Source organism: Macaca mulatta, chromosome 14 (assembly GCF_049350105.2).
Source record: "Macaca mulatta isolate MMU2019108-1 chromosome 14, T2T-MMU8v2.0, whole genome shotgun sequence".
Classification (NCBI taxonomy): Eukaryota; Metazoa; Chordata; class Mammalia; order Primates; family Cercopithecidae; genus Macaca; species Macaca mulatta.
Window position 1 is genome coordinate 122,107,605 of NC_133419.1, and position 288,358 is coordinate 122,395,962.

At 43.4% G+C, this 288,358-nt stretch overlaps 1 protein-coding gene and 2 pseudogenes across 4 annotated transcripts; 1 reads left to right on the forward strand and 2 right to left on the reverse strand.

The window, feature by feature from the left end:
• Positions 1-5,930: 5,930 nt before the first annotated feature.
• On the reverse strand, positions 5,931-9,399 carry LOC106993540 (uncharacterized; annotated as a pseudogene). The gene is made up of 2 exons (XR_013404549.1): positions 9,368-9,399; positions 5,931-8,651 (listed from the first exon to the last, which is right to left on the reverse strand). The product of XR_013404549.1 is annotated as an uncharacterized LOC106993540 (transcript).
• Positions 9,400-19,680: 10,281 nt separating this feature from the next.
• On the forward strand, positions 19,681-199,302 carry SORL1 (sortilin related receptor 1). Of its 3 annotated transcripts, none has more exons than XM_015115975.3 (48): positions 19,681-19,983; positions 37,177-37,293; positions 45,620-45,745; positions 54,065-54,226; positions 56,416-56,483; positions 63,214-63,394; positions 79,381-79,482; positions 80,542-80,711; positions 86,910-87,102; positions 88,833-88,950; positions 89,163-89,236; positions 99,462-99,550; positions 110,620-110,798; positions 112,295-112,481; positions 117,288-117,416; positions 117,923-118,008; positions 121,298-121,470; positions 122,545-122,676; positions 124,656-124,747; positions 125,937-126,183; positions 126,870-127,008; positions 134,069-134,242; positions 136,481-136,594; positions 140,572-140,694; positions 143,593-143,712; positions 149,874-149,999; positions 152,672-152,779; positions 154,461-154,592; positions 155,685-155,816; positions 156,468-156,602; positions 157,437-157,592; positions 162,084-162,233; positions 169,702-169,833; positions 170,469-170,595; positions 170,756-170,925; positions 172,195-172,307; positions 172,536-172,640; positions 173,447-173,519; positions 176,439-176,521; positions 178,095-178,191; positions 180,521-180,705; positions 184,420-184,539; positions 185,388-185,552; positions 186,682-186,856; positions 187,769-187,875; positions 190,700-190,892; positions 193,152-193,364; positions 195,108-199,302. In XM_015115975.3, the coding sequence occupies exons 1-48, from the start codon at positions 19,699-19,701 to the stop codon at positions 195,173-195,175; spliced, it is 6,645 nt and encodes a 2,214-aa protein (XP_014971461.3). In that variant the 5' UTR covers positions 19,681-19,698; the 3' UTR covers positions 195,176-199,302. The 3 variants fall into 3 exon arrangements, with proteins under 3 accessions (XP_014971461.3, XP_028689925.2, XP_077820665.1); XM_028834092.2 differs by lacking the exon at positions 19,681-19,983 and adding an exon at positions 20,330-20,383; XM_077964539.1 differs by lacking the exons at positions 19,681-19,983; positions 37,177-37,293; positions 45,620-45,745 and adding an exon at positions 49,013-49,420.
• An 8,138-nt stretch (positions 199,303-207,440) lies between these two features.
• Positions 207,441-207,965, reverse strand: LOC707027 (COX assembly mitochondrial protein homolog; annotated as a pseudogene).
• Positions 207,966-288,358: the final 80,393 nt, after the last annotated feature.

Here is a 288,358-nt window from a genome sequence, read left to right on the forward strand (position 1 = left end):
GAGACCAGCCTGGCCAACATAGTGAAACCCCATCTCTACTAAAACTACAAAAAATTAGCTGGCCTGGTGGTGAGCATCTGTAATCCCAGCTACTCAGGAGGCTGAGGCAGGAGGATTGCTTAAAACCAGGAGGCAGAGGTTGCAGTGAGCTAAAATTGCACCATTACACTCCAGCCTGGGTGACAGAGTGAGACTCCATCTCAAAAACAACAACAACAACAACAAAATATATGTGTGCATATATATATATATATATATATATATAAACCCATATAATCCTCATGACAACTCTGAGATAATTTAAAGTATATCATTATTTTAACTTACTAATAGCAGTGGTATCAAGAGAATGAGAAGACAAACCACATACTGGAAGCAAATTTTTGTAAATGACATATCTGATAAAGAACTGCCATATAAAAAATAAAAAGAACACTAAAAATGCAACAATAAGAAAATGAACAACCCAACTATAAAATGGACAAAAGCTCTGAACAGATACCTCACCAAAGAAGATATACAGTGCACAAATAAGAATGTAAAAAAATGCTCAATATCATGTCATTAGGGAATTGCAAATTAAAACTAATAGCAATAATAATAGCTAGCATTTTTCAAATGCCCATGGTACTCATACTTTATGAATCTCATTTAACGTTCACAATACCTGTAAGAAGTGGGCACTCAATTATCATGACTATTTTGCAGATGAGAAACCCAAGACTTGGAGAGGTGAAGTAACTTTCCAAAGGCCACAGTTAATGGATGTGAATCCCTATCTGTCTCATCTTAAAGCCTGTGCACTGAATTGCCATACTATAGCCTATTAATATTTAGTCACTCTTAATAATTTACTGCTTTTATACAGTTTTGGTTTTACAATCTTACACAATTGAGTGAAAAAGTAAGCTTATTTAACACCTATACATATTTAACCAGGTTATTACCCAGGCACTACCGTTCATCTGCAGGGAGCTTGTTCAAATTGGCAGCATAGTACATAGGACAAATTTAAGAGCTTTGGAAAGTTCTCTTTGTGGCTGGGTGTGGTGGCTCACACGTGTAATCCCAGCCCTTTGGGAGGCCGAGGCGGGCAGATCACTTGACATCAGGAGTTTGAGACCAGCCTGGCCAACATGATGAAATCCCATCTCTACTAATAATATAAAAATCAGCCGGGCATGGTGGTGCATGCCTGTAATCCCAGCTACTTGAGAGGCTAAGGCGGAGAATTGCTTGAACCCGGGAGGTGGAGGTTGCAGCGAGCTAAGATTGCACCACTGCGCTCCAGCCTGGATGACAGAGTGAGACTCCGACTCAAAAACAAAAACAAAAACAAACAAAACAAAACAAAACAAAACCTATTTGTAATAATCCAAACTAATAAAGTTATAGGATAAAATCACAGTCTTCGGGGGCAGTTATTCTGATCTTCGTTTCCATACTGTCAGTTTGACAGATGTTGACTGAATAGCAGAAGTGTTCTGAGATGGCATATGCAGTTGGATACTTTAACAAGAATTTTTAAAAGCTATGATTTATAAAGTGTGCAAAACTTACATGAGATAATGCGGTATTCTCGGCGAATAGTCTGCGAAACTCTTACCAACCTGAGCCTGAAGAGACCAGAGGAAGGGGCAGTTACTGACACCCAGAGAGGACAGCTGGATGGAAGAGAATGACCCCACAGGGGCAGGCCTTCAGTAAAGGGACATAGCTAGCCCATAACTACCTAGAAGGTAGGAAAGTAGGAGAATAACCCCTGACCTCCTTTCTTTGCAACACTATGATCTCCTCGCAGTGCCTCCAGTTGGCCAAAGCCAACTGGAAACCAAGTGCCAGTCTCCTGAAGCACAGGGCAGGGCAAGAAAGGATGAAGACTGGCTTAAAGGAAAATGGACAATATCTAGGACACTGATAATGGCCCAAATAAGGGCATGTGCTTTGATAAAATGGAATTTCTGAGCCTGGCAAATTAAAATCCAGCTGCTGGATCTGCGGAATCCTCACTAAGTGTGGTTACCTAAGTAGTTGGACAGCCTGACTATTATAATCCTCTCTCAATCTCTCTCTTCATCAGTTACATTTAAAGAGGCCTCTGACTCAAATGCACCAGCCCACAGCTTTGGTTCCCTTTGTGTTCTTCCTCACCCAGCTGGCACAACTGCTGAAGTGCGGAGTGCAGAAGAACCCTCTGAGCTGTTGTTGTAGCAAACAGCTTCCTCCTGTTAGGAAATTTCACAAACCCATCTGCTCAATAGACATCCTTCCTGAGGTAGGCTTGGGAAGCTTACAAACATAAGCAAAGGACAGAAAACCAGGTTCCCATTTCTGGGCTTGTGCAAAGTACATGTGATTGTTGCATAGACAAAAAGAAGGCATGCTAGAGGGCAGAAAGCTGTTCACATGTTGGCCCAGTTCATAGTTTCCTGTCTTTACCTTTCCTTCAAAAGTTCTTGGGGATGGTGTTAGGCACAAATGGCCTGTCCCTTTTTCCTATACTTGCGGATGATCGCACACGGCTCACCTTGACCATGATGCCCCACTGCAGTGCCTTGCTCAGCTCTGCTCTCTGATAACGCCCTGTGCACTGGCTCTTTCCCTTTGCTCTGTCCCTTTCCCTTTGCTCTGTCTACTTGTCCTGAGTCTCATTTCTCTTATCTGGTTGAAAGAAAGGCAAAGAGATAAAAAGAAAAAGCATGTCAATTTACTATTACATGTCAATTTTCAATTTACTTGGTTGCTAACAGAGTGATGTAGTTCTCACTGTGTGTTCTGCAGAACCCTACGGATTGGCAGAGTTAAGCAAGCAGGGCTTTGGAAACCCTGGGTCCCCCACAGCCTCAGTACCATACATCTGCTTTTGTCTGTTTCATACATTGAGGTTCTATGTCAGGTTTTAATTGTAATAAGTCTAGTTCTGCTGCTTGAAATTTTCAAATGATTGTAAACCACTGGCTAGATCTCCCAGGGTACTTCTCTTTTGTCAGGGGATTAGGGATATCACGATCACGAATCAACTGAGGAGCAATGAAGTGGTTAAGGGCACGGGCTCTGGAGCTCGACTGCCTGTGTTCATATCTGAGCTCTGCCCTCTACTAGCTTTAAGACAACAGCCTGAGGACCTCCCACACCCCAGCTCAGTGATCTGTGATGTCTTGGGCTACAATTCAGGATTGAGGAGAGGCTCTTGAGCAAGAGCCATATGCTGGGTTCTCACAACACTGCTTTTGAAATAAAGGTTGTCCAGTAAGACAGTCACATGCACACAAGAAGAAGAGGAGAGGGAGGAGAAGTGAGTTCCTCATAGGTGCTAAATATATTAGACATGGTTTTAGTTGATTTAGGCAAAATGACCACGGGGAAAAGTCTGTTACACAGCTTCAGCATAACAGTGCTGTGGTTTCCTGCTCCTATTTCTCATGTCTATCAGGTTCGTTCCTTATAGTTTCCTTGGCTAAACCACAGCTTCATATTCCACTATGCTCTGTGGTCTGCTGCGATTATGCCTTAATGAGGACAAACCCACTTCCTGATCTCTTTAATGAATATTTGCTTCTTGACCCCTCATGTCCCCTCATTCATCTCCCCTCACATGGCTCCAGACTGCACTGCTAGAGGAACCTGACAACTCTCAAACAGAAGACGCACTAAAATATTTAAAGTTCTTACTGCAGTGGTTTCTGCAGCCTCCTGCTTTCACTGAAATTATAAGTATAAATGGAGCCTTATCACACCTATGAATGATAAAACAAAAGCAGGGAGGACGCAGATGAAACACAAAGAAGAATGTTCTTGCTGCAGATATTAGAGGCACTGGGACAGGTTACTGAGGAATGCCACAGACCTCTCTTTCCAGTAATCCTAAAAATAACAGGAAAGGAGTTAGTCAGTTTGGGATGGCTGAGGTACCTGGAACTAAGAAACGGGGCTAAATGATTTTGGCAGTTCCTTTCTGGGACTTACTAGAGCCTAGTGAGCAAGAATATGGACTTTGGAGTCAAATAGACCTGAAAATGAGACCCAGTTCTAGTACTGACTAACTGTGAAATCTTGGGCACACTACTTAGCCTCTGTACAGAGAGTTACAATGAGGATTAAATAAGATGAATGGACACAAAGTGTTTAGCATAGGATCTGACTCCATAGAGAGTGATCAGTAAATATTAGCTTCAGTACTTAGCCTGGAGTTTTATTCACCCACTTTCTTTCAACCCGCCATGTTCCATGTCATCTGCACAGACCCATTCTTATGCAACCACTGAGTTGAATTCTTTCTCATGCAGCTCCAAAATGGCAAGTCTCCAAGTCTGAACAAGTTTGGCGATCTCAACTGGTTCTCTTATTAATCAGCTGGTATTTAAACTTCTGACTTAATTCTAAGTAATATAGTTTTCACAGAAAGGTCCCAGGTCATATTCTATCATTCAGTCTATCTCATGTAGAACCTGATGAAGATGCTACTGCTGATGGCTTGGTTGTTTCTCTTCATTCAATCAAGCCCAGATTCCCCTGTTCAAAGAGCCAGACTCTTTGAGCTGGAAGGGACCTTGGCATCATTTAGCCTGGGAAAATTGCTATGTTACAGGTAATCTAGACTCAAAAATAGATTCAAACTGTGGGCCACAGGGCTTATAGGGTAGTCTTACTGGTGCAGTTGACTTCTATGTAGTTTCAAGGAAGGGCAGAAGTTGATGGGAAGTTGGGGTAGGGAGGATGTTTAACAAAGGAAACATACAAACACCACATGTTCTAAGATATAGGAACATAGAGTGGCTAAAGGTTTGCATTTCAGGAGGCAAGTAGTTAGAGGTAATGGTAAATAGAGGAAGAATTTCAGAAAAGAAAAATAAACAGATTCAAGAAAGTTTTTTGGTAACCTAAGTTTCCATATCTACGTGGAGTTCTCCAAAATAGAAGATGAATGCAGGTTTTGCCTTTTCCAAAATACATGATTAGTTCAGCATTACATATCAAGCATCATACCAAAGTCTTAAAATCTGAGGGCTTTTTTTTATTGCTTAATCTGAACCCCCAATTCGAAGCATCCACAATATCTCTGACAGGATTAGTCTAGCTTAAATACTTCCAGTGCCAAAGCATAATATTGGAAGAAGCAACTCATTTCATCCCTTTGTATTAATTTATTTTTATTCGAAGCATAATTACATATGGTAAAATGCACAGACCTTAAGTGTATAATTTGATTAAACTTAATTGTTTAATCAAAATGTGAAAATTGCCATCACCCAAAAAATTTTCCCATGCTCCTTTCCTGTGGCCCACCCTCCCTCTACCTTCTCACAGGCAACGACTATTCTGATTTCTATTTCCATAGATGAGTTTTTCCTGTTGCTAGACTTCACATAAGTGGAGTTGTTCATTGTTTGTACTCTTGTGTGTCTGGTGCTTCTCATTTAACATAATGTTGTTGAGATTCATCTATGTTGTTGTATGCATTAATAGTTTGTTCCTTTTAATTGTGGGGTAATATCTCACAGTATGAAAAATCTCATGTTATCTCTTTAGTCTATTGATAGACACTGGCATTGTTTCCAAAGTCTGGCTTTTAGAAGTCAGCCGGGCGTGGTGGCTCATGCCTGTAATCCCAGCACTTTGGGAGGCCAAGGTGGGCGGATCACAAGGTCAGGAGTTCGAGACCAGCCTGGCCAATATGGCAAAACCCCATCGCTACTAAAAATACAAAAATTAGCCGGGTGTGGTGGCACATGCCTGTAGTCCAGCTACTCGGGAGGCTGAAGCACAAGAATTGCTTGAACCCGGGAGGTGGATGTTGCAGTGAGCCGAGATGGCGCCACTGCACTCCAGCCTGGACGACAGAGCGAGACTCTGTTTCAACAACAACAACAAAATAAATAAAGCCACAAAGAATATTCTTATCCAACTTTTTTTGTAGACATAAAATTTCATTTCTTTTGGAATTTTTAGATCACATGATAGGTGAATATTTATGAGAAAATATCAGTTTTCCAAATGGCTCTACCATTTTATACTTTCGCTGGCCATGCATAAAACATCCTGCTGCTTCACAGCCTCTCTAACATTTGGTACTGCTAAAATTTTTAAATTTTAACCATTCTGGTGGGTGTGTAGTGGTATCCCGTTGCATTTTCAATCTGCACTTCCCTGACGACCAACAATGCTAAGCATCTTTTTTATGTTCTCAGTGGCCATGCACACATTCTCTTTAATGAGGTGTTTATCTAAGTCTTTTGCCTGTTTAAAAAAATTGATTGTCTTTTTATTATTGATTTGTAAGAGTCCTTTGCACATTCTGTTTACGAGTCCTTTGGCACCATGGAGAAAACTTCCACTTTGGAGCCAGATACCCAAGGGGTTTGAATCTTGGATCTGTCTGTGTATCTTCTATGAGTAACTCAATGTCTCTGATCTTCAGCAGCTTTGTCAGTAAAATAAAAATAATTCTCACCATACGGGATTGCTTTGAGAATCTGAGAGAGCACAAATACAGCACCGAGTTCAGATCCAATCCTGGCACATAACAGGCACTTACAATAACATGTAAAGACGGTGATATTAATATAAATGTTTAAAGATAATGGCTGAGTTGGCCTTCTGCTAAATCTCCTCTATTCTAAGTTAAATATCTCATTTCTTCAACTTTTGCATAAAATATGATTTCCAGACATTGCTGCCACAAGTTATATTTGAATTTTTTAAAACTCAGTAAGACAAGGGCATTGGCCAGTCAGAATGGACACAGGCCATGGGACTGGATGAGAGTCTAGGAGGCCCCTAGCAGACCAGACATCAATTAATATTTTAGTTATTGGATCCTCAGGGAAATTCACAGTGTTCTGGGCGGGGAGGCATGGTGCCTGGGACAATGGGATTTGGTAGTGCTCAGGAGCTTGCCAGGGCTCAGAAAAAGGTACCTCAGGGTGGGTACGGTGGCTCATGCCTGTAATCTCAGCACTTTGGGAGGCCAAGGCAGGTAGATCACTTGAGGTCAGGAGTTCGAGACCAGCCTGGCCAACATGGAGAAACCCTCTCTCTACTAAAAGTGTAAGAATTAGCTGGGCATGATGGTACATGGTCTGTAATTCCAGCTACTTGGGAGGCTGAAGCAAGAGAATCACTTGTACCCAGGAGGCGAGGTTACAGCGAGCCGAGAGTATGCCACTGCACTCCAGCCTGGGTGACAGAGTGAGACCCTGTCTCTAAATAAATAAATAAACAAAAAACTCCAGAGGGCCAGAGGATGGCATGCAGAGACTCGGAACTGAAGAAGATGGGAAAGCCCCACCAGCAGCCTCAGAAACAAGTTCTCTCTGACTTTCTCTCGCCCTCCTGTCTCTTGTCCCTCTTTCTCTCCTGACTCCTAGAAACCGGAATTCCTCTTTCCCAAGATGGGTCATAGAAACTAGAATTTCTTTCTCCCAGAGCAAGCCATGAGCCTGGAAAGATCACGCTCTCCCTTAATACTTCTTTCTTGAAGACCTTCATTCAAGAGGGGTCCCGTTCCATACTCAGGAGGAAGGAGGTCAAGAATAATCTGAACAGACCAAGGCCTAATGGGCCAGTAGACCTTGGGAGGGTAGTCGGACTTGGACCCTGCAGGCCAGTGGCCCTTGGGAAGTTAGCTGGGCTGGGGCCAAGTGGCCCAGAGGCTCTTGGGAAAATGGTTGGATTTGAGCCCTGGAGGCCAGCAGACTTTTGGAAGGTAGCTGGGTTTGATGCCAATGTGCCAGAAGACTGAGAGAAGGCAGATGAACCCACTCCCCGGGAAGGGAATTGGCATTTACCCCCATGGGGCTGCCTCGCCTTGAGAAATGAGCTGAATTAGGGCCTATGGGGCCAGGACCCCTTAACATGGGAGATGGATTTGGCCATGGAAGGCCAGTTCCCCAAGAGCCACGACCCGAGTTTGGGCCCACGGGGCCAGGTACTCTTGCCATGGAGGGGGCTTATGCCCATGTTTCCAGAAGCCTGTGAGAAAGAAGCTGAATTTGCTCCTAAAAGACCTGCTGCTCTTAGAATGGGGGCAAGATCGAGGCCTTGAGGTCCAGCCATTCTTAAGACCAGATCCTGTGCCCAAGAGGCCACCTGCTCTGGCATCTAGATTAGGGCTCAGGCCCAGACCACTTGGTCTTGGGTTGGGCCCAAGGCCTGGGCCTGGAAACACGCCTGACCTGGGGGCAGGGTTTGTCTCTAAAAAGCCTGATCTCAGATTGGGGTTTTGTCCCGGGCCCAGGCCAACCGGCCTAGGATTGGGAGGACCATTCCCAGAGGTCAACAGAACACCTGCTTTCATGTTAGGTCCAGATCCAGGGACCATGGGACCACCACTTCTGGGGTCAGGACCTGCTCCCAGGAGACCACCTGCCCTTAGATTGGACATAGGACCTGGTCCTGGAAGACTCCCTAACCTAGGGTTAGACAGAGGCCCTGTGCCTGGCAGAGCCCCTGTCCTAGGCTTTAGGGTGGGTCCTGGGCCTGGGCCTGGCCCCAAGAGGCCACCAGGCCTTGGGAAAGAAACTGCACCTGTGCCAGTGGGATTGATCCCTTTTGGAAAAGAAGCCATACTTGGGTCACGAGCACCAGCTGGGAAAGCTGCTGGATTTGAAGTCAAGGAGCCTCATGAAGCTGGAAAAGGAGATGGAGAACCACTGATTTGTAATTGGGTACATGGATGCTTAGAATAAGGCCTCTATTTCCCAGCATCCCTTGCAGGTAGCTGTGATCATGAAACTAAGTTCTGGCAAATGAGATGTGAGCAGAAGTGATGTGTATGCACTGGCTTGTGCCCTTTCTCCTTCCCACTGGATGACTTGAGGATGTTCTGGTGAGCCATTGTGGATCATACAGACAAAGGAGGCACCCTGGGATGGCACAGAAATGAGACAGAAGGAGCCTGAACTACCGACAGCTGCATGGAGTTACAGCAGAGACACCAGCTAATGTGTGGGAGAAATACACTTTTGTCTTGTGTAAGCCACCATCATTTGGGTCTTTGTGGCATGCAGCTAAAGTTTTATCCTAAGTAATCCACTGATCCTAAAAACCTGTGTGCCACTACCCCTACTCTTACCCTGGTTTTCCAACAGGAGCACTTAGTAACATATTGAAATTGAGCTAGATAAGTTTATTCATGCCCAATCATTAGTTATTTTTGATTGATAGAGTAGCTGCCAAGTTGGAGCACATAAGGTTTAGTTACTCCTCCACAACCTCACTGCCAGATTTTAATGATAGCAAACCTTGCACAAGATTCTGCTATACAGGCAGATGTTTATTAAGGAAATATGTATTAGCAACAAGGCATAGGAAGTTTCTCAGCAATCTTTTAGGTGCTTTCATTGCACCTTACTTGAATGTGCTTTACCAGATGTAGATGCAACATTCCAGAGTCGGCATTCAGTTAAACTTATGATTGGTAACAAGCAACTAGAATCCTTAAACACAAGGACACAGGAAGAGCTAGGGATTAAGACTCAGCTGGGACTGGGCGCAGTGGCTCACACTTGTAATCCCAGCACTTTGGAAAGCCAAGGTAGGTGGACTGTTTGAGGTCAAGAGTTCGCGACCAGCCTGGGCAACACGATGAAACCCTGTCTCTACTAAAAATATAAAAACTAGCTGGGCATGGTGGTGCACACCTGTGGTCCCAGCTACTCAGGAGGCTGAGGCAGGAGAATCGCTTGAACCTGGGAGGCAGAGGTTGCAGTGAGTTGGGATTGTGCCACTGTACTCCAGCCTGGACAACAGAGTGAGGCTATGTCTCTTTTTTTTTTGAGAGGGAGTCTCGCTCTGTCGCCCAGGCTGGAGTGCAGTGGCGTGATCTTGGCTCACTGCAAGCTCCGCCTCCCGCATTCACGCCATTCTCCTGCCTCAGCCTCCAGAATAGCTGGGACTACAGGCGCCCGCCACCACGCCCAGCTAATTTTTTGTATTTTTAGTAGATACGGGGTTTCACCTTGTTAGCCAGGATGGTCTTGATCTCCTGACCTCATGATCCGCCTGCTTGGCCTCCCAAAGTGCTGGGATTACAGGTGTGAGCCACCGTGCCCAGCCAAGGCTCTGTCTCAAAAAAAAAAAAAAAAAAAAGAGAAAAAAAAGACTCAATTGGCATCTCTGAGGCTAGAGGACAAGAAGACATGGGATGGAATAGTGTGTCTATAAAATGTTTTTGACAAGCCATATGTCTTGAATACTTCTGACTCTACTAATGAGAGCCTGTTTCTAATACTTACTAATCTAACAAGCTACTAGTGAAAATTCATTCTCCACATTTGTTATGCTAATTAGTAAAAGATCACTTGTATTGATTGAGATTTAGAGCTACCCTGAGCTAGCGTTGGACTTTCTAGTGCTGGCTGACCACCCTTGAGGCATGAATTCCTGGTTAGGACAAACGACTGCCCTAGGTTGCTGCCCAAACACGGCCATATCTGGCTGTCTACAGTGGCATATCTGAAATAAATTCTCACAATGCCATGTCAAACAGACAGGAACCTAAGGCATGAATATTCCCACTGGAGGAAAAGCCATGGTTTTATATCACTCTCCTGTTCCATCGATGTTGGAAGCTTTTCCTTATTCATAGTTGCTATATTGTCTGTAGTAGATTTTAAATACTTCACTATAAACCGAGTCATGTATATGTGTATACATTAACTTTAATCCGTGCTGGGGGTGTACAGTTCACATTTGAAGGGACTTCACCAGAAATCCATGCTCTAAATGTGATCGGCACTTGAAGCATCCTGGTCAGGAATTCAGGCTTTTCAGGGAGCTGCGCTGAGAACATCACGTACATGTGATTCAGAAGGTGTATTAATTAGCATAAGGGATATTAATTATTTTTCATTGGTGAAATTAGTGCTGCTCAAGAAACATAGCTGGAGCGGGCTTGCTTGGACAAGATGTAAGAATCCAGGAGACCCAGCAGGCTGATTCCTCCTCCAGAGCTGTTGAATTCATCTGGTCTTTTGTCTCTCCACTTAAAGGGAAACTGTTCCCTGATTTGACCAGGAGTTTGGTGGATCCTGGCCTCAGAATACCGCTACATCTGTTTGGGGTCTAGGTTTTCCTTGTAAGGGTTTTAGGGGTGCCTTGAGCCTTCTGGTACAGGCTGTGTGATGGCCTCTAACCTGCTTGCTAAGAAATGTGTGTGTCTGTGTGTGTGTGTGTGTGAGAGAGAGAGAAACATGGTTTAATTTATAAAAACTAATCTCAGTTTTTATAGCAACATATCACCTAGTAGCGAGGTTGAAGGGACATGTACAAACCTGAATAAAAACCCAACAATTGCTGAATGGCCAAATTGACTTACCAACAATACCTAACCCGAGCTTCCCTTAATAACAACAGGCATCATTCGCTGAACAAGTTTTATGTGCCAGGAGTTCTTTCTAAACCATTGACATGTATAATCTCAATTAATCCTTTAAACCTGCAGATGTAGGTAATTCATATTTACCTACGGATGAAGCAACTTAGGCTCTGAGAAGGTGCCTGAGCAGATCCAGCTGGTCTGTGGCAGAGCCGGATATAAACCCAGGTGAGTGGGCTCCTGACGTCACGCCTCTAGTACTTTGCACTGCACATGGATGCAGGTTAAGCCCATTTCAATCTCTCGTTCCATTTTAGGTGATTAAATGATCTGGGCAAGATTAAATTATGAGGTGGGAGAGGGGCGGAAGGGTGGACAGGATCTAACTTCAGTGGGCAGGATAAAAAAATGAGGACACAGTGGGTGTCCCCCTGCTGGGAGGCATCCAAGACAGATGGGGGAGCAGGAACCACACTCCATGGTTGGCAGACTGTAAAGTCTTCCATGGCGTCATTATCACAGAATAGCAGCCTTTTAGAATTAAGAATAGTCTTAATTTGCGCTGTGTTGGGTTTTTCATTTACATAATGTTAGATTTCAAAGAAGATTCATACACAAAACTCACTGCTAATTTAGCACTGAAGCTTCTGTGGAAATAACCATTGAAAAGGAACGAATTTTTCACTCACCTCTTTGCTTAGGTGGTTGGGCAGTTTGAAAATTTGCCTCTGAGCAGGTCTGTTGGTACGATCCAAACTCTAATCGCTGTTTCAATAATTTATTTGGTGTGGAGGATTTAATGTAATTTGTTTAAGGGCTCTGAGAAAATGTATTCTTTTATGTGGAGCCTCATTAAAAGCACTTGCAGTTTTGAGTCTGGTGGGAATGATGATTTTAACAGGTGTTAAATCAGCTGATGACACCACGTAAAATTTCCAGGGTGATGGATTTAGAGAAGGCGCACAGTGACAGGTATGATCTGTCGCACCCTCTGGGAGATGATATGCATGATACATAGGTCCTCCCACTTCTCCTGAGCTATAGCAGGAGACGGGCGAAAGTGGCATTTGGAACACGTGTTGTGGCCCTGGTGAAACAGATGCCGGAAGAAGCGCTTCTCAGAACCCCTGGCTGCATGGCCTCCACAGATCCCTGCACTGCTGTGCTGAAAGGGACTAGCTGGGCGCTCACACCTCAGCTTCTGCTGTCCCCACAGCTCTCCTTTGGTGTCTCTCTCCATTGGCCTTCCCAGCCTCCCATAGCAGGCACCAACCCACCTGTTTGTTCCCACACCCTACCTTGCTGCCACTCTATCCTGAAACCTTTCCTCCTTCTCCTCGGATGCTGAAAATAACTTCCTGCTTCCTCCCGGAACCAGAGCACTTTAGCCTTCTCCGCTTGTCCTGTCCCAACTACCACACACACACCTGAAACCACGGCTCAAAACGTCTTATTCTCCAGAGAGTTTGCCCATCACCCTCCCCAAAGCCAGTACTCATCTTTCCCCCCTCCAAGACAGAATTCTTTTTGTATTTACATACTTCTGCTAGTTTCATGTTTATCTTTCTTCTCTTTCTTCAAGCTCCTTGCAGTTAGTGGCTGTGTCCTTTATAGACATTTGAGCCTATTACTGGGCAGATGATGACTAGGACATGCATAAAAATACGTTGCAGGGAAAAGACTCCCTTTTTGCTCGGGCTGGCTCTCCCGGTGCTGACAGGCCCTCAGAGGTCTCTCTGCCATTCTTTGGAGTGAAAGCTAGAATGGAAAATTCAGACTCCCCAGAGCATTGATTGAAAATTGTTCCTCCTTCCAGAACCAACTGCCGCAGGGTATGAGGAACGGGGGTGGAGGTAATTCCCTCTCACCACTCGCTTCACGTTCATTTCTATTCTGTAGGATCTAGTCTGCCTCTGTTAAGTACAGGACAGGGGAACAGACTCCAAGACATCATTACTATTTAGAAAAGGAGGTAAGCACTAAAATGGTTGCTCTAATGGAAGGCAGAACATGATCAACATCTCAAAAGAAACCTAAAGCAAGTTTCAGGGCCTCCATGGGTGGTTGGGGGAAATCCAGGAAGAGGTCAAGAAGTGGCCTTTTAGTTAGTGAATAAACAAGGCCAGAGGGAGAACATTTTGATCTGTTCTGACTGGAAAAGGGGTGTGGGAGATCCTAGGTTTCTGTTAGAATGTATCCAAGAGAAGGCCAGGCATGGTGGCTCATGCCTGTAATCCCAGCACTTTGGGAGGCCAAGGTGGGCAGATAACATGAGGTCGGGAGTTTGAGACCAGCCTGGGCAACATGGTGAAACCCCATCTCTATTAAAAATACAAAAATCAGCCAGGTGTGATGGCACATACCTATAATCCCAGCTACTCAGGAGGCTGAGGCAGGAGAAGCATTTGAACTCAGGGGGTAGATGTTGCAGTGAGCCGAGATCACACTATTGCACTCCAGCCTGGGTGACAGAAACTCTGTCTTAAGAAAAAAAAAGGAAAAGGAATGTATCCAGGAGAGGTGGGCCAAAAAGCTAGTCTGACTGTCTGCTTTCCCTGTCTTGCTGGCCCTCTGAGAGTGCAGAGGCATCTGCTGAAATAAAACATCACATTTCAATTATGTTGTGTCCAAGCTGACTGGTCACATCTCTAGGCTCGTCTGTGCCTAGTGCATGCATCCCCACTGAATGTACTGCAAAGGCCTCAAGGGAAGAAGATACAGGCCTTAATATGTAATTACACAGGGATTTTCAAAGAATCTTCAGCTTAAGTTCCTCTCATTCACTTCAAACCCAGGAGGGGGAGTCCTACTCCTCTATATTCCCAGGGAAAGAGGTAATTTCCTGGGGACCCTCAGCCACCCATTGTCTTATGTCAGGAGGTTCGTCCTTGGGTCTACATAATTATGCAAAACTTCTAGGTTCCCACTTCACACACTTTGTGAGAAAGGTCTAAATGCTTTCCTGTTATAGAAGTTCAGGAAGTTGATTTACTCAGGGATGAAAGACCAGACAAGGGTAAACAGTGGAACCAAAACTTGAGGGCTTTTTTTTTTGGAGATAGGGTCTCTCTCTGTCACCCAGGATGGAGTGCAGTGGTGTGATCTCAGCTCACTGCAGCCTTGACCTTCTGGGCTCAAGTGATCCTCCCCACTCAGTCTCCTAAGTAGCTGGGACTACAGGCATGTGCCACCGTGCCTGGCTCATTTTTCTATTTTTTGTAGAAGTGGGGCTTCGACACATTGCCCAGGCTGGTCTCGAACTCCTGGGTTCAAACGATCCTCCCGCCTCAGCCTCCGTAAGTGCTGAGATTAAGGGCATAGGTCACTGTGCCCGTCTGAGGGCACCTTCTAAAACTCGTGCTCTTTCACAGGTTTTGGAACACATTGGAAACCAAATCCCTCGCTAAATTCATCTCCTAGAAAAGTACAGAAAACAGGACTGGACTTGTGAGCTTTGTAACTGTAACATTATTGCTAACTTGTCCCAATCAGGGCCTGAGGGTCAAGCAGATATAGCATCTCACCTAGGCTAGGTACCTGGGAAGGGAGACAGCGCTGGTAAAGCAGGGCTGAGCTGTGAAGGAGGTGAGACCTAGAGCCACTCCCTTTCCTTCTTTCTGTCCTAGTTCCTGCTGTTCCACTATACCCAGGACTTGAAATTCCAGCTCTTCTCTTCCTAAGGGAGGTATCAGATGTGGCAGAAAAAGAGAGGCTGGGTTCAAATTTATCCCTTACAAACAGTAAGTTAGCAAGCCTGTTTAACTTTAGGCAAAGCAGGTCGTCTTCCTTTCTGAATTTCAGCGCTTAAGGTCTGTAAAATGGGGGTGACAATAATTCTTGCTTTGGCCCACTTCAAAGGGTTGCTGCAGGATGGAATGAGATAGATAATGCTGTTATAATGTTATGCAAATGTAGATCACTGCTATGCAAAATAAGTTACTGCTATTTCCAGAAACTCCTCTTTGGATTTAATTTAATCAAGAGTGAGAATATAAGTTACTTATTCTATGCTCTGGGTGCATTTGTATTTTAAACCTCATCAATTATCTTGGACGTTTTCCTAACTGAAGTAGATTTTGGCAACAGCAGAAGGAGTTATTTCTTTGGGGGCAGGCGGGTATTGCTATTTTGCCTGAGCTGGTGAGGTAAATGGTAGTTATTTGGCCAAAGTAACATGGAAGAGGGAACAATGTTTACTATCCTAAGGGCAGGGAAGTCGCTTTTCTCTTTTAATGACTCTGGTCTGGTTGTGTGACTCAGAGAGGCCTGCTTTGGGGGAAAAAATGAGGTGGGAAGCAGATGGTGGTAAGAAAAGATCTGAGATTCAACGATATTGGCCCCTTAACCAACCACTGCCACCGGGACAAAGGGGGTGTCACTTCTCACCTTCATTTAAATACATGCACCCTATAAATATTGAGTGCCACCATGTGCCAAGAGTAAGCTGGGCACTGGGCATATAGACATGAATGAGATAGACTGGTTTTGCCATTCTGCTGCTTGTAGATTAAGAGGAAGATGGAGATTAAGCAAGTGACCAGAGAGGAAGTATCAAAGGCTACAGGGGACTAGAGCCTTGGGGTGAGGGCTATAACCTAGCCTAGGTGCCTAAGGAGGCTGCTCTGAAACCTGAAGGATGTATAGAAGTTGGCCAGCCAGGAGGTGAGCATGTGAGAAGGCCACAGGATGAGAAAGAACAGAAAGAAGTCAAATTAGGCTTTGGGGAGTTTCTTCCTCTTCGTGGCTGTCCTTGCTGCTATTTTAAACGGGACTCCATCTGGATAAAAATGTGGGACACTGTAACCTCTGTGTGTTTGTCCTCTACCTCCATCTCCAGTGGCCTGGGATGGGCAGAAAGACAGAGGAGGGCAGTTTAAAGTCTGACAACAGGCTTAAGACTGTTTCATACACAGCTGTGAGTCTATCATGACATTTCCATGCATGTTTTCATCATGATGCTGGGCAGCATCCGAGCAAGGCCATGCAAGCTGGGACAGAGGGCGATGGGGTACTGCCTTCCATCCTGCACTCCAACTTTGTTGTTACTTCAGAGGGATGGAGGAAGTGGTAGCTTGTTTACAACCCAGAGCTGGTTTTGAAGCTGAGAGGAACGCCTCACTCATATTGCACAATTCAGCTCTAACTCCTGTCCTGGGTGACCTTGTCTGTGACTGCTCCTATCTCATGACCCAGTTTGGGAGTGGTCAGGGCTGAAAGGTGTCTTTTCATTTAACTTATGAAGAAATCAATGTCCAGAGAGGCAAGATGATCAAGACAAAAAAAAAAAAAAATCATATAATAATTTGGTTGCAAAGCCAGGACTAGAATCTATGTCTCTAATGCCACCTGCATGCACTATTTCTCTCTGGAGGCCTTCACACAAATTTGCACAGGTATTTCATATACTTACCTCATCTGATACTCTCAGCAGTCCTGTGAGATTTGTAGGGATTAAGATCCCTATTTTACAGATGAGAAAACTGAAGCTCTGAGGAGGTTTGGCCAAGTCCCCATAGCTAGAAAGTCAACCTTCTGACCTGAAATTCAGCATGTCTTCCACTGTGCCCTGTAGTTGTGCAGCAGGCACAGTCTTGGGGGGTTGCTGATTATCCACCTGAGGATGGTTTGGAATGTAGATAATGATTAGATAGGAGGGCTTGCAAGGAGTACATTAACCATGTTTGAATATTCTTACCAATTCTCCAGCATCCAAGTTGCAAATCAACATCAAAATGAGCAAGTAGCTGGCCCTGCCCTACTAGTCCTTCTCTGCAAGGGGCCATCTGAACCTTAAGCCAGCAGTTTGTGTGGGCAAACAGATCCCCATCTTCAAATCCACACTTAGGAGACTCCTGTCTCTGTTTTCTGCTGGGACTCTGACACTTGCTCTTGTAGAGAAGGTTCTCGTTAAATATATGTTGGAAAACCCCCAATAATTGACTCATCTACAGGATGTTCTCACTTTAGCCATATTCCCTTCGTTTTCCTTTGAGGGCTAAATGGGAGTAGAGGTACCTTTGCTGCTGGTCTTGAGAGACCATGGGGTTGTCTATTCCTGGTAAGGTGATGCTGACCAGACAGAGCTGATCTAGATGAGGGGTGGGAGGTGACAGTGGTTCAGTGGCTTTCTTGGAGGATGCATGATTGTTTGAATTACTATTTTTAATTGACATATATTTGTGTATAATAAATATATATGTTAGGGCCGGGCGCGGTGGCTCAAGCCTGTAATCCCAGCACTTTGGGAGGCCGAGGCGGGCGGATCACAAGGTCAGGAGATCGAGACCGCAGTGAAACCCCGTCTCTACTAAAAATACAAAAAATTAGCCGGGCGCGGTGGCGGGCGCCTGTAGTCCTAGCTACTCAGGAGGCTGAGGCAGGAGAATGGCGTGAACCCAGGAGGCGGAGCTTGCAGTGAGCCGAGATCGCGCCACTGTACTCCAGCCTGGGCAACAGCGTGAGACTCCGTCTCAAAAAAAAAAAAAAAAAAAAAATATATATATATATATATATATATATATATGTTATATATATATGAGTTAGAGCTGAATTGCACAATATGAGCAAGGCGTTCCTCTCAGCTTCAAAACCAGCTCTGGGTTGTAAACAAGCTACCACTTCCTCCATCCCTCTGAAACACCATCAAAGTTGGGGTGCAGGATGAAGGCACCCCAATAATATCACACTGGGCACAGTGTGATATTTTGATACCTGTATACGATGTATAATGAACAAAGCACGGTAGTTTACATAGAGAATGCATGATTTGCTTGGTGGGGAGAACTGGGTGGTTCTGTAATTATGTTGAGATGGACAGAAAGACATCATCTGACTTGGGGAGAAAATCGGGTGTGGGAGGAGGTGGGAGAGTGCAGAATCTGAGGCAGAGGTCTCCAGCAAGTCTGGCATGGGGTAGGGTGGGCTGGTTGAATGCTGGCTTCAGGGAGATGAGGCAAGCTGGCCTGCCTCTGGCAGGTTGTCAGTGGTAGTCCTGGGTAGAGGAGGGGGCTTTGGTAAGCTGACTGAAAAGCACTAGAGTGGGCGGGCGTAGGAATCAGGCTACCGTGGCTTGTTGGAGATGAGGAACATTGTTGGAAAACTGAACTGACCATCCCGTCCTTCCCCTGAACAGCAGCTTGTATGCAACTATAGGGGTAGTCTCCCTTTCAGCCCTGCTTGCTGTGTCTTTATTCTTATCAAAAACCAGGATCTGAGTCCAGAGGGCAGTGAAACATAAAATGAAATAGGAAAGGTTGCAGTAGTACATAGACCTCGGCTGCTCCCACTAACCTGCAAAAAAAATATTTTCCTTGGGCGTACCTTAGCAGTTCCATGGCAGAAGTTTTATCTCCTGAGGTTCACAGAGTTTGGCTCTTCAAGCTGAATGTAGGGTTAATCTAAAGTGTGTCCTCCCTCCTCTGTGGGTGTTTGCCTAGCTCCTGGCTGTGGGTTGAAGGGACTGGTAAATGTGTCTATTTTACTGCTGAGGCAGGGTGGCTCAGTGCTTGGTCACCTTGGAGGGATCATAAGCAAGCCGCCGCTGGGGCCCTGTGCCACGCACAGGTATTCATGCATGCGTGCAAGCACACCCTGTATAGCTGTGTAATAATTGTCCAGGTGTGGTGCATTCTTTGTCAGATGTACCCTTGGTTTTACTGCCTCTGTGCAGAATGTTTATTTGCTGTGCTTCAGGCGGGGGCACGTAGCTTGATAAAGGGTGGTTTTTGCTGTGGCCCCTGCAAATACGTTTTGGTGGCCAGAGTAGATGAAAAACTGAGTTTCCCACTGGAGCGGGTTCATCTGGACTCTGACTTGTTGGTTGCGTTCTAGGAGCTAATTCTGTGGCTCTGGGCTCTCCCATGGAGGTGGGGATGAGGCCGGGGCCGGGGGGAGGTGGTCTTGTGACGGGACTGAGGGCTGTGCACTCAGAAAAGTGGCCACAGTTTAGGACGACCTCGACACGACCCTGTATAGGAGGCAATTAACTCCAGAGAAAACGAGCGAGCCCCGCGCAACTCTTCATTCCAGCAGGGAGAACAAGGAGGTGTGCCCGCCAGGGAAGGGGACGCACCCTCCTCGGCGCTTGCTGCCTTAACTTCCCCATCCCCGCGCCAGGGAGGGGCCGGAGTCGCCGCCGAGGCCGCCGAGCACAGAAAGTGCGTTAAGGGGACGCGCTGCGAGCCTCACACGTGACGGCGCCGCGCCGAACCGAGCGGGACCTGGCGCCAGCGGCGGCGGGCGCAGCGGGGTGGCCCGGAGCGGCGCGGGCGGCCTGGAGCCCCGGGAGCGGCGCGCGCGGCCCCGGCCCAGCGGCTCTCCTGGCCTCGCGCTGCACATTCTCTCCTGGCGGCGGCGCCACCTGCAGTAGCGTTCGCCCGAACATGGCGACACGGAGCAGCAGGAGGGAGTCGCGACTCCCGTTCCTATTCACCCTGGTCGCGCTGCTGCCGCCCGGAGCTCTCTGCGAAGTCTGGACGCAGAGGCTGCACGGCGGCCGCACGCCCTTGCCCCAGGACCGGGGCTTCCTCGTGGTGCAGGGCGACCCGCGCGAGCTGCGGCTGTGGGCGCGCGGGGATGCCAGGGGGGCGAGCCGCGCGGACGAGAAGCCGCTCCGGAGGAAACGGAGCGCTGCCCTGCAGCCCGAGCCCATCAAGGTGTACGGACAGGTGAGCAGTTTTGCAACCCGCCTCCCTCCAGTTTTTTCCTCTCCCTGCACTTCCTCACCCCTGCATCCATCCGTTGCAGTCGCTTCCTAGGTGCAGGCACCACTGGGGACTTCCCGGCTTGCATTTGTTTTTTTCCTTCACGAGTACAACCGTCAGCACTTGAATCGCATTGATCTTTCCTTCTTCCTGTCGATTTAGTAAACGTATTCCAGGTACCTTGCCGGGTGCAGTGCGTATTACCCCAGGGTGTGTGCAGAACGCTGTAGTTTCCGGCAGGTATAGGAGGGGTGCAGCTTCATTTTACATCTGGATAAAAAACGGGCTTTCTTTAGTGTACCATCAGTTGGCAGTGGAGGCGAGCACCCTGCAGTTGCGGTACACTTACACAGAACAGCACGAGGTGGGGGTTTCCACACTTAGCATTATTAGCACAATAAGGTGGGCGAACCTGAAAGCTTGTCGACTATCTCTGTACAGTCAGACAAGAGGTGTGTGTGCGTGTATAAGGGCTGAATTTTTAATTTCTGATTTTTGCCTAGGGTATGAGATGCTCTCCATTCCTTCTTCCCACCCTTCAAGATACTGACTCTCCTACCCCCTTCAAGATAACTTTATTTTGGAGAGGCATACCCCTCATGGCACTTGGAGATTTGAAATGACTGCAGGAAATTTGGTGGGCATTATTATTTTATAAGTGATTTATTTCTATCCAGGCAATGGGTTTATTAGATCATAAGTAACGTGAATTTCACTTTTATGGTCAGACTTACTGCGAGGAATTGCAGATGGAGTTTGTAGGTTAGGATCAGCACTGGCAAAATTAATTTGACCGTGTTATTGCCTCATGAGATTCCCAGTTCTGCAGTTAAGATTGACATCAGCAAAAGTATAAAGTCGGGAGGGGAGAAAAAGTAGGACCAGAGGAGGTGGTAAATACACTTGTTTTCTAGAGTCAAATTGTTTCTTTTAAAGTAGAAATTATTAATAAAAGATTACCCTGAGTTCTGCCTTTTCTCACTAATTTCACTTTAGCCATTTCTTCAGGAAATATATAGAGTTAAATGTTCAACCCTGGGATCCAGGACGAACCTTATAAACATATCACCCTATTGTGTCATTTTGTTGGTGAAGAAACTGAAGCATGGAACGGTGAAGTGACTAGTCCAAGGTCATACCGGGAAGGTGGCCTGCTCTCTAGTTTTTGTCTGCATTGTCTCAGTGACCTTTGCTTGATTGCAGTCACCCTGTCTTTATGCAGTGCTGCTTAAATACCTCTTTCCTGAAATAAAATAGATCTGGTATAAAGGGGGAAAGGATGGTGGGGACTGGGTGGGTGCATTAGACTTCCCTCCACTATTGGCCCTGGGCAAGAATGTGTGCCACAGGCTGCAGGAACCTGCGTGCTCAGTTCCTCTTGGGCCCAGATCCTTGTCCCCCGTCCCCACCCCATATGACAAATATATGTATTAACAAAAAGAAGTCATCAAGGTCCTTGCTCTCAACAGCGACAACAGCATGGGGCTGATGGAGGGTGGGAGGAGGAGGAGGAGTGGCCTGCTTGTTCATTGGGCCTCCCCAGTCAGCCCAGCTCTGCTGTGCTCTTGAATCAGCATTCTGGGAACTGGGAGTTGGGGGCTGGTGGGAGGCAATCCCTCCCAGTGCTCAGGTCCCCTGAAGCTGTAGTTTAGGTTGAGGAAAAAGCTTTCTGGTTTCAAAAATATGCGTACAGGTGCCATTTCTTTCTTGGGTTTGGTTTGTGAAAAGCTCCAGGGGATGTGGGGCAAGTTGGACATGAACTCTGTTCTCATTGGGAGTGACTTCCAAACCCTGGGCTTTTGAGTTTCTGGGCCAGCCAGATTGAGTTTGGTTCAGCTGAAGGATGGAGAAGTAGCAGTCGAGCTCATAATGAGGAATTCCTAACCAGAGGGTGAGGATGCAAGGGTGAGATTTTTCTTTTCTGTGGCTGCCTTCCTATGCCATTGTTGCCTCTTGCTCTGAGGTTAATAAGAAGTGGAATTAATTGGAATCTGTAAGGATTTGAGTCAGATAAAAGGAAGAACTTCCCCGTACTGGGCTTTCTGCCACAAGTTCTGTCTGGTGCAGACACTTCAGAGTGCAAGCACAGGTTGGTGACTGAAGGGATTTGAGGTGCCCTTCTTGGAACCCTGGAGTAACTGACATCTACTTGGAATGATCTTTCTAGCAAGGATGACCATTGCCTCTGTGTTTCCCTGGGGCAGACCTGGTTTCTAAGTTGTCTCTGGTGGTTATGAATAGCACCCCCTTCACTCTCAAAAGTGTCAAGATGTGACAATAAGTTATATGGTCCTACTTTTAGCCCTAAGCCAAGTTCCACTTTATACTCACCGCTTTCCCCTTCAACTTAGGTTTAAACCTAAGGAATGGTGATGTTTTCCAACAGTACTGCTTGACTTGAATGTGGGTCTATGGAGGTGCAGTGGGGTGGGGAATAGAATTTCATTCCTGCTTTTAGGAAATGTACAATTTAAGGAGGAGAACAAGCAGATGCAGACACAGGCATGTCAGTGTACCAGGACGGGAACCAGGAAACATGGTCACAAGAAACCAGCCACAACTCTACAATGGTGTGATAACGGGCTGTGACATGCAGCGCATGGGAGATGGAGCGATAGGGGATGGTGGGCTCAGACACTGTCCAGCTTCTTGCCCTCTGACCTTTGAGTGAGGTTAAGAGGACACTGGCAGTACAGAGCAGGGCTGGAAGCAGAGGCTGCCTGAAGGAAGCAGGCCTAGAGGCAATGTTAAGGCCACCAGCTTCAGGGGGAAGAGAAGGGAAGGCTTTCTCAGGGGAATACTTGCATCTGAGAAAGAGCCATGTGCTGGAGTCAAAGTCGGTCCTTTTTCCTCTGCTTTGCTAACCTCTTGGGTAAACTAGGCTTGGTTATTTTGACCATTTTCCTCCTCAGTTTCTCTAGGGTGGGGAGATTGGCTTCTGCCATGATTAGTTAAAGGCACATTTATGAACTGAAATGTGGTTGTAGTGGTGAAAATAATTTGCTGGCAGATATCAGGACTTTTCTGCCCATGTTCAAGGCTCACGCCTGTAATCCCAGCACTGTGGGAGGCCGAGGCGGGTGGATCACCTGAGATCAGGAGTTCGAGACCAGCCTGGCCAACATGGGGAAACCCCGTCTCTACTAAAATTACAAAAATTCACCGGGCGCGGTGGCGGGCACCTGTAGTCCTGGCTACTCAAGAAGCTGAGGCAGGAGAATCGCTTGAACCTGGGAGGCGGAGGTTGCAGTGAGCCGAGATCATGCCATTGCACTCCAGCCTGGGCGACAGAGCGAGACTCCATCAAAAAAAAAAAAAAAAAAGGCAAAGTTTAGAAGTTGAGCCCTTCTTAAAAAGGCCAAGTCCAAGAAGAGAAATTCCCTGATTTATGCCACACTGAATTTCCTCCTGATTTCAAGTAAGCTCTGTCTCTCTGTACCATCATGCCTGCTTTTTCCTCTGCCTGAAATGGTCTTCCCCGACTCTCGTCCTTGCCTGGAAAGCGCTTATTCCATTCTTTAACATCCAAGGAATACCTCTTGGTATTCTCAGGCTACGGTGGGAAGAGTTTCTTCTGAGCTTGGATGCAGCACTTGCTGCCTTGTGTTAGAATTGCTCCACTGTCTCATTTTCCTATTTGCTCCTTAAGGGCATGGATCAAGTTCTCTTGTGTTTCCCTGGCACTTGGGAGGCCCTTAATGAGTATTTGTGGACCAGCAGCGCACCTGGAAGAAGAGAGGCCTGGAGGGTAGGAAGCAAATTCACATTATATAAAATGTATTTATAAGGAGGAATGCAGTGAACCACACATGGATAGTGAAAATGAGTTGGCTTATTCGGTAGTGAGGATGCAAGTGGCATGGCCTACAGATAGTGGAGTCCCGATTTTCCTGTGCTATCTGGGAGTTATTTTGAATGAAGAGCTTGGATTCTATTTTACAGAATCCTCCCTTTTAGGGCTATCATTCTGGTTTATGCTAATGGTATTGTTTTGGGGAAAAATCCTTTGGAATGAAGCACAAAGCCTAACAGGATTTACAGGTTTATTTTCCTTCCAACAAGCTCTCTCTTCATAATTCCTACATTTTAGAGGTCGGGGAGTATTCAGTGTCCTGATTTGAGACTGAAAATAAAGTGTCTATTACAGCACAAGGCCCTGGGACAAAGGGCCTCCTTTGGGGGTGGAATACCATTTAGCTTTAGATCTCTTTTGAGTAGATTCTTCCATGATACACTTGCTTGGGAAAGAATTGGCCGGTTGATTCTGAAGTTTGGATGTTTGACCCGTATGCTTCCAGAATAAGATGAGAAGGCAAAGAATTTGCTGTTTCAGGTTGGCTTCTACGTAGCTGAAGAGTTGCTTTGGGCCTTGGGTTGGCTCAATAAGGGCTGTGACCTTGAAAAACTCTTCCTGGTTCCACTTGGCATCTTTTCTTAGGGAGCTCTGTGCCCAGTCTCTGGCCACTTTTAGTTCATAAATAGCTTGCGTGGTTAGAGGCACAGAAGGTGGAGGCTTTGAGAGGTGGAAAGAATGGAGGAAAGGGGTTGGTGAGAAGAGTAAGGAGGTGGAATTTCAAGGGATGAAATAAAAAGCTATCTGATTAGGTAATGCACATTTACAAAACAAAATTTGTACAAAAGAGTATGTAGTGACAAGTAAATTTCCTTCCCTCTCGTGCCCCCTGTTCACCCAGATCTCCTTCCCAGGTGGCATCCGTTGTTATCAATCTTTTTGTATATCTTTCCAGAAATAGTCTCCGCATGTACAACATGTATGTACACAAAATTTGAAACTTGAATTATAAGTGGCTTCCTGTTATCTGTAGTCCCTGGTATCCTGAATAATGAGATTAACTTTAGCTCTAAATTATATTTGTGATATTATGATGGTGAATTGTTAGAAAATTACCTGAAGTGTCATAATATAAAATAGATAATTACTTTTTTCCCAGGCCAGGTGAGAAAAACGTCATTCTCCTTTCACTTCAAGGGTTCTTGCAGAGCAGGAGAGCAGCCTGATGTAGCCCTCTTATAACTTGCAGAGATGCTGGAGCACAGTTCCCTTGAGATGTGGAGTCCAGGCTTGTAAGAGCATCAGAATACAGTGATCATGGATCTTGGTTTTAATTTGTGTTCTTTCCGAGAATATTTTCTCTATGTTCTGTAAAATGAAGTTAGTGGTATGCTTCATAAATTGCTTTGAGACTGGGGATCCACAAGGCAGATCCTTATAGCAACGAACATCCCAAGGCAAAAGGTGGATGTTGTAGGAACATTTCATTGTCAGATTTTGGTCTTTTCCTCCTTAGAGATGACAGCTGTCTTTGTAGTGTCATTGTTGAATCCCAGGACACAGAGAGATGGAGCCAGCTTTGTTCTACCCACTGTAATGGAGGGACACAGGGGACAGTCTTATCATAATCTGGAGAGCAGATAATCCAAAAAATAATCTATTTGCTTTTGCTATGTATTTATTTAGTCTTTTTTAAAAAGCATTCATTTACCTTCCTAATTAAGTTTTGCTTAGGTGAATATTAAAACGAGTTTGCATTCTCTGATCTATTGATAAGGGAAATGGCTGGCATAAATGTGTTCAGGGAGAGGCAATTTGGAGTTTAGAATTTTTGACAATAATTCAGATGCAGATAATTGAGAGTTGATAAAAATGTATTAAATGTGTTAAATGCATAAAAATGTATTAAAACCGGGGGCATTACATTGACCTTTCCTCCATTTATTTGGGTTTAAATAAATGTGATGGAAAGTAAAAGAGAGCTCACTCCATTTTTGGTTTGAATATTCAGGGATTAGTATTTCTCTAGAGGTGGCCTGGGCTGTGGGGTTGAGACATTCTCTTTGTTGAATGTGGGACCTTCCTATGCATTTTCTAGGTATGCCAGACTCTGTTGGCAGATGGTATAGTCAGTCTAGCCACGTACATGCAAAAATCAATTTCCCTCAATTTAAAATGGACCACAGTTAATTTCGACCTAATTTATTGGTTTATCGACCTGTGAACCCTGGGCCTTTGAAGAAGTGGCATGGGCGGCCTTCAAGTACTGAAGTGGCTGATGAAGCTAAAAACCAGAAAAGGCAGGATGGGCTCCTGAGCAAGATCAAGATTTGGGTTTCCTCCTATGTTATTGTGAGTTGCTCAGTTTTTAAAAACCGTAACATGACTAATGCTTTGTGCATTTTATGGTGAGTTCCATAAAAATAGGCCTGCATAACGATCACAAGTACAATAGTGTGTTAAAAAGTAATTACAAAGTTCTGTCATCCACTGGGTTTATTATAACGGTAACATCCGTGGCCATAGCACTGCTACCAGCCAAGAGCTGGAAGATCCTATCTTCCTGGTTGCATCCTGGACCCTCCGATGTGGCACTGTTCCATAGATCTTTCTGTGAGAATGATGTTCTCTATCTGTGCTGTTCACCACGTTCAGTAGTCAGATCTGGCCATTGAGCAGGTGAAATGTGGCAAGTGTGACTGAAGATTTGAAGTGTCTTTCATTTAATTTTAATGAATTTAAAGTTGAAATAGCCACATGTGGCTCTTGGCTACTGTATAGACAGCACGAGCTTTGACGAGGCCCCTTCTTCCCACCTGTAGGCAACCTCTGCTTCACCCAAGAGAGAAGTTCCTGCAAAGACCTGCTCGTGTAGGCATCGCAAACAGGGTAATAAAAGCAAGAGTGGAGGGCTCGGGTCTAGACCCCAGGTGTTGGTGGCTGCTGACTGCCAAGTTGAGTGTCAGGAGACAGTGGCCCTTCTTTCCTAGGTAGGAACTTACCAGGGGACCGTGGAGGGCCAAGTGGGTCCAGTGATTGACTCTAGGGCATGCCTCTGCACAGTTGCCTCCTTCCGTCAGTCACTTAGTCAATGAAGGCTGGCTATTCACAGGGTGAACCAGGTCTCCTGGCTTCACTTCTCATCTGGCCTTATGCAAACACTGCCCTTGTGTTGGGCTTCGCTCAGGTGGAGTGCAGACCCTGCACGTTCTGTTTAGCAATGAAAGATGTAAATAGTGCCTTAACAGTGGGGCCATCTCCCTGCCCTGCCCTTTGCTTCCTGTGCTCTTGTTGACTTACCTTGATGTAGCTGGGTCTGTCTGTCTTCCCTTCAACCCTCCAGATTGGCATGAAGACAAACACTACAGGCGTGTGGTCTTCATCTTTGCATAAAAACCTCCCCCTCTTCTTGGCTGACCTTTTAACTTAGCGTGCCATTGCTGCTGCTGCTGCTGCTGCCGCAGGCTCTTAGCTTGGAGAATCAGGACCCTTCACAATGATTTATCTCCAGTCCCCTGAATTAGATTCAAAACACAGCTACGAATTCTCAGAAAGGCAGGCTGATGTGATTATATCCCAAATCTGAGTGGCTGACAAGGGCAATAAAAAGATGTACCTATATCAAATGCATTTGTGCCGTGTAGAGACCGATGTGTTGTTTAATATGTCCCCCCCTTTTTGGGGAGTTTTTAAATGAAGAAGGTCACTGATGTGACCTCTATTATTTAGAAGAGAGACTAGCCTGTTGGGTAGAAACCCTGGGCTAGGGTGAATCTTATGTGAAATAAATGTGGGCATGAATCAATGGGTGGGCCCTCAGTTGGGATTTTAATATTTTAGGGTTACTGAGATGATTTCCTTCTGACTTTGGTGGGCTGGTGAGCTGAGGCATAGTGTCATGATTTTTTTTTTTTTTTTTTTTTTTTTTTGGAGACAGAGTCTTGCTCCGTCACCCATGCTGGAGTGCAGTGGCTCTATCTTGGCTCACTGCAACCTCTGCCTCCCGGGTTCAAGCGATTCTTGTGCCTCAGCCTCCTGAGTAGCTGGGATCACAGGTGCGTGCCACCACGCCTGGCTAATTTTTTTGTATTTTTAGTAGACACGGGGTTTCACCATATTGGCCAGGCTGGTTTCGAACTCTTGATCTCGTGATCTACCTGCCTCAGCCTCCCAAAGTGCTGGGATTACAGGTGTGAGCCACCATGCCTGGCCTTGATGAAATTTTTAACTCTTAGGAAGCCTCTGTGCCCAGAGGCATTGGAAAGGCTGGTATGAGCTGGTTGAGCCTGGAGGGCCCTGGGTTAAGAGCTACCTGGGGAGAAAGGCTAGCTTGGAAACTGTGGCTGGGAAGACTTTAATAGGTACCTGTGAGATAGCAAGCTATAGGGTTAGGGTCCCAGATAGTTAAGGACCCCTTTTCTCTATTAGCCCAGGAGACACATGCGAGACAGATCCACGTGTCTCTGCCCCAGGGACTTGGGAAGAAAGGCCAGTGCTGGCTGCCCAGGGATCTCAGCCAAGGAGCCCGAGATGGCAGGGAGTGAGGACACAGCAGAATGGGGTGAGTGTCCTGTGAAACCGGGAGTATTTGGAAGGACTTGCATGTTTTAAATCTGTGCTCAATTAATTGAGTAACCTGAGACTCTGTACCTATGACTTACCTCATCTTTGTATATTTCGTTCCCTGAAATTCTCTCACTGAGTGGTTAAAAAAAAATCTGCAGCTAACTGTGCACGTGGTTTGCTGAATTTGGCAAGGTGTGCTGTTGGTGGTGGTGGTGATGGGTGGGGTGGGGGTGGCGACGGTTACTGCAGAAACAAGGCCTTCAATCTCTAGAGGAGAGAAATGAAGGAGTGGATGTGGAAGTTGGCTAGAGGTGAAAGAGCTATCTAAACAGAGCTGGGGGAGTTTAGCTAGCAGATCAGAGCCTGTGGGACGTCCGCCTGTTGCCTCACCTCCTGGTAGACCAGAGGGCATCTCATATTACTGAGAAATTGGCAGAGCCATTGGGTTTAATGCACTCCCCCTTCTCCATTAGTCTTGTTTATAGCTTCTCTCACAGGGTGGTGAAGAAGCCACTGGTAGGGTATAGAGGCCTTCAGTTCTGGGTTGTAATGTTTAAATGCTTTTCTCTTGGGGTTAGGAAAGTGCTAGAAAACAGTGTCACCTCTGGGCTGGAGCCTTGGGACCTGGAGGTTGGGTTTCCCCAGGTTTCGGAGTTCGGCTGGGAATCAAGGAGAAAACTGCCTGTGAGTTTCAGTTAGGCGGGAGCTCCTAGCTTGACTCAGGCATGCAGCATTTTGTCATTTTATATATGTCATCGCTTGCTCTTAGGCCTTACGCTAATGTTAATGTTTTATGTGGAGCCGTTTTGTGAGAAATGGCTTATTTTGGTTGAGAGGCATTTGGTAATGAAAAGAAATGATGTTTTAGTGTGTTGGAGTTTATGAAATGACATCCATGGGTTGCATCTCATTTGATTCTTACGACAATCTTGAAAAATGGGGAAGATAAGAATGATTATTCATCTCATTTCAGAGATGAGTATCTTGAGGCTCGAAAAGGTGAAGTGACTTACCCATAGTTAAGACAGGTGGTAAACCGGAGAGATCAAGACTCAAACCAACCTGCTAACTTGTTTCAGATTTACGCGGACACATTTGTCTATCCTAAGTAATCTAGTGAAATTTTTGATCTCAGGCGGGGATCCACAGCTTTTTTGCAGTGCTTTTTTTCTCCACCTTTAAAACCTGGAGATCTCATATAATTCCACTTTCTCCTGGCCACACTGATCTTGTAATTTTTCAAACACAGCAAGTATCAAGGCCCTTCTCATTCCTGGCTTTTGCTCTGCCCTGCCTTAGGTCTGGGTCTCTGTTCTCTGCCTCACTTCTCCATCCCCTTTTCCCTAACACCTCCCTCTTCATCCTTATGGTGTCAGTACATAGGTCAGGTCTTCCGTGAAGCCTCACTGTCTCCTCAACATGAGGTTAGGTCCCCTGTGTAACAACAGTAATTCAATCATCATTCCTGGAATTCATTGTTTAATGTGTGTTTTCCCTACTATAGTCAGAGATGTGAGGCAGGACCTAGAAGCATGTTATTTTTCTTTCTTTTTTATTTTTTGAGACAGGGTCTAGCTCTGTCGCCCAGGCTGCCACTGTTGAGTAGAAACCCTGGGGGAAGATGGCTAGGGTGAATCTTATGTGAAATAAATGTGGGGGTGAATCAATGGGTGGGCCCTCATGCAGTGGCATGATCATGGCTCACTGCAGCCTCGACCTCTTGGGCACAAGCGATCCTCCCACCTCAGATTCCCTAGTAGCTGGGACTACGGGCCTGCGCCACCACGCCTGTCTAATTTTTGTATTTTTTGTAGAGATGGGGTTTTGCCATGTTGCCTAGGCTGGTCTCGAACTCCTGGGCTCGAGGAATCTGCCTGCCTTGGCCTCCCAAAGTGCTGGGATTACAGATGTGAGTCTGCCATTTTACTAACACCTAGTATAGCATCTGGTATATGGTAAGTGCTTGATAAGTACTTATTGACTGAGCAAGGTGAGAGGCTATTTATAGTGAGCTGCAGAGGGAAAGTCGGGGGTCTGGAACCATCCTGAAGAGCTGTGAGAAATGGCTTTGGGCTCACAGCGGAATCCTCACATAAGGCAAGTCCTGGCTTAGGGTATGCAGTCTGGAGGGGGTGCTTGCTGTGCTCGCTCTGACTGTGTTTCCTGCACTGGGGCCCTGTGTTTTAAGGCAGTGAGGACCACCACATTGCCTTAAAGTCTGTCTCTGAGCTTAATCTCATTTGCAAAATGTAGCATTTGGTTTAGATGTTCGCTGAGATTCTTTCTGGCTTTGATATTTTCCTCATTTTTTTTTCTTTTTTTACCAACTGGTAAATTAAGGGGTGATATTATGTTCATGAGAAAGAGAATTTTCCACGGTTTCCTTTTAGTAGGGAGCCCCTCCCAAAACAGCAAAGCACATTCGCTCATTGACAAAGTGGGTTCACCAGGACAGAGTGGCACACAGAGGTAAACGGTAGATAGGTTCTCCCTGCCAAGGATCAATCAGAAAGGGAACTAAGTTCTCTAAACTGATATTCTAAGGCAGTGAGATTATGATTATCATCCTTTTAGCAAAGAGAAAGAAAAGGGCACGTGTGTATTTTTCTCTGTAGAGTGGTCATGGCTCCAGTGAAGGAGATAGTAGTGAATGCTAAGTTCTAGTCCAAGGTCACTCTCCGTGTTTCCTCATCTGGAAAATGGGCAGCCTGAATTCATCAGCAAAGTAGTTCAGGAGTTCTGTGGGTGAAGCATCTTGAGCAAACTCAAAAGTCAAGTGAGTGAGCTGAGATTCCATGAACTGGGCCTCTCTTCCGGGCGTGCTTGTAAACTAGATTTCAGCTCTTCTTCTGAGGTGAGGAGTCCAGGGAGGATAATCAGCTTGCTAAATATAGTGAGAACACAGTCTTGAAAGGGGACAGTGAGAGGCACATCTAGCATTTAGGCCGTGCAAAGGGACGGTTTGGGAAAACCTTATTCTCCTTGGACCTCAGGAGGCTGTCTCTGGCTTCCTCCGTTTTGTCGTATAGTTCGGGGAGTGCCTGGCTCCTTCTGTCCTCACAGTTGAAGGACAGGATATTTGTTTTATGCTACATTGTAGAATTTTAAAAATGCCTCTTTGTATTCCACTGCTAGTGAAGCAGAGACAGGAATCAGACTGCCTTGTTTGGCCTCCTCGTACCGTGTTCTGGGAGGAAGCTGTGTAGGAGTTGTGAGGACTGCAAGCTGTGGGAGTCTAGGACATCCTGATCTTTGGGTCTGACCAATTTGAAAGAGGAGATGTAGAGAAGGGTACCTGTGACCCATTCTATTCAGGGGACCCACCTCCTGCATAAGGCTCAACAACTATGCAGATGTTGGTGGTTTGATAGGAAACTTCTTATCATTGGCTTAGACTTGCAACCCTAATTTTCCCCAGAAGTGCTCTGTGTGAGCTCACAGGTAAGAAATGATTAAAGAGCCTAAAGGGTGCCTGGCACCTAGCAGACCTCAGTGCCTACTTCATCCACAAGTGAACGCATGAGTAATCAGTCCCTTCATCCAAGCCATTGACTTCCTCCCCTCTACTTGTAACAACCCAGAACTTGAGGACTGGGTGGTAGCAGGTCCTTCCCCTTACTCTGAATAACAGGAGGTGAATCATTTCACCTCTCTGGGTTGCCAGGGCACGCGGGGGGCTGAGGGACAACATGTGTGGGGTGATATGGACTTGTTTGATGAAGATGCCGAGGTGAGTCAAGGTGTGGGTGGCATCCACCGTTGTGAACTGGCGGTGGATACTAGCCTTGGGCCTGCAGCCGTTTCTCCGGCTGGGGACAGGGAGGCCCGTGCGGATGCTGTGGCTCTGCAGATGCCACTGACAGCACTTTGAAGGATTGGTTTGGCCAGAGACCCAGTCCCCAGCCTGCCTCCTGTATGACTCATTCTAGCTGCATATTTTGGTAGCATGAGGGCTCGAGATGAGATAAAAGGAGCACTTCTTAAGAGTGGAAGCTCCTCGGTTCTTGATTAGCACTTGAGAAATATAATGTTCTCTGCAGGTCCTAGAGGCCTTAAAAACATTTAGGTGTATTTCACATTATATAAAATTAGCCATTTTAAAGTGAACAGTTCAGTGGATTTAATATCATCACGATGTTGTGCCACTACGATTTCCAAAACATTTCCATTGCTCTGAAATGAAACTCCTTACCCATTAAGCAGTGATTCCCTCCTCTCCGATCTACCAGCCCCTGGTAACCACTCATCTGCTTTCTGTCCCTATGGATTTACCTATTCGAGATATTTCATATAAATGGTGTCATGCAATATGTGATCTTTTGTATCTGGCTTCTTTCACTTAGCATATTGTTTGTGAGGTTCATCCACATTGTAGCATATATCATCAGTGTGTCCTAGAGTCTTAATGACCATCCCAAATCCCCATAAAATGGTATATCTTTCTAGTTACCGTCATTTAGTTCCAGCTCCTGCTGGGAGGCAGGGGAATCAGCTAGATTCATTGTTTCCCAAAGAAGCTGCCTTAGAAATACCTGGGGTTGGGGTGTGTCTTCTTTTTTTTTTTTGAGACGGAGTCTTTCTCTGTCGCCCAGCCTAGAGTGCAGTGTCATGATCTCGGCTTACTGCAACCTCTGCCTTCCGGATTCAAGCAATTCTCCTGTCTCAGCTTCCCAAGTAGCTGGGACTACAGGCCCTTGCCACCATGCCTGGCTAATTTTTTGTATTTTTAGTAGAGACAGGGTTTCGCTGTGTTAGCCAGGATGGTCTCCATCACCTGACCTCGTGATCCACCTGCCTTGGCCTCCCAGCGTGCTGGGATTACAAGTGTGAGCTGGGTGTGTCTTTTAAAACAGATTGATTCCTGGGCTCCAGGCAGAGGGCGACAGAGCCGGTAGGCGTGGAGTGGGGCCTCTCAGGTGATTCTGACCTTTGGTGGGACATGGGACCCCCCTAGGCCAGGTGATCTTGGGGGGGTGGGGTGGGGGGAGTTATCTTGACTCTTAGTGACCTGTCAATGAGCCAGATGCTGTTTGTTGTTTATGATGCAGTTTGTGTGTTCAGAGGTTTCTGTGGCCTGTAATTTTTCTCTGTTTGCTTTCTGAGGGGAGGCACTCAGCCCCTCCCTGCTGCCTTAACAGTTCCAATTAATTGCGTCTCATTTATCAAGCTCCAGCTATGCCCTGTGAGCTAGAGAGGGGAGAGGGAAGGTTGTTCACACCCCGGGGTTGTGGTTACAGCTGATTGCACGTCAAGGTTATGTTCCTGGGAAGGCCACCCTCCCGCCCACTCCCAGGCCAGTGTCTTCTGGGTGTGGGACCCGCGTGGGGGATTGGCGATGGAAAAAGGTTTGCGGAGGAGGAAAGGGGACATCATGGGGAGATCCTTGGGGATGGATGGAAAAGCAACCAAACAAACTGGAAGCCACTGGTTAAGTAAAGGGATCTAAGGATCTGTAGGTTGTTTTGATTGCTGGGGGCTGCCCTGGGCTGCTGGTGTCTCGGCCACATGCCATGGAGAGCCAGCCAGGAAAAGGCTGCTTTGATGACTTCTTTTCTTTCCCTTGGGGGTGAGGATGGGGGCACGGTGGAGACAGAGGAGGAAGGTGAGGCCGGAGGGCAGAATGCCTGTCTTGGTGATAATAAAATTTACTTCCCGCCAGCCTGCCTGCTGGCTCCCCTGTGCTGCGCATCATTCCTGATTCCTACCACTAGGTCTGCTGTGGGGGGATGGGCACCTGGGCTGCCTTGGGGATCAGCTGTGACTCACCAGGGAGTTATTCTCATGACCAGGATGTGCCTGACATCTCGCCAAGCGAAGGAGCTGAGCTGTTCCTGCGAGTGCCTGGTGGCCCTCGTACAAGTCATTTCTTGCCAGGGATTTTATCCCCCTACTGGGCTGCCCCTTTTCAGTCTGCACTTATGAGTCAAAGGCACATCTAATAAAAAAGGCTTTTCTAAAACAAAAAAAGAGAAAGAAACAAAGAAAGAAACAAACAGGTGTTGTACCAGGCTTGTCTTCTAGAGGTTTTCTTTGTAGAAAAGCCCTTGGATGTTTTGAGGCTTGCCCTTGGTGCTCTTCTCACCTTTCACCGGCCTTGGGATTGGTGAGGAGGCCTCCTGTCCTCTGAGTAGATCGATTTCAGCAAGTTGTCTTCAGACCTTTTGCCCCCTCTGATCACTGAAAGCTTTGCAACCTACTCAAAGCATTATCTGAGTGTTACCTGCCAGAGGGAGCATTTTGATGTCATCTTTAAGGATGCCCAAGTTGAATATTTGAGGACTTTTTATCCCAGACCCCAGGGGAACATGGGTGATTTTTTTTTCTAGGTTCCTAGTCCTTTATTTTATTGACATTTGCATAGTTTTCTATCCCCACTCTGGTTCAAGAATGCAGATGTTTTGGGAGGGGAGGAAACCTTTATCTGGGTTTCCCAGGCACCTGTGTTGTGAGTTTCTGATCTCCAGATGCATCCAGAGGATTGGGCTGGAAAGAGAGAGGAGGAAAAGCGAAGGCTTCAGTGACCGGAGGAGATTCCTTTAGCTGCTTTCTCTTTGTAGCATTCTGGGTTAAATAATTTATTTACTTCTATTTCTTATTTGCACTTCTCAGTTAGTGCTTGCCTGGACTTATCTATCTGGGAATGAGAAGAGACAGTTTGGAAGGACGTATTTTCCTAGGTCCTTCTCTTTAAAGTAAGAGTTTAAAAGTAAAATTTTCAAATTTTTTCAAAAAGAGTTTGATCCTGGATCAAATTAAATGCAGGTATTTAAAACCCCAAGTAGCGTCGTTAAGGATTAGCTGCTGTGTCCTGCCAGCCAAGTATGTGGTACAGGTGTTTCTCTTCTCCCTGATGACATCTGAGAGCACCTCTAGGAGTGGGTGGGGAAAGTTCGAGAGTGCTGGGGAGAGGAAGCTAGAGAAGGAGAAAGGAGCTGTGGGTTTTCTGCTGCAGAGCCTTGGTGAGAAGACAGCTTGGAGGGCAGGTTGGCCAAGGCTTGAACTGTCTTCAGTCTAAGCCTTACTCATGGGTGGGGTGGACTGTGTGGGCTGGAGTCCCAGAAGCTTGATTTCCTTCCATGTGTGCCTGAGACAGCTGAGGTTGAGGAGGCTGGTGGAATGGGCTTCTCTCAGACATCGCTCAGCAGGAGAGGCAGCCTGTGCTCCTGGTTTCAGGGTGTTGTCCTGCTTCTGAGTGTTGGACCCCCTCTCAGAATTTTTTTTTGAGACTGAGTCTCGCTCTGTCGCCCAGATTGGAGTGTGGTGGCTCGATCTCGGCTCACTGCAACCTCCGCCTCCTGGGCTCAAGCGATTCTTCTGCCTCAGCCTCCCGAGTAGCTGGGACTACAGGTGCCTGCCACCATGCCTGGCTAATTTTTGTATTTTTAGTAGAGACGGGGTTTCACCGTATTGGCCAGGTGAGTCTTGAACTCCTGACCTCAGGTGATCTGCCCACCTTGGCCTCCCAAAGTGCTGGGATTACAGCCGTGAGCCACTGAGCCTGACCACCCCTCAGAATTATTGTTATTCCTGTCATGACTTTGCTTTCCACAGAGTGGGTGGAATGTATGGTTCAGGTGTTCAAATGCCAGTCCTCAGACAGTTGTCCAACAGCCAATGGTGAAGTAAGAAAATAAAAGCAATGTAGTTTTCCATACAGCGAAACAACCGTTCTTTATTCTGAGATGGCATCCTCCCTCAGTTTTCAGTGTTAATACATCTTTAAAAAAAAATGACAGCGACTCTAGATAGTGGTCAAATTGCCCTGTAAGGTGAGCTGCATAACAGACAAATCCCACAGGCTCAGCGGTGTGGCTGAGTTGAGGCTCCGGGTTATGAGAAGTTCAGGATGAATGCTACTGATTAGCGGAGGTCTTTTCCTTGGGGATGCAGGCTCCTTCTGTCTTCGACTCTGCCCTCCTCTGGGGCTTTGGAGTCCTCTGAATGTGGCCTGTGGGTGGGGAAAGAAAACATGACTGGATGGGGACCAGGCTGATAGTGGCCCTGATGACTTCTCTCACATTCCATCTGCTGGAACTCAGTCCCAGGCCACACCTCCTGCCCCACAGCCTGGACCAGAGTCTGCGGTGTCCTCAGGAAGCAGAGGAAAGAGATTGACAGAATAGCTAGTCCTGTTTTTGTGACGTCCTTACTTGGCGGAATAGAAGTTGCCAACCAGTCCTCTGTTGGCCTTCCTCATTTTTATTTCATTGTTTACAAAATCTAAAAGTCTGAGAACTAAAATATTTCCTTATTTGAGACACTTCAAAAGCGATTTTGAGAAGCTTCACAAGGCTACTTCTCTCATTTCTCATTACCAGCTGAAAGTGAATGACGGTACCACCGAGCCAGAGAAAACATAGTCTGAAAAGAAGTTTGAAAAGCATGTGGTCTTTCTGGCCCATGAATTTTTTCTGAGGAAGGGCAGTGTTTCCATGCTTTGGTTTAAAATCTTACCAAAGTGCATGTCATACATGGAGTAAGGATCAGAGTAACCAGAGATTGGTATCATAAAGGATGAAAATAATCAAAGGAATTGGTTATGCCAATGAGAGTCCAAGAAGCCTTTCTACAAAATCTGTTTCCATCCAAAATAGCAGGGGACTCATATTTCTTTGTGGGGAAGCTGAGTGTGACAGAATATGCATGAGGTGGGAGGGGAAGAGGCCCCCTTGGCCCAAATGCTTTAGATGTCAGAATCTTAATCGTTTCTGCTTGATAAAGGAGGAAGGAGTCTTGATTTAGAATGTTTGTGGCCATCACTTATTATGGATCCTAATTCCTATATTGATTTCTTTCAGGTTAGTCTGAATGATTCCCACAATCAGATGGTGGTGCACTGGGCCGGAGAGAAAAGCAACGTGATCGTGGCCTTGGCCCGAGATAGCCTGGCGTTGACGAGGCCCAAGAGCAGCGATGTAAGTATAGTGTTGGCTCTGGGCACACCTTGGTGCCATCAACATGCCCTTTTCTGATCCACTGGGATTATCATACCATAAAAAGTAGTGGGTAATTGGAACATGGAAGGAATGAATTGTATGACAGAGAAGATAATCTAGAAAATGATGTATCCCTTGTTTGCTCAACACAGGGAGTTGCAGTCAGTGTTGCAAACAGATCCATGCAATGTGTGATTACCTTTGGGAAGTAATAGCGTATGGACTGGATTGTTGCATCTGCCCAAGAAAATACCAGAGTGCCTTCCTGGGCAGACCTGCCTGCCCGCAGCTGAGCCAGATGGAATCAAATTGGCCTTTCCCATATGCTGGTTTCTTCTAACCCATTGTAGTGGGATGAGCTGTTGAAACTGATTCTCTAATATTCTTAATTTCTGTAGCTGGGTATTTATGATGTTTAGTAGGTTAGGTACTTTGAAGACACAAGATGCCAAGGGTTACAAACTCAAAGGCCTATGGGAGGCCAGGCAGGTAAAGGATAGGAGTGAAACCCCTTCAAGTTTACAGCACTCTTTTTTTTTTGGAGTTGGGATCTGACTCTGTTGCCCAGGTTGGGGTACAGTGGTGTGATCTTGGCTCACTGCAACCTTCGCCTCCTGGGCTCAAGCCATCCTCCCACCCATTCAGCCTCCCGAGTAGCAGGAACTACAGGTGCACACCAGCATGGTTGGCTAATTTTTGTTCTTATATATATTTTTTGGTAGGGATGGGGTTTATGCCGTGTTGCCTAGGCTGGTCTCGAACCCCTGGACTCAAACGATCTGCCTGCCTCGGCCTCCCAAAGTGTTGAGACTACAGGCGTGAGCCACCATGCCTGGACATAACAACTCTACCTCCTCAAAGAAATATGGTTTCTCCCATTTTTCTTGAAGTCTGTGGCCTTCTTGGACAATATATGTCATTTCCACTTTTGATGGAGATGCAGATTTAAGAAGCATTCTCCCGTATCTAAATTTGAACGTAGTAATGGATACTCGGTTCCCGTGTTGGAGAGACGTGGGGAAGGGGAAGGGCCTTTGAGGACCTGGAGAAGCGTGCTTCCGAGGAGCGTTGCTCGTCAGCTGCAGGCTCTGGTTGCCGTGCAGAATGCAGGGCCCAGTGTTGCCAGATCTTCTGGTTTTCCAGAGGAACCCCGAGGTCTGGAGTTTCATGTGAAAACTGCTGAGTCTTACAAGTTGGCAGCCAGTGTATAGTTTCTACAAACACCGCGCGAGCCAAGTAAAACACACGTAAGGGCCAAAGCTGGCCCGACGGCTGGTCCCAGGTCTGCGGCCTGTGCTCCGGACTCCTCCTTGTGGGAAAAAAGGAGCAGACCCTGCCTCAACCTGGGATCCGATGCTGTGGCAGTGCGAGGCTGTGGATGGAACACCATGCTTTACAGCTTCGGTCACCCTGCATTCTGGCCGGGGGAACCTTCTGATGAATTTGCCAGCACTTTCACATCAGCCTTAGGGATACATTTATAATTCTCGGATGTGGATTTGGTCTCTGCGAGGTGCCTCTCTGGGTATCCGCCGTCTGGGTTGGGTGTGTTGAGAAGCAGGCGATGGGAAGTTGTCTCAGGGGACTGTTTCCAGGGAGTTGAATGAGGGCAGCCACAGACAGGGGAGACAGAAGGGCTGGCTGTCAGGATGCATGGCTTTGCCCAGGGTGGGTTCTGAGCCGTGTGTGTGGGAGACCACCGCTGCTGAAGGCCAGTCTGGGTGTAGTGCTCTGGGGCAGGGCTAGACTTGTTTGGGGCAATGACTTTGGCCCGTTTATAAATGTGATTAGGTTTTGCAGGTTACAGCTGTGGCCACCACAGACAGCTGTGTCTGAATGCCTTTGGTGGCCGGGTGTGGTGGCCTGCTCCTGTAGCCCCAGCTACTCAGCAGGCTAAGGCGGGAGGATCCTTTGAGCCAAGGAGTTTGAAGCTGCGGTGACCTATCGTTGTGCCACTGTACTTCAGCCTGAGTGACAGCGAGACCCTCTCTCTAGAAAAAATAAAACAAAAAATAGAAAAGAAGGCCTTTGGGCCCGTGAAACTCTTCATAGGCACCTGTGTGTAGTCTCTACCCATGGGCATCCCTCCTGGGCACAGGAGATAGATGTACTGTGCTGTATTGTGTTGAGAAATCCTTCTTGGAATTTTTATGCATTAAAAAAAACTCTTAATCCAGACACCATTTTTTTGTGAGGTAGGCAAAGACCTTAAGCATTGTTTTACAGTTTTGCTGGACAAACAGGAGCCAAGAGTTGTAAAGAGACTTGCATGAGGTCACTCAGCGTGTCAGTGGGAAAGTTGGGGCTGATAGGACTCAAGGCCCAGTCATGTGCTTAGTGTGCAAAGATGTGGTATTAGTAACGTGACCAACTTGTCTGGGTTTTAGCACTGAAAGCCCCACATCCTGGGATCCTCCCTTAGTTCTGAGTGAACCAGGATGGTTTGTCACCCTAAGTATTGCCAGTCGATTGAAACCCAACTCTTGCTCTCTCTGTATATCTGGGTGTGTCTGACTAACAGCCCATTGAACATTTGAAGTGGGATACACTATTATGGAATGAAATGGGAGATAGAGCCGAGGTAGACAGATCACCTGAGGTCGGAAGTTCAAGACCAGCCTGACCAACATGGAGAAACCCCATCTCTATTAAAAATGCAAAATTAGCTGGGCTTGGTGGTACATGCCTGTAATTCCAGCTACTCGGGAGGCTGAGGCAGGAGAATCACCTGAACCTGGGAGGTGGAGGTTGCGGTGAGCTGAGATTGTGCCGTTGCACTCCAGCCTGAGCAAGAAGAGCGAAAACTCGGTCTCAAAGAAATGGGAGATAGATTAAATGGGAAGGAAACGCAATGGCCAGAGTTAATAAGTAGGGCTGGCAGAAATGGCCTTCCTCTCTATACAAACTGTGTTAAAGGATTGTCAGATGCAACTGAGATGCCTGATGTAAAAAGTTAATGTGAAAAGAATGATGACTCAGAGGCAGGAGTTGGGGTGATAACAATCCAAATTCTCTTTAACGAAGACTGAGCTTGGTTTGTAAGGTCCCATCAGCAGTCCAGAAGGGAAAGAACCTAAACCAATCAGGAACTGTGTGGGTGTTGGTGAGCAGCCAAGGTCATGCATATTCAGTATCTAAAAAGGAATGGCTCTGGAAGCTGGAATCCAGAAAGCCTTGCTCTTAAACAGGGGGGAAAAAAAATGAATCATTTTCCACTGATGAAGTTGAAGCCAGTGTGGTTCCATGAAGAGAACGGCTCCTGCAGGACCTGTCTGTCCCGTGATAAATCGACAAAAGAAACAATACATGTTTATCTCAACTTTTCCTAACTCTTTGTTTCTGCTCTCTCATGATGTATTTTACAAAGTACTAGGTTTACAAAGTGCTCAGGTGCAACATAATTGGCTGAAGAGCTGTCCAGTGGTACAGTCCACCAGAAGATCAGAATCAACCAGGGGCTGGGTGAGGTGTGGCTCACGCCTGTAATTCTAGCACTTTGGAGGGCCGAGGTGGGTGGATCATTTGAGGCCAGGAGTTCGAGACCAGCCCGGCCAACATGGTGAAACCCCGACTCTACTAAAAATACAAAAATTAGCCAGGCATGGTGGCACAAGCTTGTCATGCCAGCTACTCAGGAGGCTGAGGTAGGAGAATCACTTGAATCCGGGAGGTGGAGGTTGCAGTGAGCTGTGATTGTGCCACTGCACTCCAGCCTGGGTGACAGAGTGAGACCCTGTCTCAAAAAAAAAAAAAAAAAAAAAGAAAGCAAAGAGTCAACCAGGGAATATATTGTGCATGACAGGACTTGCTGCCCTTGTCCCTAGAGAAGTGTGACATTATGATTGTGCCCCTCAGGATTGACTGGGAAACAGTGTCAGGTCTTGCTAACTAACAGCGGGAGGCTGATGTCTGGCTGAGCACAGGCTCTGAAATCAGAACACCTGGGCTGGAATCCCGGCTGTGCCATTCATTAGCAATCTGACCTTGGGCCAGGTGATGTACCTTCTCTTGTCCTCCTCTGTCACTGAGATAGTGCTTGTTAAACCTTGCTACCCAAAGTGTGGTTGTGGTCTGTGGATCAGCCCTTGTGGATTTTCTGGGAGCTGGTTAGAAAAGAATCTCAGGTCCCGCCTGGACTTCTGGACTCAGAACCTGCACTTGTCCAGTGTCTTGCTGGGGCTGGGGGGGCGGGGGTGGGGGAGTGGAGGGGGGGCAGTCTGTGGGCATATTACAGTTTGAGAACATTGCTGTAAAGCACTTAGAACAGTGCCAGATGTGGGGATGTTTTCTGTACATTTTAGCCATCATCTGTTTCTCCCCTTTCTCTCCCTCCTCTTTATTATTATGTAGTTTTGAAGTACAAGGGAAATAATTTAAAATCACTCACTTTGAAGGACCATCTTTGTAGGTAGAAACTGGGGGCAGTTTAGTAACTCCTCCCCTCTGCTATTTTGCTCTTTGGGGAGTAGCATCATACTGAGGTCAGAGGGGACTAATCAGTGCAGAAATCCTGTCTGGATGAAAAACCAACAAGAAGCACAAGATGAGCGAGTCCGGGGTGTTCTCTCCAATTCACCTGGAGATCGTATTGGACCGTGAGTCAGCAGCATGGTGCTGCCATGAAGACAAGACAGCTAGAAAGGAACGCGCAAGTCAGGGTGCGGTGTGGAGGCCACAGAGCCACCAATCCGCTTGAGCTAAGTGCACACTGGCAGAAGCCTTTTCTGGGCTGTTCGATGTGGAGGAAGGTAGAGAACTGTGCACCAGCCTTAAGCATTGTCCTTGTTCTATGGAGCTTACAGTCTATGCTAATTAAATAGAAATAAGAATTGAGGGATGGGCGCGGAGGCTCGTGCTTGTAATCCTAGCAGTTTGGGAAGCTGAGGTGGGCAGATTGTTTGAGCTCAGGAATTGGAGACCAGCCTAGGAAACCCCGTCTCTAAAAAAAAAAAAAAAATACAAAAAATTAGCTGGGCATGGTGGCGCCTGCCTGTAATCCCAGCTACCCAGGAGGCTGAGGTGGGAGGATTGCTTGACCCTGGGAGGTCAAGGCTGCAGTGAGCTGTGCTTGTGCCACTGCGCTCCAGCCTGAGTCATAGAGCAAGACACTGTGTCGTCAAAAAAAGAGAAAGAAATAAGAATTACGAAGGTAGGATAAAAATGTCATGTTGGAATTTTTCAACCTAGCCAAGAGAAGAAAAGTTGATGAGCGGTTCAGGATGGCCTTCAGGCATAGGATGGACTCTTACATACTTGCTTTTTCACTTCTCTTGAGTAGAAGACCCAAAGAGATGGATTTTGTTTGTAGGTGAGAATTAGGGAAGAGCTCTTTGATAGTGAAGGTGGTTTTATCTCTATGCACACGACGGCAGCAGCATGGCTGAGAATCTCAGGGAGGCTCCCTACTTTTTAATGTGGGTCTTCTCTCTCTGCCGGCCAGCATGCCTTCCAGTGCTTGGCCTGTAGACTTGGTATAAGACCTTCCTACTTAGCAGAGAAACGTTAAGATGGAGAAGAGAACATTCTCCTAGAGGTAACTTGTTGGAGTAGAAAGACAACTGGACGTGGAATTGGAAGAAACTGCCATAGTTTTATCTCTTCCTAGTGGTATGACCTGGGGCTGGCCATTCACTTCTGGGAATCTTAGTTTTTGTGTGTCTCTTAAATGGAAATCTCTTAGTGACTCACTGATTCATTCAATTCGTTCTTTTCTATTCATTTATTTATCACATTTGTTTACTTGCTCTTTGGTTTATAATGATATTTATTCATCCTAGAAATCTTTGTTGAGTGCCTGCTATGCCCCAGGTACACTGAGAGAGACAAGGGTGCGACTAACTCCGGTTTTTCAGATGAAGAGAGAGAATGTTTGTAAAGGAGTATTACATACTGAAAAATGCTACCTTAATGTAAACTATCACCTTCGTGCCCCTGAAGAAATACATAGAGGGTCATCAAATTATGGGATGTCAGAGCTGGAAGGGGCCTTAGTTCCCTTCCTGAGAAGCCATTATTTTGCTCCATGTGGTGTTTGAACCTAACCAGGACACTAATGTCCATTCTTGGCCAGCAGAATGGAAGTGAGAAAGTGCTACTTCGTCATTTTACCCACTCAGATTATCTGTGAACTCTCAGCCTGCACAATTTCTGAAGCTGCTTTTGTGGCAGCCCCTTACTGTGTATCTGGTAGTTGGGAACACATACTGTGTGTTCTAATAGCTTCCTCCACTGTGACCCAGATAAAGGCAGAGGCTCTGTCTTGGCCTCTTCTAACCTTAACATCTAGTAAGTATTAAAGACCTGCATGTGCTCTCTGTTCCCTTTCTATATATCTTGTGTTTACATAGGGCATTGTTTACAGACGTTTACATGTTTACATGCCTGTGGTGTCTAAACACTATGTCTTTTATTAGTCTTTATCTGGTATCTAGACAATATCTGGCTCACATGGAACCCTCAAAACATGTTTGCTGATGACTCAGACAAGCAAGGATGGGAATACACTGTGCTCTACTTTGAACACCTGCCCTTCCCTCCCTCCCTGCCTCCCTGCCTCCCTTCCTTCTTTCCTTCCTCGCTCTGTCACCCAGGCTGGAGTACAATGGTGTGATCATGGCTCACTGTAGCCTGAAACTCCTGGGCTCAAGTGATCTTCCCACCTCAGCTTCCCAACTCACTGGGAATACAGGCTCAAACCACTATATGCTCAAACCACCAAGCCAGGCTAATTTTTATATTTTTTGTAGTTATAAGGTCTCACTCTGTTGCCCAGGCTGGTCTCAAACTCCTGGCCTCAAGCCATCCTCCCACCCCAGTCTCCCAAAGTGCTGGGGTTACAGGCATGAGCCACTACTCCTGGCCTCATTTGTCTTTAATGCTCATCCTAATCCCCTTTTCCATGAATCATTTGAAAAATAACGAAGTTATTATTAATATATTCACCTATCAGGCTTGTTTTTAACCCAGTGATTATATTAATTATTTCACATCTCACAGGTAGGTATGAAACATCTGAGACCTTCATTCTCCTAGTTGTTACCTGCGGTGATAATGGCCTTCAGGCAGCTTAGGTCAGAATTCCACTCTGCTACTTACTTTCTGTGTTACTTTGGCAGGGGACTAACCTCATGAGCCCGTGATGTCTTATCTCTAAAACAATTTTAATAATTGCACTTGCCATGCAGGGCCGTTGTGAGTTACTGGAGCTCATTCATTTGAAGAGGTTGGTACTTTATCTTCACATGGTGAGCACTCACGGAATGACAAACATTATGTTTTGTCACTGTGATTACTGCATAGCCAGAAACTGGGGTGCAATAGAGAAGCAAATACGATTGGCACCCTCGTGGATTCTGCTGCTGTTACCGTCTCCAGTGCTACAGAGTCATAAAACACTAGTGCTCCCAGTATTTTCACGTCACTCAGCACTCTTTCATTTCCATCTCTTGGGCTACGTGGTGGAGACCCGTGAGGGTTTTCTTCTCTTTTGTATGGAATGCTGTACAAACAGAACTTCCCAGCAGAAGAATGAAGAATTAGATGCGTTTTGGGCACCGTTCAACAGATGACAAAGCAAATCCTCTACTCTGTTCCCCTCAGCTAGCCCCATTCTCCCTGCCTCTGGATGTAATTTGTTAAACACTTAACTCAGCCCTGGTGAGGAGGTTATTACTGTTTCTATCATTCGTCTCCTGCTCCAGGGACTTGCCATGACCTCAGAAAAGAGACTTGTGTATTCCAGGCAGTGGGGACTGCAGGGGCCCCATGCTTTCTGCCCCCACATGCTTGGGGACAGACATAGAGGTGCCCTGCCTCACCTTTGTGGGTTATCTGGTAACATCTGTCATTTCCTATCAGGCAACTAATGGGAGCCAGGTTCAGGATCCAGGATGGGATGTTTGAAAGACATCTTTCTGGCTGGGCGCGGTGGCTCACACCTGAAATCCCAGCACTTTGGGAGGCCGAGGCAGGTGGATCATGAGATCAAGAGATCGAGACCATCTTGGCCAACATGGTGAAACCCCATCTCTACTGAAAATACAAAAAAACAAAACAAAACAAAACAAAACTTAGCCAGGCGTAGTGGCAGGTGCCTGTAATCCCAGCTACTTGGGAGGCTGAGGCAGGAGAATCGCTTGAACCCGGGAGGCGGAGGTTGCAGTGAGCCGAGATCGCGCCATTGCACTTCAACCTGGGCAAAAAGAGTGAAACTCTGTCTCCAAAAAAAAAAAAAAAAAAAAAAGAGATCTTTCTTTTTGCTAGTTTCTCACCAACTCTTTTTCTTCTCCTTGTCTCTATATTCCAGGTGTACGTGTCTTACGACTACGGAAAATCATTCAAGAAAATTTCAGAGAAGTTAAACTTTGGCGTGGGAAATAGGAGTGAAGCTGTGATTGCCCAGTTCTACCACAGCCCTGCGGACAACAAGCGGGTAAGGAAGCAGCCATCCCGCCTGTCCTGACTTCATGGGACTGGGTTTTGGGAAGGTTGCCGCACTTAAGAGGGTGCTAGGAGATGGCGTTGTCTGTGATCTTTGCAGCATGACTGATGGCTAGTGAGGTTTTGTGCTAACCTGGGCGTTTGTGACAGACTGCTGTTCTCAGGGTGGGTCTCTGCACAATCAGGCAGGCCAAGTACTGGTCAGGCAGGATTTCTAGACAAACAATGGCAGGCTAAACCACAGAAAATCAGCCAACTATTATAATACCTTGCCTGACTCGCAGATGGCAAAAATGTTTCCCAGGCACACTGAGAATAACCTTGCAGTCTAATTCATGTTTTTTAAGACACTATCAGTGTGTCTGCTTGCGTGCTTATGTGTGCTTATATGCGAGTGTGTGCATGTGTGTGCTTGTGTGCGTGTGGGTACCTGTGTGTGTGTGCTTGTGTGCGTGTAGGTACTTGTGCGCATGTGGGTACCTGCGTGTGTGTGCTTAGGCACATATGGGTACCTGTGTGTGTGCTTGTGTGCGTGTGGGGATACCTGTGTGCATGCATTGGTACCCGTGTGCGTGTGCATGTGGGGATACCTGTGTGCATGCACTGGTACCCGTGTGCGTGTGCGTGTGGGGGTACCTGTGTGCATGCATTGGTACCCGTGTGCGTGTGGGGGTACCTGTATGCATGCATTGGTACCCGTGTGCGTGTGCGTGTGGGGGTACCTGTGAGCACATGTGGGTACCTGTGTGCGTGTGTTGCTGCACCCCTCTTCCCCCTGCCTTTGAACCTGTACCGACGTGGAAAAGAAAACCAAGGCAGCAGATATTGCTATGCCTCCTGCTTTGTTTTCCCAGCTGGCTGGCCCTGGGGCTTTGTTTCTTCAGTTAGGCAATTTGATTTGAGGAAGCACTGACCCTGGGCCCCCGGGGAGGTGGAGGTAGGAGGGTAGGAACCCGGCAGCCGGCAAGGCTTTCCTGCTGGTTGGGTAGCTCTTAGCTTGGAGAATTGTATTTCATTGCTTTCTTCCCCACTCTGTGTTACCTTGTTTGTTTCCAGGCCAGATCTTCTAGGGAAAGACCCTTAGTAGAAAAACTAAGAGAAACTTTCTAGTAGCAGAGGCTTTCTGCTCCAGAAAGCAACCAGCAAGCAAGATCTACAGGGTCCTACTTCCAGTCCCTAGTGCTGGCTTCTCAGGTTGCTTGAGGTCTCTTAGCAAGGGCTGCATTCAAAATCTTTAGCAACTGGTGTGGCTTAGGCACTGACCAATCAGAACAAATCCTGTCCGGAGGAGGCTGGGTCCTGGACGTCCCCTGCTGGGCCATGCATTAACTTTTGAGTTGCTGAATTTCAGGGAGGTCCTGGGGAAGGGACCAGGCCATGGGAAGTATTGTGGGTGTAGGCTTAGGGAGGGTCACTTAAGGGTTTCAGGGCAGCGGCTGTTGACCAGGTGGTACAGAACAGTTGTTTTTTAACAACTGGAATGGTCATTACTGGTACATACTTGTTAAAATATCAGCTCTGCCTGATGATCTCAGAGTGGAGTGGCAGTTAGGAGCAAACTTCCCTTTCTTACCTGACTCCAGGGTGACAAGAGTAATTTTTCCCTCTGAGATGAAAAGCAAGGAGGTGGTGTTGGAGAGAAATGGCCCCATAAACGGGTCAGCCAGCCTTTGTGTCCCTCTGCCTCACTGCACAGTGTGACCCGGAGTCCTGGCCCCTGGGACTCCCACAGGGAGGTAGGGCCCGCTGCTTGCCTTGCCTTTGGCTCCTCCATGAGGCGAGGAGCCCTGTCCAGGGTCCGGCTCCTAGCTGCCTCTTCTGTGGATGGATCCACATGCACCCCGCCTCTCAAGAACCGAATTACACCTGCTGATGTGTTGTACGCTTGGAACTGCAGAGTGGATTTTGTGTTCTCACACAAAAATAACGATGAGAGGGAAAGCATTTGTTAATTAGTCAGATTTAACCATTACACAACATATGTATGTTTTTAAACATTATACTCTACACGATAAATATGTATAATAATATGACAATTTAAATAATTAAATTTGAAAAAAGACTAATAAAATATTATCATAAGTAATGATAAAAGCCACAATCTCTTTTGCACCAGGCTAATAACACCTGGATTTCTCAATGTATTAGGTTGTACTTATCTGATGGTGATGATGATTACTATATTTACACATTGTCTCAGAGCTTACTCTTGCAGAGGTTTTGGCCCTCAAAAATGCCTTGTTGCCCCTCTGGAATCTTTCTTTTCAGCTTCATCTACTCCTCCTCACCTCCTGCTGTGGTGCACAGATGTCTATGGGCAGGCTCCATCTCCTCCTCCCCAGCTCCTCCCCTAGTGCACAGTTATCTATAGGCAGGCTCCATCTCCTCCTCCTCAGCTTCTCCCATAGCGCACAGTTATCTATAGGCAGGCTCCATCTCCTCCTCCCCGCTCCTCCCCTAGTACACAGATGTCTATAGGCAGGCTCTATCTCCTCCTCCCCAGCTCCCACTGTGGTCCACAGATGTCTATAGGCAGCCTCCATCTCCTCCACCCCAGCACCTCCCCTAGTGCACAGATGTCTATAGGCAGGCTCCATCTCCTCTTCCCCAGCTTCTTCCTTACTGCACAGATGCCTTTAGGTAGGTTCCGACTTCCTTCCTGCTTGTTGTGGGTTGTGATGAGCAGCTGCTAAGGTCACAAGTCTGAAGAGTCAGAAGACAAGGACAGATGATGTTTTGGACTTGGAGGAGGAGGGCTGGTGCAGGCAGAGGACCGGGGCTTTGGAAGCACTGGATCTGGAGAAGGAGCAGAGCTGGGGCGGTGGTGTTTGGGGCAAGAGCAAGGGGAGACTGGAGGGCGATTGCAATAAAGGAGTTTAGGTGCTGCACAGTGGAATGGGGGTGACATGTTTGCAGCCCAAGTGCTGTGTACCTTTGAGTGGTGCGTCTTAGATTCTCATGGGTGGATATTCTTTGGAGTTGGTGGGGATGGAGAAGTCAGGAGAAAAAAGGCTGCCTTCTTGGAGAATTTGTTGACGGTTGGACCTCAGGCCTGGAACAGGCTGAGTGGGTGAGGGGGGCAGCATTCTGTCTAGATAGTTTCAAATTCCCCAGAGAAGGCTGCTCCTCACACCCCACCAGACTCTCAGGAAGGAAATGATGACTCTTAACAGTGCTGATTGCTTTTGTTGCTTTTGCCTTTGTCCCCTGAAAGGCAAATTGCCCCACCAGACCTACCACTTCCTGAGAAGAATCACACAAGGCTGGGTGCCTTGCTGTCAACAGCAGGGCGCTCCGCCTAGGCAAATCACCCAGGTGAAAATGTGAGCTGCCAAGGAGCGTTTGAAATGGTTGAAATGAATGTTAGCGGCTGCCCGGCAAGGTTAAGATATCAGGGAAGGGCAGTGTGGATGTCCAGGAGTGTGGGTGCCTGTGGAAGGGGAGAGAAGGTGCTAGCACAGCATCCAGCTGCAGTCCGAAGGCTTTGCCTTGTGATGGAGATGGTGCCTGTGGGTCCATGTGAGTTTTGGGTCTATTTTTGCATTAGCCAGCAGTCCCACTTCCTTCTTGGTCTCCTGTGTGCTGCCCTGAACCATTGTGCAGTGCTGGCCACGTGGCAGTTCCACCGACATTGTGGGGCCTCTGAGATCGGTCAGACAGTATTGAAGTAAGTCTGGTGCTGTTATTTGCTTGCTTATTAATTTTTTAAAAAATAGAGACAGGGTCTTACTCTGCCATACAGCCCGGAGTGCAGTGGCACAATCATAGCTCACTGTAACCTCAAATTCCTGGGCTCAGGGGATCCTCCTGTCTTAGCCTCCCCAGTAGCTGTGACTACAGGCCAGCGCCACTGCATATCCGGGGCTTTTTAAAAAAGGCCACTGAATGTACGGTTAGGGCTCACGGCGTCAGCCTCGGCAGAAGCAAGAGCCAGTCCTGCCTTTTTCCAGGCAGAGGTTGGTCCTAGGTAAAATGTAATTCCCATCTTCTGGAGGGATGTTCCTTCGTTGCCTTCCCTTCCCTTCCTCCTCTCATGGGACTCTTGGTTTCTCCACTTGAAACTGGAGAAAGTCACTTATGCTAATAGACTGTGGATACATTCACTAGCGTAGTTTGTTTTCTTTCCAGAGGTGTTTGTATTTTCAGAGGAAACACAGCTTTAAACCAAAGGAGGAAGCTCCTCTGGAATATTAAGTTACTGCAAACAGGGTTGAGAGATTGGGGTACACAAAAGCACTCCTGAAATTGCATAGTTTTGGAAGCACCTTGTAGGTCAGCTCTTGGTCAGTCTGTAGGTTTGACTTCCAGTAAACTTGACAGCCAGGCAGCACAGGGACTTAAAAGCCAGGGTGAAATACCGTGTCTTCCTAACATGTGCGTATGTGACCCTTTATATCACAGCATGAGGTACCAGGTGCTCAAGTGATGAATGTAACCTACAAATAATAGAGCTAGGGGAATCAAATGAGGTTGGATCATAGAAGTCAAGTCTTCATGGGATTAGATACGAGCTTCAAGGATGGGCGTGTGACCCCAGTAAGTAGAGCAGAGCTGTCAGGAGCCCTCAAGCGGGAGAAGGGCATCAGCAGAGACTGCAAAGTGCTAAAATGTGGTTTCTGTGCAGGATGGCGAGGAGATTCACTTCTCAGTGGTGAAGAGTTTGTACTGAGCTGCTGTGCAATGTCAAACAGGCCCCTGTCTGAAGATGGAGATTGTCTTTTGCTCTGCGGGCTGAAGGGAGCTAGGAAAGAGTGTTTGAGTAGGGGTGTAAATGAATAGTGTGCTTTAGGGATATGTGTCTTCTGGCAATATTCATGACTTTCCCTTTTAGCAGGGAAAGATTAGAGAAGAGTCTAGAAAGGGAACTATTGTAGCAGTGCAGGCATGAAGTCGCTCTGTCACTCAACCAAACCTAGTATCACCCTCTAAGTATTTCATTTAGGCCCTGGAAGACATGAGGATGAAGAAAACCCATTGCCTGCCTCCAGTTTGCTTAGTCTCTAGTAAAGATGTGGGCCATGCCAATAGCACTGAGAGGAAAAAGGAAGGCATGCATTTTGAGAAAGATTTTAAAGGAAAACAAAACAGGTTTGGTGGCTGATAGAGACTGAGGGCCAAAGGGAGGGATTGGAGCAGAACCCATCTTTGCTTGTAAGTAGTGGGGCTGGGAGAAGGCATAGCAGGGAGGGGACTTGGGACGTGGGGTGGGAGAATTGGGTTTTATTGGGAAAGTTTTGAAGAACTCAAGTTTTGTGTATAGTAAAATATCTTGGCCCATCAAAAGTGGAGAGGGTGAGAAGGTAAACAAAAATGGAATCTCTGTAAGAAGTCAGGGTTAGACTGTAGATTTAAAAGTCAGGCCATGCTTGTTCTTTTGTTTTTGAGACGGGGTCTCACTGCATCACTCAGGCTGGAGTGCAGTGGTATGATCTCGGCTCATTGCAACCTCTGCCTCCCAGGTTTAAGCGATTCTTGTGCCTCAGCCTCCTGAGTAGCTAAAATTTCAGGTGCACACCACCATGCCCAGCTATTTTTTTGTATTTTTAGTAGAGATGGGGTTTTGCCATGTTGGCCAGGCTAGTCTCAAATCCCTGACCTGAAGTGATCCACCCACCTTGGCCTCCCAAAGTGGTGGGATTACAGGCGTGAGCCACCCCGCCCGGCCCCGTGCTTGTTCTTAAGGGTGGTAGTTGAAGCTTTTTGAAAGGATAAGCCAAGGTTAGCAGCAAAGGATAGAAGAAGAATGAGGTTACATGAGCGTAGGGAGTGGGGAGGACCAAGGAGCCAGCAGAGGAGAATGAAGGCCTGAGACGATCAGGGGCTGGGGTTGGAGAGGTGAAATGAGAGGGTGCTGTGGATTAGGAGAAAAGGCATGCAAATGAGTTAAATAGTACAAGGTAAGATCTATGAATGAAGTTCAGGAAATGTTGCCTTTTTGTTAGAAGAAGAAATGTTAAGAGGTGGGATGTGAACAAGTCAGATATTGATGTCAATGCTGCCTAGTCCTGCGTCACCTTGGGCAGTAAACCACTCTCAGTCTCAGTGTCCTCATTATTAAGAGAGTGTATAACAGTAATATCCAAAGCACTGAGTCACTGTGAACCCTGAATGAGATAAGGCATGCCAAACTTTTAGCTCAGTGCCTGACACATAGTAAGTGCTCTTGAAAATGTTTAGCTATTACCATGGACAATAATACAGTCTGTGACTGGGTGCATGATTTTTAGATTCTCCAATGTGAGGCTGCAGGAAGCCATGGAACAGATGTCTGGGGAAATCTTTTCAAACTGAGAATGCTTCCTTCCCCAATAACCTAGGTGGTTTGGGAGCGGAAAGATGGACTACGTTATTTCTGGGGAATAATTTTATGCCAAAATTATGATGATCCTCTTAGGATCATAATTGTTTTTTATAACATTGGATTTTCTTGTAGGTTTTGCTTTTAAAACATTTACTAACTTTTCCAGTTCAATTTAATGAGGCTTCTACAGAGTTTAGAGATTTACCTGAGATGCTGGGGAGGAAACATGACGAGCGTAAATCCACAAAATATGTCCCTGGGAAGTTTATGGTCTGGATTTGGGGAGACAGTGCAAATGAAAAGGAGTGAGAGCATCTGAAAGCAGCACGAGACAAGTGCAAAGTGCTGGTCCACACAGAGGCTGTGGCGCTGAAAGGCTTCAGAGCTGGAGATTGATCTGGGTCAGGAGGAGTCCATTAGAGAAAGTGTCCTTGGGCTTCTCCTGCAGGATTGCTTGACTTCTAGGATGTCAATGACTGGCTGTGGGTAGAACTAGGTCCCTGTTGCTCTGGTTTCTGATTCATAATCTCCTGAGCCTTCCTCATTCTTCCAGGAGCAGGGACTGGCCTCCGGGTCTTGCCAGGTGTGCACACGAGGCCTTACATCATCTGTGCTTCCCAGCCTTGTTTTCCATTTATTTCTCTCAGGCCCTCAGGACTGTCGTCTGGGTGCAGTGGCTCCTGCCTGTAATCCCAGCACTTTAGGAGGCCGAGGCAGACTGATGGCTTGAGCTCAGGAGTTTGAGACCAGCCTGGGCAACATGGCGAGACTCTGTTTCTAAAAAAAAAAAAAAATACGAAAACTTAGCTGGGTGTGATGGCACACACCTGTAGTCCCAACTACCTGGGGGGTTGAGGTGGGATGATCGGAGCCCGGGGAGGTCAAGGCTGCACTGAGCCATGATTGCGCCACTGCACTCCAGCCTGGGCAACAGAGTGAGACCTTGTCTCAGAAAAACAAGACTCTCATCAAACCCATGCTGTATCTCTTTTCCCTGTTTGTGCCTAAACCCACGCCACCCTAGACCTGGAATGTTCTTTCCCTGTGGGTGTCTCGCCTGCCCTTCGAGGCCCATCTCGTCCATGAATCATTTCTCATCTCTCGGCCTGGACTGGTACTCATAGGACTCTGGTCATGGCTTCTCATTCAGCCTCACTTTCTCTGGACTGATGGTTAGCCCTGGACATGTCTGTCTCCCATGTCAGATTTCGGGCTACTTGAGGGAAGGCTTCTCGGGTTTTTGTGGCAGCTCCTGAGTGTCTGGTCCGTGGTGGGAATGCAGCACACGTGTGTTAGGTTGAATTGCCTGGATCCTTCTCCCCAGGGAACTCTTTCATTTCAGCCACAGCCACTGTCCAGCCTAACTTGTTCAGATTCACTCACCCATGCAGAAGCTAAGTAAGGTGAGGCCCCTGCTCACCAGAGGCACTTCCTGCTCTGCCCCAGAGTGAGCCTGCCAGCCACGGTGGCAGCCTGGTCCCCGGAGCTGCCGGTCACCTGGCATCTTCTAAGATGGAAGTGATTTTAGTGCTTTTCCTGGAAAGCCATGTCCCATAACTGCTTGGAGGATGCAGGGAGACTCAGCCATCCCATCTGTGTTTAGCCAATCTGAAAAGTAGGGCTTCTCTGTCCCAGATGCCAGTGACTACCCTCTGATTGTGACTGAGTGACCCGCTAGGGAGTGGGAATTGCTAATTCCATTGAAAGGAAAAAACAAAAAGGTTTGACCAGCTTCATTACCTGGTTAAACAAACCCACCTTGTAGCTTCATCCCAGTCCATCTCCAGGCCACCTCTTTCGTTGAGCCTTGTTTGGACTGTACCGGTGTCTTTTCATTGCCAAGAGGTGGGGAGAAAGCCATTGTGGAAGCTCTGGAAGGCCGTGGTGCCTTCTTGGTGCAGGTTGGCCCCTGCACATGTGTGTACTCGCGTGGACTCGTACATGGTTTAGGGGAGTGTTGGGCAGCTCTGGACAGGGCCTGCTCTGAAACTTACCTGTTTTCCCTTGCAGTACATCTTTGCAGACGCTTATGCCCAGTACCTCTGGATCACGTTTGACTTCTGCAACACTCTCCAAGGCTTTTCCATCCCATTTCGGGCGGCTGATCTCCTCCTACACAGTAAGGCCTCCAACCTTCTCTTGGGCTTCGACAGGTCCCACCCCAACAAGCAGGTAAGAGAGCTTTCGGAACCCAGTTGCACGGGGCTCCTCTAGTTTTCTCCTCTGCCTGTGTGATTGTGTGTCCTTTGAGTGATCTCGCCTCCTGCCTGTCCCTCCTTCTCTCTCAGGCCTAGCCTTTGTAGCTACTATTTCCCTTACCAGGGCTCAAGAAAAATATCTCCTCCTGGCACTCTCAGTCGGTAGCCCAGCCAGCCATCAGCACCCAGCACTTGGCAGACCCCGTGGGTTAAATGTGATGCCCTTCTCCATGCAGTTACACCTTTGTTAGCCCTTGGGGTAAATCGAGGCTTTGGAATTTAATCAGAGAGAGAGCCAGGTAGAGAAAGCTGGAATCTGAGCTCTTCTGGGACCTCTTGTTGAATTTCTGTTCTGCTTTCCCCATCCTCCACCTTAAACACTGCTTTTGCCTCCCATTTATTTGAAGTTACCACTAACAGTAATAGTCTTCCTTTGAGTGCATGCATGTGTATCATATAAATGTGTGTATTTTCCTCCTTCAACCCAGGTTTGATGGAAATCTGAGAGATGAGGAAAGAGCCTCAGTAAGATTTATATCTCAAGGTTGCAACTTGCCTAGTCAAGGATATTGATTTGGCAAAAATCTGTGAAACTTGTAGATCCTGTATGATTGGATTTACAGTGAGCCTTGAATGTTTTTGCTCAGAGAAACCTTGGAATATTTCTTTGCAGGTTGTTTAACCAAAACACAGATCTGTTTACCTTTGCTTGCCTTAGGGAGTAACAACCTAAGCATGGGCTGGGTCAGTTTACTGGTGGAGGGGGAATTATCCTTTTTTTGGGTCTTTTTTTTTTTTTTTCTTTTTTTGAGATGGGGTCTTACTCTGTCACCCAGGCTGGAGTGCAGTGGCCAGATCTCAGCTCACTGCAAGCCCCGCCTCCCGGGTTTACGCCATTCTCCTGCCTCAGCCTTCTGAGTAGCTGGGACTACAGATGCCCGCCACCTCGCCCGGCTAGTTTTTTGTATTTTTTAGTAGAAACGGGGTTTCACTGTGTTAGCCAGGATGGTCTCGATCTCCTCACCTCGTGATCCGCCCGTCTCGGCCTCCCAAAGTGCTGGGATTACAGGCGTGAGCCACCGCGCCCGGCCCGGGTCTCGTGCTTCTTAATACATGGTTCCTAGGGCCGGAGGAACCCTCAGATTCCATCTGTGGGAGTTGAAGGGCTTTGGCAAAGATCAGCGTGTTAATTCCTCGTTGCCACAGCCGCGTATTCAGCTGGTTCCCCGCGGGGCTCTGTACTTAGCTGGTGTCCTCTGCATTCATCTTTAATTACCAGGGTCCATTACTGTTTTTTTCTTCCTTTTTTTTTGTGTGTTAAAATACTCATAATGTACAATTTACTGTCTTGACCCTTTTAAGCATGCAGTTTAGTGATATTGAGTACATTCATATTATTTTGCAGCCATCACCTCCATCCATCTCTAGAACACTTTTCATCTTGCAAGACTGAAACTCTAAAACCATTAAATAATACCTCTCTGCCCCCAGCCCCTGGCAACCACCATTCTACTTTCTGTCTCTATGCTTTTGCCTACTGTAGGTACCTCCTAAGTGGAATTATATACTATTTGTCCCCTTGTGACGGACTTATTTCACTTAGCAGAATGTCCTTAAGATTAATCCATATTGTAGCATGTGTCAGGTTTGTTTTTTTGCTTTTTAAGGCTGAATAATATTCCATTGTATGCACAGACCACATTTTGCTTATTTGCTCATCCCTCATGGACGCTTGGATTGCTTCCACATTTTAGCTGTCGTGAATAATGCTGCTGTCTGTGAAAGGTTTTTAAGGACACTGTTTCTTCGGTGAAAAGTGCTGAGTATAATCATCCTTTTGTTTTTACCATTACCTAGAGGCTAGTCTTGAGTGAAATATAACTTTTGGTAATCCATAAATAGAAGGCAAGTCCTACTCATTTTTCCTTCCAGTTGCTATTGAGGGAAGAACACATATGTACACAGTTGTCTTTCCTTTCTTGCCCTTGTTTGCTTTTGGAGCAACTGAGCTGGCTTTGGCAGTCCCAGTGCCTGCCTTCACAGAGAGCGTGTCATGGAAGGTGGAATTTCAGCGGGTGTTTGATGGTGATGCCATTCAGGTTGTATTATACATGCCTCTCGCATCATATATGCCTCTTGCATCATGACCACTTGTCTTTGCAGCTGTGGAAGTCAGATGACTTTGGCCAGACCTGGATCATGATTCAGGAACATGTCAAGTCCTTTTCTTGGTAAGTTGTGTCATCTAAGCAATCTTGATGTACATGACCTCCTTTCTCCAGTTCTAGCTCCTTCGTGGCGGACAAACCTGCCCTCACCTGAAATGTCAAGCGTTTGTTCAGGAAATACGTTGTTCCAGATCTGAGAATTAGAGCTGCAAGTACAGTGATCTCACTGGGGGAGGGAGTGGGGAAGAGGAGAAAGTAAGGTTATTTATGAGAGGAGTGGTAGAGCTTTTGCATTTTTCAGTCTGTCAGGGAACCCAGGGGAATCTTGAGGCCCTTGCATGTTTGTAGAGTTTCATTTTTAGAGCATCATATTAGAAGTGGGAGTTTTTTCTCTATATAAAATTTATGCATTTCGCTAGGCACAGTGGCTCACGCCTGTAGTCCCAGCACTTTGGGAGGCCGAGGTGGGCAGAGCACCTGAGGTCGGGAGTTCAAGACCTGCCTGTCCAACATGGTCAAACCCTGTCTCTACTGAAAATACAAAAATTAGCCGAGCATGGTGGTATGCACCTATAATCCCAGGTACTCGGGAGGCTGAGCCAAGAAAACCGCTTCAACCTGGGAGGCAGAGGTTGCAGTGAGCCGAGATCACATTGCTACACTTTAGCCTGGGCGATGCAGTAAGACTCTGTCTCAAAAAAACAAAACAAAATTCTTCATTTGTTCATAACATTTTCTTGAATGTCTGTTAAATATAAAACCTACTAGATGCTTAAGGGTATAAGAAGTTGAATAATTTATGGATATAGTTATTAAGGAGAGGTAAGGAAAGACATTTCAGATACATAACACACATTGTGAAAGGGGCACAGAGGTAACAGACATCGCATGAGAAGCTAGAGAGAGGATTTATCCTTCCATATGGGAGGATCATAGACAGCTTTGTAGAGGAGGTTGCCCTTGATCCAGGATGTGCACAACAGGTACGATGTACCTGTGTGGAGGTGTGGAGGATGGGAATTCCAGGCAGAGGAACAAAGTGGCCAAAGGCACAGGGATGAGCCAATATAGTGCTTAGACAGAGAACATGAACTCTTAATATTGGGTGACGTTTTGAAAGGGAAGTTGGTATTAGAATCTGCATTGCTTCATAAAGGAATTTGGGCTCCCTTCTGAAAGCAATGGGATACCACTGTAGGTTTTTGAGAAGAGGAGTGAAATAAACAGGCTGTACTTCAAGAAGTACTTGTTCTAGAACTAGATAGTAATATACTTATTGTAATTTACCATGACAGTGATAAAGTAGTACAGGATCGTGAATTATCTGAATTTGTACGTGTGTAGGCAAACGTGTAGGACAGATTTCTGGGAGTGGGTATGCTGGGTCAGTGGGTTTATCTAACAGCTGTCCGTTTACTCACATGGATGACTGATGGATATTGCAAACTTGACATCTCCCAAATTGACTCTTGATCTTCACCACCCCGAATCAACACCACCCATGATTTTTCTCATTTGCTTAGGCTGAAATCTTTGGTGTCATTGTTGATTTCACATTTGTTTTATGCTTTACATTCATTCTATCAGGAAATCCTATTGGCTCCACCTTCAATATATATCTAGAATCTTCTAGTCAGGTACCACTTTTACTGCAAGCCTCCAGTATCACTGCTCATTAGTCTCCCAACTAGTCTTTCTGCTTTTACTCTTGTTTTTCTACCATTAATTCTCAGCATGTGGTTGGTTTGAGTCTATTCAAACAAATTAGATCATTCTGTTCCTCTGCTTTGAACCCTTAAATGCTTCGTCATTTCTCTCTGATTAAATATCAGATACCTTCTTACCATAGGGAACAGGATGTTTGCAATTGCTGTTTTCTCTGCCTAAAATACTCCCACCCAAGATACACTATACTGTGTACTCCCTTACCTCATTCCAGTCTTTGCTCAAATAATATCTTCTAAATGAAGGCCACCTCATTTATGCCCACCTTAGGATCCTATTTAAAATTGCACCTGGCCAGGCGCGGTGGCTCACGCATGTAATTCCAGCACCTTGGGAGGCCGAGTTGGGTGGAACATTTGAGGTTAAGAGTTCCAGACCAGCCTGGCCAACATGATGAAACCCCGTCTCCACTAAAAACGCAAAAATTTGCTGGGCGTGGTGGCAGGTGCCTGTAGTCCTAGCTACTCAGGAGGCTGAGGCAGGGGAATCGCTTGAACCTGCTAGGTGGAGGTTGAAGTGAGCCGAGATTGCGCCACTGCACTCCAGTCTGGGCAACAGACCAAGATGCTATCTCAATAAATGAATGAATGAATGAATGAATGAATGAATAAAAATAAAATTGCACCTACTCCCCCATTACTCCCAGTCTCCTATACTGTATTCTGTTCTGTTTTGCAGAGCACTTTACCACATTCTAATACACTATTATTATGGTTATTATTTGTCTTTCTCTCTTCAATAGAGTGGAAGCTCCCCAAGGGCAAGGATTTTTGTAAGTTTTGTGCACTGATATATCCCGGTGAATAAATCCTTAAACTTGTAGCTTTGGGAGAGATTGCCAGACTCGCTATAGAAAGTGTCAAGTTTGCCCTCATCTCAACAATATACAATAGTGTCTCCCTCCACAGCCAGTGTGTTAGGGAAGAAATATTATCTCTGTGGTTTTAATTTGCATTTTCCTTATTAAGAGTTAGAACATCTTTTAATCTGCTTAAGGGTCCTTTTTTTTTTTTTTTTTTTTTTTTTTTGAAACAGAGTCTCGCTCTATTGCCCAGGCTGGAGTGCAGTGGTGCGTTCTTGGCTCACTGCAGCCTCCGCCTCCAGGGTTCAAGCAATTATCTGCCTCAGCTTCCCGGGTAGCTGGAATTACAGGTGCCTGCCACCACGCCTGGCTAATTTTATTTATTTTTATTTTATATTTTTTAGTGAGAGTCTCACTTTGTTACCCAGGCTGGAGTGCAGTGACAGTATCATAGCTTACAGCAGCTTCAAACTCCCGGGCTCAAGTGATCCTCCCACCTCAGCCTCTTACGTAGCTAGGACTACAGGCATGTGCAGCCATGCCTAGCTAATTTTTAAATTTTTCTGTAGAAAGGAGATCTCCCTGTGTTTCCCAGGCTGATTGCAAACGCCTGGCCTCAAGCAGTCCTCCCACCTTGGCCTTCCAAAGTGCTGGGATTGTGGTTTATTTATTTATTTGTTTGTTTGTGTAAGTATGACCAGGCTGGAGTGCAGTAGTGTGATCTTGGCTCACAGCAACCTCTGCCTCCCAGATTCAAGCGATTCTCCTGTCTCACTCTCCCGAGAAGCTGGGATTACAGGTGCCCACCACCATGCCTGGCTAATTTTTGTATTTTTAGTAGAGACGAAGTTTCACCATGTTGGCCAGGCTGGTCTCAAACTCCCAACCTCAGGTGATCTGCCCACCTCGGCCTCCCAAAGTGCTGGGATTACAGGTGTGAGCCACTGTGCCTGGCTTCATGCCCCTTTTCTATTTGATTATTAGTATTTTCATTATTGATTTCAAGGAGCTCTTTATGTATTTGAGATTAGCCCTTTGGCTGTAATGTGAGATAGATTGTATGTGTGTGTATTTATATTTCTATCTCCTAGTTTTTCATGTGTTTTTAGATTTTTACTAGTAATTTTAGTCCTCATTACGTGTAATGGTCCCAGAAGATGTAGATACTGCCTTTCTTTTAGTTCTCCATGTAAAGTGAAATGTCTTTTAGTTGGTATTGCTTCCTTAGTAATAGAGGATGATAAAGATGGAGCTGGCATGTTGAGGAGCCTTACAGCTGACCATCGTCAGACACCCATAGATTCTTGTTTATGTTTCCACAGAGGGTAGCTGTTTCTGACCCTTTTGCTATTTTCCTTGAGCAGAAGTTGTGGGATCTTAGTGAAATTATAACCAGTCTCATCCAAGGACACCCTGTGCTCAAGGAAAACCATTAGAACTTTCTTTTGCTTGATTTGAATTTTAAGGGGAAAAATTGTTCTTTTATCTGTTTAAGAAACTATAAGAGGGCAAACCAGCAGAATTACTAGATAAGGGAACATACAATTTAGAAATTTTTAAGTTCTAAAATTATATTGTACCTTCTGCCTCTGTGTAGATATACAGATATCTTGGGAGAAAGGACTGGTTTATCTCATTTAAGCTAATGACATGTCGGTTAGGGGATTTTAGGCTATTTAGGGGATTTTTCCCCTCAGGTTTCCCCATAGTAAGTGAAAGTGTAATCTAGTCTGTCAGAATAATGACATACATTTGTTCAACAATGCTTGGCAAGTTGGGAGCAGCAGGAGTGGGAAAGCTAATAATTTACATGGTCGGGAGCTGGAGATTGGCCGGACAGAATAGTGGAAGACCTGGAGGGGAGCTGAGGGGACTAAAGATACCCTGTGGAGTATCATTGAGGGATTTCAGGTGAGGCCAGGTGAGGCTGGTGACTGCTCAGAGGTAGAGCAAGGAGTGGAATTTCTCAATGAGGGCAAAGACAATAGAAAGTAGGTGTCAGTGAGCGTAAGACACTGGAAGTCTAAGTGATTGCAAAGTATAAGAACTTGTAGGTGGAGCAGCTTGCAGAAATGGGAGGTCCAAATATGGATTACGGAAGAAAATTGGGATGAAAGTCATAGTTCTTTCTATCTCTAGGTGTTGGCTGCTGCTTTTGGCTAGGAAGGAATAATAGAGGTGAGCTGGGTCTCAAAATAGCTCAATAAAGGTTCCTTCCTCTGCCGTTTTAAAAATACCAAGCAGCCTCATTTTAATTTGCATATCCTCTGGCTAGAGGAAGTACTTTAATCAGTACTTCTAATTGTGGAAAAGAAGAGAACATGCCACCACCCGCCCACACATGCACACAGAGGATCTGATAGTGAAGAATAGTTTTCTCCCACACTAGGACCAAGGCTGCTGGTTTCTTCGTTTCCCTAAGAATCCAGATTGTAGGGCAAAACTCAAGTCTTGCTCTCATTGTAAAAAGAAGCTCTTTTTTCTTTGTTTTTTTGAGGCAGGGTGTTGCTCTGTTGCCCAGGCTAGAGTGCAGTGGCACAATCATGACTCACTCAGGCTCGAACTTCCAGGCTTCAATCCACCCACCTCGGCCTCCTGAGTAGCTGGGGCTACAGGTGTGCGCCAATGTGCCTGGCTATTTTTAAATTTATGTTTTATAGAGGTGGAGTCTCACTATGTTGCCCAGGCTGGTCCCGAACTCTTGGGTTCAAATGGTCTCCCTCCCTACCCTGGCCTCAGCCTCCCAAAGTGTTGGGATTACAGGTGTGACCCACTGAACCTGGCAAAAGAGGCTCTTGTTTCTCTGTTTCTTATCTTCCTTTGTGGGAGGGGTAGGGGAGAATATGCTCTTGAATATGTATCTCTGAAGGAATTTTAACACAATTACCTTCGTTATTCTGAGAGCCATCATGCATATGGAACTGTATAAGGGCAATTACCTAACTGAGGCCTTCTGCCTTTCCTTGAGTCATCACTCTGTATTCTTACTACAAGACTATCTTCCCGACTTTTCCATTTATTTTTTCCATTTGCTGAATGGTTCCCATGGCCTTGGTGTTCTTGAGAATGTTAGGAGACCTGGAGCAGATGAGTTGTCCTCTGAGCTACTGTGTGGGGCTTCTTTGGGGAACACTGGCTCAGAAGTTCTTCTCCAAGGTAGTTTGGCCTGGTCATTCTATGTTTTCGTTTTGGATTAGCTTCTCGAATTGCCCCACAGATCCAATGCAGAAAGCGTCTCTTCAGCTAGGAATACTATAGGGTGAAAAGAAATCCAAGACATGGTTTTCCAAGGCATCTATACTATGTCTAGGAAGCTCAGACAAATACATAATGGTGAACAATAAAATACAGTGTCTAAGAGGCATTACTGCGTAAAGGAATAAGACTGATTCTAAAAAATGGCCCAACTACAGGGGTTTTGTACCTTTGTCTGGAGTTCAAACTCATGTGAAAGGCTTGGAATTGGGTGCTGCGGAGCGATGTTTTGCTAGTGTTGGGAGAAGAGAGGACAGCACTGAGGAAGGCTTCCTGGAAGATGAAGACTGGAACTGGATGACAGAGGAGAGTAGGAATTGGATGGAGGGATCAGAGTGTGTGCGGAGAGCATCTCTTCGTGGGAGTGTGGTGTTCGCAAAAGCAGAGGGAGAAAGGCGTCCTCCCTTTCTGAAGGACATCAAGGAGATCAGTATGTGCGAGAAAGAGTTTGTGGAAGAGCCTCATGGGAGACGAAATGCACAGGCAGCTCCAGATTGCCTAGATCCGTGACATTGGCAGGGGACAGGGCAGAGACAGGGCAGCGTCCCTTGGAAGGATCAGGCTCAGAGGTTCATAGTGTGGTTTCTCCAGTAATGTTCTTCAGAGGATGTAGCAGCTTGGGAAAACTCTCCTTCGTTCCTCTGAGATGCGTAACTTGAGACCAGAAACTTGCTTATAGCTTCAAGCAGTCCCTTGCTTATTAATTTTGAAAAATTTTATCTTGTACTATTACTTTTTGCCCTTCCCAAGCAGGGCAGGGTTGCCTTGAGCGAAACCCAGGATGCTTTGAAAACAACATAAAACACTTTACAAATGGCAGTTTTGTCCCCTCTATCCTGAGTCAAGGAGTAACCAAAGGGATATGTTTGAGGCACGCAGAGTATCATCTGTAGGTCACACCATGGTAGGCCTAAATTCTAGTTGATTTTCCTCATTGCAAAGCCTCCATACCTCTAGTAATTAAATGTGCAAATGATAACCTTTTTTTTTTTTTTTTTTTTTTTCTGCCAGGGGAATTGATCCCTATGACAAACCAAATACCATCTACATTGAACGACATGAACCCTCTGGCTACTCCACCGTTTTCCGAAGTACCGATTTCTTCCAGTCTCGGGAAAACCAGGAAGTGATCCTTGAGGAAGTGCGAGATTTTCAGCTTCGGGACAAGTACATGTTTGCTACAAAGGTGGTGGTAAGTTGAATGCACTAAAGAATAAACTACTTTTGAGTTTCCTTTGTGACGTTTGGCATTCTGTGATTAAATAGGTGAGTTTGCATACACAGGAACCGGAAGGATGTGCTTGGGACAGATTGACTGAAGGATTCTCAACATTGACGACATTGACGAACATTCCCAAAGGGCTTGGCAGGTGCTAGGAAGTCAGAGGAGTGGAGAGGCCTAGGACAAACACTCAAAGTGGCTCTAGGCTCTAGGAATTTGGTTGTTTCCTGGGAGCCGAGCATTCTTGACAAAGACTATTGCTTTGAAATCCCTATGAAAAGAGCAAAGAATGGAGGGGGGAGGGTGGTTCAGTGGTTTCTTTCCTTTAATCCCACTGCCTGATTTCCTTTAAACTTAGGCTGATTTCTTTGAGATTTTTCAACACATGTTAATTTACATGGCTAATAGGATGTGTAGTCATTGGCTAGTGGGAGTTAATGCTCTAAGAAAAGCAGTAATTAAGCTTCCAGCTGTCAGTAAGTAGCTTAACTCTCAGCCTCTGGGAAGATCTTCCCCTTGATTTGATGTCTTGGAGCCAGATGCTGAAATGGCGGGCTTGCTCGTTTAAAACCAGAGTTGATTACTTAACAGGACTTGTCTTGAAACCGTATCGAGTTCAGTCTTTATCACCCTGGTTGTAAAGGGAAAAACCAGGCCCAGTCGAGGGCAGGTGGGGCTCTTATTTCTGGGAGGCTACTAGCTTGCTTTCCTGATGGTGCCCTTCCCTTGTTGACTCAGGCTTTGTTGAAGGCCTTTGCTAACTGGGAGGTTGCTGTATGGTCTGTCACTGTTAACCTTAGAGACTGAAATCAGACACAATGTTTTCCTTCAGGTTCCCATTTACTTCTATAATTGGTAGTAGGCAAGGTGGAAGTAGGTCAACCTTCTTAGTAGGATTTTAGGGTCAAGAGAGGACCTCCCCAGCAGGAAAAGCAGGGAGTAAGGACAGAATGAGAAGAGAGATGTGGGTGGCTAAAGGCTAGAGGCATTTTCAGTTACACACCTTGCAAAATGTTCTGAAAAACCATTAGCCTATGGCAGTTTTTCTTGTTGGGCCATTTGCATTGATCCACAGACATGGGTTCACTGCCTTCCTGCTTTGCCTGTCTCTTTCTCTATCTTTCTCTTAGACACACATGCACAAATGTACAGCAGCCCAGAAACATAAGCATCCTTGAATGACTTTGGGCAGGGATGGGATGATGGGAACACACAGATGAGAAATCAGGCCCAAGCACTGGTGTCTTGTGACATCAGTTGGACAGTCTTGAGTTTTCAGTATGGTCTAAAACCTTGTCTTCAGTTCTCCAGGGTTTATAGGCCTTTTCTGCCTTGGTACCTTGGGCCTGGAGTTATTGTATGATTTTAATTCTGAACGCTAAAACACATTGGCTGACTGCCTGGTTTGTCCTCCTTTTTGTGTGAACCAGGGCAGGATGGATAGCTGTTGTGCATTTCTCTTAACCGGGTTATTCCTAGGTGTCACGGCCGAGAGTTTAAGTTATATCCCAGCTGGGCCGGGCATGGTGGCTCATGCCTGTAATCCCAGCACTTTGGGAGGCCAAGGTGGGTGGATCATTTGAGGTCAGTAGTTTGAGACGAGCCTGGTCAACATGGTGAAACCCCATCTCTACTAAAAATACAAAAATTAGGCTGGTGTGGTGGCACGTGCTTGTAATCCCAGCTACTCGGAAGGCTGAGGCAGGAGAATTGCTTGAAGTCGGGAGGTGGAGGCTGCAGTGAGCCAAGATCATGCCATTGCCCTCCAATCTGAGCAACAGAGCAAGACTCCATCTCAAAAAAAAAAGAAAAAAGAAAAAAAGTTATATTCCAGCTGGAGCTTTCTGTGCCCTCCATTCCAATCTAACAGCTATGTCTGTTCTCCAGATGTATCTGATTTACAGAGTGCCTGTGGTGAGTTTTTAATTAAACCTAGCCAGTGGTAAGATTAGGGGTCATGTTTGTTTCGATCTCACTAGTACAGTACCCAGTGCCTTGCACAATGTTTGGTACGCAGCAGATGCGCAATGGAGTTGAATGAATGCCATGTTTGCCCACGAAATTTAAAAAGTAGTCAATTTTTAGAAATGCGGTGGGAGAGGTATTAAATTTTTGGTACTTTTATAGGCAATTCTTAACTCTCTATATGGCTTATTTATTTATATGCTGTTGGTGGCGCAACTGTAGTTATGTGTTGGCTCCTCCTCCTGCACATGGATGAACCAACAGAGTCCAAGGTCAGTGGTGTTAGCAAGAGGATGTAGGTAAGATGAGTTGGGCCACCACTGAGAGGTGTTTCCCAAATTGTGGTCTTAGGAGTAGCCACGTCAGCATCAGGCAAGGACAGTTGTTACAAGTGCAGATTGCAGGGCTCAAATGCACTTTTCCCCAGAGCATCTCAAGGCCGTCTAAGAATCACCAGTTTGAGAAACTCTGCCCTGAGCCTTCTACAGGCAGATCCTTCAAATGACAGAGTTGTACTACTGTCTAGGGAATATTTCTCAAGGGATGGATTGATGAGAAAAGAAACACAACTGGCTGTGGACAGCACGTAAAATATGTGCTTTCCTCCTTTTTATTACATCAGACTGCTAAACCACAAGGATAAACAAAGTTGGCCTTGGTCAGATAATCCCCTCCCAGTAGGAGTGTTGAAACCTGCAAGTGTAACTTTTTATCTGGGATTTGCCTAGTTCTAAGGCTGCCTGAGCTTGGGGAATTCCAGCTGGCTTTAGTGTTAAATGAATTCAGATCAAATTGGGAAAATCAAAGAACTGATTTTAAAACTACAGAAAGTTGGTTTTGTGTGATTAACTCTTTTGCTTCCTTCCAGCACCGTGAATAATTACAGTCCTTTGCAAGTTACTGTTTCAGCCCCCTGGCTTCGGGACTGGAGCTGGTGTCCAGGTCTTCAGAACCTCCTGGTACCCTGTTGGCCTTGCTCTGGCTTTGTAATGTGCTTTGTATTTGTTGCCCTTAAGCTGTCTAGTTTAATTTTTATTCCTTGCTTTTTGACATAAAGTTCACTTATTTGTCTTCATAGTCTACATCAAAATGATAGGACCATTAAAGAAACAATGACGTTCCTCTGTGATTTGTTAATTTGGTAATATACAACTGTGAGACTCTTTCAGTAGATAACAGTAATTTCCGAAAAGCTTGAGGTGGGTCAGGGTTAGCTACTCCCCTACAACCTCACAGCCTCACTACCAGATTAAGATTATCATGCAAGCCAGGCTCAGATATTTCTGGCACAAATGTGTATCAGTACGCAAAGACATGATCTGTGGACTTGAGGTCTCTTCTGTGTCCTTACAGGTGATGCAGCCACCCCTGCCTTGCATGCTGCACACGCTGTGTTCTAGAGTGGATGCTAGGAAACTGTGGCCCACCACCTGTTCTTGTAAATGAAGTTTTACTGGGACACAGCCATAGTCATTGCTTATGTGTGGTCTAAGGTTGCTTTCATACCGCAGTGGTCGAGTTGCATAGTTAACTATACAGAAGCAGTATGGCTCCAAAAGCCGAAAATACCTATTATCTGGACCTTTACAGATAGTTGTCTGACTACCTGTAGTTGCTGACTATGCTGCTAGTTGTCTGTTACCCCTTCAGTTGGCATCAGGTAACTGGAATCGCATTGTTTTGACAAGTCCCAGGCATTATCCCAAAAAGTATAGGTTATGGTCCTCTCTCAATTGTTATGCCCTGTTAATGACAGGATGGTATCTTTAGAATATTATGCCCAATTCAAGTATTTTGATGTCACGTCGATCTCCCAAGTGAAGGCCCATGTATATTTTCATGATTCTGACCAAGCAACCACCAATTTCACTATTGAAAACCAATTTTCAACCTTAAGCTAATTTAGTCTCTAATGTTGATCAGAGGTAACAGAAGAGTTTAGTAACTGCTGCAAGATGTTGTGGCCTCTTCTAGATGAGAAATTAGCTGACAAAACTGTGCTGTGAATTATAGGATAACTGACCCAAATCAAATTACTTACGTATTATTTTAACTATGTTACTTAAATGTATGCAAATATAAAGCTACGTATAAGCACCTAATGCTTATAACTCTCATACACGATCAATAAAACCCAAACATTTACAGATTAAAAATAAAACTATAATACCAGTACATTTAAAATTAATATTTGTTACAACTGTGTTCAGATTCAATTCACATTCTACAAAATTTAACCTTTTTAAGTGTACAATTCAGTGGTTTTTAGTATATTCATAAAGTTGTGCAATGATCATCATTACCTAATTCCAAATATTTTTATCATCCCACAGAAGAAACCACATACCCATTACCATTACTTCCCTTTTCCTCCCTGATGCTGGTAATCACTAATCTAGTATTTTTACGGCTTTGCTTATCTTGGGCATTTTATATAATAGAAATCATACAATTTGTGACTGTATTAGTTCATTTTCATACTGCTATGAAGAAATGCCCTAGACTGGGTTATTTATAAAGAAAAGGAGGTTTAATAGACTCACAGTTCCACATGGCTGGAGAGGCCTCACAATCAAGGCAGAAGGTGAAGGAGGAGCAAAGGCATGGCTTACATGGCAGCAGGCAAGAGAGCGTGTGCAGGGGAACTGCCCTTTATAAAACCATCAGATCTCGTGAGACTTATTCACTATGTTGAGAACAGCACAGGAGAATCCACCCCCATGATTCAGTTACCTCCCACCAGGTCCCTCCCATGACACGTGGGGATTATGGGGGAGCTACAATTCAAGATGAGATTTGGGTGGGGACATAGCCAAACTATATCAGTGACGTTTTGTGACTGGTTTCTTTCACAGTATAATGTTTTCAAGTTTCATTTATATTGTAGCATGTATAATTTACTTTAACCATTTTTAATGGCTGACTAGTATTTGCAATGAATATAACATATTTTATTTATCCATCTATTAGTTGGTGGCCATTTGGCTTGTGTCTACTATTTCACTGTTACAAACAGTGCTGCTGTGAATGTTCCTGTGCAAGTTTGTGTGTGAACTTATGGTTTTAATTCTGTTGGGTTTATACCTGGGAGCATAACTACTGGGTCATGTGGCAATTCTTTTTTTTTTCGGGACAGAGTCTTGCTGTGTCACCCAGGCTGGAGTTTGGTGGCACGATCTCGGCTCACTGCAAGCTCCCCAGGTTCACGCTATTCTCCTGCCTCAGCCTCCGAGTAGCTGGGACTACAGGTGCCTGCTGCCACACCTGGCTAATTTTTTGTATTTTTTAGTAGAGACGGGGTTTCATCATGTTAGCCAGGGTGGTCTCGATCTCCTGACCTTGTGATCCGCCCACCTTGGCCTCCCAAAGTGCTGGGATTACAAGCGTGAGCCACTGTGCCCAGCTGACAATTCTGTTTAACTTTTTGAGAATCGGTCAAGTGGTTTTCCAAAACTATTGTACCATTTTATATTCCCACCAGAAATGTATTAGGGTGTAGTTTTCCCATATCCTTGTCAACATTTGTTACTGTTTTTTGGATGATAGCCATCCCAGTTAAGTGTGAAGTGGTATCTAATGGTTTTAATTTGAATTCCTGATGGCTAAGGATGTTGAACATATGTTGAACATCTTTTCATGTGGCTGTTGGCCATTTGTATGTCTTTCTTGGACAGATGTCTATTCAAGTCCTTTGTCCGTTTTTAAATTGGGTTCTTTTTTGTTCTTGAGTTATAGTAGTTCTTTTTTCTATATATTCTTTATATATAAGTTACATGATTTGCAAATCTTTTCTGCCATTCCATGGTTTATCTTTTTACTTTCTTTTCTTTTTCAGCACTAAAGTTTTTCTTTTTATTTTTTTGAGTTGGGGGTCTTACTCTGTCACCTAGGCTGGAGTGCAGTGGAGCAATCATGGCTCACTGCAGCCGTGATCTTCGTGTGCTCAAGCAGTCCTCCTGCCTCAGCCTCCTGAGTAGCTGGGACCACAGGCATGTGCCACCATACCTGTTAATTTTTTTAGTTTTTGTAAAGATGGGGTTTCATCAAGTTGCCCAGGCTGGTCTCAAACTCCTGGGCTCAAGCAATCCTCCTACCTTGGCCTCCCAAAGTGTTGGGATTACAGGCACGAGCCACCATACCCAGCCTTGTTTTTAATTTTGATGAAGTTCAATTTGTCAATTTTTTTTGTTGTTGCCTGTTCTATTGTTATATCCAAGAAACTATTGCCTAATCTGAGGTCATGAAGATATGCTTCCTTTTCCTTTAAGAGTTATGTAGTTTTAGCTCTTACAGTCTATGATTCATTTCATTTTCAATTAATTTTTGTATCTAGTGTGAAGTAGTTGTTTACCTTCATTCTTTTGTATGTGGATAACCAGTTGTCCCAGCACCATTTGTTGAAAGGCTATACTTTTCTCTTGGTACTTTGGTTGAAAATTAATTTCTCATAAATATGAGAATTTATTTCTGGACTCCTTCTCTCTCTGTCTCTTTTTTTTTTTTTGAGACAGTTTTGCTGTCACCTAGGCTGGAATGTAGTGGCATGGTCATGGCTCACTGCAGCTTTGAACTCACAAGCCCAATGGTCCTCCCGCCCCAGCTTCCTGAGTAGCTGCAACTACAGGCATGCACCACTGAGCCTGGCTAAGTTTTTGAAGAGACAGGGTCTCACTATGTTGCCCAGGCCACTGCACTTGGCCTGTTTCTGGACTCTGAGTTCTGTTCCATTCATCTATATGTCTATCCCTATGCCAACATCACACTGTCTTGATTACTGTAGTTTTGTAATAAGTTTTGAATGTGGTAAATTAGAACTCTCCAACTTCGTTCTTTTTTCAAGATTGTATCGGCTATTCTTTCAACGTGTGTTTAAGATCTGCTTGTCAATTTTTTGCCAAAACAACAACAACAAAAAAATCCACAGATGGGATTTTGATAGAGATTGATCTACAGATTCAACACAATTTGGAGAGTATTACCATCTCAATATATTATGTCTTCCAATGCATGGACAAAGGATAGTCTTCCATTTATTTAGGTTTTCTTTAATTTCTTTCAACTGGGTTTTCTGGTTTTCAGTGTATAAGTCCTGGACTTCTTTAGTTAAAAACTTCTCCTGGCTGGGCACGGTGGCTCACACCTGTAATTTCAGCACTTTGGGAGGCTGAGGTGGGCGGATAACGAGGTCAGGAGTTCGAGACCAGCCTGGCCAATATGGTGAAACCCTGTCTCTACTAAAAATACAAAAATTAGCTGGGCGTGGTGGGGTACACCTGTAGTCCCAGCTACTCAGGAGGCTGAGGCAGAAGAATTGCTTGAACCCAGGAGACAGAGATTGCAGTGAGTTGGGATCGTGCCATTGCACTCCAGCCTGGGTGACAGAGTGAGGCTCCATCTCAAAAAAAAAAAAAAAGGTTTCCTAAGTATCCTTTTTGGCTCCATTGTAAATGATTCTTTTCTTTATTTCATTTTCAGATTGTTCATTGCTAGTATGTAGAAACATGATTGATTTTTGTATTAGTGATCTTATATTCTCCAACCTTGCTGAACTTTATTAGTTCTAACTTTTTTGGTGTGTAGATTCCTTAGGATAATTCCTTAGGTCTGCTAAAAGAGACAACATCATCCTTTAATTCTTCCTTTCCAGTCTGGAGGCCTTTTATTTGTTTATTTTTTTGCCTAACTGCATTGGCTAGAACCTCTAGTAAAATGTTGACTAGGAGTGGAGAGAGTAGGCATCCTTGTCTTATTCCTGATCTTAGGGGAAATGCATTCAGTCTTATACCATTAAGTATGATTTTTAACTGTGGGGTTTTTCTAGATGTCCTTTACCAATTTGAGAAAGGTTCCCTTCTATTCCTAGGTTGTTGAGTGTTTTTATCATGAAAAAGTCTGGGATTTTGTCAGTGCTTTTTCTGTGTCAGTTGTGATATCATATGTTTCTTTTTTTCCTCCTTTAGTCTGTTAACATTGACTATTACATTGATGGATCTTTCTCATATGCTAAACCAGTGCACATTTTTGGAATGAATCCCACATGCTCTTGGTTTATAATCATTTTTATCCTTTAATTTGTTTGGCAGAATTTACCGTCTTTGTGGGAAGTTTTCTGGTTACTAATTCAATCTTTTTAGTTTTTAAATTTTATCTTTGGTTTAGTTTCAGCAGTTTGTATCTTTCTAGTAATTTGTTCATTTCTTCTAGGTTATTTAATTTTCAATTATTCATAGTATTCATACTAATCTTCTTTTTTATTTCTGTGAGGTTGTTAATGATGTTTCTTATTTCTTTCCTAATTTTAATAATTTGAGTCTTCTTTTCTTGGTAAGTCTAGCTTGTAGTCTAGTTTATTAAATTTTGTTAATCTTTTCAAAGAATCAGTATATTATTTGAGTAATTTTCTTTATTCTTTTTCTCTTCTGTATTTCATTTATTCCTACTCGAATCTTTGTATTTCTTTCATTGTGCTTGCTTTGGGCTTAGTTTGCCCTATGTTTCTACATTCTTAAGGTGGATAGTCAGGTTATTGATTTGATATTTTTCTTCTTTTTTAATATAAGTGATTATGGGTATACATTTTTCTCTAATCACTGCTTTAGCTGCATTTCATATGCTTATGTTTTCATTTTCCTTCATCTTAAAGTATTTTCTAATGACTCTTGTGATTCCTTTTGACCCACTGATGATTTTTGAATGTGTTGTTTAATTTCAATATATTTGTGAATTTCCTTGTCTTTTTGGTTTCTCATTTTATTCCATTATGACCACAGAATGTACTTTATATGGTTTCATTTCTTTTAAAATGTATTGAGGCTTATTTTAATACTTAACATCTGTTATCCTTGAGAATGTGGCTGAACATGTGAAACGAAACATGTGCTTTGAGAAGAATGTGTATTCTGCTGTTGTCGGGTATTATGTTCTAGAAATGTTTATTAAATTTACCTGGTTGATGGTGATGTTCAGTTTATCTTTTTCCTTTTCTGCCTTGTTCTATATTGAAGATGGGAAAATCTTTAACTGTTGAAATCTCTAACTATTATCGTCTTGAATTATTTATTTCTCCCTTCAATTGTGGCAGTTTTCCCTCATGTGCTTTGGAGTTCTGTTGTTAGGTGCATGTATGTTTATGATTGTTAATTCTTCTAGATTGACACTTTTATCATTATTAAATGTCCTTCGTTGTCTCTAGTAACTATTTTTTGTCTTAAATTCTATTTTGACTATTATTATAGCTATTCTTCTTTTCTTCTGGGTACAGTTAACATGGTGTATTAGGCCATTTTCATGCTGCTAATTTACAAAAAAGGTTTATAATCGACTTATAGTTCCACATGGCTGGGGAAGCCTCACAATCAGAGTGGAAAGCAAGCAGGAGCAAGTCATGTCTTACATGGATGGCAGCAGGCAAAGAGAGCTTGTGCAGGAAAACCCCTCATTTTAAAAGCCATCAGATCTCATGAGACTTACTCACTATCAGGAGAACAGTGATAATAACACTATCATGGAAAAGACCTGCCTCCATGATTCAATTACCACCCACCTGGTCCCTTCCACAACATGTGGGAATTCCAGATGAGATTTGGGTGGGGACACAGCCAAACCATATCACAGAGCATACCATTTTTTCATCCTGGTAGTTTCAATCTATTTGTATCTTTGAATCCTTGTAAAGAGCATATGGTTGTGTCAGGTCTTTTATGCATTCTTTTGATTTCTGCCTTTTGATTAGGGTGTTTAATTCACCTACATTTAATGTAATTACTAAAAGGTAGACTATATATCTGCTATTGCTGTTTGCTTTCTATATTCCTCATATATATATATTTTTTTTGGTTCCTCTATTACTTCATTACTGCCTTCTTTTATATTAAATGCAGATTTTTCTAGGGTAACATTTAAATTCCCTTGTACCTTCTTTCACTAAATTTTTCCCAGGTGTTTTCTTAATCTGTGCTTTGGGGAGTATAATAAATACCTTAATTTATGAAATCTAGTTTGGATTAATAACAATGTAACTTCAGTAGTGTACAAAATCTTTGTCATTATATAACTTTATTGTGTCGCTGCTTTTGTGCTATTATTGTCTCATCTTTATACTCGTAAAGCCCGTCAGTACAGTTTTAGTCTAATTGAGGACTCCTTACATAAGATGAGTCATTTTTCTTTTGCTGCTTTCCAAGTTTCTTTATCTTTGGCTTTCAGCAGTTTTACTATGGTGTGCCTGGGTATGGGTCTCTGAGTTTATCCTTTTAGGAATTCATTGAGCTTACTGGATTTATGTTTTTCATCAAATTTGGGGAGTTTTGTGCCATTATTTCTTTAAATATTCTTTCTCCTTTATTCTGTCATCTCATCAATGACTTCAGTAATTTGTATGTCAGGATACTTGATGGTGTTTACTGGTTCTTTTAGGCTCTGTTTATTTTTAACATTTTTTTTTTTTTTTGGTCAGACTAAGATATCACAATTGACATGTCTTAAAGTTCACTGCTTTTTTATTTTCCTGGTTCAAATCTGCTGTTGAACGCCTCTACTAAATTTTTCTTTTGATTTATTATACTTTTCAACTCCCAAATTTCTTTTTGCTTGTTTTTCTTTTTTAATTTTTTTATTTCTTTATTGATATTCTCTATTTGATGAGGCATTGTTCTCATACTGTCCTTTCATACTTTATATATGATTTCTTTTAGTCCTTTGAACATATTTATGATAGCTTATTGAATTTTGTTTTTTTACTTAGTCTAATGTCTGAGCTTTTAAGGACAGTTTCTACTGACTACTCTTTTTGCCTGTGTATAGGCTATACTTTGCTGTTTCTTCGCTTGTCCTGTGATTTTTTTATTGAAAACCGGACATTTTAAATGGTGTGGCAGCTCCACACCACTGACACCCCCTCCTCAGGGTTTTGTGTTGTTGCTATTTGTTGTTGTTGCTGTTTTTGTTGTTGTTGGTTTTGTTGTTCAGGGAGTTTCCTATACTGCTCTCAAGTTTGTGTTCTTTATTGTTATTGCTACTGAAGTATCTCATAATTTAGCTTATTGGTCAGCTAATGATAAGACAGAGATTTTCTTAAACACTTTGAACCACTAAGTCCCTCAGCCTTTGCTAATGGCCTCTGGGTGTGTGTTTGGGTATACCTTCAATGCTTTGGCAGGGAGTTTACAACTCTGTCCTAGCCTTCACTTCCTGCTTATGTAGAGCTTCAAGATTAGCTGGAGGTAAGAGATTAGACCCTGTTAATTTCTTTCTTGAGCATACTCACAGCTCTTATGTGCTTGACTTTGTGGAGTCCCAGGAATATTCTAGAGCTTATTGAAGTCTCCTAAGGGCATCTTCTTCCCCAGTTTTTCCTTTTAAGCTTTTTAGTTAGCCTCTTTTCATTCCCAATTGGTAATACTGTCTTCAGCAGTTATGATGATAAGCATTTGCTAGTTTTTATTCACTGTTTTCAGTAAATACCTTGGCTGGCTATAAGGTTGTCTATATCATGAACCAAGTCAGGCTATATAAGGACAAGTGCTGATAATGCAGCTTTCCTGTGAGCCCCCAGACAGGTCAGGCTTTTTGGGAACTCCAGACCTATTCTGTCCTCTCCAGTGGCTGCTAGGCTGCTGTTTTTCACAGCTATTGTAGATGTGAGGCTGTGGGTTTCCAAGGCTACCACAGAGCTAGAGAGAGGGGGATGGGATTAGGGCAAATGAAAACATCACAAAGCTGGCTATTTTTGCCAAGATTCAGCCATTGTTCTTGAATAAATGTGCCTTGAATTTTTGCGACTCTTTATTTCATTTGCAGAATTGTGAAAAAGTTGATTTTGAAGATTTTTGTCAGTGTTTCTCTTGCTTTTATGGATGAGTATGTTTTTAGAGTTCCTAGAAATGCTTCCAATTAATATTAACTTTGTAAACTTTATTATAGGCATTTTCCAACCTACACGAAAGAACAGTTAATGCTGACATGACCTCCCCATGTGCCCTCATTCAGCTTCAATATTACTTACCCACGTTTGCCAACCTCTCCTTAGCTATCTACTCACTCCTTTTTACCCCCTGGAATATCCCAGATGTCGGATTTTAGCTATGTTTTATTTATGATTTTTTTTTTTTTTGTAAACAGCATTAATGTGGATGAGGATGTTTTGCTGAAGCTTTGTTGCTGCTTCAAGGGAGGATGTGACCCATGGCTCTGGTGCTTCTGAACTAGTGACCCTGTGCTTCCACATGCCCTGGGAGGGCTTAGTTCTTTACGCATTTTCTCTAGCTGAGCTGCCATGCAACTTTCAGTGGGATAGCTCATTGCAGTATCCTTTGGCCTTTACTTGATAAGAGTATCCTTTATTTAGTTCCTTTCTCCTCTTCTTGATCCTCCTCCATTTCTTTCTGCTCTTAACACAATCTCAAATATAAAGGGAAATTCAGGTTATTTGCATACCTAGATGGATTTATTTGTTTATTTATTTATTTTTTTCTGAGATGGAGTCTTTCTCTGTCGCCAGGCTAGAGTGCAGTGGCATGATCTCGGCTCACTGCAACCTCCGCCTCCCGGGTTCAGGTGATTCTCCTGTCTCAGCCTCCCGAGTAGCTGGGACTATAGGCATACTCCACTATGCCTAGCTAATTTTTGTATTTTTAGTAGAGACGGGGTTTCACCATATTGGCCAGGATGGTTTTGATCTCTTGACGTCGTGATCTGCCCACCTTGGCCTCCCAAAGTGCTGGGATTACAGGAGTGAGCCACTGTGCCTGGCCAAATTTATTTTTAATTATCAGAAATGAAAAAAAAAAAAACCAAAAAAAAAACTTCTTATAAATTCTCAGACTCTATAGGATTGACTTAGATTAAAACATTTAAATCATTCCTAGTAGTTGATGAAGGTATGTGTGTTTGTGGATGTGTTAGCTGGTACAGCTTTTCAGGAGGGCCATTTCATGATAGCTATCAAAAATACAAATTTTGACTTAAGAATTCTTCTCTAAGAATGCATCCTACCAACAGTATTGTGCAGTTCTGAAAAAGTGATAAATATATACGTGTGTGCGCGTGTGTGTTTAAGAAATGTTTTTGGAAATAACCCAAATGCTTACCAATAGCTGTTAAGTGGAAAGATGTCTAAGATACATTGCCAGTGATAAAATGTTAAATTGTGGGACAGTAAGATATACTGTTAATGGAAAAAGTTAAGTAATAAAACAGCATTTATATCATGATCCAAATTATATGTGAAAAATTAAATTGCCTGTGTCAGTTTAGAATTGTGTTAGGTTGCTGGTAATAGACTAGAAAGAAAAGTTGCTTAACCAAGTCAGGAGTTTAGTTTTCTCCCCCTCGCTGCCTGGAGGTAGGCTGTCTTGGGCTGGTATGTTGGTGTCCTGATGTTCTTGGGAACCCAGATATCTGTCTTAACCTTCTACCATCCTGACTAATGATTTCCATTCTCAAGATTACCTCGTGGTTCAAGACGTCCACACTAGCCTTCAAGTCCTTATTGCAGTTAGGAAGAATAAGGAAAGACAGCAAGTAGGACCTCTTCCCACCAATTCCATCTATTTAAGCAGCCTTCCTAGAAATCCAACACAAGACTTCTGTTTTTAATCTTATTGACTAGTACTTAATCACATGACTAGCCATAGCTGCAAAAATGGTAGAGAAGTGCAGTCATTTATCCTGGATGTTGTCAGGGTCCCAGTGCTCGGAAGGAAAGGGATAATGGGTGTTGAGAGTAGATGTAGCAGTGTCTGTCACTATGTAAGTATGCTTGTGTGTGGTGGCACAGTGTATTTCTGAAAGGATGCACAAGAGCTGTTAGCCACTGGGCACTCTGCAGGGTAGAGTGGGAGGAGGGATGTGGAGGTCAGAGCAGAGCTTCTGCATTTACCTTGTACTCATCTGTGCTGTTGGATGTTTTCCATGAGTATGATTTGCTTTTATAATAATAGAGATAAAAAACAAACCAACCCAAAACCTACGGTTTATTAAGAAAAATCTCAGAGCCTTACAATACATCTTACAATCACTAGTGTACCATAGCTTAATTGTTAATATATTTCTTGGTGGCAGTAAACCAATATAATAACTCTTTAAAAATGCATTAAGAATGAACCTGAATTGTCCAGGTTTAGGAATAATTCTCCAAGAAGGAAGTGGGATCAATGCATTTTGAGATTATTTTTGGTTCGATGATTGTAGTATTCTGTGATTTTTGCATTTATGAGGTAAGACTGACCTGTGAAATATATTCTTAATACTCAGGCCTTGCAGCAGCAATTGTTAAGTATTTTTAACTAATGATGAGCCTGGGTGTCATTGAGAAATCACTCTTTTTAAAGTTTTACTGACAGTTGGAAGTAGTAAAAAACAAAGCATAAAAATGTATATTTCATTGATATGTTCCTCTATATATTCACAAAAATGTGTGTATATAGGCTGACTGAAACTAATCATCTGACATAGTCATAACATTTTATCAGCTTAATGAGGGCTTTTGGAATTTATATGTAACAATTTTGCTGGGAATTGTTTTCTCATTCAGTTAATATGCTTTTACGTTTTTAATAGATCCATCATTTCCTACAGCCCCATGTTTAGTACAGCTATTAATATGGTTTTCAGGTTTCCATTTTGGTGGGCAGTCTTTTGTACCTCTTTACCTGATTTCTTGAAAACAAACTACTTTTAACCATTTGTTCAGTGGTAGTTTGAATGTCTGCTGCTCAAATGGATTAAAAGTAACTTTGTCTTTATCAACTGGGTCCTCACAGTGTTTATAGGGCATGTGTGAGCACAGGGTACTGAGTTGTTATATTACAGATAAAATAAATGGGTATGTTCCTTACTCTTTAGGAAGTTAATATCTATAATAAACAGCAACCTAGTCAAGGATAAGTGAAGCCAAAGTAACCCCTCTGGCTGGGAATCCCAACATCTCAATAAGTTTAATAGTCATTTGTACGATTATGTCCACATGAGGGTGTGCCTCCCTGTGTCTTTCCTGACAGATATGCAACATTTGCCTTCAGTTTCTGGCCGTGTTCTTTTAGAGCTGGAAGAAACCACACAGAGTCTCTGTAACAGTTCTTATCTTTTTTGGAATTGTGGACTTTCTTGAGAATCTGATAAAACGTATGGAGCCTCCATAGCAAAATAAATAAGTGTATATAAAAAATTTGCATATGTGTTTACAGGGTTGCTGGACCATTTAAACCCATCTATAGGGAAGTCTGGATCCAAATAAGCTTCTCCTTTTGTAGATGAATAAACTGAAAGCTAGAGAGATTTTTGTCATTTTTTCAGTTGGTAGAGCTAGCTCTTAATCTGATGCTTTTATACACATTTCCAAGATTCTTGCTGTGACTTAAAAGTCTCTAAAATGCAATGTGATGTGGTCAACATCATGTTGAATACTCTACCAATGAATATATATTCTAGCAAAAGACCTTCCTCAATGAGATTATTCAGAGATGGAAAACCAGAATCAATGAATATTCTCTCAAGTCTTGGTGCAAATTAAAGCCTTGTGACTGCAGCATCCTTGTAATCTAAAAATAGGAGTAGAAAGAAGAAAAGAACATGTTTTGTGTGCATGGTGTGTGGCTGATCTCACCCTTTAGTGGTTTGGGGGCTGTAGGCTCCTCCCTGCCTGTTTCTTCAGCCTCATCACACAATCCTCTTTCTATCTCTTACTCTACTGAAGTGTTGGCAGCCTCCAACAACCTCCTCTAGTCCAAGTTCTACCATCATACCATTTCCTTCCTTATCTAATATCCACGGAGTATCTAGTGTCTGTTGCAAACCAGGTATCTAAGATGAAGCAGTACAACCCAAGCTGCCCAGTGATGGCAGACGCTGCAAAAATATGAATTTGCAATCAGTCTCTATTTTGTGTTTCCAGTAGAACTGGAAGAATCTGGTTCTTCTATTTTTATTTTTGCTGCTTTTGAATGACTGTAATGTGGCACCATTAATTTTTTTTTTCTCCTCTTCCTTGGCAGCATCTCTTGGGCAGTCAACAGCAGTCTTCTGTCCAGCTCTGGGTCTCCTTTGGCCGGAAGCCCATGCGAGCAGCCCAGTTTGTCACAAGACATCCTATTAATGTGAGTGGGGTCTGCTTGAGGTTGGGGAGAAGTGTCACTGTCTTTACGCAGAGGTCAGAGGAAGGGTGTTGCAGGGATGGCCTGCTGGAGTGGATATTTTATGGAGCCTCCCTGAAGTCACTTTCCAGAGAGGTCTCTAGAGAGAGCAGTTTCACTTTGGCCATCGTGGTCTGTGTTTCCCACTTCACTGAAGCAGAGCTGAAGGAGGGTCTTAGTTTGCTTTAAGTGGAGCAGCACTGGCAGAGAGAGGTTGGAGCCAGAGTCAGTGCCATCTGAGCAACGTGCCAGTACAGAAGCAATGGGAAGTTTGTGCATGATAGGAATTTTTTTTATTGAGTACCTGCTGTATTGCTTGCAAGGGGTGAGTTCCAACAGGGGATAGGATTTGGGTCCCACCTTTTAGAAACAGGTTGGAGAGACTATGAACTGAGCAGCAGAAGAAGCCACACGTAAGCAAGTGCTTACATATGCAGCTTTATAACATGAAGATGGATAGGAAAGAGCTGCATGGGATGGGGGCATTAGAGGAGTTGCCACAGAGAGGAGGTCACAGGGAAACGTCTTGACACTGGCAGTTGGCTTGATGAAAGGTAAGCAGCTCACTGACTTACCTTCCACCCAACGAATGGGATCATATGGAGAACCGTCTTGCCAGTTCTCTGCTAGTTTCTATGGATTCTGCCTTCCTTTGGTCACCTTAGGGAAAATAAAGCGAAATGCATTAATCCATATTGTACTTTGCATGAATGAAAGGCCTCATGGGAAAATGAGGGAGACATTATTAACAGAAAGAGGTTTGTAGGTCATTTGTGCAGTGCAGTGGCCCGTTATTTTGTGCCCCGTTTGCCAGTAAGGGGCCCGCTAAGCTGCAGATCCGCCTCAGGTTCTCCAAAGGGAAAGTCGCCAAAGCTTCTTTGCCAAGGTTAGGGAGCTTCCTGTGGGCTTTAGGCACACATTCGTCACTAGGACATTTGAAAGTCATTGCTTCCGTGTGTATAGAAAAAGCCCACAGGGCACATTTGTTTTTTGACATATCTTTTTTGACTTCTGATTCCAAAGGAATATTACATCGCAGATGCCTCCGAGGACCAGGTGTTTGTGTGTGTCAGCCACAGTAACAACCGTACCAATTTATACATCTCAGAGGCAGAGGGGCTGAAGTTCTCCCTGTCCTTGGAGAACGTGCTCTATTACAGCCCAGGAGGGGCCGGCAGTGACACCTTGGTGAGGTAAGGAGACTGTGAGTCCTTCTGCCTTCTTAGGCCAACACAACCATTAGCTTCTCTCTGGTTCAGTGGTTTACAGCATTAGCTGCACATATGGATTCACCCGGGAAGTTTTAGAAATCCAATGTCTGGCTCACGTGCCCGGGGATCACCGTGGGATGGGTTTGGGGTGTGGCCAGGTTATGAGGATTTTAAGAAGCACCCTAGGTGATTCTTATGTGCAGCCAAGTCTGGAAACTACAGCTCTAGGTAACATTTAGGGTCAGAGCTACTGTGTTAATCAATCCCTTGAGCTCCTTTTGCTCAGTGTTCTGGTTTTGTGGTTTCTGAGCATTGAAAAACAGCACTTGGAAAATATCAAGTCAGTGAGAGCTGGCATATGCGGCCAGTGGATCAGGTTAATTGATGTCATTACTCTTTTTTCTTTTTTTTTTTTTTAGAGATAATTGCAGTGTTTTGTAAGGAAAGGCGCCAACGTCATTGATCTTTTATCTGTAAATCATGTGTTTAGAGCTGTTTTGCAGTCCAGCAGTGAGCAATATATGAGCACCACACCCATCAAGGGGTGGTGGAGGACTTGGGGTTTGGGAGGGATGAATTGGTTCTTAAGATCCTTTCAGGACCATTTATTCTGATTTGTCGTTTGACAACCAGACTTGGGTGACCTGTGTGGCTGTGGTTAGAGTCCCCTCTGCTCTTGGAAAGAGTCTCCTGCATGAAGCTGACTGGTCTGGGATGGAGTCTGGCTCTCCAGCCATGACAGCCAGGTCTGAGGGCATGCCTTTGTGCCCACTGTTTCTGGGCAATTCATTCCATTGTCAGTTTATTCACAATTATGCTGCTGCTCTCTGCCAGAGCGTTCTAGGTATAGCCACAAAATAATGTATGAAGCAATAAAGTATCAGAACAAAGTCCCTCTTCCATGGAGTTTATATTCTAGTTGGGGAAGATAGAACATAAGCAAGTATGTGATCTGCCTGCTAACATGTTGAAAAGAAAAATAAAGCAAGATCAGGGGACGGGGGTTTGCAAGGGTGTTCTTTTATTCTACTGGCTGCTTCAGGAGGGGGACATTTAAGCAGGTGCCTGAATTACATGAGGGAAGGAACCAGGCAGAACCCTGGGCGAGTAGCACTGCAAGCAGGGCAGACAGGAAGCACAGTGACTCTGAGGCTGGACTGCACTGGTGTTTTAGGAGCAGGGAGGAGGCCAGAGTGGCTGGAAGGGCTGAAGAGAGGGAGAGAGAAGGAAGAAACAGTACCTAAGAGAGCAGGGCTCAGATCCTATAGGGCCTTCAGGGGCTTGTGAAGAGCTTTGTTTTTTTCTTTTTGGTTGTTGTTTTTTTGTTTGTTTGTTTTTGAGATGTAGTCTCGCTCTGTCGCCCAGGCTGGAATGCAGTGGCGTGATTTTGGGTCACTGCAGCCTCCGCTTCCTGGGTTCAAGTGATTCTCTTGCCTCAGCCTCAAAAGTAGCTGGGATTACAGGCGTGTGCCACCAGGCCAGGCTAATTTTTATATTTTTAGTAGAGACAGTACCATGTTGGCCAGGCTGATCTCAAACTCCTAACCTCAAGTGATCTGTCTGCCTCGGACTCCCAAAGTGCTGGGATTACAGGTATGAGCCACCACACTCAATCCTGTTTTTTCCTTCTAAATGAGATGGAAGGTTTAGACCGGGAGATGGACATGATCTGATTTAACCTTTTCTTTTTTTTCCATTAAAAAATTGTGAATTGCATTATGTAATGAAAAGAATGTAAAACATAAATGAATAGTGTTATAAATAATTATAAGTGAGCCCTCATGTGGCTTATCTTTTACAGAAGTTATCCTCAATGCTGTGTGGGAATTTGACTACTGTAGGGGACAAAGGCGGGAACAGGAAGACTAGTTGTGAAAGGATTGCAGAGATACAGGCCAGTAGGGATGGATGTTGGCTGGACCCAGGGTGGTGGCACTAGAGATGCTCGAAATGGTCAGACCCTAAATATATTTTTAAAGTAGAGCCAATGGGATTTGTTGATGGATGGGAACGAGGGGTGTGAAAGAAGGAGGAGCTGGGGACTGTTGCTGCTTCACCTGAGCTGCCTGTAAAGAGACGGCCACACAGGGAGTCAGGGAGATCTGGGGCAGGGGCAGTATTAGGGGGAGACCACGAACTTGGTTTGGGACTTACCTGGTTGGAGAGGCCTATTGGATATCCACGTGCCCAGCTTTCTACCTGATCTCTGATGGTGCTTTTCCACTTCCTGTTTCTTCTCTTTTGGAGGCGCTGTCATCTTTTATTCCTTTCCTGCCCTGACACAGACTCATGGATTAATTATTATTTAATGTGTTATAAACCATTCCTGCCATGATTCGTTTTGATGCTCAGCTTGTCCTGGTTTGGTCAGTGGCAGATCCTACCTCCTTCAGGCTGGTTCTTGTCGTTTTTTATTGAAAAAATTATTTATTGACTGGGTGTGGTGGCTCATGCCTGTAATCCCAGCACTTTGGGAGGCCAAGGTGGGTGGATCAGGAGGTCAGGAGATCGAGACCATCTTGGCTAACATGGTGAAATCCCATCTCTACTAAATATGCAAAACTTAGCCGGGTGTGGTGGCGTGCGCCTGTAGTCCCAGCTACTCGGGAGGCTGAAGCAGGAGAAATGCTTGAACCTGGGAGGCAGAGGATTCTGTGAGCCGAGATCGCGCTACTGCACTCCAGCCTGGGCGACAGAGCGAGACTCTGTCTCCAAAAAATACATATTTATTGAGGTGAAATGTATGTAACATCAGCTTAATCATTTTAAAGTAGGCAATTCGGTGGCATTCGATACATTTACAATCTTGCGCCACTGCCACCTCTGTTTAATTTCATGGCCTTCTCATTTCTCCAAAAGAAAACCCCATGCCCATTAAGTCGCTTCTCTCCACTATCCCCTTCTCCCAGCCCCTGGCAGCTGTCAGTCTGATTTCTGTCTCTGTGGATTTTCCCCTATTTTATAGGGTGTTTCATATAAATGGAATCATACAATAATATGTGACCTTCTGTGTCTGGCTTCTTTCACTTAGCATAATGTTTTCAGGGTTCATCCATGGGTACCATAGATCAGTGCCTCATTCATTTTAATGGTGAATAATAGTCTCCTTTTTTAAATAATTAAAATAGTGAATCACTGTCCCTCAGACCTCTCACTGACGCTTTAATCTTTCTTTTTTCACCATTAAAAGCCCCTGGTTATGAAATGGAAAAGTCACAGCTTGCTAAATATTTTCTTGTCTTCCGCATGTGTCAGATATTCAGGGTGAATGTTTCATGCTGGGACAGAGTATGAGCCAGAAGCCAGAGCGATGGCCCTTTGCAGAGTTATGAAGGCCTCCCCTCCTTGCCTGAGCGCACAGTCCAGTGAAGAAACTGGAAATAGATTCACGTCAAGAGTCATAGACCAACGTCCTACTCAGTTTTCTCATTCTTCTCAGATTTTATCTGAGGACTAGAGAGGTTCTGTTGTACTCAGCTGAGTGACATTTTGTCATCTGCATCTTGATCTCAGCCGGATGAAATGGGATAAAGGTGAATTAGCACATCACGTGGGCAGGCTGGTTTAGAGTAAACTGGTGTGTGAAATGAGCAAGTCTTTGAACTGAATAGGAAAGGATGGTGTGTGGGAACTGCTTCTGATTTACTTAGAGAAATGGAGAAAGAGCTCTTTCTGGGGAATGACCCTGGCCCTGGTGGGATGTGCCAGGTGGGAGTCTCATGGAAAGCACTAGCTAGATGTTGGATGCTTTGGAGGAACTAATGTGCTGAGGAGATGTCAGGCCCGCGGGTCACCTTAGGGAGGGGCACGGGCCCAGTTGGTGGGGGTGTTGTCAGGGCGTGGATTCTGCACTGAGCGGGGCTGTAGGAGACCTGGTGAGCTTCCTGGTAAGCCTTGGCCCTGGGTACTCCGGGAAGAAGGGGAGAAGTGCCTGGGGGAGGGCCAGTGAGGATAAAATGGGAGAAAGTGGACTCTCAGAGAAAGTGCTTAGGGTGGGGCAAATTGTTGTAGGGCAGGTCAAGTGGGGGAAAGAAAAGGATGAGCTGGGACTCCTGGTGGAGGAGCATGTGAGATACAGGAAGACAGGCTTCTGCCTAGAAGTAAAAGATAAAACTCCCGGAATCTGACTCGGGAAAGAAACAGGGCTCATCTAAATGAGAGAAACTCAGACCTCCCAGATATGTAGAAGAAGCCCATAACTGGTGGGGTGACAGTTTATGATGATAACCCCCAGAGAGGTAGAGCAGAGGTCAACAGAGAAAGAGGGAGAGACCTTCAGCTGGTTCCTAAGAGGCCCCTGAAAAAGAACTGAACTAGACCTAAGGAAACCGCATGTCAGAGAATTTGGTCTCAGCTCCAGCATTTCATTCAGCGTTGTGCTCAGTCCCTCAGCCTGAAGCAGCTTTGGTGGGGCTCCTAGTGTTCCTTTTCCTGCCTCAGAGGTTGTCTTTTGGGTCTTTCTGTCTGATGTGGCAGGGCAGTCCTCCAGCTGAAGAGATTGTGTGGAGACGGATGACGGAGGGCAGCGTTTCTCTGCTTTATTGTGTAGCCAGTGGCTCAGAACCCCTGAAATAAAGGGCAAGCTTCCAGTCTTTTTTCTTTTTCTTTTGTTTTGAGATGGAGTCTTGCTCTGTCACCCAGGCTGGAGTGCAGTGGCACGATCTTGGCTCACTGCAACCTGTGCCTCCTGGGTTCAAGCTTTTCTCCTGCCTCAGCCTCCCAAGTAGCTGGGACTACAGGCATGTGCCACCACACCCAGCTAATTTTTGTATTTTCAATAGAGGCAGGGTTTCACTATGTTGGCCAGGATGGTCTCGATCCCTCGACCTTGTGATCTCCCCATCCTCGGCCTCCCAAAGTGCTGGGATTACAGACGTGAGCCACCTCACTCAGTTAAGCTTCCAGTCTTAACAGCCACGTAAGAACCCTGGTTACAATTTCTCAGAAATCCGCTCTATTTGTAATGCTTGTATCATTTTAGCACAAAACCACTTTCCTGTGGCATTAGGGTATCAGCATAGTAGATAAAGCCTGGGAAGGCCGTATTCTCTTCAGAATATGACCCCAAGCTTTCTAGAGCCATCCTTGCTGTATGTACAGTTTCTTCAGGAAGGAGTCCGACAGGTTCTGCTGAGCTTCCTGACAGAAGACCTTGTGGGCTTCTATCTGATCAGAGTGTTGGATAATTAGATTGTAAGTACCTGGAGAGAGGCTGTGTAACCCTGAGCTGTGTTCCTACAGATTGGGTTGAATTTTAAGCCTCAGCACTGTTATTAGTGTCTTGTAGGTCTGACTTAATGATTTCTGTTGTTGAAGACTCGCTGGAGGATTTGGAGTCAATTTCGATAGTGATGTAATAGATGTGACTCTTACGTCAACTTTTGTATGTTATATTCATCATTCTAACCCCCCTGTTAGGAATTGTTGATCAGATAAGCCTTTTGGCCCTAAAAGTTGAAAAGAAACAATTTTTTAAAATAGCAAATTACCAGGCTGGGCATGGTGGCTCACGCCTGTAATCCCAGCACTTTGGGAGGCCGAGGCAGGTGGATCACTTGAGCTAAAGAGTTCGAGACCAGCCTCGGCAACATGGCGAAACCCCATCTCTAGCAAAAAGTTAAAAAATTAGCTGGGCGTAGTGGCACACACCTGTAGTCCTAGGTACTTGGGAGGCTAAGGTAGGAGGATCATTGAGGATCATCTGAGTCTGGGAGGTCGAGGCTGCAGTGAACCGTGATCGTACCACTGCACTCCTGCCTGGGCAGCAGTAAGACCCTGTCTCCAAAAAAAAAGGAATGAAGTACTAACAATGTGCTATAACGTGGATGAACCTTGAAAGCATTATGCTAAGTGAAAGTAACCAGATACAAAAGACCGCATATTGTAGATTCCATTTATATAAAATATCCAGATAGGCCAATTCATAAACCCATGGAGCAGATGAGTGGTTTCCAGGGCTTGGGAAGGGAAGAGGAAATGGAGAGTGACTGCCAGTGGGTATGAGGTTTCCTTTTGGAATGATGAAATATTCTGGAACTAGATAGTAATGATAGTTGCCCACCTTTGTGAATGTGCTTAATGCCACAAAATTGTATACTTTTAAATGGTCAAGGTTTATGTTATTTATAATAACAAGCAAATACCAATTCAGGTTCATAGCTGTTTATTTTCATATTGTAGGTATTTTGCAAATGAGCCATTTGCTGACTTCCACCGAGTGGAAGGATTGCAAGGAGTCTACATTGCTACTCTGATTAATGGTTCTATGAGTGAGGAGAACATGAGATCGGTCATCACCTTTGACAAAGGGGGAACCTGGGAATTTCTTCAGGCTCCAGCCTTCACGGGATATGGAGAGAAAATCAATTGTGAGGTATTGATGTTTTAATCTTGTTTTGCTTTTTGATATAAGGGAAAGAGCCCTACTCTGTGGTAGTTTCCTATGTCTAGTATTAATTGAAAAAATACAGTATCACATAGGATTCTATTAATATCACATGGAGCAGACTTTTATCTGTGTTGCTACATTTGGAGTTCCCAAACTCTGCTCCAAGGTCTCACTACCACTTCTGGGCAGAAGCAACTCAGGAAAAAAAAAAAAAAAAAAAAAAAAAAGTAGTATTCACTTTTAGTACTACTTGTTTAGTTAGACCATTACTTGGTCTTTTGAATTTTTGAGTTTTGTTTGTCCATGGTGGGCTATGTGGACACTCCCCTGTATGATATATCTGTGGCCCTTGGGAACATTTCTTTGAATTTACTTCTTGGTTTTTCTTCTCTATTTAGCAATGGGTCTTGGCTTACCACATCAAATCTAATTTTGGAAAGAGGCAGCCTATAAATAGATATAGACAAATATCTGGGTGCTTCCTCCTCCCTTAGTAGTGTCTTCTACAGCATCTTGGTGAGATCCTGGGGTGGTTGGAACTTGGGTGTTTTTGAGTGTGCTATGGGGGTCAGGCTTTAGTTAAATTGAATTAATGGTATCACTCAAATTCAGCTTTTTGTTTCCCTGACTGAGCAGTTTATTTATGAACTACAGGACAGTTCATCAGCTTTCAGTTTCTTCTTCTGAGTTTAGGTGGTGGAAGGAATGCATAGGAAATGGATAAGTCTGATTACCTGAGGATAACAGGAACTTTTCAATGAATAGACTTCCTTGCAGGCAGAAAAGCATGAGTCACAAAGAGGAGTGAGCAAATAAATATTTCTTTGACACCCAGCCTAATTTGTTCCAGTTTTCATTGGTCAAACTGAGACTCTAGCCAGACAGATACTTGTTAGAGATCCTTTTGTGACAAAAATAAGTAGCAAATAATCCAGCAAACCTTGCTACCATTTTTACCTGACTATAACCACATAAGCACATAGTTCTCCTGTGCAGAACCCTGGCCACATCTAAGTAACACTGAACAAGCTCTTCTGACCAGGAGAACTGAGTGTGACCATATGGCAAAAGGCGTTGTCCTGATTGCTTGCAGAGCTACTAAAATCTGGACATGAGTGATGGAAGCCAGACTGAATCACTTGAAGCCTTGCCCTGTATATGTACACCTTTGTGCAAATGTAAAATACATGGCAAAAAATTTAATGCCTGTCCTTTGGTTTTTATATCGCATTGATACTGTACATCAGGGGAGCTTATCCATGAGACTTATGACCTCTGATTCTTGGTCTTTCTTATGACAGAATTGCTGGAATCTTATTTAAAATACATCTCTGACTTAGAAAGTGTATATGACAAAATCATTTCATTTCTCTTTAGTTCTGAGTCACTTGAGAGGATCTCTGAGTGATAGGATGAGATGATGACTTTCCCATCTACTCGAGATGACACTGATTTCTAATTGTTATTCCCTGAGAGTCTCAGAAGGCCTTTCTAAGTTGTGATTGTTCTCTTCTTCCATGGGACATTTATGTGGGTCCAGATGATCCTCTCTGTCTGGGGGGTGTGGGGACAGCTGGGCTGTGAGTCTGGTTTCCTCTGGGCCAGGCCTCCTTGCCCCGTGTCAGCTGCAGTGCCTTCACACAGGCCACAGGGTTTACAGGGAGCGCTAGGCATGGTATTACGTGCTGACACTGCCTGAAACGTTGCTTGTATAGCTTTCCCAGGGCTGTTCCCTTCATCTGGCTCAGCGCCTCAGTCAGCTCCTCAGCCTCCAGCTCCGGAGAATGCCCATCCTGTCCAAGGAGTCGGCTCCGGGCCTCATCATCGCCACTGGTAAGTGTGCCTTGCCTGTTCTCACAAGGGGTTCGGCTGTCTGGTGATACACAGCCAGATGCAGAGTGATCACCCACCTCTCCAGCAGTAACCACTCTTTGTGGTTTGAAGGCATTCTTAGTTGCTAGATACTACTCAGAATTTCTGGCTGGGCAAGGTGATTATCTGACATACTCTTGAAATTAAAAATAATTATTTCTCTTGCATTTTAGGTTCGGTGGGAAAGAACTTGGCTAGCAAGACAAACGTGTACATCTCTAGCAGCGCTGGAGCCAGGTGGCGAGAGGTCAGCCCCCTCCCCCAATCCCCTCCCCTCCACCCTGGTTCCCGTTTGTGTGAGAATGCAGACTGTGCCTTGGCATATCAGGGACACATATGGTCCATGGCAGAGACCAATAATGCCAGAAATGACTATAAAGTAAAGACAGGTACCTGAAGTCACTGATTTGTATCCACAGTTACTTTAAATTAAAAACAGACCTTTGCAAATGTGTGAATTTTACTAAACGTTCTAAGATTATGAGTTCTATGAGGGCAAAGACAGTGTCTGTTTTACTGACTTCTTTATCCTGAGGACCTAAGAGTGCCTGGCATGGAGTAGGGGCTCAGGGCATATATGCTGCATGTATCAGCAAATTACAACGTAGTGGTATCAGCCCTGAAACCGGCTATTATTATTATTTTGTATATTATTGACATTGAAATGAAGCCAGTCCTTGCTGGGCTGTGTTGTGTGGACACTTTCATCTCATTCTGTGCTATGGAAGTAGACTCTGTTTTTGCCTTAAGGTTGTATAACTAGTATCGATCCTGATTATACCAATTCCTATGGCGGGGCTAGTTCTCTAGTTCCAAAATGCTAATTCATCTTCATCTTTGGGCATTAGAGAATTTCCAAACTTGTTAAAAAAAAAAAAAAAAAAAGGTTGTTTCCAGCGTCCCATCATTGATTAAGGCCAAGGACGTGTGTTTGGTCTCGTTCTGTGGGGGTTGCTTTCAGGGGTGACCCTCTAATTATGCCGGGAGCCACTAGGGTGAAACCCAGTAGATCCCTTAACAGGATGAGCACGTTGTCTTTGAGCAGCCATGCAGGCTGGGCAGCCTAAGCAGCATGTCAGGAGTGATGTGGAGTCCTCAGAAGAGCTAGCAGACATAGTTCCCATCCACGTGGTGCTTTACTGGGAATGCACCGTGCTCACCTTGATATTTGAATAGGTAATATGTAAAGCAGTAATAAAAATACCAACATTCATTTGGCACCTCGCAGTTCACAGAGGCCTGTCGCAAGCCTTCTCTCACTGTGGCAGGGCTTACCATCCCTCCCGAGGAGAGAGATGAGGCTCAGACACTGTGTACTGTATGTGGCAAACACAAATATGTGTTGAGATGAGGCAGGTTGTTAGGTCCATTGTGGTCAGAGTGCAGACAGTTTGAAGGAGAATTTTCGGGTTGTCCTTGTCCAGCTCCCAAGGGAAGATTAAGCAGCTGCCTTCCCCTTTCGTGGAGCTGGACGCTCCCTTTGAAATGGGGTATCCTCTTCTCTGCGAATAGGCCTGTGGTTTGTTTGTGCCTTCTGCTGTTGGTGTAATCTGGGATTTGCACATCTGCAAGTGATTTCCTTCTGGGTAGAAAGCAGTGTCTTGTTCCTCCTCCAGTGAAGTGGTATCGTCTGGCGATTACTGGGGCAGCTGTCAGTGCCTCCCTCCACACACGCCTTGTGCCTGCCAAGAAGCAGCCAGTGCATAAGAGACCTTATTTTGGGACATAGCAGAAAACTAACTGGGGGATGAAAAGATTGTGAGTTTATCTGTGTGAGTGGGCATCTGAGTCCCCATGGGCAGCCTTCACTTTAGAGGGACAATCTGGGCTGTGTGCGGGAGCAGGTGGTGGCAGAGGAAGAGACTGTAGTGGACAGAATGCTGCCTGGAGCACTGCTGATCGTAATTCTGGTTTTCTTTTCCTCCTAATTAGTTGTGCAAATTCTCTGATCCTCGGAATTCCTTTTTTTGTGCTTTTTCCTTTTTAAAATAATTTTTATTTCTTTTATTTTTAGCTTTTTTCTTTATCAACTTCATTGAAGCAGATGAAGGTACAGTACACGGCACATAGTTAAAGTGTACGGTGTGATCAGAATTAATTATGGTCACCACAATTAAGAAAACAAACATTTCCATCTGCAAATTCTCTGATCCTCAGAATCCCTTTTTTGTGCTTTTTTCTTTTTAAAATAATTTTTATTTCTTTTATTTTTAGCTTTTTTCTTTAACAACTTTACTGAAGCAGATAAGGGGATGGTACACTGCACGTATTTAAAGTGTACAGTTTGATCAGAATTATGGTCACCACAGTTAAGATAACAAACATTTCCATCACCCTCCCCGAGGTATCTTTGTGCCCCTCAGCAATCCGTCCCACTCTCTACTCTTGTCCTTGTCTGCTTCTGTTGTTCATTGGCATTTGCTAGCATGGGTTATTCATTGACATTTTCTAGAATTTTGATAAGTGGACCCACACAGTATATACTCTTTTTGCCTGGCTTCTGTCACACATCACAATGATTTTGAGTTTCATCCAAGTTGTTTCGTGTATCAGTTGTTCTTTCCTTTGCTAGTCGTATCCCATTGTAGGGATATATCATAATTTCTTTATTCATTCATCTGTTGATGAACATTCCAGCTTTGCTGATTACAAATATAGCTGTTATGAACATTCATGTGCATATTTTCTTCATTTCTCTAGGGTGAATACTTAGGAATGGAATAGCTGGGCAGCATGGTGGGTGTATATTTAACTTTTTAAAGAACTGCCAAATTGTTGTCCCTTTTACATTTCTACCAAACAGTATGTGAGAATTTTAATTGCTTCACATCTTTGCCAACACTTGGTATGATGAGTCTTTTTAATTTTAGACATTTTAATAAGCATGTGATAATATGTAGTTGTAATTGGCATTTGCATGATCATTAATGATTCTTTTCATGCGCTCATTGGCCATTTTAAAATATGGTTGTGAAGTATCTGCCCAAACCTTTTGCTTTTTTGAAAAAATTGGGTTGGTCCAGCACAGTGGCTCTGCCTATAATCCCAGCACTTTGGAAGGCTGAGGTAAGAGGATTGCTGGAGCCATGGGCAACATAGGGAGAGCTCGTCTTTACAAAAAATAAAAATATCCAGGTATGGTTGTGCATGCCTGTAGTCCCAGCTACTCAGGAGGCTGAGATCAGAGGGTCACATGAGCCCTGGTGGTTGAAGATATAGTGAGCTGTAATTGTGCTGCATTCCAGCCTGGGTGGCAATGGAATGAGAGCCTGTCTCAATAAACATACAAATAAATTTTAAAAACTAATTTTAATAATTGAGTTGTCTATCTTCTTTGAGTTGTAGGAGTGTTTTAAAAAATAGGTTTTGGATTCAAGTCTTTTGTATGATGGTAGATACTCATTTTTTCCATATGGAGATCTAATTGATTTAGCACCATTTGTTGAAAACACTTCTCTCTCCCCCATTGAATTGCCTTGGTACCTGTTTGAAAATCAATTGGCCATATGTAGGCCAATTTTAGGCCAACTGGGTCTATTTCAGGACTTTATTCTGTTCCATTAATCTGTCTCTCTTTTTACTAATACTAAATTATCTTAATTTCCAAAGCCTTATAGTAAATGTTGAGATCAGGTAGGGTAAGTTTTTCAACTTTGATCATTTTACAAATCATTTTTGTTATTGTAGGTCCTTTGTATTTCCTGATACATTTTAGGGTCACTTGTCAATTTCTATGAAATCTGCTGGGATTTTTATTGTAATTGCCTTGAATTTATAGGATCAATTTGGAGGAGAATCAATGTGTTAATACTATTGAGTCTTCTGATCCATGAATGCAGTATCTTTTTCCATTTCTTCTTTAATTTCTCTTAGTATTTTGTAGTTTCCAATGTAGAGGTCCTGTACATCTTTTATTAGCTTTATTCCTAGATATTTTTATTTTTATTTTTTGGTATTACTGTAAATGGAATTTTATTTTCTAATTTTTGCTCTAGTATATAAGAATACAATTGATTTTTTATATATTAATCTTGTATTCTGTGACCTTGCTAAGGTAATTCATTAGTTCTAGTAGGTTTTTAGATTCTATTTAAGCAATCATACCATTTGCAAAGAGTGGCAGTTTTATTCCTTTCTGATCTTAATGTCTTTTATTTCTTCTCTCATTCTTCCCTTCTTTCTTGTCCTTCTTTCTTCTTCTCTTTCTCTCCTTTCCTCCATTTTCTCCCTTCTGATTTCTTTTTTTTTTTTTTTTTGAGACGGAGTCTCGCTCTGTTGCCCAGGCTGGAGTGCAGTGGCGCAATCTCGGCTCACTGCAAGCTCCGCCTCCCGGGTTCACGCCATTCTCCTGCCTCAGCCTCCCGAGTAGCTGGGACTACAGGCGCCCGCCCCTGCGCCTGGCAATTTTTTCTATTTTTAGTAGAGACGGGGTTTCACCATGGTCTCGATCTCCTGATCTTGTGATCCGCCCACCTCGGCCTCCCAAAGTGCTGGGATTACAGGCGTGAGCCACCACGCCCGGCCCCTTCTGATTTCTTTAATTCTTCTTATCACAATGGCTAGGACCTCTATATAGTGTTGAATATGCCGAGACCAGCTCCGTCGGGGAGACCCTAACCCAGCAGTGCTAGAGGAATCAAAGACACATACACAGAAATATAGAGGTGTGAAGTGGGAAATCAGGGGTCTCACAGCATTCAAAGCTGAAAGCCTGAAACAGAGATTTACCCACGTATTTATTAACAGCAAGCCAGTCATTAGCATTGTTTCTATAGATACTAGATTAACTAAAAGTATCCCTTATGGGAAATGAAGGGATGGGCTGAAATAAAGGGATGGGTTTGGCTAGTTATCTGCAGCAGGAGCCTGTCCTTAAGGCACAGATTGCTCATGCTATTGTTTGTGGTTTAAGAAAGCCTTTAAGTGGTTTTCCGCCCTGGGTGGGCAAGGTGTTCCTTGCCCTCATTCCTGTAAACCCACAACCTTCCAGCGTAGGCGTTAGGGCCATTATGAATATGTGACAGTGATGCAGAAATTTTGTTTATGGCCAGTTTTGGGGCCAGGATATGGCCAGATTTTTGGGGGCCTGTTACCAACGGAATAGAAGCAGTGAAAGTGGGCATTCTTGTCTTGTTCTCTCTCTATAGGGGAAACAATTCAGCCTTTTTACCATTAACTATGATGTTAACAGTAGATTATCAACATTTGGGAAGTTCCCTATTGTTACTAGTTGTTGAGTATTTTTTTATCATAATCAGATACTGGATTTCGTCAAATGCTATTTTTACATTTGTTAAAATGATTTTTTTTCTATTACTATGATGTATTAAATATTACATTAATCAATTCTTGAATATTAAACAATTCTTGAATATTAAAACAATTGAATTGCTAGGACAAACTCTACTTGGTCGTAATGCGTTATCCTTTTTATGTGCAGATAGGTTTGATTTGCTAATATTTTGTTAAAGATTTTTGCATTATTTGTGAGAGATACCTGTCTGTAATTTGTTTTTTTGTAAAATCTTAAAGTTTTGATATGAGGGTTTGGCTAGTATCACAAAACAAGCAGAGTGGTAAACCCCTCTTCCTCTTTTTTAGGACAAAGTTTGGTGTTATTTTTTCTTGAGTAGTTCCCTACAGATATTGAGTTTTCTTTCTGGGAATATTTTTTGATAAGAGATTTAATTTCTCTGGTTGATATAAGACTATTCAGATTTTCTTCTTTTTGTTTCGATTTTGATGAGTTGTGTGTTTCAAGAAATTTGTCCCTTCACATAAGTTGTGATTTTCCTTGGCCTTAGTTATTGATGATATATTCTCTTTATCTTTTTATGTCTGTAGGATCTTTGGTGATGATTTCATTCCTGATATTGGTGATTTGTGTATTTTCTCTATTTTTCCTTAGTTTAGGTGTTTCAATACTGTTGATCTTTCCAAAGAATCTGCATTATCTCTGTTGATTTTCTATTGTCTGCTTTCTGTTTTGTTGATTTTTTTCTTATTATTTTTTCCCTTGTTTTTTTGTTGTTTTTGTAGCTTATTAAGATATAACCTTGGGTTATTGATTTTATATCTTCTTTTCTAATGTAAGCATCTAAAGCTGTAAGTTTTCCTTTAAATACTAATTTAGCTATATGCCACATATTCAGATATATTGTATTTTTAGTGTTTTTAAGTTCAGAGTATATTTAATATCCCCTTTTAAAACTGAGATATAGGCTGGGCACAGTGGCTGATGCCTGTAATCCCAGCACTTAGGGGGACAAGGCAGGAGGATGACTTGAGGCCGGGAGTTCAAGACCTGCCCAGGCATCATAGTGAAACCTTATCTCTACAAAAAATAAAAAAATTAGCTGGGCATGCCTGTGATCCCAGCTACTCCGGAGGCTGAGGTGGGAGGCTCACTTGAGCCCAGGAGTTCAAGGCTGCAGTGAGCTGTGATTGTATCAGTTCACTCCAGCCTGGGTGACAGAGCAAGACCGGGTCTCAAAAAAATAAAAAACAGATAACACTGAGATATAATTCACATACTATAAAGTTCACCATTTTAAAGTGTACAGTTCAAATGTTTTTAGTATTATTCAGTCATCACCATTATCTAATTCCAGAACATTTTCATCAACCCATAATATCTCCTGATTTTTATCTTCGAATGATAAGTTATTTAGCAAAGTGTTATTTAATTTGTTGGGTATTTGGGGGTTTCATAGATATCTTGTTATTGGTTTCTAATTTAATTTCCTATAGTCAGAGAAGACACTTTGTATGATTTCAGTCCCTTTAGATTTATTGAGATTTGTTTTGAGATCCAGCGTGTGGTCTATATTGTTGAATATATCATGTGCACTGGGAAGGAATATGTATTAAGCAGTTGTTTGAGGTAGTGTTCTATAGATATTATTTAGATGAAGGTGGTTGATAATGTTGTTCAGATCTTTTGTGTTCATATTGATTTTTGGGGGGTCTAGTTCTCTAAATTCCTAAGAGAGGAATGGTAAGATCTCCTATTATGATTCTGAAATTGTCTGTTTCTCCTTTAAATTCTGTCAAGTTTTCCTTTGTTTTGGTATGCATTTTGAGTCCCTGTTGTTAAGTGTATTCACATTTATAATAATATTTTCTCATGAATTGTCCCTTTTTTCATTATGAACTATCTCTTTATTGTAATGCCCTTTGTCATAAAGTCTATTTTATCTGATATTAAAATAGTTACTGTAGCCTTCTTCTGTTTACTATTTGGATAGTACATCTTTTTTTGAGTTGGTGTCTTACTCTGTCACCCAGGCTGGAGTACAGTGGTATGATCTTGGCTCACTGCAACCTCGGCCTCCCGGGTTCAAGCAATTCTCCTGCCTTAGCCTCCCGAGTAGCTGGGATTTCAGGCGCTCACCACCACACCCAGCTAATTTTTGTATTTCTAATAGAGATGGGGTTTACCATGTTGGTTAGGCTGGTCTCGAACTCCTGACCTCAAGTGATCCGCCCGCCTTGGCCTCCCAAAGTGCTGGGGTTACAGGTGTGAGACACCACGCCCAACCCTGGATAGTACATCTTTTAACTTCCATTCACTTTCAACCTATCTGTGTCTTTGTATTTAAAGTGTTTTTTTTTTCTCTTTTTTGAAGTTAGGTCTTGTGTGTTGTCCAGACTGGTCTTGAATTCCTGGGTTCAAGTGATCCTGCCAAGTAGTTGCAATTAAAGGCACATGCTGCCATGTGCAGTTCTTTGAAGTGTTTCTTCCAGACAACATATAGTAGGGTCTTGCTTTTTTCACTCATTCTGCCAAGCTCTGCTTTTTAACTGAAATGCTTAGGCCATTAACATTTAATATAATTATTGATATATTTGAATTTAGGTCTAATATTTCATTTATTTTCTTTTCATTTCTCCTATTTATTATTCCTCTGTTCCTTATGTCCTCTCTCCTTTTGCATTATCTAGATACATTAAGTATTCTACTTTTATTTCAATTTTTGGGGGGGCTTCTCTGTGTATTTCTAGTGGTTTCTCTAAGGATTACAACATACATATCTAATCTTTTATAGTCTTCTTTGAGTTGATATTGCACTTAACATAAAATTTAGAACCCTTTCAACCATGTAAGTCCCTTTTCTCCTCCCCCACCTATATGTTATTTTCATATTTATCACATCAACACACATTACAAAACCCACAAAGCAGTGTTTGGTTTTGCTTTAAATTGTCATATGAATTTCAAAGAACTTAAATATTTACCCAGATATTTACCATTTCTCTTGCTTGCTCTTTGTTCTGGAAAAATCTCTGTTTACCCATGGGAAATTTCCCTACAGCCTAAAGAAATGCCTATAGCGTTTCCTGTAACAAGATCTATCCTGTGAATTCTCTTGTTTATCCCTCGTTTGAAAATCTATCTCTATTTTAACTTCATTCTTGAAGGATATGTTTATTGGATAGAGAATTCTGGGTTGACAGTAATTTTCTTCCAGTACTTTAAAGATGTCTACTGTTTTCTTGTTTCGGTGGGTTCTGGTGAGAAACCTGTCTTCACTTGAGCTATCATTCTCCTGTGTGTAATATGCCATTTTTCTCTAGATACTTTGAAGATTTTTTTTTCATTAGTTTTCAGCAGTTTTGTTATGATATGTCTAGGAGGGCTTTTCTTTGAGTTTATTCTCTAAGTAGATGCTGATTTTGAATCTATATTTATGTCTTTCACCAAGTTTGTGAAATTTTCAGCCATTATTTCTTCAAAGATTTTTTCTGCCCCCGTCCCTTTCTCCTGTTCTTCTCAGACTCCAGTTACATATTAGACCTACTGTTATTATTCTCTGTGTCCTTGGCAATCTTTTTTTCTTTGAAATCTTTTTTTCCCCTGTATGTTCTTTAGAACATACAGATAGATCTGTAATTTCTACAGATCTATATTTATTTTGAAGTTCACTAATTCCTCTGTCATTGCTTTTCTGATGTTGAGCCCATCAGTAAATTTCTTGTTTCAGACATTATATTTTTCTGTTATAAAATTTGTTTGGTTTCTTTTTAAAAATTGTTTCCACTTCTCTGGAATTCTTTTCTCTCATTCATTTCACGTGTGCTTTTCTTTCCCTCATTGGACATGGTTATAACAGCTATTTTAAAATTCCAGCCGGGTATGGTGGCTCATGCCTGTAATCCCAGCACTTTGGGAGGCTGAGGCAGGTGGATCACTTGAGGTCAGGAGTTTGAGACCAGCCTGACCAACATGGTGAAACCCTGTCTCTACTGAAAACATAAAAATGAGCTGAGCGTGGTGGTGCATGCCTGTAATCCCAGCTACTTGGGAGGTTGAAGCAGGAGAATCGCTTGAACTCAGGAGGCAGAGGTTGCAGTGAACTGAGATTGCACCACTGCACTCCAACCTGGGCAACAGAGTGAGACTGTGTCTCAAAAAATTAAAAAAAAAATTCTAATAATATGGGTCACTTGGGATTGGCACCTTTTGACTATCTTTTCCCTTGAGAATTAGACACATTTTTTGGATATGTTTGTATGCTGTATGTTAAGTAATTTTGGTTTGTATTCTGCACATGTGAATGAAATTCATGCAATCAAGACTTCTGAAGGATATTGATATTTTTGTTTCAGCATATAATCAGCCTGTTTAGGTTCTGACCCTGAGTTCTGTCTTGCTTTCTGTAGGTGGTAGTTTAACTCTCAGTTCAGTATGCTAAGCCTCTGTTATACTGGTTTGTGTCTGTTTCATGCACATACACTTCAGGGGTTAGGCTGTGACTTACGTAAATTCATACACAAAATTAGGGGATTTACTTTTTTGACACTCCCTGCTATGAGATTCTATCCACACTTTCCCTACCCTACAGAGGCTCCTTCTCTGATTCCTTTGGGGGAAATAGTGTCTGTTGAAGTTTTAGCTGTGACTGAGACTGAGGTGTACCCCATGTCTGGGACTTTCCTTTTGGGCAAAGCTTTACCAGCAAATTCATGACTTGTGTATGTAGCTTCTCTAGGTTTTTAAATCTCCACAAGCTGCTTGCTTTTGTTTACTTTTTCAGCATCCACTGGTAGTTGTTTTTTGTCCAGAGTTTTCAACTGTAATTAGCAGGAAGGATAGGCTATAGAGGGCTAATACTGTCATAGTAGAACTGGAACCTCAGTTACTTTTTAATCAAGGGTTGGTGGGAGTCATAGATTTGGATCTGAGTCCTAGCTCTGCTGTTCACAGTTTGCCATTTTAATATTAAGCCTGTGTTTCTTCATTTGGGCAAAAAATTGAGATACTAGAACTTGCTCTTCCTGTCCCTAGGGTTGTGTGAAACAGATGAAATAATGGATGTCAGTGTCTTCTGTGAACAGAAAAATTGTTTTAAAGTGGTTGTCATTGCTGTTATGTCTATGTGCACATGTGTGCATGCCTGTGGTTATGTGTACATAGTTTCTGCACAGTTACCTCCACAGCAGTGGTGTCACCATGAATTTTTCCTCCTCAGGCACTTCCTGGACCTCACTACTACACGTGGGGAGACCACGGCGGAATCATCATGGCCATTGCCCAGGGCATGGAGACCAATGAGCTAAAGTAAGTGTCTCTGATGAGGCCTTTTAACATCAAACTCTTCTCCCAGAAATTTACGTCTGTGATTCTAAGTGGATTATCTCTCTACAGCACTAGGTTGTTGACAGCACAATTTGTGATCTCTGGATATGACTTAAACTATTTTTTTTTTTTTTTTTTTTTTTGAGATGGAGTCTCACTCTGTCCCCCAGGCTGGAATGCAATGGTGCGATCTCAGCTCACTGCAACCTCCATCTCCTGGGTTCAAGCGATTCTCCTGCCCCAGCCTCCTGAGTAGCTGGGATTACAGGCGCCTGCCACCATGTCTGGGTAATTTTTGTATTTTTAGTAGAGACAGGGTTTTACCATCTTGATCAGGCTAGTCTCGAACCCTTGACCTCAGGTGATCCACCTGCCTCGGCCTCCCAAAGTGCTGGGATTACAGGTGTGAGCCACCACGCCTGCCCTGACTTAAACTCTTTATCTCTGAAATGGGAATAATAAGAACCTGTCCTTTCTATCAGAAAGGGAGATTGTGAGGAACAGGGCAATTAATTTTATGGATTTGAAAAAGTATAACACTATAGAAAGAATTAATAATGGCCAAGTAATTTAGTGGAGGCTCTTTAATTTGTTCTCCTTTGCTTTGTGTCTTTATTACATAGAATGACTAAAAATAAATAGCAATAATAATAATACATGAGTAACAATTACAGAATGCATACACCTTGATAGCCATTGACTTTTGGTGCATTAGGTCGGTGGGGGGTCTCATAGAGCTGAAAGGGATGTTTAGGGTTAACTGCATCATTGCACAGATGAGAAAACAGGCTCAGCAAGGCGAAGTAACTTGCCCAGGGTCATTCCTTTTGTTAGTGACATTGGCAGGATTAGCACTTGGGTTTTTAGATTGCATCCTACATTCTTTGCAATATATTGTTCTGAAAAGCAAAACTGTCAGGAGTTTGTAACCTCTACACCCTTATGTTCTGATTTTATCAGATATAGACAGATCTGTATGTATGTACTGGTTCTTTTGGCTCATTATTGAATGGTTCATGTTAGGTCAAGTTCATGCTGGACCACACTTCTTCCTGTTTTTGAGCTGAACCCATTAGATGGATTGGTGAAGGATCTGGAGAGGGCTTCTGTAACTATCTTGTTTATTGCAAGGACAAAGCTTTCTTTTTCTTTGCTCCTTTTAGAAACAGGGCCAACTGGCCGGGCACAGTGGCTCACACCTGTAATCCCAGCACTTTGGGAGGCCGAGGTGGGCGAATCACGAGGTCAGGAGATCGAGACCATCCTGGCTAACACGGTGAAACCCCGTCTCTACTAAAAATACAAAAAACTAGCCGGGCATGGTGGCGGGCGCCTGTAGTCCCAGTTACTCGGGAGGCTGAGGCAGGAGAATGGTGTGAACCTGGGAGGCGGAGCTTGCCGTGAGCCGAGATCACGCCACTGCACTCCAGCCTGGGGGACAGAGGCAGACTCCATCTCAAAAAAAAAAAAAAAAAAAAGAAACAGGGCCAGCAGCAAGTGAGAGGTGGGTGGTTTGGAAAAAGAGATCTTAGCAGCTGGTTTTTTCCCTGTGGATAATTTGACATGTGTTGAGCAACCTGGCTTCAGAGAAGGAGAGAGAAGCAAAGTACTGGTATTTGGCATTCCGCTTGGCTGTTCTCTGTTCTGTGTAGCACTGGTTAGCTGTTTCTTTAGAGGCAATACTCTGAAGAGGTCCTGTTTGTATGCCACACTCTGTATTCATATTCAGATAGGTATTTGCTCAGACAACGACCATCACAGAGCACAGTACTTCCCACATTTGTGCTATCATTTATATACCCATTAATTTAATTTTCATTTCACATGTTTAGCAAGCGCCGATTGTGCCAGGTACTGTGTATCTATAGATGAATAGGATGCATGCCACCCTGTAGTCATAAGGTGGGCGAGGAAACAATTGTAGTGTTTGGTATACTGCTATGTGTGTAATATGCACGTAGGGGACATAGTTTGGCTTCCTAGGAATACATTTCATTCTTTGTATGGTTTTCAGATTTCAGAGTCAGTTCTCGATTTGCCTTGTTTAACTTCTCTGAAAATTAAATTTGCATTCCAAACTGGCTCTTCTGAAGGAGTTAGTGTGATTCTAGTCCTCTTACACCATCTGTCGGTGCATATGTGCTCAGGGAACGCAGCGTCATTCTGCACTAGCTGGAGCAAAACATGATGAGGAAAATAAACTCGCTGCCAGAAAATCATAAAGCCTTCCGCAGACGTTCTGAAATGACTTGGGGGTTGTAGACTTTGGGGGATTATGGACACTGTAGCATTCCTCTATTTGTATAGGTTTCTTTTGGAAGTGTCTGTTTGAATAGTTCAAATAGAGCATTTGAAAATACAAAAATACATACAAGCTTCCTATTGACAGGTGCATGTGTCCCACATAACAACCTGAGCTTGGCCTAAATCTGTGTAGCCACCTGGCATTTACTCAGTGTGTTGTTCACAGAGGTATTTTGCTTCTTCTCCTGCTGCTCTAAAAAGCAAGAAATAATATTCAGGTTAGTTCATATTCTCAAACTACAGTAGTGATTTGCTGTGATGCCTGTGCACGAGGAGAGGGTGCTTCTGACAAGACCGGATATCTGTTGCTGGGCTAGGGCTTCAGGCCCCTTCTAAGTTTGGCCTCCGCAACCACAGAGATCTCTTTTCCTTTATGACTCACAGCATGTATAGGCTGTCCTATTAATTTGGCATTGATCATATTCTGACTTCTTATGTTAGTTACCTTTACATGATGTGCCTGAATTCTGCAACTCGTTAGTAAGGTCTTTGTAGGTAAACACTTCTGCTCGATACAGGTTAGCAGGCACTTAAGCAAATATTTGATTGAAATAGGTCATGCATACTTAATCATCCAAGATTGCTTTTTTTTTTAAAACTGATTTATAAAACTAGAGGAGACCTAGCTGGCGTGCCAACTGCAGAGCTCCAAGGGGACCACTGCCATTGTGCTCCGTGTCAATGACAACCCCGGGCGCACAGATGTGAGTGGAGGCTCCCTGGATGTGTGCAACCTGGTGGTACCCAGGAGACACCAGAGATGACCTAATCCACTTTCCTTAGTTTTCACATGAGGGAATAAGAGATTAGTCAGGAGTTAATGCCCACACTGGAACTTGAGCATATTTCTGTTAGGAATCATTTCAGGTCAATTACACAGACAGCTGTCGAACATCTACAATGAAGCAGATGCTGTGCTAGATACCAAGGATGCAAAGGCGAGTGGGACACTGATCAGGAGCTGCCTGTGCCCACTGTTGCTCTGTGATGTTTCTGAGCCAGATGCAGAGAGAGAGGCTGGGAGGAGGGGGTTGTTTGAAAGAGGGCTTTCTGCTCTGATTTTACCCATCTTTAGGGAGGAAAGCCAAGTAAAGTAGCATTGGTAACTCAAATAGGTGGTAGTGGGGACAGAAATTGAAGCATTGCTCGAAGTAAACATTAGTGGTTTTTTTGTTGTTGTTGTTGATGTTCTTTTAAGTTATGCGTGTCTTTCTCTCCCTGATTAGCACAGATATCTAGGAGTTGACTGTTATTTGTTTCAGCTTCTGCCTTGAGTCTCCTCTGAGATTGTTACCTTTGTTATTGTTAATTGAAATTGAGAGCGAGAAGTGGAACACTTTGTTTTGCTCTTGTGTCTACATGTCTGAAATGGGTAAATAAGAACCTGCACTGGGGATTCACTGATTCATTCATTCAGCATGCTGCTCCTGTGAACATGCTCACAGGAGGTGTAGGAGCAGTGGCTTTTTCTTCGGAGAAGGGGCTGTTGCATTTTTGCACCCCGACTGAAGAAGATTCAAACACGTTTGTCAGCTTTATCACGGAAGATAAGATCAATTTCTGTTTCTTCACTGCGGTTTGCTTGTCAGTGTGATGATATTATTCGTAGTCAGTGATAAGATTTTGAACTTGCCCCAAAGCATCTTTTTTTCTAAGATATCCAGTTTCATAGGGGCTTCTCTCTGGAAATCCCGAAAAGCTCCTGCAAAGACTCCACGCAGCAGAGCAGCTGCGTTTTCTGGACCTGGGCTCTGGAATCAGACCCACAGTTCCAGAATGTGGGAGGCAGCAGTTAATGTCTTCACTTGCTTGCAGCACCTCTCAATGGTACAGTTGCCGGGAGAGCCACCTCTACTTTATCCTGACCCCTGTGGTTTTTCTGCCCCTTGAGGTATAGAGGAGCAGGTATTCTTATCATGTTTTTTTTTTGTTTTTCTGGAGTGCCGTGGTGCAATCTCGGCTCATTGCAACCTCCTCTTCCCAGGCTCAAGCGGTCCTCCCATCTCAGCCTCCCGGTAGCTGGGACCACAGGCGTGAGCCACCATGCCTGGCTAATTTTTATATCTTTTTTTTTTTTTTTTGGTAGGCACGGATTTCGCCATATTGCCCAGGCTGTTTTCATTTGAACTCCTGAGTTCAAAGTGATCCGCCTGCCTTAGCCTCCTAAGTGTTGAGATTACAGGTGTGAGCCACCAAGCTTGGTCCTTATCACCTTTTAACTGTTAAGAAACCGAGAAATGGGGTTAAAAAAAAATGCAGTGCAGTTTCTTTAACTTCCTTCAGCAAGCGTTTATGAATAATGCCCTTTCTGTGTGCTAGGAAAGATTCGAGGTGCCAGGGGCAGAAAGTAAGAGGTCTTATTCCTGATGAATAGCAATCTAGTAGAAAACACTCGCAAAATCAAGTCACTGAAATATAGTGAGGTATAAGATTATGGAGAGCCCTGGGTGCATTGGGAACCAGAATGAGGGCCAGGTGGTGCTATCTGGGGGACAGAGGAGGGCTTCTGGGAGAGGAAACCCCAGCTGAACCTAAAAGGATATAAAGCAAGGTCGGAATGCTTTTCTAGGGCTAGAGAGACCTTGAGCAAGGGCCAAAGCATGCTCAGTGGGGAATGTGCACGGCTCTTGAGTATTAATAGAATGCAAATTTCCAGGTGGGAAGTGGTGAGAAACGAGGTTGGAGGAAGGTCTGTATGTAGAGGCGAGGTCCTGGGGGACCTTACCTGTGCCTTACTAAAGAGATTAAAGTTTGCTTTGAGGTAATAGGGTCCCTTTGAGGGATTTTAGTAGGGGAATGACATGGCTAGACTTGCACTATGGAACGATGGATCTGGCAGAATGGAGAGCATGGATTCAGTGGAGAGAGACCGGAGGTGAGAGCTGATGCGGGGGTGTGTTTGAGGACTAAGTCTGCAGGGCGTGGCTTCTGATTCACTGGGATGATGGGAGAAGTGATTCTACCACTCATAGAAAGGCAGAGGGGAAGGAGTAGGCTTGCAGGGTCTTATATTAAATGCAGACATGGACAGGTTGAATTGAAGCCTCTGTGGTGTGTCCAAGGGGAGATATCCAGCGGGAATCTGGATATATTACAACATCCGGTTCAGCGTTCTGCCACCCTTTGCAAGAATTTTCTCCATGCCATCTGTGATAGACAGTCTTCTGTTCTATACTTGAACATTTCTCTTGGTGGGGAATTTGCCATATCAAAAGGTGCTTCCATTTTACTTTGGGACAGTTTGCTGTTCATTTGCTTACTCATTCATTTGCAAATGAAAGTTCTCTGGTAAGGGAGAGCCCAAATTCTCCTCCCTCCAGCTTCTATTCATGGACTTAGTTCTGCTCTGTGGAGATGTGCAGTAGATATTTCCTTTGGCATGAAAGCCTTTCAAGTATTTAAGGAGTCTGTCATGTTCTCCTCAGTGTCTGCCATTTCATGATGAATATCCCCAGTTCCTTTCCTCATATTCTATAAATCCCGAATCTCCATCTTCTAGGTTCTGCCTTAGGTCTGCCTCACGATGTCAGTGCCTTAAAATGTGGTACTCGGATCTGGCCCCAGTAGCCTGAAACGTGCAGAAGACATTGAGATTTTTGCCTTCACGATTCTGAACACTCTGTATCTATTAATAAAAACCTCTGACAATATTTACATTTTTAACAGCCATCTCAAACTGGTGGCTCCTATTAATTTTTTTTTGTTTTTGAGTGAAGGTATCATTTGCATACCACAGGATGCCCAGATATTGACTACAGCAGTTAATCAGTTCTGAAGGGTGCATGTCAAGATGTAGAGTATTTCCGTCACTCCAGAAAATACTCACGTGTCCCTTTCCAGTCAGTGCTCTCCACCCCCAAACCCCTGCCCCAATTACAGGCAACCAGTGGTATGTTTATCGCTGTAGGTTGGTTCTGCCTATTCCAGAATTTCATTTATTTGTATGTTTTGTATTTGGCTTCCTTTACTCAGCATAATGATTTTGAGATTTATCCATCTTTTAACTGGTATTGGTAGACTGAGTTCACTTTAACTAAAATACCTGAGATCCTTCTTTCTTATGGATCTTATTAAAGACCAGATGTTCCCCATTCTGTATTTGAGCAGATAGGTTTTTGAAACAACGTGTGGAGCTTTATTTTTATTTTTGCTTATTTTTTTGGTTTGAATTCTATTTTTGGCATTTATTTTATTATTTATACAATTAGCCTTTTACCCTTTGCAAATTTGGCAGATTCGCCTTCCAGATCCCTATTCAGATCGTTGACAGATGTGTTGAGCTCTGTGAGAATGAGAAGTCTTATCTTGGGTTGAGATCAAACCATATGTCAGCACTCTTGGGATGTGCTTATTTTACCACCAGTGAATTTTATCTGACTGCGTGGTCCACAAAGATCTTCATGAAAAAATGAATGTTCTGTGTCATTGTCCTGTTTTTCAAATCAAGAATTACCACGAGGAAAGGAAATGGAGTTAGTCTGTTGTGACTTGTGTGTGAAACCATTTGGGTTCTTAGCCTTGACCTCCTTTTCGTCTGATTGCTCTCAAATAACCTGTTTCATAATCCATTCTTGAAACCACCTTTTCTTCATTGAGGAAATAAATGTTTTTTCCTTATTCTAGTTTTTGAGATCTTTGTTCTTCATAATTCTTCTAGAGATTTTTGAAAAGGATGCTATAATCATCGTGTCTTTAAGTCTTTCAGTCCTTAGAATATATTTTGTACTCATTTTCCTTTAACTTACCTAGTTTTTCTTGTCATGTCCAATTTGAAGATTATTTTCCTTGCTAAGGAGCAAAATAGAAATTATTTTTTTCTGTTTTTTTTTTTAGACCCAGCTTTACTACTCTGTTGTTACTCAAAGATTTTTTTTTTTTCTAGCGAAGTCTTTATTTCTTTTATTCTCAGTTTTCCAATCAGTCAGAAAACATAAAATATTTTCAATTCAAAGTTCTAGTAAAGATAGGCAGAACTGGGTGATGGTTTTCATAAATGAATGAACTAATGGATGAATGTATATCAAGTGCTCTGTTTTTTTAAATTGATACATATGATTATGTCTGCTCTTATTTATTCTATTGACCATCAGAACGATGATCCTGTTCCTTTCTAATTCTTTATAGAACTTATCAGATAACCCATCCACTGACCCACCAGTCTGCCAATTATTTTGGTAATTTGAAACATAAACCGTGATTCATTTTGAACTTACCTTGCTACTGTTCCGACAGACTATTGGCTGTGAGAATTACAGCTAGAATTAGCTCGCAGTAACTGAATTTTTTTGCTCTTGGTTATATGACTTTTTTTCCCATCTTGAATATGTTCTTTAGAAACCTGAACTCACCAGGAACCTTTCTGTGTAGCTGCCTGCTAGAGTCCTAAGTTGGTTATCTACCACACTTCTTCCTTTTAGAGTATCTGTGGTTATATTATGCTTTATTATTATATTATATGACCTTCCCATCTTCTTGAGAGTTTTTGTCCCTGGGATTATGTCTATATTTTTATCTGAGCAGTTTGAATTCTTCATTCCTAAAGCTTAGTGTCCTATATCCTCTTTCATAACTTAAGAATGCAAAGATGGGCGAGGTGCGGTGGCTCACGCCAATAATCCCAGCACTCTGGGAGGCCAAGGTGGGTGAATCATTTGATGTCAGGAGTATGAGACCAGCCTGGCCAACAAGGTGAAATCCCATCTCTACTAAAAATACAAAAAAAGAACGCAAAGATGGCTTTGTTTCTTCACAAGGTTCTTGTCACTTTTACCAACACAAGTTCTCCTTTAGGGGTCAGAATTCAGTCCAAAATACGTGTTCTCTTAACTGCTGCTGTTGATAAGGCAAGAGCCTTTTCACCAGAATTCTGAAGAGCACCATTTTCTAAATGAGTAGTGTATTTTCAGATACAAGCTATGCTTGGTCATGCACCTGCTTGTTATTTCATTAATGAGTTATTGTCAGAGTCCTCTGGGAACCCTCAAGAAATGAGGTGATTCATTTCCTGAGGTTATGTGGGGTTCGAGGAGCTCTTAAAGAGAATTAACTTGGCAATGTATAAATAGGTGGACTTTAGCATTACCGCTGAGTGGGCAGATGGCTACCATCATATCTGGATAATAGGTTGACTCTGCTGGTTCATTTTGCTTTAAAAGTAATATAAACCTTTAGCTTATGACACTGGTTACAAGAAGGAGATTGAATGAGTTAATTTATCCAAATATCTGTTTCAAAATTTTCTTAAACCAAAAGTGTATCTGCCAGGTGAGATTTCTCCCCTTGTGAGAGATTTGTAGTGGGAGATTACTTAGTCTCCCATTGACATTTATTATTCTGCCTTGTAATCCTACCAGTTGGTTTAACCCCTAGCCTTTTTGTGGCAGTATCTTTTTTATCTTTTTTTTTTTTTTTTTTTTTTTTTTTTTAGGCGGGGTCTTGTTCTGTCACCCAGGCGGGACTGCAGTGGTGCAGTCATGGCACACTACAGCCTCACGCTCTTGGACTCAAGCATTCCTCACACCTCAGCCTCCAGAGGAGGAGCTGGGACCACAGGGGGCACCACCACACGTGACTAATTAAAAAAAATTTTTTTTTCTGTAGAGATGGAGGTCTTGTTATGTTTCTCAGGCTGGTCTCAAACTCCTGACCTCGAAAGATCCTTCTGCCTTGGCCTCCCAAAGTACTGGGATTACAGGCATGTGCCACCATGGCTGACCAAATCAAGTTTAATAATCTTAATATGAGATGAAGTGTTTGGATTGAGTGATGTCTTGAAAAGATTTATGTCAAGTATTAGAATCCCAAGGTGTAAAACTAAAATCTCAAAAACATGAGAAAGCTGAAAGAAAAAGTTTTGCATATAATTTGGATTTAAGAAGGGCCCAGAAGCCCTGTGATTCTAAAGAGGCTTGAATTGAGTGATTTCTCATGTCAAGCATCTCACCCGCTCACTGGGTGATAAAACAAATGTTGGGCAGATTTTCTTCCTTGCCTCCCTCTCCCTCCCTCTTCTTCTCCTTCTTCAATACCAAAGATAGTGTAAAATCAGTGCAGTTACTCAAACGCTGCTTAGTTTTTCAAGGACTTGCTTCCTTGTTCTGTTACAGTCTGTCTTGGAGACTTTCCTCAGTATATACTTTCCTTCAACTTTTTTGCTTTTTAATTTCTAAGACCACGGAAAAGTTGGAAAAACTGTATAAAGAACACCCATGAAACTTTCACCTAGAGTCACAAATTGTTAGAATTTGCCAATTTGCTCTACTTCTATCATTGGTCTATTTATCTATCCTGTGTATCCATCTATTATTTTTTAGCTGAATCATTTTAAAGAAAGTTACAGACATCATGCTCCCTCACAGCTACTTAAACATGTATCTCCAATAAATGAGGGCATTTTCCTATATAATCACAATGCCATTCTCATGCCTAAGAAAATTAACGTGAACTCGGTATGACTTAGAGACTATATTTTCTCAGTTGTCTCAAATTATTTATGGCCGCTTTTCCCCTTCGATCTGGGATTTAGTCAGTCCTGAACTAAACCCTGGATTGGATTTATGCATTGCAAATTTGTTTACTCATTGCATTTTGCCATTATACTCCTTTAGTCTTTTTAGATCTATAACACATTATCTGCCTTTTTTGTTTATTTATTTGTTTTTTGTGGCCTTGATTTTTTTGAAGTATCTGGAGCAGTTATTGTGTAGAATATCCCACATTTTAGATTTGTCCAATTGTATAGAATAGTACACAGAGGGTGTGTTCTTCTCAATGCTTTATTCAGGAGGTACCTAATATCAAGTTGTCCTGTTATTGATGATGTTTAGCTAAGATTGTGACTCTCTGATCATTCATTGTGAGATTATGTTTTGTGAAATTTTATTTCCCCATTTGTAGTGAATGATTTGTCTGTTGGTTGATGTTCAGACAATCTGAACATCCTGGCCCCAACACTTTCACCCCGTGGTTTTAGCATTTTTGAACCTTGTGTGATTTAGTTATTGCAGTGGGGATTACAGAATGGTAATTTTTCTGTAATTACTATTATATTGTTTCCAACCTTTAAGTGTCATTCTAATATAAGAAAAAAATTGGGGGCTGGGCACAGTGGCTCACGCCTGTAAACCCAGCACTTTGGGAGGCCGAGGCGGGCGGATCACGAGGTCGGGAGATTGAGATCATCCTGGCTAACATGGTGAAACCCAGGCTCTACTAAAAATACAAAAAAAAAAAAAAAAAAAAAAAAAAATTAGCTGGGCATTGTGGCAGGCGCCTGTAGTCCCAGCTGTTTGGGAGGCTGAGGCAGGAGAATGGCGTGAACCCGGGAGGCGGGGTTTGTAGTGAGCCAAGATCGCGCCACTGCACTCCAGCCTGGGCGACAGAGCGAGACTCTGTCTCAAAAAAAAAAAAAAGAAAAAAATTTCTCTTTTGCTCCTCTGTCTTTTAGTATCATTAGAGACCCATGTCCTATTTTCATTCAAAGTGTAATCTGTTACCATCATTTTTCTTTTTTATGTTTGAATTCTCCTAAATTCGGCCAGTTGGAGCCCCATCAGGCTGGTTCCTGTGTTCTTTGGAGATGACTGCGTTTATCTCTGAGCATTTCCTTAAACTTTCCCTGCCTTAGCCCGGGATCAGCCGTTTCTCCAAGGAGCCCTGATTCCTGCTCCTGGTGAACGTTATATGGAAACCAAGCCTTTGCCTTAGATACTTTAACTGCAAGGATTCTCTTACTTGCGTTTGGGCAGATACAGTACCAATGAAGGGGAGACCTGGAAAACATTCATCTTCTCTGAGAAGCCAGTGTTTGTGTATGGCCTCCTCACAGAACCTGGGGAGAAGAGCACTGTCTTCACCATCTTTGGCTCGAACAAAGAGAATGTCCACAGCTGGCTGATCCTCCAGGTCAATGCCACAGATGCTTTGGGTAAGCTGCTGCCTCCTTGGACCTTTTCACATGGATATGCATGGACTTCCTGTTATGTGCAAAGCACCAGCTTAGATACTGTGTACTCAGAGGAGCTTGAGATGCATTGGGGGAGATGGGCCCATAAGAGTTAGCAAAATGCATAGGGAGGTAATTCAGGGCTTGCTCAATTCTTCTTAGTAAGACTGGGTGTTATTCTTTGTATCTTAGTTTCCTCATGCAGTTCCTGGCACATAGGAGGTTTAAATATATGTCTGCTGCATATGTAGATAAATGCATGAATGAAAAACATAGTTCCAAATCAGCAGTGCCAATTGGACGTATTCAGTGAGTGTGCCTGACTCTCCATAAGTCAGTGTGCCAAGCAATGCAGGGTCCTCTCAAAGCCATCTAGGATCTAGTCGTGATCTGCTAGTCTGGATACAGGATGTGTAAGTATGCAGGCGGAAGTGAAACTCTTCAGCATCCTCTCCCTGCGTCCCCACGTTATCTTACCCTTTCCTACCTCTCAGCCTTGGCTAACCTGATTCTAGCTGCCCGAATGCCCTGTTTCTTCTCACCTCCACCCATTTGGCCTCTCCTACTCGAAATCCTTTTCATATCTCAGGATCCAACACACTTGTTGCTGATATCCTAACCAGAAGACATCTCCCTTCTCTATGTCCAGAACATAAGTGTACTCATAACTCTGTGTCTGTCACTCGGTGTGTTTCACCTTCCATTGACTAGATTATAAAGCCCTTCAAAACAAGAGCTTGCCCTGTGCATATTTGTATTCCACCTACTGGAAAGCTTGATAGCCTTACAGTCGGTAGGAGTTTAATAAGTTTACTGTGTTGCATGGCATTGAATCAAAAGTTGTGTATCGACTTCAGGTAGTATCTAATCTGACTGAAGACACATATATGAGAGTCAAAAAGTGCCAACATAGACATAGGCATACTTTGGAATGCTTGTAAAAAGCACCCTACTTACATTTTGATGAATGTGGCAGATGGAGTGATGGTGCAAGGTATCTTAGCATTTTCCAGCCTCTTTCCATGGAGATCCTGTACCTTCAAGTAGGGCCAGCGAGCCCTCCATTGCCCTCGGGCCACACTACCAGATGTGCCCTCACTGCCCGAGGAGGCAGGCTGAGAACATTAGCCCCCAGTGGTATTGCTCATCAAGGAATCAGCCGTTCCCCAGTTCTCTAGGAGAGAAACACTTCTGGCTACTTGTTTCTACAGTAATGTCTTCTGTAATGTTTCAGAAGTTTGGATAAAGGTGGCTTGCTTCTTCCCAACTTTTCCAGGCAAATGTCTGCATTTCAGGTATCCTTTTCATTGGCCTAGGGCTGCCCAGCTTCAAAGCAAGCCAATTGGAGGGTCTGTGTGCTTGTGGGGTGGCAACACATAGACAGGAAGTGGGGGTTGAGGCTGGGCACCTTGAGGCACAGCAGGGAACCCCGTATGGGCCTGCCTGTAATGCTTCGTGCTGTGTTCCTTTTTCCTTAGGAGTTCCCTGCACAGAGAATGACTACAAGCTGTGGTCACCATCTGATGAGCGGGGGAATGAGTGTTTACTGGGACACAAGACTGTTTTCAAACGGAGGACCCCCCATGCCACATGCTTCAATGGAGAGGACTTTGACAGGCCAGTGGTCGTGTCCAACTGCTCCTGCACCCGGGAGGACTATGAATGGTTAGTTCTTCTTTGATGACTGGCGACTGAGTTGTGCTTTATTCACTCAGTAGTGTCGGGGAAAGAGACTAGGCACGGTCCCTTTCCCTGAGCAAAGGAAGGGAATAGAAGGAAACAATTATTTAGGAAGCATCTTTTATGTGCCAGGAGCTGTGCTAGGCATGTTTCATGTAAGTTGTCTTCTTTAGTTCTTTCTTACAGCCAGGTAAAGTGGTAGAGGTGTCTAGGAGAGCTGTAGCCATTTCTTCAGGAATAGATAGCTCTGGGATTTATTTCTATTAGGGTAACCCAAAAATTTGCTGAAGGTTCCATTGTTGGTAATCCTTCTCCTTAGGACCGTATTCTGGAGGGGATTTATTTCTTTATCTGAAACAAGGGGATGTTAGTGTGTGTATATGCGTATGTGTGTGTTTGCATCATGTATTATTTCTTGAGCAAAATATCCAAGGCACTGCTGCGAATGCTAAAAGTAGAAGTGACTTGTGCATAGCTAAGTGGCACAGGAGGTGGAAGAGAGCAGGTGCCTCAGAGCAGGAACCGGTACTTTTATTTTGACTATTGAAAGGAAGGAGAGGGCTGTGGATTGCTGTTGGAGAATCAGGACATTTTTGAGAGAAGTGATGTTTGAGCTGGTCTCTCATGGAGCATCTATATTTGCAGACAGCAGTGTTTTTTTTTTTTTTTTTTTTTTTTTTTTGAGACGGAGTCTCGCTCTGTCGCCCAGACTGGAGTGCAGTGGCGCGATCTCGGCTCACTGCAAGCTCCGCCTCCCGGGTTCACGCCATTCTCCTGCCTCAGCCTCCGGAGTAGCTGGGACTACAGGCGCCCGCCACCACGCCCGGCTAATTTCTTTTTGTATTTTTAGTAGAGACGGGGTTTCACCGTGTTAGCCAGGATGGTCTCGATCTCCTGACCTCGTGATCCGCCCGCCTCGGCCTCCCAAAGTGCTGGGATTACAGGCTTGAGCCACCGCGCCCGGCCGACAGCAGTGTTTTGAGACCATGTAGCTGTAACAGGCAGGTGTAGAGGCAGCAGGGTGTGGTTGGGAGTTTAACTGGGATGCCTTGTTGGGTGTATGACATGGGGATGATAATTGGAGATGAGGCTGAAAAGATAGAATACAGTAGAGCAGAGAGACCTTAGAAGGGATGAACCTTATTCTATAATTAGGAGGAAGCCTTCAGGGGCTTTTGAGGAGAGTTGATGATCAGAACAGAGCTTAGTTGTAGGAATTTTGAGGAGAGTTGATCAGAACAGAACTTAGCTGTAGGAAGAGGATTCTAGTGGCAGAGTATGCAGGATCTCAGAGCTCCTGGACAGTTACTTTAGTCTATAATTCAGCATGAAATCGTTGTAGTTTATTCAGGAGCACCAAGAGAGCCATGGGTATTTAATATAAGTACACAACTCATATTTCAGTGGTTGCCGAGGCACAGAGGAACTAGATTTTGCTTTGGGCAGCTGTACTTGTCTTGACTAAAGCCAGAAACTTCTGATGTGTTCTAGACCAGAGGTTGGAACATGGTCATACGGTAAATGTTCTAGACTTTGTAGGCCATATGGTTTCCATGATCTGCATTACAACTCCTCCCTCTGCCCATGGCAGTGCCCATGGTGCATGAAAGCAGCTCTAGATGAATGAATGTGGCTGTGATCCAGTAAATTTCTATTTACAAAAATGGCCAACCAGGTTTGGCCACTTCTGTTCTAGACCAGTGCTTCTGAAACTTTAAGGTGTGTATGAATCACGTGCAGATTCTGCCTCAGGAGTTCTGGGGGTCTGCATTTCCATCGAGCTCCCAGGAGATGTGGATGCTGCTTATCTGCACATTCACCCTTTGAGCAGCAAGGCTTAGAACACAGAAGACAGTCATTTCCTTAGAAAGGTGTGTGCTCCCAAGGGAACGACACAGACTCTTTAACAGCAAAAGCACAGAGCTGGCTGATGTTCTTGGTGATGTCAGTTCCATGCTGTGTGCCTTCTGCTCTTCCTTAGACACTTTTTCATTATAGTCTAATCTAATCTAAGAGCTTTGTTGGCCTCAGGTAGTCCTCCTCAGACTGGCTTGAGACTGGAGATGTCCTAATCCCTGAAAATATCATAGTGACCTCTATGCCCTCTTCCTATCCCCAACATGTACTTCAAAATAAAATTAAGACTAAGTAAAAAATAGGTAAGAAAGTCTAACAAATATTTGGGGTTTTTTTTTTTTTCATGACATTTAGGCTTAAAAACAAATAACATTAAAATTTTCTCTCTTGCCCTACATTTCCCCAACCCCCACCAAAAAAAAAAAAAAAAAAAATTCACAAAAAAACAAAAAAGAAATGGAGCTTGGTGTGCTCTCCTGGGTAAACTGACCTGCATCCTGCTGGTCTGCCATGCCCACCCCATCTGCCTTGCTGGAACCTGCTGGATGTTCACCCTGGTTGTATGCGGAGTCTTTTTATTATAGACCAGTCAAACCACCTCCTCTGCCCCTTATGGAGTTGGGTTGCAGGCCAAATGAGATCGTGGGGTGATGACCCTCTGAAATGCTAAGGGGTATATGGATATTGGCTGTTCCCCGCTCCACCCCTCATTGTTTCTCTGCTTGCTGTAGCTGCTGGAAGGCAGCCAGGCCAACTGTGTGGCTCTTGGAGATGTTTGATGGCATTGGACTATGGCAGTGAGAAGGAAAATGGTCCTAAGATGGATGTCAGGAAATGAGATGAGATTATAGTATCTTTCCATTAGTTCAGGTACTGGTTGACCAACTGTGTTTGAACACCAGGTTTTTTCTGATGGTCCTTTCAGACCACACAGGGAAGCCCAGCTATTGGCCCCTGTTCCCTGATTTCAGTGGCAGATTCTTTTATATCCTTATATTTCTTGACATTGCCAAGTCATACAGCTTTCACATTCTTGACTGCAACCCCTAGTAAATAATACATTTTCTCTGATGACCCTGTACCTACATATGTATATGTAGATACATACACACATGTAACTAAAACACAAGTTTTAGGAGACAACGTTGACTTTTAAATGTATGATGGGCCTTTTGCAATCTTTTGCTCTTTTTTGGGAGGGGAAGAATCTGGTCTTGGGCCTCCCAGGTGCTTTCAGAGTCCACTAGGTCATGACCTGTGGTCAAAGAAAGCTGCCCAGGAAGAGTGCTTTGCTATTGGAGGCAAATAAGTAATTCGCTAATGCTTTATCTGGTTCCTAAAAAGATTTAAAGTGGCTGTTCAGTAATAACGAACCGAGGTAATGAAAGAGGCACGTTTGATCCAGTGGCAAAACTGCTGCCTTTCGATTCTTTACAAATTATTAAATGTGGATTATGATATAATGCACACAGGCCACTCTGTATCTGTTAATACTTTTCGTGTCAGAAATGTTTAATAAATATTTGGGTTTTTTCTTTTTCTTTTTTGTTTTACTGAGACAGAGTCTCACTCTGTCACCCAGGCTGGAGTGCAGTGGTGCGATCTTGGCTCACTGCAACCTCCACCTCCCGGGTTCAAGCCATTCTCTTGCCTCAGCCTCCAGAGTAGCTGGGACTACAGGTGCGTGCCACTACGCCCAGCTAATTTTTGTGTTTTTAGTAGAGACGGGGTTTTGCCATGTTGCCCAGGCTGGTCTAGAACTCCTGACCTCAAGTGATCCACCCGCCTCAGCCTCCCAAAGTGCTGGGATTACAGGTGTGAGCCACCATGCCAGGCCTAAATATTTGTTGAATTGAATAGAGCAAATAAATGTGTTCTGGTAGAGCACACGAATGTGGAATATATGTTCTGTTCTATAATTCTTTGAAGATGTTCTATAATTCATTGAATTATAGAATTTACAGCTTGGGCAGGGCCTTAGAACATTCATAGTACAGTCATCTTGTTTTAGAATCGTCTTCGACTGACGCCTCCTGCTTCCTACTCCAGGATGCTACCCATCAAGCTGGGAGGTTTGGCAGATGTGACCCCAAATCACAGGCAGTCTCGTGAACCTAACTACTGTATCTCAAAGTACAGGATGATTTTAGCTAGTATGTGGACATAGTCTTAAATAACATTGAACCCTTAGTCAAAATTTTTCTTTTTTTCTGAGACAGGGTCTTGCTCTGTTGCCCAGGCTGGAGTGCAGTGGCACAATCACGGCTCACTACAGCCTTGACCTCCTGGGCTCAAATGATTCTCCCCGCTCAGCCTCCTGAGTAGCTGGGATCACAGGTGTGCAGCACCATGCCTGGCTATTTTTTTGGTTCTTTTCTGTAGAGACAGGGTCTTATCATGTTGCCCAGGTTGGTCTTGAACTCCTGGGCTTAAATAATATGTCTGCCTTGGCCTCCCGTAGTGTTGGGATTATAGGCATGAACCACCATGCCCGGCCCAAAATAATTTTTTTAAAAGGGTTATTCTTTTAAAATTTCTCTTTTACTTCTTCAGAGTCTGTCAAACAGAAAGTCTCATTGGTTACTAGTAATTCTGTAACATTTGCCTAATCCCTTTTAACAGAGAGGGCAGGTCCAGATTCTTAGAGTAGGGAACTGGATCTGGCTAAAATTTAATATTGTTTTGATTTGGCATGATGATTTGTGTTTTTTTTGGTCTATTTATGGCATGTGATTGTGTTTTCCCAACTGTGGTTCTGATATAAATCTTCTTTTGAAGATGTATTTTATATAAAAAGTACATATTCTTTAAAGGGACAAGTTAAATAACTTAAAATAAAAGTGAAAAGTAGTAAGGTAAAGTCAGCACAATTGGTACGGGAACGCCTGAAATGTATAAAACAGTGGCCCTAACAAAGCCCAATTGCCTTTTTAGTGACTTCGGTTTCAAGATGAGTGAAGATTTGTCATTAGAGGTTTGTGTTCCAGATCCGGAATTTTCTGGAAAGTCATACTCCCTTCCTGTGCCTTGCCCTGTGGGTTCTACTTACAGGAGAACGAGAGGGTATGTATCACAGAGATTTCCCTGTCAGGTTCTCAGGGGTCTGCACATGGAACGAGAGAGCATAGAGGGCCATCTGGATTGCTCTATACTCTAAATTGTATAATTGCAAGTTAATAGCCTACAAGTAGTTTGGGCCACATTTTAACTTATGGTATTTGTAAACTCTCCTACCTCCAGTGAGAAAAACATTGCAAGTCTGTAAGCATCCCTGAAACTCTAGGAATATCTTAGTCATCAACTTCAGCAAGGAAACATCTTCAGAGGAATGTATTCAAGAGATATATTTAAAAATCTTGGCCAGGACAGTGCCCTAAATTGTCTGGGCTTGCCTAGTCTAGTTATAAGCAGAACTGACTCAGAACTACTGAGCATCCTCTTTCTAGTTCTAAAGGGGAATGAGTGGATGGACTGTATTGACCGTGGATAGTAAATATATTCCTAGCTGGGATGCCTTTGTGACTGTTCTTCCCTGTTTCTGACCTCTTGCTCTTGGGGTGGGGTGACAGCTACCGGAAGATTTCTGGGGACACTTGTAGCGGAGGAGATGTTGAAGCGCGACTGGAAGGAGAGGTGGTCCCCTGTCCCCTGGCAGGTAAGGGAGGTGGTTTCTTCCCTTTCATTTCTTGAGACGTGGTTGCAACAGTGTCATGTCATGATCTCACCTAAGTCCGAGCTTGTGGCTCCTGTAATTGAGTGGAGAAAAACAATGGCCATCACAAGCATCACAGGGCTTCCCCTTTTCCCTAAGGTTGGTGTCTACACTCAACTTATGCATAGCCATACCCTTTTTTAGGAATGGAAAGTATGTTGTGTCAGCTCAGTTTCTTTGAGGGAAATCCCTTTGTTAATTGAAAAATATTGATTCAGCATCCACTGGGGTAGAAAGGTGCCCATGGGCTTCTGTGTGTTCCTTAATCTGTTTGTCAAAGTTGAGTATAAAGAGGCGTGTGGCTTCTTAGGAAGTAGCTGAGTAGTCTGTGTTAATTTTATAATAAAAATAACTGTACAATTTTAATGGAATTTTATAGATTTCAGTGTACTTTTTTATGTGTTGCCAGTTTAACCCTTTTAACAACTCAGGGAAGCAGATATTATCACTTTTGTTTTTTACTTTTTCATGAGGAAGCATGTTCAGAGGAAGTTAAATGGCTTAAGGTCACACATCTAGTAAGTGACAAAGTTGAAATTCAGACTCTAAGCCCCATGCTCTTTCATTGGACATTGCCCAGAGGGCAAATAAATGTCATTCTCACTATTTTAGATAATCATTATGCATGCTAATTAAGAAAAACTTCTCTGAAATGATTCATATGCTATAAAGGTATAGTGTGTTTTAAAATGTTTCTGCTAGATTTAGTGGTGATGTCACATGGGATCTTTACAATAGAGACATGAAATTATGGTACTTTGACAAATAATCTCTTAGCTGCTTATTTTTCTTCACTCTGTTTCCAGTTCTTATTCATTTAAAGCTTCTTTATTCCCTCCATGCCCTCTTTCCTGCCCATACCTCTTGGTGAAGGCAAACGGCTGGAGTTAACTTCCATCTACGGTGGGTGGTGTTGTCTACGTGGACAGCCATAAGCACCGAATGAATCATGAAAGAAGCATGTGGTCTCCACAGGCAGGGCAGGGCAGCCCTGTCTTTTGCTTACTGCTGCCAGCTTGCCCTGGTGTTTTTCATGCTAAGCTCGTTAGTCCCTTAATTTAATCTTTCATCATTACCAGAGTAATTAACATACCTCACTATGGAGACTTAAAAAGAACCACCACTTCAGCAAATTCCAACAAATGAGCAGATAATATTCAAATATTTCCCTCACAAGAGCTGTTATTGATGAGGGCGTGGGTTAGTGGGGTTTGAGTGATTGCTCTTAAGGGGCTGGAGTGCCTACTTTTGTAATAAATATTTCTGAAGATAATTCAACAAGGGACAAAACAGCTTGTTTAAAGCCATCTAAACTGGCAGGAAAGCTGTTTTCTCTTCTACCAGAAGATAGAACAGGGAATGAAGTGGAGAAATCTCATTCCATTGTGGGCCACCTCCTATGTAGAAGAGAGAGAGAGAAAAAAGGCATGGAATAGGGGGCAGGGATATACCAGGAAAGGAAAAGATGCTTTCATAGGACTAGTGGAGCCATAATAACTTTGCAAAGATGAGGTAATCTGGGCATCTGGAAGGATTTTTTAAATGCAAGAATTTTTCTTCCTTTACGATTACTATGAAAACACACATTCCTAGGCTGTGCTCATGTATGGCCAGGACCAGCCAGGAATTCCATTCCTTTTCTAGGTTAAGCATTGCCCACTGGAATGCCACATGCTGCTCTGAACATAATCCTAAAACAAGTATTTCTGGATTCAGGTTCTACTTTATGGGTATTGGTTTCTTAAAGGAAAAAAAAAATAACCCAAAGTGACAGAATGAGGTTTATAGATGCGGGAGAGAGATGTGGGGCAAAAGGCTCGCTGTTGCAAAGGTAGCTCTCATGTCCCTATACGTTAGCTGGCCCCTCCCTGGGAATGACAGTGGGAAGGTTTTCTTGACAACCAAAAGGGGAGGTAGGTTACCATGTGATGGTAGCATAGATAACTTCTAAAGTGACCTGCAACCAAAGGAAAAGAAGGAAAACTTACCTTACTAAAAATTGTAGATAGATTTATTTTTTGATGCATTATCTGTATTGCAGCTTTTATAAAGAAGGTGATAGGTACATGTTAAGTCACTGAGTGTATGGAATCAGGAAGTGGGCAGGAATGGCTAACCCAGGCATGCAGCAAAAGAATTCAGATTTGCATCTTGGTTCCATATGCAACACACTGTCAAGAGGCACACTTTAGACACAGATGCTGTTGTGCTGCTTGTGTCCACTCCTGGGGAAGAATCTGGATGTTTCCCAGGCTGTTCCCTAAGTGGAAAAGAGAGTGTATTGAGTCTTCCTATTTCCAGTTGTCTGACGTTAGGTAAGTATCTTCAGCACTCAGGACCTTCATTTCTACATCTTAAAAATCATCCACACCCGTGTCTGTATCATAAGAGAGAGCACAGTGTAGTAGTTAAAGCATAGACTGTGGATCCAGAGTGCCTGGGATCTGATCTCAGTTCTGCCACTTGCTAGTTGTGTGACCTTGGGTGAGTTACTTAACCTCTCTGGTCTCAGTTTTCTCATTGTAAAATTTGGTTAACAGTAGTTCTACCATCGGACAGTTGTTGTGAGTCTTAAACAATGCCCAATACTTAGTAAGCACGTTATACACAATATGTACACAATTTGTATTTGTTGAGTAGAAACAGATTTTTTGTGATGATTATGTTGTGCACCATTTTCTAAATAGCCAAGAACAAATGCATTATTATTATTTTGAAGATCTAAGAGGTTGATGTAATTGCCATATGGTGTTGTAAACAATATGAATAAGTGAGCACATTGATTAGAGAGCTTAGTTACAAGGCTTCAGTGACTAATGGTCTCTCGTCAACAAGATGATGGTGCTGTGGTGATAGCAGTCACGTGAGGAGGGGGAACATGGCGATTGGTGTAATTAGGTTGGCAAGTGTGACTTGAAGACTTGTAGGCTTCGCCCAGACGTATGGTTGTTGGAGCATGCATATTGGGAGATTCAGATGAAAGAAAAACGTAACAAGTAAAAACACTTGCAGATGAAGAAGCAGATTCACTGAAGTTTAAGTCACTTGCCTGAGGTGGAAATGTGATTCCGTTATGCACCTCCTGAGTCTTGATTTCTGTGCCCTTCACTGGGTCCACACCACATGCCAATGGATTTGAGGTTTGTGTGTGAGAAACAAAGAGGTCAGATGTGCTAGGACCTCTTCAGCATCCCCTGGGTCCAACCTCCCACGTGTCTTGTGTGCCTGGCAGAGGAGAACGAGTTCATCCTGTATGCTGTGCGGAAATCCATCTATCGCTATGACCTGGCCTCGGGAGCCACAGAGCAGCTGCCTCTCAGCGGGCTACGGGCAGCAGTGGCCCTGGACTTTGACTATGAGCACAACTGTTTGTATTGGTCCGACCTGGCCTTGGACATCATCCAGGTGAGTCAGCGCTTGGCCTCACTGTGGGGGCTGTGCATTGTGACTGTCCCGTCCTGATAAGCTGCATGCAGAATGGCCTATGGAAATGGACAGTTAGAGGTTTGTAAGTGTCGCTCATCTCAGGGCCGACAGGTAAAACCTTCCAGTCTTCTGTGTTAGTATTTTTCTTTCTCTCTCTTCATCTGGTCATATAGGAAGCATAAAGAAGGCCCTAAATCCACAGATGTGCTTGAAAGTGAGGTCTTGCTTTGCCTGCTGGGAAGGTGTTGGGGCTAATAATGTAGGATGATTAGTTGCCCCCTATTGTGCCAACTGCCTCTTGAGCATCTTTCTTCCCAAGTCATGATACAGGAACGCTTGACTTACCCATAGCTCACATAATTATCCACTTCAGCTGTTCTGAACACAGATAAGAACCAGGAAGCAAGCGTTAAAGAGCCCTGGACAGGCCAGGGAGATAGCCATACACTCAAACCCATGCATTTAAAGGAAAGCTATTTGATCTTTATTCATTGTCTGCTTAATCCTTTTAGAAAAGCAATTCCAACAACTCTGTATCTAGATTCCCAACCCAACAGAAATCTTACAGTGCCTGGGTGTTTGAGGGGGTTGGGGTGGGGGATGGCGGTGATGCTGAATGGAGCTGTCCAACAATAGCACTTGATGGCTAAGAGCCTCACAGGGAAGAAAGAGTATAAAAGCAGACACAAGAACTTAAATATAACAGCAGTCTGGTTTCACTTCTTTTAAAAGCAAACAGACTCATACATCTCAATAATCTCCGACTTTATTGTTGCGATACAGCATAATTTAGTGACCAGTGTTCATAGTGATAATGCAGAGTAATGTATATGATTAAATTCTCTTTGTCCTGCTTATAAAACAAAAATGTAGTACATTTTAGAAATGTTTTCATGAAAACCCGGCTTCATGGGTCTGGAAAGTTTACTAACCTAAAACATCTCATCCCTTGCCAGTCCTACCACTTGAATAAAGGTTACCCTTCATAGGACTGACTTGGCAGGCGGTCCTTTGAACAGTTCCTAGCATTTATTATGACTTTTCTCTCTTCAGCGCCTCTGTTTGAATGGAAGCACAGGGCAAGAGGTGATCATCAATTCTGGCCTGGAGACGGTAGAAGCTTTGGCTTTTGAACCCCTCAGCCAGCTGCTTTACTGGGTAGATGCGGGCTTCAAAAAGATTGAGGTATGTGTATTTTCGTGCTGTTCTTAATTAAGGGAGTAGGCGGGGCACCTGGGCTTTGAGCCAGATTTGACACAGAGGCAGGGGCCAGTGTGTCAGATTACTCTGGAAATTTCCTGCGAGTTTCCAGAGAATGGACCAGCTGAGCCTCTGGAGAGGAGAGAAAAGGGGGTAAGTACCTGGGAGTTGATCTTTTGACTAGCAGAAGCTTAGCTAATAACAATAAATGGTAATATTATTTTTATTTTATTTATATATGTACTTATTTATTTTATTTATATATTATTTTTGTTTTATTTTACTACTTTTATTAAACATGATGGCAAAAACTAAAATTACTTTTGCATCAACCTAATATGGTATTATTATAATACTGTAACAATAATAGTCTAGTATTATTTTAGTCAATTAGAGTGATAGCAACAGTATCATCATCGTCATCATCGTCGTCGTTATTAATCCCCATTTCTCTGCAATGTAGCTATCTAGTAACCTGTCCCGCCTTATATACCCAAGGCAAGGATAATGAATGACCTCTAAACTGCCAAATCATTGTCTTGAGGAATGTAGTATGCTCAGCTCACTGCATCAGCACCTCTTTATACTGACTCTGCATGGAGAGATGGCATGTGGGTTAAGTGGGAAGTGCAGCAGAAGCAGGGAGATGCAGAGAACTAAGAGGAGTTGTAAGACGAAAGACACAGACTTGGGGGATAGACCCGGGTGTAGGCTTGACTCCACTAGCTAAGCAACATGGGGCAAGGTGCTTATGCTTTCTAAACTTCAGTTGCTTCACGCGTTAGATGGAGATTCATTTATTCATGCAACCAGTTGACAGGGGTTCTCTGCATGATACATGTGGTTTAGGTTCTGATGATACAGCAGTGGGCCTGATTCACACGTTCCTGTTCCCACAGAGCTGAGATTTTAGTGGAGGAAGCAAAATAATAAATCAGTTCTGTTGGTGATACTTGCTGCAAAGACTCTGAAACAGTGCAGTGTGATTGCACTTTTGGAGAGTGGGGCAATATTAGAATAGGCAGACAGAGCAGGTAACTTGAGGTTGATGTCTGAGCTGAGCCAAGGATGATCTTGTGTCCACCTCATGGGGATGCTGATAGAAGTGAACTGGCATCTACTGAATGCTGCCCTGGTGGTCGTGTTATTGCTCTTTCTCTCCTTTCTTTAGTTACGTGTGGTCAGCACTTGGCTAGGGGCCAGAAGAATGCAGGTGGTTGGTCACAAGCACCTACCTTCTCACAGGCTGTGGGGTGACCACTGCACAACTCAAATACTGTTGGTGCAAAATGATGTCAAATGAGCCAAGGTGCAGAGCTACTGATGCTTATAGGTCCAAGTGGGTCAGAGAGTTAGGAAAGGAGGCAGGCCTGGCAGTGAGGTTTGAAGGAGAGTTATGCCTTGATTAGAGTAAGCAGTGAGGCAGGTGGGTCCAGGATGGGATGTGGCAAGAGCAGACAGGAGTGAGTCTGCATCAGGCTTAGAGAAGCGTGAGATGACCAGCCCGGCTGATGGAGAGGAGCAAGAATATGAGTCCCACCTGTGGACTCTTCATTGCAAGGCTGTGACATTGAGAATCTGTTTTATGGGCAGTGTGGAGCCATCGGTTGCCTTGGAACGTGGACTGACGTGGGATGGTGAAATAAGTCAATGCTTATTTGCTTATTATTTGAGTAATTTACTTATTGATATTGCTTTGTCCAGATCATCATGCCCTGGAAACTGGTGCATTCATGGTTCTAGCTCCTCTTTCAGACCACTTGAAAAACGTCCCATGAGTCAGAGGAAGGAACAGTGCATTGTGACTAGAAGTTGGGGCAGGTTTCCCAGATGGGTCGCGTCAGGGAAACAGGCAGGCGTGGAGGGGGCATGTCTGTAGGCAGAAGCTGAGGAGCCACCTTTGGCAATGGGGGTCTTTAAGGAGCTCAGATCCGTCTCAGCCTCTTTCCCCCTGTTTTTGTCAGGTAGCTAATCCAGATGGCGACTTCCGACTCACAATCGTCAATTCCTCTGTGCTTGATCATCCCAGGGCTCTGGTCCTCGTGCCCCAAGAGGGGTAAGTGTTGCCCCAAAAGGAAATCAGTCTTGCATCCAATGCTGCAATAATAGATTCTCATGGAAACACAGACAGTGGGACAAAAACCTGTTTCTCATGATGGTGGTTGAAATGATCTATTAACTGAAAAGTTAATAGAGACCACAGCTTAGTCACCATGGTCAGGTAACTCCATTCACTTTTTGTTAGCCAGTGTCAGAATCTCTTTAGGCATCCAGATGTCTTGCATCTGTAGGTTGTTTCCCTAGAAAAGTTGATGTTAAAAGAGAGCCTCTGTAGACCTAGATAGGCCTGCTTGGATATTGTGAGAACTTTCTCTTGAGTTTTATGCATGGTACAAACATTTAATTCATTCCATCTTTCCCCTGCCTTCCTAGCATGTGTAGGTTTTCTTACTTACAATCAGTGTGCACTTGGGGAAGGCAAAGGTGCTTTTTATTAACTCATTAACTGAAGGAAACATAACTAAGAGGGAAATCCCTGATTTGACATTCTGGCTTTTCCTCTCTCGTAGCATTTATGATAGAGAATTGGCACAATTTTTTCAAAGAAAATTCTAAGAGTAATGTATGTACTTGGTTGACAGTATTTAGAGAGAACAGAAGTTGATAAAAATTTTGCTTCCTTCCTTTTCATTCTTAACCCTTCACCCTCACACTTCCTAGTGGTAATCATTGTTAATAATATCTTGTGTATCTTTCATGATTGCTTTTACTTATGTACAAGTAATGTCTTTGCAACACACACACACACACACACACACACACACACATGCCAAATAGAATTGTAGTAGAGTTTCTATTCTGTACTTTTTTAAACAAACTTAATATGTATTGAAGATAGTTTTGTGTGAGCACGTATAGATTTTTTAGGTTTCAGAGTATTCTATTATACGTACCATAATGTGTCACCTCCTCTGCTGATTAACATTTGGTTTAATATACAAACATATACATTTCTTTGTATATTATCTTTGCATAATTTGATTTTATCTGTAAATTCTAGTAAAGGGATTTGCAGGTCAAGGAATTTAAGTGGTTTCAGGTATTATCATTATATATTGTTATAATAATGCTGAAATAACCAGCTGGATCATTCGAAAGGGGTTTCTGACCTTTTTTGGAGTAGTATTTGAGCTCCCATTTCTCTAGTCCTGGTGAGATATGTGTTCTGTCCCCATTTCCGCCAGGGTGATGTTCTGGACGGACTGGGGAGACCTGAAGCCTGGGATTTATCGGAGCAATATGGATGGTTCTGCTGTCTATCGCCTGGTATCAGAGGATGTGAAGTGGCCCAACGGCATCTCTGTGGACGACCAGTGGATTTACTGGACGGATGCCTACCTGAACTGCATAGAGCGGATCACGTTCAGTGGCCAGCAGCGCTCCGTCATCCTGGACAACCTCCCGCACCCCTATGCCATTGCTGTCTTTAAGGTGAGTCCGTTTTCTGCCGCCGTTGGACAGTCAGCTCCAGTGGGTGAGGACATATGAGGTCAGGAGCCTGCCGTCCCTGGGCTTTGCAGAGAAGCTGGTTAACTTCTTAAAGATTGCCTTTTTTCCAAATTTGAGATAACTTATTTTCAGTCCTATGGAGGGATGCCAGGCAGAGGCGCCAGGGGACCAGGCTCCCCTGCTGTTCACATTTCAAAAGGTTAAAAGTGAAGGCTCTTCCCATGAACATTCCCAGTTTGTCCCTCAGCGTCAGTAGCCTCATTTCGGGGTGGTGTCTTCATTTCTTGTGCGCTTTGCTCACTTTATTCCCTGATGACTTCTGGCGAGCTCTGCACCACCTACAGTGCCTTGCAGTTCTTTTCCAACTCTGGAGAGCAACATGGCTCTCCCCAACTCTGGGAAGCAGATTTCAAACTGAGGGGGTTGGGTTCATGTGATAAACTTGAATGCTTATCAGATAGTTTCTTTTGGGCAGTTTCTTCTGTGGCGTTATATGGTGAGGTTTGGATAAAATCGCTGTCCTTTGCATTTAAGTAGAAGCTTGATCGGGCCAGTCATTCAGCCGGTAAATGTTAGTTGTGTCCTGCCTCGGGGAGCTCTTACCCTTAGAGAGGGATCGGAATAAAGAACTAAAGAGCTGGGCTAATGGGCGAAGGTTTTCTTTGTAGAATGAAATCTACTGGGATGACTGGTCACAGCTCAGCATATTCCGAGCTTCCAAATACAGTGGGTCTCAGATGGAGATTCTGGCGCACCAGCTCACGGGGCTCATGGACATGAAGATTTTCTACAAGGGGAAGAACACCGGTAAGGCAGAGTCTCTTCCGTTGTCTCTGCAGAGTTGATCTCAGGAAAGGGGCTGCGTGTGGCCAATCTGCTCAGAGCAGGAGCTGGCAGCCTGCGTCTTTGTTGTCACGACAACATGCACATTATTTAATTTCTTCCTAATGACATCTTAATTTCTTTTCTAACGATACACACACAGCTGGAAGACAGCATGTTGTTGCCTGCCTAGAGTGTTGGTGCTTGGTGGGTAATTACACCCTCCTCCTGCCCTTGGCCCCTGACTGATTGGTGGCGTGGCTTCTGTTGCAGCTGGGAGAGTCCCAACATGTGCTTAATCCCTGTTTGGCACACTTGCAGGAAGAGACTCTGGGCTGGGTGCTGAGATCGTTGCTGCTTCCCGCCAGGGCCTCTTGCTTGTTCTCTGGTTGCCCAGATGACCTATTGCTCATTGCCCATACCTACCTCTGCTGGAATGGCGCTGTGTAGTTAGGTGTTGTTTTAATTAATTTTTCCCACCATGAAACTCTAAACCCCATGAAGAAAGAGATTGTCTGTTTTATTCCCCGATAGTTTTACCAGTGTCTAGCACTTTGTAGGTGCTCAATTCATATTTGTTGAAAGAATAAGGGATGAAAAGGGAGGGGAAGAATTGCAGTGAGTGCAGACAGTAGCCGTTTTAGAGATCTATCGGGTGAGGCTTCAAGAACTGCTATGAGGCTTTGACCTGCTAGTCCTGGAGTCTGAGACTATTCAATGGAAAGCCTTTATCATTTCATGACTGCTCTTTAATTTTGCTTATCTCCCAGCCTTACTATTGATTCTAGAGGAGAAAGATCAGAGGATTACCAAGAAGAATAGTCCCTTTAAGAATTTCCCTCTTTATCTCAGCAGGATTGAATGGCATCCTGGGTTTGCTGATTCTCCTTTATTGACAAACTGCTAAGTTTTCTGTTCTTAGCTGGAATGTTGATATTGTTTTATGGTTCTTGGCTGACCCTATACGAAGAGAAAATTGACAGGGGAAATAATACAGTTATAGATACCATTGTTATCCTCTTGGGATTGTGAAGATAGCATGAGAACACCCTGAGAAAACTATAAAGTGTCTTACAAATGTAAGACGATATTATTTGTTATGTCTTCACCACTGACCTGTGAGGTAGGGAAGGCTGGTGTTATGATCCATGGTTTATAGATTAGGGAATTAAATCTCAGATATCAATTAGCTTTCCCAAAGTATCCTCACTAGTTTAGGAGCTGGCCTTTTGTTGCACTTCTGCCACTACATGGAGAAGTCACATTCTTTCTTAGAGGAGGCACCTATTTTGAAATAAGGAGAGTTGAAGGAATCTTGCTTCTCAGCTCCAGTGACTGAAATCTTTAGGCCTTTGTTTGATGGAGGACATCCACCCCTACTGATCTGACTTGCTAGCTAGCAGAGTGGGTTTCTAGCATTTCTCCAAGTGGATTTTTAGCATTTCTCCACGTTACCCCTTAGTCCAGTGGGTCTTCATTTTCACAAGTGCTTGTAAGCATGTGTTTGATGTGCACACAGGAGTTTCTGAAACACTGTGTGCAGATGAAGCCAGTGGTTACCTGGTCACAACTTACTTCCCAGTCTTGACTGTCCACTTCATCCCAATAACTTGAGCACAGCTGACACAGGCAGTCATACCCGTGACTGGGGAGCAGTGGGGGAGGAGGGAGTTTGTGGTCTCAGCACGTGCAAACATGGTATCTTGGTGCCAGACAGACAGGCCTACAATCCTCACCTTAGGTATAATTTCCCTTTCATGCCTCAAAGAGTCATCTTCATTTAAGCTAGCCAGAGTCATTTTGGGGCCCAGAGTGAGGTCTGGATAGATGACAGGCTGGTTTAAAAGGGAGATATGTATTAGCAAGGCATAGTGGCGCGCATCTGTAGTCTCAGCTACTCGGGAGGTGGAGGTGTGAGGGTCACCTGACCTTGGGAGGTTGAGGTTGCAGTTTAGCCGAGATTGTGCTGCTGCACTCCATCCTGGGTGACAGAGTGAGACCCTGTCTCAAAAAAAAAAAAAAAAAAGTTTTGGGGGAGATCTGTGTTGGTGAGTAGAACACAGACCTGGACCTGTGCAGAGGCGGCTGTGACCGTCCCTTTGGCCATGGCCAGTTTTCGCCTCTCTGTTCCTTTCTCTGTTTGCCTTTGGGGTTCTCTCTTATTCCCCTGTGGTTGTGAGCAGGATACTTCCAGAAGACCTCCTGGCTCCTAAGGCAGGACTGGAGAAAGATGTTTTTGTCTTTCTCTGCAGCCCAGTGTGGGTCAAATCAAAACTTCTGCAGTGGTGTCTGGCTGTCAGCACTGTCTATGAGCACTCCACACCTTTTGGCCTTGAACTCTGCTCTAACCTGCTTGCTTTTCTGGAACTGAGAAGATACTTGCTTTTTTGGACACTGTATTACAGATCCATGGTGTGTGTTGGGAACTCCTGTCCATCTTTATTATTTTTGTTGTCTCCTCCTAATATATTCAGGACTTTCTACAGTAGTCTCCTACTTATTTGCCATTTTGCTTTCTGTGATTTCAGCTACCTGCAGTCAACCACTGTCCAAAAATATATATAGAAAATTCCAGAAATAAATAATGTATAAGAGTTAAATTGCTTGCTGTTCTGAATAGTATGATGAAATCTTGCACTGTCCCCTCCCTGTTCCACCTGGGATGTGAATCCTCCCTTTGTCCAGTGTCTCATGCTGTTGATGCTGCCGGCTCATTAGTCCCTTTAGGAGCTGGCTGGGTTATCAAGGTGTCAAAGTATTGCAGTGCTTGTGTGCAAGGAACCCTTATTTTACTTCATGATGACCCTATATCTCAAGAGTAGTGATTCTAGTAATGTGGATATGCCAAAGAGAGGTCGCAAAGTGCTTCCTTTAGGGAAAGGGTGAAAGTTCTAGACTTAATAAGGGAGGAAAAAAATCTTACACTGAGTTTGCTAAGATCTGCTGTAAGAACGAACCTTCTATCTCTGAAATTGTAAAGAAGGAAAAGTAAATTCATGCACAGTATTTATAGGGTTTGGTCCATATCTGCAGTTTCAGGCGTCACCTGGGGGTCCTGGAATTGGGGACTTTGGAATAAGTGGGGACTACTATATTAACCAAGTGTTAAATAATAATAATTGATAGTAACGACATTTATTGAGGGGTTGCTGTGTTGTAAGTACCACAGTAATATGCTTTGTGGGCTTGTATAACCTCACTTCGTCTTTCCAAAGATTTCCATATGTACTATTAATATTTCCACTTTATAGATGACAATATGAAAGTCTGGTTTAGTAACTTGTGTAGGTCACACTCTTAGTAAGTGGTAAGAATTTGCACTGTGGCTCGATTGAGGTCAAAGCTTGAACTTGGATAAAAGCACCAGGCTCTGCTCTGTCTGCCATGTGTTGCTGGAATAGCAGTGCCCTGGTAGTGTGACAGCGGTTCAGAAGTACTGTTCTAGATTTTGACTGATGATTGTTCCTGATTAAAATGTTGTTCAATTGCAACATTTATCAATTTGAAATATTTGGTTATAAATGGATAACAAAAGAGGCATTTTTCCTTTATAGCTAGCTGGTTTTTATTTTTTATTTTTATGTATTTAGTTTTTTTGGAGACAGAGTCTCACTCTGTTGCCCCGACTGGAGTGCAGTGGTGTGATCTCGGCTCACTGCAACCTCTGCCTCCTGGGTTCAAGCAATTCTTGTGCCTCAGCTTCCTAAGTAGCTGGCACTAAAGGCACGTGTCACCATGCCTGGCTAATTTTTTGTATTTTAGGAGAGATTGGGTTTCACCATATTGCCCAGGCTGGTCTCGAACTCCTGAGCTCAGGCAGTGTGCCCACCCTGGCCTCCCAAAGTGCTAGGATTTACAGGTATGAGCCACTGTGCCTGACCACTAGCTGGTTTTTAAATGGTATTACTGGCATCTATTCTTTGTAAAGTGTGTTTTTTCTTTAAAGAGGTTACTTTACAAGATTGTTGATGTATTCAGTTGCTCCTGCAATGGCTCTTGGAGCTTTGGAATTCTTTCGAAGTTTTGGAATTCTCCTTTAGAGCCTGCAGTAAGTATGTGCTTTTAAATATCTGTAATGAGGGTACGTATTTATTATTTGAGGTAGATTTGATTTTGATAATTGCGAAGTGTATAGATACTTGAGATGATGACATTTTTGGCTCCTAAAGTATTCCTGGAGGAATTTTCCAAAGAGGAAATGTGAAAATGTTCTGAACATGGCCAGTGAAGACGTCACGGGACTACGTGTTTGATCTTCTAAGGGAATGTCTTTGAAGATGATTGCTCTCACTTGTCCGCTCTTCACATTGAGATCACGGTTTTCATATTGCTTGGTCTACTCAAGACAGTTGGCATCCTGTATAAAGGGTCTGTGGCTGTGGTGGAATTGCCATCATAGGAGTTCCATCTTCTTCCAGGTTCTCTCTGATGCAGCTCTCCCGTTTTCCATTCTCTGGCTTCCTACCAGCCTAGACATTCCTGCCCTGCCTGCCTCTCATGATCAGTGACCTGGTTGGCTTGGTTTGGAATTTGTCCCTGGTTACTGCCTCAGAGTACAGTTTCATACATCTCTGCCTAGATCAGCCTCCTGAAGTATGATACCCCATTTTGAGTTCTCTGCTCTTAGCTCTTGCTTGTTTGGATAGGAATATTTGCTCTGCATATGAAAATGTTAGTTACGTTATTTTACAGACACGATCCCTGTGGAAAAAAATCATCCTGTAGTAGAGTAGATTTTTTATTTGTTTGTTTTGTTTGTTTTTGAGACAGGCTGTGGCTCTGTTGCCCAGGCTGGAGTGCAGTGGTGCTATCTCAGCTAACTGCAGCCTCTGCCTCCTGGGCTTAAATGATCCTCCCACTTCAGCCTCTGGAGTGGCTGGGATCACAGATGTGTACCCAGCTAATTGTGTTTACTTTTTTTGTAGAGGCGGTCTTCACTATGTTGCTCAGCGTGGTCTCGAACTCCTGGGCTCCAGTGATCCTCCCACCTTGGCCTCCCAAAGGACTGGGATTACAGGTGTGAGCCACTGCACCCAGCCAGTAATAGAGTATTTTAAGATAACATCATATTCTGTTATTGTTCAGGATCTTGGAACATTGAGTGATATATTGTCCTTTGAATACAAAACACATGTTCCCACATCCTTGTTTGAGTTGTTTCTCATGAGTGGTGGCTCTGTGTCAATTCTGCATTCCTTCTTGTAGCCAGTGGCCTGTACCTTTGAACTAGAGGAGCGGTCTGTGCCCACTAATAGATCAGAGTGAAGGGATGTCGGGGGCTTCTGCTGTAGTCACCTGGTTAGTCTGCTATGCTGCTATGGTAATTAAGCTGTTATGATTGATTATTTACTGAACCTTTTGGAATGTTTCATCATATGGACTTCCCTTCCTCTGGATGTGTGTGTTTTCTCTCTTTGGTAATACCTCTTACTCTTTTCCTTGGCATCATAATAACATTGTTGCCATAGCGTTGTGATTTTTATTTTTATTCATAATGTAAACTAACCAATGAGGTGCCCACACACCCAAAGCTACTGAGTATATTATCCATATTGACACTGATTGCCATTAATGAACTACATCTAACCTGTAGGCCAGGATACGCATGACTTAGATGAACGCTTGGCTGGATGGCAACAGATGATTTGGATATGGTGCTGATGCATGGGAGGGTGTCTCTGTCCATGACGTAGCACAAATGAAGAATTAGCAGTTGAGTTTTATCTAAGTTTTTGTATTCATTTTCCCCATTTTCATGATTAATAATTGCAGTCAAAAGAAAAAACATGATTTCACAGTTTCTGTGACCCCATAGTTGTATCATGTTTCAGATTGTTATAAAATGGTTTATATATCCTCTTTCCCGCCATCCCCGGAACGACGTAGGGGATGGGATGGCACTTTTGCCACCTTTGTTCATCCACAAAGGCTCCTTCTCAAGAGTGCAGTGATGGATTTTACCAACTCTCTCTGGTGCTACCTTTGGTAAGCTGAACCAGAGAAAAGATTGGCAGGAGTGGGCTCGATCATCATGCACTAGTCCTTATATGAACTCATTGCACAGCAGTGACTGGTGAGTACTGTGGTTGGCTCCTCATTTAGCTCTTGAGCTGCACTGTGGCACAAAGGAACTGAGAAGGGGAGGCCTGGATTTTTGTCCTGGGCTCACCATTAACCAGGTATATGTTTTAATTATGGCCTTTGGGGACCTAAGGAGCAGAAACCCACCCAAGCTAGCTCAAGTGAATGGTTTTATAGAATGACTAAAGGAGCCCAAAGATGGAAGTCTAGGAGAGCCTCATGGGGACTGGAGCTGTTCTTTCTCTTTCCCTCTTGTTTGGCCCCTTCTCTCCATAAGTCTCTTTCTTTTTTAAAAAACAATTTATTCAGAATTTTCAAGGCAGTGTTCAACTATATTATAGCCACCAGTGTTGTGATCGAGAAATCCAAAGACATTCTGATTCTTTTTTCAATTAAAAAAAAAAAAATTAAGGGATAGGATCTTGCTATATTGCCTAGGCTGGGTTCGAGCTCCCAGGCTTGAGCGATCCTCCTGCCTCAGCCTCCTGGGTAGCTGGGGCTACAGGTGCATGCTGCCATGCCTGGCACCTCCGTAAGTCTCTTTTAGTCTCCTGACTGTCTGCAGACTGAGCTTATCTGCATACCCAGAGTTATGACTTCCACACAGTTTTGGCTTGCCATGTGCCACTTCAACACCCACATTCTATGACCCTTTCCCTGGCTCCAGTTCCTTGGTTGCTTTCTTGTCTTTCAGTAACCCAATTCCAAATTCCCAGGAGGAACACTGCTGCCTGGCTTGGCTCTGGGGCAGTCTGATCTGGCTGAAGACAGGATGCAAGTCACTGGTTACACTGAGCAGAAGGTTTCGGCACAGTAGGCCCCCCAAAGCTTGCCCCATGACCCTTTAGAGCTTCCCACTGTCCTTTCCGTAAGACGAGGAGGTTACAGTGGGTCTCCTTTATGTATTCGGTACCTCCCTCGTGGTGTGTATTAACCTGCCTGCTGCTGTTTGTCTGCCCTCCAGGAAGCAATGCCTGTGTGCCCAGGCCGTGCAGCCTGCTGTGCCTGCCCAAGGCCAACAACAGTAGAAGCTGCAGGTGTCCAGAGGGTGTGTCCAGCAGTGTGCTTCCGTCAGGGGACCTGATGTGTGACTGCCCTCAGGGCTATCAGCTCAAGAACAATACCTGTGTCAAAGAAGGTACTTCCCTTTTTCTTTTTTGCCTGTCATCCTCCTTCCTTTGTTTCCTGCTCCCCCGCCAGGGGTGGGAGGGATAGCTCTCTGTTTCCTGACCTTTTCGGGTTATTGGAAAAAGTCCAAGGTAAAAATCAAACCTAGCAGATACTTACAAGAATACTGGTTTGGGTTCTAAGGCCTGGTAAGGGTCAAAGAGGCCCTTCAGGCCTCATTCAGAACAGGCCTACGCTGTGCCTTTCTAAGGAGTAGTTGTGGTTTTTGGTTTCATGTCAGGTGGCACAGGCTTTCTTCAGGGTCTCCCTTTTTATTCTTTTGCTTCTTCCTTTCCTCACCCATCCCTCACATCCAGGTTTCTTACCTTTTCCTGTTTTGCATAAGCTGGACCAGCCTGACTGGGAAAAATAACCAGGGTGACTCCTTCCGTGTTGACTTACTCTCACCTAACGGTTGTCCATCCTCTCACCACAGCCTAGCCCAGCGTGTCCTGAACTTTCAGACCAATGTTTGCAAAGCGCTTTGAGTCTAGACTTTCATGCCGTGACCAAGTGGCGATAGCAGCCTTACGCCCGCTCCCCTTCTGAATTTGAATATAGAGATTTAAAATTTCTTTCCTCCGAAATTTAAAAATTTTTCCTTCCTGTGTAATTTTTACCCTCACCACTTCCCTACCCTCCAGCTTCATGTTTCTGTGAGTGGGGTGAAGCCCTGCAAGGGCACCTTGCCATGAAGTACATGGATTGATGGCCAGAATTTCTGCTTTTCCTTATCTGTGATTCTATTTGCCTTTTTCTTTTTTTTAAACATTTTATTTTATTTTATTTTATTTTATTTTTTTTGAGACAGAGTCTCGCTTAGTCGCCCAGGCTGGAGTGCAGTGGCGCGATCTCGGCTCACTGCAAGCTCCGCCTCCTGGGTTCACGCCATTCTCCTGCCTCAGTCCCCCGAGTAGCTGAGACTACAGGCGCCCGCCGCCTCGCCCGGCTAATTTTTTGCATTTTTAGTAGAGACGGGGTTTCACAGTGTTAGCCAGGATGGTCTCGATCTCCTGACCTTGTGATCCGCCCGCCTCGGCCTCCCAAAGTGCTGGGATTACAGGCGTGAGCCACCGCGCCCGGCCTAAACATTTTAAAGAGACAGGAAAGAGACAGGTTCTTGCTGTATTGCCCAGGCTGGCACATTCACGGCTCACTGCAGCCTCAACTCAAACTCCTGGGCTTAAGGGATCCTCCTGTCTCAGCTTCCCATGAAGCTAGGACTCCCGGCACGAGTCCGGCTAATTTCTTTTACAGCGATGAGGTCTCACTTTGTTGTCCAGTCCGGTCTTGAACGTCTAGGCTCAAGGGATCCTCCCTCCTCTGCCTCTCAAGGAGCTGGGATCACAGCCGTGAGCCACCGTGCCTACTCTATTTGCTTTGTAATCCTACCCCTGCTTCTCAGAGCAGCCCGAGTCCGAGGCAGTGAAACACACAATACAAGCCTTTTAGTCAGTCTTCCTTAAGAAATATAAACAGAAAAACGATGAGCTTTTCTTTCTTAGAAACAAGAAACTTTCTTTCAGGCTGTGGATACAATCTTAAAACTGTTTGGAAAGAAATAAAATCAACACTAAATTCCAAGAGAAGGGGAAGAAAGCTACTCCATATTTCCCATTAGAATGCCTTTGATTATCCAAATAAGAGACCAGTCATCACATGTCGTCGATGCAGTTTGCCAAACAATACATTTTTTTCTGTAAGGAATTTTAATTGCTTGCTTTAAAGTAGTCATGGGACAGAAAAAAGTCTCCGAGTATTGAGAAAATCTTTGTAACTCGTTTGCTTGATAGATAGAATATATATGGATATATATAACCATATATATATAAACATACCTATAGATATATTGAATCTGTCTGTTTTAATACTGTGTAGACACAGTCCATTAAGGAGTTCTGTGTGTAATTAGTATTTTGTAATGTTGATGTACTCTATTCACTACCCAATAGACTCAATTGGTGTCGTGGTTATCCTTCCTAAGCATTTCTTCCAGCAAGCCTTCTCTCCTTTGATTTTAACTAAAAGAGGAAAGCAAGAGGCTAGTACGGGACATTTCCTTCCCTGTATACATGTGTGCTTGGCGTTCCTCCTCCCCCTTTACCACCATGTTACTAAAGGAAGGGAAACGCCAAAGAGAAAGTCCTGTGGTCCAGCAGTGAGAATAATATTGGTTTCATTTCCTCCCCTGCCGCACTCTGATGGGTAGAGAACACCTGTCTCCGCAACCAGTATCGCTGCAGCAATGGGAACTGTATCAACAGCATCTGGTGGTGTGACTTCGACAACGACTGTGGAGACATGAGCGATGAGAGAAACTGCCGTGAGTCTTCTGGGTTGGACATTAAGCATTTGCCATTACTCAGAAGCCTGGTTGGCTCTTCCCAGGCTGAGGGCCTAAGGTCTAGGGTGAGGGACACCCATGATTGATGATGCCCGTCTAAGTGGATGGGGCTTGGATGACGGAGAAAACATATTTCCACATACAGGTAGATATTAGATATATAGGATTAATATTATATACATAATATGTTTTTAACCACCCCAGAAGTACCACTCATTACAAGAGATTTATAAATAAACATCACATGGCTGAAACTGAACTGATTTGGCAGTCTTGGCTCTGGTCTTGGCTGTGGCTCTGTAATAAAACTGGTGACTTGGGTGAGTAAACACATGATATTCTTTGATTTGGAAATTCAATATTCAGCCTTTTTAGGGATGGGAAATGAGTATTTACTCCAGTTAGTCGATGCTGGCTACCTACCAGGCTCAAGAGAGATTGTTTTCATTGGTTAGTAATGCATAGCTTGGCCTACAGTGTGGGGCCATTGGTGTACCTGCCATGTAAATGTCATCTTTGAGCCGTATAATTTTTAAGGTCTGACTTCTAAAGTATAAGACTGTGGTTAGCAGAAGTTAAAGAAAACCAAACAACCACAAATAGCAGATAATTTATGAACCACAAATTTTCACTATCTTTTCTTCACTTAATTTCTAATAGCTTCGACATCATCTTATAAGGAGATGATTTGCCCTTTTGTTAGTCATGCATTCACTCAATGAGCAGTTGCTATACACCCTGTGTTCCAGGCTGTGTACTGGGCCTGCATGTATATTGCCGATCAAGGTGGAAACGGAGTTCACAGTCTGAAGTAGGAGTCAGAAAAATAGGCAGTTGTAGGAGAGCGATGGGCACTGCGATGGGGAAGTGTCATGTTCATGAAGGATGGGCACCCAAAGCAAACTTGGGTAGGCCCTAGCAAAGAGCTCTGGAGAGTGTCTGGGGTGAGCCAAGCAGAGGTGGAGGGAATCAATTCACAGGCAAGAGAGCAGCATGTGGGGAAGCTGGCATGGCTGGGAAACTGGTTTGAGTTATGGGGAATGGGCATGGGCACAGGGGCCAAGGTGAAGTTGGATGAATGGGTGGGGCCCAGGGCAGCAAGGGCTTTGTGGACTTTATGGGAGAAGCAGTTGGGAACCACTGATGTGATGTGATAAAAGTTCATCTTTGGAAGGATAAGGAGTGACTCGGTAGAATGCGTTTGATGGAGAGAGACCAGAAGCAGGAACCAAGTCAGAAGCTTCTCTTTTAAATATTTTACCTTTGGCAACCCAGGGGCTCATTTCCCCATTTGTACTGTAAGAACAGATTAATGGGCAGCTCTAGATACTCATTTAGCCAGTCATCCATGGGGCCTGTGCCTGGCTCCCCTGCCACTTCACCCAGAAAGCAACTTGAGAAATATCCAGCTCATTAAACACATCTGGGCCCTGCGATCCTACAGACTCCCCCTTTTGACTGATAGAGGGTTATTCACAAAGCCTTTCCTTAATCGTTTTCCCTTGGCTTCAGAGGATGCCTTTCACACCGAGGGAGAAGAGCTTATTTGCGGAATGGCAGATTTGGGAAAGCACTAGCCTCTCTGTGTCTTTTCTGCAAAAAATAAGGCCTATAAAGCCTCCTCTATCTACCAGAGTTGCGGGAAGGTGTGATATTTGTGGGGGAATAGCCAAAGCTCTTTAAAAACATTAATGCTTATTAACAGCATTGAAGCAGATAACAGAAAGGAGTTTATTACATATCTGGGTGGGATAGAAGATGCTTCTTAGAATTAACAAGTTGCAAGGAAATTGCCCAGACATAATTAGGCACAGTGGAAGCAGTGAGATACAAACCAGATGACCTCATGTCCAAGTGAGGGACGCAGGCGGCCCAGCATTCCTCCTTGTGCCCTTGGGCTTGGTTTCTACTAAATGGACAGGCTGAATCTTGTATTGGCTCCAAGTTTTGCGAGGAATGAAGCCCTGCATCTTTTGAGAGGCACCTGCTGCCCCCAGTGGCTTCCTCCCACCCAGCCCCTGAGCTCTGTTGCAGACTGCACAGTTATGCATGAAGTATGGAGCTGGCCCTGCCCTCCTCCCAGCTTGGTGTGAATGTCAACTGGGATTCACTTTCCGGAGACCCTGAGACCTGCTTTCTGTTCTGTCATCTCCCTAGTTCACCTGGCTCAGATCTACACACGTCAGATGGAGCTGAGGTGTGGAGAGGAGGAACCAGAAGGATTTAAAACTCAGAGCCTGGGAATGGAGAGAGGGGCTTATCTGTGCCTGCACATGTGTCTCCCTCATCAAGGAGGTTGCGTGTGGAGGAGAGAGGTTCCCTGTTTCTAAGCAGGGCTGCAGAAGAGGGACCACCGTGAATGAGTACTGCCATGTGGGGAGTTAAGTGAGGCACCCCGCCAGCCGCCAGGGAGCAGTGGAGGAGGGGGGACACAGGGATGCAGGAGGGTGTTGTCAGTGGGTTTCCCTCCCTCTTACACAGAATCCTCCAGCTGGGTGGCTGTCAGGCACTCAGGGTTTTGACGTGAATCCCTGCAGTCTTGTCATTTTGCATTCATCCCCTGCCTCCCACCACGAGCTCAATTACAGAGAAGAAATGGAGTCTCAAATAAGAGCTGCCAGGATGTCTAACGGCAGCATTGCTATTTGGCATTTTGTGCACGATAACCCCTCCCCCGTGCCAGGATTCTGTTCTGCCACATTTTACCTCCTGGGTCAGCCTTTCACTGCTCCTGAGAGCAGCCTGCCTTCCCCTCGCCTTTCCTGGAGGGTGTTTCACGGGGTGCCAGGGATTGTACTTAAGCACAGGAAATATCTACTTAGGAGAGGAAGAAAAATCTAACTCTATATCCATTCTAATGCCAGAAGGACATGAGGAATGATGAAGAGAAGTGACATTTGTTTAGAGCCCATTATATTTACATCCTATTTAATAGGCTCTGGTTCCAAACTTGTTCCCTGATTTGTCTTCATAATAATGCTACCAGGTAAAGGTAGATTAAGTTAGTTGTAGGTAGCAGATTCACTGCAAATCTAGTCTTTCTGACTGGGCCCGGTGGCTCATGCCTGTAATCCCAGCACTTTGGGAGGCCGATGCAGGCAGATCACTTGAGGCCAGGAGTTCGAGACCAGCCTGGCCAATGTGACGAAACCCTGTCTGCACTAAAAATACAAAAATTAACTGGGGCTGGTGGTGGGTGCCTGTAATCCCAGCTACTTGGGAGTCTGAGGCAGGAGAAATCACTTGAACCTGGGAGGTGGAGGTTGTAGTGAGCCGAGATTGCACCACTGTACTCCTGCCTGGGCAACAGAGCAAGACTCCATCTCAAAAAACAAAAAAACAAATCTAGTCTCTCTGACTGTGATCTCAAACACTTGGACATGTTATCTTACCCAATGTTACGGTTGCAAAAACTGAGCCATAGGGAGATTAAAATTAATTTCCCCAGGAAGAGGTAGAGCCAGGATTTGATGCCCAGTCTTGACTGACTGCAGACAGAGTCTATGTTCCTGCTGTGGAATTCTACCTCCGTGCTGCCTTTACCATCTGTCCAGTGAAGTGCTAACTTCTTGGGTGAAATTGAGCTTCTCTAAAGGTAGTTTTGTAGATAAAGGTATTTCTGCCACTTATTTAGGAAGACACTTTTCATGTCTGAAGGGATCTTAGGAGGTAATCTAGCCTGTCACTCTCTCTCCCCAACAGATGACAGCTTCTCACTTTTCCCAGTCCTATTCCAATCTGGAAGCTGTCCACAGAAAGATATACCCTTATCTCTCTTGGTTGTAAATTTCAGGCTCTCATGCAATTTATTTCTTCTGTCAGTCTAGGTTTAATTTCTGTTGCTACAATTAATATCTGCTTTCTTCTATTTTTTAATTGGCTTTCCAGTAGGATATTTACATTTGTGGGAAGTTAATTGTACCTAAGGAGTATATCATCTTTCTCTCCCATTTTAGCTACCACCATCTGTGACCTGGACACCCAGTTTCGTTGCCAGGAGTCTGGGACTTGTATCCCACTCTCCTATAAATGTGACCTGGAGGATGACTGTGGAGACAACAGTGATGAAAGTCATTGTGGTAAGGGGACGCCACATCCTGAAACCCTGCTCCAGAGAGGGGTCATCGTGCTCCCTCACAGGGCTGTACTGGTGTGTACTGGTTTTCTGATCGCCATCTCAGGATTTATGATATTCTAGCTGAATGGCTTTCTCCATCCACATGGTGGGGTTGAGTAATTTCTCTCTTCCATTCTTAAAGAGCTTGTTTTCTGCTTTTCATGGGGATTCAGTTCTGCTGGAGACACTTGATCCAAAGTGAATGGGAATCTAGGGTCTCTGGATCAAGCGTCTCCAGCAGAACCGAACCCTCATGATTCATGGTCAGAAAAGATGGAGCCGAGACTCAGCTCCTGTCACTTACTCTTAGATTAGCCTTTGTTTTCTAATCTGAAAAATGGAGAAATGGACCCTGCTTTGCCTTGGAGAGATACTACAAGGACAAAAGGTGATGATAAGGAAGTAAATTTCTGAATGAATTCGGGGAGTTATTAACAGCTCTACAGGCTTGGCCCACATGTCTGAGTGTGTGTGAGATTAGCCCGCTGAAGACACAAATCTGCACCTCTGTGAACTGTTCTTTTTTTTTAACCAATTTAATTCATTCAACTCTGTTATTATTAGAAGTTAGCAGATGGTATAGGCATTGAGTGAGCATCTGTTTTCTGAATGGACATTTTTATATTTAGAAAAACAGTGGGTTACAATTCCAAGGAATGATAGAGATTCTCTGGTCCAATCCTTTTAATTTCTACTTTCTAGAGTGACTGAGGTCTGTTGAGGTCAGGGGGCTTATTCAAGGTAACACAATTAGTTGTGTCAGAATGGGGAACTGGAATCCATGTCTCCTGTTTTCTAATCCTGCCCTATTTCTGTTGCACAGTACCTCCGTGTCAGTTTCATGAGACCCATCTTAGTTAACAGTCTTCGGTCCCAGACTCGTAGTTGCTGACCACCAAAGGAGACATTATGCAATCAGCATGGTGTGCCAGATTGAGGCATGAAAGGGAAGTGAGAGCGGAGGCCAGACGCTGACCCAGACGTGGTGATGAGTTGGCCAGGCCCTACTCGGCCCTCTCTCCCTGTCCACGGGGGCAGGTCCAGCCATGCTGTGCTTGTGCACATGAACACAGCCTGCTTGATTATGAGCAGGTGGTTTGACTCACAGCGGCTGAAATAAGGGGAGCTAGGGCAGCTTGTAAATCATCTCAACACAATTTAACCAGTAGAGCACAGCCTAGGCCACTTCCACACAGATAATACCCCTAGCCTGGCTCTTGGAAGGTTTTTAAAAAATTCCCAGTTTTCCTTCTTCAAGTGCCTGAAAACATGTCCTTGGAATGTGCAACTATTTTCCCTTCATCCCTGCCATTCCTTTCCCAGCACTCTTAGAAGGTTGAAACGTGCGGCTAGTTTTGCCCTAGTAGGAAGGAAACTCCACATGGTTCCCTCTTTCTGGTATCATCGAGCTCACGTACGGGGCACATGTTTGACTGTGAAACAGTTTCAGCCCCCCGGATCCTCTGTTCATGTCCCATTCTTACTAGTTTGTCCTGAATTCATCCCAGCGTCCCAGTTAGCCCCATCCTCTGATGCAGGTCTTCTTCGTAAGTTTCCAAACTCTTCCTCATCAATATCTGATTTACCAGCTTTGCCATCAACAAGCCTCTTGGGGAGAATGACTGAGATGGCTGCCTCGGGCCCCACACTTGGCTGCTCCTGTTTTCTGAGGCTCTGTAAACTCCATGTGAAAGTTCTATGCCATAGTCTGTTTGGGCTGCGATAACAAAATACTTAGTGTAGGTAATTTATAAACAGTAGTATTTTGTTTCTCACAGTACTGGAGACTGGGAGGTCCAAGATTGAGGTGCCAGCAGACTTTTTGTCTAGTGAGGGCCTGTTCCTCATAGATGGTACCTTCACTGCATCGTCAGATGGCACCTCTGCTTCTGGAAGGACTGCAGGGAAATGCTTCTCTCTGTACACAAGCGTGGCAGAAGGAGTGAACAGCTCCCTCCCCCCTCTTTCATAGGGACACTAAACCCTTCATGAGGGCTCCCCCCTGCCCCCGTGACTTAATTACCTCACAAAGGCCCCATCTCTTAGTAATATCACATTGGTGATTAAGTTTCAACATAACGAATTTGAAGTTTCAACATATGAAGTGTAAACATTTGAATTTTCCTAGCCTCCAGAACCGAGAGAAATAAATTGCTATTGTTTATAGGCTCAGTCTATAGCATTCTGTCTTCATGATCTCCCCAGGAGCTTTGAAGGCTGTTGCCAGGGCAGCCTCCTTCCCCTTCTTGGTCAAGCTCTACTGGTTGGTTCGTACCAGGCCCCCACCCTTCTAGAGACAGTGCATCCACCCACGTCCCTGGAGCTCTGCCCACAGAAAGTCCCGAGTTACATTTCCCCCGTTTTGGGAGCTCGGCACTGATTTTACTCTCTCTGACTGAGCATCTCACGGTGATCAGCGCATGCGGACCTCTTGGTGCTCCTTTTCTCAAACCACAGGCTGTGTCTGTAGGAGTCCTCTGTTTCTTGAAAGTTCTGCTCCTTGGCCGCCTCTGTCACTGCTTCCTAACCTCTTTCCATCATAGCAAGCATAGACAATAATATATGTGGAGAGCACTGGGATGAATGGACAAGGATGCTGTTGTCAAGAGGCAAGCAGCTCTAAGGGTCTGAGGATCTCAGAATCTCAGCCATTTCTGGCACCCTGTAACCCGTTTGCAGCACACTGACTGAAAGCTGCTAAATGACCTTATGTCCCTGATAAAAGTCTCTTCGTTCATGGTCTCTATGGATCATTGGTGATCATGGGTCCATCTCCGTCCTTTATGAGAGCTTTCACACCAGTGATAAAATTCTGAACAAGCTTTTGTCCTCACCTCTCTGTTTGTGGTCTCACCTGCAGAAATGCACCAGTGCCGGAGTGACGAGTACAACTGCAGTTCTGGCATGTGCATCCGCTCCTCCTGGGTGTGTGACGGGGACAACGACTGCAGGGACTGGTCTGACGAAGCCAACTGTACCGGTCAGTACTTCTTGGACTCAGTTGACAGCACTGATCTGTTCATGCAGTGGTTAACATTATAGCTTTAAACGATCGGAAGATCTAGGCTCCGAGAATTAGCTTGGACCTTAGAAATCAACGAGTTTCATGCTTCTCAAAGAGCTGGTCTGTGATGAGATAAGGAGCCTGTGCCAGAATGTAAATCAACACCCTGCTTGCAACTGACTAAACAGTGTTCTGAGTGATATCGTTGATTTATGTTCTGGCTCAAGCTTCTTATTTATTCAGGACCAGTGTGAAACAGTTTTCAGACCAGCCCCTCGGCTGGGGTCCATACTTTGAGTAAGCACTGAACTAGTTCATGTTTTTTAAATGGAGCATCAGGGAGTTCCCCAGACAATGAAAATGTAAACTGTGTTTGTACTCCTTTTGGCTAAGATTTTATTAAAGGTAAAGATGGAAACAACATGAGTACAAGGCAAGTGCTAGGTGCTATAAGGTAGGGGTAATGTTCTAATTCTTTTGTTGCGTTCTAATTCTTTTGTTGTACATTATAAAATAATGTAATAATTACATTATTTTTATGATGAGTGGATGAATGGTGGCCATATACGTTATGACGGGGCAGGGCAGACTGGGGGTGATGGGCAGTAGGTAGTGCAAGGAGTTGGGAAGTTTGTGGAGAAATGAAAACAAATTCCATTTTATAATCATCACTTTGTATTGTACCCCATTATAATTTGTCAAATAAAACAAAATTCAAGGAATAAAAAACAGGTTTTATGACTCATTGAGTAAATTTGCTCTACAGCCTCCTCGAGAAGCTGTTATTCAGTTCTGTCTTGAACTCCTCTAGTGATTTTGGACTAGGGAAATAAAGATGTTTCATTTAAACATTTTATGGTAAGGACAGATCTGTTTTTACACTCGGATAATTCAGACTTCATTGTGCAATTCATTGTTGAGTCAGCTTCTCAATTATCTGAAGCCAGTCATTAATCTTGTGAGTTATTGGACTTTTAAATCTCATGCCTTAACCTCCTCTGCCCCCAGAGTATCCCAGCACTTCCTACACTGCCCGGCATCTGGCGGCTCAAAGCACGCCTATTAATTGGTAAAAGCAAATACAAAGAAAGTACATCTGTTATATCTCAAACCTAAGGATAAATAACTGTGCATTATGCCTGGCTTAGACTTGCTTCCCCAAGGAGAGAGGTGACCTCTTCTTTTACTCTTTTGTATTCTCTGCAGTGCCCAGCACATAATAGAGCACATGCTCAGAGAACCTTTGTGGATTGAGTAATTTTGCGCAACTGCTTCCCTCCATTCGTTTTAGTTTAGAGGTGACCTCATAATGGCCTTAAGGAAGTGAATGGATCTCTTCAAATGCCTTATACATCACACGGGATATTCTGTGATATTACCAAATCCTGTTCGCTTGTAAAGTCCACCCATATTCTTTCTGGTGCAGCCTCTGTGGCTTCACCTCTGCTTCTGAAAAGACTGCAGGAAAACGCTTCTCTCTGTATATAAGCCTGCAGAGGGAGGAAGAACCGAGGCCCATAAGGGAGCTGCCATTGGCACAGGAAACGCATGAATGCTGTTTGGAAGCTTCGGGTTTGGATGGATAATTAGTTAATAGATTAGAAGGGTGCACTTGGACATTGCAGTTTGTAAATTGCAGTATGATTGAACATCTTGTTAACACAACTGCCTTACTCAAATTTGTGTTTCAGCAGTGTGTGCCGGTCTTACAGAATGAATTGATAACTTCATTTCTGTAGGCAAGCTTGTATAAACTCTTGGGTTTTTTTCTCTGATTTTCTTCCGGCAAGGCAAACTGGAGAAAACTTAAGAGTCCTTGCTGCTCAACTGCAGCCTTGTTCCAAGGGCTGTTCTTCCAAACCTTTCAAGGATGATCCACCTTCTCTGTCATCTCAAAATAGTTGGAGGTCAGGTGTGAGCTCATGGTGATGTGTGACACGACACCTCATTTTCAGACCTACTAAATTAAGCTGGTACAGTGCCAAAAGAAATAGGTCAGGGTAACTGACCTCCTGTTGGCATCAGCTTGGATGTGTTCTCTGCTGTGTGTCCTCTTTGCTTTGCTTTTCCCCACTTTTAATTTCCATGGGGCTGTTTTCTTTATTCGCCTCAACCCACCGCTATTGTTTTTAAATGTATACATCTGATTTCTGTGTGTTTTTTTCTTTTAAGAACAATTACCTGTAGTCATTTTATGTATATTCTTAACATCTTTCCCCTCTCCTAGATATATGGGGACTTTAGAATTTGATCCAGATCTCTGCCTACAGTTCCAGTACTAAAATACCTAGTATTTTAAACACTAAATATTTAATATTTTAGTTTTATATTGAAAAATCCTAAACTTCATTGTTACTTTTTTTTAATAACCATTCTTCTGCATAGGCACACAGCTATTATCAGCTACCTTTGTGTCTTGTTGCTAATGTCTTCCACCAATGCACATCCTTCAGGGGTTTTGCAGCAGGAGTCTATAAGTGGCAAACTCTTTTAAGGTTCTGTTAGTATAGACATATCTTTAATCCTCAATCTTGAATTCAGATGGGTCTGGGTTTCTAGGTTTTTAGTAATTTTCTGTATTTTCACAGAATTCTTCCATTTCTTTCTGGCTTCTTTTGTGTTGATTTGAATTCTGCTCTTAGTCGTCTGTTCAAACAATAACAGACATTCTTTTCTTTCCAATTACCTTTGGGTTATATTGCTCTTAGTTTCACCTACCTAGGTGTGGAATTATTTTTACTTATCCTGCTTGAGACTTTGTTTAAGATCTGAGAATTTTTTAAAAGACAACTCTGGGAAGTTACAGCCACTAACTCTTCAACTATACCTGTTGGCTACTTTCTCTGGTCTTGTCTTCAGCAGTTACTCTAAGCCATTCATTGGACTACCTCATTCTGTTGTTCTCTTCCCTCCTGTTTTTATATTTGCTGTTGCTTTATGACTCTATGTAGAATCTGAGTGACTTCTCTAGATTTATCTTCCAGTTCAGCAATTCTCTTTTCAGCTAACTCTAATCTGCTATTTCACATATACATTGAGCATTTTTTTTTATTTCTGTGAGTATATGTTTTGTATCTAGAATTTCTGTTTGGTTCTTTTTCAAATCTGCCCTTTCTTTTTCAGTGTTCTTTTTTTATACTTTATGCTTTTTCTTCTGTCAATCATTCAAATTGTGATGATAGTCATTTTTTTCTTTATGCACTTACTTTTTATTTTATTTATTTATTTTTTAAGACAGGGTTTTGTTCTGTCTCCCAGGCTGGAGGACCGTGGCGCCATGACAGCTCACTGTAGCCTTGACCTCCTGGGCTCAATCCATCTTCCCGCCTTAGCCTCTTGAGTAGCTGGGACTACAGGCACGTGCCATCATGCCTGGCTAATTTTTGTATGTTTTGTAGAGGTGGAGTTTTGCCATATTGTCCAGGCTGGTCTTGAACTCCTGGGTGCAAGTGATCCTCTTATCTTGTCCTCTCAAAGTGCTGGGATTACAGGCATGAGCTACTGCACCTGGTCCCCTTCTCATACACTTTTTTTTCTTTTTCTTTCTTTCTTTTTTTTTTTTTTTTTTTTTGAGACAGGGTCTCATTCTGTCGCCCAGGCTAGAGTGCAGTGCTGCAATCTTGGCTTACTGCATCCTCTGTCTCCCAAGTTCAAGCGATTCTCCTGCCTCAGCCTCCTGAGTAGCTGGGACTACAGGTGTGCACCAGGAGGCCTGGCTAATTTTTGTATTTTTAGTAGAGATGGGGTTTTACTATGTTGGCCAAGCTGGTCTCTAACTCCTGACCTCAAATTGATCCACCCACCTTGGCCTCCCAAAGTGCTGGGATTACAGGTGTGAGCTACCGTGCCTGGCCCTCATTCTCTTCTTAATAGTCAGTGCTTTGTAAGAAATAAGGCAGTACTTTCCCTGTTATAGTACTTATTTCATCCGTTCTACTCTGCCCATGTTTGGTTAATGTTTTTAATCAGGTGTTCCAGCATGTCTTGATGAATCAGGAAAGTTCTGCCTGAGTCAAAGATTAAGTTGTAGGATATTGACCTATATTAGAAACTGATACTAGATTTCCATGATTGTTTACCACATGAACCTCACCATTCTTATAGTCACAATGAATCCCACCATGCAGAGGATTCTTTTTCTTCCCTAAATTCTTCAGTCTGGATTAAAGTCCATGTCTTCCATCCTTGTAATTAAAAAAAAAAAATTATGTATTAAGCATGCAGTATTTACCGGGCACTCAAAATCAGAGCTTGTAAGTTACTAAGAAGACAGAAAAATCTAGAAAAAGATAATGTGTTATGCATTCCAGCCATACTTGGCCACTTGAATGAAATTGTGCAAACTGATTTCTCTTTCTGAACTCAGCTTCTGTGATAGAATCTGGAGATCTCAGCTATACCTCCCAGAATTGTCATTTGGAAACTTCACTAGCACTCTGAAATGGTTTTCAATTAAAAATGCAGTGCAGAGGCTGAATAATAACTAGATTAGCATGGCAATCAGTTTAGGCAACTTTATGTTTTATGAATGTGAGCAAGGTGTTGGTGAGGGATTTTTTTGAAAGGCTGTCAGACTTGTGACATGAATAAATCAAAAGTATTCCAGGCGATGGCTGTTACTGGGGCAGAAACTCATGTAACATGCATGATACATTTATTCCTCTCATCAGAAATAAGTATAGTTTTTAAAGATGTTTAATGGATTCTGAGTGCCAAAGGTTGTAAATATTGAAACTTCTTATAGTTGTATATACATGCTGCCAAATACAGCCTTAGTCTTTGGAGAGATGGGAAGACATAGATAATGAGCCACCGCTTGTTTTAAAGTGGTTTGAAAAATCAGGTTCTTTGGATTTCTGACCATTGCAAAAAATAGCTTCAAATGCAGTAAAATTCCTGAGGACATCATAAACCAATTTCCCCAGTCCTTGGGCAACTTATTGCCAACTGTCTCAGTTGAATAGAAAACTCTAGTTTGCTCTCAGCAACCCACTTCTGTATGTTTTGTTTTTTTCTGTTGTGGAGTCATCCTGTCCACACAGTTAAACTAACAGAGAGCCCATCTATCTAGGTTCTGTTATTTTATGCTGGTTGTAAACAAGGCCAGTCCTGGCTTGCATTCAGCAATGAACAGACACAAACAGCTTTCTGTTTCAGAGGAGGAAGAGGAAATCAGATGGAGAGGACCATTAGGAGTGTTGGTTGGGTTTGAGGCACATATTATGCATTTGAACTAGTGTTTGACTGAGATTTTGAGATGGTTCTAAATGACTTCCAGGTGGCCTCAGCCCACGTGTGTGGAGGGGGCTGTTCATTTTTAACAGTGACTCTCTGTTTCACTAGCTTCTTTTTTGCTTTTAGTGATTATAGTGGACACCACATATTATTGGCTGGTAGATGTTGCTCTCAACTCTGCAGAAAGACAATTTCAGGTTCTTGGGGCTGCTTTCTTTGTGATTTTGGATGATTCTTTTATGTTCTTCCTTTGGCCTGAGGTTTTTCACATTTGAAATCTTTTTTTTTTTTTTTTTTTTTAAGAATTGTAACGTATGGCTTTCCAGAACTTAGCAGGGCCCTTAGGTGTCACTGCGTGACTGGTGAATTTGAGGTCACCACACGGTGGCTGCACCAGGTCCAGGACTCCGTCTCCTGAGCACAGGCTGCCACTCCTTATTTCTCAGCATCTGGATGAGTAAGAGGATTGAGGTGAGAAGGTAAACTACCAGGGTATAGTAGAAGAAGTACAGGCTTGGGCCTTGGACTGCCTTGGTGTTACTGCTTAATGATCTCTAAGTTTCCTATTCTTTCTAAGCCTGTTTCTCATTTGTGAAAGGGGAATAATACTTACCTCACAGGTTGTTGTGAAGGGTGAGTGATTTTTTAACGTGTGCATCTGTGTCTGGGCAATGGCCTGGGTCATGTTTATAAATCCATCGGCTCAAGCCCATTGAGGGAGCTGCCCTCCACTGCAAGGTCAGCCCCAGTGCCCAATTCCCAGCCGAGGAGAAACCTGGGCACTCCCACCATTCAGACCATATTCCCACCTCGTGCAAACCTCTTTTCAGCCCACCCCCTTGGACAGTTGGCTGAGGATGGAGATGAGGGGTGTGCAACTGTGTGTCTCTTCTCTGTTACAGCCATCTATCACACCTGTGAGGCCTCCAACTTCCAGTGCCGAAACGGGCACTGCATCCCCCAGCGGTGGGCATGTGATGGGGATACGGACTGCCAGGATGGTTCCGATGAGGATCCAGTCAACTGTGGTAAATGCAAATTCCCCAGCTCCCTCCCTGAGCCTCCCCAGTGTCTGCTGCTCAGGCAGGGAGGCAACAGCGAGCCAGGGGATGAAATGCTGTTCTCCTATGCCCCTATTTACATTCTGAAATCGAATAAGCCCATCTACTTTCTATGTTGTATTGCCATATGATGTATCAGAGTATACTATATAGTCTTAAGAGTTGCAGGCAAGCAGTTTGCCCCCCACACAAACTATATAAAATGCTGCCACGTAAACAAATTAAAATGCTTTTTGAAACCAAATATTTTTAAGGTTCTCTATCCTTTTGCCAAACATTCCAAATTTGCAGAGGATGTTGGTTGTCTACATGTTATACATTCTACTCCTCAAGTAAAGATGTTTATGCAACTCTATTTTTCTGTAGTAAGCATTTTCGTGGAAGATGCGTACTCACTTTATACTACCATAACCTAGTTCACCTGATTGCTTCCTGATTGGGCGTTTGAGGTTTTTAGATTTATACTGTTATGCTAGTACCACTATTCATGTCCTTGGAAATGGCCTGATTTTTCCTTGAGATATTTTCTGAGAGGCGTTCTTCAGTATGGAGTTGTAAGGTGAAAGGTTCCGACCAGTTTTTGAGTCTCTCTGTTACCAGATTGGGTTTCCAAGGGATTCCATCAAATGTGTCTCTACTAGTAATAGGTTGTATGTTTCCAGAAGTCTCCCTTGATATTAGATTTGTATCTTTTTAGTTGCTTCCACTAATGTAATGTGTGTGTTTGCCTCACGTAGGTTTGATTTATACCTCTTTTAAAATACTTTTCTACCTAGTGACATTAACCATTTCTCCAAATAGTGGTGCCTGTTTACTGTTTCTGTTTGATATCCTTTGGCTAATTTCCCAGAAATGATTACTTTTTACAGGATTAAAACACATTTTCATGCTTATACCTAATCCTCAAGGAGCAATTCTACACAGAGCTCGGTTTGCAAAGGCTGTCTATGACTGCCCCATTAGAAGTGATTTTCTTTCTTTCTTTTTTTTTTTTTTTTTTGAGATAGGGTCTCACTCTGTCATCCAGGCTGGAGTATAGTAGTGTGATCATGGCTCACTGCAGCTTTGACCTCCTGGGCGCAAACCATCTTCCTACTTCAGCCTCTGAGTAACTGGGACCACAGGGGTGGACCACCACGCCTAGCTAATTTTTCTATTTTTTTGTAAAGATTAAGTTTTTGCTATATGGCCCAGGCTGGTCTCAAACTCCTGGGTTCAAGTGATCTGCCCACCTCGGTCTCCCAAAGTGCTGGGATTATAGGCGTGAGCCACTGCGCCTGGGCAGAACTGATTTTCAAGTCCAATGCCTGGCAGTAACTTTTTGCTCAGGAGAAAGGATGACCTAGTACTAAAGATTCTGATCAAGATACCTTAGTTCTAGTTTAATTTCCCCTGGAACTGTTGTGAAACCTCAGGCTCTTAGCATTTCTACGCAAACTTTCTCCAAAACAGCTTTGCCTTAGAATTCCTCCAGAATTAAGGTAGTGAGTGATTTAAAGAGCTTTATAAAACTAGGATTTCATAGTCAGGATTCATATTGTCCTTTTCCTGTTCATTGAAGCTTTTCTTTTTCTTCTAAAAAGTATACTTAGGTCAGGTATGGTGCCTCATGCCTGTAATCCCAGCACTTTATGAGGCTGAGGTGGGAGGATGGCTTGAGCCCAGGAATTTGAGATCAGCCTGGGCAACATGGCAAGGCCCCATCTCTACAAAAAATACAAAAATTAGCCAGACGTAGTGGTGCACGCCTGTGATCCCAGCTACTCAGGAGGCTGAGGTGGCAGGATTGCTTGATCATGGGAGGTGGAGGCTGCAGTGAACTGTGATCACGCCACTGAACTCCAAGTTGGGTGACAGAGCAAGACTCTGCCTTAAAAAAAATAAAAATAAAAAAAATATATATATACACACACATATACACATATATATGTATATGTGTGTATATATGTGTGTGTCTATATACACACATATACACACACACTTATAAAAATGGAAATGTTCAAAATGGAAAAGATACAAAAAGGTATAGAGTTAAAGGTTGATCTCCTCACCTGCCCAGTTCCCACTTTTTCCTAATAGGAAACCAAGTTGTATATTTTTTCAGAATATTTTTGTGCACATACAAATGTAAGTATACTCTGTATTGTTGTGCTGTTTCATACCCATCATGTTTAACTTTGCACCTTGTTTTTTTCACAGAACTGTTTAAGGCATAATTTTTATAGAGCACTTCTTGCATCTCTTTATAGCTGTCTGTGTTCCAGTGTACAGTACAGTAATTTATTAAACAGTCTCTTGTTGATGGACTGTTTTCAATCTATTACACAGTTTTGCAATGCAACACTTGTGGGTAGTTTTCAGTCTATTACAAACAGTGTTGTAATGCAACCCTTGTACTTACATTAAGTACAAGGTCGTAAACTTTTATTTACATCATTTTTTTCAGTTGTGAAATAGAATGCATTTCTACAAAAGTAGAATTACTGGGTCAAAGTGTATATACATTTGTCATTTTGCTAGTTATAGCCAAATTTGCCCTCCCCAGTGGTGGTACCAATGTGTACTCTGGCCAGCACTGTGTGTAAGTGCCTGCCCGTTTCCTCCTCATCATTCTTCCGTACTGTTGAATTCTCTTTCAGAGAAGAAGTGCAACGGATTCCGCTGCCCAAATGGCACTTGCATCCCATCCAGCAAACATTGCGACGGTCTGCGTGACTGCTCTGATGGCTCCGATGAACAGCACTGCGGTGAGTTCATTCCTTGCCCCCAGGACGCACTCAGGCCTGGTGATTGTGAGTGAAGAGCGTGTATTGGACTAAATCCTTTCATTTCCTCAGTATCTGCTTGTGGTTAGCTTTTAACTGAGTTGATCCCCGAGTTCTTGGCTAGGACTCCTGGAGGCTGATCGTGGCAGAGGGACATGGTTTGGTTAAAGCAGAGCAGGAAGAAAGGAAGCAGGGTTGGGGGCGATGGTGGGATTAGTTTGTACTTCAGTGAATTAGTTCATACTGTTTAGTTGAAATCTGTTCTATTAATTGACTGGTTGTTTTGAATCGGCCACTTATTTCTACTTGATAGGTTTTATTAATGTTGCTGAGTATCACTGGGGGTAGAGTGGGGGGTGGGTAGGCATTTTTTGGCCAGGTGACCCTTTTTATCTTCAGTTTTCTTTAGACCCAGAAAGATTGCCTTGGGTCACTGGTGCTTATCCTTGATTATGGGAATTACCTGGGGAGCTTTAAAACCTTCTGGTGCCTGGACCTTACCCCCAGAGATTCTGATGTAATTAGCGTAGGTGTGGCTGGGGTGTTGGAACATTTATGGTGCTCCTGGTGATTCTTCTGTGCAGTCCGGATTGACAGCTAATGTATCAGTGCAGGGAGTGGCCAACTAGCCTGTGGGCAAAATCCAGTCCCTAACCTGCTCTATTAAATGAAGTTTGATTGGCATACAGTAACTACTGTTTGTTTACATATTGTATATGGCTGCTCTCATGCTGCGGCAGTGGACTCTTGAGCAGTTGTGACAGAGGCTGTATGACTTGAAAATCCTGAAATAGTTGCTTCCTAGTTGTGTTAGTTGGGGTTAGTTGGGATTCTCCAGAAGAATAGGACCAATAGGATATGCATATGTATATATATAGACTTATTTTAAGGAATTGGTTCATGCAGTTTTGGAGGCTGGCAAGTCCCAAATTTGCTCCAGCAGGCTGGAGACCCAGGGACACACTAAGGCTATAGTTCAAGTCCAAAGGCCGTCAGGCTGCAAACCTTGGAGAGAGCCAGTTGCAGTTCAAGTATGAAGGTCTCCTTGCTGTGTCCTCACATGGCCCTTTCTCTGTGTGGGCATTCCTGGTGTCTCTCTCTTCTCAAAGGACATTAATTCTATTGAGTTGGGGACCCATTCTTATATTTTCATTTAACCTTAATTACTTTTTAAAGGCCCTATGTCCAAATACAGTCAAATTGGGGATCAGGGCTCCAACATACAAATTTTGGGGGGACACAGTGCATTCCATTAGACTAGTTCCTTACAGAAAATTTGCCTATCCCCATATTAGAGAGTCAGTATCATATTAATCATGCTTGAGATCAGGGGGTTTGATGCCAGACAGCTCTGGATTTCACTTTTGGCTTCATCTTCATCAGCTGTGTACTCTTGGCAACCTACTTAACGCTACTGCCCTTGTTTTCTCCTTTTGAATTAGCGACAATAAAATCTCTCCTAATGTTGTCTTGAGGGTTTAATGATGCACTTGATGTCAAGTGCTTTAGCTCTAGGCTTGGCAGAAAACAAGTGCTCAATAAATGGTGGTTTTTACTGTTGCTTCCTGAAGCCACATCTGTACCTGTAGGCACTTGCCCAGGGCTAGAGGGCCCAGCCAGCCACAGTGCTCATGGCCTCTTCCCCGCTCTGGATCCCTTACAGAGCCCCTCTGTACGCACTTCATGGACTTCGTGTGTAAGAACCGCCAGCAGTGCCTGTTCCACTCCATGGTCTGTGACGGAATCATCCAGTGCCGCGATGGGTCCGATGAGGATGCGGCGTTTGCGGGATGCTGTGAGTTGGGGCAGGCAGGGGAGGTGACTCACGGTCACTAAAGAACTTGCACGGGAGTTTGGCCACCCTGGAGTTGTGTCTGTATTTAATAACTTACAGGTCTTGGATGAGTGTTGAGGGGTTTGGCCACCCTGGAGTTGCACCTCTATTTAGCTTACACGTCTAGGTTGAGTGTCCAAGCTTGCCTTTTCTGAGAAAGACTTTCCTTTGTTGCTTAAGGAATCCTGCTTTTCAGTAGTGGGTGTATGCATAAAGGGCAGGATGGTGAGTGACCAGGGTCTTGGCTCAAGGGTCACTGAGAGTGAGAGGCCTTCCTTGCCAGTGCTGTATCAGATGGCACCTCCAGCCTGCCACAGCCCTTTACCCTGCTTCGATGGTCCTCCCACAACACGCCCCGCTTTGGACCTGTCTATTCATTTTGCTGCTTGAGCTTCACAGGAGCCGGGGCTTGTTTTATGCATTGCTATGGCCCTATCTTAAAACAGTGCCCTCGTTGGAGTAGCTCTTGTATTTGTTTGCTGGGACTTATGTAGCGAAGTACCGCAGACCAGGTGGCTCAAACAACAGAAGTTTATTTCTCACAAGCCTGGAAGCTGGCAGACCAAGCTCAAGGTGTCGGCAGGGTTGGGTTCCTCCTCTCTCCCTGGCCTCGTGGACGGCTGCTTTCTCCCTGGCTCTTCACACGGTCTTTGCTCTGTACACATCCGTGTCTACATTTCCTCTTCTGTAAGGACACCAGGCCTATTCAATTTGGGCCACCCAGATCACCTCATTCTAACTTTTCCTCTTTCAAGCCCTTATCTCTAAATACAGTCCTGTTTCTGAGAGACTGGAGGTTGGAACTTAAACACATGATTTTTGGGGGGATAAACTCAGCTCATAACATGATTCGGTAAAGATTCATGGAATGGATTAATTAACAGAGTGTGCTCTGTTTAGATTAGGTTTGGCTTTTGCTTTCAAGGTATGTTTTAGCCAGACAGTCCCTTGCCAGGACTCACTGCTGTTCCCCCTTGCTTCTGAGCAGCACTGCTGCTTCGACCCCTCAGCCTGGAAGTTCCTGGACTTCATGGATGTTTGTTTCCTCTGTAGCCCAAGATCCTGAGTTCCACAAGGTTTGTGATGAGTTCGGTTTCCAGTGTCAGAATGGAGTGTGCATCAGTTTAATCTGGAAATGCGACGGGATGGATGATTGCGGCGATTATTCTGATGAAGCCAACTGCGGTAAGATGTCAGATCTGCCTCCTCGCATCCTAGTCCTCTAGTTACAGTGATGCCTGCAGTTACAGGGACACTCACCGACACCCCCACTGCAGACTTGGCCTTCCCCTAACTCAGCAGCAGTTGCTGCCAGTTCCTGAATCCTCACACGAGGTGTTGAGTCTTGAACTGGGCAGCTGGCACCCAGCAGGTGCTAGGGAAAAGTTTATTTGATCTCCTTTCCTTTCTGCAGTTGGGAAGACCACATTATGTATAAGGAAGACGGTAGATAAGGAATTATGGTAAATATTATGGAGCGACCTCCCCTTAAAAGTGACAGGCCACCGTGTAATAGTTATTGTCACCATTGGCTTACCATCAATAGTTGTTTTATTCCTTTAGTGAAATGTCAGAATTAAAATTCAGGTGATCATTCTCAGGATATCATAGTATAGATCAGAGGAACATGGGTTAGGGGCTGGGAAGATGGGGTTTTGTTTAGGTCATAGGTGTATTTTTTGTTGCCCACTGGGTGCCTGAAGCTGCCTTATCTCTCTATGGGTGGGAAGTGCGGGTTGCCCTGGAACTTGGGTCTGGAGGAGGATGCATAGAGTTGGAGCCCCGTGTTCACACTGGTGCAGGGGAAGCGACTGATGACCTGGTTGATCTCCACAGAAAACCCCACAGAAGCCCCAAACTGCTCCCGCTACTTCCAGTTTCGGTGTGAGAATGGCCACTGCATCCCCAACAGATGGAAATGCGACAGGGAGAACGACTGTGGGGACTGGACTGATGAGAAGGATTGTGGAGGTAAGAGGCCCCAGGGTCCTGGGTCAGCCCCATCACCAAGGCACACCGGAATCGTTCCACCAGCTCTGCAGGGTGTGCCTGGCTTATTCCGTGTTTTGGGGGGCATATTTTTGCGAGAATAGTGACTCAAATTTTTTCTGTTCCTCTTTCTCATTTTGAAAAAAGTGTGGTTGGTTTCTCCTATTTTCAGGCTGTTTATTCTGTATTTTCAGGGCAGAGTGAGAAGTCTAGAGCCTTCCTACTCACCGTGTGGTTTGCAACCAGTAGCATCTGCATCTCCTTGGAACTTGTTAGCAATGCAGAATCTCTGACCTCACCCCAGACCTAGAGTCAGAATCTGCATGCTACTAAACCCCCAGGTCCTGTGTGCTCCACCATGCATTTGAGGAGCACTCATGTGGAATGCAGACTTGCCCCTTTCCTTTCTGGCATTCTCATCTCTGGACCAGGTCGTGGGGTAGTTGAGGTTGAATTAACTAGAAAACAATGCTTCACCTCAGTAGGAATTCTCTTAGCCATGCTGTGCCTCCTCAGCCACCTGTTTCTTCCCCCAGCCCCTGCGAAAGCAAACTTACCTGAATATTGTTAGCCCAAATCAAATATAGTAAGTAAGGGAAATCTACTCCCCAAAAGGGAAAAGGATATTGCCTCTTCTGACAACCTGTTATACATGATTTCTAGATTAGCCACTGCTCAGAGCTGTGCCTGGCACTGGCCTCCCTCAGCAGGTACAGCTAAAACTGGGACATCCGCACTAGGTTTGGGACGCAGTTGGTCTAAGATCAATGTTCTGCTTCTAATGTTCTGGGTTTCCTTGCTTGGTGTTTTTCTCAGATTCACATATTCTTCCCTTCTCGACTCCTGCGCCCTCCACGTGTCTGCCCAATTACTACCGCTGCAGCAGTGGGACCTGCGTGATGGACACCTGGGTGTGCGACGGGTACCGAGATTGTGCAGATGGCTCAGATGAGGAAGCCTGCCCCTCGCTTGGTGAGTTCTGGCCCAGGTCTTCTCCTGTGGTACCTGCTGTTGTGGAGAGGACCTTCTGGGGGTGTGCTCTGGGCACAACCCAACCGGGTCTCATGCCCTGCTGTCTGGGCCTCCGCTGTGTGGCCAGGTTGCCTGTCACTAATGGTGCACCTCCAGGGAAGGCTGATTTCTAGCATTTCTCCCTGGATCACAGACACATAGGAAATTGGAATGGGAGCATCTCATCCTCTATAACTGGCCTCTGACCTTCCTGCAAGAGGCCAGCCACCCTGATTTCCACCCAGGCTGTGGTTGTGCCACCTTTGCTGCCTTCTTAGTGGGAAGGTACAAATTGGAATTAATGTGGCACTTTTTGTGTGTGTGTTAAAACTGTCAGGGGTGAGAGCCCAATTCCACTTGCTAGTTGGCTGGCCTGTCCAACTAAAAGAAGGGTAAGCACTGCCATCTAGTGGCTAAACTCAAAGAGGCAGCTGAAGGTCTGTAGTCACCATGTTGTTGGAGGCGGGCGTAGACCTTGAAACCCCTTCTCGTGCGTGCTCTTAACTGCAGGCAGAACAGAGGTAAGGATTCTGTGTTCGTTCCTAAACAGGAGTCTACTTCAAACTCAGTTATAATAGGAGAACAAATAATTTTTTGCATGCTTTGCATGATCGTTTCCTTTCTTCTGTGACCATGTTCATTCCATGGCTTCCTTGTTTAAAAACATCAAAATCCCAAACTTTAGTGAAGCTAAATCATATAGGGGGATCTCCTGGGTTCCAACCAGAAATTCTGATTCTATGTTTTTTTATAAAACATTCTAAAAATGATGGTTTTACTAGGGTGGTCTTTTTGCCATATTGAGTTTCCTCTTGTTCTCCTGTGTAGAAGCTCAATTTTTGACAATTTCTATTTTCCAGGCCCTCTATGAGCTGACTCCTCCTTGCCTCCCTGGATTCCTTACCTCAGCCAAGCTAGGTTCCTCACCTTCTCCAGATAGACTTGCTTCTTTCCTGCCTGTGCACCTGCAGCAAGGTTTTGCCCTCAGCAGGAACTTCTGTATCCTCAACCTCGTCTTCCTACTTTCCTTATCACTGAAACCCACCATCCGTCAGTGCAAACAGAGGCATGGATTTTATAACAAAAGAGACCTTGATGTGTTAATATCATCAGAACTTCTCAAAATATGGTGCAAAGACCAACCTAATGGAATCGCCTGGGGTGTTTAGAAAAAACATAGAATGAGAATTTTTGGGTGGAGCCCAGGAGATCCCCATATGATTCGTAGGTTCACTAAAGTTTGGGATTTCTGCTTTGAACAAATAGGGCATTATTCTCCTTTCAAGTACCACCTCTATGGCGCTTTCACTGATTCCTTGAACTGATTTCCATCTCTTTTCCAGTCTCATTAAACTTACCCATTGACCTTTTGATTCTTAACTAGGATCTGCTGTATATTGCTTCCTAATTATTTCATGTGTGTTGATCTTTGCTTCCATAGCCATTGCGTGGATTTCCTGTTTGGGGATCATGCCATCTACTACTTTGAGTCCTGCTCTGTGTCTCCTACAATAATAGGCAAATAGTCAGTATCCCCTAAATGCTTCTCAATTAAAATAAATTGTAAAAAACGAAACAAAACTTTGTGTCTGTCCTTTCCCCTCCAGGCCTACGTATTTATTGAATAACTTGATTATCCTCTCCAAGTTGTTTTTGCTTATTAAAACTCTGACCAGGACGTTAATAGACTCTAGCAAATTCTGACTAATCCATTGAGCAGATCTCTGTTTATATATCCTGTTCAGCTTTTGTACTTTCTTTTTTTGTGTGCAGTGCTGGGACAAATTTAAACTCATTGTTGTCTGTAGCTCTTCTTTGTGGATCTTCTTTGTTTAATGTAGAACTCTCCTAACTGGTTTATCAGCCTCATATTTCTCCCCTTTCAGTTTTCTTCTGATAAGGCCCATACTGATGAACGATCATGTCCTCCCCAGTATTGTAGCCCTCTGATGCCTCCCTTCTTGTCCAGGAATAAGTGGCATGATTTGCCTTGGCCTGGTTTTCTCCCCCTTTTTATTTTTTATCACCTGTCTCCGTGTACCTTGTGTTTCTGCAGAGTGTTTCTGGGATTTAGGGAAAGCCCTTTTGAAAATCCAATTAAAACTGTAGAATAGGCAAAATATCCTAAAGTTAATAATTGCTTTTTCATTTGTTTGTTTAGGTTGTTTTGTACCATTTGCCAATGCTTTCTGCCTTTCAGTCACCACTCAGGATAACTTTCCACAGGTCAACGTGTCCAGGGATGTATCAGGTCCAGTTTTTCTCTTGGAGATATTCCTTCTAACAACTTGGATTCTCCTTTCTGGACAGATTGTTCTCTAGTCCTCCTGTGTGCCTGTTATGCTGAAATTTTCATGGCCTCCTTGGAATTCTCTTTGCCTTTCTCCCAGTTTAGATTCCTTGTTTCTTGGATCTTGTGTTTTGCTTTTTCTTAGTTTACTCCCTTGTTTGGGTGGAGTGCATCCTTCAGTAGCCTTGTCAGGTGAATATGATGATGCAGTGGCCAAGGACACTGTGATAACAGCTCTCAGGTGTTTGTCTCTTGAATTTTGCTGCTCTGGTTTGTACTAGTTGCCCTGTATACCTGGGGCACAACTGCCTTCTAGGACGTTGCACCATCATCATCCTCAGTACTTGCTTTTACCTCCATCTCCTGTTGGAACTCCTGTTTTCTGTGTCCCAGTTTTTCTCTTTAGTTTAATCCCATGTTTCGGTAGAGCACATTTTCTGGAAAATGCCTGAGAAAATGCATGTGGGAGGCCTGTGTGAGGTCTTGCTTGTCTTAAAGTGTTTTAATTCTGTCTTCAGACTTAATTGATAGTTGGGCTGGGTTTGGCATGCTAGATTGTAAGTAATTTTCCTCCAGAATTTTGAAGGTTTTGTTCTACTGCCTTCAAGCAGCTTTTGGGAAATCCAAAAGCCATTTTGATTCTGATTTTTTTTTTTTTTTAATATGTGACCTGTTTTTAATCCTCTAGAAGCTTGTAGAATCTTCCCTTTGGCACCAGTGTTTTAAAATTTGACAATGATGTGCTTTGCTGTGAGACCCTTTCCATCCAACGTAGTAGACACTTGCATGCTTTTTGATTATGGAAGTTTATATGTTTTAGTTCAAGGAATTTTTCTTGAAATTTTTATTAATGATATTTCCCTCTCTGTTTTCTCTTATTTCCTGGAACTCTTGTCATTCATATGTTGTCTCCTGATCTGGTCTTCTTCCTTATTTTTAAAAAATCTTTTATATTTTTTAACATTCCCTTCCCCCCCCACCCCCAACTTGCTAGGAGATTTACTCAACTTTATATTTCAACTTTTTGCCGAGTTTTTCATTTTTGTTATCATGGTTTTAACTTTGAGAGCTTTTCCGTTTTTACCACTGTCCCTTTTTATGGTTTTCTGTTTTGTTTTTTTTGTTTTCATGGATAAATATATATTCTTTCTTTCTGAACATATTAAGGATATTTGTTTCTGAAGTTTTCTTCTTGCAAAGCCTGTAAAGGGCCTTTTGGGGGTTGGGGGCTCTGTTTGGCTTTCTGCCTTTCCTGTCAAAGCTTTTTCTCAGATAGTCCTTGGTTGCTGCTCTGCTTGTCTTTAAGGCTGGGGACTAAAGAACTGCTAAGTAATTCTGAGCACGTGGGTGGGCTTGTCAACTTCGAGGTTCATGGCTGGGAACCATGGGGGAACTCTGAATCTCGGTTACTTCAGGGTTAGTCTCTGAAGCTGGTCATTTTCCCCAGAGAAGATTATTAGATCTCCTGCCTGGACAATAAGTACCTTATTGCTAGGATCCTCGGAGAAGAGGACTGAGGCTCCCATATGTAGGTTTAATCCCCCTTTTATCAGTAGGATATACTTGCTCTCAACTACGCCTATCTAAACAACTCTCTGTTTTTACCCTCTCCAAACAACAACCCTCCATTCTTCTATTGGGGTGACGTATGGATCGGTTGTCTGGTGGGACTGATAGGAGGGGATATAGGGAATGTAGCTGCGTCTTAAACATCATTCAGTCAGTTCCCTTATTTTAACTCCTTCTTCTTCACTTCTGGTTGGGAGATACCAGTTTCTGAGCTTTTGGAGGACTGTGTGTTGTTGATCTGATTGGTTCTGAGCTTTCTCCTGTGACGGCTTAAGGTAGGATGCAGCCTTCACTGGCCTCTTTAGTCACATACCGCTGTCTGTCTTCTTTCCACGTCCCAAATCTCATTATCCACGTCCTCATGGATTTAGGTCTTTGAAAACAATCTCTTGGCTGTGGCTTTAGTGGGATCCTGTGAGGAAGCAACATTAGATGTCTGTATCTACTGAGTTCTCTGTCTGGAACTTGCATTTGTCTTCAGGTTCCCACTGTAATTTCTAAAGCACCGTAATCTCCTAGCATATTGATTGGTTGCTGTTATTGGCCAGCTCCCTCAGTACTAAAAAGTGAACTTTAAAAATCTTTTATTTTAGCAAATGTCACTGCTGCCTCCACTCCCACCCAACTTGGGCGATGCGACCGATTTGAATTCGAATGCCACCAACCAAAGAAGTGTATTCCCAACTGGAAGCGCTGTGACGGCCACCGAGATTGCCAGGATGGCCGGGACGAGGCCAATTGCCGTGAGTAGTCAGAAAGCCCTTCACCCCCTGGGCACATTTCTGCAGACAGCGCAGTTCTGGTGCTTCTGCTTCATTTCTGGATCAGCACACACCTGTGTGTGAGTCTGTGTACTTTTGTGTAACCATGCTCTTACTACATTCTCCACAAGAGCTTTGCCACGTGCACCCATTCCGTTGCGTTAGTCACTTTCTTTGTAATAAGTTGACTGTGTTTTAAATACCAGGAGCGTGTCCAATAAAAATACTTTCTGAATGACTAAAATAAATATTTTAGATAGGTTTCATAAGCATATTTAACTCTTTAAAAACACCCGTGGGGAAAGCCACAACTCTTCTGTATGTGCATTCATTCTTCTGGAAGTATTTAGTGAGCACTTACTGGGCATAGAGGCCGTGTTGTTAGAGGGTTTGCCTCTAGCACCCCATTGAGAAAATTCATTCTTAGCCTTTAGGGTAGTTATGGTTGGTGAGATAGTGCGCTGAGCCACATGGGGAATAATTGCAAGGCCATCTGAACCCAGTGTGACGTGATGCATGCATTCTCTACAGGTTTGGAGTTGGTAGCTTTCAAACACAGTGGGTCCTGGTGTTCGGTCCTCTGATGTACCCAGGGAGGATCTTTGGAGTGAGTGATGGAGGGAAACACTGGCTTCTGCAAGCGTTATCCTCATGTGACCAGTCAGCACTTTTCAGTCCCTGGCTGCATGCTAATGCCACCACTGGCTGGTCTGTCCTACTGTAGTGGACCAGGGAGGGCATGGCTGGAATGGTGCTTATGCAGCCCCTCACCAGCCTGTCTCCCTGATGGTTGGGTGCTGCTCTAGCTCAGGGATCCCAGCTTTGCGGGCCTCCCCTCCATCCAGTCTCCTGCTGGCTGCAGACAGCAGGTGTCCTAGCCAGTCACACTCCCTTCCTTGCCAGGATAGGGCTTCGTCCATGTTTGCCTGATTCCTGCCCTGGTGAATGCAGAGGAAGCTCCTCTCACTCTCTGCTGAGAGCCTCCCTGCCGCCAAGCCCTGACCCTAAGCAGCAAATGCCTCAGTTCCTCCACTTTGATCCCTGTTCTGGTCCCATTTTTTTTAAATCTTAAAATAATGACTTCCTCAACCAATGAAAAACTAAGCCTCACTTGGAACCCTACCGAATCTTACCATTTAGAGATGGAATAGAATCTGAGGTGGAGGTTAGTCATCTCTTAATTCCTCTAATTCAGTATTTACAAAATTTATGGGACTTAGCAGGATCATGTGGAAGTGCTTATAAGAAATGTGAATTTGGTGATCTCACCTCAGACCACTGAATCAAGAGCAATGACGGAGGAAATGCTTGGGAACCCAAGCCTGGGATCTCAGCTCACTGCAGCTTCCGCCTTTTGAGCTGATGTGATTCTCTTGCCTCAGCCTCCCGAGTAGCTGGGATTACAGGCATGCACCACCATGCCTGGCTAAGTTTTGTATTTTCAGTACAGACAGCATTTTGCCATGTTGGCCAGGCTGGTCTTGAACTCCTGACCTCAAGTGATCTGTCCACCTTGGCCTCCCAAAGTGCTGGGATTACAGGCCTAAGCCACCATGCCCAGTGACTGGCAATACAGATTCTAGTGGGAGGGACATCAAGTCAGCAGCTATCCTACAGTGTGGTGTGGGCAGTAGCAGAAGTTATCCAAGGAACTGGCATAGTTCACAGCTTCCTGGAGAGGTGGGACAGGCCAGGAGAGGCAGCCCTATTGATGGTGCCTGGACAACGGTGGGACAAGGTGGCAGATGATGGGCATTCTAGACACAGGGGACAGCATGTATATTTCAAGGCTCAGAGGCATAGGAAAACAGACCTGTAGAGTGGTTGTGAGTGGGATAAAGGTGAGTGCGGAGAGGTAGGCATGAGGTGGACAGGGAGACCCCTGTGCTTTGAGTTTATTTTACTGGTCCTAGGGAGCCATTGAAGATTTCAGAGATGGGGTGTTTATATCTTAGATCACTTGAACTTCATCACGCGGGGAATGGGTTAGAAGAATGCTGAAGTGAGATTGGAAGCCAGGTGCCCGTTAGGAGGCTAATTTGATGGGACTGTGAAGGTGAAAAAGGGAGAGTGACCTCTTAATATATTGGAGGTACTATTAACAGTGTCCAGTGAGGTTTTTTTTGGCTGTGGTGATTAGGAAAAAGGAAGAATGAGGGTTTCCCCCAGGATGACAGTGAAAGCTGATGCCACCAGCTATGCGGGGGATGCTGAGGATAAGGAGTCACAGCTTTCCCTGGGTGGGGCTAGGCACGATGGTGGGTTCGTTGATTGACATTAGCATCTGAGGTAGTGCAAGTCATCCTGGTAGAAAGTGAAAAGGGAAGGTCAGAAACTGGGGCATTGTTGTCTTCCTTTTCATTTTACTGCATTAATTGTCCATGCACGTGTCCTTCACTTGCCCGTTGGAATGAGCCTTTGCCAATTTTCACACGTTTGTTGTTCCTTATGATGATCTCTACAGTGATGGACTTTTGGAGACGAATTTCATTCTAGGTCTTGATGTGCTCTGAGTTGAGAGAAAAAATCATCTTGGCCAAGTCCTTAACTTGAAATATGAAACTAATTTATTTCCACCATGCATAGGTTTTTCTCTTAACACTTGGTTTTTCGGCAGGGGTCCCAGGACCCCCATCATTCCTGCGTCCTTTCATCTCCGGGAGTGTCACTTTGGCTTTTGTTTCAGCTGCCTGAAGGGTCTGTTCTTTGACTAAAAGTCAAGGAATTGGGTAAGTTGCTACCTAGGGTTCTTTTTTTCAAGAAACAGCCTTTGAGTCTTTCTAATTCTTCAATTTCTAAGGTAGGGTGATTTCTTTTTACTTCGTTTATTTATTTATGTGTTTATTTTAGTTTAGGAAAATCGTAAGGAATCTTTCATTACTAAACTATTCCTATTGGAACTCAGGAATTGAGCAGTTTCAGATCCATTTTGGGGATGGATCTTTTTGTTTCATTTATTTATTTATTTGTTTATTTTAGTTTAGGAGAATCATAAGGAATCTTTCATTACTAAACTATTCCTATTGGAACTCAGGAATTGAGCAGTTTCAGATCCATTTTGGGGATGGATTTCTCTCTGTCCAGAACATGCTCCTTGTTATCTGGAACCCAAGAACCAAAAAGATTAAGATAATTTGATATCTCTTGATGCTTGCATATAACTCCATAGACATAAATACATAAATCTATAAAAATAAACCAAATAGGCCAGGCGCGGTGGTTCACGCCTGTAATCCCAGCACTTTGGGAGGCCGAGGCAGGTGGATCACCTGAGGTCGGGAGTTTGAGACCAGCCTGACCAATATGGAGAAACCCCATCTCTACTAAAAATGCAAAATTAGCTGGGCGTGGCGGCACATGCTGTAATCCTAGCTATTTGGGAGGCTGAGGTAGGAGAATCGCTTGAACCCAGGAGGCAGAGGTTGCAGTGAGCTGAGATGGGGCCCCTGCACTCCAGCCTGGGCAACAAAAGCGAAACTCTGTCACATAAATTAAAAAATAAACCAAATAAATTCAGATGGTAAGGGATATTTTAATCTCCTTGGTTAACATTTCCATATTACATCTCTTTCTCATTTCTTTGTCATGTCTATCAGTTATAAGGTTGAGCTTTGTCATTTGCTTTCAAAGTTAATGCAAGTTCACACAATTAAGTGTTTGGATTCACTGATAGAGTTTGTCTTCAATGTAATTAATTTTCCTGCTGTGTACTTTTTTTTTTTTAAGTTGTGTGTTTAGCAGGATGCGGCAGCCTTTGATAAGCCTTAAAAGATTCTCGTTTCTCATTCTATCGCCTTATATACTGCTTTCGTTGTTATGCCTGTTTGCTTTCTTGCATTTTGGCTGTTTTGTTTTTCGCTTTGCTTTATCGTAAGTGGTCTTTTTCAGGCTGCTTCTGCTTTGCTCTATTTGCTGTGGTAATATTTTCTGATGATTTTAAAGTGATCCTATCTTCTTTAATGACCAGATGAAAACTTGGAAGGCAATGCCTGTCATACTTGCAAATAATACCAAGTTGCCCAGATAGCTTATTTTCTGGCAACACACTCAGGTTTTACAAAGGGAAGCTAAACGTTGGTGGTGGGTTTAATGTGCTATTCATTATTCTCAGGCAAATCAGGTATTCATTCCACTTAATTCTCAAAATAACTGTGATTTTGGTATTATCTCCTTTGTTGAGATAGGAGAATTAAGGTTCCAAGAGCATCACCTAGCCAGTACCAGACTGGGTTATTTATTTAGGTTGAAAGCCGTGTTGAAAGTTCTCATCAGGGAAGAATACACCAAAACCAACACAGATGAACTGAATAGGGATTAGTGTACAATTCTACCCTTACATTAAAAGAATGAACAAAGTGGACTCCTAGAGTGTTAAACCAATGGGGACAGGTTGGCCCCACACTCACCAAAATAACAGTGGGAACGTCTGAGCCGAATAAGCAACCACATAATAAGATGAACATTGGAGATAATTAAGAAAGAGAAAAGAAATGGGACCTCCCTCCTGGGTGATACTAATTCATTAATTGGCATTCTTGAAATCCATGTTTTCAGCCTGTTTCCAATCTGGCTTATTCACAGGGATGTTGCCTAGTTAAGGGTCTTAAAATCAAGATATGTTATATCCACAGTTTTTTTCCAACAATAATTTGATAACCTTATCTAAAAATGAAATGAGATGAGTGTGGTGTGATTCTTTTTAGAGAAGCTGTCCCCTGAAGGCTACTAAGTTCTGTTCTAAGTGCCTATTAATCATCTGTTTCATTATCAGTTTAAGAATTTTCAGAGATCAATGACAACCTTATTCCCAGATTCTATTTTTTTTTTTTTTTTTTTTTTTTGAAGAAACAGGGTCTGGTTATGTTCCCAGGCTGGTCTCAGACTCCTGGACTCAAGCAATCCAGCCTCCCCAAGTAGCTGGGATTACAGGTGCACACTACTGCACCCAGCTTATTTCCAGAGTCTAAAGCCCGTGCTTTTTTGTTCTTAAAATTTTGAGACACACTTTAAAAAGAAACCTCCAATGTCCTCAGCTCTACTGCTTAGCTGTTGTTTGATTGTATTTTACCACATTGTTACCCAGTGGAATACTTCTGTGATGAGGGTTTTGGTATTTTTCAAAATAATCCCCTCTGAACAGAGTCTGTCCCTGGCAATCCTATAAAAAATGGCATAACTTGATCAGATTAATTTACTTGTTTGCAGTCTCTCTCAATAGAAGATAAGCTCCATGAGGGCAGGTCCTTCATCTGTTCCACATATCCCCATACATATCCCCATACTCTTAACATCCGGAGCAGTGCCTGAGTCATGGTAGGACCTCCATGAATGTTGGCTGGATGGATGAATTCCATCTTGGGCTTCTGAGACTATTACAATAGTGGTTCTCAAACCTTTCTTTAATTCTTGAATACATGTTTGTTTGTTACGAGCTTCCCCCCACCATGGCAAACCAATTACATCTCAGTATATAATAGAATTCTGAAATGCAGTGATCTTCCTGGAGATTGGGGGATTATAGTTTGTGAAAAGCCTTATAACTGGTTTTGCTAGTTCCCTTCTCCTGTTGGCAGTTTCTGTATCAGAATTGGTTTTTAATAAGTAGTGAACTGAAGTCTGTACCTCCATCCTGGAGACTCGTGCAAAGAAGTCCTAATTCTTCTTTCTCATGAAAACTCCTCAGCGGAGAACACTTGTTAGAGTCTGCACGTCTTCTCACCACCTCCCCTATCCTTTATCTTTTCATCTCTAGGAAAATATCCCTGGATCCTTTATCCATTCCTCTTGAGCATCCTTGTTGCTCTCATGGGAACATTATCCAGTTTCTCTACCTACGTCTCAAAGTGTGGTTGTTTATGTTAGCAGAAAGGGGAAGAGGGAGGGGGTCGAGGTCAAGAGGTGACCCATGGCCACATGCCTGGGTCTGAGGTGGGGCGGATGAAGCTTCCTCGCTCAGGTCACAATGCTCATATCACCTTTAACATAACCTTGTTACTTGTGTGAACACACTCCTTATTTCCTCAGGGATTAGTTTCAGGAAGGGACTATTATCATCGTTGCTTTAAAATTAAACTATAAACAAAATTCCTTCCATAGTTAGCTTGGCCTATGTGCCGTGCCGAGATAAGCAGAGGCCATTAACCTACAAGATGTCACCACGGGCATGGGGCAGGGTGCGGGGAGCAGAATGGAGCCACTCATGTTCGGCCTCCTTTTGTCTGTTGTAATTTCCCCATTTTCAAAGCCAGTGATGTTGCATGTCTCTCACCTTTCTTCTGTTTTCTCTCTTTCTCTCATCACAACCAGAAAAGGGTCTCTGCTTTTAAGGACCCAGGTCATTAGACAGAACCTACCTGGATAATCCAGGCTGAACTCTCCTACTTCCGGGTCCTTAATCTAATCACACCTACAAAGTTGCTTTGTTACATAAGGTAACATATTATAGGTTCCAGGGATTAGGATGTGGACCTGTTTGACTTGGAGGAGCAAGATTGATTTTAGACCCTCATCACTGGTGGCACTGGATTTCTGATGTAGCCCTTCCTTGTCCAGGACTGGGCAGGCAGGTTTGAATCTGTATAAGGAAGGCCTCAAATTACTGTTCCTGGGCTCACCCAGGTACGTAGCAGATTTGTACCACCCAGGTACACAGCCTGCATAGCAGGTTTGCTGTCTATAGCCGTTTTCACCTTTTCTCTTTTCAGGAGGATTTGCAATTTTATGGTGATTGCTTTCTTTTTAGAGCCTCCCATGCAGTTTAAATCTACTTTCAGAACTGGAGAGCACATCACATTTTGGTCAATAGCCTAGCCATACAATTGAGTAACCCTTAACTTACCGATGCTCATTGTTTGCATTGTTTCATTTTCCGTGAAAGTACTTTGAAAAGCCAAACAACTTAAAATACTACATAAAGTATGCATGCCTCTTAATATTGTTGGGATTCATCTCATTATTATTTCTATTACTCAAACCAGAAATCAGCTCCTCTTTCTAGATTGCAAACTAATAATAGCAGCAGAATAATAGTACTGTAGAGTAATAGCTACAGTTTGTTGATGCTGGCCAGGAGCCAGGCACTATTCCAGGTGGGTGATCCCGTTAGATCCTTGTAGACACGACAGCGATGGAATTGTTACTTCCATTTTTTATAGGGGAACTGAACTTGGGTGATGTTAAGTGATTTGCTCAAACTCACGCAGATCTAGGGTTTAAACTCTAGTTTGTTTGACTCCAAAGGGCTCCCTCTTCCTGAATGCAGATTCCAATTGTTAATGTTAGATGAGATGGCACCTTAGTGCCGGTATAGATTCCACCACTGGTCATTCCAGAGGTGTGTTTTGAAGCAGAAGCCTATTAGTACTTTGCCTAAACCCGAATAAACCTGGGCCCAGCCTTTAGTACCATACGGCCCCTCCCCGTGGGTTTAAGAAGCTTCTCTGTGTTTCAGCCACACACAGCACCTTGACTTGCATGAGCAGGGAGTTCCAGTGCGAGGATGGGGAGGCCTGCATTGTGCTCTCGGAGCGCTGCGACGGCTTCCTGGACTGCTCAGACGAGAGCGACGAGAAGGCCTGCAGTGGTGAGTGCCGGCCCGTGGGCTGGGCTGGGCTGGGCTGGGAGGCTCGCTTACCCCAGGGCCTCTCCCATGTAGATCTCCAGCTAGGACCCTTTTGAACTGTTCCTCAATCTGAGGATGAAACAGATTTGTGCCTAGTTTTGGAGCCCCAAGTGAGGTGAGCCTTGGCCAGAGTCTGATATAACGTGCAGCTGTCTCCTCCCTGTTAGTGAAAAGCTGGTCTTGGATTTTTTTTTTATGGACTCCCTACCTCATGTCCATACATCATGACTCTCACAGTCTCAATCAGCTGGTGGAATTAACTCTGTTCTTATCTCAGAAGACCCTAGGAGGGATTGTATAGGGAGGTTTCAACTACATTTTCTGAGATTTCTTTTCAGATAATGATTATGACCTCCTGATAATCTAGATCGCGGTAGTCCTCTGAAATCTAAGGATTTGTAAGATCTAACTTTTTTTTTTTTTTCTGTATTTTCAGTAGAGATGGGGTTTAGCCATGTTGCCCAGGCTGGTCTCGAACTCCTGAGCTCAGGCAATCTGCCCGCCTCAGCCTCCCAAAGTGCTAGGATTACAGGCGTGAGCCACCAGGCCCGGCCAAGATGTAACTTTTTTTGACTTTTTCTCCTTTATCTCTCTAGATGAGTTGACTGTGTACAAAGTACAGAATCTTCAGTGGACAGCTGACTTCTCTGGGGATGTGACTTTGACCTGGATGCGGCCCAAAAAAATGCCCTCTGCTTCTTGTGTATATAACGTCTACTACAGGTGGGTCCCATCTTTGCCACGGGAGGTGAAAATGGTGTCTTCATTGTCCCAGGATGCTCTGAAAGCTCTCTAGTGGCGTGCACCATGTTCTTAACTGAGTCAGACATCTCAGCCCCCCATGCTGCTCCCGTGTGACAATATCTTTATTTTTTTGGGCCAGGGTGGTTGGAGAGAGCATATGGAAGACTCTGGAGACCCACAGCAATAAGACAAACACTGTATTAAAAGTCTTGAAACCAGATACCACGTATCAGGTTAAAGTACAAGTTCAGTGTCTCAGCAAGGCACACAACACCAATGACTTTGTGACCCTGAGGACCCCGGAGGGATGTAAGTGTTTCAGTTAATTTTTATGGCGTGTGTGAGACCTCAGGTGGGGTTTTGTGAGCGTCTTTCCGAGTATTCTCAGGAATGTGGGAACACACGTGTGCCTCACATGTACAGAAGTATTGTGGCTAAGCTTTATAGTCTTGCGAGAGTTGTCAAACAGCTCTTCTCCTTACTGCGTCAGAGACTGTTCTTGTACCTTAAGTTAATTTAAGATTCTCTACACCATTGTCCTCTTGCATTTTTTGTCTAGTTTCTACCTCTACCTTCCTTCTCTAGATATTTCCTAGTACTTGGTACTTGGGAGGTCATCCTCATTAAAATATGAGGCATATCAGCAATTTTGTGGCTAAGTTTTTTTTTCTTTTTGGAGACAAGGTCTCACTCTGGCACCCAGACTGGAGTGCTGTGGAGGCGCAATCACTGCTCACCACCTCAGTCTCCCCAGGCACAGGTGCTTCTCCCGCCTCAGCCTCTCGCATAGACTATAGGTGTGTGCCACCATGCTCAGCTAACTTTTTATATTTTTGCAGAGATGGGGTTTTGCCATGTTACCCAGGCTGGTCTTGAACTACTGAGCTCAGGCAATCCACCTGCTTCAGCCTCCCAAAATGTTGGGATTACAGATGTTAGCCACTGTGCCTGGCTTTGTGGCTAAGTTTTTAAGAAATCTACCAAATTTATGTGTCTAAGAGAGTTCCTCACCTCCTCCCTACTTCAAAGTAGTTGACATGAGCAACTGTCTGCTTGAATGTCATCTTTTTCCATTGCCTAAAGTATCTTGAATATGCTAGCACTAAACTCATTAAGGAGCCTGCTTTGAAGATGATCACATTCATTTGGACATAGAAATTCTGTGATGTTACAAAATTAGTCTTATTTTTTGGTAGTCATGCCCACAGTACTCTGTTTTTGTTGTACAAGAAGCAGAGGCAGCAGGTGCTGTCATTGACAATTAAGATCTGAGCATTGAATTCATAGGGTCAGTGGTGACTCAGCCTGCCCAAGTGATTCTATCCTACAGGCCTTATGAGCCACAAATTTACCACACACTCAACTAAGCCATGATGTGACATGTGGACGGCACACCTTGCTTTTTGGAAGAAGAGGAAAAGTGTCTTGTCAGTGTGAAGACCAAGCTAGCAGCCTTTCTAGTGGATAGTCTCAGTGCCGGCTGTGGAGTCTTTCTTGTCCTTGTTCTAAGCCCAGGAAAATTCCTCTGGTTGGCCGCTAGGCAGATGGGTTTTAACCTTGAGTTGACTCTTCTTCTAGTGCCAGATGCCCCTCGAAATCTCCAGCTGTCACTCCCCAGGGAAGCAGAAGGTGTGATTGTAGGCCACTGGGCTCCTCCCATCCACACCCATGGCCTCATCCGTGAGTACATTGTAAGTATCTTCCAGGAGTTGGCCGTATGTGTGTTGGGGGGGCTAGGAGATTTCTGGGTGTTCTGTATGAGTAGGGGTTGATTTGGTATAGCTTTGTAGGTGATGACTCATCTGTCAGAACATTCTGCTCCTCACCCTCTTTTCTCTCCTCCCGCCTCCTTGCAAGGTATTAGGATGCCCTGGACCGTTGGTTCCCTTTCCTCACATTTTCTTTTCTTCTCATTTTAGGTAGAGTACAGCAGGAGTGGTTCCAAGATGTGGGCCTCCCAGAGGGCTGCTAGTAACTTTACAGAAATCAACAACTTACTGGTCAACACTCTATACACCGTCAGAGTGAGTGTCGCCGTCCATTCCAGCCATCCACGCAGTCTTAGAACTGAGCGAAATTGCTGCTATTTTGTGAGAACTCTCTACTCACCTTTATGAGATGCGTATTACTCATCTGCAAAATACCCAACTTCTTGTCCTGGGACGGGGGAGCTCAGAGTTTCTTTCAGTCTGTTAAATGGACGCCACAGAGAGCTTGACGTCAGAGTTTCTGTCGATAACGGGGCATTTATGGGAATGCAGCTTCCCTGCTTTTAACTCCGAAATTCTGCTAGCTTTCCAGCTCCTGTACTTTTGCACTCAGCTCTTCTCTGCTTATCTTTAGCTGCAGGATGATGCAGAGCTATGATAAGTAGTCTTTCGACACTGATTTTGTGAGGTTCTTATGAAATATATTTTTAGTATTTTTTGGCAGAAAGAGATAGATTTTGTGTAAAGCATGTTTGCTAAGACCATTAAGTGTACACATTCGTGACTCTCACACTGATCATTTTGTCAGCACCCTTTTTATATATGTGTCTATTTATGAACCCCCTCCCCCATACACCTGCCCTTTAGAAGAACCTTGATATTTGTCGATCAATAGACATTTCCTGATCTCAGGACTGTCATAATGCCCTTTACCCAAGCTCCTTCCCTCGGGTATTTTGCCGTCTTATTTCAGATGCTGGCGCCTCTGAATATTCTGGATCACTCTGTATAAAATTTTTCCACCCTCACTGCCAAAATCTCAGCCCTTTAACTCATTCAGTATTCTTGCTGTGTGGTGTATTGCCTTCATGTCATACTAATTCCCCCTCTGATTTGAAAAGGTGGCTGCGGTGACTAGTCGTGGAATAGGAAACTGGAGCGATTCTAAATGCATTACCACCATAAAAGGAAAAGGTAAATGATCCCAGCCTTTGCAGATTTAGAGAAAATATTATAGAAACCCTTTCAAATGACTTTCAGTATGACTAGAAAATGGAAAAGCGTAGGTCAGAAAAACATCACACAAATTCCTTCTCCCCAACACATGCACATTTCTGGGTGTCTCTGTAGTGCTTTAGATACAAAGTCTTTTTGGGGTGACTGAGTGTGTTTTTCCTCCTAGAACTGAGCATTTCTTCTAATGCAGACATACAAAGGGATTTCCAAAGGCCATCGTGCCCAGCCCTTATGTGAGTAGTCACAATATCTAAAATAGAAGGAGTCCTTCCTTCTCGCCAAAGCCGAAGATGATTTTGTGCATGTTCATTTATGGTGTTTTAAAGAAAGCACCATGCTGAGTCTTGTTATTCTCCCAGTGGCACTGGCACACTGTGTGTAGGTGGTTTTTTATCTTGTACTAGAGCTGATATTAGTAATAACTGATGGCTTGCCAAGGGCAGGACACTCTAGAGTGTTCACTGCTTTGCGTACATCAGCTCATCTAATTGAATGGCCAGAACAACTACAAAAAAATATTAGGAACTTGAATGAGGTTATGTCACTTGCTCCAGGACACACAATCAGTAAGTGACAGAGCTGGCACTGGAACCTGATCTGCCTGACTCCAAAGCCTGTGCTCTTAACCACTGTGCTCCACGCTTCTCTCTGGGCTGAGACACATGCGGCCTACTGGACCGCCCTGCTTGCCGGGGGTGGCGGGCTCAGCATCTTGCACGAGTGCCTCATGAGGGCAGAGATCTGGTCTGTTTTTCTCTACTCTATCACGGGCATCTAGTAGAGACTAAGGAAATGATTGATGAATGAGTGAGTCGAACCAGTTAAATGAAGGGTTCTGGCATATTTTGGGGAATGGACTACAACTCATTTTCCAGAGTGGTTTTCCGGACCTTCGCCTTGGCACTGGGGACTTGCATTTCTGGATTTCCAGGTATTAAAACCGGGTGGACACTGTGGCATGCAACAGGACTGGAAGATTTTACTTTAACCTAAGCCTGTGAGGAATAGGCTCTGGGTCATGGAGAGTCACTATCTGGTCCCCTCTAAAATCTAGAGCCTTTGAGATCAGGGCCCAAGGCGGTCAAACATAGTGTCACCAGATGGTCTTCGGAGCTGAATGCTTGCAGGTCTTCGAGAAAGCCTGCTGAATTCACACTCTCCTAGAGTTTTTATTGTTTTATGACTTCTCTCTACAAAGTCTGTTTCAAAACACTGACCACACGTACCAAGAAAAAAGGATGTTGGAAGATCAACCAAAAACATGTACCTTGAATTCCAAAGGCACAAGTCACAACCGCATTTGCAAATCTCAGTGGGTGGTTGCTTCTCTTTAACTTATTTTCTGTGATTTTGATGAATCTCAGCTCCTTGCGTATATTTGGGCTAGGATTTATACAGAAGGCAGCTGTGTGCCACATCCAAACGGTGTTTGTTGTAAAATATCTGTGACCTGGTATCATAATAATATTTTAAGATGAAGGACAAAGACAGCAGAGGCATCAGCCAGACGTGCCAGGTTAATTGGTGAACGTCGTGGATTAGTAATGACAATGAGAAAAGCCACCATTCCCTGAGCACTTCTTATACACTAGCACCGTGCTATTGTTGCTCATGAATTGGTCTTTTATTAATCCTTACGAATCCTATGAGATAAGTATCCTTATCCTCATTGTGTAGCTGAGGAAACTGGGGTTTGGAGTGGATTGTGACTTGTCTGTGGCTGCCATGATTATAATTCAAGTCAGCTTTACCATATGCAGCATCCATAGTGTTTTGTTCTGTGTTGGCCGCCTGAAGCTTCCAATCTCCTTTCTTCTTCCAGTTGTTGAATTTTCCTGAAGTCAAGTTTTATTACGTGATTGATCATCTGGACAGACCTCTTCAGACTTTGACACGTCTCTTTTGCCACCAAATCTTATCTGCTCCTTTGAGTCTCTCTTGCCCAGTCTATAGAAGGGGCATATATGCGGAGAGTCTAATATGCAAGTTGTCATTTAAATAATATTTTCTGATAATATTGATCCGTTGAGCTCTTTTAGATCATGCTGGGCCAAGCACTGTCAGCCTTCTGGTGGCAAGGCCTTCCAGAGGACGAGCATGGCGCTCATTGGCTGAAGTGAGAGCGGTCTTTTCCTTGGCCACTTCTCCTTGCCCCATCAACTCGCAGCTTGAGCTCCGGTCTTTTTGAGAGCGCCAGTTGGTTTCTAGTTGTTTAATTGGCCGTATGTGAGGTTATATTAGAAAGGAAGAGAAAGAGAGGATCAGTTGAGTGCTAGGCACCATACATACATTATTTTAGTTAACCTTCCCAGCTCTGTGAAATGCGGATAACATCTCTAGGCTCCAGGAAGATCAGTAACTTGCGCAGGTTACACAGCTACCAGAACAGGAATTCGTATCTGTCCTCCTCACTCGGGTTTGCCGGATTCCAGAGGCCACATTCTTTCCATTTTGCTACACGTACATCTACCATTTATGATTTACCCCACTGTCAGCCTTCCGAAAGGACTTGAGATTGGTGGGACTTCGTTAGTGCCAAGTGAGACGCCACTCGCAGTGAATGATCCCTGTGCCTTTAAGAACGAGGCTGAAGCTGGGCTGTTTTGGGACCTTTACAAAATGGAACTTTTCTGCCTGACCTAATTGCCAGGATAGCTGACTGAGCCAAGATAGTTTTGTGTTCACCAAGCAACTGTGGACCAACCTTAGCTTCGGGAAAACAGTGGTAAAAAAGATAGATGAGGAACACTGCCAAAGAAATACCCTTTCTTCCCCGACTGAAAGATGGCTTTGTCCGTTGAGTTGAAAACTGTTAAGTCCTGCCTTCCTCGCTTTTCATCACGTGGCTTCTGTTTTTGAATTCCTTTTTGTTTTCAGTGATCCCACGACCAGATATCCACATTGACAGCTATGGGGAAAATTATCTAAGCTTCACCCTGACCATGGAGAGTGATATCAAGGTAATGTGGGAATTTCAAACCAGCAGCTGGATGGGGCTTTATTTTGTATGGGAACTGAAAGGACATAGCACAGTAAGGCTGACAAAACAAAAACAAAAACAAAAACAAAACGAACGGCTAGATCTAGTGAAGCTAAAATACCAGAACTAGGTGGTTCCTTCCCCCCATGAAGAATAACTTGAATCTTCGCATGTAATTATTCTGCCTCAGCCTGGTGCCTTTTTTTCCTTAACCATATAATTAAATGGCTCACAGCAACAGTGCAAATAAAGAGTTGGTGTTAACAGAATATGTATGCCCTGTAATTTTCAGCTTTATTGGATTTCCTGGTGCTAAGCGCTAATGCTGAGGCACTCACAGTGGAAGAACAACCTTCTTGTGGGAGAGTTGGATACCTTGGAAACATATTCACTTTCCATCCACCTAAGATCTTCCTCTTCCAGCACCGCCCTCGCTTCTATTGGCCCTCTGCGTAGCCGACTTCACCATTGTTATCTGTGCCCATGTGGTTCCTCAAGCTGAGATCCACTTTCCATAGTGTTCCTTCTTATCTGTCCCTCCTCACAGCCTCTCCATCGACGAAGCTGTGTTGGGACAAGCAGCCTTCAGAGTCCTTGTGCCATTTACTTAACTACCATTTAGTGTCATGCCCTTAGCTTCAGAATGGGTTGATATAAGAAATGGTCTTGGCCGGGTGTGGTAGCTCACGCCTGTAATCCCAGCACTTTGGGAGGCTGAGGCAGATGGATCACCTGAGGTCGGGAGTTTGAGACCAGCCTGGCCAACATGGTGAAACCCGTCTCTACTAAAAATACAAAAATTAGCCAGGTGTGGTGGTGCATGCCTGTAATCCCAGCTACTTGGAGGCTGGGGCAGGAGAATTGCTTGAACCTGGGAAATGGAGGCTGCAGTGAGTCAAGATCATGCCACTGCAGTCCAGCTTGGGCAACAGAGTAAGACTCTGTCTCAAAAAAAAAAAAAAAAAAAAAGAAGAAAAGAAAAAGAAATGGCCTTATGTGGTTCTTGTCTTGTAATCTTTGATCTTGAAAATATTTTTGTTTGTTCGTTGTCCCATATTTAAAGATCTTTAGATCAAATCCTTTTATGAGCTCAGGACTTGGAAAAGGTAATCTTTCCTGATGGGTGGATGTATTTTTGGTAGTTAGACAATGAGATCTAACCAGCCTGTTTTGGGTGGATTGGCCTCATGGCCTTGACTGCAAGGACTTACCTTAATTTCCATAGCCTAATTATCTTTCCAGTGTTTCCTCTTTCTACCTTTGTTAATTGTTTATTATTCTTTTATTCTTCATTCATTTTTTTGTTGCATCGAATTTATAAATTAAACATGGTCTGCTATTTGTTTTTAGAAGTAGGTGGAGTATAACTAAATATTAGCTGATGGTAGCACAAATAGAACCTGTTTAAAGATTTTAAAAAACAACCTGTTCAGTGTAAGAAGCGAGATACCCAAGGAAACAGCAGAAAAGAGGTGTATTTTTAATCCTGCCTTTTGTGTGTGGTGTGCCGCATGACTAGCTGTTCATCTGACGTGCTTCTTCGTTCTTGGCAGGTGAATGGCTATGTGGTGAACCTTTTCTGGGCGTTTGATACCCACAAGCAAGAGAGGAGAACTCTGAACTTCCGAGGAAGCATATTATCACACAAAGGTAACACGTTGGTGCTGGTCGGTGTGTGAGCAGGAAGGAGTAAGGCTGGACCGACGCCTTCCCGCCATAGAGCTTGATTGGGGGTGCCAGGGAACGGGGGGTATTCTCTGGAAGCTGTTCTGCGTTGACAGGTTCTCGTGCATTGAGGATCCTGTAAGTCTGCTGCTGATCCTAGGCAGAGGGCTTCCCTCGGTGGCCCCTCGAGCCCTCCTCCAACCTCATGACCCTTAGTGGAAGTTGGGGGCCATAAGGAGGAAAATTGGACAGAGGCAAGACTAATTCTCTGCAGATGAGTTTTGATTTCCAAAATAAAGAGTTCTTAGATGTAGACAGTTTCCTGTCTCTCTTTTCTATTCCGTTGCTAATGAGAGACAGCAGAAGGCCTTATGCATAACTGGCGTTCAGTAAATATACGTTGCCTGGAGAAATGAACAAAAAGTAAAGGAGGAGTGGTCCAGTCCTTGTTACATATGTACCAGCAGCAGGTCTCAGCTACAGTTCCTCTATCTAAACACGTGCTACAGGACGGATTTTAATTTATTTCTAAGTGGCAAAAGCTGACTGTGATTGTTGAGAATGACTTGGGAGCTTCTTCCTGTCTCCATCTTCTAGTCGTGAAGTACTTTCAGTCATGTTTTTATTTAGTCCTTGTCATAGCCTTATAAAATAGAGACTACAAATGTTCTATTGTTACTTTTTTTTTTTTAACTGAAAGTCTACAAGGTACCCGAGGAGGTTGTTATTGGTACTCTTGCACATGGAGCACCTACCATGTGCAGGCATTTACATAGGCATTCTATGCATATTATTTACATAACCCCAAGTATAATTCCATGAGATATGGGCGCTTTACAGAGGCAAAACTGAAGTTGAAAGAATAAATCATACTCTCAGATGGTGGCAGAGCCAGGACTGGAACCCACATCTTTCTAACTCCAAAGCCTATGATCTCATGGCCTCAGTGTTGCCCCAGTAGAAACTGGCAGAGTCAGGAGCAGAAGTCTTAACTAGCCGTTGTCTGAAATCTATTAGGGCTAGTGCCATGCTAGGCATTATGCCAAGCACTTTATAAGCATTTTCTTTTTTTTCTCCCTGTAAGCCAGCAGCTGCTGTAAGTGCTGTTATTTTTTTCTCCATCTCACCAACAAGGAAATAGAGAGTTTAAATACTTTATCCAAGGTTATACAACCACAAAGTATAGAGTCAGGCCTTAAACCCCAGTCCTTCTGATTCCAAAGGCTATCCTGTTAGTGTAGCCTCCCCCTTCTCACTTTTCTTTTAGTTTTATTTATTTATTTATTTATTTGAGATGGAGTGTCGCTGTGCCGCCCAGGCTGGAGTGCAGTGGCGCGATCTCGGCTCACTGCAAGCTCCACCTCCCAGGTTCACACCATTCTCCTGCCTCAGCCTCCTGAGTAACTGGGACTGCAGGCACCCGCCACCATGCCCAGCTAATTTTTTGTATTTTTAGTACAGATGGGGTTTCACCGTGTTAGCCAGGATGGTCTCGATCTCCTGACCTCATGATCTACCTGCCTCAGCCTCCCAAAGTTTTGGGATTACAGGCGTGAGCCATCGCGCCCGGCTTCTTTTAGTTTTAATAGCCTTTCCTCTGATTAGAAAGGGGATACATATTTGTTTCAGAAAATTGAGAGCACAAAAAGAGTGTAATGAAAATTAAAGTTGCCTGTAATTTCACTTTTACATTTCAGATGTATTCTAATATATTTTTCCATGGATTGATCTCTATGTCTTTTTTATAAAATCAGAATAATGCCATATATAGTATTATATCCCGCCCTTTTCACTTAACATACAATTGTGAGAATTTTCCAGTGTCATCAAATATTTTTGAAACAACTTTTAGTGCCTGCACAGTAGTTCATGGAACGCACATTATTTAATTATTATCCTGTTACTGGACAATTAAATTACATTCAGTTTTTTCCTATTGTAACACTGTGATGCGAATCCTTATTATACACACGTTCGAGTCTTTCTCTGACTTCATAGGATAACTGGATTGAAGGCTATGATTTTCAAGGTTCTTGTTATACAAGGCCAGATGGCTTCCAGGAGCATCATACCAACCCATATCCGTGGATGGGCAGCTTTAAGGAAATTACCCAGTGCCTGTGCAGTGTGTTATGTACGGTCGTCATCAGTGCATAAACGTTGAATGAATTTGTCATCTAATGACAGTCCTACAGTACATGGGACTCATTTAAATTGAGAGATGACTATTTTTTTAAGAAGTGTGTATACCAAGACACATTCTTGACTCACACCCCCAGCTTCCTCCTGGAATCTCCTTTTCCTGTTTTCACAGTTGGCAATCTGACAGCTCATACGTCCTATGAGATTTCTGCCTGGGCCAAGACTGACTTGGGGGATAGCCCTCTGGCATTTGAGCATGTCATGACCAGAGGGGTTCGCCCACCTGCACCTAGCCTCAAGGCCAAAGCCATCAACCAGACTGCAGTGGAATGTACCTGGACCGGCCCCCGGAATGTGGTAAGTCAGCCAGAATGACCATCACAGAGTGAGTGTGGACTGTCTCCTAATGCTGCGCCACCACACAACTCTAGCGCTTTTCTGTCTTTTGCAAATGTTCCAGTGTCCCTGCTGCACTTGGATATAGGCCTTTCTTTTTCCTTTGTTTTCGTATGTGCATTATGATTCACTGTGATCAGATCTGTGCTCCTTTTTCAGTCTAGTGTTTCACTTTCCACTCCTCCCCAGTGTGTCCCCTTTGCTTTTAGGTCAACCGTCCCGAGGCTGTTGGCACGTTCATCCCCCTCTTGCCTCTCTGTACTTGGCTTATGCCCTTTCTCCTCCTTGGAGTCCTTTCCTCCTCCTGCTATGCAAGAAAATCCTCCCTTCTATAATTGATCTCTTTCCCTATGAACTCCTACTATATTTATAGTTGGTTCCATATAGCATGATATTTCATTAAATACCGCCTTACCCTATTTGATCATTTCTGTCTGTTACTCTTATCTTCCTAACTAGTTTGTAATTTCCTTGAAGGGAAGGATTGTTTTCTGGATTTTCTCAATGGAAAAGCATATAGAAGTAAATTTATAATCAGGAATTAGTAAATCCTTAGTGATGAGTGGAGGAACTACCCACGTCTGGTCTTCTGAGGATATCTTCAGTGTGCATTTGGCACAGGGCTGATTTATAAGGAAATAACCAAAGTTTGCAAGTAATCGTCTATAAAATCAGTGAAGAAGAAGGAAGGAGAAGTTAAGGTTTACTGAGCAGCCAGTATGTGCCAGGAACAATACAAAACCCGATAAACCCATGCTCCCCCTTATTCCTTTTATTGGTTCTGTGGGTAAATATTCCCATTTTGCCAGCGAGGAAACTAAGGCTCAGTGAGGCTGAGTAACTTGCTAGAGTTAAAACGCTCACAGGCAGTAGATTGAGTTTCAGTTCAGGTCTGGCTAATTTAACAGCCTCTGCTCTTTCGTATGTCCCAGCACCTGAAGCTGAGGCAGGAACAGTGATGAGAAGCCCTGACCCATCCCCGGAGCTCTCTTTTACCTGGAAGTTGAGTCTACTCACAAAGCACCCTTTCTTTCCATTTACATACCCGGCAGCACGTGACCACCTCATCACCCCCAACTATCTGTCCAGAGCAGGGCAATTGCACAGAACACTGCAGCCTGACTTGATTTAGGGTCTGTAAGTGTGCGTGAAGTTGGAGGAGCCTTCCTGCACCTCATCCCAGCTCATGCGCTGGTCACACTAAAGGTGGCTTTCAGAGATGAGAGTGCAAATGAGATCACCTGTAGGAAGCTCTCTGTTTCTGCCCCGCTTTAGTTCACTGAGGACCCTGACAGCTCTTACGGTTTTCCTGTCTACTGTGAGAAGTGCCATTGTCACTGTGCATGTGGGGAACCTCTCATCCCTTGGCTCCCATAGCTCTGTGGTCCCCTTTCCTCTCCAGAGACACCCCATCCAGGGCGGTCACCAGCTTGTCCTCGGTGATGTCATCCTACCTCTGTACTCTAAGCCCCCACTTGGCCTACTGCCACCTCATGTTTTGCAGCTCCATTTGCATTTGCTTTGGGACTCCTTTGAGTCCCTCAGCGCTTATCTTTCTTACATCCTCCCAGGCGATCACCGTCTTCAGGGTTTCCCTTCCTCTTTCTCTGTCTGTGCTCTCCCGTCTGTCTGTCCTTTTTCAGCTGTCAAAAAAAAAAGAATCAAACTCTGTAAAATATATGAAAAGATTTATTCTGAGCCAAATATGAGTGACCACGGCCCATGACACAGCCCTCAGGAGGTCCTGAGAACATGTGCCCAAGGTGGCCAGGATGCAGCTTGGTTTTATACATTTTAGGGAGGTGTGAGACTTTAATCGAATACATTTAGGAAATACACTGGTTTGATCCAGAAAGACAGGACAACTCAAAGTGGGCGCGAGGAAGGTGGGGTTCCAGGCTATAGGTAAATTTAAACATTTTCTGGTTGTCATCTGGTTGAGTTTGTCTGAAGACCTGAGATCAACAGAAAGGAAATGATCAGGTTAAGATAAAAGATTGTGGAGACCAAGGTTGTTTTGAAGTCTTTCAGTGGCTGCCCTTAGGGGAAATAGATGACAAATGTTTCCTATGTAGATCTTTAAAAGGTGCAAGACTTTTAGTTAATGTCTTCAGGATTGGGAGGGCCTGGAAGAAAAAAATCTAGCTATGTGAATAGAGATTCTTTACAGATGTGAATTTTCCCCCACGAAGGACAGCTTTGCAGGGCCTTTTCAAGCTATGACAAAGAAACATGTTTTGGGGTAAAATATTTTGATTTTCTTCCTTGTCTCATGATGTTATGCCAGGGTCAGGTTGGAAAGTAAGTCCGATATATAGGATGAAATGAAACCCATCTAATGAGAATTTATGGTTTGTAGGGCATGACTCCCCAGACCCCTTAGAGAGGAATTTGGTCAATATTTTACAAATCAGAGCTTAGTCCTCACAGCTGCTGAGCAGTGTTGGAGAAAGTCACCCTGTTGCCTGGGACTTGGAAATCCCTTTGTGGATGGATCCCTGCTCAGTTCCTGCTCATCCCATGGATCCTGCAGCTCCTACAGTTCTCTTCAAGCCCCTGTCTTACCTGTGCACATAACTCTTGGAGAAAATTCTCTTTGATTCTGCCTTACAGAGAAAGCTTCCTCAGCTCCCACCCTCCAGTAATAAACTCCCTCGGCTTCCACTTTCTGCCATAAGCTTCATCCCATTCCCACTTCCCTGCTTGAAACTCCCTCAGTTTCCAATGTTTACCAGCTAGGACTAAGCAGGGATGCATAGAGCAGAGGAAGTGACAGTAACAGTGGCTTTGAACAGTTTATTTCCTCTCGTAATTAAAAGAAGCTTAGAGTTGAGCAGTGCAGGGCTTCTGTCAGAGCAGCACGATTTGATCGGGCACCTGAGCCCTGTCATCTCCAGCCTGTGACATGCGTCTTCAAGCTTACCTCATGGTGCTGGGGCTGCAGTCATGATCTCTATTCCAGGCAGCCGGAGGGCAGGAAGAAGGGCTCCTCCCTCTGTTGTAATGAGTCCTCCTAAAGCTTTCCAGTGTGATACGTCTGCATCTCAATGGCTGGAAGCTCCTTGTCTAGCCTCTGCTAGCTTAGGGAGGTGCGCAGTGTAGACTTTTCTAGGCAGCAATTCTCAGTAAGTACCAGAGTTCTGAGGAAGAAAGGGAGGATGGGTCCCCGCTGGACAGCCAGCAGTGTCTGCCCTCCTTCCCTCCCTCCACACACTCGCTGGGGTGTTCATATCTACTCTGCAAGCTCCCATGACTTTCCTTCCCACTCAGCACATCTCCTTGGAGCCCACGTCCATGCTGCCAATGGTAGAATGACACCCCCTCTTTAATAGCTCCCCCGGTTCCCTGGCTCATCATGTGGGTTTCTGGTGTAGCATCTAACGCTCTATGTTTGCCACTTGTTATTTATAATTATGTATGTTTTTCTTCTCTGCCCGCCTCTTCTCCAGAATGAGCTCTTTGAGGACAGAGACCACATCATATTTATTTTTGTAGCTCTACATACAGTGCCTGGCCCAAGTGCCTTCTCTGTAAATGCTATAAATGTAATAAATGTAGAATGAAGACTTCTCTCTGAGCTCCTTTGAAGCAGTTCCAGGGTCTTAAATTGGGGATTTCAAGGAAATGAGGTCATTGGCCCATGAGCTGATGTCCTCTTCCATTCTCTGCTTTCAGGTGTATGGTATTTTCTATGCCACGTCCTTTCTTGACCTCTATCGCAACCCGAAGAGCTTGACTACTTCGCTCCACAATAAGACGGTCATTGTCAGTAAGGATGAGCAGTATTTGTTTCTGGTAAGTTTCCTGTACCATTTAAGTTTTTTAAGGGATGTCTTAAGTCCTGGGCTCTGGGCTCAACCCAGGACCTGGGGAGCTCGCATACCTGGACTCCAGGATCGATGTGTGTGACGAGAGGCAACTTCCTCTTCTTCATAAGCATCATCAGGTTCTTGCTTGAAATACGGAATGAACGACCACTGTCACCAACTGCAGCTCCATTATAGAGGATTGATAACTTGGCAGATGATCACAAGTATAGATAAATCAAAAACTTTTATCAGGTTCCAGTTCTAGGAATTTAGTCTACATACTTTTATGTGTGTGCTGAGATAGATGGAGAAAGATACTTGGTATGTTATTATTACTTATGATAGCAAAAGATGTGACGCAACCTAAATGTCTATGAAGAGAGGACTGGTTAAACATACTGTGATTTATTCATGCACTGGAGTACAGGGCAGCCATTCATAAGAAATATGACAACTCCAAATGTACTGATACGGAAAAGTCTCTAACCTATCTTATTATGTGAAAGAAGCCAAGAGCAGAATATGTGTGCCACTGTCTCAGTTGTATAAAAAATATTTGCGGAAGATAGGCTACATATACACATGCTTATATGGGTAAGGATACATGTATATACATATCCGTGCTTATATATGCATAGGGCATTTCTGGAAGGAAGCACAAACACTCTTACCAGTGGTACCTCTTGGAAAATGATCTGGGGTAGGTGGGAAATTACTTTATATTTTATGTTGTTTTTTACTAACTGAATGTTAATTGTTGTCATTATTTTGTTGAAAAAATACGTTAATAAGGCCATAATATATTTTTTTCCTGTGTGTGTGCTTGGGCTTTAGGTCCGGGTGGTGGTACCCTACCAGGGGCCATTGTCTGACTACGTTGTAGTGAAGATGATTCCAGACAGCCGCCTTCCGCCCCGTCACCTGCATGTGGTTCATACGGGCAAAACTTCCGTGGTCATCAAATGGGAATCACCGTATGACTCTCCTGACCAGGACTTGGTGAGTGGGCCGGGCTTCCAGGCCTCTGTGTTTATTCTTGGCATGGTTAGGATAGGGTGGGATGGAAGGGGGTCCTCTAATGGGGCAAGAAACACAGGCCTGCTTTCTGGCACCCAGCAGAAGGTCTCTCCCATTTCTGTCTGGCCAAAGATGGGGTCCGTATAGGGACTTCTTCTTAACTGACACTTCTCCATTATTCCCAGCTCTTCTCTGCTGCTCACATTTCCTTCCCTGACCCTCTCACACAGGGATTAGCAAACAGAGGTCTGCAGGCCAAACACAGCCCATTGCCTATTTTTTTTAATAAAGTTTTATTGGAACCAAGTCATGCCCATTTGTATATGTATATTATATCTCACCACTTTTGTGCAATGATCAGCAGAGTCGTTGTGGTGGAGACTCTCTGGGCCTCAGCGCCTACAGTATTACTGTGTGTGGACCCTTACAGAAAGTTTGTGACCCCTCTTTGAAAGGAGCGTTGATCCTAAACAAAACAAAACAAAACAAAAATCACCCATTTTTTCCTTGCTCTGGGCTGCTCTGCCCTCTGCCCTCTCTCCACTCCCCTTCGTCCAGCAGTGGTTGGTTTAAAACGCTTGGTTGCTAATACTCCTCTCAACTCTCCACTTCTTTGTTGTGACTGAATTTCCTGTGCTTACTATATGCCCTGTTATTTTCCCTTGCACCCATATACCTAGAAGCAGCCTGGGAGAAAGTAAGTAGATCCTTGCCCTTTAGAGCCAGGATTGAACACTTTGGTTCATTCTCTCTCCACCAACAACATCCATGAACTATTGCAATGGTGGAGATATGGAAGTTGAGTACTGAGTTTGGATGTGCTTGCTTGTTCCAACCTACCTGCTGATGCCACGATAAACGTGGCCTTCCCTAGAGGGCTAAAAAAAATTTAATTGATAACTCTATGTGCAATTCTATGAGTGAATAGTTATTTTAAGATTGGACCTGGTCCTCCAAAGGCTTTCCAAAGAATGAAGTCAGAGTTTGGGACTCAAACTATGGTTGCTGTGGGTCACAGCTATTAATACACTGCATTGTCCACCATTGAACTACAAAGAGTGAAAAATGTCAGCCTTCTGATTATCATTCAGATGTTCTTTTTCGGTCCTAGTTGTATGCAATTGCAGTTAAAGATCTAATAAGAAAGACTGACAGGAGCTACAAAGTAAAATCCCGTAACAGTACTGTGGAATATACCCTTAACAAGTTGGAACCTGGTGGGAAATACCACATCATTGTCCAACTGGGGAACATGAGCAAAGATGCCAGCATCAAAATTACCACAGGTAAGCGGGAGAGAGGTTAGAGGTCTCCCCGCACAGCCAAGTGCCCACAGTGCTGTGCCGCTAGACCTCCAGACACAGACTTTTCATTAGGAGTTTCACAGGAAGTGCAAACGCTGCCTTCAGTATCCCTACAGGGGCAGAGCAGTGCAGAGGCTCCAGTGTCTGGGCTGCGGCGTGGTGGCCGGGGCACAGTGGGCTGGGGAGTGGCTATCGTTTTCTATATTTTCTAAGTCTTTTTAACTCCCCTCACTTGTTTTGATATTACTAAAGGAAAAGAGAGGAGGGATGCCCAAGAGAGGAAATAAAACCGAATAGTTACCACGATGTAGCTGAAGATCTGAATGGCAGGTTCTCAGTGGTCCGTTGTGGCAGTCTGACATGTCGAAGTGGAGGGAGACCCATAGCTGGGCAGTGGATCTAAGGGCAGTCACGCTCAATTCAGAAAGATGGTAGTAAGCTCAGTTGCTCAGACAGCAGGTATTATTGGGAGTTTTGATAGTGGGTTATGGAGGCCCATCCCCATTTATGCTAGTGGCATGCAGTGGGCCCGGGCCACGAGCCATCGTCACTCCAGTGTCCTGTTTTCAGACGAAACTCCTTACGCCATCCCATTCCTTCCCCACCACCCCTCTAGCCCACCCCATTTGTTTTTGTACACCCTTGGGTACAAGGGCTATTAAATTAAGTACTGTCCAGATTTCTTGCCTGAAGATGTTATAAGAATAACAAAGAGATGCCAATTAAAGAATATCTACCACATGCTAGGTTCTGTACTCAGCAGTCTGTATGTTTTATTTTTTCCGTAATCCAGCCTCCAAGGCTAGCATTATTTAATCTCTCTTTGACAGACAAGAAAATGGAGTTTCAAATGTGTATCCACTAACTGCATCCCATTTCATCTTTAATTTTCAGTTTCATTATCAGCACCTGATGCCTTAAAAATCATAACAGAAAATGACCATGTTCTTCTGTTTTGGAAAAGCCTGGGTTTAAAGGAAAAGCATTTTAATGAAAGTAGGGTAAGTTCCTCCCTCATTCTCAATGACTTTGGAAATTTAATTGAAATGCTGTTTCAGAGATGAGCTCGTTAACAGCCTGCTGGCATAGATAGTGTAAAAAAAAAAGAAAGGAAAAGAATAGGACGTGGACATGAACTTGAGAATTAAAGGACCATTTTCGATGGGATTGCTAATTAGTGAAATGTTTATATTGCCCATTAAAGATGAGAATCTCTGCACTAAGCACTTTTCAATCCTGACTTGTCTTCCTCTGAAGAAAGAGGAATGGGCTGGAGGCCATGCTGTGCTTCCCGCAGAAGCTGCAGCTGGGCTGGGGCTCAGGGTATCACACCAGGAGCCCCGCCTGTTCCACACTCGCTGAGGGCGGGACTGTGGCTTCAGTACCAGGAGCTGAGCTGCACTCTCAGCCTGGCATCTCAGCACTCTCTTCCCAGAGAAATTACAGGGAGCAGGAGGTACTTGAAGATACCTTGCTGACTTATGAAGAACACCTTGGTTTTGTTTGGTTTTGCTATTGGTAGGCCAATATGATATTCACAGCAAAAGACAGGGGAAGGGGAGTGAGACCTGGGAGTAGATTTACCACCCAAGGGTGGACAGATTCTTGAGTAAAGCTGGGTTGGCCCCAGTGACAGCAAAGCCTTAGCTAAATAGGAATGTGATGAATCAACTATGGCTACCTGGAGATGCAGCATAGGCAAAGAGCCGTGGGTTCTAAATAGTCACCATGCAATGCCAAAGCAAAGTGAAATGAAAATTGGAAAATTCTCACCACACACTCTGTGAGAGTTCTCATAACTCTTACAACTATGATATCTAAATGGCTAATATCCTTAAATATAAGGAAAGCTTTCAAGTAAATTCACAACAGAAATATTCTAATTTTGAAGAAGGTACATGTAACAAAGCAAAAAATTCCAGCAGCAGTAAGCAAAAGGAGAAAAGTTCAACCTCACCAATAATGTAAATAACAAAGAGGTAGCCCTGTCATGTTAAATTGGTAAAGATTTGCAGGGAAGAATATAACCGGTATGGATAATAGTTAGGGAAGTAAACATTCTGTGAATATAAATTGGTTCAACCTTAAGTAAGGCTCTTGGGTAATATCTATCAAAAATGTTAAAAGTGTTCACACCCATTGATCCGGGAGTTGTAGGATTTTACTCTAAAGAAACAATGTGCCTGAAGAATTTATGTACAGAATTTATGACAGTAAGAAAGAGGAAATGGCCGAAATGCCAAACAGAAGAGGATGGGTTAAATAATGTATGAGTGGTTGATGTTGTGTAATCTAAATTATTTTCTTTATAACCTTTATGTATTTTACAAACGATCGACACCAAATATATATTAGGTGGAAGGTAATAACTGCTAGCTTATAGAACAGAATGTGGGGATGAGATTCCAGGCAGGTATTGGGAATCCCAGTTCGGCAGCCAGTCGCCAGTAGGGGATCCTTCCTGGGTGGCTGGAGCCCGGCTCTTAGGTTGAGATTCTAAGTTAGTATTTCGTTCCTAGTGGAGGGTCTGGCACAGGCAGAGCATGTCCTTCTTCCCTTCCCCCGACAGGGAGTTCAAAGAATTATATTAGTCCGTTTCCACGGTGCTAATAAAGACATACCCGAGCCTAGGTAATTTATAAATGAAAGAGGTTTAATTGACTCACATTACCGCATGGCTGCGGAGGCCTCTCCATCATGGTGGAAGGCCAAGAGGAGCAAAGCCACATCTTACATGGTGGCAGACAAAGAGAATGAGAGCCAAGTGAAAGGGGAAACTTCTTATCAAACCATCAGATCTCGTGAGACTATTCACGACCATGAGAACAATATAGGGGAAACCACACCCATGATTCAGTTATCTCTCACTGGGTCCCTCCCACAACACCTGAGAATTATGGGAGCTAGAATTTAAGATGCGATTTGGGTGGGGACACAGCCAAATCACATCAAGAATAGACAGGTCAGTGGTGTTGGGATCAAGAGACTGTGATTATGCAAGGGGGCCCAATATGTGGCTAGAGATAAGGGATGGAGTCTTTTCAGGGGGATGGTGGAGAGTGTCAGTAGCTTTGACACTGGAATAGTTGGGGATCAGCAGAGAGGTCAGATTGTCAGCCCTCATCCCAGCTAGCATCCTAGGCCAGGGCTGTCCCAAGGGTGACTTTTCCCAGCACCGGAGTCCAGGGCTCTAACTAGGAAGACATTTCATCCTCTCCTCCAGAGAACAGGGGCCTGATCAAGCTACAGTGCTTCTTATTTCAAGGCCAGGTTGTTGGGGAGCTGAGATCAGCTCAGGAGGAGCTAGAAAGCAAGGAGACAGGAAGTGAGCCGACAAGGTCATTCCTACACATTGTTCTGGGGACAAATGTCCTGTCTTTTCTAATTGCAAGTTCCCCTTTCTCACCCCTTTGCTGGAGTCCACTGCGACCTGGATTTATTATTAGTCAAATCCCATTACGGCAACCTGTTCAGATTCTTGGTGGCATTTAATATTGCTTGAGACAGGTAGACTGCTGAGCACAACTCTGAGTGTGGCTTTGTTAAAATGACTTTCCTGAGGGCCACAGTTCTCATTTCCACAATATAGCTTGTAAGTGGGGGGCGGGGGGTGGCAGTTATTTGAGACATTGGAGATGAGCAAATTTTCATTTTCTGAATCCAGTATCTCAGTGGTAGTATAAAAAGAACAAGGAGAAACCCAGAGCACTTTAGCATCTATAGCAGCCTGCAGTGAGGAGTTCACATAAAGCTGGAACCAGTAATAGACTAGGCTGTCAGTTTCCATATTCGACTTCCTGAGCAATCTCCTGTGTTTGTTTTCAGGGCTATGAGATACACATGTATGATAGTGCCATGAATATCACAGCTTACCTTGGGAATACTACTGACAATTTCTTTAAAATTTCCAACCTGAAGATGGGTCATAATTACACGTTCACTGTCCAAGCAAGATGCCTTTTTGGCAGTCAGATCTGTGGGGAGCCTGCCATCCTGCTGTACGATGAGCTGGGTTCTGGTGAGTTGTGATTGCTGTCCATTTCTGCCTGCAGTTCTGGGGAAATAGCAAGAACGTTGGATGATTTGATGACCACGTGTCTTTCTAAAACACCTTGAAGATATTCTCAGCTTAAAAGAAAATCATTTATATATCAGTTTAATCAGGTAGTGATGTATTTAACAAATACTTCCTGAGCTGGACATGGTACAAGAAGCTGAGATTACAGGGGGACCGGATTCTCAACAGAAAGTGTAAGAAAGGCAAGGCTTGGTTTAAAAAGAGAAATACTAGGTTCATAAGAGTTTTGTTTTTTGTGGGACTTCTCAGAGCCTCTACCCTGCTAATATACCCTGTGGGTCCCCAAGCCAGTAGATCATCTCTTTGTCATGGATTTTACATGTAAAATCATATAACAGTGCGCACCCCCACCCCGTCCCGGCTTCATCTTAGCTCTCAGCATAAGCTTAGGCCTGGAATTTGCCCTGGGATCTCTGTCTTATGTCTTATGCCGGGCCATGCTAGTGGTAGGAGAGAAGACCCTTCCGTTCATACAGAAAGTCTGCTTACATTAGAGTAGCTTGGCCAGGATTTCAACAAATGTTTTGCCACTGGTCTTTTTTAGTTCCATTTACTCTCAGCCAAGAACTAACCAGTGCTCAAGCCAAAATCTTGTGTTAGAGTTGTTAAATGTTCCGTCTCATAGTGTTTCTCAGGGTGAGATCTCGTGCAATATTTATCCTTGGCACCCCCCACTAAGAGAGGGAAGCACTGCCTGCCACTTCCCTTGGGAGAATCATAACATATTAGAGGTTCTGAGAAGGTCCTACAGAAACCAGCACAACTCTTGTTGACCTAGGATTTCCTCAATAGAGCCCCATTTTTAGGCAAAACTAATTGGTAACCTGTGAAATATGCTTCGGGAAAAATTCCTGTGCAGACCCCTCCCGGCCACCTTTATGGAACCAAGGTTGTCAGGCAGAAGGGCTTTTGACTGACATCTTGCCCCTTCATGTTCACCTTCCCCTTGGAAGTGGGGTGGGGGAGGGAGGGCGCTCATTCCTGGAGCTCCCAGCCTCCATTGTGCCGACTTCCTCTTCACTGCTCCGGCCGAGCACACCCGCTTCATTAACCACAGCACAGTTGGAATAGGTTGGAACATATTAAATAAGATGTTGCTAGAGTTTTTTTCTGGCAAGGAAATAATGAAAGAAATTTAAATACAGACATGAATATTGAATTGTTAAATTAAGCTTGCAAGAAATGGTGGTTCTCTGGCCCATCTTAATGAATACCCTGTGAGGGTGAATGCCTGGGTAGCGACAGAGCTTTCTACATGAAGCAGAGTCCTGGCCTGTGCCACTTCTCCCGATACCAGGGAGCAACCCCAAGCCTGTTGAGGCTCCTCATGGAGACCTAGCCTGAGGGAAGTCCACTCTGTTTCCTTTGCCAAAACCTGATTCCTAGGTTTCATTTTCAAGTTCAAACATTCCCTGGAATTTTTAACATGAAAAGTCTACCGCTTTCAAGGAGACTGGCCCCTACCCCAGCAGCGTGGAAGGTGGGCCATGGCTTTGCCCTAGAGCCCTGGTGGTACAAATCTATTAGTGACTCATCACAGAGCCAGTTGGTTTAAGTCAATAGGAAGGGGCCATCTGTGTTAGGTTATAAATGGCAAAACGGCTTTGTAAAGAGCTTTAAAAAATGTTACATGTATATGGAAAGTTGTTTTTCTCCCCCACTCTCTTTTTTACTTAAGTGAAAAACCTCGTAAAACTTCATGAGCTGTTAAGTCTGTATTGTGGTATAGGAATCTCGTTTGTATCACTTAATGGAGCTTCAGGTAATTGCAGTTCAGAGTGACTTTGGTGCCAAGTAGGGGGAAATAATTGCAATCTCGTTAATTAGTGGTCTGATTTCACATCCTCTTATGTAAGGCAAGCAAGTGGTCTTAAGTAATAATGCTAATGAAATCAATGTTGATACCCCAACAAAGGTCTCCCTTCCAAGAGATTATCTAAATAACCAACAAGGCAGTGATTAGGAGTCTAATGTAATTACCGTATTTGCATGCACAAGGCCCTTGGTCTATCAGCCCATAGCAAGTAGTCGGAAAGCAATCAGGCATCACGCACATGCAGAAATGTCTCATACCAGACAGGCAGTTTGTGTAGCTGTGGCGATCCCCCAGCTTTTTTTGGTGGGTGGGGCCTTGAGGAGTCATCTGGTCTGTTCTCCTGCCCTCAGGTGGGCTTATTGGTGGGAACTTTGCCTTGGCAGGTGCAGATGCATCCGCCATGCAGGCTGCCAGATCTACGGATGTTGCTGCCGTGGTGGTGCCCATCTTATTCCTGATACTGCTGAGCCTGGGGGTGGGGTTTGCCATCCTGTACACGAAGCACCGGAGGCTGCAGAGCAGCTTCACCGCCTTCGCCAACAGCCACTACAGCTCCAGGCTGGGGTCTGCAATCTTCTCCTCTGGGGATGACCTGGGTAAGTGGGGCAGGGAAAGTCGGTTCTTCCTCCCAGGGCTGGCCGGCACACAGCCAATGACTTGAAGGGGAAACACCCACCCTCAGCTCGTCTTTCGACACTAGAGGAGCTCTCATCAGCCAGCGATTTGATTCCATGGCTTTTGGTTAAACCATTCAGAGTCCTTACTTTTTACCTTTTAAGTTAATTAAAATGTTGTATTATCTTTGACTGTGTAGTTCTGGCCTGAAACAGGGAGCGTGCCTCAAACAGGAAGGATAGATAGGCCCCAGGCATTGAGACTCCCAAAGTTTGGGAAAATCCTCAAGAATATCTGAGCCCTCTCTCATCCTTCACTGACCTGGAGGTCGGACGTCTCTGAAGATCCTAACTCGAGATAACAAATAATGCTTTCCCAATCAGCTTCTATCAAAGGAGGCCCTTTCCGTCTTGCTGTTTCTCTTTCTGGTTGCTAGTGTAACCTCACCAGCCATTCTTTTATGTACCTTAACACAGTGGTCCCCAACTTTTTTTGTACCAGGGACCAGTTTTGTGGAAGATAATTTTTTTCACTGGACCAGCGGTGGAGCGGGGAGGGTTGGGGCATGATTTCAGGATGAGACTGTTCCACCTCAGATCAACAGGCATTAGATTCTCATAAGGAGCGCTCAGCCTGGATCCCTTGCATGCTCAGTTCACAACAGGGTTTGCGCTGTGAGACTCTAATGCCGCCCTGATCTGACAGGAGGCGAGGCTCAGGCTGTAATGCTCACTGGCTCGCTGCTTGCCCCCTGCTCTGCGGCCCCGTTCCTAACAGGCCAGGTACTGGTACCGGTGGTCCTTAACCCGGGCACTGGGGACCCCTCTCTTGACACATAGCAAGGGAAAAAGGAAGAAATTTCCCGTTTTGGAATCTTTGCACAATGAAAACCCTAAATGCTAATAGAGATAGTAAGATAGTAATATAATTAAGTGGGTGTGTTACAAGGCTTCCCCAAACTGAGACTAATGACTGTGAATGTACAAGTTTATTTTTTTCTGTAAACTAGTTATAATTGTTTATCTATGTGTATAAAGACATTTGTATATTCCCCTTCACGGGTCGTATATTAGCTCTGTTCCCTTTCCTTGTCAGTTTCCTTTCTTGCTTAATAAGCCGGCACCTGGACTGCCTTGTGTAAATGGGGTGGCTTCTTTGCTTCTGCTGTTGGAGGCAAAAGGAGTCGACCCGTCACGGTGCCCTGCGATAATCCCTGAGTGTCGGTCGACACTTGGTTGCACAGGATTATACCAGGGGTCACAAGAGGATAGCCATTAGTCTGGGAAGCTGTCCTCAAAATGCTTAAACCCTACCAAGATCCTTTTTCCCCAGAGCAGTTTGGGTTCAGAAGAGAAAGCAGACACTGCAGTTCACTGTGCTAGTGTAGGGTATGGATAACTCAAACTGGGGAACCCAAACCACCCACTTAGCTTTTGTGTAGGTAATAAGATTCTTCTCCTGAGAAACTTTGTTTTCCTAATTTGGCTACGTTCAAGTGACCGTTAAAATCAGTATGAGGATCCGTCGATGGGTAGAAGGTGGCCAGGAGGGACCGTGGGAAGCTGGGCTGGGTTTCAGAACTGATTATGGTGTCTGCCTGGCTATGGCGTTGACCTTCTCAGCTAGCGGGTTGTGGTAGGGTTGAGGGGTAGGTAGAGTGGTGGGATGTGGGGTCAGGTTAAAGTGTGTTGGAACTCACCAAGGCCTGACTGTTTTGTCTCTAGGGGAAGATGATGAAGATGCTCCTATGATAACTGGATTTTCAGATGACGTCCCCATGGTGATAGCCTGAAAGAGCTTTCCTCACTAGAAACCAAATGGTGTAAATATTTTATTTGATAAAGATAGTTGATGGTTTATTTTAAAAGATGCACTTTGAGTTGCAATATGTTATTTTTATATGGGCCAAAAACAAAAAACAAAAAACAAAAAAAAAGGAAAGAAAGGAGTGAATAAACTTTGTAGTAATCAACTGTGAACTTCAAACCAGGTTGATTTGAGTAACCAAATTGCTTTGATTTGACATTAATGTAGTCTTACAGGGCTGTGCTTGCTGGGCATGCTTTCAAGTCTGTGAGATAATTTTGGTTCAGTAAATTGGCCAATCTTTTTATTTTTTCTAAGACACAGAAATGTATTTAATAAAAACCTCAAGAGAGTGATGGGTGGAACCCCTTCTCCTTGAAAGTGTGCGCAGATACTCCATTTTGTTTGGATATAGTTTATAGGAAAGTGTGTGGGTGTGTTATGGGGGAAGGTTTCTTTATGTTATTTTGTTAATTTATTGGGACTCTGTGTAAGGCCAGGCTTTAGTGGTCATTAGACACCACATGTGTTATAAGCCCCTTACCCATAGGGTTGGAGGTGGGAACAGAAGCATTTTTTGTTGCCATTCCAGAAGCAATCCATTTGATTCACTTGTGTGTCACATAATGGTCTTTGGCAGGAGAGAGCACTGAGTCATTGCCGGAGTTCAGTTAAACAGAGCTGCAGCCTGGGAAGCCCTGCAAGCCCACAGCTTCCTCTCTTATATTAATTGATGGAATTTTACTGTATGTGCCTCTGTACAAGATGTAGCTTTGAGAGCTACAAAATGATAACACTGCTTTATTACACACTGGTTTCATTGTCATTGCAAAAACTTACCCTTGTTGTAGGAGAGAGTTCTAGATCTGTGCCATGATCCATACACTGGCCAATAGAGTACATAATTTTTCCATTTTCCATTTTTTGTTTTTACTTACTACTGAAGGATCTCAAATGTAAAATTATGTATTTGGGTTGAGATGGCCACTTATTGTCCTTAAAAATCCATACTGATGTATGCAGTCATTTTGAATTGGGTCAGTGCCTTCTCGCTCTCTTTTTTTTTTTTTCTTTTCTTCCATCTCCCTCACCCATGCCCCCACGCAATCTAAAGAGACAGTGCTGTACACTCTCATAGAGATAGAGAAGATCTAAAACGTTGAGACTCCTCAATCCAGTTAACAACAGCAGGAGCACTAGAGGGTGTTCATTTATTCTCTCTGTAAAACAAGCTGTGCTTTTTTTTCCTTCTGCCTTTAAAATGCCACCCCTGTATTCAAACCATGGCCACTTGATAGTTATGTAGAAGCCATCGTGGGCTGATGCCAACCCTTTATGCTTAGCGTTGTAGGTACCAATGTCTAGCATCGTTGTGACTTGTACTGTATGATTCTCACTGAAGAATATCCTTTCAGCCAAGAAGCAGTGAGGTCTGGGAATAGTCCAAAGTCGTGTCTCTGAATATATGTCCTTGATATGCAAGCTTTGTAAAACCCCATCCCCCCTTAGGTGCGATGCATCACCTTCTCACAAGTGTTTAGTTTCTTTTAACCGAAAGTATCATTCTTGGGTGATAATATAGTTTTATTCTACTTAGGGATTGTTTAGAAAACAAAGAGCCAATTAAATTTTTTAGTTTTTAAAATTTTTATTTATATATATACTGAGATGAGTATTTTAAGCTGTCGACCTTTAATTTGCCATACGGGTAGGGCTGTATTTCATTTTAACAACCGGTGGTAATGATAAGCCTTCTTCTAGTGTATTTTCTCTTCTTTCCTGTCACTCTCCTTTTTTAAGTTTTTTTTTTTTTTAAAGACTGGAATTTTTTTGGCTTTATCATGTCTTACTATAGAGATTTGTTCAAAACTCTAAGCCCTACCACCTCCCCTTTAATAAGCTCTTTAAATAGTTGAATCATTAACAACCTGGTGGGAGGTAAGTCATTTAATTGAACCACTAGGAAGTGTATTTTCTTTTCTTTTTCTGCCAACTTTTTGGTGGCATTTGTAAAAGCTGATATAAAAGGCTCTGCGATGTTATTTTCAGTTATTCCATAGGCAAGCCTTTTTACAGAGCATATGTCTCCAGTTGGCAGCTTGAGATATTTTTGAGCATCCAGTTCTAGCTACCAGTGCCTCCCAATGCTTAGTGCACAGTACTGTAGACTGGCCATCACCCCTCTCCTTGGAAAATGCCACTGTGCTGTTTGAAAAAAAGCAGCTTTTTAGGGCTAGAGTATTTTCTATAAACAGAAGAGCTAAGTTCCTGAAGACTAAGCTAGATAGATGCAGCTATATGTAAATTGTATATTTTTATGAACTTTTGAAGCACACACTCCCGTTTCCCTCTGCATAGCTTTGTGGGGATTTCATGTGTATATGCTGTCTGAAAGAATCCAGAGGTTGGAGTGCCAATAGGAAATGAAAACAAATGCCTCATACTACAGACAGCCTTTGAAGGTGACCAGATAACTGTCTTCATTGTGACCAGCTGGAGTCCCTCCTTGCTTGTGAAGAAGGGGCTTTTGTACCTTGTTGGAGATGCCACCTCAGAAGGTCACGCCGTGCAGGAAAAAGGTTTTATTCTCTCGCGGTGTACATTAGAATGTCAGATGCCTGCATCCATGTGGACCACGATGGGCCTCTAAAATTTGGTGGGCAGGGGTTTTGCTTATGAGTTTTCTCTGGAAGCCGATTTTACTCCTGGATGTATTGAATGCCCCTTGAGCTTTATGAGATACGAGTCCACATGGATAAAATGTCAGAGAGTAAAGTTCTACAGAGGATATTCCAGGAAAAGGCCATGTCTGTGCAGTCCTAGTTCCAGACAGGTGAGAAGCTCCCGGAGCTCCTGGCTACCTTGACAAGCTGGGTAGATAGTTATTATTCTGGGTAACTGTTGAAACTTTGACTTTTGAACAAGTAATTCCTGGGGTTCTGTCTTTGGTAGCATCACCAGGGATATTTGGGTAGGACGGACAGGGGACACACAGCTGCCTTTTCTCTCCTGCCCATCATGTTTGGCTATACTCAGCAAAAATTTAAGGAATGTAACCCTTCTCAAAACTGGCCATTTTCAGGGGAGGCTTGGGAGAGCAGTAGTATGGTGAGCCCCTTACAGATGAGCACCCACTCCTCCTTGGTGAATCCTGCCTTCAGATGCTTACCCAGTGGTCCCTGCATCTAGTAAGATTATATTTCCAGTACACTTCCTTAGGGCAGAAACACCATCCTGTCAGGTTTGGTCAGTCCCTTCTCCATGAAGGGAGTCATGGTGAATTCCTGAAAATCTTCTTCCTTCTGCAGACGGTTGGAGGGGTCCCTTAGAGAAGGCATCCAGAGACATAACCAAACTGAATATCACCCCATATTGATTTTCGGAATTGACTCTCAAACTCTGTGCAGAATCTTGTGTTGGGATTATATCTTGACATTCCTGTCATGTTATTTTTCTTAACTGGAGTGTGTGCTGCCTTTCAGGTACAATTTTTGTGTAATAAAAGCCAGTGCATTAAGTTTATATAGACTACTTTCTATGCAAGACTGAGATATGGAATGGATAGCAAGAGATATGTACTGTTGGGTACACGGACAGTAAGTGTGTTTTCGGATGGAGTACCAGCACCGAAAATGGGTTGAGGGAGGATGGGTTGTATATATGTTTCTGCCCACTAATTTTGAGCAGCCATATTATGAATTAAATCATCACAGCCAAGTAATAACCCAAGAATGGTATTAGTTTCATGTGTAATAGCTCAAATGGAATAAGCATGAATGCTGGAGTGGAACATTATCCTCAAATATTCTATGTCACTTCTCATTTAAAGGCTCTTGTTATGAACTATTAGAAACTTTAGGCAAAATCGAAAGTATTTGTGGCAAAATAAAGGCCTATTCTACTCTTATTTAAAGTGAAACACTGTATACTTGTTTCTCTCCAAAGTGAAATTAGGTATTTATAATTTCAATTGCCTCGATAAGTTTCCAAGTCACTGAAATCTGCTGAAGGTTTTACTATATTGTTGCACAATTTTAAGATAATTTTTGTCTCAATGTCAACTTTTTCACTGAATAAAAATTTAACTGGGTCAAGAAAACACCTATTTGAAAATCCACTGTCTCTGTGTGTCTTGAGTTGTTCTTTAGAGTGCAATAAAGATGGCTAACGCAGGCTCCAAACCCCATTTGATTGGTCTGTTTTAAAGGGATGTTTATTTCATAGATGAGAGAACACTAAGGCCTGGAATAATTCTGTTATTAACAAGCTGGTCTCAGATGGTGGATCCTTGAAGAACACGATGCCTTTGTGTTGGCTGAGGAGGGGGGAGATGTGGTGGCTGTTTTGAAGTAAACAGAATTATTCCGTAGGGACAACGACTAAAGTAGCTCCCTTAAATCTGTAGCTACATTTGCTAAGAGGCAGTGTGCTAAGAAGGCAATTTTCAAATCTAAGAGAAGGAAGCGCAGCAGTAGAGATGAGCTGTGTGTCTAAGAGCACTTCCACGGGTCTCCATAGAGAGTCTTGTGAGGAGGGCTGCATGTACCTCTTATGAGCAGCTGAATGGCCAGTGGGCCTGTAAGTGAGGATTGGAGGCTGTGGAACTGGGTGGGGGAGGGAGGCAGGTTTTTAAGAATTTAACAGGTCTTCTGGTATGCTGCTTTTGTTTAGACACTGAGCCAGAGCCAAACCCTGAAGTATTAGCATCCGGTTTTGTGAATGAAGAAAAGGAGGCATAGAAAAGTGAAGTAATTTAGGAGAAACCAGAGCATAAAAGGCAAAACCAGCCTCCCGTCCCTGGTGTTTCTGATTCCAGATCCTTTTCTGAATCACGATGCCGCAGCGCCTCATGTCACCATTCAGTGTCACAGAGAACGCATTAGTCCAACATATTGCACCAAGCGAAATCCCAAGGGGAGACCTACCACCTGGGTGAGTCTCCTTGGTCATGGCCTCACCCTTAGGTTTTCAGGCTTAGATAATTTTTGTCAACACATGATAGTGAATTCATCTCTCATGGCCAAACACACCTTAACCAAACTCAGGATGCTGATATTGCAACGTCATAATGTCCATTTGTTAATTCACCCTGGGAAAGTGTCCTGTCCCTTACAATGTCCACATGACCAGTGCATTCTCTCCCCGTAGGGAGATCTATCCCAGGAGCCAGTCACCACCAGAAGCTTGCTTGGAGAGTAGGGGCAAATAATTTTAAAAGTAGGAGGATTCTGGGTTAGCATAGTGGCATAAATAATGAATGGACAAAGGCTTGACACTCCGCAACAGGAATCATCTACTCCATATAAACTTAGTATTTGGAAACCGTCAGATTGCAACGCCCTGTATCCATTTCTATTTAAAAAGATCTTGCCAATGGGATCTAATACTTCAAGTCCAGGCACTGTGGTTCCCCTGGACAGGTCTTGGGCACTGCCCACATCGGTCACTCTGACTCATCTCTACGTGTCCCGTTGTTGAGTAAGCTCCCCCACTCATGAAAACATTCTATAGCAAAATGAATGCATTTGGACTGAGTTTGAATCGAATCTTCCTGGCTAAGAGCCACATTCTGACTACATCCGTCAGCTGTGATTATTGGGCTCCCCAGCCCACAGCAAATTGAACATGGGTTGAGGCTGCTAAAGGCGGCTACTCCGAGTACAATAGAAGAGAAGCCACGAGTTGGAGTTAGACTGCTGGAAAACCTATGTGAGAGATAAAGGAACTCCAGCAAATATACTTCTTGGGAATATTTAGCATAAAACCAGAGTCCTACACAGTAAGTAGCCCATCCAATTAGAATAATTATTCCCTTCCATTGAACCCCTATTCTTTGCTAGTGACTATGCTAAACTCTCTCTCTCTCTCTATATATATATATGTGCGTGTGTATATATATATAAAACAATATCTTTTATAGGAAAGTTTATATATCTTGTTATATACAGAAACAACATCTTTTTTCTTTTAAAGGAAAGATTAATACCTAAATCACAGAAGCACTTTTAGAATTAAAATATTAAATATATTTATATATTTATATAATATATAAATATATTAATATATAATATATGTATATATATAAAACAACATCTTTTTTCTTTTATAGGAAAGTTTATATATCTTGTTATATATGTAAAAGCAACATCTTTTTTCTTTTAAAGGAAAGATTAATACCTAAATCACAGAAGCACTTTCAGAATTAAAATAGGTGTATATATACATATATTTACATATTATATATAATATAATATATTTGTATATTATATATAATATAGTATATATTTATATATTATATGTAATACATAAATATATAAATTATATATATATTATATATAATATATAATTTATATATAATATAATATAATATGCATATATATCCCTTTATCACTTTGTTCTGTATAAGTGACAGCATCTGTTACAGTTCTGCTGTGACAATGACTAAGTCCCTGTGTAGGAGTGTGCCAGACCTCTGTCACTTCTCTTAGGTCTTAGTTCCAACTACAAAGACAAATCTGAATTCAGATAGAAGCCGAGCAGTTCCCCTTTGTCCCTAGGAGCAGTTTTAATACAGGCTTACTCGGAAGACCAGGAACCGGGGGTTGTTGCTGCACCACCAGCTGTGTGTCTCCTTCTCTTATCATTAATACATATATTTATACATTATATATTAATATATTTATATATAAATATATATTAATATATTTAATATGTTAATTCTTAAAGTGCTTCTCTAATTTAGGTATTAATCTTTCCTTTAAAAGAAACAAGATGTTGTTTTAAAAGAAGAGTAACTTCTCCAAGGTCTCACATGTATTAAAGTGGAAGTGTCAAAATAATCTAGATTTATCGCATCCTTAAACTCCTGCTCTTAGTTGTCATGCTGTTTAGCCCTGTCAGTATAACATTAAGTGATCTGTAATAGTGATATTTAAAGGATTCCCACTAGAAAGATTAAAAACAATGTTTGGAGACATAAAGAAGTATACTTAGATTTCTTTGCACAACCATTTATGTGGAACACAGTATTACCTATGGATGGTAGATCAATGAAGCCTTTTTTATTGGAAAACGTTTTTGCAAAGAGTTCAATAATTAGGAACATGGAGGATTCTTTTGCTTTTCAGCAACCCAGTTACATTTTATCAAAATTCTCTGCATCTTTGGTTAGGAACGTTCAGTGAATATTTTATTCACCTTTATTTACATATGCAGCGAGGTACATCATCACATGTTCTATTAGGGTGATAATTGGGCTAGCATGAGACCATCAAAAATCCCAGCAAAAGGAGGTGGCTCCCATTCTTTCCATCCAGCCCGAACTGGCTTTGATGCTTGTGGCCCATTAATTTTAAGAGATCATGTGTAGGGTAATTTGAGCCCGCAACAATTTACAGAACAATGATGTTATGCTTTTTAAAATGCTAATGTTACAACTGTAATGTTGCAACCCTGTTTAATGCCAAAATGACAATTGGTAATGTTTGGGAATATTTGTATGAAAACAATGACATTTCATACTTAAAACTCAGCATCAGCAAACTTTGAGGAAGAAAAAAGACGAGGATTTAAATGTAAATCAGCCTTTTATGAAATTTGCCCTTTGGTTACATGCTGATCTGTAAAGCTTTCAGGATCTATCAAAGAGGTTTCATAATTCAAACGTTTTTCAACCTCTCTCTAGCAGACGCAGAACTTATTAGTTACCCAGGGATTGATCAAGCCCCAGATGGTGCTGAACTATGTGGTGTGTGTGTTTGCAGCTATGTTTGATGGAATTCTCCATAGACAGCAGATGACCAACAATAGAACAACCTGTTGGTTTCCTAAATACACCTTATTTTGGACCCCAAACTGCTTGACTGCTCCTAAGAATTAGCACATTTTCGAAGGAGAAGTTTTGTTCTTATTGAGGTGATTCAAGAGAATGCATTTAAGACTAATGACTAGGTTCCCAAAAGGTGGTCCAAAAATATCTTGAGGAAGGGCAGCACTGTAGCAATAAGTAATAGTATTTTGTAATAAGTAGTAAGTAATTGCTACTTGCCAGACACTGTTCTGAGGGCTTCTTATATGTCAACTCATTTAATCTTCACAACAGCCCTTTAAGGAAGGTATTATTATTCTCGTATTATAAAGAAATGGAAGCACGGAAAGGTTAAGAAATTTCTCCAAGGTCACAACAGCTTCTAAGTGTCAGAGCTGAGATATGAACCCAGGTAACCTGGCTCCAGAGTGCTTTCAGTTACTTCACTGCACAACCCCTCCAAACAACCCTTTTGATAGCACAGTTTTGGGTGTATACACTAGGAATTTATTTTAACCAGCCAGTTTACCTTTTTAAATACAGTAATGTTCTGTTAGGGGGTGGATTATAGAAGGAATTTGTATCCATTGTAGACATTTTTGGAAACTGAAAGCAGCCAGAAGGAAGTAAGATTTCCAGGTAATCCCAGAGATAATGGCTGTTAACATTTGGTATGTGTCCCTTTATCGCTTTGTTCTGTATGAGTGACGGCATCTGTTACAGTTCTGCCGTGACAATGACTAAGTCCATGTGTGGGAGTGTGCCAGACCTCTGTCACTTCTCTTAGGTCTTAGTTCCAACTACAAAGACAAATCTGAATTCAGATAGAAGCCGAGCAGGATCTTCTTCCCCCTGTGCACCTAGGAGCAGTTTTAATACGGGCTGACTCGGAAGACCAGTGGACCCGGGGGTTGTTGCTGCACCACCAGCTGTGTGTCTCCTTCTCTTATCATTACAGTCAAGTGCTTTGAGTCATCTTCCACTAATGGAGTTCCCAGGAGGATTCATTCCAGTCACCTCGTTGTCTCTGGCTCACCAGGTTTTTACTGTTCAGTGTTTTGCTGCTCACAAGATTGGGAGAACAGCTATCAATACATCCCATCAGTGAAAGTAGAGAACAGCTATCAATACATCCCATCAGTGAAAGTAGAGAACAGCTATCAATACATCCCATCAGTGAAAGTAGAGAACAGACGTAGACATGAAACAGCACAACATAGGCACATAAACAGAAGATGGGTTGCAAACATGTTTGTCACATTAAGCATGTTTAGGCCAAAAGGAACCTGACTTGCCAATAAGGAGGTGTCAACTCTGGGGAGAAGTAGTGGATGGTCTACAGTCTGCTAAAGGCTCAGTGGTGGGACCGGTTTGCAGGTTTCTGTGATGGGGAGGGAGGAAGAAAAAGAGATGAAAGGAGTTTTGGAGGTATTTAGTGTTGGATGGTGAATACTTTCTTCATTTCAACTCAGAATGGGAATGTGTTACATGGCAAGATGGTTTTCCTTAGTATTAAATTGCAGCACACCAAGATTATAGAGGTTATTATGCCAGAGCTAGAGGATGTAAAATTCAGATTCTATGTGAATAGATGCTGTGCCTTCTGCTGGGAATAAGACAGGCATGATTCCTGCTCTCCCGAGCAACAAATAATGAAACCTCAGGGTCGAGAGGCCATTTTGGGTCTTATGTAGGTAGTGTAAATGATATGATAAAAGAGGAAATGGAGGATAAAGATGTCAAATGACTTGCATAAGAGCTTGGCTCATCAGTGAGCTGATCAGTTTTAATCCAAAAGCTCTGAAGTGAAGCCTGTGCTGTACGCCCTGTGACTCTACTGGGATGGGGGAGTAGGCTCCCGTTTGATTTCCAGCCTAAGTCAGGCTGCAACTCAACTTCTCAGAGAAACCTTCTTCTCTGGCGCGGAAGAGTTGTGTTGTCTGTTTATCCAGATTTTATTAATAATGTGGTACCTTATTCCCCTTGGCCATTGTTTTTATATGTAGACTCTTCCTCAAATGGAAAAAGGGATGAATGGAAGAATCCCAGTACCCAAATACTCTCCTGTAACCTGACACTATTCTGTTATTTTATATTAGGGAAATAAAAGCTGATTGTAATAACAGCAAAATGTACAAAAGTAGGCAAGCTTTTTGTTTATAAAACACACATAGAAAATACATTTTTGAATAACCCATCTTCTAAGGTTTTTCCAGAATTTCTCAGCTCCCTTTCTAAAGGGAGCACAGGTAATATGTCCATCTTCACCATTTCACCCTAAACTCTGTAATTCATACTAAAAATGAGTCTCTAAACCATAAATTAACAAGTTGATCTTCCTCCTTGCTCTGAACGTCATAGGTGGGATTCCTTCTCCTTGACTCTTTTAGACAGCCCTCGAATCAATGGTGCAAGCAGCTGCATCCTACACCCATATGGCCTGTTGATACGAACATAGCATCATCCCCTGCACAGTAGAGCAGGAGACGGAGTCCTTCCCTGAATGCTTCTGCTTGTCAACTGCTACAGCAGGGGTACCAGCAGGATGGAAAGTGAAGAATACATCCTTGAGTCCCTCACTGAAAGGGCAGCTCTCTTCTGCTCCAGTTGGGCTGTGTGAAGGAATGGCATATACACACAGGGCCTGAGGTGTGATCTGGTTTCTTACTAAAATAAATCACACTGGCTGGGTGTGGTGGCTCACGCCTGTAATCCTAGCACTTTGGGAAGCCAAGGCAAGTGAATTGCTTGAGGTGAGGAGTTCGAGAGCAGCCTGGCCAATATGGCAAACCCTGTCTCTACTAAAAATACAAAAATTAGCTGAGCGTGGTGGCTCGTGCCTGTAGCCCCAGCTACTTAGGGGCCGAGGTGGGAAGATCGCTTGAGCCCAGTAGGTGGAGTGATACCTTGCCTCAAAATAAATAAATAAATCACACTTATTGTAGAGATTTGTGGCCACTGGAACCCTTTGATGGAAAATCTATTTTGCCTTCTTATCTGGTAAAATTTCCCCTAACTTCTATTTTGGATGGCAAAACTAAGTTCTCTAAAATGAAAGACCAGTGTCTATCACTGACACTATACTGCTCTGAATTTACGGTTAATTTGGAAATGTTTGTTGGGTGGATGGATGGATGAGTGCCTAATGATCCCTCCCATTTATGGAGGACCAATGATGTGCCAGGCATTTCCATATCACTAAACTTGAAAACTCTTTTGGAATAAATATAATCATCCAGTTTTACATAGAAGATAAATCCAGTTTTGAGCCCAGATCTATCTGGTCCTTCCTGGGGTTAACCCCACTGTGCTAGTTAGCAGATGGTCTGTTTTATGGAATCGACATTTACTTGAGTGTTTCCTGTATTCAGAGGTTCTGGTCGGGGGGTAGATTGAAAGGAGAAGACAAAGTAATTATGTCTTACAAGACGCAGCAAGCCATGACAGGAAGAGTGAGCCCAGAGATTTATGTGATTTTCCCTATCTCCTTGCATTAGGGTGGAACCATTAGGAAATATATATATGGAATTGGCTCACATAATTATGAAGGCTGAGAAGTCCTACAATCTACTGTTTGAGGGCTGAAGACCCAGGAAAGGTAGTTGTGTAATTGAGTCCAAAAGGTGAGAACCATAGGAGCTAATGGTGTAAATCCTAATCTAAGGACTGGAGACAATGAGATGAGATGTTCCAGCTCAAGCAGGCAGGTAGGGAGCACAACAGAGCAAACCCCTCCTTCTTCCACGTTTGTTCTATTCAGGCCCCTGATGGACTGGATGATGCCCAGTCTCACTGGGGAAGGGATCTATTTTAGTGAGTCCACCAGTCAAGTGATAACCTCATCTGGAAATACCCTCACAGACACACCTTGAAATAATGTTTAATCTGGGCACTTTATAGGCAGTTAAATTGATATATAAAATTAACCATCACACTCCTCATTGAAAATGATACACACACACACACACACACACACACACACAATTAGTCTGTTCTATACAGCTACATGATCTTTAAATTTCTTACTGCTGCAAAATTTGGTGATACATTGAACAGGTTAGAATAAATGGACACATTTTCAAGATGTAGCAAATTTTCGGAATAAGTGCCAGACTGAAGTAGTCCTTTGGGGGCTTACTCTTTCAAGATTTTTAGTTTCTTTGTGCTGGGTATGTAGTTCCTCCTTTAGCTCTGAGAAGTTTGATCGACGGAAGCCTTCTTCTCTCAACTCGTCAAAGTCATTCACCATCCAGCCTTGATCCGTTGCTGGTGATGAGCTGCGTTCCTTTGGAGGGGGAGATGTGCTCTGATTTTTTGAATTTCCAGCTTTTCTGCCCTGCTTTTTCCCCATCTTTGTGGTTTTATCAGCCTTTGGATTTTGATGCTGGTGACGTACTGATGGGGTTTTGGTATGGGTGTCCTTTCTGTTTGTTAGTTTTCCTTCTTTTTTTTTTGAAATAAAATATTTATTTCAGTATTTCCATAATTAAAGCAAACATACATGCTTGAGTTCATTATTTAAGGTGATTTATACTATAAAATGACTTCCATGAATATTAGAGTTCCTGAATGTCATTTGAGTATCTGCCTACATGCTTGTTGGAAGCTTCTGTAGCCTTTTCTTTGCAGGAATTCCAGTTTTTCTGAATTCTTCCCTTTCCTTCAGGTATTCCATTTTGCATTCTTCATGAAAGGCTGGATCATTATAGTAAGCAGTTAGACATTCTTTCAATGCAGAGTTTTCTTTCCGGCATTTTACTACTATAAGAACTCCAGAGTTCTTGCAACATTTGGTAAAATCTTGAACTTGTTCAGAATACCTCTCTTTGGCCTTTTCTCTCATTATTTTAGGGATCAAAATGTCTTTTTCGACATGTCTGAGATGCTGGTCTGCGCGGTCGAGCGCCATCTCAGCGGGCCGAGAAGCAGCCAGCCGCTTGGCGGCTCCGGGGCAAGCGGGGAGGGGAGTGGAGGGAGGGGCTTGGGCTCGGACGCACGTGCGACCTCCGGGAGCTTCCCACAACAGAAAGGTGGGCCCTTTGCAAAAGCCTGTTAGTTTTCCTTCTAACAGTCAGGACCCTCAGCTGTAGGTCTGTTGGAGATTGCTTGAGGTCCACTCCAGACCCTGTTTGCCTGGGTATCATCAGCAGAGGCTGCAGAAGATAGAATATTGCTGAACAGTGAGTGCTGCTGTCTGATTCTTGCTCTGGAAGCTTCCTCTCAGGGGTATACCCCGCCATGTGAGGTGTGAGGTGTTGGTCTGCACCTAGTGGGGGATGTCTCCCAGTTAGTCTACTCGGGTCAGGGACCCGCTTGAGCAGGCAGTCTGTCCGTTCTCAGACCTCAACCTCTGTGCTGGGAGATCCGCTGCTCTCTTCAAAGCTGTCAGACAGGGTCATTAACATCTGCAGAGGTTTCTGCTGCTTTTTGTTAACGGTGCCCTGTCCCCAGAGGTGGCATCTACAGAGACAGGCAAGCCTCCTTGAGCTGCGGTGGGCTCCACCCAGTTTGAGCTTCCCGGAGGCTTTGTTTACCTACTTAAGCCTCAGCAATGGCCGGCGCTCCTCCCCCAGCCTCGCTGCTGCCTTGCGGTTAGATCTCAGACTGCTGTGGTAGCAATGAGGGAGGCTCCGTGGGCGTGGGACACTCTGGGCCAGGTGTGGGATATAATCTCTTGGTGTGCTCTTTGCTAAGACCATTGGTAAAGCTCAGTATTAGGGTGGGAGTTACCCGGTTTTCCAGGTGTTGTGTGTCTCAGTTTCCCTTGGCTAGGAAAAGGGATTCCCTTCCCCCTTGTGCTTCCCAGGTGAGGCGATGCCTCGCCCTGCTTCAGCTCTCGCTGGTCGGCACTCCCCAGTGAGATGAACCCAGTACCTCAATTGAAAATGCAGAAATCACCCGTCTTCTGTGTCACTTGAGCTGGGAGCTGGAGGCTGGAGCTGTTCCTATTCGGCCGTCTTGCTCCCGACCTCTGGGGGCTTACTCTTAAAGGACATTCCAAGGTCACGTGAAGTTGCTCTTCACACAAAGACACATGGACCAGAAGTGGCTCTGACAGGGGGAGACAGCACAAAAGGTGACCTCTTCGCTTCAGGAGCACAAGTCACCCCATCCGTGGAGAAGGTGAGCTTGATGGGAGAATACAAAAGTGAAGGTCATTGATCTTACCCAGGAGTGAGCAAACTTGTGGAATAAAGCCTGCCGCTTGTCAGCCCTGGATCCCGAGCGGTTAGGGGTAGAGTGAGGGTGAAGAAGTAGAAAACACAGAACCTTTTAAATTGGAGCTCCTCGTTTGTTTATTTCCATAGAGCCTAGAACAATCCTTGACACTCAGTGAATCTGTTGAATGGCTGAGGAGATGAATTAACCTATTCTCCTCTCTTTTATTTTCCTTTTCTTTTCCAGACAGGGGTCTTACTTTGTCACCCAGGCTGGAGTATAGTGATGCAGTCACGGCTCACTTGCAGCCTTGACCTTCCAGCCTCAAACGATCCTCCCCCTTAAGCCTCCCAGGTAGCTGGGACCACAGGCTGTTCCACCATGCCTGGCTAATTTGTTTTCAAATTTTTCTTGGAGACAGAGTCTGTGCCCCAGTGCTTCTCCTGCCTCAGCTTCCCAAAGTGCTGGGATTATAGATGTGAGCTACTGCACCAGGCCTTAATTAACCTGTTCTTGAAGAATGAATCAGTTAGTATGTGGCTCAGCTGCATATAACCTAAATCCCATTTAACAGTGGCTTCAAAAGACTGGGGTTGTATGTTTGTTTGTTTTCGTGTAAAAGAAATCTTGGGCTGGTATAGAAGCTTTGACCGTCAAAGATCCAGGATTTTCCCATCTTTCAGCGCCACCATCCTTAGGGTGACTTTCTCCCTTTAGATCCCCTCCTTGTCTGCAGCCTGCGTGGAGCTCCCATCCCAGCCATCATGTCTAAGTTTCAGGCATTAAGAAGGAGGAAGAGGTCAGGTGGGTAAGAGTACCTCACTGCTGTGTCGGCTCCTTTTAAAGAGTCTTCCCAGAATCTCCACCTAACAACTTCTGATTGTGCGGCTTTGGCCACCCCTTCCTGCAAGGAGTCTGGGAAGCATGTGCATTTATCCTGGCTCATTGCCACTTCCAGCGCTGGAAGGGAAGGGGAGAATCAATATTGAGCAGGCAACTAGTGATCTTTGCCTCCAGCCTGTGGCAGATAATAGTAAAACCAATGAAAAGTTAGAAAACATAAACAAAAAACAAAAACAAAACAGGCCAGATTCTACGGAGGGCCAGGTTAGCTAGGTCTAGCCTGAAGTGGGGTGCGGGGGGCAAGTGTAAGCTGAGGCATCAGCCTGCCTCAGTGCTTCGTGGCTTTGTGACCACTGAGACAATTTCCCTGATCACCTCGGTACCTCAGTGCCTTAGTTCTCTTGTCCATAAAATGGAATAATGTGGAAGCGGACCTCACAGGGTTGTTGGAAGGTTTGAAAGATGTAGATATACAAGTGCTTTCTTTTTTTCTTTTTTTGAGATGGAGTCTCGCTCTGTTGCTCAGGCTGGAGTGCAGTGGTGTGGTCTCGCCTCACTGCAACCTCCACCTCCTGGGTTCAAGCAATTCTCCTGCCTCAGCCTCCCAAGTAGCTGGGATTACAGGCACCTGCCACCACATCCAGCTAATTTTTTGTATTTTTAGTACAGCCGGGGTCTCACCATGTTGGCCAGGCTGATCTCAAACTCCTGACCTCAGGACTCGCCTCCCAAAGTGCTGGGATTACAGGCGTGAGCCACCGTGCCCGGTCGTACAAGTGCTTTTAAGCTGGAAGGCGCTAGATGAATATCACTTCTGTAAGTGTTTGGAGAAAAAAGACAATGTTTGGAAAATGATCACCTAGCCCAGGCCAATGTCTTGTGACCGACTTTGCTGCGCTGCACTCACCGCACTGCTTGTGCCGCCCATTTCATTGTCTAGTCTGACATGGGTCCTCAGTTGTTTCATCTAGGACAATGCCTTGCTGATAACGTTGTAAGGGGTCTCCTTGAGTACGGAGATCACTGTTTTGCAAAACCTCAGGGGTCATACCATCTGCAGAGAACTCACTGCAGCTAGCAGTGTGCCCCTAGAAGAAGGGGCATGAAGGCAGAGCAAGGTTCAGGACAGTTTCAACATTCCCAGTCTGTAAAACTGAGGGTCTGGCTGAACGAACCCAGACAGGAGAGGCAGAAGGAGGACAAGGGCTGGGAAGGGTGGTGAATTCTGTTTTGGAAATGTTGAGTTTGAAGGGCTAGTGGCACTTCCAGGCGGCATGACCGGTTGACAGCTATTTTTTTTTTTCATTTCTGAGTGACTATGTGCCAGGCACACTCCAGGTGCTGGGAATACCACAGTGCACAAACACACAAACCTCTGCCTTCAAGGAACTTGGCCTCAAGCAGAGGGAGACAAACAATAAACACAGGAGATTACGAAATGACATTGTATGTTTGAAGATGGTCGGTGTTACCAGTGCTGGGGAGGCGGGGGCTGGGGGAGGTACAGAGCTCGAAGGAGAATTGTGCATGGGAAGGGCGGTTGGGGAGGACAGTTTAGACAGTTTTTTTGGAGTGCAGAGCGAGGCTGGAGATGTTTGCCAGAGATTTATATCTTGAATCGTGGCAGTTAGAGGGAGGGTAGAGAGAAAAGTTGGGAGAAGGATGTCAAGAAGAGAAGATCTCAAAGCCACACTTTTGGGACTCTTTCAATATCCAACATCAGGAGCCTGGGACAAGCTGTGCTAGGGAGGCCAGAGAGGTAGGTGGAGATCAGGAGCACTCAGATGTCAAGGGGCACAGGAAGCTGATGAGGCAGGATCCGGCTCAAATACCACAGGGAGCTGAGGGATGATAACTGTGGAGCAGCTCATCTGTTCCAGAAACACTTCTTTGCATTTTCCATGCAGAATCACATGTGGTTAACCGTCTGGGCTCTGGGCTCAGATGGCCTCGGCTTGATCTGGACTCAGGGGCCATGTGACTGGGTGTCTTAACCTTTTTTGCATTGTAGTTTCCTTGGTTGTAATTAAGGGTGGTTTCGCACCTGACTCACAGTGTTGTAGTGAGGGTGAAATTAGATAATGAGAGAACGCATATCCTAGCCAAGACTATGAGTGGTGCCTGTGAGAATGCCCCTCCTTCATCCTTCCTGCAGCCCTTGACAGATAAAGAAACCATTGGTGTCCTCAACAAACGGGTTTTGGAACACTCTGCAGCAACACCAGACTAGCAGAGGATGAGCAGGGATTGAGAGGTGGGGAGAAGAAATGACTTTAGAGTTATCTCTACAAATGTTCAAAAAGAGAGAAAGAGGACAGTAGGTTCAATGTGGAAAAAAAGATCAAGGGAAAGATCTCATAGTCTGGGGAAGACTGGGCCATGTCTGGTGGGCAGAGGGGAAGCAGGAGTGTCTGGAGAGCAGGAGGCTGGCCCTGCAGCCTGTACTGTGTGCTCAGTGGCTTCTGCCACCTCAGAACTCACTGCTCTGCCACCTGCACCCCCACCTGCCTCAGAACATCGTCATCTTGTTCAGACGTGTCCTTTCTCCTGAACTAGATGTGGCTGGGCCCATATCACTAGCACACTTTTCAGACAGATACTTGCTGCTCCAGAGTGTTTGCTGCCTCTGCTGAAAGTGCAAAAAGAACCCAGGTGATCTGAGTCTGTTTGGGCTGCTGTCACAGAATAGCACAGAATGGGTGGCTGATTAACAGAGGGAATGTATTTCTCACAGCTCTGGTGGCTGGGAAGTCTGAGATCAAGGCACCGGCAGATCTGATGGCTGATAAGGGCCCACTTCCTGATTCATAGACTTCTTGCTGTATCCTCACATGGAGAAAGCGGGAAGGGAGCTCTCTGGGGTCCCTTTGATAAAGACATGAATCTCATTCATAAGTGCTCTGCCCTCCTGACCAAATCACCTCCCAAAGGCCTCACCTCCTTATACCATCACAATGGAGATCAGGCTGCAACCTATATATTTTGGGGGGATACAAACATTCAGTCTCTAGCACAAATCATTAAAACACAAAGGGAGATCTGACTGATGGCAGGTGCTTGATTGAAAGAGAGGAATGGGGAGGACAAGACATCCCTCTATCACCACCACCACACTGTGCAGAAGGGAGGGACCATTGTTCTGTTTCTCCTAGCATGTGGCAGTGGAAGCCTATGGCCCTGGGTCAGAGCAGGCTTGGGGAAGGGATTGCTGGCCCCCAACCACTGTGTCATCTCCCAAGGGAATGGAAGGAGCTCTGCTCTCAGGAATCCCTTGCTTTCATTCCCCATTTACTCACCTCATGTCCCCAGCACCATGCTAAGCCCTGGGGATGCAGCTAGAAAGGAGGCAGGGGCTGCCCTGCAGTCCTCGAGCTGGAGGGGACCAGCATGGCCAAGCACTGGGACCGAGGCAGGTGCACAGTGCTGTGGCGACATGAAGCGGGGAAGAAATCAGCCCAGTGTTTGGGAAAGTTGGTAATGCTTGAGGGTAGGACTGGCATTTGACTTGGGCCATGAGGAATGAGGAGGAGTCTGCCTAGTGGGGATTGAGGTGACGGCGGCTCTGTGAAGACTGTGGTCTGTGGTGGGGTGCTGAAATTTGGTGCTGCTGCAGGTCACAGGTTGGTTGGAGGACTGGAGTCAGGGTGAGGTGCAGGAACAAGAGTCAGAAGGACCTAAAGGACTTAACGGCAGAAAGTTTCCTTCCCCCCTTTCTCCCCACTTTGTCCCCAGTGCTTCCAAGGGAAGAAAGATCATTACGGTATCTGGGAGTCCAAGGTTCCAGAATTCTGTATCTGGCTTGTGTAGTCCACCCATTCGTTTTACACCCGTGGAAAGTGAGGCATGCCTGCGTGTCGTGAGATGACACTACACGGCAGAGCTGGAACTTTCCTTCTGGAAAACCAACAGCATCCTTCAAGTCCAGAGCAAATTGTATTGGAACAAATGGTTGCTTCCCTCACCGTCCTCCAGGAGGGCAGCTCTGGGCTCCGAGCACTTTGAACTTGCCCTGAACCTTCAGGTCTTACCTCCACAGGTTCTGACCTGCACTTTCCCCCACGTCTCATGGTCAGAGTGCTTATTAGGCTTTCAGAGGTGGAGATGTGGGTGGGGTAGGTCAGGTAGTGCAGAGTGAGTACAAATGTACCTTGTTTTACACCGCACATGCATTCTGCAAATTTGTATGTCAGTCTTTTTTTTTCTGCAAATTCAATGGAATCTTAAAGAAATTAGGGGGAGTTGTCATTTAATGGAGTGCAAACCTGCCTCTTTTTAATCAAGTGAAGGCTCCTTTTGTAATGCAAATAATGCCTTCGTTTTGTGAGCTGAGATTCTGCCTTGGCTTTCTTTAAATGAGACACACCTCTAAGGGGCAAATGTGGGGCTCACACGCAGCATTCTAAACGCAGGCTAGCGTCCATCCTCTGCCTTTGTTGTAACATTTGCTTTGGTGGTCTTTGTTTATATCAGGTATTATTTTGGCCACTGGAGGGCCCTCCAGATAGAGAATGACTGGAGAATCCCAAATACGTTGCCTCAGCCCAGACTTCAGTTCACACCCAGATTTTTGAGCATGCAGCATTTCTTGCAAATCGGATTTAACTGGGGAGACTAGCAGTAGCATTGATGTTTCTTTTATTTAGGAATTTAAGCATAAAAGGAACCTCTATTTAAAAGAGCAGCTTTTGGATTATAGTCTATTTGGAGCTGGAAAGGAGGTGCTAATCTTGTATGTGGAGAGTGATCTTGCAGAATTCAGCACAGCTTAGGAGAGCAGAGCCTTGAACAAAGGTTATTTCTCTGTGTGAAGAGAATCACACCAAGATGTATGGAGTGAAGTGGGGCAACAGAAATTATTTTTTATAATGAGGAAAAAGAGAGTCTTATATAGGCCTGGAAAAATAGTTGGGAGGTTGGCATCCTAGGCCTAGTAAGGCACAAAATCACCAAAGTTTATTTTCATGCCACATATTTTTTCATCTGCAGTTTTTCTACCCTCTTGCTGGAGCCTAGTTCAGAGATTTTATTTTGCTGAATGTTGACAAAACACCCTAAAATCTGGGCTCAGAATTGTCAATGCAGCATGAAAAATTTCAGCCCTCAATAGATTCAAACACAGATCTGTTGCAAAACCAGATAGAAATGAGGAAAACTGTCAAGAAGAGTCCAGAAAAGAAATATGGGTCAGTGACAAGGTTTCCTCAGTTTATAAAACAAAGAAAATTCATCAGAACTCTCCACATCAGTCCAGTACCAAACCAGATTAAAGTGCTGTCTCATGTTCTAAGCCTCTGAGGCCTGAAACAAAAAGTGAAGTTGATTGTGTTGAATTGCATGGTTTCCCTGAACTAGTAATCTTTCAGCATCAGAGCGGAGCAGGTGACTGACCGACGGACTTGCAGATGGCCTTGGGGATTCGTTTGCGCCCTAATAATTTAAGAACGTGAGTCCTGTGGGAATGGATGTGGCCACTGGGGATATAGCTGGTGGCAAGATTTCTGAGGATCGGGATGGGTCTTACATTTTTTGCCCAGCTGTAAAATGGGAAGGAGGCTTTTTTCCAACTCAGTCCTTAGTGTCAAGTTTCCAGACCCACGCAAATGGCAGCTCTTTCTATACTTATCTGGGGGTGAGATGGAAGAAGGGATGGAATGGAGAGGATCCGTTCCCTTTTTGAACTTGGGAGTTTATAGGTAAGTGGACAAAAATGAGCCTACGGAAGAGACTGACTTTGGTCCGGATTAGCAGTATTTGCTCTTCCGGGAACCTCACATGTGGGCAGCAGAGAGCTGAGGGTGTGCTTGGTAGCTACAAGTAAAGGGAGGCGCTGTGCTTAATGAGGTCTGCAAGCCTGGATCTTTTCATTTGACCCAAGTCTTTCTCCCTTGGATTAACCTCTCTGTGTTGCTGGGAAGCACAGCTCATCTGGCTGTAGCTCAGAATTTTGTACCTGGCCCACAGGAGATTCCTGGGAGTGGAGTCTAGGTCCCCACCCAATTCTGATTGTGAGTAATGGATACCGTTTGGATGGGAACTGTAGAGGATTTATGTTTAACGCCAGAGGGCTGGAGGTCATAGCTGAAGCAAGTTGATTAAAATCAGTTACTCAGGGGATTTGACTACACAACCCGTAATTGGAGGAATCCAGCTTCTTCTCAGAATTGGCCCCCAAATACTGAGGAAAGGTAGATTCGAGGTCTGCAATCCTCTCCTTAACTCTGAACTCAGAGCTGTCATTGTCTCAGACACGCACTTGACACTAAACATACATTTTCCTCTGACATATTTGTATTGTTTTTTAAACTGTCTGACAAATAGTTGTGCTGAGTGAGTTCCGGGCACCTAGCAGGCAGGCAGTAAATATTTGCTGTGCATCGAAAGAATGCCGTTGGCTTGGCTGTCAGTATGGCTCCGATTCAGAACCATCCCAGCGCTGGGTTCTTGAGGCTGGGAGGATTGCACGTTGAAGGGCTGGTCAAGCCCTGCCTGACCAGAAAGGTCTCTGTGAATACTGGAACATTCTCAGACATGCTGAGGAAAAGCTACCATCGCAGGCAAGAGGGACGGTGGGGGGAAGTGCAGTTGGGAGTTTTCCTAGAGACGTGGTTCCTTTGTTCTGGTAGATTTCAGCCAGAAAGAACAGCAAAATTTTACTGTCTGCAAACCACCAAGGAGCTACTCCCCTCCCCCTTTACCTCCTTCCTTCCCAACCTGGGAATTCATTTGCTGCTTCTCTCTCCTCCTCCTCTGCCCTGGGGCAGTCCCCAGGGACAAAGCTCTTTGTTGTGAACACTCTGAGACAATACGGAATTGCACAGTCCCCAGGGCACAATCGGGGCTGTCCTCCACGGAGAGTGATCGCCCGGGCAGAGACCCCCACCTGTTGATCTCCCCCTTCCCGGGGCGAGCGGCAACCTGCATTGTGCTGAGGACGCACGCGTTTCCACAGCAGGCTCAGCAGATGGTGCTGGTGAGCAAAGCCATGCCCGTCCCTCCCGCGCCCCTCCCCACCGCCAGAGCCTCGCTGGTCTAAAGCAAAAACAGATGTTTTCATCATTTCTGGATCTGGCATGTGACTCGCAGTTCAGCAATGCGCCGACATAACCCAGAGTTGTACGTCCCCTTCATCCCCCGCAAAATAAAAATCCTGAACTTAAATGAGCCTTCCTCCTTGGCGAGCCACTGACACATGATCTGTGTAATCCACGGGGCACATGTTTAATCGGACTCCGACTGCAACTGCCTTTGTAGCCGGCCCCGGCTCTATAATTGGGAAGTTGTCTTTTTTTCAGCGAAGACACAGGACAGCCAGACTAGCTATCTTTACACCAAGGGCTGGGAAGAGGCGCTAGCCTTTTAAAATAGCCCTGGTCTGGCTGGCTGGCGAACCTGTCTGCGTGGGAGCCGGTGAGCGGGGCCAGAACAAAACAGGAAGGCCGCGGCGGCGCGCCCTGTTCCCGGCGCCCTCGGCAGGTGGCAGCATCGGCCCGAGCTGGCCTCTGCCGCTGGCCAGCCCCAAAGCAGGGCCCTTTTACTTTCGGTGGCCTCAAAATTATTAGTTCCAGATGAGTTCTTGCAATTGTAATATTTGGTTTAACCCAATCTGCCCGACTGCGTCAGCGCACGTTCAAATACAGCCGTCTGAAGTCTAAGCAGACATCAGAGGCATGGTTCAGGGGGTGTCAACATTCCTTACCCTTGGAAAGAATTAAAGCAAAACAAAACAAAACAAAAAAAGGAGGCTGATTTATCCCCAAACGAAAGAAGGGTGAACAGGCATGGGGCTAGGGTGCCCGAGAGGGAGCGAGCAGTGGACATTCAGGGAAGGCGTAACAATGGAACTTTGTCCAGGAGGCCCGCTAGAGTGGAACTGGATTTATTTGTTGAACTAGGAAGGGACCTCTGGGTTCTTTGAAGGTTAGAGCAAATAAGCAAAACTGGCGTGCATTTGGTTTACTAAGAGCAGAGTCCTTCAAGTCACGTAGGCTGCTATTGTCAGACACAAAACGCGTTGTTTCTGGGGCTGGGCCTCTGCTTAACACTTGGCCTGGTGTCCCAGGAAGGGGGCAGAGGAGGAGGGGGCTCCCCATGTTAGCACACAGCTTTTAGGGGGACTCTGAATATCTGCCAAGGATGTGGACTGGGTTTCCTAAGGACAGCAGCCCAGGCCCCAGAGGACTCATTAAGAAGACAGGAGCCCTCCTGCAGGCCCTCTGGCCAGTGGACTGGCTGGAGTCATCAAGTGTCTTGTAAATGGCCCTGCTGTGGTTTTACTACCACACCGTGGAGCTGGACGCAGGGGAGACTAGGGACCCATCCTGGTGGTCTCAGGGTATTCCAGATGCATGAGCTGAGGCTAAAAGACTCCCTCTGACCCCCAGGACAGAGCAGCAAAATGTGCAAAGGGAGCCCAGAAAGCCTGCTCCAACCACCAGCCAGGAAAGGGTGTCTCCTCCCTTAGCAGAGATGGAATAACCTGGCCTTGAAAAGACAGCCTCTGTCAAGCAGTCCCCCACGCCCCTTCCCCCTGCCGGCACCTCACTTGTAAATCTGTGCTCAAATTCTTCAAGCACCTCTCCCAAGGTTGCAAGAAAGATTCCTGCTAGTCGACTCCAGGGAGCCTGGCCGTTTCCCTGCAGGTCTCTGGCTCAACATGGTACTGATCAAAAGCCGGCACCAGTCTGGCAGATGCTTTAAGTCCTGCATGTCGGGAGCTAGCGGCTGGCGCTGGCATCAGCCAGCCAGGCCGACGGAGCGGCCATCTTGTTAGATGTGGTTGGGGCCTCGCTGGTCTCTTACCTGCTGCAGGGGCCACCCCACTGTGTGGAGGAGGAGGTGGGACCTCCACACATCTGGTCCAATACCTGCAGAGTGTTTAGGGACCCAGACTTCCTGCTATCCTCCTTTCAGTCTGAAAACTACATGTGTTCCTGCAGATTGCTGGGAAAGTGCTGACTGTCTTGCTGGGAGTCTCGCCCTGATCCTAGAGGGAACTTGGCCTTGGGGGGAAATAGGCAAGTGAGGCATTCGCGTGAGTACAATGGTTCGAGGCCTGCGTGCCTGGAATGGCTGAGGAATTCCAGTGTTCCTTTCCATTGCTGCATTTACTTTATTCCCTTCTGAGAATCAGCCTTTGGACATGCTATAATCCAGAACTTCTCAGTCCTGCCTACTTAGGAATTGCCTGGCCCCTACCCCCAGAGCTGCTGAAATCACAAGGAAAAGGGATTGGGGATAGGGGTCACAATTTTACTCCCTGCCCAGGTGGTTGTAATGTACAGCTAGAAGCTAAAAAACAAAATTTAAAAATCACTGCATTTCTAACCCAAATTCCCTTGCTTTAACAGATGAGGTTCCTAAGAGTTAAGTGGCTCAGCCAAGGTCACACAAATTCAAGTCCAAGTCCGGAATTTCTGTATAAGAGCTCCTTGCTCCTCAGCCATGATTGAGGCTTTTCCTCAGTCTTTGAACCCATTAATGACTGAGCCAGTCACTTCTTTTCCCTGTTTAATGAAACCCTCCATCAGCCACAACCTGTGTTGCTGTTGCCTATAAGAAATTCCTCTTACAGTCGGCTCTCTGTGTCCATGGGGTCTTCATCCATGGATTCAATTGGCCTCAGATTCAAAATATTAAATATATATATTATGTATATTATATATATATGGATGGCTTTGTCTGTACTGAATATGCAGACTTTGTTTCTTGTCATGATTCTCTAAACAATACAGTATATCAACTATTCACATAGCGTTTACATTGTATTAGGTATTATAAGTAATCTAGAGATGATTTAAAGTATATAGAAGGATGTATATAGGTTTTATGCAAATCCCACACCATTTCATCTAAAGGGACTTGAGAATTCATGAATTTTGGTATCTGTGAGGGTCCTGGAACCAATTCCCCACAGATACTGAGGGAGGACAGTACTTACCGGGGAATTTTCAATTTTGTAGCTTTAAATAAATCCTTATACTGAGATCTTTAGAAATGAAAATCCAACCCCCGCTGACCCTGATTTCCCTCATTTATCACTTATGTTCCCAAAAGGGATTCCCACCTGCAGATGGCCATCATGGAGATAACTGCTCTGCAATGATTTGTTTTTAGAGATGAGGCTCCTGGGCCCTAGAAAAGTTTAGTGCCATGTTTGGGCCAAAGTAGATGGCAGAGGCAAAATGAACATGGAGGCACCCACTTCCCAGCCCTTGCTGACATCACTGCTTTAGTCTCACCTCTCTTCCCCTGGGGCTGCTCAAGGTGCTGTTTTCTTGTTAGTCGTCACCTGCTGGAGGTAACAAACACCCTCAGAAATAAGTCTGTCCTCTGTGAGCAAGGAAGCAGTCACTGGCTTAACGCTATGTTTCTGAGAATTGGTTTGACTTGAATATTTTGAGATCTTTGATACTTGAAGGTTGAGGAAGTTACCATAACTCTTTGGGAAGAAGACAGACAAAGAGCCCAGACATTGTTGTGGTCACCAGGTAAAGTGGAAAGGAAGCTGGATGGGGAGTCAGGCAATGGTGTCCTGTGTGACCTTGGACAAGCCATTGTACCACTATGGGCCCAGGTTTTTTCCTCTGGAAAAAAGCCAGGAAGTTGGACATGATCTCTGAGGTCTCTCCCAGCTCTGACATTCCATGGGACAATGAGTTCCTCATCTCTGGGACCTTCCTTTCATGTGTCAGATATGAAGCTCCAGATTCTCTTCTCTCTCTAAGTCAATTACTCTTGAGGCATTTCCCCAGTGACCTTAGGACTAACTCATGATTTTTAAAAATGGAGGTCAGAACATGAGCAGCCACACAAAAACAATGACTTGGTTCCCTACCCAATGCCTGGTGACTTCACAAAGGACACTTGCTGTAAGTCCCTTCTCTAGAATTCTTTCTTTTCTTAGAGGAACTGCCCAGGGATCTTGCATCACTGGGGCTCGTTTGTCCATCCACCCATTTATTCCATCTTATAAACATTTGTTAAGTACTAACTCTGTTTAAAGAAACGATGGGGAAGAATGTTTATTTCTAGGAATGACTCTTCTAGATTAAGAGGTTATAGAGGCATTATAACTAACTACAGTATATGAACTTAATTGGATCCTGGATCCAAGAAGAAGAAAAAAGCTAGAAAAGACATTTTTGAGACAACTGTGGAAATCTGAATATAGATCTTGTAATGGGATTATTGACACATTTTTTAGATTTGATAATAGCATTGTGGTTTTATATGAGAAGTTTTACATGCTGAAGTACTTAAGGATCAGTGTCATGATGTTTGCAACTTTCCTTCAAATGATTCAGGAAAAAAAAGCAAATGTACCAGATGCTAATGATTGATGAATCAAGGATGGGGTGTATCAAGTGTTCATTGACTAACTCAACTTTTTTGGAGATGAGTTTTCTAAATAAAAAGTCATGACCAAAAGGGAGTGCCTCTGTCCACAGGGGGCTTCCATTTCCCATTTATTTACCCTTTGCTGCTTATCAAAGGCAAACAGACATGTGAATCACTATATTTAATGCAAGGCAGAATAGAATACATGGCCAGAGGAGGTGTAAGCGGTAAGTCTTGGAAGACCAAAATGGAGAGTTGTTAATTTTTCCTAGGGCTTTGATGGGGGTAAGGGAAGGCTTCTTAATGGGGCAGTATTTGAGTTCGATATAGAAAGGTGTGTACAGTTTCAATAGGAAAAGGGCAAGGAGGGTGGGGATTTTAGGCTGAGGGGACAACGGGAGAAAAGTTACACAGCCTGAAGTTGTTTAGGGCACAGAGATTACTCTATGTAAGGTAGTAGGCATGGGGAGGGATGTAACGGGGTGTAAATATTGCTTGGTGTCTGACAATGGGTGCTTCAAAAGCCATACAAACAATTAAAACTCTGACCTCAAGAAGAGATAAACCAAACATGTATTTCATGCTGCACCCACAAGTAGCTGCTGTATAACCACCACCATTTGGTTGTCTAACGAATTTTCTGTGGCAAAGTCCTGCCCATTCTTCAAAACTAGCACATAAGATTCCTCTCTATACTTTTACCCAGCCTCTGCAGATAGAACTAGTCACTCTGGCCTTTTCTTTTTCTGTTCCTGAAGTCCATTCACACTTATCACGATGTCACGAGGAGCAGGTCAGGCCAGTCTTGGCAAGAGCTGGTTCTGCCTACTTTCTCTAGAGTACACTCACTGGTTCTTATACTTTTTTTTTTTTTTTGAGATGGAGTCTTGCTCTGTCACCCAGGCTAGAGTGCAGTGGCGTGATCTTGGCTTCACTGCAACCTCTGCTTCCTGGATTCTCCTGTCTCAGCCTCCCAAGTAGCTGGCATGATAGACACCCATCACCATGCCTTTTTTTTTTTTTTTTTTGTATTTTTAGTAGAGACGGGGTTTCACCTTGTTGGCCAGGCTGGTTTCGAACTCCTGACTTCAAGTAAACCGCCCACTTCGGCCTCCCAAAGTGCTGGGATTACAGGCATGAGCCACCGCTCCTGGCCCACTGCTTTTTATTCTTATCCTTTTTGGATCACCAGTCCTTTGGCACCACAACTCAGCTCCCCACACTTATTCGCCTCAGGCTCTGCTTGCTGGGATAACCAGCCAGTGGTCACATGGTTTTTTGATATCTTCATGTTACCTTGGTTTGCCAGCGCCAAGGATCGAGGGCTTGCAGGAGAGAGGCCTGGCTGCTGCCCAGCGTATGCCAGGGCCCCACATCAGCTGGGTTGTCAGTGGGACTTCCCCAGCATGGAAATAAGAGCATTTCTTCCTCCATGTTCCCAGAGAAATTTTGTGTACCTTTATTGTTATAGTCCCTATCATCTTGTACTGTGATTTTTTTTTTTTTTTTTGCCTCTTTTCCTTTCTATACCATGAGTCCCTAAAGGACAATCTCATATCTTAGTCAGCTTTGAATCACCAGAACTTAGCAAACTTCCTGATACTTAGCAGGTGCCCAATAAATGCTTATTGCAAGAAAGAGTGGATAAATGAATGGATGGAATGAGAAGTATTTTTTCATTGACATCCATTTAGATTCCTACATCATTTGTCCTTTATCTGAATGCATAATTGAGAATTGACTATGTGTTTAGAAACCAACAGCCATAAACAGGTGATGGAGAGTCTCCCTTATTGAAGTTTCATTTCTGCGTGCACTTGTATTAATGCATTAAGTATGGCTCCCTAAGACAGTGAGAGCCTCTAGCGGTGTTCCACTGGGAAGCTGTTTTTCCAATGCACATAGAAGAGATGAACTCTGCTGTGGAAATCACATGGGATTGCAAAATGTATCAATACAGAGCTTGGGAAAAGAGGTGAGTCATAAACTGTAGTAACAAGACTTTGCTCTTCTGTGTGGCCCTTTTCACTAGCAGTTCCACCCAAAATGTAGCAAAGACCAATTAAATTAAAGACTGCTAGAGTCACTTTCCTGCACAATCTGTGTGGAAAAAACTTTGTCATCACATCCACAAGGGCATAGCCATTTCACCTCTGTTTGACACACCAGTAGACTGTGTGCTGAGAAACAAAGGCACTAACTTCAGAGCACAAAGCAGTTTCCATGAAGAGCCCAGGCCAGGAACCAAGGGATCTGTTCTGATCACTAAATAACCATCCCTTGTCCATGTAACAGATGGTGGGTAATTGTGTTGGCTTGTGTAATTCATCCTGGCAGTGTCTCCTTGATGACTGTTTTCAAAATATTTTCTCTGTCCCTGCCCCTCACCCCCAGGCCCCTATCTCTAAAGGATAAGAAACAAGTCTCTGGTTGATTTCATAATTCAGAACCAAGCTGACCATGTTTATGTGGTTCTTATAGAAAATAAAAATTTCATACTGGATCCAACAATAGCTTAAATCCCATGCAGGACAACTGACAATGGCTTGGGTGATTGATTCTACTGCCCAAGAATGGATACCTGGCAAACTGATTAGGCTTAGGGACTGGACGTCGTGATAGAGAGGTCTTGTCATCTCTTGATTCCATCTCCTCCAACTCGGAGCACCAGGATTCTCTCTCTACTAATAATGAAACCTGTGACCAAAGAATCACCTACCACACTCTCTGCTGAGCGGTATTCACAGAGCCATTTTGATTCAGTTCGACTCAGTGAAATTCAGTGATTATTTGTTGTTGAGGTGCTCTCAGGAATAAGGTGCCACACCAGGTGCTATAGGGCCATGGTATTATGAACTAGACATTGATCCTTTCTTCAAGGCTGTCTAGGCCTATTGCCATCTCTACCCCAACTTCTTGTAGGACCACAGAACTGATTTCCTCTTTCAGATTCTATTAGATAAATTGGGTGTAGAAGAAGGAGACCCCATAAAATAGGAATATGAGTGGTGATTATATTCAGTTGAGAATCTTAAATAAAAGTTGGTATGCAAAAGAATAGTCTGGCTCTGAATTCAATTTTTCGAGGCTCATTCCCTTAGAAATATCATTTCTAAATATTATCATTTCTAAATTCCCTGGCTTCAGACAAAGTCACCCTCTGCCTGCCATTCAGAGGACTGGTGGTAAAGGTGCTACAAATGGTACTTCCGTTATTTTGGGACATTCTTCTTCACTTGACTTTGGTGGGGAATCCACAGCCAACAGAACAGAGAATTGGAACTAGGGGCACTGGATGAGGACCCATTGATAGAGAGACAGATGTTGACAATCAGGATTTTTAAAGAGGCTAAAAGAAAATGTTAGTAGTCTTTATCTAGTGGAGTTCAGGCACCCCTATTTAAAGAGGAGTGATAAGTTTGAAATTAATTTACATGGGCCCGTAAAACACTCAAAAATACATCATACCATTAAGCACCCAATGCTCCAATGCCCTCTGTAAACATCCTAATGCCCCAGTGCCCTCTGTAAGTACCTGGATACCCCAGTGTCCTCTGAAGAGTGTGATCCAACCCATTTTCCATCTTCTAGCATGAAAACAGGGAAATAGAAAAGTTTGAAATTAATTTACATGTGCCTGTAAAACACTTAAAAATACATCATACAACTAAGCACCCAATGCCCCTGTGCGCTCTGTAAACACTCTGACGCCCCAGTGCCCTCTATAAGTACACTGTCCTCTGAAGAGTGTAATCCAACCCATTTTCCATCTTCCAACATGAAAACAGGGAAATAAAGGAAGCTGCCCACAACCTTTCAATGAGTGCATGGATTTTGAACGTTTTCAAATGATCCTCCTGCCAACTCAGCCACAGGAAAGTATTGCTCGAGAGTTGCTTCCACCGCCCATCACCTCCTAACCTTGGCTCCAACAAGCCCTCTCCACACCCTCTGTTCTAGCCAGGCTGAGTTGCCTTATTCTTTAACAAGCCTACCTTGTCCCATTCTACCCTGTACTCCCTTCCTGTTCATGCCATTCCTTGTGGTGTTGGCTGATTTTCCTTCTATGTTTTGTGTAAATCTTTGTATTTTTCATGACAACCAGCACAGGTCACTGCACATGGTATATGTTCAATAAATGTTTATTGGACGAATGGTTAATTTTCTTCTCCATATTATATTCAAAAAGACTTAATTAAAGGATTAACTGTATGAGGCACAGTGCCGGGTACCCTACTGAGATAATTACACCAAGGGTCCCTGTCCTAAGTAGCTTAACATCTAAAACTGTTAAACAGATATAAACATTCATCTGTAGCAGCCAGTGTGACCTGGGTTCTTAACCTGCAATCTACTGACAAGCCTCTCCCCCAGTGGTGTGTGAATGAGTCTATGAAGCCTCTGAAATAATATGGAAAATGTTGCATATATGCATATTTTGGGGATAAGGTCCACAACCGTGTGAGAGTTAGGGCATAAGAGATGGTGAGAAGTAGCAGATGCTGGATTTTATTTTGGACTTATTGATTTATTGATTGATTTTCTTTATCTTGGATTTTCTATTTGAGTGATTGGATGGGTGTCCTGCCATGTACTGAGCGAGTGAGGATTTGCTGGTGGAGGTGGGAGCAGGCCCGAATAAGCTTGAGATGTCTATTAGGTATCCAAGCATAGATGTCAGAGAGAATGGATGTAGGGAACTGAGCTCAGAAGAGAACTGGGCTGGAACTATAAATTTGAAAATTGTCAGCGCATAGATGGTACTTAAAGCCACTGTGTTGGATGTCACTCAGGGGAAGCGAGGACCAGGGAATAAGCCACAGGACTTTCTGAGACATGAAGGAACAAGATCCAGCAAAGCAGGCTGAGACAGAGGTGTCACTGAGTTAGGAGGAAAACCAGGTGACTGTGTTGTCCTTGAAGCCCAGAGAAGCCAGTGTTAAGAAGGGAGCACTGGTCAGCCATGTAAAGTTTCACTCCTAGAAACAAAATCACCTTCATGTACATATTTACTTGTCTGTCTCACTGACTAGACCCATTTTCCAAGTCCAGCTGAAGTTCAGACTGCACAGGAATCACATTCATCTTAGACTCGGTAGGGCACAGCACAAAGCTGGGCACATAATTGGTGCTTGCTCATTGTCTAATGAATAGAAAGAAAGAAAGAAGGAAAGAGAAGGAAGGAAGGAAGGGAGGGAGGGAGAGAGGAAGGGAGGGAGGGAGGGAGGGAAGGGAAGGAAGGGAAGGAATCTGAAAGGCCAAGCAGGAGAATAAAATACCCTTAAAGCTGAGGCTTCAGGGACTGAGACAGCATTGTTTTAGCATGCTTCCAGAACAGTGTCGGAGCTGGTATGGTATGATATGATTCCATGCAGCAGGAGGCAGGACAGTCGCACTGCTGTGTCAAAGAGCTGGAGCCCTTGGTAGGACACGTACCCAACAATGTCATTTGTGCACAAGGGGACTTGGCTGGGGAGCAACTGCACTTCCACCTCCACCATCTGCTTAGTTAATTCCCAGCCCGCTGGCTCCAGTGTCTCTTACCTCTTAATTACCAGCCTTGGCTCCCACCTGGCTCAAGAGACCAGCTTTGCTTCCCTGTTGCATTTTAAGCAGTGACCTGACAAAGCCTATCTCTCCTGGCTGAGATTTCCTTTGGTCGCCTTCAGCCAGCCCTTTCCCTTTGGGATATCCTGCCTTACCCATGTAGTGGTTCAGAGCAGCCTGACATCCAGGTGGCCCTGGCAGCTCTGAGCTAGTTCTGTCCACTCGGGGGCAATGCCCCACAGGGCAAACTGGCATTTAGAGACTTTGAGAGTGACTGGCACAGGATAAAACCAATTAAGAGGGCAGTTCAGAGATGCTGGGACCCGTGGCATAGTCTACCATTGGTGGACTTTCCAAGTCAGGGCGATGGTAATTACCTGAATCCCTGGATGCTCTCTTTGTTTGACGTCCTGGAAAAGAGCCTACCTTAGTCAGTTCATCTCAGCCCAGATAGTGCCTATTCTTGAACTATCTCTTCTGTAAAAGAATTTCAATGTTTTTCCTTTTTGAGAGTGGGTGACCTTGGATTGACGGCATCTTGGTTCAGAGCATGACCTCAGAATGGAGAGCTTTCTCCAGCTGAACTGATGAAATTTGCCTCCTCTTAACCCTCTTAGCTTTTTTCTTAAATTCCAGTCAATAGAAAAACTCCAAAATTTACCCTTCTTCTGAATTGAGTTGCTTTTATTCTATAGATATTTTAGTCTTTCCCTCTGTGTCAACTTTGATGACCCTGACAGTGAAGGCGAACATGATACCTGGATTTCTGAGTGTCATTTTCTCATCAGGTGCTCAGATGAGAGCTCTTATGCTAGGTCCTTTGGACAACAGAGAAAACCCATGAAAGGTGTGCATTCTAGGTAAATAGTCAAAATAAGGTGCTTGAAGGTGGATTGAATTAGATAAACTATCTCATATGCTCCAGATGCTTGTGACAGCCCCAACAGGTAAGTGCCTGTGAGCATTCTAGGGGACAGGGGATTTTATTTAAAAGCCTGAAGAAAAATGTTCATGTCTTCTTATTTCCAAGCATTTCCCATTGTATCTTATTTAATCTTTACTAGAATAATCCTACAGGGAAAGGAAGGAGAGTGGACTAGCTTGCTCCTCCCCACCTTTTACTTCTTTAATAGATGGTAACAGATGTAGAAGGAATGAGTTATCCATTAGGTAGATCTGGGACTTGAACCTGGGTCTTCAGATTCCCACCACAGGGAGAAGTTCTATGAGGGTGGGAGGCATCATATGTAATACCTGGCTCATCCATCTTGGATGAAGATGATAGAAAGCTGCACTGTGAACAGGGCTTCAAATCGATCTCCACCCATCTGGTGGATATCAGAATCTCCAGAGTGGGCAGAGGAGGAAAAAAAAAACTAGTGTTTTTCAGAAAAATATATTCGTTATACATTCCTGCTTAGAAAATGAATGTTTATAATATAAACTAGCAAAACTTCTAGCAAAATCTTGACTAATATGATATGGATTAAAAAATACTGAAAACCAGTTTGATCTTTTTTGCCCTCTTTGTCTACCAGAGAGTTGTGGTCTCTGGAGCTGGGACAGCTACCTCACTGCATGGCCACGATCCCACTATACCCTGATAGAGTGCGGAGCCAGAAGTAGCTCCAAAGGAATCAGCTATCATCAGAGCCTTTACTACCAATTTGTAGTCTCAGATGGAGTTGACTTCTGGTGAACTGGTGGACTGAGGCTGACCCATTAATCGACAGGTCTTACTAAGCACATGTCCAGCACTATGCTAGGTCCTTTGGACAACAGAGAAAACCCATGAAGGGTGTGCATTCTAGGTAAGGAGTCAAAATAAAATGCTTAAAGTTGGATTGAACTACATAAATGATTAGACAGGTTCATAAAAAAGAGTAATTCTGGGCCGGGCATGGTGGCTCCTGCCTGTAATCCTAGCACTTTGATAGGCCGAGATGGGCAGATTGCCTGAGATCAGGAGTTCGAGACCAGTCTGGCCAACATGATGAAACCCCATCTCTACTAAAAATACAAAAAAATTAGCCGGGTATGGTGGTGTGCACCTGTAATCCCAGCTACTCGGGAGGCTGAGGCAGGGGAATTGTTTGAACCAGGGAGGTGGAGGTTGCAGTGAGCCAAGATCGTGCCACTGCGCTCCAGCCTGGGTGACAGAACAAGAGTTCAACTCAAAAAGAGTAATTCGGTATATGATTTATTTGGCATTTGAATATTAAATACTCACTATGTGCTAAATGTCCTATATCAGTTGTTGAAAAGGTAGGGTGGCAAAATAGGCAGGATAAGCTAAGCTGTGCTGAAATAACAGCAGTCCCCAGATTTTAAAGCTTTAACACAACAAAGGGTTAATTTTGCTCAGATAATGTATCCAACAAGGGTGTAAGGAATTGTCTGCTCCACATAGTCACTCAGGGACCCATACAGATGGGAGCTCCCCATCTTGTGGCTGAACTTTAATGTAGCATACATGAAATATTTGATGAACACTAACAGTTTCTGTGACACGTGGGAGTAGATATAAAGATAGATATAGTCCCTACCCTCAATTCCTGTTCAAAACTATGACACAAAACAGATGGTGCTAAGCACCATCAGAGAGATACAGATAAAGTGCTGAGTTAGTTGAGAGACTGGACAGATTGGTGGGACTGAATCCAGGACAGGATTTTGGAGAACATGGCATTACAGCCTGAAGGACTGGTAGGTTTTGATAGACTCTTTGAACAAAGGCATGCTGGTAGAAAAGCAACATAGAACAGCAAATAGTTTGCTGGAGGGCAGGATCTGAGATGAGGCGGAAGGATATGAACGACAGCGATAACTGAGTGCCAAGTATACGCCAGGTCGGGTTTTAAGTGCTTCATGTATAGTAACTCATTTAATCATCTCAATAGTCCTTTGTCGAAACTGGGGCCCAAAGATGTTAAATATTGTTTAAGTTAATTTGCCCAAGTCCACAGTAGTACTAAATGGCAGAGCTAAGCTTGTCCCCCAGGCCTTCTGACTCCAGAGTGGGTGCTGTTACAGGTAAGGTCCAGATTCCAGATGGCAATGAACACCAGGCTAAGGCACCTGCACATTTACTCTGAAGGCAGAGGGCACCATGGAAGGCTTCAAAGCAGGAGAGTGACGTGATCAGATTTGTAATTAAATCATAAATGGCCCAGGTCCCTAAAGTGTGAAGACATGGGAGAAGAGGAGAAGGGGACTTGGGCTGGATTCTGAGTGATGGGGATGCTATGACCATATCAGAGAGAAATAAAGGACTTTCCAGGCAAGGGACAAGCCCGCTGGGGAGGTAGAAGGAATACATGTGGATTGGAGCAAGATAGTGAGATTTGTTTGACTGCGTTGGGACTAGGTTTCATAGAGTGGGGACAGATAGGGCAAAGCAACGTGGTGAGGGGTTTTAAAGTCAGACGAAGGAGTTCGGTTTGATTTAGTTAGAGGGAAAGAGACATGGACCGCTTTGAAGACACAGCCAAGCAATGTGTTAAGAGGCGTCTCCTTGCCCTTCACTGTCCGCAGCCTGAGCCTAGTCACGGCCCCAACACACCTGGCATTTCAAAGCCTGGGGCATTTTCAAAGCAAACCCGAAAGGCTTGTTGCCATTCTTTCAAAAGATTGCCTCTTCTCTACAAGCAATAAAATAATTAAAGTCAGGTTGTTGTATTTTCTTTTTTTAAATTTTTACAAGAGCCATTACAAAGGTGTGAAATATTAGACACTTACGCATCTGTGAATAAGATTGTAGGCTAAAATGTGTGAGTTCCCGTCTCAGCTAATGAACCAGAATATGGTTTTAATTTTTGAACTGCAAAAATGTTCTGCCTTTTTTGGTCGTCCCTACAGAAGACTTCATATTTTAATAATTCAGTGTAGCCTAATTACTTTAATTAATCACCTTCTTTTCAAAGATGTCAGTGGGCTTCGTATTTTCTTGTTACTGTGGGTACTATTGGGAGTTTTAAGGAATTTTAAAAATATATATGTAATAACCAAGGTTAACTCTTTCATGAACTCAGAAATGTATATTCTTTTCCTTAGAGTTCTCTGTCATTCACAAATGGTAGGCAAGGTCATGCCCATAACTCTTTTCTCTTCCGTCCCTTTCCCTCCCTATGACTGGTTAACAAAATCATCTCTAGTCATCCTGCGCCTTAAAAACTGGTGTGTGGAGACAAAAGTAAAATACTATTTAGAGCAAGTCAATATTTTTGCATCTTTCTGAGTCATGATGAATATACTGGGAATGACAATAGCTTTTATTGTACAATCAATATAATTTGTTTCCCTTGCAGGAAAACATAATTAGCTTATAGGTCATGCAGAGGCAATGAGAATGTGCCCATTTCTAAAGTCTGTTCGTGGCTGGAGGGGTCCTTTCTGATCCAAGTGGGAGGTGTTCCTCTCTGGTCCTGACCCAGGTTGATCGGGTGTCACTAAGCAGCTCTCTTAACTTGTGGGGCCCTTGTTAATTTCTTGCACCCAGGAATGACAATGCTTTTATACAGAGTTAATAATACATAATTTGGATATTTGGAGGCTTCAAGTTAGGGCCTGGCTTCGAATACAATCCATTTTGCTTAAATGACAGAGCTCTAGTATTGATTCTTCAACTGGTCTGATAGTCTTTTTTGTCTTTTTTTTTTTTTTTTTCCATGAAAGGGAGGGCTCAGATCTTATGATTTCCACACATTTTCCCCAGTAAATATAGAAAGGTTCTTAATTAATAAATAAATCATTAATGCATTGAGATATAGGGAAAGAGACGCCTTGCCACCTTCCTTCTTCTTTCCGGGGACCTGTTTGTCCCCCTCAGTGGCTGCTCGGTGGAGGCTGCCTGCGACTTCATTCCTGTGCAGTTTACACGCCCTGGCACCAGGCTCTGAAGCCTCGGCTTAGTTTGGGTGAGGTGGCTTTGTAAGCAGTCTGAGGTTTTGTTTTTTTTGTTTTTTTTTTTTTTTGAGACGGAGTCTCGCTCTGTCGCCCAGGCTGGAGTGCAGTGGCCGGATCTCAGCTCACTGCAAGCTCCGCCTCCCGGGTTCACGCCGTTCTCCTGCCTCCGCCTCCCGAGTAGCTGGGACTACAGGCGTCCGCCACCTCGGCCGGCTAGTTTTTTGTATTTTTTAGTAGAGACGGGGTTTCACCGTGTTAACCAGGATGGTCTCGATCTCCTGACCTCGTGATCCGCCCGTCTCGGCCTCCCAAAGTGCTGGGATTACAGGCTCGAGCCACCGCGCCCGGCCCAGTCTGAGGTTTTATGAGAACTGAGAACAAAGTGAGGTCTGAGTGGAGACTTGACGGCAGTGCATCTCACAGAATTCCTGGTTAAAAAACAAACAAACAAAAAAGCTGCAGAGAGACCTCCCATTTGGGGCTCAGGGTGAATGCCTTTGTTTTAAAATGCTGACTATCTGAAATCAGATTTATTCAACCCGGACTTTGGCTTTGAACTGAGGCACACTTGCTACCTGTCACCTGAAGAGCGCAATTAAGCTCTGTACTTGGAGCTATGTTTTCTATCAATGCTGAGGGGTGGACGTGAACAGTGCGTGGGATTTGTTTGGCTGAAAGAACAAGAAAGGTCTATTAAAAACAATTCCCTTTTTGTTTCATTTCTTCCCATTTTCTGCCCACACCCCACCCTCCTTTTTCCAAAGTCGCCAACCACCTGAAAAGTCACAGAAATCAGTAAGAAATAAATCAATAATCAGATCAATTCCTGGATGATCATCATAAATCAATAATCAGATCAATTCCTGGATGCCATGGATTCAATAAAGGCTTGTGAATGAAAACCTTCCTAGTCCTTGCAGGTCTCCTAAACTTTTTCTATTGCAATCAGAGATGTTAATTGGTTGAAACTGCCTGTGGTCTTAGGAAGTGCTCCGATTACAAAAAGAAATCCTTTTATGTTGCTGGACTCCAGCCACAAAATCTCTGATGTTAGGAATCTGGCAGAGGTTGAGCCCCCTCCAGGGTGTAAATAAACTGGCCAGGTCTATAACCCAATAGAAGTCAATTCATTATGTGTGTGTGCTTCAGCCCAAACCCTGCCCATGTATTAAAGAAAGGGTGTGGGTTATAGCCGGAGCCCAGACAATGGAATATAGCAACGGAGGCCCCACAATGATTGTCAAGTCTACACAGTCAATGGAGGAGATGAGGGGGACCTGTGGAGATCGATATTTCTCTTCCTGCCCAGATTTGCAAGGCTCTGCCTAGAATCAAGCAGCTAAGCGTGACTGGCACACGGAACTGCTTACTTTGCTAGCTGGGAGGCTGAGACGCAAATGGCTTAAGTGGGGGAACGTTTTATAGCCTCCGTCTGGAAGTCCCAGTGACATTCTCTGCTGCACTGATAACACATGAGCCCACACGCTTGTTATCAGAACTAGAGGTTTTGCTGGGCCACATCTTGCCCTGACTCAGTGAGATGCTTAGGGCAGCGTGTTGGGCGGCGGCTCAGAAGCCTTGGGCAGGGAACACGCTGGGCCCCTTGTTTCCGCACACAGAGCTGTTTCACTTACATTGTAAAAGGTTGTTTGGGGTTTACCTAATCTCGAGACTGGAGGAAGCATCCTGATGCCCCTCCACCCTCATCCCTGCTTCCCTGCCTCCAGCTCTAGCATACTTGTATTCCCCAAACGGTGTGTGGCAGCGTGGCGAGGGTGTGAAATGTACCCAGCCTCGTTTGCATACCTCTCCAGACTGCCAGTAACAGTGAGCTATTAGTGAAACCCAGGACAGTCTGAACAAAGCTGACTCTTAATTGCTCATTCTCAGCTTTGGTCCATCAGGCACCACTACTCACCTACACCTTAAAAAAAATAGACCAACGAAACCTCCCATAAATTTACAATACCCCACTTTAACATAGAAAACGCAATAATAGTCCAGCCCGGAGAGTCTTCTTTTTTTTTTTTTTTCTTTTGGTGGCTTTTTTTTCCCCCTCCATCCTCTTCATTCCCATTGGTTTCTGCCAAGTCCCAAAGAACCAATGGGATCCTTCTTCTTCATTCATGTCCTAGCAACAAGCTCTGTTCCAATCTTTCTCTGCCAAACTAACACCTGAAAAATTACATCATGAATAATGGCAAAAGCAGCAAGGGCCAGAGAAGGGCTTTTTTTTTTTTTTTTTCATCTGTCTGCTGCAGAGTTCATTTAAGGTGTTTTAGTCTAGATTCTTAAAGCGACAATATCCTAGATTTTTGCTGATCTTTTTCAACACATTGGTTAACATAAGCAATATAAAATGAACAGTGATTGAATGCAGCAAAAGGCCTTTAGGTGAAGTGAGGGAAACACATTTTGTTAAGGATGTTCCCTATATATTCCTTTTAACAGTCTTCATTTAGGGAAGCCCCTGAAGTGGAGAAGTAGATTGTTCATATGGTACAGTCTTTGAGACAGGACTAAAATATTGCAAACCACACAAGCCGCCCACCCACTCTCCCATACAAAAATGCACCCCTTCCTGGTGGCTTCTCTCACTCAAGTTAACTATACCCAAGGCCCTTTCTATTCCTACTTTGGAATAAAGAATCCATTCTGTTAAGGGGGTCCTGGAGCCAAGGAAGGAATTGCCTTGTGAATCTGCAAAAGGTGTGGAGTTGTTGGGGTAAAGAGCCACAGGGTGGGGGTGCCGGGAGCACGTGTGTGTCTGTGCACGTGCAGGGCTGCTAATGCAGACAGGCAGCTGGGGAAATGCAAGAACAACGAGATCCAGATGACCAGGGAAGGAGGGGGTTGGTAGAGAAATCAGAAAGGGGAGCTAAGGTGATAAGGAGTGGGTGCAGGGGAGGGAAGGAGGCCAGGAGAGGAAAGCAACTGTACAGCAAACTTGTTCTGTCCAAACGGGCAAGAGTTTCTAATGCAAATGTCCACTTCTAGGCATTTCTCAAGACCCAGACGCTGATTTGACACTTCCGGCTTCCCCACCCCACCCAGTCTAGTGCAGACAGGGAGCAGAAACTCAGACACAAAGAACTGCAGCCTGTGCAGGCAGCAAGTGGGAGAAGGGCGGGTGCTCAGCACCTGCCAGGCATCCACGTGCACTGTGCATTGCCTGCCCAGCACCCTGGCCCCTCAGTGCTAGGCACCAGCACCTATGCACGCTGGCTTCCTGGTTTCCTTGTAAGCATGTGTGAAGTACTGGCGGCTTGAGCTGGGAAAGGGTCCCTGAGGCCTTCTCGGGTGCCTGGAGATGCAGAAAATAGATCTATTTAGTGTCTGGCCCTGACCGGAGTTTGCAGCTCGCTTCAGCCATGCATTGGCAGTAGAGTGGTTAGAGGTGCTGGCAGACAGTCACGGTCAGCCTGAGTTCTTGTGAAACTTTGTGACTATATAAGGCCTGGGAAGGAAAGAGAATGATGCCAACCTAAGGGATGGGATGGTGAAAGAATGGGAAGAGTGCAAGGGAGGCCACTTTTGGTGCTGAGCTAGAGATATTCCCCTTTATCCACCCGCAGCAGGTTGCAGTGGCAATAACTTCTCCTGCAGAAAGTCTGCCATCAATTGCGTCATAAAGGAGGAGTCCCGAAGGGAGTAGGTGGATGGGGTGCCGTACCAGGTTCCTGTAGGAGTAGATGCTCTTTCTATGGTGACTTACTTGACAGTGGCTCCCCCTCTGGTCAGAATCAGTTGGCTTCAAGGTGGGCCAGGAAGAAGACCCTGAAGTCCGAAGTCTCAAATCTCTTTGATGAGTATCACATCCCATGGTACAGAAGACTTAGGTCACCTAGCCTGAGGGGCAGTTTTGGAGAAAGATGGCCAGGTAGGCTAGGCCAATGAAAAGGCAAGAGGAGCAAGGAGTACTGGCTTAGAAGTCAGGAGTCTTGTATTTATCCTGGCTCTGGCAGGGAGATCTAGAGGAGTGTGATCCCTTTTCCTATGCAATGCTACTGTTGGGATGACATGAGATCATTCTCATAAAGCTCTTAGACTAGTGCCAGGGTATACAGTAAGCACTCAATCATCTTAGACATTGCCATCACTACCCTCCCACTCGCCTTCTGCATGGTTCTGGAACCTTGAGTTAGAAAGGGACACCATCCCCAGCTGCACCCTCTTAGATTTTGCAGTATAACATTTTTCTGTTTTTCTTCCCACTTCCTGGGCACTCCTTCTCATTGTTCTTTGTGGGCCCTGCTCTTTCTGGCCTGGCCCTTAAGGACTGGTTATCCTCTGGGCTCTGTTACAGGATCTACTCTTCTCTCCTTACATCTCTGTTTCTGTGGCCTCATCCTCCCAAAGGCTTTGCTCTATTCTGATGGGTGCCATCTCCATGCCTCCAGCCCGGATGTCCCAAACTTCAGGACCCTGTGTGCAGTAATCTGGACTTTTTCCTATCAGCATCCTCTAGGTATGTGAGGTTTAATATGTTCCTCATCTTTGCCTCAAAATCCCCTGAGTGCCTCTTTACCTTCATATACAATGGAGATGCTTCCATTCAGGGTTGCCCAAGGAAGAGAGCTGGTGGTCATCCTTGATGCCTCCTTGTCTCTCATCCTCCAAATCTAATCCCTCACTAACTGTCCTTTTTTATCTCCTAGCTGTTTTTCAAATGCATCCACTTCCTCCCTCTCCACGGCCATTCAGCTAGTAGAAGTTGCCAATTCTCTCACCCAGACTGTTTCGTTAATGCTCTTGCTCCTGCGTAGGACCCCTGGCTAGCTTTTCATGGTTCTCAGGACATGGCTTGGACATGACTTCCTGTCTTTTGCACTTCATCTTGCTTTGTTGTTCTTAGAGTTCCAACCACACTGATCTTCCTATACCTCCTTCAAAATGCTTCTTTCTCCCACACAGAGACTTTGCAAATGCAAAATCCCCTCCCCCAATTGGATAAAGTCATACCTCCTCATCCTTAAGCGTCTAACTGGATGGTCGTTTTCTCAAGGAGGCTTCCCCTGCTCTTCTGGGCTAGGCCAGCTCCCTTTGTATGTGGTCCCATAGAATTGTTCACCTTCTTTCACCTTGAAATCATACATTCTACTTGTTCAATTAATGTCTGCTTCCCCTATAAGAAGGTAATACCATGAGAATAGAAACCTCATTCTTTTCTTCATCATTATTGTCTTAAGTGTCTAGCACAACATGGATGCTTAAAGAACATTTGTTGGATAAACAAATAAAAGAAACTCACAACTACGTGCCACCAGTAAATCTAATAAGTAGGATTTCTTGCCATATGAAAATGTGGAATAGGGCAAAGGTCAAGAACAAAGCCTTGTACTTTTAATCCATTTTATAGAATCTTTTTTGATTATTTAAAATTAATATTATTGAGGTATAATTTACATATAAATCACATAGATTAAAATGAACCCATTGAAACTGCACATTTTGATGAATTTTGACCAACACATGCACCCCTGCAAGCATTGCCACAGTCAAGACAGAACGTTTCCGCCACCTACCATGTCACTTTGTGTGCAGTTTTCACCCTTTCCTGGATCCAGGCAACCACAGCTCTGTCTTCTGTCACTATTGATTAGTACAGTATTGCCTGTTTTAGAATTTCACATAAGTGGAATAAGACATTATATACTATTTGTATCCAGCCATTTTTACTCAGCATAATGTTTGTGAGACTCGCTCATGAGGTAGCATATATAAGTAATTTGTTCTTTTTATTGCTAAAGAATATTCCACTGTGTAAATTTGTCACAATGTGTTTATGCATTCCCCTGTCAATGGACATTTGGGTTATGTCCAGTTTTTGGCTATCATGATTAACTCAGTCTCAAACATTCCTGTATGAGTCCTTGTGAGTCCGTGTGTCCATGTGAATGAGTCCACACATTTCACTTCTCTTGAGTAAATGCCTAAGCGAGGAATTGTTAGGTCATAAGGTAAATGTGTGCTTAACTGTGTAAGAAACTGCCAGTTTTCCAAAGTAGTCGTCAGATTTTTACCCTCCTGTCAGCAGTGTATGAGAGTGCACCTTGCATTGCCTGTCTAGCACCCTGAAGCCTGAGTCCTAGGCACCAATACCTATGCACTCTGGCTTCCTGGTTTCCTAGTAAGCAGTTGCAAAATGCTGGCGGCATGAGCTGGGAAAGGGCCCTTGAGACCTTCTCCCATGCCTTGCTGGAGATCTATTCGGTGCCTAGCCCTGACCTGGAGTTTGCAGCTCACCTCAGTCATGCCTTGGCTGAGAGTCCCAGTTGTTCTACATACTTGCCAATGTTTGGTATTGTGTGTGGTGATAATTTCTTGGGCAATTAATTTTTATTTCCATGATTACTAATGAGGTTGAGCTTCTCTCTCTTCTCTCTCTATGTGTGTGTGTGTGTGTGTGTGTGTGTGTGTGTATATATATGTATATAAAAGTCGTTGTTTTTTTTCTTTCCACCTGATTTGTAGCTTTTCTTTTTTTTCTTAACAATATTTTTCAAAGATCAGAACAGCCATTTTTAATTTTGATGGAGCTTAATTTATTATTTTTTCTTTTATAATTAATGCTTTACTTGCCCTTATTATGGAGTCATTGCCTACCCTGAGATTGATAACATTTTCTACTGTTTCTTTCTTGAAGTTTTGTAGTTGTAACTTATAAGTTGAGTTTAGTGATGAACTTTGAGCTACTTTTTTGTATGTGAGGTAAAATAAAAGCCAAGACTTATGTTTTTCTCCACAAACATCACAATTTTTTGAAAAGAGTTTTCCCCCATTGAATTACCTTGGCAGTTCAACTGTTTGAATTAACTGACCAAAGGGTTGAAAAATCAACTGACCAGATGTGAGCGTGGGTCTATTTCTGGACCCTATGCACTCTCCATTGATTTGTATGCCCAACCTCACACCAATGTGTGAGCACAATCCTCACCGGTTAGTGTCGTTTTCTAGTAAATATAAAACCAGAGAGCATAAATTCTCCAACTTTGTTCTTTATACAAAATTATATTATACATTATAGATTTTTAATTTCCCTATAAATATTAGAACCAGCTTGTCAAATTCTACAAAAAAAAAACTTTTACAATTTTGCTCAAAATTATATGGATCCTGGCTGGATGCAGTGGCTTATGCCTGTAATCCCAGCAGTTTGGGGGGCTTAGGCAGGTGGATCACTTGAGGTCAGGAGTTTGAGACCAGCCTGGCCAACATGGTGAAACCCTGTCTCTACTAAAAATACAAAAATTAGCCAGGCGTGGTGGTGCGCACCTATAGTCTCAGCTACTCGGGAGGCTGAGGCAGGAGAGTCACTTGAGCCCAGGAGGAGGAAGTTGCACTGAGCCGAGATTGCGCCATTGCACTTCAGCCTGGACAACAGAGTGAAACTCCATCTCAAAATAAATATATAAATAAATAAATGGATCCTATAGACCAATCTGGGAGAGTGATAACAGTTAGTCTTTCAATCCATGAAAGTGACATATCTTGGCGTTCTTCTCCAGTTTCTCTCAACAATGCTTTTGCTTTGCTCTTGTCAGTGTGCAGGTCTTGAAAAGATTTTTATACTTATCCCTTATTATATCATGTTTTTGAATGTTGTGGCAAAATTATATTGCTTTTAAGTATTATTTTTAATTTTGTATATAGAAATATAACTGACTCTTTCCTGGCATCCTCTGACCTAGCATCCTCTATTGTGTGTTGACTTATCACTCTTTGACATTCCAAATTTACTTAGTTTCGACGACTTCTTAGGTTCCTTAGGATTGCCTCCGTACATGATATTGCCTCTAAATAAAAGCAATTTCACGCCTTTCTTTCCAACAGCTATCTTTTTATGTCTTTTTCTTTTCTCATTTCTCTCGCTGGAACCTCCAGTAGAAAGATGACTAAAAGTAGTGACAGCTTATATTTTTGCCTTGTTACAAATCTTAGGGGGAAAGAGTTTAGTGTTCAGCATTAAGTATGAAGTTAACTGTAGGTTTTCATAGACATCCTTTACCAGGTTGAAGAAAGTTTGCTTCTAGTCTCAGTTTACTGAGAGTTTTTATCATGAATGAATGTTGAATTTTGTCAAGGGCTTTTTCTACATCTATTGAGATGATCATGTAATTTTCTCCTTTATTTTATGGTAAAAATTTTATGGCAAATTTCAGTGACTGATTTTCAAATGTTAAATCAGTATCACATTCTTGGTATAAATCCTGTTTGGTTATGATGCATTATGATTTTTATACATTGCTGAATTTAATTAGTGAATATTTTGCTAACACTTTTGTGTTTATATTTATGAAGGCTATTAGTTTGAATTTTTTTCTCGTAATTTTATTATTTGGTTTGGGTATCATATTATTGCTGTCCTATAAAATGAGTTGGCAAAGGTTCCCCTTTTTTGTTTTCTGAAAAATTTTCTGTGAGAAAAGTATTTTTTTCCTTGTAAGTTTCATGTAACTGACTACTGAAACCATCTGAGGTGGGAGTTTACTTTTTGGGAAAGTTTTACGTTTTTGAAAAGACTTCCTTTAATTAAATTCACTTAAATATATTTTATATTTATTCATACATTTACCATTTTGGTGCTCTTCATTTCTTTGTGTAGATCTCAGTGTCCATTTGATGCCCCTTTCCTTCAGCTTAAACTTCTTTAATATTTTTGTATGCAGATATGCTGATGACAGATTCTTTTAGCTTTTGTTTTTTAAAATGTCTTTATTTTGCCTCCATTTTTGAGACAGATTGTCAATGTACATAGAATGCTGGACTGACCATTTTCTTTCAGCACTTTAAAAGTGTCATTCAATAGCCTTCAGGCTTGCTTTTTTTTTTTAAGGAAAGTCTGCAGTTAGTATTATTTTGCTTCGTTGTATATATTTTTTCTCTAAGTGCTTTTGCAATTTTCTCTTTACTTTTGATTTATACAATTTCACTATAGTGTGTCCAATTATTTTCATTCTACGTGTTCTTTGTCGAGTGTCCTGGATCTCTGGATTTATAATTTTCATCTAATTTGGTAAATTTTTAACCATTATTTATTTAAACATTATTTTATGCTTGTCGTTCTAGGACTCAAATTACATACGTGCTAGACTGCTTCCTTTTGTCTTGAAAGTCACTGATGTTATGTTCATTTTTTTTCTAATTCTTTTTTTCTTTCCTCTGCTTCAATTTGGATAATCTCTATTGCCTTGCCTAAAAGAACTTCAGGCAAGTTCTTAAAACAGAACCAGTCTTTTTTACTGCAACGTCTAGTCTGCTTTAAGTAAGTCTATTTAGTAAATTTTTTATTTCAGATATAATATTTTTCAGCTCCGGAAGTTTCATTTTGATTTTTTTTTCATATTTTTAATTTATACTTTTATATTCTGTCTTATATCATTAAACTTGTTTATATTAGCCATTTAAAAGCCGTTGTCTGCTACTTTCATAATTTCTATCTGTTCTGCCACTGTTCTTATTGCCTGTTTTTTTTTTTAAACTGACTATGGGTTCCATATCTAACAATTTTTGGTGTAGGGTGTCCATTGGGTGTTGGACATTGTGAAAGCTACATTGTTGAGTGTCTTGGATTTTGTTGTCTTCCTTTAAAGAGTGGTGAATTTTGTTTTGGCAGACCATTAAGTTACTTGTGGATCACACGGATCGTGTTGAGATTTGTTTAAAAATTTTTAAAACTTGGGTCTAGAATAGTCTTTACCCTCACGGTAGTTTTATCTTATTACTAAGGTGTGATTCTTCTGTAGTCTCTGCTAAATGCCCTGAGGTTCTATGAACTCTCTTTATGCTGACTGGCTGGAGCATAACTATCTTCCAGCCCATGTGAGCTCTGGAAATTGTTTAGTTTACAACTCCCTAATATTTGTTGTTTTCCTGGCCTCATAGAGCTTCTGTCTGAAAATATGCAGGTTAATACTTAATAAAAGACTCAAGGGGACCACTATGCAAATATCTGGAGCTGTTTTCCTGTGTAGAATTCCTGCTCTGTTGTATTCTATTTCATAAATTCCAGCTGCCCCCACCTGCTCAAACTCTGATTTCTGCCTCCTCAATTCAGCAAGAATGCTGTGCTTTGCTTGGGCTCCTTTCTTCTCTGCTGTTTCCTTGAAAATGCTTCCAGACAGAATGCCAATCCTATTCTATAGCTCATCTGGTTTGCATCTCTTTTCTCAGAGATCACAATCCAGCATTGCCTATCTTCTAATGTTTGAAAATAATTGTTTTTTTTTTTTTTGCTCTTTTTTTGTTATTTTTTCCAGTTTTTAAATTATTTACTATAGGAGGGCAAACCTGGTACCAGTTACTCCGTCATGGCCATTGACATAGGTTTAACCAGCTTACATGACAGAATTTTCATTTTGTCTGTATTTCTTCTAAAGAAATCACCAAAAGAGTGTAAAACCAACAAAAAATATATATGACCTCTGTATGATCACATTAATTCACCTGTCTAATAATCCTTTTCAAACAGAAATGAGACTAGTGGATTTGACTTAGTCAAAATGAACCCATGCTAGCCTACAGGGGTCACATCTCTTTCTCTTCCTAAGTCAGACATTTAATGATGTTTTAAGGATTTTTCCAGAGAATATAATGTTCACCGTTAAGCAGGTTTTGGAATTGCTTCTTAAAAATATGAAAATATTTGTCTGTTTTTGGTCTTCGGCGTAATATTTATAAATAACATTTATTTGCTGATGAAGTGCTTACTGTGTGCCTGGAAGTAGCTAAATGTTTTATATACTTCGTCTTTTTGAGTCATCGTAATACTGTGAGTTTTGAGTCATTACAATAATATGAGTTCTTCTATTATCCTCACTTAATAGATGAAGAAATTGAGAATTAGAGATATAAAATAACATGCTCCAGGGCACATAACCGGAAAGGGATGGAACTGAAATTTGAATCAAAGCAGTTTGATTAGAAAATGCCAGATGAACCACTGGGCTATCCTTAACATCACCTATCTTGATCTTCGTGATTTCTCAGAAGTTTCTTTTAACCAAAAAGCTTAACTCTTTTTTTGTTTGTAAATATCATTTGAAGTACCCAAGGAATGCCAAATATGAACAAAAATGGAGTCCTTCAGTGTGTACTTTTTTTTTTTGAGATGGAGTCTCACTCTGTTGCCCAGTCTGGAGTGCAGGGACACGATCTCGGCTCACTGCAACCTCCACCTCCCAGGTTCAAGCAATTCTCCAGGCTTAGCCTCCCGAGTAGCTGGGATTACAAATGTGCACCACCGTGTCTGGCTGATTTTTTGTAGTTTTAGTAGAGATAGGGTTTCACCATGTTGGCCAGGCTGATCCGTTCAGTGTACATTGAGTATGTTTTACTGATTCATTTAATCTCTTTCTGTTCTTAGGGCATTCCAGGCAAATGGAATAATATGAAAAACAGCAAAAGAAGCATGAACCTGCAGAACTCATTAGTTCAAATGCAATATGGGGATGTTTTGTAGTAACATTACATGGATGTTGAGAGAGTTGAAAGGAAGGAAACACATTTTACTACACAAGGGGCTAGTGATGAGAATGTATGTTTAAAGTTCATAGATATATTTGGTACAACCATGACTACAACACCTGAATAAATTTAATTAATGCTTTTCCTGTGAAGAACATATAGTACTTAAGTATATCATAAAATATTATTGTTAGTGGTTTTAGGAGGGAGAATCATTCACCAAACAAGACAGACAAGAAAATCATGAGGATAAGAGCTGGACAAGTGTAATGTGTTGTTGGTAGAAGACACCCAAAGGAGGGAGAGATCAGACTCACTTGTTTATTTAAAGATGAGTAAGAATTTGCCTGACAGATGGGAATCATGAGAGCTGGAGAGAGGATGTTCTAGGCAAATGGAACAATATGTATAACACCATAGAGGCATGAAACAGACCACATTCTCTTTGATCAGTAATGTAACATATATATGAATGTGTATATTCAAATAGGTTTAAAATCTTAGTGCTCTCCTCCAAAGAGTTTATAACATAATTGAATAGATAATATACAAGTATGGGTAGAAAATGTTAATACTATGTGATAGCGGTCTGACAAGTATCTGTTGAATAAATAAATGAATGATGAACGAATGTCAGGGCATGCTAAATGCCAAACGACTAATGCTACCAGTATGATCTCCAGGAGGACAGGGCAGGGTATATTCATTTTTGCATGATATGATTTGGAGAGTCCTTGATGGAGAAGTGGGGATTGATCCAGACTTTGAAGGGTGGGTAGAAGTTGGATAAATGGATGAGGGAAGGTGCCCCAAGGGAGTGAAGAACGGCATCAGCAGAAGCAAGCAGGAGAGAGGGATGTTATCAGGGAGGGAAGGTTGAATGTGGAGGAGCTAGGACCAAAAGGTGGGCATCCCCAGATCATAATGGGCCACGAATCATAGGCTGATTTTGAACTTTGTTTTGTTGGTTGTTAGGGAATCCTAAAGGGTTCTGAGCAAGGAACTGACAGGATAAAAGTAATTTTTAGTCATTATGGACAAAGTTGAGTTACACATATTTATACAACGGCCAAGCACAATGTCTAATGCCTGTAATCCCAACACTGTGGGAGGCTGAGGCAGGCAGATTACTTGAGTGCAGGAGTTTGAGACCAGCCTGGTCAACATGGTGAAACTCTGTCTCTGCTGAAAATACAAAATAATTTAGCTGGGTGTGGTGATACACGCCTGTAATCCCAGCTCTTGAACCCGGGAGTCGGAGGTCGCAGTGAGCCGAGATTGTGCCACTGCACTCCAGCGTGGGTGACACAGTGAGACTCTCTAAATAAATAAATAAATTTACGAAACATATTTTTACAGTTCTTTAGCACCTACTGAGTGCCATGCACAGGGTATAAGATAAATAAGACCCATTTCTTGCTTTTAAGGAACTTTGAAAATGAAAGTGATGGTTGAGAAGAATTAATTTGGCAGTGATGAGAAGAGTGTATTGGAGGGAGAGAGAGGCAGAGAGAGCAGTTATGAAACAATTAAGGTAATTTAGCAACTAGTACCTAGTGGGGTGGGATGTGGGGTGGGGCAGGGGTGGGAGACATAGGAAATAGGAAACAATGGATAGACATTAGGGCTCTCACAGAGGGAGAAACGATAGGTCTTGGGACTGACGAAAGATGGCAGACAGTTGAGAGCCAACAGAGCACCGAGCTTTCTAGCTTCAGTGGTTAGAATGGTGGTGGTACCAATGGCAGGAATTCAGAGTCAAAATGTACTGAGCATTCATTATATGCCAGAGGATGTAGTGAGGATACAGCAGTGAACAGAAACAAGGCCTCTACTGTATTCTGAATAGAGAATATATGGATCTCATATTGTAGTGGAAGACAGACCATCACTCTTACTCCTTGCTGTGCTTTATTCTCCATCCTGCCACTGCCTGACGTCTGAAGTCCCCTGCTTCAGTGTTGTTCAAGAGAAATATAAGGAGAGCCACATTTGTAACCGAAAATATTCTAGTGGTCACATAGAAATGTAAGAAGAAATAGGTGAAATGGTTTTTTTTACAATATCTTATTTCACTCAACACATCCAAAATAGTATCATTTTAACATTCAATCGATATTAAAATTTTATTATAAGATATTTTACATTCCTTTTTTATACAGAGTTTCTGAAACTCAGTGTGTATTTTAAAACTTATAACACTTCTTAATTTGGAAGCTAAATGTTCAATGTTTAAAGGAATATGTAGCCCTATCAAAATAATGTACTTGTGTTTAGCAGAAAAATATTTCACACAGTTTTAGTTCCTTAGTTGCACCAGACACATCTCAAATTGTCCAAAGGCACATTGGCTGGTGGCTACCATATTGGACCTCACAGTTCTCTATTATCTGGGCCCTCTTTGTGATAACTTAGGTTTCATTATGTCACCAGGCATAGGGTACAAGTACCCCTGATAATCAGGCAGGTTCCTGCGTTATACCATAAACACAGCACAATAATTGAGGCTCAGCTTCCCTATCTGTCAAATGGAAACTAAAAATTCTTGACTCATAGGGAAGTTGTGGGGAGCCAGTCATATTACATGTGTGAAATCACCCACAACAGTGTTGGGGAATAGTGGGTGTCAGCAAATATTAGTTTATTTTCCCCCCTTCTATCTCACAGATAGATGTTATTCATTTTTCAAGGATTCACTTAATCGCAATCTTTCATAGCATTGTACATAGTTGCTCTGAACATCCACTTATCTCTAGAATTTGTTCCCTACGGTTTGGCCCTTAGTTGTAGCCACAGTCTTGCCATTTGCATTTTGTGATAATTTTTAGTCTTGTTTTTCCAACATTACTGGGATTCCTTCAGGTCAGGACCTGAAGGTCCTCTCCTTCCTTCTCAGATGTTTTCTGCAGCGCTGAATTCACAGTTCAAAATAAATACATGTATTCATATTTTGTGATTGACTGACTGAGATTGTCTCTGAAGTATTCTTAGTGACCAGGGAAATTCCATTGGGATTTTAAAAATTAATTGTAGATAATAGACTTTGTGAATCCAGTGGCAAATGAATAATTAAGGTTTGGCTGTGATTTGCCCTCATATGGCATTCATCAATTTCAAGTTACTTTATGTTAAAATTTATAATAAATTAATTTATGTTAAAATTAATTCTGAGGGGGTGAAATGATTACATTTCAAAACTGTTGAAAGATAAAGGAGAAAGAAATCCCTCTATCAACCTATCACAGTCCTTACAAAATGTTTAACTCAATTCAAGTTACTCTAATATTATATTATTGATACAATAAATTATATTCATAGGTTGCTAGGTAGAAAATAGGTTACTGTCTTCTTTTTGCAGATGGTGAAACTGAGGCTCAGGGATTCAAGAAAATTGTGCAGTTTGACATCAGAAATCAGGGTGAAGACACATGAGGAAGGTGGGTGTCTTGATAGTTTCTCCCAGCATGGTGCCCACAGGTTATGTTAGAACAGTTCCCTCCCGGAATCACTGGTTTGAGCTTTCATGACTGATAGTAATTAGAGTTCAAGGGTTTACCAAGAAATTGCATTGCCTCTATTTTCATTGTATGTTTAGTTGCCTTCTCGTATTATGTCAAAGTTTCTTAACATCAGTAGAAAGAGAAGAATTTGCAAAAACCAAATGACTGTGGCACTCAGTTGTATCCTTGTAAGGGACCTGGATTCAGCTAGGTCGTTGAGGCTTTGTTAGATCTTAAGCAGCATTGACAGTTTAAATTTGAGATTTCAATCCTTCCATAAGGCTGTTAAACTAGCCAGAAAATCTGGAGCATTTGAGAAATTCCACAGATTGAGGGGACACAAATAGACTGAAAGGAACCCAATTCTGGAGCTCAGGACCCAGGTGGAGGTGGAAACAGGAGAGCAGTACCAGGGGTGCCAAGGCTTTGAGCTCCTCACATGAGCTCCTTGAACTCAGCTCTGCCCATTCCCACAATGTACCTGGTCCTTCCCATAGAATGGATCTTGGTATTTTGAGTGAGAGTCAGGAGAATATTATACTAGAGTCATCTTGCTGTCCTGTGTGGAATACACTGGGTTTCCCATTTAGTGAGTGTTTAAGTGCCTGTGGCATGCACACAACGTGCAGAGGGTTCAGAAACAGATTCAGAGAACATCAGAGGCGGAAGGCATCCTTACGCACTTTGTAGAGACGTAATGGGACTTGGAGCACTTCTGGGATTCGCTTCAAGTCTTCTAACTAACCAGCCCAGTGCCATTTGAATAATCCCAGGTGTCCTATTTCAGTAGACTTTGATTTGCCCCACCTTTGTCCAAGTTTACAGTTTGCTGTTTATAATCATCGAGCAGGGCCCCGGGTTTCCTGTCTACAAAGGGGATAGAGATGGAGTAAACTCCAGACAAAAAGGCTGTTTCCTACGCACTTGGACCTTCTGCTGCCTTCCAAATCTATTTTTACACTTTTATATTATAACTTTTGTTTTCCAGCGGTTTCTTCTGCATCCCTACAGCCTTCTTGCCAGGAATCGAGTCCCAAGAATTCTTTTTTCAATTTCTTTTTTTAAAAAATGATTTCAACTTTTATTTTAGATTCAGAGGGTACATGTGCAGGCTTGCTACATGAGTATATTGTGTGATGCTGAGGTTTGGGGTACGATTGATCCTATAACTCAGGTAGTGATCATAGTAGCCAATAGTTGGTTTTTCAACCCTCCCCATCTCCTTCCACCCTCTAATAGTCCCTGGTGTCTATTGTTGCCATCTTTATGTCCATGAGTACCCATGTTTAGTTCCCACTTATAACTAAGAACATGTACTATCTGGTTTTCTGTTCCTGTGTTAATTTGCTTAGGATAATGGCCTCCAGCTGCATTCATGCTGCTGCAGAGGACATGATTTCATTCTTTTTTTTTTTTCTTCGAGACGGAGTTTTGCTCTTGTTGCCCAGATTGGAGTGCAATGGTGCGATCTTGGCTCACTGCAACCTCTGCCTCCCAGGTTTAAGCGAATCTCCTGCCTTAACCTCCCGAGTAGCTGGGATTACAGGCACCCGCCACCATGACCAGATAATTTTTTGTATTTTTAGTAGGGACGGAGTTTCACCATGTTGGCCAGTCTGGTCTCGAACTCCTGACCTCAGGCGATCCACCCGCCTCAGCCTCCCAAAGTGCTAGGATTACAGGCATGAGCCACCATGCCCGGCCAATTTCATTCTTTTTTATGGCCAGATAGTATTCCATAGTGTGTATGTCCCACATTTTCTTTATCTAGTCCACTGTAGATGGGAACTTAGGTTGATTCCATGTCTTTGCTATTGGGAATAGCGCACAATAAACATGGGAGTGCCTATGTCCTTCTGGAAAGAACAAGTTATTTTCCTTTGGGTATACACCCAGTAATGGGATTGCTAGGTTGAATGGTCATTCTGTTCTCAGTTCTTTGAGAAATCTCCAAACTGCTTTCCACAGTTGCTGAACTAATTTACATTCATACCAATTGTGTCTAAGTATTCTCTTTTCTCCACAGCCTCACTAGCATTTGTTGTTTTTTGACTTTTTAATAATAACCATTCTGACTGGTGTGAGATGGTATCTCATTGTGGTTTTGTTTTGTATTTCTCTGATGATTAGTGATGTTGAGAACTTTTCTATATATTTGTTTGTTGCTCATATGTCTTCTGTTGAGAAGTGTCTGTTCATGTCTTTTGTTCACTTTTTAATGGTGCTCTTTGTTTTTTGCTTGTTGAATTGTTTAATTTCTTTATAGATTCTGGACATTAGACCTTGGTAGGATGCATAGTTGTGAATATTTTTTTCTCATTCTGTAGGTTGTTTGTTTACTCTGTTGATAGTTTCTTTTGCTGTGCAGAAGCTCTTCAGTTTAATTAGGTCTCACTTGTCAATTTTAGTTTCCGGTGTAATTGCTTTTGAGGACTTAGTCATAAATTATTTCCCAAAACTTATATGCAGAATTGTGTTTCCTAGGTTTTCTTCTAGGATTCTTATCGTTTCAGGTCTTACATTTAAATCTTTGATTCATCTTGAGTTAATTTTTGCATATGGTAAAAGGTAGGGGTCCAGTTTCATTCTTCTGCATATGGCTAGCCAGCTATCCCAGCCCATTTAATAATAGGGAGTCTTTTCCCCCACTGCTTATTTTTGTTGACTTTGCTGAAGATCAGATGGCTGTAAGTGTGTGACTTTTTTACCTGGTTCTCTATTCTGTTCCGTTGGTCTACGTATCCTTTTTCTTACCAGTTCTGTGCTGTTTTGGTTACTGTAGTCTTATAGCACTGTTTGAAGTGTGCTGTAAGTGTGATACCTCTGACTTTTTCCAAGGTTTCTAACAGGACACTTTATCCCAATGTAGTTTAAATGTTATGACAATGGTCTTTTGCTATCGGAGGAGGTCACCAACTTAAAGAATGTGGTCCCAGATGAGCAGACATTATTATAGTCACTTTCTGACAGGGTGAGGGAGAGGACAGAGAGGGGAACCAGCCAGTTCAGAGACACCCAGCAAGTCAGGATTGACTGCCTTCAAGTGCACACCCCCGTGTACTTGCTCCCATAGGGAAATGACCGTGACCTAGACCTCCAGGGCTCATGGTTCAGGCTGTCCAGAGCACTCATGGTCTCTCTGCATGCCTCTCTTCTCTCACCCTCCAGAAAGCTTTCAAACAGCTCAAGTTTCACTGCGGGTTGGAGTGGGAGGCAGGCTGGCCTGGCTGCAGCAGTAATTTGTCTGGTTTACTAGGTCAGTTTCCTGTCAGGCTCACTGTGGTTTAAAGTTATTGTGGAGCCCGGTTTCTTATTGACAGAGGCTTTATAAGCCCCCAGTATGTCTGTCCCTGCTTCCATCCCGCAGGGAGCAGCTTGTCCATAACCTTTCCAGGCATTGCTTCTATTATTGAGGGCTAGATATTGTTTTCCTGGGTGACCTGTGATGTAGTACAGTACCACGGCTTTGAATTCTACATTTTGGGGCCTAAAGAAGGGTTGATGCTGACTTTCCTCAGCTCCGTTTCTGGTGAAACACTTCTACAACACAATTTCTTTTTTTAAAGGAAATTTCAATTGATTTGTAAATGCAACGTATTGTCTTATTCTTCCTACTTTACCTGCATGCTGGCCTGTCTGGCAGTCATCAGTCACATGTAGCTATTGCACACTTGACATGGGGCCAGTTCAAATTCAGATGTCCTCTATCTACAACAAAGCATGTCAAATAGCTCATGAAAAATTATTATATTGACTGTATGTTGAGAAGATAACATTTTAATATATTGGCATTTAAAAACCATTAATTTCACCTCTTTCCTTTTGCTTTGTTAATGTGGCTGATTTGTGTTAAATGTGGAAAATGTTTAACTTACACGTGTGGCTCTCATGAAGTTTCTGTTGAACAGCATTGATCTATATCAGCTTATTTTCTCTAAAATGCCAACTGCTCTTGTACTCCTACTACTATTTGAAAGACCAGGGTTCAACTCCTCGTTCCCAGATCACTAGTTTGTCATCTCCAGCAAGTTGCTGCACTATACCTAGCTTCAGATTCTTCACCGATTGCTAGTTTAACACTGCCCATGCTACCTATCTCTCATGGAATTTTATAGGTGGAAGGGAATCTTTTGAAATGTATGGCACTGGCTGTAAGGAATCAGAATGATCGTTAGGTGGTAACAGCTGCCATCTCTAATAGAGGATCCAGTACGCCCAGGATTATTCCTCAATTTCCACTTTGTGCAAGGAGAAAACTGTGCAAATCTTTTTCTTCCTAAAAGTTAAGAACGGCAGTTTGAGAGGCTTAGACTGTCCTTTGGTTAACAGTTCCCAGAACAGATCTGAATAGGTAAAAACAAAAAGGCCATCCAATCAGATGAGGAAAGACTGAAAGCTGCTGGCATTTCATTTCTTTTGTTCTCATTCTTGGTCATCAGAATAGAAACTGATGGGCAGTGGGTGGGGTGGACGGCCTCTGCAAAGTGGCCTGATCAGATTCCTGAGCATCTAGGTCATTGGGCAGGATGGCGCCTGGCCGGAGCCACCGCTGCTCTCTTCTGACCTTGAAAGGTGTGACAAGTGGATCTGCATTCATTGCTCTGTGAGCCTCTATTGAGTATCTGTGATGTGCTGGGCATCAGTCTGATCTTTATGAGAATTTGGTAAGCCCACAAAGGAGTAAGTAGTGGAAATGAGAAAATGTATATATTTGATATTGATTAACAATGACAACAATCAAACAAACTAGAGACAGGGAAAAATATAAGATACTCTTCCCTCCCTGTATTTTTTTGCTCCTTTTTATTCAGAGACCCTGGCACTTATGGTTCTTTGGAAATAAATGTAGGAATGAGTGAATGAGTTGTTTAAATCAAAATAGACATATTCATTTGTAAAATAAAACCATTTTGGTGTTGTGATTATCTTTTAAGTTCCCAAATAAGGTGCCCGAAGATGTTAGGTATCAGTTCGGAACAAAGAAGGATTCAATAAATACTTGGTGATTTAAAAGTTAACTGATAATGTCATGTAGCAGAGAAGGAGGATTCACCCTCTGTTTATCTGATGTCATAGATTTTTCTGAGGGGTAGAGAGAATGATTTCTCCTTCGAACCATGCAAATAGAATTTTATGTCAACACAAAAATGCGATGATACTATACATGCGCTTTGTTGCTATTGTAAGTCTGGTTTTCCTTTTCTGTTTTTGCTTTGCTCTTCCTTTCCCCACTCTTGTTCCCATCACCTTGACCTCTGCCCATGATGTACATATTAGCATACTAATATATTTCCATCTTCACTTTTCTCCATCCTCACATAATCACACACACATCATCATCATCATCCATATATAACATGTCTTTTGTCACAGTGCATTTTTATTAAATGTAGTAAAATTCTATCCTTTCCTCATTCAATGATACTGCATGGACATTCCACCAGGGCATCTAGTATAGCTCCAACTCTTTCTTTTTTGTTTTCTGAGATGAAGTCTCACTCTGTCACCCAGGCTGGAGTGCAGTGGTGAGATCTTGGATCACTGCAACCTCTGTCTCCCGGGTTCAAGCAATTCCTCCTGAGTAGCTGGGACTGCAGGGACATGCCACCATAACTGGCTAATTTTTGTATTTTTAGTAGAGATGCAGTTTCGCCATATTGGTCATGCTGGTCTCGAACTCCTGACCTCAGGTGATCGACCCGCCTCAGCCTCCCAAAGTGCTGGGATGACAGGTATGAGCCACTGCCCCAGGCTGTCCAACTCATTCTTTTTAGTGACTATATAATATTCCATTTGTTGGTATATCATCATTTCTCAACTGTCCCTTAGCAGTAGGCATTCACTTTGTTTCTAGGTGTGTGTATTTGTTTCTTTTTGACACTGTGAACAATGCTTGTCTCTATGTCTTTTTTTTTGTACTGGTGTTTTTATTTATTTAAGTTAAGTCTCAGGGCTGAGATTACAGAGTATATATGTATTTTAAAATTTCAATAAATATTTGCTCCATTACTTTCTAAAAGGCTGTAAAAATTCATATTTTCATAAACTGTGTAAGAAACTAATTCTTTGCCACATTTTTACCCAAAAGGGTGTGCTTTCTTTTTGTAAGAAATATTTTATAAGTATAATTGATATAAATTAATAATTCATTGCTCTAGACCAAGATTCTTAACCATTTTTTTGGCCACGGACTCCTCAGAATACTGGTTTTTTGTTTGTTTTGTTTTTTTTTTGAGATTGAGTCTTGCTCTGTCACCCAGGCTGGAGTGCAGTGGCGCAATCTCAGCTCACTGCAACCTCTGCCTCCTGAATTCAAATGTTTCTTGTGCCTCAGACCCCTGAGTAGCTTACAGACGTGCGCCACCACACCCAGCTAATTTTTGTATTTTTAGTAGAGATGGGGTTTCACCATGTTGGCCAGGCTGGTCTCCAATGCCAGACCTCAGATGATCCACCCACTTTGGTCTCCCTAAGTGCTGAGATTACAGGCGCGAGCCACCATGCCAAGCCTGAATACTTTTCCTTTTTTAATAAGCAAAATAAATTACATAGGATTACAAAGCAAAAACCAATTATATTGAAATACAGTTATCAATTTTTTCGAATAATGGATACTTGGATGCAGAAAAAAGAAAATAAGTCAAACACATTTTTAAAAACCCAATTTGTGATACAGAAATGTGTGTGTCTCTATTAACATATTAAATAACAAGGTCTACTTGCAAGTCTAATAGCTACCATAAATTAAAAGAAGTGATGGATATAATTGGTATTTTAAGATATATGCACCAACTGTAACATAGGAACATTTATGATTTCTGTTGGAGACAAAGTTATAGGTACTGCTAACGATACTGTGGTTTGTTGTAATTGAAGTAAATACTACATTTCCGTTAGAAATTTATGAAACAAATGTAACGGGGCTCTAAGTTCATGAACCTCTCAATATTATTCATGGACTCCTTGGAATGTCCCTGTCCCCTAAGTTAAGTACCCCTGCTTAGACCTTCAGAGAAGAGGCTCTAGAGACTCTTTTCTACTCTTTAGTTTTATAGAAGAGGAAACTTTGCTTCAGGGACATTATCATAGAGACTGTGGTCCAACCAAGAGCTGAATTCAGATCTCCTGGCTCCCTACCCTAGTATTCTTTTGCCACAAATATCACCTTTCTCTAGGGAAGCCAACCCCAGCAGACAAGGTTTCCTTAGTTTCCTCTGTTTGGCTCCAAATCCTGGTTAGACCACAGTTTGAAAAACTCTGGTTCAAGGGCAAAATCCAGCCTACTGCCTTTTCTTGTACATGCAGTTTCGTTGAAATACAGCCATGCCTACTTGCTTACTCACTGCCTATGCTGCTTTTCTGCTACAAGGGGAGAGTTGAGTAGATGCAGTGAACCCTGTGGACCATGGAGCCTACAATATTTACCATCTGGCCCTTTGCAAGAGCAGGGAGCTGACACCTGGCTTCAACCTACAGTTTGATGTGCTCTCTTGCCTCAACTGTGCTTTGATGCTCCACATTCCAACTGTGGTACTGAGGGGCACAATAGAACTCTTGTTTCAGGGACTGTGCATAAGCTGTTCCTGTTCTCGGGAATACTGGGCCCCCCACCCCCACTCCTATGATTTCACAGTGCTTTCCCTGCTTCACTCCTTTCCCCATGTCCAGTGTATGTGCCCCTAATGTGTGCCCTGTTAGTGTATTGTACCCACCCCGAATAGCACTAGTTATGTTGTACTGTAATTGAGGTACTTGCTTCTCATATTACATATAAACACTCCAGCCGGGTGCGGTGGCTCATGCCTGTAATCCCAGCACTTTGGGAGGCCAAGGGGGCGGATCACGAGGTCAGGAGATTGAGACCATCCTGGCTAACACAGTAAAACCTGTCTCTACTAAAAATACAAAAAATTAGCTGGGCATGGTGGCGGGCACCTGTAGTTCCAGCTACTCGGGAAACTGAGGCAGGAGAATTGTGTGAACCCGGGAGGCGGAGCTTGCAGTGAGCTGAGATAGTGCCACTGCACTCCAGCCTGGGCGAAAGTGTGAGACTCCATCTCAAAAAACAACCAACCAAACCAAACAAAACCAAACAAAACAAAACAAAAAACACTCCAAGGGCAAAAGGACCGTGTCTGCCTTGGTCGCTGTTATATCTCTAGTATCTGGCTCAAAAGAGATGCTCAAAATATACTTGTTGAGTGGTGAATGAATGAAGTAGGTGAAATTTATCCTCAGTGGCCATTGTCTTGACATCCTGGTCTTTGCGCCTTTTGGTTCAGGGACAGCCGTCACTAGCCAGCCCCCCTTTATGTGTTTCCAGGAAATAATTTGGTGAACTCATCCTTAAATGACTGATATAGATTAACAGAAGTGCCACAAGGGCAGAAACCCTGTACATGTTATTGACCTCATCTATCTATTCCCCAGCACTGTGCATTGCATAGAGTGTTTGGTAGATATTTGCTAAATAAATTAATGTTTGTAGTAGTGCAATTTTGAATTAGGCCAAAGAAACACATCTCTAATTGTGGAATTTCTTGTGTCAGGGTGCTAAGTTGGGAAATATTTTTGGAAATAAAATGTCTTGGAATTGTTTTAAAAAATTGACACATAATGAACTGGATGCGATGGCTCATGCCTGTAATCGCAGCACTTTGGGAGGCCAAGGCAGGGAGGCTTGAGCTCAGGAATTTGTGAGCAACCTGGGTAACATAGTGAAACCCCATTTCCACAAAAAATACCACAATTAGCCCGATGTGGTGGGACATACCTGTAGCCCCAGCTACTTGGGGGTCTGAGGCAGGAGAATCACTTGAGCCCAGGAGGTTGAGGCTGCAGTGAGCTGAGATCACACCACTGCACTCCAGCCTGGGCGACAAAGTGAGACCCTGTCTCAAAAAAAATTTGAAAAGTAATAATTGTGCATATTCATGAAGTACATAGTGATGTTTCAATGAATATAATATGTAGTGATCAGTTCAGGGTAATTAGCACATCCGTCTTCTGAAACATTTATCATTTCTTTGTGTGGGAAACACTTAATATTCTCCTTCTAGCTGTTCGAAGCTGTATAATATTTTATATATATATATATATTTGTGTGTGTGTGTGTGTGCAAATTTTTGTATTTTTAGTAGAGACAGGGTTTCACCATGTTGGCTAGGCTGGTCTCGAACTCCTGACCTCAGATGATCCACCCACCTCAGCCTCCCAAAGTGCTGGGATTACAAGCGTGAGCCACTGCACCCAGTCAATATTATTGTTAACTATAGTCATCCTCCTATAGCATGCTAGAACTTTTATTATGTTCCTGAAATATCACTAATTCCAAGATGTCCCATCCCATCTAACTGTAACTGACCCATCAGGGTAGTTTTGGCATCTCAGGTGTCAGTGTAGATGATTGGAAATGTTAGTGTAACGTGAATTAGGAGAGGTGTGAAAACCCAGAGAAGGCAAGTATTTTGTGAGAAAGGGTCTGCTCTTTTTGTAGCTCCCATAGTTCAAAATTCTTTCACCCCCAAAGTGCAGAAGTTAGTATTTTTCAATGTTTATAAGTAGCCTTGACAGTTCTGCTTCTGAACTCCAGTCCTAGCTTTGCTCTGGGACCACTCCTATTGGCTCTGGCTGAGAAAGAGTACACTCAGTGTCCCCAGAAGGCTTGTTCTCAGGGACATGGCCCCGTCAGGGGCCAGCCCCCACTTTCTTTTATCAGTGCCTCGAGGCTTTTGGTGTTTGTTAGGGATTTGGGCTGCTCCCAGCTATGGAGGATACTGGAAGGTGCCACATGCTACTGTCCAATATTCTATTTTTCTAATACTAGGCTTCTGTATTTTCCAATGCCCTGATGTTGTGTTTTCAATGTGGAGATGGAGCCTGTATTAATAAAGAGATCTTACTACCCCCATTCAAAGTACCAAAGAATCTGGATATCTCTCACGAGTTTTTTTCTTTCTTTCTTTCTTTTTTTTTCCAGCCTGTGGAAGGGTTGGAGAGCTGATCTCTTACATTTTTCCAGTTATCAGCTCAGAGAGGGCTCATGAAAGAGAGGAAGGGCAGGTAGGGAAAATGAGAAGAATAACAAGTATTGCCTTCCACATCTAAAATGTTTTAGCTTTTCTTCCCTCCTCCCCTGGCTGAGGCTGGGAAGAACAAGCTCGATTAGCTCTAATAAAATCCTCTTCCTGTAAGTCTTGATTCTCAGGTAACTCTTCTTGGATGGAGGGGACGTGATAGTTTCTCTTTAGATTTAAAGCCTCTTGCTCTGTGGGCATCCGATACCAAGACCCTTTCTTTCCCATGCACATCCCCCTTATCTAGCCTGCTTGAGAAAAATACTTTATTATTCTTATTTTTTTGAGACGGAGTCTTGCTCTGTTATCCAGGCTGGAATGCGGTGGCGTGATCTCAGCTCACTGCAACCTCCGCCTCCTGGGTTCAAGGAGTTCTCTTGCCTCAGCCTCCCAAGTAGCTGGGATTACAGGTGCCCGCCACAGTGCCCGGCTAATTTTTGTATTTTTAGTAGAAATGGGGTTTCACCGTGTTGGCCAGGCTGGTCTCGAACTCCTGATCTCAGATGATCCACCTGCCTCAGCCTCCCAAAGTGCTGGGCTTCCAGGAATGAGCCACCGTGCCCGGTTGAAAAATACTTTATCCCTTTTTTTTTTTTTTTAAGATGGAGTCTGGCTCTGTCACCCAGGCAGTGGTGTGATCTCGGCTCACTGCGAGCTCCGCCTCCCGGGTTCACGCCATTCTCCTGCCTCAGCCTTCCGAGTAACTGGGACTACAGGCACCTGCCACTGCGCCCGGCTAATATTTTCTATTTTCAGTAGAGACGGGGTTTCACTGTGTTAGCCAGGATGGTTTCTATCTCCTGACCTCGTGATCTGCCTACCTCGGCCTCCTAAAGTGCTGGGATTACAGGCGTGAGCCACCTAGCCCGGCCAATACTTTATTCTTGACTCTCCATAGCTCTAGTCCCTCTTGCCCAAGCATTGGTGCAGATTATCTGAGGTGATTTGGTTTTGACCTCCCAATGCCTCCTTTCCCCGGGCATCAAGCCCACCTGGGCCTAGGCCCATAAGGTCTTCATAAAACATCCAGGTGGTCTGGCCTGCTGGGTTCCATAAATGGTCCTTAAATAAAGATGGTACTATTGGCTAAAATAATGTGCCACGTCAGGGCAGGGAAATTGTGTAAGTGCCACAAACTTCCCGGCCCACAGGGCGACTACAGCTCTCTTCCCTTCTGGAACATACCACCAGCCCAGGGATGGGCTGTGACGAATATTTGGCCTCGGGCAATGCTGGAGCCCAGGGAAAGCTTTAGTTGCAGGCATGTTTTCTCACAGCATTATAAAGCCCAGCAGCTCTCGGTGCCAGAGGCTGCGGAGAGTTTCTGTGTTTTTCGACTATTCATTAGTGATTACATACCCCCCTGAACACCTGCAAGACCAATTCATAAAGCAAGCATTCATGGACTTTGGCAACGGCTTCATGGGAACTGCAGGGTACGGGGTACGGTCATTGTATCTCCAGATAAAAAACATTCTCTTACCAAGGAGGCCTCTGAAAATAGAAGCAGGCTGCAATTTCAGTTCAACACCACGGGGTATTAAAAAGAAAAGTGTTACTTCACCTCGTCTCTTTATAAAGTCAGCACACTGTGAGGCTGTGGCATTCCTGGACAAATCCTCTTTCAGGACCCTTTCGGGAATGAGAAGAGGGGAGTGGTGGGCACTGCATTGATTGTGACAGGGGCCGGCCCGGCCGTGGGTACGTGTGGCATGCTCTCCGGCGAGTGACACTGATTTACAGCAGGATAACAGGAAGTGTGGAGCTTGGGTGGCCTGCTGTGTAATTCTGGGTGACAGATTGCCCCTGCCACTTACAAAAACGGTGCTATGATTAATCCAAAAAGGCCAAGAATAATAAATAACGAACGAAAAAATAATATCTTTATACAAAATATGGGACTGACCTTTAGTATGATTCTTTTTCACCTATTTTTTTTTTCTTTTGCACGCTCTCTATTAAATAACAGAATGGCAGGAGCTGGAAGAGTATGGCTGGGGAAGACAATGCCGGAACGTCGTGGCGGCTAAGTCTGAGCTGAACGGGCAGAATGAGAGGTTTACTCAGAAGTCCTGTGAGGACCATTGCCCAGACTAGGGAAGCTGAGGCTTGTCTGGGCATCTGAAAACAAATGTATTTTGTCTGTAGAGGCAAAATGAAGTTTAATTTGATTCTCTCAGATGAGATTGGCCTGCCTAAAGAATTCAGTTTTTCTTGAGAGTGTGTGTATATGTGTGTGTGGGGGGGTGGGGGCAGGGGCTCCAACTCTCCCTCTCCTCTCTGCTCTGCCAGTATAGACAGCCTCCAGTGCTCAATTAGCCTCCTGAAGTGCCTCATTCTCTGACAACAGCTTAGACACTAGGAGAAACGGTGCTCACAGTGTGTTTCATCCTCACACGTATAAACACACATAGTCACAAGCTCATTTAGGTTAGAAAGGACTTTTAATGGGACATCTGGCTCTCTTCCACTACTTCTTGTCAAGGCAAAGTGCGTTCCCTTGTTAATATGTATACTCTAGCAACCACACCATGGCTAGAGTCTGTGGCTATATAGAATTATGTTTTGTCTTTTGTTATTGATTTAACTAGTGCAAGGGGGCAAAAAGTCAAACCTAAGATACTATAGTCAGAATTTCCATCTACATGGAAGGAGTGGGGAAGCTTAAGTGCTGGGCAAAAAAGGGAAGATGTGGCCAAAAACTCAGTGGAGAGAGGATGATGGTGACTGTGATGACAATGTAGTAAAAATCTCACTCTTCTTTAGTTGGGGGAGGCAGTAGAGTATAGTGGCTAAGATTGTGGACTGTGGAGCTAGATTTCTTGGGTTCAAATCACAGCTTTGCTACTGACTAGCTGTGCGAACTTGGGCCCATTTTTTATCTCTCCATTTTTCAGAGTTTAAGGAGCTTCCTCATCTGTAAAATGGCATAATAATAGTTGATCATTTCAGAGGATTATTGCAAGTATTAAGCAAGTTACTATGGGCAAAGCCCTTTAAACAGTGCCCGGCTGTATAAATGTTAACTGTCACCAGTTAAATTATCTAGATCATCGCCTACTGGTGAAGAGTTGTGTACATCATCCATTGCATTCTTAGGAATGATTGCTCTACTTCATGTTTAATAATCACAACTATTAAGCATTTACTGCATGTCAGATATTGTGCATACTCCAACTCTTCTGATACTTACAAACAGCTCTCCACTTTACAAAGGAGAGTACTGAGATTAGAGAGAGTAACTAGTTCAAGATCACATAGCTAAGAAATAATAGATTTAGAATTCAGTCCAGGTCGGCAGGGCTCGTGCCTGTAATCCCAGCAGTTTGAGAGGTGGGCAGATCACCCGAGATCAGGAGGTCGAGACCAGCCTGGCCAACATGGTGAAACCCCCTCTCTACTAAAAATACAAAAATTAGCTGGGCATGGTGGCGGGTGCCTGTAATCCCAGCTACTTGGGAGGCTGAAGCAGGAGATTCGCTTGAACCCAAGAGGCAGAGGTTGCAGTGAGCCAAGATCGCACCACTGCACTCCAGCCTGGGTGAAAGAGTGTCTCAAACAAACAAACAAAAAAAGAATTCAATCCAGGTCGACTCTGACCACCATAGTTTAAATCAACAAGTTGTCCTATCTGTATTTGCCTCTAAAGAGTGAAAAGTAATGACAAATTTTGTATCCACCTTTTTTTTTTTTATGATTGTCTTTAGTGTTCTATTCACTGTTTTTGAATGTGTGGTATAGGCAATGCTGAAAGTTAGTGAAGCCTTATGTTCATATAGCAGTGCTCTAGACAGGTAGACTCGGGGCAGCGTGCAGAGGGCATTCATTCTGGAGTCAATCCTCCTGTCACTGCCTCTCATGATTCCATTACTGCTCAAAATCTCAGTGTCCTCATCAACAAAATGAGAATAATAGAAACTTACTTTGAAGGGCCTTTTCTGCCTTTAAATGAAGTAATACGTGTTAAAGACCTGGGATAGGTTTGGCACTTAGTAAATGTTATGTTTTATAACTAGCGGCATGGTTAACTCCTCAAGGATCTCAATGAGTTGTCTTGGGGGACATAGAAGCTGATTAATAAAATAGGAAGGTTTCACCAGCTGCAGTAATAGTCATAACATCAGATCCATAAAAATGGTCTATCTACTTCCATCTCCCAGTATTCATACACAAGCAGTCATTTGAAGCAAGACATTGTTCAGAGAATTCAACCTGTGAAAAAAGTCAGTAAAATCAGGTATCCATTATATCCAGTTTTTCCTAATGGTGGGATATTTTGCTTTGTTAAAGATAATTCCCTCAGCTTTCCAGGGCACTTCCAGCGTGCTTTTGTGGAGGTAGCCATGCTCTATATACTTGAAAAGAGCAACTAGGTTTTGTTAGATAATTCCTTATTCTCTTCATGTCACCTGTTAACTCCAAGCTTGATTCAGCCCCGTCCACAGTGTAGAGTCTACGTAGCAGTAATGGAGAAGATTGTTAGTTACCTAATAATGATGAAACTCTGGATAATTTAGCCAGAATAAAAAGCTTGCTCTTTTCTGGATGATCTGGTTAATTATTTGGTTAAATTAGGTTAAAACCTTTTCTGTCGGGGTCTCTAATTATCTGGAAAACCAGGTAACTGTGTCCTTTTAAGAGCTTTTAGACTTGAATTATTCATCGACATAACCCAGCATCCCGGGAAGATTCCCAATTCTTCACCTGCCTTTTTGTGCATAGATTTGGATGGAGACTCTCGAGCTGTTCTATTTACAGCTGCTGGTAGATGTAAAATATTCAAACCATCTCCTTTTTTTTTTTCCTTCTACAAAAGAGAGTACCAACTTTGAGCTGTGAAGATACTGGTGCTCAGCTTGGAAGATCGGTAGCAAATTTTCCCGAGAGACACAAACAAACACACACATAACTTGAATATCAATGAGGTCTTTTTAGAGGCGACACATTAAAATGCAAGGCTGGAGATAATGAGATAAGCAGCAAGTTACAGGTTTCTTAATTCTAGTGTGAAAAGAGAGAGAGAAAAAAAATAAAAAGAACAGAAAACCCCCCAAAGTAGCTTAGCACAAAAATCTACTGAGCTTGGTATTAGGCTTGTTTGGGGAGGGTGTTAGGGGGCGTTTTCTGTAGTGACCTCAGTGACACAAATAGAAATGGAAATAATTATCTTGGAGGTGACAGGAAAGATATTAAAACCAGGCCAAAAATTTTTTCTCGGCTCCAGCCTTGTAGCTATTTCCTACTTCCACTAGTGTATATATCTCTTCTGGTTATGGCTCAAGTCTTTCCTGACTATTCTGAGGAAAAAAAAAATGGTTCCCATTTCTTGAGAGCAGACCAGTACCAGACATTGTACTAGGTGCTTTGATCTTGTTTAACCCTTGCAGCAATCCTGCTGGATGATGCTTTTGTCCTCTTGTGACAGATGAGGAGTCTAAGGTTTGAGGATTACTGCTTAAGGAATAAGACCCAAGTTGCTCAGACTCCAGAGGTAGGCACTTAGCCACAGCTGCCTTCTGGATGAACAAAGTTATGCCCAGACAAGTGATTTATCTGCCATGCTTCAGTGTGGCATGGGAAAGACATAGAACAAGAATGAGTCTGAGGCTGCTTAGTGAAGATGCATTTGAAAGAGAACATCACTTGGAGTCAGAAAATCTGGGTACCAGGCTTGCTGCTGCCTCTCACTGTGTAACTCTGGGTGAGTTACTTAACTTCTCTGATTCAGTTTCTTCCTTGGTAAAACTGAGACATAAATGCCTAGTTTTCAGCAGTGTTTTGAGGCTTAAGTAATATATGTGTATGTGTGAAAGTGAGGAAGTAGTCAATACATGTTAAAAAGCAAAAACAAAAGCCAGATCCACACTCCAGGAGGAAATCAGGACAAATTGCTGCTTTTTTTGTTGTTGTTGTTCCTCCCTAGTCTTGCTGTCACCACCTTCATTTAGGCTTCATCTTTTCTCACTTGGACTTTTGCAACATTCTCTGTGTCAGCATCACCTGTTCCCATGCTTTGGCTCTTTCAGGGCATCTTCCCATCTTCTAACAAAGACAGAGTTCTAAACCTAAAGCGTTATATAATCACGTGACTCCCGACTTACGATCCTCCAATGGCGCCTCATAGACCCTGGGACAAAATCCAAATTTCTCACTGCAATATGGATCTGTAGTTGTTCTTAATGATATGACTTCTGCCTCCTTTCTTAGCCCCTGGTCATAACAGGTTGTCCTCTGTCTGCCCACTGGATCGAGCTACTTGCAATCTGATAATGACTTCTCATCCTTTCTACCTTCGGGCCTTTGTACATGCTGTGCCTTCTTTTTGGAATGCCCCTCAACTCAAACAGCCCCTCTGCTCTGAAGCCTTCTCTGAGTTTGCTAGCCAGAAATGGCCACATTTTTGATACCATAGCAAAAAATTGACCAAATCACAGCAGTGATTTCCTTGTCTGTATCTCATCTGCTAGATTGGGAGCTCCTGGAAGACAAGATCAGAGTGATTTATCTTAAGCACCAAGCATGATGCTTCATATGTCAGTGATTCACAAAGCACTGCAGGTGGGAATGGATGAGGCGGTCATCAGGAGGCTGCTGCAATTGTCCAGGGAAGAAAGTTCCCCAAGAATGGAGGACCTGAACTAGGGCAGTGGCAACGGAGATGAAAAGGGAGACGTGGGTTTAAGAGATTTAGGAGATTATTTAACTATAGAAACAATTGTGTGCCAAGTTCAAGGTAGAGAGAAGAATCTAGCATTGTATTTGACAATGAGTCAGGCAGGAGAGCATGATATTTTCAACTGTAACACCATCTATTTGTCATTCAGAAAAGGAGAAAACTAACTGCTTAAGTATAGGTCATGCCCAAGCTGATCTGAATGATTCAGAACTAACAGTTATAGCAACAGGTCATGAAGATGGTCATATAGAAACTAGAGGTCTTCAGTCAACTCATGGGTGAGCTCAGTCCTTTACAGCAGTGGAAGGAGAGGAGGCTCAGAGGGATTTGTGTTCCCTACCTAGACAGAAAGATTCTTGCTCTTATCATGGCTGAAATGACAAAGACAGTGATTGCTCTATTGTTCTATTGTCCAATGTCAAGATGAAGATCCTGTATCTGGATGATTTGATCCAAACCTCCTTCAGTTTTTCTCTCCAAATATTTGGCAATTCTTGGAAGGGCAAGGTTTATTTATTTACTATTTTTATGTTTATTTCTTGAGGGCATATGGCTATATTTAGATGGGTGGTGCTTAACAGGGAGTAGCACTTCCTACATCTTTGATCAACCTGATATTTTCCATTTGAAAGACTTTCAACCTCCACATTTGGTTAACAGATGACAAAAATGAAGTCCCAAAATTCAAATAGACTTTTCCCTATTGACACTAGTGTCAGAAACAGACTTTGCCAGACCTAGCCTACCTGTCATTCAGTTCTTATACATTTTCCATTGTTCCCTGTTAGCCTCCAGTTTTCAGAACCAAATGTTTCAAAGGCCAGAAAGTTAAAATAGTTGGGTACTCCAGAAGTTTAACTGCAACAGTTAAAATAGTTAGGCACATTTTTTTTGAGGTTTCGGCTACACACCTTGGTTTAGAAAACAAGTCTTGGTCTCAGGACCTGAAGATTTTATAAATTTTAGTTTCAAGAAGAAACTATTTTGCACCCATATTTCTTACACGTTGTTTGGGGATAGGGAGAAGGCTGATCATGGCTTAGACATAGTTGAGTTTAAAGCAGTGGGTTTTGTGCTGACTACATCTTACAATCACCTCAGTGCTTAAAAAATACAGATGCCTTGGTCTCATTCCCAGAGTTTCCAATTTAATTGGTCTGGGGTGCAGTGTGGGCACTGGGATTTCTGCAAGATCCTCATGTGTTCCCAGTGTGCAACCAAGGCTGAGAACCCCTCTCTTGAATGCTTTGGCTTCCATGAGCTTTAAATGGTTCACAAGAGCTGTTAGCCTCACCTTGTACAGGTGACTGTTCTGAGGCTTTGGCGAGGAAATCAGAATGAGAACAAAGAGAAGCAAAGTTAAGATGTAAGAAAGTATGCAGAATAATGGCTCATTATTCACCAAACTCAGTAAAGGCGGGAGAAGATATTTTCATTTCTGCCAACAGCCATATGTGAGTGCCTGTGGGGAAAGCATATCCTTAGCTTTGTGACTGAACCAATAATTCATATCTGATTCAGAAGCTGACTTTGTTGGATTTCAGCTCTACAGCTGTTCTCAGTCTAAGTCCAGCCTCTCCCAATGGGACTGATTGTAGCAACACGTCTCATTTATAGAACTCATATGCAGGGGCCTGGAGACCCCAAACTGTAAATTAAAACCTTGTGTATATGACTTTGGTGAATTCAATTCAAAGGCATTTTGGCTTCTCCAAATAGGCCACTTTCACTAGAAAGGGGAGGGGAAAACACAATGGAAAGGAAATAGATTTTTTATATTCATCCTTCCTATTTCTGGTAGGAGGTCTTGAGACAAAGGTAATAATGAAATAAATTCTAATAAAATGTCAAGGCTTTGGTGGGTCTTGGTGGGGGCATGTGCGGAGGGGAGGAGAGGAGAAGGAGAGCAAGGGGACAGGGAAATGAGAAGTATGGGATTCCAGAGCCTGAGTGTTAGGACTAAAGTTCCTTGGAGTGTATCTCCTGCTAGAAAACCTCATCAAGATTGATTTATTATGGGAGGCTTTTTCCAAGTTGACAGTGGGAAAAGAAATGGAGAAGCAGAGAGGGGAAACATTTTGACCAAAGTCATACCCAGTATCAGCAGCAGCGGTGGAACTAGAAGTTCTGTGTCTGGGTTCATAACCCAGTGCCCCCTCTCATCATATCGCCTTGAAGATCCGAGAGGGGTGTCAAAGGAGGCCCATGAGGGAAGCAGGTATTTTAGGTACTGCTCTCCAGGACAGAGGAAGGCTATGAATCTGAGAACATTTTCAGGAGTTTCAGGCCAAGATATTTCTCCTTGCTTCGCCCCAGAGAAGATAAGACAAGGCCTCAAGGATGATTAAAAACTGGGGATAGATGTGGGAGACATTTTAGAGGGAGAATCAGTAAGACCTGCGACTGATTAGATTTGGGAGAAGAGGAAAAAGAACAATGAATCAGGGCACACAAGTTTCTTCTAGAAATGCTCTGTTTGATCATCAAGGACCTGGTGTTCTCTGTTCATCCCACGGAACATTTCATTTTCATTCATTTCTCATTCTTATGAGCACATCAGGGTGAACTATGAGTAAGGCAAAGAACACGCAGCTACAGGGACAAAGCAGAGTGAAGAGCTGACTGTGGGATCCGGATTTGATGAGAGTGGACAGCCCACCCGGCTGAATTCACTCAACAGACAACAGATGCTTGCTGAGTCCCTTCTTTGTGCCAGGCCCTGAGGATGCAGAGATAAATGAGACCCAGCCTCCACCTCTGCTGGACCTCAGGGCAGTGAGATTAAAGATACATGTCAGCAAGTAATTGTGATCATCCTGTGTGAGGAAGCTGAGGAAGGAGCCAGAGTATAAGGTGGGAGCTGTGGTGGGAGAAGCTTCCTAGAAGTAACTTGGAAACTGGTTTTTGGGGGTGAGTGGGAGTGTGAGGAGGAGGTTGCAAAGCACAGGGAGCAGTACGGGTGCTGGCACAACGTGAAAGGACACCCTTGAGTGGGGGGCGTGGTGACCAGTTGGACTGATGTATCTAGAGGGTAGGATGTGAGGGGTTATAGGGAGAAATAAAACCAGAAAGGTAGTTTGGGACCAAATTAGGAAGCTATGCCTAGGAGTACAGCCTTCATCCTTAAGGGAATAGGGTGGGATGAGGGTTTTTCATGACTTAGTAAGCCAAGGAGGGACACGCTCAGATACGAGTATTATGAAGTCATTGTCTGCCCTGAAAGGCTACCTTAAAGAAGGGGAAAGGCTAGAGGGGCACAGACAAGGTAAGAGGTCTTTGTAACAGTCCAGATAGAAGGATGATCTAGAAATGGGGATAGATGCGGGAGAGATTTTAGAGGGAGACCCATTAAGACCTGAGACTGACTGGATTTTGGAGAAGAGGGAAAGGACAGGGACAGGAGATAATGATCTCTCACTTCTATGCCTTTTATGTTTCCTTGTTTAGTTTGTTTACTCCAATTATTTAGATAATGTCTTCAATTCTGTGGATATCCTTCCTTGTACTGGTAAACCCAAATGTTGTCTTCCTGTCAATATTATTTAAAAATCCAGGGATCACACTATTCCTTTCCCTCATCCTACTGTACCCACTGTCATTACTATTACTGATGTCACTACAGGTGTTTTGGAAGATAAGACATTTATATTCCAAATACATAAGCCCAAAACAATGTTTTAGCCTGTTCTTTCTAGCCACCCCTACTCCCACCCTATGTAACTGGAATTACTTTCTTAAACACACATTTAAAAAGAACTTACTGTATACAAAGTGCCGTGCCAAGTTCAAGGAAGTTATCCAAGGGCCAAAATGCAAGGCACCATGAGTGTTCCAGGAGTTCAGACAATGGGAACACTCCGGGGACTGTGGCATCAGGAATGGCCCTGCAGAGGAGGCAGCAATTAAAATTTGAGTCCTGGTGAAAAGAGACAGTTTGAACCATGAGAGAAATGGAAGTTCAAAGGGGCAAGACAGAGAGAGCTTGAGCGAAGATGTGGATGGGGACATGTCTCTGACACAGTGGGAGACAATGGCGGGCCAATGGAGAACCATATTTGGGAGAGGAAAAGGGACTGAATAGTGCTATGGGCTCTGACATGCTCTCCAAGCATGTTAGGCATTGTACTGTTTGTACTGAGCCATCTGCGCCTTGTTCTGAATGACATGACCCTCTGACCCACACTGTGTACCAGTGGGATGATTGGATGGGATTGTATAGCTTCCTTCATCCAGCAAATTGTGATGGCTAACTGCTTTTTGGTCTGTGGATGAATGAACAGAAGATTGAAGCTCTAAATTTGGTCACGCTACCACCTTGTTCTAACCAACTCAAATATGCCTCGTACTCTCCTGATGCCACTTTTGCCTGGGACCCAGCACATCCTCATAAATAGAGTTTTCTGACATAGGTGTAGCTAAGTGAAATTTTTGTTTTCTTTTTTGAGATGCAGTCTTGCTCTTGTTGCCCAGGCTGGAGTGCAATGGAATGATCTCGGCTCACTGCAGCCCCTGCCTCTCAGGTTCAAGTGATTCTCCTGCTTCAGTTTCCTGAGTAGCTGGGAAAGGCGCCCACCACCATGCTCAGCTAATTTTTTGTATTTTTAGTAGAGATGAGGTTTCGCCATGTTGGCCAGGCTGGTCTCAAACTCCTGACTTGGCCTCCCAAAGTGCTAGGATTAGAGGCGTTAGCCACTGTGCCCGGCCTGTGAATGGTTTTAAAATGAGTCACATATTGTGTTTTCACCCTCTTTATCTCTGCTTCCATGTTTCCTACTTGGAATTTAGTTTTTTTTTTTTTTTTTTTTTTTTTTTGAGACGGAGTCTCGCTCTGTCGCCCAGGCTGGAGTGCAGTGGCTGGATCTTGGCTCACTGCAAGCTCCGCCTCCCGGGTTTACGCCATTCTCCTGCCTCAGCCTCCCGTGTAGCTGGGACTACAGGCGCCCGCTACCTCGCCCGGCTAGTTTTTTGTATTTTTTAGTAGAGACGGGGTTTCACTGTGTTAGCCAGGATGGTCTTGATCTCCTGACCTCGTGATCCGCCCGTCTCGGCCTCTCAAAGTGCTGGGATTACAGGCTTGAGCCACCGCGCCCGGCCTGGAATTTAGTTTACCAACTACAGCATAACATACGATTGCCCCACGTGGGGAATACCATGCTTGGCAAACTATATTCTCTTCTTGTAAGACATCTTGCAGTTTATTGGATGAGGCAAATGTGAATGAGAACGATGTGGCAAAGAAGAGCATGAGGGTCCTGGTGGTTCTTGGTTATGGGTGGCCAAATGACTCCAAATTGAATCTCTGTGAGATAGTAGTGTTCATGGACTTCTTTCCAAGTTCACCCAGTGTCCTGATGCAGCGACATCTGACCTCGGCTGGCCCCAGACAGTAGACCACATGAAAGGGTGGTTTGTTAATACCCCATCATCATGCCTTCACTCGGATCTAGGTAGGAGCTTGGGTCTGCTACAGGGCTTTCATCTGCTTCTTCCTGCTCATTCTACTCACCACCTAAGACTAGACCCAGAGTCTCTTCTGTCCACATCACTGCAGCTGGCTGAGATTGTTATCCATTTGAAAGTCATAAATCTCATTGTCTGTACTTCTCACTTGCAAATAGCTACATATTATCTTGCCAAATGACTTGTAGTGTTATCATTTCTATAATTTAATCATTATGCTGTTACTGAAATTTGATGTGTTTATGCTTTGTTCTTCCAAATAGGTTGCAAGCTCCTTTATGAGCATGGGTCAGATGCAATGCTTCATTGTGTAATAATGACACTTTACATTTCTCTGGCATTTAGAGCTTATAAATCCCTTCCACATATATTACCATATTCGAGCTTCACAATAATTCTGTCAGGTTGGAAGAGCCAGTATTATTACTATCCAAATTGGGAGTAAGAAGTATTTAATGATTTGCCTAAAGTTACACTGTACCATGTTTTCCACGGACCGGGGACATTGGAGGTACTCAATAAGTGTCATTGATTTATCTGTACATTTATTTCTAGCTCAATTCCATGGCCAGGATGATAATTTAAGCAATAGCATTTGTGTTTTGGGGAGATGATTGGTTGTAAAGTTATCCTAAAAGCATTGGTTTCATATGCAACCTTCTTATTCACCCTGTTTGAAATGCATTTGGTGAATCAGGACAATGCAGATGATACATCAGACTTTTCACATCAGCTTCTCCCTCCTATCTTTTTCCAAAGTAAGTTTCAGAGACTCCCTTTGCTGCTTCACCTCTCCCTTTCACACTGCCTATAAAGACACAGGTGGGGGTAATGAAACTGTGGGTTTAAAATTCTTCTTTCCAGATGTCATCTATTTAGTTCTTGCAATATTAGTTGGCAGCCATATTCAATTTTAGAAGTGTGAAGATTACTTGAAACCATATGACAGAACTGTTTTACTTATGGAACCAAATGTTGAAAAAGGCTTTGGTAGTAAAAGTGGTGCAACAAAAATGTAATTCGTAAAGAGGGATTTTATACCTTTTATATTTCCAGGAGTCTGTCAACCTGGAAGGACAAAAGTACCGAGTACTTGTTAACATCCTCAGCATGTGTAGGGCCCTTTTCTATCCAAGTCTGTGCAGCTCAAAGTGACTCAAAAGGCTCAGCAAATTAGCTGCTTCTTCCTGACTCCATTTCCTCTCTCTGCCTGCTTCTACCACCTTGGCTCCTATTCTGTCCTCAGTGTATTTAGACTAAAGTAGAGTTTTCAATTTGTCTGAATTACCTGAAAAGTTGTAAGGATGAATGAGGTGTGAAAGCACTTTCAAAGTGGAGAATGGCTTTGATGACTCTAAACCCAATCTAAACAGAATGCTCTGTACTCCGTAATCCAAGAAGAAAGAAGAAGATGACAGTGATTAAAATGAAATTGAGAACGAGGTAACATAGAATTGGACTTCCAGGGTGTGTCCCCAGGTCACAGGCAGCTGTGGTGCAGGAAAAAATGCAATGGAGTTAGAAGGTTTGAAACCCAACTGTCACTTACTAGTGGTGTAACTGGGGGATAATTCATTTGAGCTCTTTGAGTGTTTGTCCTTATCGGTAAAATGCTGATAATAAGGCTCATCTCATAGGGTGGCTGTGAAGAGCAGATGAGATAAACCACAGAGAAAAAGCTTTGTAAATGGAATGGTGCTATACAAAGGTGGAGGATTACAGTTATTATTTAGAACAATATCTTATGCCTTTGGCATGTGCATTTATGGAAGTATATTGTGGTATTTAATGTTTCAATGGATTATTAAGGCACCAAAATGTCTGCAATAATTAAGCAAAGACTCAGGCCCATCATTTACTGATTTAGAAAGTGAATTAATGCCCTCGGGAAAACATGCCCACCACTCCAAAGAGCACCCTTGCTCTTACCAGGAAGATCCCTTCTTCACCTGGGTTCCTCCCTACCTCTGGGCTTTGGTCCATCTTGTTCTTTGGCCTGGTGGGATGAGGGGGTAGGAGGGTATTGTCTTACTTTCTGTTGGAATCCTGTCCATTCTGCAAGGCTCGCTTTTCTTTTGTCTACTGTAAAGACTTTTTTGAGCTCTCCAGGTGAAATTTTCTTTCCACAATTATTCCGCAAAACTTTATTGCTTTTGTTAGTCTGACATTTGCCTCTGTATTTCTGAGTTAATTGCTATAGATCTAATCTTCAGTTAGGGCTGGGACAGCACAGAGGACACAATCTTATTTAACTTGGTATCCCCACTGCCTGGCACAGGGTCTGCCTGACACCTGTTTGTGCTCCGGAAATGGCAATTATTTGGAACCCCTGCAAGGTGTTTGGTCTGGTCTGGATGACAACAGCTGGCAGAGCCCTGAATTAAAGTATCTTATAGATCCTCAGAAAACACTTATTGGCTGATTGCTTGATTTTCAGCAAAGAGTTTCAGAAAGGGATTCCTAATTAATCTTTCTTGTCACAACAGTAAATCCACCAAAAACATTTCCTTCCTCTGAGTATTCTGGCGACTCCAGGTCTCACAATACAAGAAGTCTTTCATATTAGTTTTTTATTTCTATGGACCTTTTTTTCCCTGACTTTAAAAGTAGCAGATGCCCAATTTGGAAAAGTTGGAAACTACAAAAAGTTTAAAGAAGAAAATAATAATAATACAATATTGAAGTATGTTGTTCTATTTTTATGGGGTATGCAATTTTCAAGATTAAGCTTTAATATACACTTTAATGACATTTTTCACTTAATAGAACATCAAAGGCATTTTCCATGTCATTAAAAATTCTGACAAAATATACTTTTAGTTAACTACATACTGTTCCATCATATGGACAGACCCTAATTTACCATGCCATTACCTTGTACTGGTCATTTAGACTGGATCCAATTTTCCTTTATTAAAAATTATTTGTACATGAATATTTTTATTAAGAAAAGATTTTGTGTTTCAGATTTTTTCTGGAGATATAGTAATAGAAGAAGAATCACTAAGGTATGAATATTCTTAAGCCTATAGGTACATTTTTCCAAACCTATTTCCAGAAATATTATACCAATTGTGTATATTTTCATTCATGGGTGAGTGCCAATTTCACTGTACTCGTTCTATATTTTATTACTTGAACTGCTGTGTTGACTTTGTTAAAGAGGGTGCTCTTGGATTAATCCCATTTTAATAAATGATATTTAATGTTAATAGTTTATGTTTAGAGAAATGTTTGGTGAAATGATAGATGATAGCTTCTCAACTGATGATGTGGTGCTATCAAGATAAATAATCCTGATGAGTATGGCGTTAATTTTAAATAACACGTGAATTCATACTCCTTTTATCGGAAAAACTTTAATAAGTGGCCATAGGTGGTACACAAGTGTGAGCTATCGTTGTTTTTTTTGTTGTTGTTATTTCCAGGGAAACAAAATGTAGGCAACTGACTTGTCTGTGATAAGTATACTATAGCAAATTAGGAAGAAAACAGTAGACCACAGTAATGTAAGGAATTATGTTAAAATTGAAGAATTAATTCAAGCATACATTAAAAATGGAAGAGGAGAACTCAGTTAATTGTGTTACTAAATATTGTTCATTTTTTTCTGGGAGTAAATTAAAAGTTCAACACCAAAAAGGCATGGATACATACTTTATATATATAAAATGATGTAAAAGCTTTTAGAAGCAAGTCAAATATAATTATACATAATGTATTAATATATTAATTAGCAGTATTTACATATATAATATAGAAATATAATATATATTAATTAACATATTTTATATAAATATTATATTTTAATAATATATTCTACATTATATATAGATAAAATTAATATATAAATGCTGTTAATAGAATATATAATTATATAGTAATATATAACAATATTACACATATATAATTATATTTGACTTGCTTCTAAAGCTTTTACATCATTGTTTTACTTTTTCTCAATAGGATAGGACAAATGCTTTCAGAATGCACATCTTCATGGAAAAATGCCTTGAAAGGGAAAATTACTAAATTTATAACACAAACACATTAGAAGTGATCAGAATAGCAATGTGGAATCATAGTCATTACGAGCTTGAAGGGATTTAGAGATAGTATAGTCTAACCCTTCTTTGCATAGATGAGGAAACGGAGCTCTGTTGTAGTTAAAATAATTTATCTAAGGGAAGACAGCAGAGTGGTACCACAAATGAGTCTGATATACAGGGTTCCGTGTTCCTACTGTAGTGCATATTCTACTTAATCACTCTCTTCTCAAAAAGTTATTTTATTAGAAGATAATATAGTACAAGAATTTGTGAACTCTTCTTTTTATCTGCTACCCCAAGATCTTTAGTTGGTGTATATAAAATGGAATACGCTTTATTCTATTATTTATGGAGACATCATGGTGGAGTCAGTTGCAATTGACTACAGAAACACTAAAACAATACGTGGGGGAAATTCCTTCACTGGTATCCAAGAACTTGATGGTGTATAAGAGATATTTTCCACCTATAATTCTGTATGATGTCACTGGACACTCATCAGAGTGGAATTACTGTAAATCATTAGCTTTGGTATACCTATTACAATGAATACCTTCCCAACTCTAAATGCATCCCGTGTGAGTGTTATGAGTAAGGAAGAAGTTTTCTGGATAAAAGGGGTATGAATTCATGTTAAAACAATATTAGGCCTTGGTGGGCTTTTCTCTAGCAAATATTTTGACTCAATGGCCAAAAGACTGGAATTTGGTTTGTAAGAACAAAGTGAGGAAGAGAATGAAACAATGATTCCTGTGATTTGGGGATGAGCGTGGAGGGAACTTAACAAAAAATCAACATGAGGATCTTGGTTGTTTTTTTCCCCAGCCTTTTTTCATTGATCAATTTCACCGGCTTGTTGCTCAGTTTTGATGGTGAATCTCTGTGTTGAAACTTTCCTTGGTAAAGTTAGGTAGACAAGAGCAGGCATGCAACACTAACCATCCCCTACCCCAGTCCTGGCCCTCAAATCCATTCCCTGGGTTTTTCTAGATAGGTAAATATCTCAAATTCTCCTGGTGGAGGCCTAGCCTTTGTTGATTGCCTATCCAAAGAAAGGGATGGCAAAGAGGCCAGGGAATGTTAATATTTTCCTTTTGTATGTGTCTAATGTCATTCCTGATTAAATTAGATGAGTTACCCTCATCTCCATCGCCATTTTTAGGCTGGCCAATGAGAAGGCCATCTCCCCCAGGCTGCCTGCTTCTCCAGACACTGGAAGAATTACTCAAGTCCTAACTTTCTTTTTATTACACTTTTTAGGAGTACCAGGTAATAAATCAACTGGGCAAGACAGATATGGAAAAGCAATATTTAAAATGAGTTATGATGTTAGAGGGAAGAGTTGCTATTATGTTTTATCAAAGGCAGCCATTAACAAGCATAATGTAATTCACAATGCTTAAGTAGGGTGACTTTAATTGCAACAGTCATTAAGCTCACAGGATCATTAAATGCATTAAAGGAGGGAGCCAACGAGCTATCATGAATGAAATAAGGTCCCCACTCACCCCACTTCACCTATTTAACTGGAATTGAACTCAGTCTGGGTCTCTGATATAGCCACAGTCCTTTGACTTCCTCTTCTTTCTATACCTAGCCACTGTGACTATTTCAGAATAGTTCAAAGGCAAGCATTTAAGAGAAAACAAAGGGAGACAGAGGTACTGTCAAACCATAGTTTCAATTTTCTAATGGATTAAATGTTGCCAGATACTACATTTTTATAGAATTTTAAAGTTTGAAGTCTAGCCACTTAACTGTTTTTGATGTTTATTATCTTAAGAAGCTTACATTAAAAAAGAACTACCAGAATACAAAAGTTCAGTTTCTGGGGTAATGGCAGAAATGTAAATGGAAACTTATCAATTTGGCAAACATAGGAACAAAATGATTTTTCTTACTGGTGGAAGGTATGTAGAAGTATGTATGCTCCTGAATTTCTCATGGGACTATACATTCATAAAAATGTCCGGAGAATGATTTGGTGCCATGTACCAAAAACCTTAAAAAACTATTTATGGCCAGGTGTGGTGGCCCACGCCTGTAATCCCAGCACTTTGGGAGGCTGAGGTAGGCCGATCACCCGAGGTCAGGAGTTTGAGACCAGCCTGGGCAACATGGTGAAATTCCATCTCTACTAAAAATACAAAACTTAGCCTGGCATGGTGGCACATGCCTGTAATCCCAGCTATTCCGGAGGCTGAGGCAGGAGAATCACTTTAACCCAGGAGGCAGAGGTTGCAGTAAGCCAAGATCAAGCCACTGCACTGCAGCCTGGGTGACAGAGTGAGACTCCATCTCAAAACCCACCAACCAACCAAACACACAACCAACCAAACAGAAAAACAAAACAAAAAGCAGCAACAAAGAAACCTATTTATACACATTGAACCAAAAACTGTACCTAGGAAGTTATCATTGAAAACTGTTAAGACTTAGCTATAAAGATAAACGTCAAAAGAAATGAGAAACACTCCAAATATTTCACAGATTCAATAAATAAAGCAACATGGAACCAACAAATAAATACTATTTATTTTTTAAAGTGCTATTTTAGAAGTGTATTCATCGAGAGAAAAAGATGCTAACAACATTAAGTGATAACATGTAGATCACAAAACCTTATGAATGGCACGGGCCCATTTTTGTAAAAAAGCATTTTTTAATGCATGTCTACCTTCACATATGAAAGAGTGGTGATTTATGTTCTGGTCCCTTCTTTTCCCTTTACTTCGTCTTTCAACATCCACACCTTTTCACTCTACTATTGAGATAATGAAATTATTTCAGTTTTTGAGATGCAAATACTCTTTCTTTCTACTGGACCATCCAGCATATTTTTTCCATTTTTAGAACACCATCTCTTCCATTTTCTCTTTCCTGCAATCAAGCTTAGCCCAAGTCTCACGTAAAATATTTCCTGGTCCAGAACCCCTTTCTGGACCTCCAAAGCCTGGATTGGGTTCTTAATGTGCTCCTGTTCCACAGCATACATCTTCCATCATTGTAATTACCTGTTTACTTATTTGTATTACCTGTTCTTTCTGTGAGGCAGGCACAGTGGCTCACTCCTGTAATCCCAGCACACTGGGAGGCCAAGATGGGAGGACTGCTTGAGCCCAGGAGTTTGATACCTGCCTAGGCAACATAGTGAGTCTCCATTTCTGAAAAACAAAGAGAAAGAGAGAGAGAGAGAACAGAGACCATTTCCAGATTCTGATGGCACCATATGTGGCAGCTTCTTCCCAAGTTGGCCACCATGGAGTCTTGTCCTCGCTGTATCTGCATGCCACATGCCCATGGGGAGGTGGGGTCTATTCCTTCCCTCACCTTGAATCTGGGTTGGCTTTCATGGCTCAGTTTGACCTATAGAATGTGGCGGAAGTGATGCCCAAGGACTTCCGCTTGGGCTTCTTGGAGCATGTGTGTGGGGAATTAGTCATCATATGACTACTGTGAGACAGGCATTCTGTGAGGAATCCAAGATAAGTGAAGAAACCCTGGACAATGAGACAGCATGTAAAGACAGGGAAGAGAGAGAGGGAGAGAGATAGAAAGAGAGAGAGACATGGTCAAGGAGCACCAAGGTTCTAGACACGTGAGTGAAGATGCCATCTTGAAAGAATTCTCCAGTCATTAGTTCATCAGATGCCAAGTGGATCCAGGTGAGCCATCCCCAGATTCTTGACTCACAAAATTGTGGACACAATGAAATACTTGTTTCAGCCACTTTGCTTTTAGATAGTTTGTTACACAGCAATGGATAACTGCAGCATTAGCCTGACATGTAGTGGACCCTCAATAAATATCTGTTAAGGGAATAGATGATAGAAGTTGTACTTTTTTCCCCCATTTTTTCCCTGTTACTTTCTGATTTTTCCATAATGTATATAAACAATAAACTATAGGAATCTGTTCTTTTTTTAATGAAAGAAAGAGGTTCCAGGAAATCTAAAAGTGAAAATGACATGAAATGGCAGGTTTTGGTCAGTTAACTACAGAACATCTCTCCGATTTAACCCAATGGTACAGAAATGTCATAAATTCTTTCTGCAAATGTGGCTTCTCCATAAAGACCTCTGTCTCACTTAAGAAATAAATAGTTACTTTGAAGCCCAACTGTCAGAACTGAGAGAAAAAGAAGCATAGTGTTGAACTTTTAATCTCTCAGTGTCTAAAACCTCAAATGGTCGTAGACAATCTCCATCTGTACAGCTTAGCCTTCTCTGAGCTTGGCATTGTCTGTTATTTAAGGAAGAAAAAACATGATGTCTTCTCGTTCCTCTTACAGAACAGTCTCAGGTTCTTAAGGTTATAATAGAGAATGGAAAGCCTTCACTTTTCTTCTAATGAGGTTTCTGTTAGTTGGGGGAGCAGGGTGGTAAATGTCCATTGGCTTACTATGATGTGGCAGGGATTGGGGCACGGTACTAACATTCTTCATATGAGAATTTCTTTCCAGTCTGGAAAGCAACACCTAAGTTTTGCTTATGAGGCCAAGGGAGGGCAATTGCTGTCAGTGGTGTTTCTAACCAGTTCAAGCAACTGTGTCTAGGATGAATTAGGTGTCTTGGATGGATGGAGTGAAATGCTCTTTAGTGACAAGTGGGGGATTAGCTAGATGATCTGTGCTAACACTTTCAGCCCAAGAATTCTCTGGCATCATGGATTTCCACTTGGAGAGCTTAGTGCATTGAGAATCATTTCAATTCCAGCATGTTAGATCCCATTATTCCATAAATACGTCCATACAGTCCAGATTTTCCTCTGAGACTAAAGTCAAATAAATGGTGAATGAAGGAATGCATGAATGGATCAGTGAATTAGATTCATAGCTTTATTTTTATTTTTATTGTTTAAGGTGGTGAAATATGTGTTGAAAATTTACCATTTTAGCCATGTCTAAGTGTAAAATTCTGTGGCTTTTAGTACATTCACAATGTTGTGTAACCATCACAATTATTTCTAAAACATTTTCATCATCCCTATAACTAAGTTTTTAAAACATCCACATATTCAAAGGCTATTTTTTTATTTCTGGATTCTTCTTCTTATTATTATTATTATACTTTAAGTTCTAGGGTACATGTGCATTATTTCTGGATTCTAAACCATTGATGTGGTCAAATAGCTGACCTTGAAATACATGCTTTATTGCCCAAGTCCTCCATGGATGAAATATTTAAGAAACACGTGTGTCAAAGTAGTAACACTGAAACCGACTTCTCAATGTACCAGTCATGTCAGTGGTTTCAAATCCTCTGAGAAGAGTTAACATCTAAAAGACTAACAGCTGCAATTGGTGAGTCATTCAGATCATGTCAGGCCTGCGGGTGTGAGCATTGCTATGTCTGCCCATGCCTATTCTCCCGCCAGTTGATGTGGCTACCCTGGCTACAGGAATGATTATGTGGTCCAGGCTGGGCCAATCTAAGTGCCTCACTTACAGGCCACAGCATGGACCAAGGATGAGCATAGGGTCCAAACCAGGGTGATCTGAGTTTTTCTCTTGGGTTTTTCAAATTTCAGTTGGGAGAACAGAGACTTTATTTTCATCTCTGGTTCTGGAGCATTTGGGATCTAAATCTGGAGTAGCTGATAGTCATGCCCCATTCTGTTAGGTAAGGTGGTTTGGGAGAAGATATCTAGTATTTCGAGAGAAGTAGAGATGAGAGACGAAGAGAGAGATTCCTTAGAGCCTTTGATCCTTGGCTTAGTTGTTCCTAAAGCCATATCCACACCTGCCTTTTTAGTTGTTGGGCTATTACTAATCCCTCTCTTTTGCTTGAATCATTTTAAGGTGTGTTCTTGTGCCTGATAACCCAGAGTCCTGATCAATATGGTAATATTTTTCACTGTAGCCAAACTACATATTTTGATCAGTAATATAGATGCCAGCCAGTGTTGCCAACCTGTGACTTTATGGAATAAGCATATAGAGACAGGAAGACAATGTTTCCCATGTCCATCCAACCATCCATCCACAAATTTAATACATCTGTCCATCCATTCTGCAGCCCTATGGATATTACATATTTATGAATATAAAGCAATATCTTTTCATTGCTTTGTCTTGTGAAATCCTACTCATTGTTCAAAATGTTCACCATATCATTGCAGGAAACAGAGAGTACTCTATCCATTTTAAGCAGCAAGGGATTTAACACAAGGAATAAGTACAGATGCTCCTCTACTTATGATAAATCCATCATAAGTTGAGGAGTGTACTGAATGTGTATCACTTTCACACTGTCCTACCTTTGAACCATCTTAAGTTGGGGACCATCTGCACTTACAAAATTGTCGGATGTGCTGGAGGAGCAGACTCTAGGTGGGGCCTCCAGGAATGAGTCTTAGAAGAGCACCATGGATTTAGTCTGCCAGGAAAGTTTCTACTTCTGCCACAGTCAGGAAGAAGAGGAATCAGTAGGCTACTACTGGAACTACCAATTTCACAGCAGGAACCCAAAAGCTACTACTGATGTCTTTGCAACTGTCTTTAATCACCCACAAAGCTAGTGATTAGGCAATTCCAAGTGTTGCTGCGGAAAATTCCAAAGTATTCAGAGCTGTACTTGTTGGTGGCAGTGGCAGAATTCAGGGAAACTCACCTCCACCTTCAAAATCTGGCAGGTGTACCTCAATGTATACCACGTTCAGCTGGGTAAGAGAAACATAGTGTTAGAACAGAGGTGGGGATAAGTGTGCTGCCTATGCTGGTTATACCTCATCTTTGCATTTAGTTTTGGGTAGCCCACTTTAAGAGGGAAAGAGATAGATGATGCATTTGGGGAGGGTGGACATGATGATGAAGAGCCCAAAAACCATGTTATATAAAAAGTAACTGAAAAATCTGGAAATACATAGTTGGGAGACAGAAAACTCAAGAAGGCTGTGCTGGTTATTGTTTAATATTTGAAAGGCTAGTTCTTTATGGTCTCGAAGGGTAGGACAGAAGCCATAGGAACTAGATTGTAATGGACGCAAGAAAGAAGCCTGTACTAATCAGAGCCATGGAATGATTGTGTTGCTCTGGAGGTAAAGAGTTCTCTATCTGTAGAAGTACCCAACCATTGTTTGCATGGCCAGGTGATAGATTTTGGAAAATATTGTATTTTTACATGCTAAAGACTTGATGATATATTTGCTATGAATTTAGTTAATTTTGGAAAAGTCCTTCACTCTTTTCAATTTTTCTGGGTAGTTGTGTAAATACTACATTAGATAGATTCTTCTACCTAAATACTAGATATAGAAAGAAGTGGAGTAGAAGGGGTCTGAACACAACATCTCTTTCAGGATCCAAAATAAGATCTTGTGATGGAGAGGCAGCTATGTTGGGCTTGGGGAAGGGGCAGAACATGGTTGAAATAATACCCTTCAGGGGTTAGAAAGGAATAAGAAATAGCAGTACCTCCCAAAAGAGTATTTCAGCAAGATAGCCTATGGGAGATTTAGCTGGAATTTAGACTTGATTGAGGGGTGTAAAGGGGTTTGGTATAAATGATAATAGTTATTGAGTATAGAACATACAGTATATAAAACATATTTAATATGCATGAGATCTCCTTGATTTACACATGAGGACTATGGAGCTTAAAAAAGTTAAATGACTTGTCCAAGGCAACAAAATTGCTCAGGAGAAGAGCCAGAATTTGAACCATTGGCTTTTTGGACCCAGAGTTCATGCATATTCATTGCATTACACCATGCTCCATGTTCAAATTGGGAAAGCATGAAAATTCCACTGGTAATGGATCCCAGGCTATTAACAATCAGGTCTACCCAGCAGGGCCAGGAGGGTATGGTAAGGCAAATATCGGAATCATTTGGGCAATGAACGACCCACACTTCTTTCAATGGTCCAGAGTAACACAGACTAAATCTATATATAGCCAATGAGTGCTATTTTTGAGACATCTTTACTGTTTTCAGCACCATTTATTCCAATCAGGTTTTCATCCACCAAATAGAAATAAAAATAATTGCATCAAAAGGTTCATGTGAGGATTGTTTGAGATAACATATATAAAAGTGCTTGCCTGGAATGTCTATGCTGAATAAAAGGGAGTTGACTCTGAATTCTGAAGTTATTTTGCCTTTAGGGACATGGTCTCAGTCTTAGACCATGTAGTCAGCTGGAAGAACAACAGAAGACGAGATATCTTTGAATTCTCAGGAGAACTTCATTAAAAAAAAATCCATTCGTGCCCTTTTGTTTTAGTCTACCTGCAGCTGTACCCAAACAGGGAGGCAGGAGGGGAAGTAAAGAGTTCAGCTTATAGTTAGTGAATCCAATTTATGTTCAGGTCAAAACTCTTGACTGTAAGGCCAACTGATATATTTGGCTGTGCAGTCACTATTTTCGTGAGAGTAGGTGGTTGCTTATGTGACGTGACCTGAAAGTCACTGAAAGGCCTTCTGTCCTCAAATCTTTTCCTCTTTCAATCAGGCCTGCAATTTGACATTCCATTCTGAGAAATCTAACCTCAGGTTAAGGCCATGATTCTCAAACTTTGCTATGCATTTGGGTCCCTTGAAGTACTTATTTAAAATACTGACCCAGAACTACTAAATCTCTGGGATTGGGGCCTGGGCAAGTGTATTTTTCACTAGATGAGTCTAATGCACAACATAGTTTAAGAAAAACAAGATGAAGGTGTTATATCTATAGACGTGTCCTATTACATTTCTAGTCTTCTCTCAGGGAGGTTGCCCTGGTTCTCCAAAGGCAGCCTCTACTTCCTCATTCTACTAAAACTGCTCTTGTCAATATCATCAGTGAGCTTTATGTTGTCAACTCTAATGGGTTTATTTTAGTCCTCATATTATGGATCCTCTCAGCAACATTTGATGCCATTTACTACTCCTCCTCTCAATCCATGAGATGTCCATCTCTCCTTGTTTCCCTCCTTACCTCATTGACTGCTCCCATTCCTTCTTCCTTGCTGGCTTCTCCTTCTCCATTCAACTCCAAATAAGGAAGTTTCCCAGGGCTTGTAGTCAGGCCTTGCTCTTCCTTGTATACTCTCTTCATAGACTTAAATATCTAGTGACCAGCAATTGCTAAATTTTTACAGCCTACCTAGTCTTCTCCTCTGAGCACCAGATTTATGCAGTCAACCACCTACTTGATAGATTGACTTGGATATTTCATGATTACCTTAAACTCAACACATTAGAAGTGATCTCTAAACCCTTCCGCATCCCCACATCATTCTCAAATCTAAGTTTCTCAAGAAATGGTATCACCGTGTACCCCATTACTCAAACTAGAACCAGCAGTTATGCAGGATGACTACTTCTACCTCTTCACCTGCATCCACTTCATCAAAAAGTCATGGCAATGACCTCCCTATGACCACCATTCAGCAAGCCACCGTCCTTTTTCCCAGAATCCTTCCTGGTCACTGCTTAGTCTCTTACACCCCTTACATCATTCTTAAAGAAGCCAGAACATTCCTTTAAATAACTCAAAACACAAACGAGATCACTAATATCCCCCCTTAAGCTGTTCAGTGGCTTCCTACTACATTTAGAATAAAATTGATTTTTTACCTGGGTCTGTAAGACAGCCACTCTTTTCTTCCTCATCTTGGTCTATAAGGCTTTTTATCTCGCTACTTTGCTCACTAGGTTCTAGTCACACTGGCCTTCTTTAACTTCTCAAATACTCCAAGTTATTTTCCTCCTCGTGGCCTTTGCATATGCTGTTCCTTCGGCCTGGATTGATCTTCACCTCCATGACTATTTCTCATTCCTCAAATCTTAGTTTAAATCTTGCCTTCCGTGACCACTCTCCCTAAGTAGGTATTCTCTGTTATTCTCCATTAATTCTTCGTAGTGCTTTGAATTTTGTAATTACTCATTTATTTGTTTATTGCCTATCTCCCATTCTAGAATACAAGCTCCATTAATTCAGAAACTAGGTGTATATACCCAATTTCTGAAATCGTGTCTGGCCTATGTTACTTGCTCAATAAAAATCTGCTAAATAAAATGATAAAAAAAAGATGTTAAATGAAAATATAGCAGAGTATTTTAATTTTCTGGAAGTTTGAGAAAGTTTTTCTAACCATGGCATGAAACTTTAAAACTATCAATGTAAAGATAGACAAATCTGACGGTATTAAGTATTGAATATTTCTATTACAGAATTGAAAGATAGTAAATGAACTGGAAAAATCTTTGCAAAATATTAAAGGGATTTCTTCAAATTAATAAGAAAAGATGAGCAGACCAATAGAAAAAATAGGCAAAAGAGACAGTAACTTATAGGTTCAAACTGACAAATGGCCACTAAAACTTTTAAAAGAAATATGCTCAACTTCATTCTTATAAACATCAGTTTTTCATTCTGTTGAATTTGCAATACCCAGGTCAGGTGTGTATGGAAACAGTTAACTTTCATAAACTAATGTCATACACTAACAGTTTACTTCACTACGTGCCTTATAATTTAGTGTCACATTTTTATTGAATGATTTGGCCATGTCTTTTTAAATTTAAAATGTGTCTTCACTTTAACTCAACACTGTTTTGAATGCGCAATTTTGGGAATTCATCCTAAAATAATACTTTCACAGTGTGCAACATATGTTGAAGTCTTTAGTTTGACATTGTATAAACAAAAACTGGAAACCATCTGATTATTCAATAACATAATGGTATATCCATACGAAGAAATACAATGCAGCTCTTAAAAAGAACAGTGCTACAGATTTATATATTCTGTTTCAGAAAGACATCTTTGATACATGGTTAAAATGAATGGTATGTGTAGTAATTTCCTATTTTTTAAGATAAAAATGCATGTATCGATAAATTGCATAAATATGTTCAGATATGTGTGGAAAAATAAAGAAATGACTGAAATTCTTAACCATGGCTATTTAGGAAATTTGATTTTGGAGACTTTCCATTTTATACCATATATGTATGTATCTCATATTTCTGTATGGTTTGGATTTTTTTACCCACAGCATATACTGTTCCGTAATTAAACAGAGGGTGGGGTGTGTGTGTGGGGAGCGAGAGAGAGTGAGAGACAGCGAGCAATGTGCAGAAGACAAACGATAACTGTTTCATGCATTTTGTCATCAGCGTGGTCAGAGCTGCCCCACTAGGCCTCCTGGAAGGTCAGACACTCGGCCAAGTGTTCACGGGTTCCAGCCCTTCCCCTCTCCTTCTTTACCCCAAGAAGGAGAGGCACTTACTTTAGCATCACATGATTTTACAAGGATCAAATGAAAAATGGTTGCGAGAAGCCTTTATCAACTATAAAGCTCTTTCAAATACAAGCGATTATAATCATAATCAAAGTGCACTTCCCATCCCAGGCAGGTCTGGTTGGTTACTGCAGAAAACCCTCCCAGTGAGTGCTCGGTGCCAGCAACCTGCAGGCCACTTTATCCCAAATAGCGCTGGCCCCACTGTCCCCCTCCCACCACCCCCTGCTTCTCAGGGAGGGAGTCCAGCCGGCCTCCTGCCTCCTCACTTCATCCCGGCCCTGACGCAGCCGCTTCCCAGCAGAGCTTGGCTGTTCCTTGAACTTTCAGTGTTGGTTCGATTTCCTCCAGTGGTACCACATGCTGCTGTGCAAACAGAGCACGTGGTCCCGCCAAACAAAGGAACATGTGTGCTGCAAACCATCCCCCTATCACGGGAGCGCCGAGCTCCGCCAGGAGAGGGCTGGGCCTGCGCACTCTAATTTTTCACCGCAGTTTAAACACTCCGTGAGCCTCTCAGGAAGCGGCGGGGGTGGGGGGCGGCCGGAGAGCAGGGGCCTGCGTCTCCGCCGTTTCCATCACCGCCCTGGAAATAGCATCTGAACGCGCACGGCCCGACCAGGCTTCCCCCAAGCTGCTAAGATTTCATTTCACCTCCGACAGGCTTCATGGGGACTCGCTGTTAAAAGATCACTCTCCCGGGATGCGATCGGAGCGGGAGGGGGCCCGGCACTGTATACAGCTGTCAAAACGTCTCCGACAGGAGACGAAGGCACATCTGCACGAGCCTGTCTCAGGCTGCGGGGCACACAGGGAGTGCCTCAAACCTATCAGTGTAATGCCGAGCGGTAATTGCATTAGGATTAGTTATCTCCTGCGCTCTGCTCATTAGCCCGGAGGATGGCTCGCATCCAGCGAGAGGGTGGCACAGGGAGAGGGATGGGATGTGCGCCTAACAGGTCGTGATAATGAAAGACTAGCTCTCCTGGAGTTTGCTCCCCCCTCCCCCCCTCCCCACCCGGCCCCCTACTCTCCGCCTCCCTCTTCCTCTAAACCTCATTTCCTGACTTTTTTCCTGAAGGTCTTATGAAATGTGCAATTTAGGAAGATTACAATGAAAAAAAAAAAAAAAAAGAATCGAGGCTGGTTGAAGGTGGGGGAGGGATGCTGCAGAGAGCGCGGGGAGGGGTTGCCTGAGTCAAACGAAGGGAAGGAGGAGGCTGGGACTCTGATGCCAAAGCCGGGGCCACAAGAATGCCTGGGTTCTTTTTCTGCCGGAGCTCGTTCCTGACATGTTTGAACTTCCTTCCCTGTGTAATGCCTAAGACCAGGATGAGACGGAAAGATGACGATTTCCAGGGGATTTGGATCCGGGGAAGACGCACCTTAGATTGTGTGAACTCTGCGGGCCGCGCCCACTCCGGGTTGAGCTGGTTGAGTTAAGCGGGCTCCCTGCTCAGCACTCCCACAGCTTTTCCATTACAGAAGCGCCAGAGAGGAGATGCTTGTCTCACGGCTGTTCCGCAGGGAACAGGGACCCAGTCATTCCATTCTTCAGTGCCCCTAGCACACTGTCTGGCATACACAAAGTGCTCAAAAAAAGCAGGATGAATAACAGTTTTATTTTTATTTTCACTCTCGCTCCGTCTCCTAGGCTGGAGTGCAGGGGCAGGACTATAGCTCATTGGAACCTTGACTTCCTTAGCCTTCCAAAGTGCTGGGATTACAGGCATGAGCCGCCAAGCCAGACCTCAATAATTTTAGAAAGTCAGGGAGGACATCATCAATTTCAAGAGACACCACTTACAAAACACGATTTTCAGGCAGACCAACCGATGTACTGGCAATGTGAACAACGTCAGCTAATCTAGCTTCTCTAAACTTGTTTTCCTCATGTGTAAAACAGGGGTAATAATTTACCTCATAATCAATGCTTATTTATATGTATGTAAATCACCACAAAGTCCACTGAACACATAGTAGGTGCTCAATAGACATTAGTTCATCGTGACATCTTGCTTTATTCATCCCTAAAATGGGGATTAAAAAAAGAAACTCTTTGATGTCTCAGGAGGAGGTAATTAATGTTCTCTTAACCCATCCGAACAGGCCAATAGAGTACAAAGTTGTTTTATAATTAAGAAATGTATCAAACCCCGTGCAGGACTAATTGCTGTGCAAATTTGATTGAGGCCTGTGAGGACAAGATTGCCTTTAATGGGTTGCAGCATAGGGGACTATTTAATATTCTTCAGGGAAGTTTCAATACCCAAGTCTCAGCATTGGAGACTGCCTCACCAACCATTAGGAACACTAGTCAATGGTTTGGAGTGAATACACCAGGGCTTTGCTTAAATAATTATTTTGAAACTGGAAGGTTTATTGAGGGTTCAGGGTTCAGATTTAGAAATGTCAGAAATAGAGTTTTATTTGTTTCCATTGCACATAATGAATTGCCCTTTAAATAATGAAGCAATGAAAATGCCAAGCACCACATACTCTAAAGGATTGCCAAATGTTGAATTAGGCCCCTGTGAGACTCAAGCCTTCAAAGCCACATGCATCACAGAACTGAGGCATTGAAAGTTTTCATAGAAATCATTGATCCAGAGGTTGTTCAGTGAGGACCACACCCCTCACCAAGTCCACAATCTAAACTTTTCAACTTCTTCTTTCGTTTTTTTGGAATACCCTGGGGATCCCTTATTACCGGGCATCTAGAACAGTATTGTGGGGAGGTGGCAACCGAGAGAAGCTCGCAGAACAGCCTGTTTGGATTCCGTTTACTTGTATGGAACAAAAATGTTCTCCCTTTGTCAGTAAGGTTATGTATGTGTATTCCACTGGGGGCCAGGTGGGAATGACTGATGGGACCAGCTTGCTGTCTGAGGCTACTGGTTCTGCTTCTCACAAGTCAATACCAAAGGAAGAGTAAAGGACTGGAGTGTCTTAGCTGTAGAGTCAAATGTTTTCCTGCCATCCATCGAGCCTCAGAACACAAGTCATTTTTCCTTCTCATACCCGATTCTCTCTCTGTCTCTTCTCCATGCTCTGCAGGTAAGATTTCCCTCTCTGTTTCCCAGGTTAATTCATCCACATTTGCCCTTGACTTCATTGCCCTCTGCCTCCATCAGGGGTTTTGCTCCTTAGTTATCATTTTTTTCCTCATAAGTATATTTTATATCTCCTTGTTTAGTGGAGCTTTACTTGATTTACTTCTGTCCAATCACAATCCAGTCTTCTTGATATTGAAAATAAATCTTCATTTGAGTTTGCTCTTTTTCTAGTAATTCTTTCCTTTTACTTTCTACCTCATTTGTCTATATCTACTGCCTCTGCTGTGACATTACCCGTATCTCTGCAATCCCCTGATATCCAGCTTTGTCTCCTTTAGTCCACTGATAGACAATGTCAGCGGCCCATTCCGATCCCATCTTTATCAATTTCTCCTTAAGTCCCCTGAGGCCTATGCCGTGTGGCACTTTCTAAGTCTTTTCCAAGTTTCTCTGGCTGTTGCTCATCTGGGTCTCCCAGGCTTCTTTTTCTTGTCCTTCTCCTAAAATATGCACATGCCTCAATAATCAGAGCTGACATTTATTGAGTACTTATTGTGCATTTTAATCCTCCCATCAACCCTATAAACCAGGTACATTAACCGTTTCATTTTATAGAGGAAGGACCCAAGGCTCAGAGAGCTGATGGGTGTCAAATCCTGATCTGCTTTGTCTGACTGTAGAGTTCAAGCACTTAACCATCTGCTCTGTTGCCCAAGGTTTGGTTCTCTGATCTCAATCCCTTGCTCTTTTACTATTGTACAGATCTCACAACATCTGCATGTCCCATCAGATCTCAAGCCTCAAATGTGCTGTACTGATGATCTGACCACCCTCATTCCGGTTCCCTGTCCTGACTTCTGTCACAGATCCACTATTTTCCCCAGGACAAAGGCCTCACCCTTAGAACCTTCTTCTCTTTTCTTAGCTCACCTTTCTCAGTCCTTCATTCTACTGGACACTAGGCCTTAGCATATTTCTTTCATGAAGTCTCTTGAATATTTTCCAAAATTTTTTTCTCACTACTGTTCCCTTAGTTTAGGTACTGAAATGGACCGTTGTT

Coding starts and splice junctions, on each gene's coding strand:
- SORL1 (XM_015115975.3), top strand. CDS start 19,699: ATGGCGACACGGAGCAGCAGGAGGGAGTCGCGACTCCCGTTCCTATTC. Junction 118,009..121,297: donor GGTCCCCTGTCCCCTGGCAG/GTAAGGGAGGTG, acceptor TGTGCCTGGCAG/AGGAGAACGAGTTCATCCTG. Junction 193,365..195,107: donor CTCCTCTGGGGATGACCTGG/GTAAGTGGGGCA, acceptor TTTTGTCTCTAG/GGGAAGATGATGAAGATGCT.